The 288,358-nt window shown below is 40.0% G+C and overlaps 4 protein-coding genes across 5 annotated transcripts in view; 2 read left to right on the top strand and 2 right to left on the bottom strand.

The window, feature by feature from the left end:
* Positions 1–37,017, bottom strand: part of Umad1 (UBAP1-MVB12-associated (UMA) domain containing 1) — a 183,269-nt gene extending 146,252 nt beyond the window's left edge. Inside the window, exons 1-2 of one of the 2 annotated variants that reach the window (XM_059257368.1) lie at positions 36,871–37,017; positions 17,785–17,956 (exon numbers count right to left, since the gene is read on the bottom strand). In XM_059257368.1, the coding sequence (XP_059113351.1) occupies positions 17,785–17,866 (82 nt within the window). In that variant the 5' untranslated portion in view covers positions 17,867–17,956; positions 36,871–37,017. The remainder of the gene's footprint in view (positions 1–17,784; positions 17,957–36,870) is intronic. The other variant, XM_059257369.1, reaches the window with a different exon arrangement.
* A 97-nt stretch (positions 37,018–37,114) lies between these two features.
* Rpa3 (replication protein A3) lies at positions 37,115–40,457 on the top strand. The gene is made up of 4 exons (XM_059257370.1): positions 37,115–37,340; positions 38,414–38,488; positions 39,528–39,636; positions 40,104–40,457. Exons 1-4 carry the CDS (start codon positions 37,242–37,244, stop codon positions 40,184–40,186), a joined length of 366 nt encoding a protein of 121 aa, XP_059113353.1. The 5' UTR covers positions 37,115–37,241; the 3' UTR covers positions 40,187–40,457.
* A 13,804-nt stretch (positions 40,458–54,261) lies between these two features.
* On the bottom strand, positions 54,262–87,459 carry Mios (meiosis regulator for oocyte development). Its single transcript, XM_059257364.1, has 11 exons — positions 87,375–87,459; positions 80,396–81,729; positions 80,023–80,121; positions 73,119–73,373; positions 70,573–70,742; positions 67,199–67,264; positions 66,113–66,271; positions 63,153–63,305; positions 61,203–61,407; positions 55,373–55,502; positions 54,262–54,445 (listed from the first exon to the last, which is right to left on the bottom strand). Exons 2-11 carry the CDS (start codon positions 81,687–81,689, stop codon positions 54,349–54,351), a joined length of 2,628 nt encoding a protein of 875 aa, XP_059113347.1. The 5' UTR covers positions 81,690–81,729; positions 87,375–87,459; the 3' UTR covers positions 54,262–54,348.
* Positions 87,460–114,445: 26,986 nt separating this feature from the next.
* Positions 114,446–274,673, top strand: Col28a1 (collagen type XXVIII alpha 1 chain). The gene is made up of 35 exons (XM_059256514.1): positions 114,446–114,550; positions 117,715–117,875; positions 118,693–119,249; positions 124,868–124,888; positions 126,036–126,092; positions 127,404–127,457; positions 129,168–129,209; positions 131,601–131,627; positions 136,910–136,954; positions 139,229–139,273; positions 140,492–140,545; positions 155,427–155,495; positions 156,552–156,620; positions 166,046–166,114; positions 169,159–169,227; positions 174,057–174,125; positions 178,386–178,454; positions 179,506–179,574; positions 184,904–184,975; positions 185,684–185,752; positions 188,931–189,002; positions 193,320–193,388; positions 194,431–194,499; positions 198,256–198,324; positions 198,652–198,720; positions 210,794–210,862; positions 214,229–214,297; positions 250,636–250,704; positions 251,175–251,255; positions 251,346–251,381; positions 255,943–255,979; positions 257,811–258,359; positions 260,052–260,209; positions 272,125–272,314; positions 273,721–274,673. The coding sequence occupies exons 2-35, from the start codon at positions 117,752–117,754 to the stop codon at positions 273,891–273,893; spliced, it is 3,429 nt and encodes a 1,142-aa protein (XP_059112497.1). The 5' UTR covers positions 114,446–114,550; positions 117,715–117,751; the 3' UTR covers positions 273,894–274,673.
* The last annotated feature ends 13,685 nt before the right edge of the window (positions 274,674–288,358 follow it).

The raw sequence follows: 288,358 nt of genomic DNA, 5'->3' as shown, positions 1-288,358 counted from the left end.
CCAGCAAGCCTCAACTCTTTAGTCAGGTTTCTCCATCAATGCACACTTGCAGTGGATTTGGCCAGTGATCATATAAGCGGAGAGTGGCCTTCCAGTCTGGTCCCAGGGCAGGAAACACTGCCCCCCTCCCAAGGTCAAATGTGACAGTGCCACAGTATTATGAGATGGAACTTTTAAGAAGGACTCATTATCACAACACCAGTGCATTATGAGAACAGGTTCCTCGCAAAGGGCCAAGTTCAGTGCCTTCATGTCATTTTCCTTGCCTTCTCTGTCTTTCTACCAAGACGACATAGCAAGAAGCCCCTCATCAAGTGTCCTGCAGGCCCTTGAGCTCCCATTTTCTGGCTTCCAGAAGGGTGAGTCAATACATTTCTGTTCATTCTCAATTACTCAGTCTGCGGTATTGTTACAGCAGCACATACACTAATACAGTCTGGACACAGCATTGGTAAAGCGACATCAGCCTTCTTTCCAGTGTTGCCTAGATGGCTAAGGATACTCCTAAACTTAGAATTAAAGTCTTTGTCCAGACAGGAATCTATGTGTACTTCCCCTTGATTTCATTTCACCCAACAACATAATGAGGCATCCTTGAAACTATTCATATTTCATAGATTAGGAAAATAAGACTGAAATGACAAACAGCTTGATTGAAATAATAAGGCATTAGATGACAGAGCTTAAGAAGGATCCAAATTACTATGGTTTCCAGTTAAGTGCCTGTATTAGTTTGGGCTTGTTCCATCTGAAAATGACGAAATAAAATAGTGATCCACACAGAATGGAAGTGTGCTCATGCTCCACATAAAGGATGCCCAAAGGGCAGCATTACAGGGCAGTCTGACAGCACCAGTCTTCAAGGACTCAGCTCTCCAGGGTGAGCCCTCCATATCTTCACAACATACCCAGGCTTCATGGCCAAGACAGAGGTAGAGGTCGCCCAAATCACCAGGTCCACAATCCAGCATGAGGGAGGGGCTGGACAAGGGAAGGAAGGTACACACCAGCTCTGTTTTGATCATCATTTTTGGTATCTACTTGTCATTCATTTATCTTTTTGTTGTTAGACAGGACATCTCTTTTATGTAGCTCAGCTGTGATGGAATTCATGGAGATGACGTGCCTCTGACTCCTCAGCGCTGCAATTAAAGGCATGCTCCTCACACCCGGCCCTACTGTGCTTTGGAAAGTTTCCCTAAGCCGAGCAGTGGTGGTGCACGCCTTTAATCTCAAGAGGCAGAGGCAAGTGGATCTCTGTGAGTTCGAGGCCAGCCTGGTCTACAAAGTGAGTTCTAGGATAGCCAGGACTGTTACACAGAGAAACCTTGTCTCAAAAAACAAAAACAAACAAAACAAAACAAAAAAAGAGGAAGTTTTCCTAGAATCTGCAAACAGTACAATCCCATACCTAAATGCAAAATGGATACAAGGCAAGAAAAGAAAGGGAAAAAAAGAAAAAAGAAAGGGAAATGAACACAACCAGTACAGTCTCCTTGTGTTATGTTAAAACTGAATGATATGAAGAGGTTCAAATGTGGGTGTCTGCTACACAGCGTGCAGTCCCATGCTGTGTAACTGTTTTTCTCTGGCTTTCGTGACCCTTAGTGTGCATACATACCAACTACAGAATGATGTTCAAGGCATAACACTGAAGAGTTTTAAGTAATTCTTGGTCTTTACAGAATGACAGAAGTTAACTTCATTTTAAAAAGCTATTACTAAATTTGAAATAAAAAAAACATTAAATCACTGACGCTTTAAAATGGACTAAAAGTTTCTTCCTGCAAGGGGAATGAAATTCTAATGCCTCAGCCCATCATAAAGTATTTTTCTAGACAAGTTTATCATCAGTGACCCTGACACACTCTCTCTAGCAAACAGCAACTTTTCACTGGCCCTGAATTGTCTTGCCTTATCACCTGAGAATGCTTTGTTCTCCCACCAATATCTTAGAGGAGAATGATTTCAGCAATTCTCAAACATCACCATCCTTAAGATACTACCCCTTCCATGTTGTTTAGAAGGATGCGACGCTACTCTAGCTTGATTGATTCTGTTTCGTTAGATGTAGGTTAGGCCTACACATCAGCAGCTTTCTTAGCAAACAATGGAGAACCTTGGTTAGGGAAAGAGCTCAGGATCCCAACAGGTTCCACAGATGTTCAAACTCTTATAAAAAATGATGTGGTATTTGTATGTAGCCTCAACATATCATCACATGTACTTTAAATCAGCTAGCTTTACCCTACTTACAAAACCTAATGCAATTTAACACAAAAATAATTGTTATCCCATGTATTGTAGGGAATGATCCATCACAAGGAGGGCACGTCTTGCACATGTTTAATACAGACATAATTGTTTTCTTATAGATATGGAACCTGCAGATGCAGAAAGCTAATTGTGTTAGGAAGATTATCAGAAAGTTCCTCAGGTCTTCTAACCCTACCTGAACTACTTTGATATAATACTCATGGTTGGACATTTCACTTGGTCTCTTCTTTATCTCCTCAACAGATGAAATCAGAGTGACTTTTAAGGAAAGGCATGGAAAGTACTTGTCATAATTTTTCAGTTAGTCTCAGGTGTAGAAACTACTGTGAAAGAAAGCTGTAAGAAACCTCCGGAGGAAACTCCTAGTGTGATGTACACACTAACATGTCCCCTCCTGATCCGACACTGAATAAGCACCCTTGAGAACACACTATCACAGCTATCCAGCCAATCCCCCTATCTCTACAGCTATACCAGAAATATGACAGCCTGGTGGTTTCAGACAAAAATAAGATTAAAAAAAATCTTAGCTGTTCCCTGAAAAAGCTGGCAGACCATCGAACCTAAAGACAACAGAGACACATTACAACTCAACCAGAGTTACAGAGCACTGGGAATGTGCACCGTGCCATCTACTTAACAAAATGCTTCCCAAATGCTCCACTGGCTGAATAAACAAGGTTCCAAAGCATCACATGGACAGATAGACTTCACTTTTTCCAGTTATGAAGCCTTCTGCTCTTTACTAGAAGTTCGGTTACTCAAAATTTTTGTGGTCTCACTTGCTTTTTGTTATTTGTTTATGGTTCAAATGAAGTGGAAGGGAAACTGTAACGGCCTGTCTTATTGGGTCTTTCTCCAAGTGTCTAACGTATTATTTGATGGTGTACAATTCCTAATGCCTAGAGAGTGAATGATAGCGTCCTCAGCCCTGCATGTCCTCCGGGATCATCTGCAGGGGAAACTGCTAGCACCAGTATCTCAGCCCAACACCAGGCCCGTCCGTCTCATCAGGGAGGGGTCCCAGGACCAGCATATTCTCCAAGTGCTGCCTTAACGGGAAGGACTAGAACTACAGATGAGGGAGAGAAAATCCTAACTTACATTTAAGTCAACCAAGTCTACCGGGTCCCAGAAAGAATGAACGGCTTCCCTAAAACTGTGAAAATACAAGGGTTAGTTCTGCCTCTCTGTGTAGCTGGCATCTTCCCCTATCCTATCCAGCCAATTCCCTCTCGCTCTAAACATTCATAAGATAGGAAGGGCAGTACACCCCCACAGAGGGACAACAGCTTCAAATCCAGGAACTAAACACTGCTGGATTATTGGTTAGATCAGAATTAAGTAGCAATGAATGTGAAAATTCTATCCATTACACACAGCGCCACATTTTTAATGGGAAAATAAGAACTTCCATTATGTAATGAAGTTAAGTGAAAAAACCTTGCACATTTGCTTTGGAATTTAAAGGTCAAGAGTAAAAATACAGAGAGATTATTATGTAAAATTAAATGTATTTGAGTTTTTCTGGATATCACTACAGAAGGGCAAGATCAAAATACTTTTTAAATCCATGAGTACATTTTTAAAGATCAGTGCATTTGTCTTGTAAGAACAGGGGTTAAAATAGGAAGCACATGCTGAAAGCCTATTTAGTTTTTGCTGTTATAATTAAAGCCTTCAGCTCAACACAGAGTCAAAATTACTTATTATCCCCATTCTGAGGAAAGTATACAGTGTACACAGCTAAGTTTTCATTTTCAAAAAGAAAAAAAAAAAAAGAAAAAAAGAAAAAACCAAAAAAACAAAAACGGGAAATCATAGAGATGAGAGACTACACTTCAAAAGTCATAAATAAAAACCTAGTGGTCTTATTGAAGTATATGTATATGCTTTGATTCCCAGAAGGAGGAATGTAACAGGAAAGAATCTTAAAAACAACCAATTACTTTCTAAAATCTGATTTAATACTTAAGCTAGTAAAGGAGAGAAACTAAGATATGTATTTCAATACTAATACTTAAAGATGAAATCCAAGCCACTATGAATTACTAAAATAGTTTTAAATTCAGTTTTACAAAACAAGTAGCTTGATGGAAACTAAGAGTTCCCATGCCTACTTTAAGAAGTGCCTGCATATACTATCCCTGGTACATGAGCTGGCTTTTTGGAGGCCATTTTCTATGGTGGGACACCTTGCACAGCCTTGATGCAGGGGGAGGGTCTTGGACATGCCTCAACTGAATGTACCAGGCCTTGTTGACTCCCCATGGGAGGCCTTACCTTTGCAGAGGAGGGAATGGGGGAGTGGGTTGGGGGAAAGGTTGAGTGGGGGAGGAAGGCAGAGAGGGGGATCTGTGGTTGGTATGTAAAATTAATAAAAATTTTCTTAATAAAGAAAAAAAAGTAATGGATTTCAGTTGTACCCAATTCTTTTTGTCTCTACAATAGTTTGCTTGTCCAATTTCATTCTGTTGGCTCCAAAATTATATTCAGTATTTGGTCAACAATATTAGTGGAGGCAACAATAACAATCCACATTACTTCCTTTCATTTTATATCCTATGATTTTGTCGCTGTTGTTTTCATGATTTTTGCTATAACATAATAAGCTAATGCATGCCTTTGTCCTGGTTTTGGATGGAATTATATGCCAACATCTAGGCAATACCCTTTTCTAATTTAAAATAACTACAAGGTTGCACATTACACTAGTAGATTTGTAATCAACTTAAAGATAATGTGTTAAAAGCACAATTAAACGTGTCATAACAGAAGAAGGCCCTGGTAATTACAAACAGTGCCACGCTTGCTGGCTTTTTAAACAGTAGCACAAGACTGTGAAAAATCGCCACCCAGTGATGCAAATGAAAACTGCAATTTGTTTTTGTGTAAAATGAGTACCCCGGAGGATTACTTCAACTTCATTACTGAATGAACTCTTGCCTTCTTCTGTGAATACCAACTGGTTACACAAGGGGAAGGATGTTTTTCTCCTACCTTACCCTCCCTTTATTCTTAGTCTGCATGCGCCTCGATCTACAAAGGCCAAAAGCTTTAGAAATCCTCATGAGGAAAAAAGGCTTTCCATAAACATGAGCCAGTTGATTGTACATGAATACTCTAGATATTCCTATTATCAACAAGAGTGCCTTGGGTCTGCATGGACCCCAAAGTTCAAGTCAACATTAAGCAGAAATGCAGGCCATAGGAAAAGGATTCTCTGGTGGAAAAAAGAGAAGAGGTGTCATGTTCACCTTAACATTATAATTTACTGTGACCTTCTTAGAAACAGGTTGTAACTGTCAGTAAAGAGAGGATCTAGCCAACTGTCAACAGCTCATATTGTCAGGAAATTGTTTCCAAGTCATATATATATATCATTTAGAAGTCAGAGGATAAGAAAACAAAACCAATCTTTTTATTTTCTGTAATGTACCTATTTCACACAATAATTTTAAAATCTTATGTGGACATATACCGAACGGTTGGGTTTCTGTTTGTTTGTTTTGTTTTTTTTCCCCTGAGACATGGTTTTTCTGTGTAGCCCTGGCTGCCCTGGAACTTGCTTTAAAGACCAGGCTGGCCCAGCATGTAAAGACAGCAGGAAAAGCCACGGAACACGTGGTGACATATAGATGAACAGCAATGGGCTGAGTTTAAGTGTAAGCGCTAGACAGTGGCAGGCCTGAGCTAATGGCCGAGCAGTTTAATTAATATGAGCTTCTGAGTGATTATTTTATAAGCATTTGTGAGTTCCGTGGGGCTGGGCAGGACTGGAGAAAACTCCAGCTACAGAGATCCACCTGCCTCTGCCTTCTGAGTACTGAGATTAAAGGTATGTGCCATTACAGCTGGCTAAACTAGATGGCTTTGAAAGACCCCCAGCCTCCCCGCCTAACATAGCTTAGCTCAGCTGCTTATGAATAAAGCCTGAGAGGTACTGAGGAGTTCAGTTAACGGACATGGGATAAACAGAACATTTGTACTTAGCCACCAGGCCCCAGAGCAAGGAACTAAAAGGTCAGAAAAACACCCTGTACCCTAGACAGAAGCTAGGCGTGGGCGAGCTCGGGGAGAAACCACGAGCTGACCTGGGTTCGAACCTGGCCTCATATGAATCATCCAATCAGAACTGGCCTCATTTGCATCATCCAATCAAGACTCTGTAACCAGGCTTCTTGTTTCTGTACCCGTGCCCGACCCTATAAAAACCCTCTGCTCCAGCCCGTGGGCGCGCCAGTCCCTTGAGCTTCTCGAGAGTCTGTGTCGCCCCGGGTACCCGGGTTCCTGAATAAAGCCTCTTGCTGTTTGCATCTGATTCGTGGTCTCGGTGTCTTCCTTGGAGGCGAGGGTCTCTCCTGAGGGAAGACTGCCTTCGGGGGTCTTTCATTTGGTGCGTTGGCCGGGAAATTGAGACCCCCTGCCTCAGGACCACCGACCCACTGTCAGGAGGTAAGTTGGCCGGCCACTGTTTGTCTTGTCTCAGTCCGTCTATTTGTTTTCTGTTTTCGTTGGGCGCCCTAAGTCAGGTCTGAGTCGGTGGGGGCTGAAGGAGCTGACGAGCTCGGACTTCGCCCACCGCGACCCTGGAAGACGTTCCAAGGGTCACTGAAGTCCCCTCTGGGGCACGGTTTTTCGGGGCCACTCCCGTATCAGAGGGATACGTGGTGCTGGTAGGGGACGGAGATCGAGGTTCCTCCGCTTCCCCATCTGAATTTCTGGTAGGGGACGGAGATCGAGGTTCCTCCGCTTCCCCATCTGAATTTCTGGTAGGGGACGGAGATCGAGGTTCCTCCGCTTCTCTGTCTGAATTTCTGCTTTCGGTTTTACGCCGAAGCCGCGCAGCGCAAATTTCTGTCGTCTGTGTTGTCTTTTTGTTTATCGTTACTTGTCTAACACTCCTTTATCTAGAGACCACCATGGGACAGACCATCACCACCCCATTAAGCCTAACATCGGACCACTGGTCCGATGTTAAGGCCCGAGGAAACAATGAAGGTGTCATTGTTAAAAAGAAAAAATGGATCACCCTCTGCGAGGCCGAATGGGTCATGATGAATGTTGGCTGGCCGCGAGAGGGATCCTTTAACCTCTCTCTTATTTCACAGGTGGAGGGCAAGGTTTTTGCCCCTAGTCCTAACGGACACCCCGACCAGGCCCCATATATTGCCATCTGGAGATCTCTGGTCGAAAATCCATTTTCATGGGTCAAGCCTTTCCTTCCACAGCCCCCTCCAGTCTCTGGGCCCTCCGCACCCCTCAACCCGGACTCTTCCCTCTACCCTGTGCTCCCTCACAAGGAGACCCCCAAGCCCCCTGTCCTTCCCCCGGACCCTAACTCCCCTCTCATAGATCTCCTGGTAGAGGAGCCCCCTCCTTATCAGGCTGGACCCACTCGGCGACCCGGCGGAGCGACAGCGGCTCCCGCCGCCGCAGGGGTGGCTCCCGCCGCCGCGGTGGAGGCGGCGGCCGCATTAGCGGCCGCCATCCGGCCGTTGGCAGATGCTAAGGTTTCTCCAACCAGCAGGACCTCAGATGAAGACAAGGAAGATGAGGTGTCATCCCCCATTGCCGGCCGCCTCCGCGGCCGCAGGGAGGGACCCCCTACTGAGTCCCAAGCTTTCCCACTCAGAGAAGGGCTGAACCAACAACTACAATACTGGCCCTTCTCTGCTTCAGACCTTTATAACTGGAAACAACATAACCCCCCTTTTTCCAGGGACCCCGTTGCTTTAACTAACCTAATTGAATCCATCCTAGTGACTCACAGGCCAACTTGGGACGATTGTCAGCAGCTCCTGCAGACCCTCTTGACAGTGGAGGAAAAGCAGAGAGTTTTCCTGGAGGCCCGGAAACAGGTTCCGGGCGATGACGGGAGGCCCACCCAACTCCCGAACATCATCGATGCGGCTTTTCCCTTGACTCGCCCTAACTGGGATTTCAATATGCCTGAAGGTAGGGAGCATCTACGCCTCTATCGCCAGTTGCTCTTAGCGGGTCTCCGAGCGGCCGCTAGAAGGCCTACTAATTTGGCTCAGGTTAGAAATGTAATACAGGGAAAGGAAGAGACACCCGCTGCATTTCTAGAAAGATTGAAGGAAGCTTATAGGATGTATACTCCGTATGATCCGGAAGACCCAGGTCAGGCTCCAGGTATTATCCTATCATTTATCTATCAGTCTAGCTCAGATATCAGAACTAAATTGCAGCGGTTGGAGGGTCTACAGGCGTTAGGGTTGAAAGACCTAGTGAAGGAAGCAGAGAAAGTATTTAATAAGAGAGAAACTCCTGAAGAGCGAGAGGAAAAGAGATGGCAGAAACAAGAGGAAAGGGATAGGAAACAGCATAGAGAGATAAAGAGAGTTTTGGCCGCCGTTGTATCCCAGGGACAGCGGAGAGAGGGAGATAGGCCGGGAGGACGAAGGAGGCCACCCCTAGATAAAGATCAATGTGCTTACTGCAAGGAGAAGGGACACTGGGCCCGGGAATGTCCCAAGAAGCCACAAGGACCCCGCCGGCCCAAGCCCAAGACTGCGGACCTCCTTAGTCTGGAGGACTAGGGGGGTCGAGGCCAGGAGCCCCCCCCTGAGCCTAGGATAACCCTCAAGATCGGGGGGCAGCCCGTGACCTTCCTGGTTGATACTGGTGCCGAACATTCAGTCCTAACCCATGCCGGAGTGCCCCTTAGCCGGCATTCTGCACTGGTACAAGGGGCAACTGGAAACAGGAGATATTACTGGACTACTGAGAGAAAAGTTCAACTGGCTTCAGGGCAAGTAACCCATTCCTTTCTGCACATACCTGAATGCCCCCATCCGCTGTTAGGACGGGATCTATTAACCAAGCTAAAAGCACAAATCTATTTTGATGAAGAGGGACCAAGGGTCACGGGTCCTAGAGGGGGCCCTCTACAAATCCTGGCCCTCAATCTAGAAGAAGAATACCGTTTGTTTGAGTCAGAACCCTCGAAAAAGGCCCCTGAGGAATTACAGAACTGGTTAGAAGAGTTTCCTCAAGCCTGGGCAGAGACTGGGGGTCTGGGGTTGGCACACGATCAGCCACCGCTGATGATCTCATTAAAGGCCTCCGCGACTCCCGTCTCAATTAGACAATACCCAATGTCACGGGAAGCCCATGAGGGAATTAAACCCCATATCCAGAGGCTCCTGGACCAAGGGGTACTAAAGCCCTGTCAGTCCCCATGGAATACCCCTCTCTTGCCCGTAAAGAAACCGGGGACAGGGGACTACAGGCCAGTCCAGGATTTGAGAGAGGTCAATAAGCGGGTGGAGGACATACACCCCACGGTGCCCAACCCTTACAACCTCCTGAGTACCCTCCCACCGACGCACGTCTGGTACACGGTATTAGACCTGAAAGATGCCTTCTTCTGCTTGAGACTGCACCCTAAAAGCCAACTACTGTTTGCCTTTGAATGGAGAGACCCAGAACAGGGACTCTCGGGACAGCTGACCTGGACACGGCTCCCTCAAGGCTTCAAAAATAGCCCAACCCTCTTTGATGAGGCCCTGCATGCAGATCTGGCTGGGTTCCGGGTCGAGCATCCAACCCTGACCGTGCTCCAGTACGTAGACGACTTACTCCTGGCCGCCAGGAGTCGGGCCGAGTGCCTAGAGGGCACTCGGGCTTTACTGGCCAGGCTTGGACAGAAGGGCTACAGGGCCTCGGCCAGAAAGGCACAAATTTGCCGAGACAAGGTCACGTACCTGGGCTATACCCTGACTGGGGGACAGAGATGGCTGACGGAGGCCAGGAAAGAGACAATACTCTCTATTCCCCCTCCTCGCAGCCCCCGCCAGGTTCGGGAATTCCTGGGTACGGCTGGATACTGTCGCTTATGGATCCCCGGGTTCGCTGAATTGGCCGCCCCCCTATATCCCCTCACAAAACCAGGGGTAATGTTCCAATGGGGAGAGAAGCAGCAGGAAGCATTCCAACAGATCAAGAAGGCCTTACTTGAGGCCCCGGCTCTGGGTCTGCCAGATCTTACCAAACCCTTTGAACTGTTTGTAGATGAGAACTCGGGCTTTGCTAAAGGGGTGCTGGTGCAAAGACTGGGACCCTGGAGGAGACCTGTGGCATACTTGTCCAAGAAATTGGACCCTGTGGCCATAGGATGGCCTCCCTGCCTCCGCATGGTGGCAGCCATTGCAGTTCTACTCAAGGATGCCGGGAAACTGACCCTGGGTCAGCCCCTGACTGTACTGGCCTCCCATGCCGTGGAGGCCTTGGTCCGACAACCACCAGACAGATGGCTCTCCAACGCCCGAATGACTTACTACCAGGCCTTACTCTTGGACTCAGACCGGGTCACGTTCGGACCCGTTGTCTCCCTTAACCCTGCCACCTTGCTGCCGCTGCCTAGCCCATCCATAGAGCATGATTGCCTCCAGATTTTAGCCGAGGCGCATGGCACTCGCCCTGACCTAACAGATCAGCCGCTCAAGAACCCAGATGTCGTCTGGTACACAGATGGGAGCAGCTACCTGGACGGAGGAGAACGCAGGGCCGGGGCAGCTGTCACCACTGAGTCCGAAGTGGTATGGGCCTCGGCCCTCCCGCCTGGGACTTCGGCTCAGCGGGCGGAACTGATCGCCCTCACCCAGGCCCTTCGGATGGCAGAAGGTAAGAAACTCATCGTGTATACAGATAGCAGATACGCCTTCGCCACTGCACATGTCCATGGTGAAATCTACCGACGGAGGGGCCTGCTCACATCCGCAGGTAAAGAGATGAAGAACAAAAAGGAAATCCTGGACCTCCTGCGGGCCCTGTTTCTCCCGCTCCAGCTCAGCATTGTCCACTGCCCGGGGCACCAAAAAGACAACTCCAAGATAGCCAAGGGGAACCGGCTGGCGGATTTGACTGCCCGGACAGTGGCATCCCAGCCGATAGGGAATAGCCAGTTAATGGCTATACAGGACACTCCAGAGCCTCCTCCACCCGGGAGAGAGCCCATGCCCTACAGCCCCGAAGACCATGAGCTAGCAAAGAAAATGGGGGCGGACTGGGACCCACAGAGACAAGCCTACCTACTGGGGAACCGGATAGTGATGCCCACCTCTCACACCCACCATATGTTACAATTCCTCCATGCCCTAACTCATCTAAGTGAGACAAAAATAAAGGCCCTGATAGACAGAGAAAACACCGGGACAATTCTGCTAAACCAGAATCGGGTGCTCCGACGGGTGGCCTCTACCTGCCCCGCATGTGCCCAGGTCAATGCAGGTAAAGCACATCTAGCCAAAGGAGCCCGTTTGAGGGGCCACCGTCCCGGTGTGCATTGGGAGATAGACTTTACAGAAGTAAAACCCGGACTCTATGGATACCGGTACCTCCTGGTCTTTGTGGACACCTTTTCAGGATGGATTGAGGCATTTCCAACCAAGAATGAGACGGCTAATATAGTCACAAAGAAACTGTTGGAGGAAATCTTCCCAAGGTATGGGATGCCTCAGATATTGGGGTCAGACAATGGGCCTGCCTTCGTCTCCCAGGTAAGTCAGAAGGTGGCCAAACTGTTGGGGATGGACTGGAGACTCCATTGCGCATACCGCCCCCAGAGTTCAGGACAGGTAGAGCGAGCTAATAGGACAATCAAGGAGACTTTAACCAAATTAACGCTTGCAACTGGCACTAGAGATTGGGTGCTCCTACTCCCCTTGGCTCTTTACCGAGCCCGGAATACTCCTGGGCCGCACGGCCTAACCCCTTTTGAAATTCTATATGGGGCCCCACCTCCAGTCGTGAAATTTCTCCATCCTGATATCTCATCTTTTGCCACCAGCCCCACTTTGGAGGCACATCTACAGGCCCTCCAGCTGGTGCAGAAGGAGATTTGGAAACCCTTGGCTAAAGCCTACCGAGAGCAGCTGGACAAGCCGGTGGTCCCCCACCCTTTCCAGATTGGGGACTCCGTTTGGGTTCGGCGCCACCAGACTACAAATCTAGAGCCACGGTGGAAGGGGCCCTACACTGTCTTGCTGACCACCCCCACTGCACTCAAGGTCGACGGGATTGCTGCATGGATCCACGCCTCTCATGTGAAGGCTGCCGGGGAGAACGACCCAGCAGGATCCAGAGAATCAACATGGACAGTGTACCGCTCACAGAACCCCCTAAAAATAAGGTTGGCCCGCGGCTCCCCCTCCTCCTTCCCCTCCTTTTGAGCTCAGTCTATCCCCAGGGGACTAGGGCGGCAGAGAGCCCGCACCTAGTCAAGAAACTCACTTGGCAGGTCATCTCACAAACTGGGGAGACGGCCTGGCAGACGACCGCCCTCCATACCCCCTTTACATGGTGGCCCCCCCAACTCCTGATTTCTGTCAGTTGGCATTGAATTCGGGATTTTGGGGGGTTGAGGGCATTAAGCCTGATGCCTTAAACTCCTCCATCCACCCGGGGGGGGTGCATTGGCCGGATCCGGGATGCCGTCACCCTCAAGCAAGATGTATATTCGCCCAGTCGGACTTTTATGTTTGTCCGGGGGATGGGAGGGGTTGGGCCCTTGCAAAGAGATGCGGGGGGGAAGGAGATTTTTTCTGTGCCAAATGGGGCTGCGAGACCACTGGCGCAGCATACTGGAGTCCAAGCTCAAGCTGGGACCTGATCCAGACCAATAGAGGTTTCAGGAAGGTTACAGGCAAATGGCCTTGCTCAGATGGGTCCCCCGAGGTCAGCCGATTCAAGCCCGGGCTTTCACTCCCCCTAAATATAACTTTCACTGGCCCGGGGAAGGCTGATAGAAACTGGCAACGGGGGCACACTTGGGGACTCAGGTTATATGAATACGGGTATGATCGGGGCGTAAGGTTCACTATCAGACTTAAGATTGAGGAGGCCTCCGCCCCCATGGGCCCCAATCAGGTTCTCTCTGACCAGAAGCGCCCCTCCTCACCTATTCCAGCACCCCCGAAGATTACCCCTCGACCCGGTTTGACTACTAGTCCCGGTATAACTCCAGCCACTACCAAGCCACCCCGACCAGGAACCGGAGATCGGCTCTTGGGTCTGCTAGCAGGGGCTTACCAGGCCTTAAACTTAACCTACCCAAATAGAACGCAAGAATGTTGGCTATGTCTGGTTTCCCAACCTCCCTACTACGAGGGGATAGCAACCCAGGGTAATTATATTAACTCCCACAGTCCCCCTCCAAGCCAATGTCTAGGGACAGCCCAACATAAGCTCACAATCTCAGAGGTGTCAGGACGAGGACTATGTCTAGGGAGCATCCCCCGCACCCACCAACACCTGTGTAACCGCATCCTGTCCGTAAGCGATGTCTCTGGTTACGTCACCGGCCCTAATGGTACCTATTGGGCATGTAATACTGGGCTCACCCCCTGCGTTTCAGTCTCAGCCCTCAATGCTACCTCTGATTTTTGTGTGCTCATCGAGTTGTACCCAAGGATAGTTTACCATAACCCAGAGGAGATTTACTCACACTTCGAACTGGGAAGGGACCTCCATCGATATAAAAGAGAACCGGTGTCCCTAACCCTGGCATTATTACTAAGAGGGCTGACTATGGGAGGGATAGCGGCCGGAGTAGGGACCGGTACCACAGCCCTACTGGAAACCCAGCAATTTAGGCAGCTCCAAATGGCCATGAATCAAGACTTACAGGCCTTGGAGGAGTCAATAAGTGCTCTAGAAAAATCCTTAACTTCCCTTTCTGAAGTAGTACTACAAAATAGAAGAGGCCTAGACATTCTGTTTTTACAGGAAGGGGGATTATGCGCTGCCCTCAAGGAAGAATGCTGCTTCTATGCCGACCACACTGGGGTGGTACGAGATAGTATGGCGAAATTAAGAAAAAGACTAGAACAGAGACAAAAATTCTTTGAAGAGCAACAGGGATGGTTTGAAGGATGGTTCAGAAGGTCCCCCTGGATCACCACCCTCATTTCCACCCTACTGGGACCCCTTCTGATCCTATTATTCCTCCTGACGTTTGGGCCCTGTATCATAAATAGACTTGTCCAATTTATCAGGGAACGCATCTCTATTGTTCAGACTTTGGTATTAACCCAGCAATATCAAAGGCTCAACCAGACGGAGCCCGAGTCGCGTCACCAATCTTCCCCATGAATGGAGGATTCCATTCCTGAGATAAGAAAATGGGGGAATGAAAGACCCCCAGCCTCCCCGCCTAACATAGCTTAGCTCAGCTGCTTATGAATAAAGCCTGAGAGGTACTGAGGAGTTCAGTTAACGGACATGGGATAAACAGAACATTTGTACTTAGCCACCAGGCCCCAGAGCAAGGAACTAAAAGGTCAGAAAAACACCCTGTACCCTAGACAGAAGCTAGGCGTGGGCGAGCTCGGGGAGAAACCACGAGCTGACCTGGGTTCGAACCTGGCCTCATATGAATCATCCAATCAGAACTGGCCTCATTTGCATCATCCAATCAAGACTCTGTAACCAGGCTTCTTGTTTCTGTACCCGTGCCCGACCCTATAAAAACCCTCTGCTCCAGCCCGTGGGCGCGCCAGTCCCTTGAGCTTCTCGAGAGTCTGTGTCGCCCCGGGTACCCGTGTTCCTGAATAAAGCCTCTTGCTGTTTGCATCTGATTCGTGGTCTCGGTGTCTTCCTTGGAGGCGAGGGTCTCTCCTGAGGGAAGACTGCCTTCGGGGGTCTTTCAGCTTTAATGAAAATGTACCCCCTCATCATGCATTTGAACACCTGATCTCCAATAGGTGGTAAAGTTATGGAAGTTTAGGACCTGAAGCCTTACTGGAGGAAGTAGTGGGGGTTTTGAGTTTACAGCCTCAGCTGACTTGCAGTTCTCTCTCCTAGCTTCCTTGTAGGACTGAACAGTTGAGAAGTGATCCCTCTGCTTCCCGAGCTGGCCTCGGGCTACTGTGCCTTTCCTGCTGCTATGGACTCTAGTTCTCTGCAACCAGAAGTGAAATCAACTCTTTTCTCCCGGAAGTTGCCTTTGGCTGTGGTGTTTGTTCACAGCAACAGAAGAGTCACTAGTACATATTCCAGAACACATGAGTATGGCACCATGTTAGCAATAAGATCACAAGAATATCTCATGTGTACCACTTAACTTACCTTTTCAAAGTATCTTCATATGGTATGCTCTGAGACTACAGTAGATATTACATAAAGACATTGCTAGAGAGTGACATGACAAAAAGGGGAAAATTCCCAGAAGAAATAAATTTTAAAGTTGGTCATTATATTTTTGAAAGACAATACAACATTCCTAGTAACTGTCAGGCTTGCCATCAGGAAAGTCAGTTATGTCCTTGAATGCTGACATAATATGACATGCATATTAATATTAATGAAACATTAATACCATGAGCCTTCCACTTTGATGACATTAGTTTTATACGACAGTATAAAACTTACTTTATTTATTTACTTACATTTACTTATTTAAAATATTAGATAGTAAAAGTGTGAGGTAGCCAAACTTAATGAACAGTAAAACAACACTAAATGCTCCCTTATTTTAAAAGCACTTTCGAGTGGTAAGTATGCAATTAAAGGTTTCCGGTTTTTTATTAAAGCTTAAAAGATCACTAATGACTTAGATTAAAACTGAGGACATGGCAGAAACACTGACCCCTCTCCTCCACCTCTTTGATATGTGTAGAACAGTATCATTATCTACAGTAACCGCATTGTTAACAGTGTATCACAAATTTACCTGCCTCTTGTTTTATAATACCTAAGCAAATTGAATTCAAAAATTTCAAATGCTGACAGTCCAGCATTTTAAAACTGCAACAGTACAGGGATTAAAAGACAGACTCTGGGAACAGATTACCCAGGCTAATTCCAATTTTCTTTATGCAAGGAGAAGAACCTGCACAATTAAGTCCTCTGTGTACAGTGTAAGTAACTCACTTACAGGTTATTCTAAGCATTTTATGCACACTAATTTGTTTAATTCTACACTGGTCCCATAGGGTAGGTACTGATAACACGCTCAGTGACACCCAAGATTGTAAATAGCTTCCTAAAGCTAGAAACCCTAATAAGTAGTGAAGCTGTGATGTCAAGCCAAAGGCTCTGGCTGTCAAGTCAGCATTCATGTTTGTACTTACCTGTAAACCTGTGCAATGCTCCTGAGGGAGAAGTGAGATGATGTGACAGAGGAAAGGGAAAGGAGACAGGAAATGGGAGCTCGGAGACACTGACTCATAGCAGGAAACTTCAGGAGAGCTAACTAAGCCCACAGAACATCAGCTCTACAAAGTAGTTTTCTTTTCTTTTTCTGAAGAAATCAGTGAAGCTGGAAGCTTTGCATCTGAAACCAAATAGGGTTGACCAGACACAGGTCTCAGCTGACAGTTCCTGAGAGACAAGGAGGCCTCGGCTGACAATGGGAACTGTGGTCTTGCTGGGGCATTTGAACAAGGTGTAATACCAACTACACTGGGTATTTTATTGGTTTCCTAGGATTATGATGGAAGTGATTCCTCTTCGTAAGTCTCAGAGACATACAGTCATGGGAATATCAATCATGCTCAGTCCAAGATGGTCCTGGGAAAACTTGTTCAAAACACAGCATGTCAGCCTTTGAGAAAATGTACCATTAGAGTTCGATATAGCAGACAGAACAGCTGGTACTGAGCATATTAGAGTCATTAAGTCTTAGAAATTCCCTCATGAAATAACAAATCTGGAAGCCTGTGAGACTTCCAAGTCTCAATCAAAGATGCTTCTAACTCCAGTCTTCCTGGGAAAAGGGAAGGCAGCCCACAGCAGATGAACTTTACCTGCTAAGGCGGGAGAGCTGTAAAGTAGACACCTGAAAACCAATGAAACCTTTGTTCAAGGTTACACACACAGTACAAAAGCAGAGCCACTTTCCATGGACAGACCTTGTCTCTGATGTTCCATGCTGGCAAACTGAAGAGGTAGAAGGTAAAAAGATACATAAAATACTCTAGAAACTGTATGTGACGTTGCACACGCAAGGTGCCATTGTCCTGTTCTTTAAGTGAGTACATGGTGACACAGAATAATACCATTTCTAATTGTATATAAACAAAAACTGAGCAAAGTTCTCTATAGTGTCTTAACTTTATAGAGATTAAAAAAGAAAAGAAAAGAAATAGAAAACCATGAATGGAAAACCAGACTTAGCTGGAATAAATTCCTAAGAGAAGCCTATATTGCCAAACTCCAGAAGACAAACGGTTTCCAGGAGGCCTGGGGGTTTTCTGAAGTTTTGCTGATGGCAAATTCAGGAGGAGAGAGGAAAAGCAATGAACCCCCGCAGCCTCCCAGAGACTACCACTGAGGCCAGCAGAGCCTTCTGCCTGGCAAGTCACAAACTCCCAACTGTACAGGGAAGGGTCGGAGAAGCAGGCTTAGCCATAGTGCTTTTTAAAGTACACACTTAACTTATTCTGAAATTAGAAAACATAGTTTAGAAACCGATCATATAATTATCAAATTAATTTTAAAATAATTCATTTAATTAGTATTTTGTTTCTTAAAAAGACTCACCTAAGAGGACAAATCCATCTGCTTCTGGCTCAGGTACAGAGGGCTTTTTGGACTCTGGAGGCTTTCGGAAGAAGTGGAACATAGTCGTCTCCGCCACTGGTCTCTGAAACAGACATTCTGTATGAGGTCAACTCAGATGGGGCCAGAACTCATGCCCTTCTTGGTAAAGAGCCTGTCATAAAGGTAGCATAACAACTCTGAGGTCGTCTACTGTCAGACTTAAAAGCATCAAACTTTCTCTAGCTATTAGAAGATGAAGGTACAAATCAAGATACAACTGTTTAGAGTCTAAAATCTGTGCCTTTAGAGTTCACAGTGCAACCACTATCAGTTTCTGAAGATTCAGAAAAACATTCAAGGAAATGCTCCCTGGAAGACTAAAATCAACAGATAACACCTGAATCTAAAGAATTTCACAAACCACAGAATAAACATTAGTTTGAGGGGAGGAAAAAAAAGACTTGTCTAGACTTCTTCACTGGACAATACTTCTTCACTAGGCCATACTCAGCTGAAGCCTCATAAAGCCCAAGACACTGAAAAAGAAGAGAAGAAGGCGCTGCAGACATCCTTTCCCTCTCGGTTACCTGCTTTAGGCACTGTGCTGTACCATCATAAAAAAGGGAAGAAAAAGAAACACTGCCAACCCCGAGCCCCCACCCAGACAGATCTTTGTATCAGGGTTTCTTTTGGACCACCAACTAGCTCCCAAATCATGACTTATTATTAGTTATGAATGCTTGGCCTTAGCTTAGGCTCATTTCGTGCTAGCTCTTACAACTTTACCTGTATCTCTTCATCTACGTTTTGCCTCGGGGCTTTTTACCTTTCTTTGATTCTGTATATCTTACTTTCACTGCTTCTTGTGTCTGACTGGAGGCTGCCTAGCTTCAGGCCCCACCCAGGTGTGTCCCTCCCTTTTTCCTTGTTCTCTCCTTCTTCTCTCTCGTTCTTCCTAGATTCCACCTCCTATTTATTCTCTCTGCTCGCCAGTCCTGCCTATCCCTCTCCTGTCTAGCTATTGGCTGTTCAGCTTTTTATTAGACCAATCAGGTGCCTTAGGCAGGCAAGGTGAAACAGCAACACATCTTTACATAATTAAACAAATTCAGCACAAACAAATGTGATACATCTTTACATTGTTAACAAAGGCAGCAGAAACCTTCACATAGTTAAAGTAATATTCTGCAGCATAAACAAATGTAACACATCTTTGCTCTGTTAAAATAATATTCCACAACAGATCTTGGGATTGGTGAATTGTCCCCGACACACACCCCACCTACCACTACCATCTTTGCACATTCCTGTAGAATGAAAACTTAGAAAACAACTCAGACAAAAGCTAAAGCATGCTAGCAAGCTCACATTATATGCTGCCTACAGTCCCTCCAAGCAAAAGAATTAAGATAAGGCAGCGCCCTAATGGTAGAAAGCACTCCTAATTTTGGTTTTCATAAATTCCAGCCCTAACATTTAACCCTAGGAAAAGCCTTGTGATGCTGGAAAGGGTACTAAGAATTATGAAGGTTATCATGACCACACAGGTCCAGGAAGGACACTGAGCCCAATATAAACAAATGGCAGAAGAAAACTACTATACCTACCTGTTAACAGAAAATAGAGCTGTCAGATTTCATTTTGTGTATTTGTGTGAGGTTGTTTTGGGTTTTTGCTGTTATTTTAAAACCAAAGTCTCTCTGTTTAGCCATGGCTGGCATAGAACCTACTTTGTAGACCAGACTGGTTTTAAACTCAAGATTGGGGGCCTCTGCCAGCCCCCAATCCCCAGTGCTCAGTGCTGGAATTTAAAAAGTGCGCCACTACCCCCAGTAGATTTCTCTTTTAAACGGAATAAAAAATGGAAAGGACAAAACATCGGCCATGAGAAAAGGATAGTATTTCAAAACAGAAGATGACCTCCCCCATCCTCAAAGACAGAGCTTTACTGTATACCCTGATAGAGCCAAAAGGAGACTGCAAACAGGCTGGCACCCCTTCAGAGAACACCAGGAGACATGGCTTCCATGGAAGTAGTGAAAAACACAGTGAGAAGAAAAATCAAAAGGAAAAGATGAAAAGATAGAAATTGTGGCAGATGCCTAGAATTCCAGCACCCAACAGGGTGGAGACAGGTTCTTGGTATGGTATGGAGGTTAACCTCACTGATCTTCCTTCCTTAGCATCTAGAATAGATAGGACTATAGACACCCACCACCATGCACAACCAAATCTTACTGGTATCTGCTTTTTAATCAATAGAATATCAAAGCCAGGTATGGTGATTCATGTCTGTAATTCCAGTCCTTGGCTATCAGAGGAGGACGGAGCACAGTAAGGTAATGCCTGGCCAGTCGATATAGCAAGTTCTGGGCCAGCAAGTGCTACGTAGTGAAATCCTATCTCAAAAAAATAGAACTGGAGAGACTGCTCAGTGCATCAGGCACTTGCTGTGGAAGTCTGACAGCCTGATTTCGGGCCCCTGGACCCCATGGACAAAGTAGGATGAGCAGCTCCCTGCTGTAACCCAGTGCTCCGATAGCAAGATGGGAGGCAGAATCAAGGTAACAACCCGAGCTCAAAGTTCCTAGACTGGCTCACATGGAGTTGGTTAGCATCCTGTGGTGTGTAAAGTGACAACTGACTCCAAAAGTTGTCCCCTGACCTCCACTCATGCAATATTGTAATGTGCTCCAGCATAAATACACACACACACACACACACACACACACACACACATACTAAAAACAAAACCTAGAAGACAAGGCAGTCTAAAAATTCCTGACATTTGTATGGGCCTTCAACACTACATTCTTCTTTTGATTACATTTGACTAATTCCAATTTCTGTCTTTATAATTCTACTTCTGTCTTTATCAGTCCCTACTTTTCCAAGCCTTGCTCCTCTTTGCTTTGAAGACATCTCCAAACTCCACAACATCTATGTTCAAGACTGACTGACTTTGTGTTTCTGTTTTGCCAGCACTGGTTAGGTGCTCAGGACGGAGACTGGGACAGCACCGCTGCTGCAGCCCTGGACTCGTATCTGAGGGACAAACCGTCAGCTGCCGACAGTTCCTCTGAAACAATCGCTCGCACCAATCATAGAGCAGCACCGAAAGTAAGAGGGGCCTGTAAACAGCACGGACGCCTCAGTGCAGCATCTGACGTACATGGGTGATGACGTCTACAGTGATGACGTCTACATGAGTTCCTGAACAGGCTTCAGGCTATTTCCCTTCTCTATTATTTTCAGTATTTTAAATATTATCTATAATAAGCAAATTTTACCATTGCAAATGGAAAAATATCAAACGATATTCTTAAAAATCTATTATTTGCCAGCAGTGACACTGTTTTTGGCTAAGCTAGAATAGAGTCCTCCTAATAGGCAGACACACGGGATCTCAGAGGTACACAGGGACAGACTTCACATTCTCAAGCCATAGACTGGGAGAAGAAACCTGCAAATCACCTGATACTTCAATAAAGCTATGAACACTCATAGCATATTTAGTTGTTATATAAACATTTTAGTTCACAATTATTCAGAAAACCATCTCAAAGTTTTAAGCCAATTTGTGTTTGGACAGATAATCTCTATGTAAAAAACAAAACACTTCTTTATGCAGTCAACACAACCTGAACATAAAGGGGAAACATATTCACTTTTAATGATACACACTGACCACACCCAGCAGGTATGCCAGAGGTGGGACCAGACAGACCTCACGGCTCTGAAGTGGGGGTACGGGAAAGTGCATAATATAATTTTTTTCTTACTATTTCAAGGATTTCTTCTTCAGTAACATCACCTACAACAAGATTAAGACATAAGAAAAACAGAGATCTCTCAGGTTTATTAACTGTTTAATTCTACCAGACTCCTAGTTAATGTAACTATACCAGAAGTGAAATTCGTGCATGACTGAAATACAGCAGCCACTTTACGATAGAAGATATCTATCTATCTATCTATCTAGATAGATATCTATATATATGTGTGTGTGTGTGTGTGCGTGTGCGTGTATTTATAAACACATTTTCTTCTTCATGCTTGTGCCAAAATTCAAAAAATATGTAAATTTCATACTTCTGAAAAATTAAAATCCTAAACAATGTGTAATGCTCCTTTTCTGTAATGATACATTATGAAGTGCATGATTATGGAAATAAAATACAAATGCAGATGAAAGTTTACTAATTTCTCCTGAGAAGTACCAAAATAGTGTAGGGCTGTGCTCCATGCTTTTTGCAGTTTTAATCTTAGATTAAGAATGCATTAAATAGCATAAATCACTTCCAAAAGATCACTACAAATTCCAAAAGCCCTGGTAGACTGCTCTTTAGACCATCTGATGGGTAGGGCATCAATAGAAATGAAGAGAGAAGGAAAGTCTTCAGTAAGAAGGACCAATATGACCAAGAGTGTTTTTCAGAATAGCAAAGGAGGGAACCTCACCAGAGACAAGGTGATACATAGATAACCCACAGAAATCAAGACTGAGAAGATTAATGATAAAATATTTTAAAGGCTGAAAAGTCAAAAAATATTAGAATATGCAGAGCAGCATACCAAGATTTGTTCAATATTAAATTCATACACTCTAGAAGAGCCTTGTGCAAAGATTAAAATTTTCAAATAATGCTGCAGAGGCTAAGTGTGATGACTGGATTAAGACAGGAAATATCTGAGGAGAAGGGGAACAGTGTACTGAAATGATGTGGAACAGAGCTCAGTGAAGCACATTGTACAAAATGCAGCTAAAGAAGAGCCAGTAAAAAAAATGACTGACAAGTCCAGCCACAGAGGAAAGAGAGTGATAAGCTGAGTAAGAAAAGTAGAAAAGGAATGTTTAAGAGAAGAAAAACAGTATGAAGAAGACATCATGAGACCCACTCATTACTTTGTTTGCTAACCTAAAAAATTAATAACAAAAAGAAAATAAATTCCATTTCAGTATGATTTTAAGGCATACTAGAAATTCAGATGCTAGGTAAAAATGGACTTTTTATAAGGAAGCAACTAGTTCAGTTTTGTAAAATATTATGTTGCTTGACTGAATATTATGCAAACCGGCCTCAGATGACAATTTCAGACCTAAAAATGGACATTTTTCATAGCCTAAATCTAATCAACAAAGGAAAATTTCTGGAAGACTTTAGCTACTCTAAGTCATTCCTGGGGGTCTGTTCAGTTGTGACTGTCTTGCCTGTTCTGTAAGTCTGCAGCAATAAGAGAGAACCTGTAGAAAGCTGACAGAGCTTCCATTCTGCAGGCTAACTCTCACAGTAGCAAAAGGTGCTATGCAGGCCACTAGGGCAGAAAAACCATCAACTGTCTTACCCATATGTGAACTTTGTGAGTTACAATACCAACCAACCCGGCAAAAAAAAAAATGTGTCCAATGTTCCAATAGTGGCATGACTACTATTGGAGTAACCAACCACTTTCTGATTGCAATTAAGGCATACTTCACAGTTTGATATTCATGCCTGGACCTGGAACTCTCATCACAAGTTTATGGCATTGGAAGTAAGAGGCCCCAAGGGGAAACTTGCTACTGTTATGCTCAATCAACTTGGCATCAAGTGAATTCTAAATATACACGGTTATACCCAGAGGTAAGTTTTGGTCAGAAAAGCTTCTGTTTGCAGTAGGTAATGGCTAACACAGAGACTCGTAACTGGTAAAGTGCCAGTAATACTAAAAAAGAAATCTGTATCAGCTCCTCCAAGGCTCAGTGAACATCACAGAAGACGGGGGTCGAAAGAGCTGAAGGATGGGAAGGACTGCTACACAGTGCTGACTTCTGGAAACGGCATGGTCATCACACCTATAAACCTCCAGCAGCGGTGGTTAGCTGCACAAGATGAGGCCCAGCAACAGTCCATCAGGGATGGGCAAGGAGCTCATGAGGCCCCTCTCCTCCCTCAGGGACTACTGCCAGGTGATGATAGCTGAGAAAAAACGAGTACTTGTTTTCCAGTGGACTCCATACTCTTGAACGTAATCCCCCAATCCATGCTGGAATCAAATCAGTGGGTCACAAAAAAAAAAAAAAAAAAAAAAAATAAGCAAGACATGAAAGTGTGGGAGAGGCTTGTTGTGAGTGGGCTCAGCAGGAGTGTGCAGGGATGAGAAGGGAATGGTGGGCGTGGCAAAAATGACCCAAATCCACAATATGTGAGTAAGAAACCATCAAAAAATAAACGTCTTTAAAGTCTCAAAACTACTGACTCTACCTGGGCTCTCACATGCCCCTTCAAGTTTGTAAAGAATTATCAGCTACATCCACCTCTTACCTTTATAACTAAAGATTTCCACTGGAAATTCTTAAAGACATTCTTAAAGGCACACTACAAATACTTATGTGTTGAAATAAAACCCTTTATAGCCCTTTAAGATAAATTGAATGAAACCTACACAGTGCATTTGAATACTCACTCTCACCCATTTAAAAGCCTTGAGAGCGCAGCTGCTTGCAGAGCATTCATCTGTCAGGCTGCCCCAGTGCGCCTCTGCTACGTGGCCTGTCCTAACTCAGAAAAGCCCAACCTTTTCTTCCTTCTCTTTATCTCTTTACAGACACTGGCCAAACACAAGCATGCTTCCCCTGGCATCTGGGAGTTTTCATTCTTCCGCGGAAGGCCCGTTCTTGTGCCTCACTGCTGCTAGCTGACCTCCACGGCAAAAAGCATGGCCTTCTCTTACTGTTCTCCTCTCCTGGCGGCTGCACACATTTACAGCTGGCCTGATCTGTTGCTTTTCTCCCAAAAGATAATAAAAATGTCCTTGATTTTCAAAATAAAGAAACAAACAAATAAATAAAAACGATTTAGCTTTCCTAACAGTAGGAAACTTTCAATTTTCTTTCTTTCTCTTTGATTTCTCTTTCCCCTTCTGGCCAGGAGTGGCTTGAAAATTGCCTCAGATTGCATTTGACTCACTGGAACAGCACATACAGACACAAACTGATGATGGCAACTTCACCTTCCCCCCAAAAAGGTTTCATATTTTTACTACTGAACCAGCCAACCAACTAAGGTATAACACCAAAAAAGAAAAATCAGATTACCAATTAAACACGCCCAACGTTCTAGACAATGGTGACATTTTCAACTTGATATGGTATGGTAGTGACTTTGATACCACATAAAAGTGTGTATCATCTCATATGCAACTCATTACAGTCCTAGCTTGGTTCTTCTTCCTTGTCACCTACTCAGAGCTGTAGTGGATTTTATTATCAGTTTTCATCTGAATCTGGAAGACAATTTTGCCTATGTTTCCATCAGTACATGCTTCATTTTCGAAGTCTCATGGGAAGACACACAGGTTAGACAGAGTCAAGCATGCCATAGCCTCACTTTTAAGAGATATCACGCTCCAATTTAAAACTTCTAACCTTTTCACTTATAATCTAAATAGAAAGTGACATCACGTGCATCTATGTCAATAGAAAATAAAAACATTTGATTTAATGAACTTATTCTCCTAACATGACCTTATGGATATTTTTAGCAAACTGCTAACTTAAAAACAAACAAACAAAAAACACTAAGAATACTTGTACGTTGGATAATCACGAACTATAATTTGCACATAGAGCATCATGATAGAGAATTCTGGAAAAGTACAAGGGAGCTCCAGAGACGCCACAGTGTAGGCACTGTAATCATTCAACCAGGGGAAGTGCTCCCTATTTGGCCAAGGTGGAATGGCTATGGAGTCCTTATCACTCATCCAGGTTGGTGATAGTATCACGTCTGGAACAAGCTATTTCGACAGTCCTGGCTGGGGCTGCACCTCTAGAAGTCCAGGCAATCTGCTGCAATCTTTCAGAGTTGTCTCAAGGCATTCGTGGAGTGCTCCAGCCAGCTAGTGCTGGCTAAGGCTAATCTGACTGTTTAACTGACAGTCATTTTGCTCAAGAAAACTAGGGAAGCAAGGATGAGTACAACAGCTGTGAATTAGAAATCTGACTGCCCCAGTATTGACATCTTTGTGTATTTATAGGAAAATGAGTATCAAATTGTGGGAGCCCATTTTCAGGTTCCTCGTGGCTTTACCCAGCAGGTCCGCATAGAGAGGATGATTGGACCACTGGCCTAAGTGCAAGTGTCTGAGATGGTCTGCATTTGGCTGTGCTGGGCGGGGGGGAGGTCGTTTGCTCCACCCCTTGGTGTCTCTATAAATACCCTGGGGTAGAGACAGTCAGGGACTGTCGGAATAGGTTCCAGGCCCTCTTGAGGCTGTCCTGTATTTTCTATCTGTTTATCTCCACACTCTAAATCCTTCTAGCTAATATTTCCTGCTGCTTGCACTCAAGAAAACTCTGGGGAACTGTGGGGTTGGTGGGTAAACGCCCCACATTAGATGGAAAGTTATGGTATAAACATAAAGAACTTACAGTTAACATTAACAATTTGCACAGATTCCAAGCATGCTTTAACAGAGCCCAGGAAGAGATGCTCCCCTTCCCCACACCTGCAAGTCTCTCATAGTGATCCTATACAATGTATGTTAAGTAGAATCTGTGGTCTCTACCTACTAAATACTCTCCAATGCTTGTGTTAAAAACACCAAAAAATGTCTTTGGACATTACCAAATGCTCCCCATCTAACAAGACTGTCCTTAGTTAAAAGTCAAGGCATTTGATGAAAAGGATTCCTGCAATATTACCCACTGAGCAGAGAGCTCCCTGAATAAAGAAATTTATTTGAGAGTAGACTTGGGAGAGTAGACTTCACCTGGGGATAAAGAACAGTGTCCTGTCTTCTCTGTGAACACTGGCAGTGCATAACTAAAGACAGGCTGTGTCCTAGGCCTCTGATGATGTGTGTCATCACCTACTATGGGAGGAGTTCCAGTCAGGGAACACCTTCAAGTCAGAGGTTTTACTTCAAGCAAAACAAAACTTCTCCTCTTTTGAAAACCATTCAAGTGAAAAACAATGTTTATTATTGTGCTTGTGCTCATACATGCACACGTGCAGGTGTGCACACACATACACTCACACTTATACACACAGGCACGCGTGTACAAGCAAACGCCAAGGTGCAGATGGGGAGATCAGAGGACAACTTGTGGGAGTTGATTCTCTCCTTCCACCATGTGGGTACTGGAGATAAAACTTGGGTCATCAGGCTTGGCATCAAGCACCTTGTTGGCTGAGCCATTGTGCAAGGCCCAAAAGCATACTTTTCTTTTGCCAAATATTGGGGTGATACTGAAATCTGAAAGGTCAAGTTATAGACTTCTGAGATATTATAAGTTGCGTTTGCAAATTATCATACAAGTCACAGTCACTCACCAAGAAGATAATTTAACAGCCTTTAGGGTCATATTAATCCTTCTAAGTTAATGATTCAAAGATATATTTTCTGTTTTAGGAAAATTAAAAACACAAATCTACACAAATGTCAAAAAAAACCTCTTGTTAGTTGGGCATGAAAAAAACTATATAGGCCATCAGAAGAAGAATGCCTACTTCATTTAATTTTGCAACTCTGAAAAACACATTCAGAAAAAGACTCCTGAAAATCTGATCATAAAACACTTCTCTAGTATAGCAAATATCTTAGGTGAAATGACCATGTATAATAAACAATGTCCCATGGAAGAATAAAGTCATAGAGTGTGATAATTAGGATGCCTGTTGTTCAATTAGCCTTAAAACAGAAAAAACTCTGCCAGGTGATGGTGGCATACACCTTTAATCCCAGCACTCAGGAGGCAGAGGCAGTTTGATCTTTATTAGTTCAAGGCCACTCTGGTCTACAGAGTAAATTCAGGACAGCCACGGCTACACAGAGAAATCCTGTATCAAAAAAACAAAACCAAAACAAAACAGAACAGAACAAATAAACAAAACAAAAAGCTCTGTAAGCAGAGCACAGGACTTGTCTAATTTCAAGTTTAAAGAATTACATATCAGTCCTCATTTTCCAACTCATTTATAGTCCTTTTATACTCTTAAGCCACTGAAGACTCAATTACTACCTAGAAGAGCCACACACGGAATTACTACCTAGAAGAGCCACACACGGAGAATGTGTATGAGCTACTAAAATTGAATGAATCAATGTAACATGTGTACGGTAAAAGGGCCAGCAAAAGAAATCCACTCTGGCTCTGAACCCAGAGCCAGTGAAAGAAACCCACCCTGACCCTGAACCCAAAGCCAGTGAAAGAAATCCACCATGGACCTGAAACCAGAGCCAGTGAAAAAAACACTTTGGCCTTGAAACCAAAGAAACACACCCTGTCCCTGAAAGCAGAGTCAAAGAAACAAACTTTGGTCCTAGAACCAGAGCCAGTGAAAGAAATACGGCAATATGGCACCACCAGAACCTAGTGGTTCTACAACAGCAAGACCTGAACATCACAACACAGAAGAAACATCAGAAAACAACCTTAAAAATAACTTCATGAAGATGATAGAGAACTTTAAAGATGAAATAAAAAATTCCCTTAAAGAAATTGAAGAAAAGACAAACAAAAAATTGGAAGAAATGAATAAATCCCTTAAAGAAAGCCAAGAAAAAGCAATTAAACAGGTGGAAGGAACAGTTCAAGACCTGGAAACTGAAAAAAAAATAAATAAATAAAGAAGACACAAACTGAGGGAACTCTGGAAATAGAAAATATGAATAAACATACAGGAAATACAGATGCAAACATAACCAACAGAATACAAGAGATGGAAGAAAGAATCTATGGCACGGAGAATACAATAGAGGAAATAGATTCATCAGTCAAAGAAAACACCAAAGCCAAAAAAGTCATAACACAAAATATCCAGGAAATCTAGGACACTATGAAAAGGCCAAGCCTAAGGATAATAGGGATAGAAGGAGGAGAAGAATACCAACTCAAAGGTACAGAAAATATATTCAACAAAATCAGAGAAGAAAACTTTCTCAACTTAAAGAAGGAAATACCTATGAAGATACAAGAAGCTTATAGAACACCAAATAGAATAGACCCCCCCAAAAGTTCCCTTGCCACATGACAATTAAACCACTAAACATACAGAATAAAGACAGAATATTAAGAGCAGCAAAGGGAAAAGGCCAAGTGACTTATAAAGGAAGACATATCAGAATAACACCCGTCTTCTCAATGGAGACTCTGAAAGCCAGAAGGACCTGGACAGACATAATGCAGACACTAAGAGACCACAGATGCCAGCCCAGACCACTATACCCAGTAAAATGTTCAATCACCACAGAAACAGTGCACAAGACATTCCAAGACAAAGCCATATTTAAACAATATCTACCCACAAATCTAGCCCTACAGAAAACACTAGAAGGAAAACTCCAACTTAAGAAAGTTAGATGCATCCACAAAAACACAAGCAATAGATCAACCCACAGCAGCAAGTCCCAAAGAAGGGAAATACATACTTACTACCACCAAAAGATAACAGGAATTAACAATCACTGGTTATTAATATCCCTTAACATCAATGGACACAATTCACCTATAAAACACACAGTCTAACAGAACAGATATGAAAATGGGATCCATCCTTCTGCTGCATACAAGAAACGCACCTCAACTTCAAAGACAGACACTACTTCAGATTAAAAGGCTGAGAAAAGACTTTCCAGTCAAATGGACTTAAGTAGCAAGCTGGTGGAGCTATCCTAATATCTAACAAAATAGACTGCAAACTAAAATCACTCAAAAGAGATCAAGAAGGTCATTACATATTCATAACAGGAAAAATCCACCAAGATGAAGTCTCAATTCTGAACATTTATGCCCCAAATACAAGGGTAACCACATATGCAAAAGAAACATTACTAAAGCTTAAATCACACATCATACCCCACACACTAATAGTGGGAGACTTCAACAGCCCACTCTCACCAATGGACAGGTCGGCCCGACAGAAACTTAACAGAGAAATAAGGGATCTAACAAATGTTATGACTCAAATGGACTTAATAGATATCTATAGGACATTCCATCCTAACACAAAAGAATATACCTTCTTCTCAGCACCCTATGGAACCTTCTCTAAAATCGACCACATACTTGGTCACAATGCTAATCTCATCAGATACAAAAAATTGGAATAACCTCCTGTATTTTATCAGACGACCATGGCTTAAAGTCAGATTTCAACAACAACAAAAATTACAGAAAGCCTACAATCACATGGAAACTGAATAATGCCCAACTGAATCACTAATGGGTCAAGGAAAAAATAAAGAAAGAAATTAAAGACTTCCTAGAATTCAATGAAAATGAATGTACAACATACCTAAACTTATGGGTAACTATGAAAGCAGTGCTAAGAGGAAAATTCATAGCACTAAATGCCCACATAAAGAAGTTGGAGAAATCTCACACTAGCAATATAACACCACACCTTAAAGCTCTATAGCAAGAAGCAAACTCATCCAGGAGGAATCGAAGCCAAGAAATAATCAAATTGAGGGCTGCAAACAATAAAATAGAAACAAAGAGAACAATAAAAAAAAAAGAAAAGAAACAGAGTTGGTTCTATGAGAAAATCAACAAGCTCTTATCCAAACTAACCAAAAGGCAAAGACAGAACATTCAAATTGACAAAATCAGAAATGAAAAGGGGGACATAACAACAGACAACAAAGAAATCCAGAGAATCATTAAGTCATACTTCAAAAACTTGTACTCCACAAAATTGAAAAATCTAAAAGAAATGGACAATTTTCTGGATAGGTACCATATACCAAAATTAAATCAAGACCAGATAAACAATTTAAAATAGATCTATAACACCTAAATAAACAGAAACTCTATTAAAAGTCTCCCAACCCAAAAAAGCCCAGGACCAGATGGTTTCAGCATAAAATTCTGCCAGATTTTTCAAAGAGCTAATACCAATACTCTCCAAACTGTTCCACACAATAGAAACAGAAGGAACACTACCAAACTCTTTTTATGAGGCTACAGTTACCCTGATACCCAAACCACACAAAGATGCAACAAAGAAAGAGAATTACAGACCAATCTCTCTCATGAACATTGATGCAAAAATACTCAATAAAATACTGGCAAACTGAATCCAAGAACACATCAAAAAAAATTATCCAACATGACCAAGTAGGCTTCATCCAAGAGATGCACAGATGGCTCAACATATGAAAATCTGTCAATGTAATACACCATATAAACAAACTGAAAGAAAAAAACTGCTGGGGGATGTCTTTCTGTATGCTGTGAATATATGTTGTTCTCATTGGTTAATAAATAAGGTGCTTTGGCCTATGGTAAGGCAGCTTAGAGGCAGGTGGGAAATCCAGGCAGACAGACAGGAAGAAGAAAAGCAGAGGGGAGAGAGATGCCAGCACCGCCAGGAGAAGCAAGATGTGAAAAATACTGGTAAGCCATGGTCATGTGGCAACTTATAGATTAATAGAAATGGGTCAAGTTATAAAAGCTAGCTAGCAAGAAGCTTGCCATATGCCATGTAACTGGTAATTAATTTTAAGCCTCCGAGTGATTATTTTATAAGTAGCCGTGGTCTGCAGAGTGGGCAGGATGGAGAAAACTTCCAACTACAAAAAAACATGATCATTTCATTAGATGCTGAAAAAGCATTTGACAAAATCCAGCACCCCTTCATGATAAAGGTCTTGGAGAGATCAGGAATACAAGGAACATACCAACACACAATAAAGGCAATTTACAGCAAGCCAACAGCCAACATCAAATTAAATGGAGAGAAACTCAAAGCTATTCCACTAAAATCAGGAACAAGACAAGGCTGTCCACTCTCCCCACATCTATTCAACATAGTACTCGATGTTCTAGCTAGAGCAATAAGACAACAAAAGGAGATCAAGGGGATACAAATTGGAAAGGAAGAAGTCAAACTTTCGCTACTTGCAGATGATATGATAGTCTACATAAGTGATCCAAAAAATCCTACCAGGGAACTCCTACAGCTAAAAAACACCTTCAGCAATTTAGTGGGATACTAGATTAACTCAAAAAAATCAGTATCTCTCCTATACACAAATGATAAATGGGCTGAGAAAGAAATCAGAGAAACATTACCCTTTACAATAGCCACAAATAATATAAAATACCTTAGGGTAACTTTAACTAAGCAAGTGAAAGACCTGTATGACAAGAACTTTAAATCTTTGAAGAAAGAAATTGAAGGATAGGGATAGGAAGAAACATGGTGTGAGGGAAGTTCCCAGGAATCTACAGGGATGACCCCAGCTTAGACTACTAGTAGTGGTGGAGGGGGTGCCTGAAGCTGACCTACGCTGGTGATCAGATTGGTGAATGCCCTAACTGTCATCATATAGCCTTCATCCAGTAACTGATGGAAATAGATGTAGAGAGCCACGCGGCCAAGCACTAAGCCAAGCTCCAGAAGTCCAGTCAAAGAGAGGGAAGAGAGATGCTATGAGCAAGGGTCATCAAGATCATGATAGGGAAACTTACAGATACAACCGAACAAGCTAGTGAGAACTCATGAACTTTAGACCAACAGCTGTAGAGCCTGCATGGGACTGGACTGGGCCCTCATCTTGGGTGAGACAGTTGTGTAGCTTGGTCTGTTTGAGGGGCCCCTGACAGTGGGAATAGGATCTATCCCTGGTACATTAACTGGCTTTTTGGAGCCCATTGCCTATGATGGGACACCTTGCACAGCCTTGATGCAGGGGGAGGGTCTTGGACCTGCCTCAGCTGAATGTGCTGACTCCCCATTGGAGGCCATATCTTTTCAGAGGAGGGGCTGGGGGCTGGGCTGGGAAGGAAGGCTAGGGGGGAGTGGGGTGGGGGGAGAAATGAGGGAGAGATCTATAGTTGGTATGTGGAATGAATAAAAAAAACTTAATTAAAAAAGGGATATCAAGATAGTAAGGGAAATATCTATTCAAAGGCTAATAGGAAGAGTATCTGTCTGATAATTTCCCACAAGAAATAGATAAAAATGTAGAAAACATCTGATTAAACCCACAGGATTATGAGGTCATGATCTCTTACCTATCCAAATGCTAGGGAGAACTGGGTTACTCTCCAAATGGATTTGAGACCTCTAGTCTCAGACTCTTCCTTAAGGACAGCAGCTTGGATTTTCTTGGTTAATGTATAGTTGTATTTGTTGTCTTCACCAACTAGAATTCTCACACAAGCTCTCTTAATTAACATTCATGAGATGACAAAGAACAGGCATGCACTTCTTAATACTAGCCAAATGTGATGTTAAAGAATTTGGCTTAATGGTGGCTTTAGAAGAATGTTGGATGAGGGGTATTTTAGGAGAAACACTGAGAGTTCAGCATGGAGAATGGCTGGGAAAAGTCTAATGAATGTACTTTTGGTATAAGTAACATCAACTTTTTATTTGTTGGTTTTGCTAAAATATTTATAATAGAAAAGTTACTCCTTAACTGTTTTTAACCCTGTAGTTCAGTGTGTTATGCAGGTTCATACTGTTATGCAACCATCACCACCACCATTTCCATCACCAGAACTCTTCATCTTCTTAAACTCAAATTGTGTAACCACAACTCAATCATTGCTCAACACCTTTACTTTCTGTCTCTATTGCTGTGACTCTGCTAGGTTCCTAATGCAAATGCAGTCATGCAAAGTTTTCCTTTTTGTAAAATTACTACATTTTGTCAGATTCCTACTGAAAAATAACACTAGAGCAAATATATTTCTGATCACATGAAAAAGATGTCTGGGGAAATTGTATCTTGATACAACTTATGTTAAACAAACAAACAAACAAAAAAAAACCACTGGGTTTTTTCTTTTTTGTTTTGTTTCGTTTGTTTTACATATAAACTACGTAAAAATACATCTTAATGCCATTTAAAAATGGATGGCCAAACCAATAAAAGAACAAGAAATTCTACAGAGGCCCAAAAGAAGGAAGGGCTAAAAGTCTACAGGGGGATATCTGAGTACTAACCATTGCCTCTTTCCTGTGGCCACTGCTGGTTTCTAATGGATACAAGTCTGGGTTTTAATGACCCATGTCCCACAATGGACAGGCACAAAGCCTGTGGCCAAACATTGTGCAAAGAAGGAAACAAATGTTTTCCAGAGAAACACATCCTGAAATCAAACCACAGAAATCAACAAAAGATTTGAAAAATTTCATGAAATATGAACCTATAATTTTAAATTACCAAAAATTCCATGAAATATGAACCTATAATTTAAATTACCAAACAAAAAGAAAAAAGCCAGAGCAAGAAACTGTCAGCTGACTTAAAAACATAGAATCAGACCAAGGAAGACTGTGCATATCACAAATAAGACATGAAGATCCACCTTAAACCTGAAATACATGAAGAATACAGAGTTAAACCTAGGAAAAATGAATGCAAGGCTATGAGAATCACAGAATAGAAGGGCTATATCTCAACATAATAAAGGTTATATACTATAAACCTATAGCCAACACTGTATTAAATGAGGAAAACTCAAAAGAATTTCCACACACACACACACACACACACACACACACACACACACACACATCAGAAATTAGACAAGGGTGTCTGCTTCGTCCACTCTTAGGTAGTACTGGATTAGCTTGAGTAATAAGACAAGAAAAACAAATAAAAATGTTACTAATAAGTGTCTGTAGTTGTTCCTATTATGATTCTGTAAGAGATCTCAAAGACTCAACCAGAAAACTCTTCAAACTGTTAAACGCTTTCAGCAAAGTGTCAGGATACAAAATCAACATACAAAAATTGTAGCCTTCCTATACAACAATGGCAAGCATACTAAAGAATGAAACCAAGGGAACAACATCATTCATAACAGCAAAACAAACTTGGAATAAACCATGGAGAATCTTCATAATGAAAACTTCAAAATTCTGAAGAATGAAATTGAGGATGGAAATGTGAATGAAAGTTCCTGAAAAGAAGCCATGTCTGGCTGTGAACAAAAGACTCCTGGAGGAGTCTGTGTCCACAGAGACTGACAGACAGACTGAATTTAGGTACTGTGGAGAGCCTGGGGTTTTGTAGATTCAGAGGCTAATTACTTTAGCCGGGGCTAGTTTTAGCCTTCTGGAACAGCCATTCCTTGCCCCACTCTGTATCTGAACTAACATTGACAATAGATAGGAAATGGAATCATCCTGAATGTCCACCAGCTGACAAATGAAAAATGATGAAAAGGTCTACATATACACAATGGGATTTTATTCAGATGTACAGGGAAAAAATGAAATTATAAAATTTACAAGAAAATGGAAGGAACTGGAAGATATAATATGGAATGAGGTAATCCAGGCCAAGAAACACAAACATCACGTGTTCTCTCTCATATATGGATCCTAGCTTCAAGACTTTAGATTTGTGTGTTTGAGTTGTAGTGTCTGTGGAAGTCAGGAAGCTACAAAAAGCCAAAGATGGGAGTAGAGAAATCTTAAGGAACGGAGGGGACAGTAGAGCATTTGTGCTATGAAAGCAGTTTGCTGTGGGAGAATATACTGGAGAGGAAAGGTTTAAGTGGAGATGGGAACAGAGGATGGGGGTAAAGCAGGGGCTGCAATAGTCTAAGACTAAGGATGTATGAAAAGGCCTCAAGGAAACACACTACTTTGTAAGCTAACTGAAAAATAGAACTATTTTTAAAAGGAGTTTAAATGGAGGTACCCTGCATGGGTGAAGAATGCTTCCCCCAAAGACATGGGTTATTAAATGAAAATCTCAGTACTGGATGTAAGATTCCCCCTGTGAGGTGAGAGGGGCCCCAGCGGCATCCAAACAACACAGTCGTCCAACAACGCTCTTAATTGTCAACCATTACTTGATGGTAAGAACCTATTGCTGAACACATGCTTCAATTTGCTTACAGTACACAGAGAAAGCAAGCTAGAACTGATATGGTAACTTACTTACTTCCTGCTGGCTAGTTTTCACTGTGTAAAGGGTGCTGTACACCAGGATAGAAAAGGTAGTGGTGTACCCTGAATGCTGCAATACTGACTTGCTAGACTCAAACGAAATGCATCCCACAACTAATGAAATTCTTTAAACTTGTCTTAGTAACAACAGAACTAAGACAAACATTAACTATAAACACTAAGGAAAGTTAAAATCATTTAAATAGGGCATATCGGATTTCAATCTTAAATTGCCATATAAAAATCTCAAAGCAGATCTTTGCAGATCTTAAACAACAGCAGGACTACATTGTAACTCCAATTAGGACCCTTAATTTGAAGGTTAATAATAAGTCTGTGGCTTTAGGAAAATCCAGACACTGTTTCCCCATAATTATTAGACCCAATTAAAATTATGTTCTAATTTCTGCAACCTCTTTTGAAGGTATTTTCATATGCATTCGTTCTGAAATTTCCTGGTATCAGTCCTCACTGGTGAAGTCTTTAAAATCAATAGCCACCAGCTTCCAGTCATACTATGAACCTGAGAATTTCCCCCTAATCTTTCAGACAGTCAGCTCTATGCTTCAAAGTACTTCGGGGAACTAGATATAATATTACAAACCCAAATTAGAATTAGTCATGACCTTGCAAATCAGTCAACCCCTGGTTTTGCCGATAGAGAAAATGTAGCACCAGTGGAGGAGCACTAGCTTGGATCCAACAGCTGGTGAAGCCTGTCTCCTCTGGTCCTAACCAGTGGTCCTCCTCTACAGGAGCCCAAACGCATGTATTTGCTCACACCCAGTAAATGAGGTAAGGAACACCTGTGTACCGCCAAAGCTAGAAATGGTCCGGGGTCTAAAGAAAGGGTCAGCACCTCTTCCTGCTGGTGTGGAAAGTGGGCAGGTACGTGACACAGCGTGCTATATAAAAGAGACCTCAGTCTCCTAGCAACAATCTCCTGAGGGAGGGGATAAAGACTGATCATGATTCCCTTCAGGTAGAACTAGATCAAAAATAAAAACCCAAACCCCAGGTTCGGCACGCACCCGCGCTTTCAACGCAGAAGCGGATAACTGTCACTGCCCGAAGCCACGGCTTTCCGGGACCTGCCGCCTGACTCCGCCCCCTACCCCGACGGTTCAGCCCTCCGGAGGACAGAAGCACAAAGATCGAGACACTTCCCACAATCAAGAGCTACCTGAGACTCCGCCGCAGCCCGCCGCCCGCCGCCGCGGTACTTCAGCCTACTTCCGGGGTCAGGTCGCCGTTCGGTCGCCCCAGATCCCGGGTCCGTAGTCTCAGCCCCGCCCCTCCAAGACCCGCCCTCACCGCCCACTCCTTTCAGCCGGAGCAACTTCCGGAACGCCGCGCGTCACTAGGCAGTGGACCTGTACTTCCGGACGTATCGCGCCCCTCCCCCAGGCCCCTGCAAGGTAACTAGACGCTTCTGTTGATTTGATTGGTGGAGCTGGAGCGCAAGTCTCCTCTGATTGGTGTTCGGGAAATCTGCGTGTGTTGGCGCGGAGGCCAGCTCGGAGTCAGACAAGACTGAGTGTTGGCGGCGCGATCATGGTGGACATAATGGAAGTTCCCAAAGCGCGCATCAACGCCAGCATGCTAGCGCAGTTCATCGACCGACCCGTGTGCTTCGTGGGGAAGCTGGAAAAGGTGCGCGGGCTCGGGCAAGAGAGCGGGGCACCGTGGCCACCCGGGAGTGGCTGGGGAGTGGGGAAAGGAGGGCGAAAACAGGTAGCCATAAGCAGCATTGCACTCCAGCTTGCATTATTTTTCACAAGCAAGAGTTTCCACTGCTAAGCCATTGCAGCTCCATCACGGTGCCGCTTTTATGTCGCAAAAAATGAGTGCTTAGTTCCAACGCTCCCCGCCCCCATTCTGTATTTGGTTGAAAGATTACCAACCTAGATCCCCTGCCTACTGAGGATTTTTCTGGTTTAGCCAGACTTGGCTGATGATTCTGTTTGTTTCCTGGTCTTTTGCAACCGTCTCTGTTTACGGGCCTGTTTTTTTCGCGTTGGATTTGTTTCTCTGAAACATTACTTGATAGTCCTTCCCATATCCTATAGATACTCACTATCTAGCCCAGTCTTAGACTACAGCCCTCGTCCTATAGGCAAGCCCAAAGTCAGAATCTGTGACTGAGAAAGCAGAGGAAAAGAAAATCATTTGTAAGGACTTACTTACTAGCTCATTTCATTTACACATTCCCTAAGTGAAAGGAATGTTATTCTAACTTCACAGGTAGGCTGACTGAGCCAGAGTGTTGGTAACTAACTGAAACAAGCTCAGGGTCACAGCAAGTGGCAGAGCTCAATTCAGATTCCAAGAGAAGTCCTTAGATCTGGCAACCAGGTCTTTTAGTTCCTCATTCCTAATTTTAAAAGCATACCTTCTGTGAGATGTACTATCTAAATCATGAGTGTCAGCAGAATTTCCACTTAGGTAAGTGAAAACTTCCTTAATTTAGTTGTAGTATACAGTTGCCAGATTTTGCAAATAAAACAAGAAGCCACACGTAGCACTAAGCAAATATTGTTTTCTAGAAATTCAAGTTAACTGGGCTTCCAATGATAAGATCTGGTAACAAGATTATAACTTGAGCCAAATGAACTGTCCTTTCCAGTTACTTTATGTTCAAGTAAATTGTCAATAAAGTTTTTAAACATTTTGTTTCTGTAGCTTGTATTTTCTAAATCTATGTGGGTTTTTGTTTTCTTTTTTAGATTCATCCCACTGGAAAAATGTTTATTCTTTCAGATGGAGAAGGGAAAAATGGAACCATTGAATTGATGGAGCCAGTATGTTTGAAGTGATATGTCTCATGTTTAATTTTTTGTTTAATATTTCTGATTTTGGTGATTGGAGTGTGAAGGCTGTGCTTGTTAAAGCTCCTTAGCTTTAAAATCAAACCCATGCCCTCATAATTTATGGCCATTTCTAACCTATACTTATTCTTAGAGCTCCAAGTTTCTGAATATGTCCCTTAAGTATTGGTTGGATAACAATTTTTATTACTTAAAAAATACCCTGCCAGGCGGTGGTGACACACGCCTGTAATCCCAGCACTTGGGAGGCAGAGGCAGGTGGATCTCTGTGAGTTTGAGGCCAGCCGGGTCTACAGAGCTAGCCTGGTCTACAGAGCTAGTCTAGGACAGGCTCCAAAGTTACAGAGAAACCCTGTCTCAAAAAACAAACAAACAAAAAACAAAACAACAACAACAACAAACCCAAAATGTACACATGAAAATCTTTTCAAACTACTTCTTCCGTATTCACAAGTCTGGCCTTGAAGTGGTGGCCCCGGATGCTGCTCCTGCTTCAGCCTCCTAGTGGCATTGCCCATCATCTTTATTTTCTATTTTTAATTTTTAACTTACATATTTTTAAATTATTTTTTATTTTATGTTTAATGTGCTTAAACATCTTCATGGTCTTTTATGAAGACAAATCCATATACTGTTTGTTTACTCTATATAGAACACATAATGTAAGATTTATACACAGTTCTTCTCACAGACTTTTCCAACAAATCCGTTTATAGGAACTCTGAAATCCCCAGTGTCTTTAAATGGCTTTGCCTTCCTTATATGTATAACTGTATTTTTGGACCTTAAGCCACTTCTAAAGATAACAGGACTTAGACCATCCTCTCAGTTATATATGCCAACATTTTTTACAAGCTGTATTTCTGGTAAAATTTGAAGCTTCTTTTTTACAATGAAAAATTAGTAAGCTATGAAACAATTTGAAAGACAAGAGACTGTGTAACAGCTTTCCAAGCTCATCAATTAAAAAGGTCAATCAATATACCTACTGACATTTTCGTCAACATTTTAGCTTGATGAAGAAATCTCTGGAATTGTGGAAGTAGTTGGAAAAGTCACAGCCAAGGCAACCATAATGTGTGCATCTTATGTCCAGTTTAAGGAAGATTGTGTTCGTTTTGGTAAGTAGAGAATTATACTATTTTGTAGTCTCATGAAGTAGGAGAAAAACTTTTATTTAATATGTGTTGGTCTTAAATCTCAATCCTGGCATATTTTCAATTTCTATAGAATGAGAAGAGACCTTCTTTTAAACTAGGCATTTCTTGTGTGTGAAGGAAACAGTGAATACTATTTATAGAATAAAAATGGCTTAAAATATGATGAAATTAATATTCTAATATATGAATTGAAAGTTTGAACAGTGTAGTAACACTGAAATTATGACCCAGCAGAAAATAACTATATAATAGACAACAAAATAGTTCATCATCTCGCCTTTCTTTGTGGGCACCAGAGTTAAATAAACATGGATTATGAAAAGAAGTCAACATCTGAAAAGGAGAAAAATAGGTAGAAATCCTTCAAGTAACAGTTGATGCTGCAGAATACACTGTAGATTAAGTGTTTGCTTAAATGTTTCTTTCAGATCTTGAACTTTACAATGAAGCTGTGAAAATTATCAATGAGTTCCCTCAGTTTTTTCCTTTAGGGCTTGTACAACATGAATGAACTTCTTGAATTTTTTATGATTGCCAGTGAGCTACATTGAAAGCTATTAAAGAAGACTTCTTCAGTTTGAGGGAGAGACTCTTCTATTTTCTAATATTTAATTTGGTCTTTTTTATGTATTTTTTTTGTAAATCTATTATGCGACAGTTTACAACTAAGTCTTTTTAAAAAAAGTTTAAATTGCTACTTCTGCATATGGTCTCAATTCAAGAATAATAAAACATTTGTCTTGAGTTTAGATTTCTGCTGTATAATAAAAATCAAAATAACATGTGTTGGTCAGTTTTTTTTTTTTTTTTTTTCATCTCATAGAATTTTATAACTGTAAGGTTGGTCTTGGATCTATCAAATGAAAGCCTGGGCCAACTGTGGTACAAATTTACTTCTTACCATCTACTATGTTGATTATTCCTTGATAGGTTATTTGGAAAGTGCTTTTGGTGAATGAAAAGAGCAGGTGTATATCTAATTTGTGAAATGCTTCTTCGTTCTGGATCATAAAGTGAGCATATACCAATGACAAAGAGGTGGTATGTGATCACTGAGTTAGTGGAGTCATCTGACTTTTTCTTCATGCCTTTAAACTATCATTGTTCTTAGTATGGAATTCACACTTACCATTTGTATGTTCTGAATATAGAATGTCTCTCACAGATCAAGCTATTTTGAGAAATTTTGGAGACATTAGATATGACCTAGTTAAAGGAAGTATATCATTGGTAGGTTGTCTTTCAAGATATAGCTGGTCCCTAACCCCTTCCTCACTGTACTCTTATTTCATGGCCACATGGTATTAATTTGTCTTCGCTCCCATTCCCTGTCATCCATGAGGTACTAAACCATCTGAAAGCACTAACAAGCCCTCCTGTTTGTTCAATTGTGTATGTCAAGTATTTTGTCACAGTGACAAGAACAGCTATACACACACACACACACACACACACACACACACACACGGTACCAGAGAAGTAGAGTGATTGCTGTGATGAATCTGTGATTCTTAAGACTTAAGAATTAGTTGGAAGAATTCTTCAAGGGTTTGGAGAACCGACCAGAGAAGTCCCAGAATGTAGTGAGCAGAGCTGGGAAGACCAAAACGCTGATAGAAATAAAGACTGCTCAGTGGAGATGAGACTCTTGGGAACTAGACTGGAAAGGTCTATATTTTTATCCATGTCCTGGGACTAAGTGAGGCTAAATTCAAAATGAAGACATTGATTTGGCAGAGGAATTTTTAGACAGGTTAATATTGGCTGTGACATGTTCTTTGCATTCAGCTTTTAGCTGGGTTTACAATAAGAATTGGAGTACAAAGCTGTATTGAAAAATGTGAAGTTTGGGTAGAAAGGGAATATTTAATGTGGGCACAAAGAGAATGTATATAGTTGTTCAGAGCTCCACACCATGAATAAGAAAGCAAATGTATTTCATTGGATAGTAGGAGAGATACCATGGGGGCATCAAAGAATGAGTTTTTTCCTCATTTGGAAGGTTTCACATTAGGAAGGGAGTGCCAAGGAACATTGTATGCATAGTTCTAAAGTTTGTTTTGGGGGGTTTGTTTCGTTTTCCCTGTGTTTAGCTACACAAGCACTGTTAGCCTATGCAGACATGGCCTAAATGGATCTAGCTCCTGCCCAGACTGTTAGTAGATCTTGGCATCATCTACATGGTGTTTGTTTTTTCAGGCATGTAAAACTCTGTTGAATGCCATGAAGGATTCCACCTATCTTTAAAGGAAGACCTGTGAGTCTACATAGTGTTTTCGAGTCAGAGTCCCTGGAGGTAGCCTCACGGTGTGATGCATGAAACTTAAGCTGCAGACTCCAGGGTGTAAAGAGATGCCGGGACCGACAGCAGTGTCTGCAAAGTGAAACGACAGGAACCAATAGAGCCAACCTGAGAGGTCCCATTTGCTACAGTGGGCTAGACCATCAGGGCAGGACTGCCCAGACCTATTAGCATGCTCACATCATGATACCACATGCCACAAATGCCACACCTGAAGCTACAAGAATTTCACTTTGCCAAACTGGATTTTGGTCTTTAATCCCATTCTTCCTAGTTGTTCTTAACTTTGTATTATTGTGTATTAGAGATATGTAACCTTTTTTTTTTCCACCTTATAGAGGCCTTACTAAGAGTTTAAATATCTGCAGGTTTGAATTTATAATTTTGAATAGTGGCCTGTAGGAGGTGGCATATATGCACTGTGAAATGCCCATGATCTTTTTATACTCACATGTGGAATGTTACCATTTGAATATGAAATTGCCCCACAGATTCATGTTAAGCATTTGATCCCCATTTAGGGCTCTATTTTGGAAAGTTCTAGATAAAGTAGGTTACTAGGGGCACAGCTTTGAAGGGGATAACCTGGCTTCTGGTCCTTCCTTCTCTTTGCTTCTTGTCTGCTGTGATATGAGCAGCTGCCTCCTCCAGAGGTTTCTGCTGCTGTGATGTTCTGCCTCACCGTAGGTCCAAAGATAAGGAGCCATGTGCCCATGGACTCCACTTTCTGAAACCATGTGCCAAAATCTTCATCTAAATTGTCAAATATTTTGGTCAGTATAATTTATCTTTGATTTCAAGTTTTCTAGCTCCTAAGAAATCTACAGATTACTTAAGATTAGCATAGCTGGTTATGGTATGGCTAGCCTTTTACTATATGAAATGAATGTAAGTATAGTTTGAAAACAAGGAGGGACATCAGCAATTCCCAGTATGTTTTGTTATAATATTGGAGAAGAGGTCAGTCTCCAGTTCTTTTAACCAACTTGGTGTTATCAAATGTCGAGAGTGTCCTCAAATTGTACTAGTCAGCCTCGGATCTCGCTCTCTGTTGAGTCAGTCCTCTGTGCTGGTGATAGGCTGCTGTGTCTGTGCTGCTTACCATGTACGCTGAGTGTCCCATCAGCACAGCAACTCAAGGAGTGTTGTCTAAACAAGTACTTCCCTGCCACAAGTTCCAGATTTTTCCTGCAATGATTTCACTGAAATACTATTCACAAATCATACAGTTCACCCATTCTGAGCATATAATTGAATGATTTTTGTGTAGAATTGCCAACCTTACTCAATTGTAGGATGTTTTCATTGTACCAAAAGGAAATTCTACAGTACTTACATGTTCATTTTTTACTCCTAGTAAGTGCTCAGTAAATATTGGTTGACTATAGAGTATCAGGGTAGGCAAAGGAGAGTTTCAGTATGTTCATTCATTTATAATATAGCATACATATATCTTTAAAAACTTTTATTTTAACTTAGTTTATAAAACTAAGAAACATAGAAAAGAGATAGCACAAAAACAGTGTAAAAAATGCCAGTTCTAGAATTGTAATAGTATTAAACTTACTGAGGCATTCAAACTTGAAATTGTACAAGAAATACCAGGATTTAATGTAGATGACGAAATCCAAAACAGTTTCCTTATGTGCTAGTTCTGTAGAGCTTCAGATGTTTGTCATGATAAAATTATACACAAATTTGAAAGTATCTTTCCTGTGCTAACTGCTCCGAGTAACCAATTAGTGCTATTAGTAAACATATAGAATTTGGAAGTTGTGTCTAATATGTTAATGTAATATGCATTGTCTTTCCACAGATACTCAGTGTTAAGTTCCAGGCTAATTATTGAAGATACATATAAAAGTCTGAAATCTGTCCACAGCAGCCTAGCATGCTTTCAAGGTGTCTTGTCTTACTAGCTAGCTAGTATTTAATTGATCTGAGGTTTCAAAGAAATCCTCCTGATTATAAGCCACCAGATACGGTTTTACTTTATGAAACTTCAATTTGGTTTCTTCCTTTATCTAATTTACCTGGAATTTTATTCTTATCTGTTATGAAGATAAAGCTGATCCTAATGCCATCAAGTTGCCTTTCCTATGAAGATGGTATAAATCCTAGAGTATCAGTAAACACATGTTTTGAGTTACTTTCTGATAGTGATGTTGGCTTGATGTAAGCCATTTATGTTTCTTATGACCCCATTTGATCTACAGCATGGGGTTATGAGATGGCTAATTAAGACCAGAATTGTAGGCTCTGAACAAGTTATAATGTAATATGTTCCTCTTGACTGCAAGGATTAAAATTACAGCTAATATTGCTTTTACTTTCATATTAAAGAATGTTAGCAGTGCACTGAGTTGTATACCAGTTCCTCATTTTAAAAGATGTAGGCTGAAATACTTTGGTTTCTGCATATTAAAAAATTCTGTTTCAACATAGTTGTGTCTTTGGGTGAGGAAATAAAGATCAGAAAACTTGAAGGCAGTTATCAAATAAATGACACAATTTGAAAGAAAATAATACAGATGATTTAGAGTTAAGAGTTTAGGGCAATGTTGTAGTTAACACTAACTTAACTAGTCTCATTTTCCAAGCAACTTCATTTCTCACAGTTTGAATTACTCAAGAAAATCTCACATCATAAAATGTTAAGGTAATAAATGTTATTTAACAATAGTTCTAAATGAGTAGAAAGATTGTGTCTCTCGTTGCTTGAATTTTTAAAGTTAATCAACAGGAAGATCTTTGTTGATGGATAATTTTTAATTAAAAGTTAATATTATTACATTAGGTACTATTTAGTTATTATTTAGATACCAATGTTTATTTTCATTAGTTCAACTCCAACTGATACTCTGCATACATATACTAACTAGTCAAATTGTGTCAAGTGCATTTAACACAGTCTGAAACAGCACCGTATTTCACTGAAACATTTTAATATTTCTTTTTCTTTGGAGAGGCTTTAAATTATATGAAAACACTGAGCCTGATAAGTGAATATGCTTTATTTAAGAGCTCCATCTGCCCTTTGAAATGATCAGAGTTCCTTTTAGCAAATTATTTCTTCCATATGTCTCAGAAATGTTATGGTTTAGTTGATCATGTGGTTGACCTTTTATACAAGGCAGACAGTGGACCAGGGATTGCCTCATTTTGGAATCTCCTTAGAAATGACTAAATGTTTTCCAGATGAACATATTGGAGACTTAGAGAAGAAGTAGGAGTAATCTGAAGTCATTGCTTCCAAACCAGGAGATTTGTGTGAACTTCTCTTTCTATTGGAAACCAGTGACCTAAAAGGAATTGGGCCTCTGGGCGGTTTGCTTTACTTTCAACAGTACAAATAAACTGAAAAAAAGTTGGGATTAATTATGCCATTTATACTGTTCTTATTTTCAAAAAAATGAGATTAAGGCAGCTGCAGAGGTTTCTGTCTTTCCTTGTTTTCTCATTATGAACTAATACAGTGACTTTCCCGAATGTAACTTCAGTTACCAGTAGAGACAAAATGGGGTCGTTTATTGTTAGTTTTCACAGGACCACTCTAAAACTGGCACAGATATCCTGCCTTGTTCCTTCTTAAGGAAAGTAAAATCACTTTTCAGGAAAATAAAATGGGTTGTGTTGCTGTTCTCCCTTGATCTTTCATCATATGACCTAAACTTTGAGGTCCAAATTTAAGAATATATTTTAAGCAATCCAATGAAAATACATAATAAGAATATTTGAGCTTTAAAACTCTGAGATGTATTCAAATAAACAAGCACAATACTCCTGTAGTCTGTGACCCAACTGAAAGCTCAAAGGAAAAGCTACTCAGGAAAGAAAAATTTGTAAGTTTAAGACATCATTGTGTGCTGCTGTGGAATAATCCTTCTATACACTGTGGAGATGTGTTGTTCTCACTGTTAATAAAAAGCTGATTAGCCGATAGCTACGAAGGATTTTCAGGGCAGAGAGAACGCTGGGAGGAAGAAGGGCAGAGTCAGAGGAGTCGAGAACCAGACTGGGAAGAAGCAGCATGGTAAGTCAATACATGAGGTAAATGAGCCTCCAGGCAGCACATAGATTACTAGAAATGGGTTAATTTAAGTTAGAAGAGCTAGCTAAAAATAAGCCTAAGCTATCAGCTGAGCATTTATAGTTAATAATAAGTCTCTATGTGGTTATTTGGGAACTGGCTGGAGGGAAAGAAAAGTCCACCTACAGTGTGCACATCTGTGATTGCTTAATTAAAGAGAGGCAAGTGTTATATAATGTGTTACATCTAGGTATGTCTGGTACACAATCTGCAGGACATGACACTCGGCTTGCAAATTTTCTGAAAGTGGGATCTAGACACAAGTTCGCTAGTGAGTGTTTCACTAGAAATGAGGCTAGGAAATTTCAGAGATTTGAAATAAAACAGCTTTGTAACAACAAAATTCAGATTATCTAAAAATACATTGCAGAAATGGATGACAAGATGGATGTACTTCAGCTTTTAACATTTTTGTGAGTTAAAATCAAAGTCAATGACATTTAGAAAAGCACTGCTGTTTCTGTGTTCCTTACATATTCTAAATTCAGCTACATATGTCTTGTGATCACAAGATATGGTTACAAATAGCAATAATCATTGCAAAGCAAATTACAAGGTGGCATCGGAAAACATTTCACCTCTAGCAGAGGAGGGAGTAGATTACCTCACTCATGAACCCTGACTGTTATATGATAAAGACAGCAGACTTTAAAATGAAAAGGTAATATATACTAAAATAGCAAAATCACTGTATGAAAAGTAAAGATAGACCCCTTGCTTTAGGCAAAACATCTAAATATATTGATGAAAAACCTTAGACACAAATATTTCAACTTCTACGGGAGCTGAGAACTTTACTAAAAGACTACTTTCTCAATTTTTTTGTCTTTTTATTTTTTTGAGACAGGTTTTCACTGTGTAGCTTAGGCTGGCCTCAAACTTAGAATTCTCCTGTCTTCACATACTAAGTGCTGGATTGTAGGCATATACCACCACATCTGGACTCCATAACTTTCCATATGGATATAATCATGCAAATAAAGATTCCAATTATATAGGGCTTTAAAATATTAATTACACAGCAATATTTTAACAAATGTCCATTTGTGAAAGATTATGCACAATATCATTGTTATATATATTGCATGTATAATTATAGTGACATATGAAAATGCTCTCAAACTGAGATATTAGTCTCAACCTGGTTCTGGACTTCAGTTCCTGCTTCTTGTGCCAGTGGACTGGGGGATTTGGGCTACTGCACCTGCTCTCTGGTTCTTAGGCCCTCGGTCTTAGACTGAGAGCAACACCCTTGGCTTCCCTGGCTCTTGGGTATTTAGATTTGAACTGAACTACTTACCTGGATTTTTTTTAATATAAAATATTTTCAAATTTTTTATTCTTTGAGAATTTCATACAATATATTTGGATCCTATTTCCCCCCTTAAATCCTCCCAGATCACCTTCATCTCATCCTTCCAGTCAAATGCATGTTCTTTTTTTAATATCCCATGGAGTTCAATTTGTGTTAGCAATATACTCTTGGGTATGGAGCCATCCACTGGATCATAGTCAACCAAGCAGGGCCACACCCTTAAAGAACAGATAAAATAGTCTGATGAACAGAAGAGTACCAGATTTCAATCTAGACCCTAGACCTAATTCTAGCTTTACCACCCAATTAGTACACTTCCCAGAATGATCCTTTCTTTTCTTCCACTTCATTTATAATTTTGCATATCCTATTATTCAGACTCCAAATAAGTGGTTGAGTTAAAAATGGCCAACAGATGAACTACCAGGTGGTAGTTGCTTCCTAGAATGCTGTGCTGCAGAGCGTTCTGAGAAGTGTGAGTGGTGAGCTATCTGAGTCAAGCATCAAGAAGGGTGTGCTCATTGTTTATTCACCACCCAGTTCAGCAAAGCTTGGCCTAACCAGCTCATCAGAGGCTGAAAAGAGTACTAACTGTCACTGGAGAATCTAAAAAATGAAGGAACAACTGTAGAAAAATTGTCTCCCCTCCCTGGTCTTTTTTTCCTTATCATCGCAATGCTGGTTCTTACTAGGATCCCTTTCTACCCATTTCCCCAAATCCAAGAAAATGGCTATCTACATTAATCAATACTGGGTAAAAATGCCCTCTAGTTAGTAGTCCTCAAAGCAGCCTTTCCTAGCTGCTTCTTAAAAATGCACACAGAAAACTCACAGCACCACCCACCACCTAACTGCTAGACGCTGGAAAGAATCATTAAGTATAGGGATGGTTCCAATCCCTGCATAATCAACCTTGGCTCTGGTACTTCAGCTGAGTGAATCTTATTCAGAGGTAGGTTAAACAATTGATCTTAGAAAATTTAGAAAGGAACAAAGAAAGGAAATTGGAAGCTAGAAGTAAATGAGGGAACAGTTTAAATTCAGGAATGCTAAGAATCCCAGAGGCAGAAAGAGATGCTAAAACAGAAGTTCTAAGTCCCATCCTTTTCCTTGTATGTATCTTTTACCAAAACAACAAGCTGTCCCGTTTTCATAGGCTATGTAGGTCCATTTTTTGCCATCTATTTTTGAATGTAGCCCACATTGTCCTGACAGCTAAATGATGTTCTTATCCTCTCCTTCCAACATCTGCTTGCTCAAATACAAGAGTTCTGAGAATCGCTTGTCAATCTAAAATAATTTGGCAGTTATATTATCGCTCACCCTGCAAGATGCAGGGTCTCATACATTTCCATGTCATATGACATGACAGTAACTAATAAAAGCGAGCCAGGCATAGTGGTGCACACCTGCAATCCCAATATTCAGAATACTGAGGTAGGAGGAATCCTGGGCTAAGCAGCAAGACCTGTCTCAGAAAGCCCAGAAAAAGAACTGGAAATCTGGCTATCATCAGATGGCAGATCTTGACAAGAACATAATGCTCCCTGAAGGCAAATAACAAAATCTCCTTGAGAGATAGGACAGTGACCAGGAAAGGCCTTTGTTATCTTTAATGTTGTAATTTTTTTTATTGAGATGCTGATTGTCCTAGCATAACTCTAGAGTGGCAGATTCAGTTTCAGTAAGAATGCTGATGGCTAGAACATGATCAGCTGAAGCCTCCACTACTCAGTACAAAAGGACTGGAAATGATAGGCAGCTCATTAATCATTTATCCCAGGGATGAGTGTGTTCTGGTACAGATAGGGGCCTGTAGGTGAATGCTGCCAAAATGAGAAATGTCACTTGTCAGGCCTCATGCATAAGCACCATAGAGCTATTTTTAAGCTTCTGTGCAGATTAAAGTTGTACGCCTCTTCCCTACAGTTCCGTCACATATGCTTGGCAATTTTGTTCTATGAGAATTCATTTTCACTCTGCTCAAATGTCTCTGCTGGAGAAAAATATTCAAATTCTAGCATGTACATGCAAAAAGATACACAGAAATCTCAACGTTTCACATTGTGGAAGTGGACTCCAAGTGAAGACCAGTATAAGAAACAAACTACAAGTAATAAATGATTGCGGAGGGGGATTCTTTCTGGGAGGATGTTTTACCGGGAAGGACGATATAGTTTTAACCTCAAGGTCCCAAAGGAAAAATAATCATATACTCCATATAATACTTCCTGAAGGCAGAAACCACTGAATTCAACAGAGTATACTTAAAATTATCATTCACCCACTAGGTTAAGAACATTCCCAGGAGTGGCTGTCTCAAATGACCCTGAGAGCCTGTGCCAGCTTATTCATTTCCAGTTTGTGTCTGTCTTTCTAGTAGGGAATAACATTCCCTGTTTGGAGCAATATTTCAGCATTCATTGAAAGAATTTACTAAATTTAAAAAAAATGCTACTTTAGTCAAGCATACAGTACTGCACACAGGGGGCACAGAGAAAGATCATGAGCCCAAGGCCAGCCTTGGCTACTTGTCTCCCAAAGTGTAGAGGTCAGGGAGAGCAACTTGTCTATCAATGGACCCTACATGTGTAATTTTCTTCTCTACGCTCTGTTTATGAGGAATTGAAGGTCAGAAGATTTAAGACAAAATATTTCTTTTGCAACAGACATATCCCACAAATTTGTGACTTAATATTAATATTTATAAATGTATATACCTCCACCTATTTAGGAAATTTTATGTACACCTAGATTTGTGCAAATATTAAGTATTCTTGTCTAACGTGAATTTCCAAATGGATAACGAAGTAATTTTTCTTTGATTAAAGTTAGAACACAGGAACTTTGCAATACTCATTTTTCACAAAATACTGCTACTATATTTGTTGTTTAGAAACAAAATTACATAATGTTAAAACATTGTTACATTTGACAATGGCAACTTTTTATTTAGCTATTATTAACTAAACATGGCTATAACATAAATATGAATTTGGGTATTTGGTATTTCAAACTTCAGGGTTTCTTGCAGACTCAAGTGTATAAAGCATGCATAAGTGAAACTAACATTCTTTAAGTAAAAAGATACAAAGCCAACAGCTTTTGTGAATTGATACATAAATGTCTGTTTCACATTTGAGACATCAATCCCTTCAAACATATTTCAAGACAATTCTTTCTTTGTGATTTTGTTTTAAGATTCCAACTTAATTAGATTACTCTATCTGAATTTCCAGTTAGGAAATTACATTAAGGCAGCATGCTTTTCATAAGTTGGATGAAAGACTATGCGCTGAATTATTATTGCTATTTCTGGCATTATACAAATTATCCTTAATCCTAAAGCAAAGCATTTAAAAACATTGTCCTATCAATAGTGTTAGTAAGGAAATTACATCTTGGAAGATATTATGGACAACTGTTTCCTTCAATTGTTAGATAATTATTTTAAAATTTTAAAATAAAAATGAAAGAGACTGACGTTTGGCTGTAAAGATACAGATGCCTCAGCAATCTCATTCTGTCCAAATGACAAAGCAAATCTAAACACTGATCTGAATGACTCTGAATCTGATTGTACTGGAACTGAGCTTATGGCTACAATTTTCATCAGACACACAGATTCCACCACAATAATGGTGCCAATGATCATTTAATATCATACTTTAACAGTGTCCACCAATCAAGACATGCAGATGCTTGCTGGTCTGTTAGAAGCATGGGCATCTGGGCACATTCAGAATTCACCACTTACTGTAAAGAACTTACTGTAAATGAATTGTGTATATGTACTCCAGGTTGGATAACAACAATGGAGAGAGCAGGCTTCCTGCCATGGCCACAGAGCCAGAAGAGAAGAGTCAGAAAATCTACGAGGAAGACACAGAGGAGAAAAGGTTGAGATAGTTACTAATTATATCTAATTATATACCCCAGTGACTTCAGCGACATTAGGAGTTTTATAACCATAAATGGAGAGTGCAGTGCAATTTCTAACTATCTGAGGGAGGGCTGGATTAAAAGTAGAGTGTTTTTGCAGTGTTACTACTAGACACAACACTGAGAAAAATGATTTATAAGTAAATTAGAACTGTACTAACTTTCCTATTGTGAAACATGTTTCTTTACCTCAGGATAAATCACATCTGTTTCATGATGGCAACACAAGATGCCTGGTCACAGTTAACTTGAAAAAGCCAGTGATATGGGTGATATACATTTCCATTAATTTTTACATCCCTTATTATTGAAAAGAAATGCTAGATAGAAAAAAGAAAAACATTACCCAAAGCCCAATGGGAAAACGGTCAAATTTCCATGAAAATATATTTAACATGCTATGCATATTCTCATGTAGCTTTTCTTCTTCACCTACCAATGGCATAGAGCTTCCTTAGTAAAAAGATCTACTTTATTTGAATAGTTGATCAGTATTCCCTATGTATGTGTTAATATTTGTTGTTATAGTGGATATTAAAGTTCTACATTTGTTTTGTAAATGAAGAACTACATCATACCTGTATCTGTGCATTTAGTAACTCGTAAAAGCTTTCTGCCATCTTATGACAAAATGTTGACTATTTCTAAGGATTTTTAATATGTATTTGCTCACTTCATTTAAAGAACACTTACATTTGACTTCATTATTGCTCATGGTGTTCTCTCGGACTATTTCCTTCCCATAGTCATTAAAATGCAGATCCTCCCATTTAATAGATGCAGATAGGTGAACAGCACCCTACTTTCTCCCTTTATGTGCATGTGACACTAAGAAACCTGGTGAGCTCACCTTATGTATGTTAAGCATATGTTCCCAATGACCTACGCCTTCTGCCCTTTACCGCCATCCTTTTAATCAGTGTCCTACTAATATATTTGTCAGCTGACATAATTTATTTTGTCTAGACAAGTAAAAATGTCCCTATGTCTGTTACTTCATGTATACAATGGCAACAATATCTCAATAACTCAAAAATATCTTGGTGAGTTTACTCTCAAATACCAGTGATCTAAGGAACAAAAAATGGGGAAATAATTCAAATCTATTTTCATTCCACACACAATGCAAGGCAAGATAAATAGACATCATATAAACTGTATGGTTAAGTTCAAAGGAAATATTAGGAAGCTATTACATAGGAGAACCTTTAAAATGTTACAAATAAGTCTATATTTACATAATAGACTTCATATTTATATCTTACACTCTATATCAAAACCTTTCATTAACTTTATATTGTACTTTTAGGAAAAATGAAAATATACATCCTAAGAGTCTGACATTACTTTGAAGCTCATATTAAGGACACAGTAAGGTTAAAAAGAATATTTTAATTTATGCAGTATTAAAGAAAATATTCTAATTAAATGAAAGTATTAGGATTTATGAAGACCAATAATCCCATAATGGCAATTTCTATAAAAAGTAAGTCATTATTCCCAAGTTTTTCATCTGAAAACTCACCCAGCTGTTACTCTATGCTTTTTGTATCATCAGATCTTCAATAAACTAGATTCCATTTTTTCTTGAATATGTAAGTCACATCTGTCTAGTCTAACTAGATCTTAGTCTTTCATCAGCCCAGCTGCCGACATAAAGCTTTTAATGTCATTCAGCTTCAGACACCTCCGAAATCTACAGAAAAGGATCCTTTAAGATTATGACTTCTAGCAGAAAATTCAGTTCAGTTGCTGTGCACGGCAGGTGACAAAGAAGCATTATAAAATCCTTCCTCTTCAATCTGTCCAACTAGGCAGACAAACAGAAATGGAAACAAAGTTCTTGAACTGGCCCCAATGCACATACTTTAGCAACTTAAAAATAGACTTCAAGAATGCCCTTGTTTTGCCCAACATCACGTAGTATACCTTGGAAAAAGACAGATTCCAAAATTGACAGACAGCACCATTAAACCTGTTCCTACATAGGGATCTTGCAAAGAATCTGTATTCAGAAAACTGTTCTGATGGTGAGAAGGCTGTTAGTATGGTAAGTAGAGAAATCTCCAAAGACAAATCAGAACACAAGAAGAGAAAAAAATTACACTGAAAAACTCTTTAGCATATTTTCCTGAAATTTCACACATTTTTTTTTCTTTTGTAAAGAAAAAATGTTGTGAGATACATTCTTTTTATATTTTTTTATTCATTTCTTCATTTTCTAAGTGTGTGTGTGCACCTGCCTGCCTCATGCCACAGTGCCCTTGTGGAGGTAAGTGGATTCAACTCTTCCACCATGTGGGTCTCAAGGATTGAACTCAGGTCATCAGGATTGGCAGCAAGCCCCCTCACATGCTGAACCATCTCACTGGCCTGCTCTTAACTTGGATTTTTTGAGGAAGACAACAATAAACTATGTCAAAAATTTTTACATTAAAATATAAATGTATTAGGAAGTCCCCTGTGTGTGTGTGTGTGTGTGTGTGTGTGTGTGTGTGTGTGTGTGTGTATGTGTGTTTACTTCTCTCAAACATATTGTTAATATTTATTCTCCAGTGTGGGTCAGGTGCTAATTCTCAATGTCAAAATTCACATTTTATCTGAATGGAATCTAAGCATGGGTAAGCTTAAACTGTTATCTGAACCATGGAATTGGCCGTTTGGCTTTAAATATGTGCAGATTCTATCAAAAGATATCAAGTTCAGATTGAGGATGCAGGCACAAGGTCTGTTTTCATTCTAAAACCTTCTACATATATTCATAATTTTGACAAAACCCTAGAAGGTTCTTTCAAATGAACTTTAACCTACTGAACAGCACTTATATCCAGGCTCTGATGTTTATTTCAGCAGCATTTGACTCTAAGAAGCACATCAAAATCACTCAAACATCAAATGGCTCATCTGATAGAATGATTTATTTTCTCATTTTCATGAGTGACTTGTTCTGAGGTATGTTTCTGAACTATGGAGGACATCTATTAAAAACTCCACACTTGAAGGTTTCTCTTTAGGTGTAGCATTTCAAGGCTGAACAGTCTCTGCTGGTACCAGATTTCCTGTTGTATCCAACTGCATACATTTACACGTGCATGCAGATACTGGACATTCTGCATGGTCCCTGAAAAAATGGTGAAATAACAGTTAGGAATCCAAGCTTTACATCCACAAATACATTTATATAATTACCTTCAAAATGCTACTGGGCTAAGTATATAAATTAAACCCCATAATAAAAAACTGTATTCAGAGCATCAAATTAGAAACCATCACCAAGGTGAACTTTGAAAAGAATGTTCCTGAAAATGAACAGTTTTGGTTTCTACACTAATAATATACCAAAACAGTTACTAAGGGGATAGGGTGTATTAAGAGTTCAGGTTAGCACAAATGAGACAACACTCATGGGAGTGTTATGTTAATGAACTGCACAGGACCACTAGCACTGCTCAGAATCAGTAAGTTCACTTTGAGAATCATCATTGCAAAAGCGATTTATGTGGGGCTCACCTACAAAGAACTAATGTAGTAGACATGTGTGTGTGTGTGTGTGTGTGTGCATGTATAATTATATTCATAATTTAATTACAATAGAAATTGTAAGCTATAAAAAACTGTAAATATCCTATCTCCCAACAGGGTTAAATAACATTAAACATTTAATCCATACAAAGGATTTCTTAGATAAGTATAAAAAAACTGAGGTAAGCTCTCACTATGTAGCCATGTCTAGCCAGGAATTTGCTGTTTAAGCTGTCCCTGAACTCATCGCATAGGGATCCACCTGCTTCTGCCTCCCAAGTGCTGACATTAAAGCAAGCACCACCACACACCTGGCATAGATATTACTTTTACAGTTTAACATTATATAAGATAGTAGCAGAACCATCGACATTACCTTTGTTAAGTCAATAAGCAAATAAGTTTTAAAAAATTAATTCTTCAATTAGACATAATACAATGATACCAAGAGCCTGAGCTATTGAAAAGGATATTTGCTCTATGTCCTATAACTATAAGATTATCAAGGAAGAAAAGTGTTGTTTACCTGAACCAACTAAGCATATGTCCGGCATGCCCACCATGCCGACAATTGTGACACCAGGTAAACCAATTGTTAAACTGAGCCAACTTTTTGTCCTTGCTCAAGTCCACTTTTTCATCTGATTTGGATCCGCCTATAGGAAAAGAAATTGACCATCATTAGCCACATCACAGCAGTTTAAGTTTCTTAAAGGGTAGCTATGTTAAAATATAAATCATATACCATATTGCAATAGCAATTTTATTAAGATCTAAGACTTATAGCTTACATGTATGTAATAGTTACGTGTGTGTGTGTGTGTGTGTGTGTGTGTGTGTGTGTGTGTGTTTGTTTTTGTTGTTGTTTTCAAGACACAGTCTCACTATGTAGTTCTAGCTGTCCTGGAACTCACTATGTAGACTAGGTTAGCCTGGAACTCACAGAGATCCACCTGCCTCTGCCTCCTGAGTGCTGGGATAAAAGGCTTGTGCCATTACACCCAGCTAGTTTACTTATATTTTTAATAGTCAACAAAAAAATGCAAAAGTGTATCCAAACCCACTAAGAAACTACATGAATTGAAAAACATGCCGGGCGGTGGTGGCACACGCCTTTAATCCCAGCACTCGGGAGGCAGAGCCAGGCGGATCTCTGTGAGTTCGAAGCCAGCCTGGTCTCCAAAGCGAGTTCCAGGAAAGGCGCAAAGCTACACAGAGAAACCCTGTCTCAAAAAAACAAAAAAAGAAAAAAAAAAAAAAAGAAAAACATTAGTCAAAAACTTTTCCAAAAAGAAATCTACACACAGGTTTCAGGTGAGTTTTAACGAAAACCAACAGCCACTCAAACTTTTCCAAAGAAGATTTTAAAAAAAGTTCATGTGGTACTTTTTGGGGTTGGTACAATTTGCTAACAAAATAACAAAAGCAGCATGAGAAAGATGACTGACCAATCTATCTCTTGAACAGACATAAAAATAACAGGTAACATACAGGCAAACAGAACCTTGCAATAACACAACCCAATTCTCCTTCCAGGTAACTATAACAGATACACTGTAAACATATATAAAGCGGACATTAAATATGTACAGCAGCACATTATTCATCCTAGTAAAACTCTGGAAAGTAAATGGTTAATAGTATATTAGAAAATCCTACTGTACTCCTGAACGAGATGCTCAGTGGTAGTGAGAAATAAATTACAGCAGCAGTCATCAGCATCACACACACACACACACACACACACACACACACACACACACACACAACCAAACCAAACCAAACCAAACCAAACAAACAACCAAACAAAAAACCCAAAACTGGAAGTTTAGGGTTAATCAAAACAGAAAAATGAAAGGATAAATTTCATGTCTTCTGCATACATTTGAAACTACAAGCAAAAGTAAATGTGACAAGGCCATGCATCTAATCAACAGGCTGAATAAGAAACTCAGAATCACATGTTCATCCTTAAAAACATAAACATACCGACAACACTAAATGGAATCAGTGGGTTATATTTATATATTTTTCTCTCTGTGTGTATATGTTGTGTATCTAATTAGCACACAAAATAAGAACAAGCAGTCATGAATTTGAGAGGGTACAAGGGGGTAGGACTTGGAAAGGGTTGGGGTAGGAGAGGACATAATTATATTTTAATTAAAAACACATTAGGAACAAAAGAACTGGTACAGATAGGGCTGCTTGTGGTGGCACATGCTTCAAAACCTAGCACTTGGGAGGCAGAGTAGGCTGATCTCTGAATTCAAGGCTAGCCTAGTCTACATAGTGAGTTCCAGGATAGCCAAGGCTATATACCAAGACCCTTTTTCAAAAATGAAAAAAAAGACTGGTGTAGGCCATGACTTAAGCAAGGTAGGGCAGGGGACTTTTGGAATTTCTATTTATCACAATATATGACATAAATACTCATCCATGTTCAGTTCAAAAACAATTAAAAGACATGTACTACTACATAAAATTTGTTTATACATGTGCATCTTCACATGTATTTTCTTGTTGACCCTTCCTGTAGTACTTAAATTTCAGGCATGTTGGACATCTCCAGCTTTTCTACACACACTACTTTGCTATGCCACTTTTTGTGTTCCAAAAAATGCTGACTCTATTAATTTTGGCTACCTCAATGTTTTGTTTTAAAACAAAGCAAATTAAAATATTTTAAGATTCCACACAATTACAGATAAAAATACAAAAAAAATTAAATAAAAATTGTTACCTCTAAGCAATTATTACCTTTTAAAACATGTATATAATAAAAATTTTACCTGTATCATTGCTAGTCACATTTAATAGCTACAGGAATAATTTTATAGCTAGGAATAGTTTCTTAAAACATCCATAACTTTCTCCTGATGGTATAAAGGTAAAAGAATGTATAAATAATATTTAAGAGGTCGTTGCACTGAAATTGCTCTAAAGGATTTACCAACAAATCAACAATGAGAAAAAGGAAAAGACAGAGGGAAAATACAGATTTACAGAGATACTTATTTTTATACCCTTGTGTAAAGGTCTCTTTAGTAATTTATTTATTTTTAACTCTGTGTGTGTGTGTTGCCTGCATGTATGTCTGTGCACCAGATGTGTGAGTAATGACTGAGGTGGTCAAGAGGACATTGGATCTCTGGGACTGGAGTTACAGATGGCTGGGAGCCATCACATGGGAGCTCAGAATCACACCCGGGTCCTCTAGACCAGCATCCAGTGCTCATAACTATGAGCTACTTCTCCAGCTCCTTTATTTTTAACTCCTAACTTTTCAAGAGGGGACAGTCTAGAACAGGCTACTTACTGTGTACATTTTTCCTTTTTAAATGAAACTGACATATTAAAGTCTTCCTTGCTACAAAGAGGTAATTTTTTTAAAGTTCAAGTGTGTTCAAATTTTTAAAGATTTATAGTGAATTAAGGAGATACCCACTGCAAAATATTTGGAAATTAAGAGTCTCACCCATGCACTAACAAAAGGAGGAAATCATTATAAAATCTAGCTTTAAAAAAATATGTCACCATTTATAAGTTCTATAAAGGCACAGGTTTTAATGTGTGGTTTTATTTTTAGGACTTGAATAACAAGTACTATTAAGTATTTGTAAAATGTTTAAAACTTATGCTAATTAAAACTTCTTAATAGAGTTTGATTATGTAACTGAGTTTAACATTATGCAACTCTTGTGCTCAGTGGCAGAATGTGTGCTCAGCATGCGCGCGCGCAAGACAGAGAAAGAGAGATTCACTAAATAAGCTCATGAACACTGACTTCTAGGACCATGAGGTATGATGGATGTAATGTCTGACTACAGGCAAAGCACCCGAGAGAGGTCTGTGTACTTGTATTTCTAAACTGGGAGACAATGTTTGATTTCTATTAAGTCTGTTTAATTTTGGAGCTAGGAATCTTCTGATAAAAAGAACAAATTCTCTAGTTACTGTATCATAGTCTTTAGGATTATGTTCAGGCTCCTAATTTTAGGGCTCTGCTTCCTATGAATGCACTTCCTAGATAGATCCTATGCCACTGAGGCGGCATGTGCTGTTCAGCATAACTTCCCCACACTTTCCACCCTTATCCATCCAGACACAGAAAGGCTTTCCTGATCATAACAAGCAACAGGGGAGCAGCCTTTCAAGATCTTTCAATGTTTCTTTCAAAATTCCTAACAACTTCCATGTAAAATACATTTCATTCTACCACCACAGGATAAAGCATTTCAAAATTCAAAATGCTTGGGAATTTTGTAAAAGTAATACAGAACAAATATACTTTCTATAACACATCAAGAAAGCCAGATATATTTGTAACTAAGTACAGTAGCATTTTTGCAGGAAAGCATGTGGGTATTCACAAATAAATAAAAATCTTACTAGTCTTGTTCATTTTTACCAGTTTTTATTGTCAAATGAGAGTATTATAAATTCATTTTTAAAAATCCTCTGAAGCCAAGTGTGGTGGTACATCCCTTTAATCCCAGGACTCTGAAGGCAGAAGCAGGCAGATCTCTGTGAATTTGAGGTTAGCCTGGTCTACAAATTGAGTTCCCAGTCAGCCAGAACAAACAAACAAACAAATCCTCTGGAATCTCAGATCTTCCTAAAGATTTTGGAATTAGACACAGGGTCTGTGAACTACTCCTTACTCCTCAAAATATATTACCCCTTCTTTCTTATTCTACGTTAGTTCTCCATGTTCCATGTTTACTGTTCATCATGGGCTCTAAAAGGCTCCTGGATTCACTCAGCTCAGTGTATCAGCCTTATCATAATATGTAAATAAGTAGATAAACTTATATTATATTCAGAACCAAGTATGGGAGAAATTTCTGAAACAAATATTATGATGTAATAAATCATAGTATTCAGCATTTATTAGTCTCCACAATAGCTTGAACTATCTATGACTTAATTTTTTTCAATTCCTGGTAATTATCTTCTCACACATGTTTCAAAATTAGGAAAGATCAAAAAGTTAATATGTAATAAAAAATGAAATGAACTGTAGTCCCAACAGAAGGCAGCTATTCTCTATAACTTCCTGAGATTTATGGTCCAAAGGCTATACTAAATGTAACTACTTTGATATATCTCCATTCTCACAGATACATGATTTATTTTCTTTTATTTTTTCATTGTACTAGATGATCCAAATTGTTACATTCTTGTTATAATTGGGGCTACATAAAAACTAATCAGCATGCAGCATAAAATAAAAACCTTCAATTCATATTTAAATCAAATACTGGGGGTATGGTTATGCACACCTGTAACACCAGTACTTCAAAAGCCAAGGCATGGTCATGAGTTCTAGGCCAGCCAAGGCAACATAGTAAGACACTGTCATAAATACTAGAATGTATACTTAAAAACATTACGCATGGAGGAAGAAGACACAATGGCCACTTCTTCATTACACCAGTGTACCAAATAGCCAAATAACTTTTTTTTTCTTTTTAAAGACAGGGTTTCTCTACGGAGGCAGTTCTGGATGTCCTGGAACTTTCTATCTAGACCACACTGGATGTGAGCTCACAAAGATCTGCCTGCCTGCGTCTGTTTCCTGAATTCTGTGATTAAAGGTACCCTCAACCAAGCCCAGCCCATGCCAAAATGTTTTTTTGATGAAGACTTTTGACATTAGTATCATTTTCAAGTTACAAAACTGGAATGTTCCAAGCTATCAAGTATATTATTTTTCATCATTAAAAAACATACATCATCCCTGGAATGGTGGCATATATCTTTAATCCCAGCACTTGGGAGGCACAAGCAGGCCAGCCTGGTCTACATAATGCGATCCCTTCTCAACAAACAGAGAACAATAAAACCCCACGTCTATTTACTACATAATTGTCAAAATAGCAAGACCAAAAACTGAGAACGCAAGTGTCCTGGTTTCTGGGCTAACAGTTTATGTATTAGAAGTGAGGATGAAGTCATAAGGAATGTGACAGTACTCTGAGACTATCAAAAAGCCGTATGGATACAAGGTATTTGTTAACAGCTGTGAGCACACTGAATTTTAAATATCAAATCTGAAATATTGGTAGCTGCCATAAGAATGGTATAATTATAAAATCACTCATCTTTAAGCTTTAGTCATCAATTTTAGGTTGGCCAGCATCTATGAGATTACCTGAGTTACCATAAATACAGACTTTTACTTTTAATGTACAGACTTTATAAATTAAAGAGGTAATAAAAACTTTCAAGCCAGTCAGTAAAGTGCCTTTTCTTAAAAATAGTAGACATTAATATATATTTTACTTGAAACAATAATTGAATTATGTAGAAAAAATGAGTTCAGAAAAATATTTTGTGCAATGATGTCATACCAGGACAGCTAGAAACAGGTGTTCCCATATTAATGAGGCAAAGTGCACATCGAGGAAGGGGTTTTCGACAGCCAGGACAACTTGTGACTTTCGATTTGGTTGGTGAGCCACTCACACCATACTGACTAAAGCCTCTGCCCTGGTGAGGCACTGAGGAGCAGCTGTAGGAGATTGATTTGCCACAAAAATTACAACTCACAAACACCTACAAAGCAAATGAAAAAGCAATTTAGTGCAAACCGTAATGGAATTATAAAGTCTGATACTAACAAAATACATTTTAAAATTTTATTTTACTTTGCAAAATGATCCATCTGATTAGCTCTCAGTCCATGTTTCCATGTAGCAGTTACATTATTTGGTATTTCCTGTTACCTTTACTTAATTACATTCTTCCTAATACCACTGATATTTGTGAAATACTAGGACCTTTAGACCCTAACATTTTATAATTATCAGGGACATTGGAATGCATTCAAGGCCATTACAAAATACCCCAATATGGTTTAATATAAAATGTGCCCCATAGAACACTTGGTCCACAGCTGGGAATAGGCCTTGATATACGGCCTAGCTGGAGAAAGTGGGCCATTTGGTATGGCCCTTCAGGTTTCTTAGCCTGGCCTCACTTCCTGACTGTGGACACAAAGTGTCAGCTGCCTCGTGGTCCTGCTCCCATTCCTTCCCCACCAGGAAGGGCTGTATTCCCTACAACTGCTGTCCCTTAAGCTGCTTCTTGTTAGGCAGCTGTTTACAGCAACAAGAGAAACTAAGGCACCGAAGTTCAACCACTAAACCAAAGTTCGGTGACCCATCCTCTGAACAAAAACTGCTTATAAAAGCAACACTCTGAGCTGGACTTCCTGACAGGCCTATGACCCAACTACTCAGGTAGCTGAGGCAGAGGATCACAAGTTCAAGGCCAGCCTGAGTAATTTAGTAAGATTCTTGTCTGAAAAAAAGGAAGGAAGGAAAGAAAAAAAGAGAGTGAAAGAGAGAGAAAGAGAAGAGGGGAGGAGAGGGGAGGGGGGATGGCCGACAGATGGATAGAGAGAGAAAGAAAGGAGAGAGAAAAGAAAGGAAGGAAGGAAGGAAAGAAGGAAGGAAGGAAAGGAAAAAGGAAAGAGAGAGGAGAGCTGCGGATGTAGCTCAGTATGAGACCAACTGCTTAGCACATACAAGGCCCCAGGTTCCATTTTGAGAACAAAATAAAACATCCCACCACCACCTTTTCTAAGATGAAAAGGAATTAAGGCTCCTGCAAAAGTACATTAAACGTTTAAAACAAAGCGGGTGAGATGGTAAAAACAGCCATTAGAAGGTGCTCACTAGGTTTTAGAAAAGTATTCAGCTCTTCCAGATTAGTAACACACAGCACAATAATGTCTTACTAAAACATCTACTCCACCTTTTCAACTACTGTCAAAAATAAAATAGCACCATCCAGTGCTCACGGTGAAGACAACCAAATATTTAACATCTGAAGTAATAGTACGATATCATGTCACATACCTTATGTGATAATTGATCTCATATTAAAAATGCCATATAGAGACATATGTCTATACTTATCCTATTTTTTTAATCTCCAAATCCTGCTCTACTGCATATAAATAATACATAAAAACAATACACACATGGAATTATTTACATTTGACACTCTGAAAGTGTTTGGCAGACACTGAATCTCAGGCAGCCCTAGCAATTACGCTTTCCTGAGATCATCTGGGCCTACTGTCCTTTGTTTTATCTCCAAGTATAGGTCAGCTGTACAAGATGATTGTTAGGAAACAAAAAAGTAAAATAAAATAAAACAGGAAAAAATTAAGAACGAAGTCTGTTCTGGAACAAAGACAATAAGAGAAAGTCAATATAAGTAAAAGAATGGGTGACAATTCACTAATCTGATGCTCACATTAAATTTAATTTTCTCTAGAACAACCTACTTACCTGTGCTAAAGGTTTGGAACTGGGATCCAACTTACTCCTATGAATATCAAATTCAGCTCGTTTGTGCCAAAACCTCCAGGCATCTAATAAATTTCTGTAATTCTCAATCCAATATTGAACCCTTTCATCTTTAAGAACATCTAAAGGTGAACCCTAAAAAAACAAAACAAACAAACAAACAAACAAAACCATGAATTGTTTCAAGTATTTCCACTGTCCTGGTTTAAACCAGAAGATTCTGGGTAGAACATGGTATGCGTAACTCGGAAGAAATGGCCTTTTGCCCTGAAACTGGCTCCTAATGAGGAAAGCCTCACTACTCTGCCCTAAGCTGTACTTCACTAGTGATGTAAGTATGCACCTATGTAACATACCTGACCAGGAAGTGGAACTCCTTTTTGAGTTTACAGAGCCAGTGGAAAACTATCCACCCTCCTGGCTAATGCAGTCAATGGTGATAAAAGTCCCCTTGTCCTAAGTACTAAAACTTATGGATTCAAAAACTCTGCTTATAATGTATCCAAATTATACATCAAAACTACTTAATGACATTTAAACTAATACTGAATCTTGCTCATCATATCTAATAGTGAAATGTTGTTTTCACATAAGTTAAATATGAAATGCACATAGGCATTAATGAGAAGCAAGAATTGGTTTTCCTAAGTTTACTTTAAAGTTCTTCTCATTCAGAACATCAATTTGACCAATAAGAATATTTCTTAAACAGATATAAATGTCAGAGTTGACAGAAGAAAGATTTAATGCAGTATGTAGCACATTCAAAGAAATATGCTCAAAGAAAAACACTTAAAGACTTAAGGAAAATAATCCCTTAAACTAGTGATAAATAAGGAATATAAACTATAACAAAGTTTATTTTTTAAAATACTTATGGATATAGGAGAAAAAAATGTTCCTGGCAAGTTTCATGGCTAAGGGCAGCAATAGAGAGAAGAACAAATAAACAAGCCAACACTAATTGTCCAGTTGAAGCCGGGCATGAAAGCACACACCTTTAAACCCAGCACACAGAAGTAGACAAGGCAGATCCCAGCCTGGCCTACATCATGAATCCATGGCCAGCCACGGCTACACAACGAGAACCTGTCTCCAAACAAGAGAAAAGAGGAAAAGAAATGGTCCTCCTGAAGAGGAGGAGCTAAGTAATAAAAAGGAGAGAAGAAAACGACCAGAACCCCAGGCTCTGAACACTAGAACTTGTTTATGCACAGAAAGGCCAAGAAGAAAAGGAGAACAAGAGTGTGGAAGAGATAAAGAATCAGAAATAATAGACCCAAACAATTTCCTGAAAAATCACAGGGCTTCTTGAAATAAATCCAGGGAGACATGAACTATCCCACATAGCAAGGAAAACAGCTAATGTCTCATCTGAACCAAAGAGGCCAGATGAATATGAAAGCAATTCTTTAAAGCACTGCAAGGAAAACCAAGATGAACTAGATGCTTCTGTTAAATGTAAGCTGGGCCATCACCTGTATTACAAGAAATGCTAGAGAATAAACAAGGGGATGAAAGAAGATTAAACTCATACCCACAGGAGGAACAGACACTAGGAACAGTAATGAACAAATAGATAAAAGTCTGTAATTCCTTTCTTTTTATAATTTATAGAACAAACAAATTACTAACTAAAACAAAAAGGACATTGTAAGTTGGAGCTTATAAAGTACAGAATAAAATATATGATGGCTGGACAAAGGAAAAGACGCATAAATAAAATTATACTGTCATAATACGTGTAAAATGTGAAGTTTAAGAAAAGCCCAGGGCTAGATGTGAGATAAGAAAGGGGGGCTGTTACGACACGTTAGGTGTGAAATGCAGTATGAGGGAAATGTGACTCGGATGCATAGTGGGAGACCCAGAGCACCACATTTAACAAAAAGACAACAAGAAAGGCATAGCTAGAGGCCAACAGGTGACATAAGGGGAAATATAGAAAGAAGCAATGGGTACACAATAAGGCAGGAAAAACCAAGGAACAAAAGGAAAGTGGACAAACCAAATGAAAACAGCCTGATAGTAGAGTTAGTCTAAATAAATAGACACAGAGGAAATATCTCAACTGAATAGCAGCAATTATCAGACTAGATGTTTTAAAGGTCACATTATGTACTTATTGTTTGCATTTTAACATTTTACAAACTGTGCTATTGCTAACCCATCTGTACTCTGTAGTTGTATATCAGTAGTTCATTTAAAAGGCAAACATCTCATCCAATGAGAAAAGTTATATGGCGGAATACCTTTGCTCACATGGGTGGTGGCTTGATGTTTTATAGAAGCTGAAGGGAGGGGTAAGCACATTTTGACTGGCTTACCCAGGTAAGGCAGGCTTGCATATAAAAGGAAGAAGGCACCAAGGAAAGAGGCGCTCATGCACGAAAGGCCACAACTGCTGGAGGGCTACTGGACACAGCAGAGACAGACCTCAAGTTTCCCACCAAGGTAAAGTAGAAAGCAACTTTTTCCTGGAATCTGGTTTAACCACTGGACTGTTAAAGCAATGAAAAAAAATGTTGATGAACTAGTTATTAAAATTACCCTGTTGGTAATAAAAAGGACACTAAGGGTTAAAAGAATTGAAGTGTAACTTCTATTGTTCAAATGAAACCACAGTTCATATCAGCGGAGGGAGTCCTTTATGGAAGATGGGTTGGACTCTGACCTGAGGCTTTGGATCCATCTGAGCTTCACATAAACTCAGACGCAGTCAAGAAAGGTATTTCCCAGACTTAAAGAAAAACCTGGATAAGCTGATGAGATCAGGGACAGTAAGATATAACCCAAGTCCTCAACAGATCAACAAGGTCAAACTACAAACCAAAACTCCTAAGCAAGGAAAAGAGCATGTATGCTTTAGCTGAGGAGATACACGCCATGCAGAGTATGGCTTGGCATTTTGGCTCTGAAGACCAGTGTTAGACTGCACTAACCTGTAACATGCAGTAGCTTGCCGTCTGGACATCTCCAGTTCTATCCACATAGCTCTCCATCAAGTCCACTCCATCTTTAGTGAGGCCTGTAAGCAAGATTCCTTCCAAATTGCCAGCCTCTTTCATTTCGTTGGTCAGCTTTTCGATGTATTTATTTAACTGAAAAAATTCAAAGTGATTTTTCTAATACAATCTGTTTCACTACACATTCTATAACTGAGAATTACTATATTTAGAACAATTTTATTCTTGATGGAAAACATTTTAAGACAGAAACTCTTGCCAAAATCTAGACATGTACTAAAAAGCCTACATCTATTTCAAGTTCCACTACAGGATCCACAATCACTTTATTTTAGTGTGACATGTAGGCAAGGGTATGTATGGAGGCCCGAGACTGACGTCAGATGTCTTCTCTGCCACCCAGCCCTGGGGTTACATGCGTACACCCAGGCAGGTATTTCCACAGGTTCTAGGGGATTCCACGGAGTTTTTCAACTGTGCTATCTAACTAGTTCCCAGAATCATTTCAAAACTGACATTTCCTATGATTATAGATGGCTAACTCTAAGGGAAGTGTCCTCTTGTCTCTCGTGGTGGCATGAAACAGAATCAGAGAATTGGAATGACATGTGGAAAATCATCAATAAAAACTACTTCCTTTACATGGTCTAATTTCATCCTATTCTAAACCCCAGCCAACACTCTTCCTCAGTTCCCCAACGCTGTCATTACAATAGCACTGCTAGTAACGCATCCGTGTGCGTTTCATCCTCACAACCCTCAGAGGCAGCAGTAAGTGTTTAGGTACTGAAGTCAAAGATTTGTGTAAAGCATTACTAACACAAATTTAAAATTTGTATCTGCTAAGTTTTCTTCTAAAAGCAAAATTAAACTAAAACATCAAGTCAACATTCTAAAACAAATTTAGATATTACATGTACATTTACAATGTCAATGTAATAATTACCTTTTTAGATTTTATATAAAAATTTTCAGGTATATAATGATATATAAAGATTAGTTTCTTAAAATAATTCATAGTAACCAGTAATCACCTCAAATATAGACTGAATCAGTTCTCACCTGAGTGTCACCAAGGAATTTACAAGCAAATGCCACTCTGTCACGTACTGCAACTTTGTTTTCATACTGGAAAACCAAACAAACAAACAATTGTACATGCCTTCAGTTTTCAGTTTTTTTTTTGTTTTTTTTTTTTTGGTTTTTCGAGACAGGGTTTCTCTGTGTAGCTTTGCGCCTTTCCTGGAACTCACTTGGTAGCCCAGGCTGGCCTTGAACTCACAGAGATCCGCCTGGCTCTGCCTCCCGAGTGCTGGGATTAAAGGCGGGCGCCACCACCGCCCGGCCAGTTTTCAGTTTTTACAGAGACTAAATATGTAACTAATATGTAAGTTTATTTTCATGTGTTACAATATATATATATATATATATATTCATAAAGTATACATTTTCATATGTATATATGTTCAGATGTTGGAAGAGTCACCAATTGCCAAAGAAGCCTTTTCTGATGTTACTATTAGGAAACACAGTATTAAGGTCGTTGTCCTTGACAGTACAGATTTACCTCTCAAACACAGACCTGCCTAATTCAATTATATATATTTTAAAAATCAGTTCATTCTTCTACAATACCAGTATAAACTATAAGGCACGATGCACAGAATATCAAATTTAAAATGTTATCTAATCCTTCTTTCAAAGCAATCAATTTTGAAGAAACAGCAACATAAAATTAATCACCAAATCTAGAAAATCTATGAACTGGGTATACCAGTACAAATTTTATTAAGAATACTAATAACTTGGGGCTGAAAAGATGACTCAGTGGTTAAAACACTGGCAACTTCATCCAGTAACTGATGGAAGCAGATGCAGAGATCCAAGCACCAGGCCAAGCACCAGGCCAACCTCCAGAAGTCCAGTTGAAGAGAGGGAAGAAAGATTATATGAGCAAAGGAGGTCAAGATCATGATGGAAAAAAAATCTACAGACAACTGAACCAAGCTTGCAAGAAATCATGAACTTTAGATCAACAGCTGTGCTGTGGGATGTTCTGTATGTAACGTGTGTTGCTCTGATTGGGTAATAAATAAAACACTGATTGGCCAGTAGCCAGGCAGGAAGTACAGGCGGGACAAGCAAAGAAGAGAATTCTGGGAAGTGGAAGGCTGAGGGAGAGAGACCTGCCAGCTGCCGCCATGACAAGCGAGACAAGGTACTGGTAAGCTATGAGCCACGTGGCAACTTATAGATTAATAGAAATGGGTTAATTTAAGATAGAAGAACTAGATAACAAGAAGCCTGCTGCGGCCATACAGTTTGTAAGCAATATAAGTCTCTGTGTGTTTACTCCATTGGGTCTGAGCAGCTGCGGGACTGGCGGGAGAGATTTGTCCTGACTATGGGCAGGACCAGAAAAACTCTAGCTACACAGCTGTGTAACTTCCATGGAACTGGACAAGACCGTGTGCATATGGGACACAGTCATGTAGCTTGGTCTGTTTAAGGGGCCCCTGGCAGTGTGATCAGGATCTATCCCTGGTGCATGAGCTGGCTTTTTGGAGCCCACTACCTATGGTGGGACACCTTGCTCAGCCTTGATGCAGGAGTCCTCACTTGGTCCTGCCTCCAGGCTTGGTCCTGCCTCAACTGAATGTACCAGGCTTTACTGACTCCCCATGGGAGGCCTTATCCTTTTGAAGGAGGGGAGGGGGAATGGGTCATGGGGAGTGGGGAGGCTGGAAGGGGGTCAGGAGGAAGAATGAGAGGGGGAATCTGTGGTTGGTATGTAAAATGAATTTTTAAAAAAATTCTTAAATAAAAAAATAAAATTAAAAAAAAAAAAAAAAGAGCATTGGCTACTGCTCCAGGGGCCCCAGGTTTAATTATGCGGCACCCAAATAGTGGCTCACAAACACCTGAACTCCAGTTCCAGAGAATCTGACACTCACATCTGGGTGGCCTCCTCTGCCACTACACACATATAGTACACAGACATACATCCAGAAAAACACCCACGTACACAAAATAAAAATAAACCTACCTTTAAAAAAAAACTGTAACTCGTAAACACAAAGCCTAAAACCTGTAAACAGACACTTCTGTTCAACATAGGTGGTTTGCAGCAGACTCTTCAGAGGCAACATTTTATTAATCGGTATTAGAAAAAATTACTTTGAAAATATTACTATAAATTTAGAAATGTACAAGTCATTTTGCAATAAGAAAAAAATTTATAGGTAGAAAAAAGATCCAAATTCTATCAAAATCATTCTATTAAAGTTTTCTTTTCAGTTGATACCCACTTTATTGTCTTTATATCTGAGAAAGTTAGAGCCCTAAAAGTTAACTGAATAGCGAAGATTAAACTGGCAGAGCCAAGACTGGCTCTTTATCTGGCTTCTAAATTCAGCACTCACATAAATATAATATAAAAAATAAAATGAAAGTACACAGACATTAAATGACATACATTCTTGAAATAGCTTGGATATATGACCTTCCTTCTCAGCTCTCCCTTTTGGTATAAGAGAAGAAGGGATCTTATCATAGGTAACAAATTAAAACACAGAAATGTAATGTTTCAACAGTCTCATTCCCTAGCACTTGCCGTAAGTATCCTGTTAGCTCAAACACAAGACTTAAAAATCTGGTTAACAAATGTAGTAATAAGAGTTAAAAATAAACATTCCTTGATATTAATTTGAAGTTCAGAAAGGTTCACTAAAAGTTTATTAAAAGAAATGGACAAAACAAACTGGACGCTGTCAAAATAAACACTAACATTTATTTAAATTTTCAGTATGATAGCTCAGTACAATACACATTTTTACAAATCTTATAGATTGCCAATTACTGAAGCAATGCATCTTTTATAAAAAATGCTCTAATAGCAAACAGAGGACTAAATCTTAACAGAGAAAGTTCTTTTCATCACTGGAAAGAAGACAGAGAGTGCAAAGCAAAGAGGTTTAATGTGAAGCTCGTGACTCAACAACTGAAACGGGTAAGGAAACCGCACTTCATGACAAGGAAGAAATGATGTGCTCACACACGAGCCTAAAATACCTGAAAGACTAAATCAAACGTAGTCTGGTGTAAATCGGGTGACTATATAATTGTTTTCCAAACAGAAACTGTCTGAAAATGACCAACCTTAACTCAAGATGTATGGACACCTTAGCCAAAATTGACTGACTGATCATCAGTTGTACACACACATACACATCACACACACACACACACACACACACACACACACACGATTTAAACAGCAAATACATATATGTTTATAGTTGTACATTTCTACAGCTCAGTCCTTCCGTAAAGGATGAAATAGTCTTGGTTCTGCAGCTAAAATCTGTATTAACAGAATTAGAAAGAGCAAACCCGTTATAACTCAAAGGAGCACCTGGGGAAAGAAAACAACTTACCAAGACCCCATCGTAAGCCCCCGCTTCACTTGTCAGAAAGGCAAACATGACACACAGGTAGGGGTTGTTGAGCTGCAGTCGGAGTGTGCTGCACATCTCCCTCCAGAGGGAGTTCTTCTCATCCGTGTACCCTGACAAAGCCATGGCTACCACATTGAGATTCAGGTCTCCTGTAGGTTAAAAATATACAGCTAATCAAAGCGATCAGAAGCTTACTAACTTCTTTCCCCACAGTTCTTAAATTCTCAACACAGTGATCAGAGGGTGAATTTTATCCCAAAAAAAGAAGCCCACTTGAATAAGAAAAAAATTAAGACTGTTAAATTTGGGAGAGTAGAAAGAAAAAAAAAAAAACAGTTCATATACACACGTGTAATTGTGTGCATAATAATCACTTTGTTTCTGCTGTACTAGACATTGAATGCAGAATCCTATTGGCATGCTTTACGACTGGGCTGCTTCCACAGCAGCAAATACAACATTTAAAACTGTCCAGTTCTTTGTCCAGCTGTCTCCTTTGTGTTATATTATTATTTGGTATCTAAATGGAGACAAGTAAGACCATCTTACCAAAATCACTGCCCCCCCTTATCAGTAAGCTCATCTATGCTATCTCAGAGCACTGATAGTAAATGTATATACCCCACCACTATCATTTTCAAAGTTTTCTTATTTTCCTACTTCTAATCATTTATTATTTATTTATTTATTTATTGAGACAGGGTTTCTCTGTGTAGTTGGTGCCTATCTTGGATCTCGCTCTATAGCCCAGACTGGCCTCGAACTCACAGAGATCTGCCTGTCTCTGCCTCCTGAGTGCTGGGATTAAAGGCATGTGCCACCACTGCCCAGCCCTGCTTCTAATTATATATTACATATACTGATATATGAAGTGTCAACTGGAGAAAAACAGTGTTTCAGTATTTTTATTATAATACACTTAGAAAAATTTCTAGGCCAAAATGATCTATCAGAACTATCACAAAACTGCACTTAGACATGTTTGACACAAAGCATCTGTTACCAATGATTTTTAGACAATTGCTCTGTGGTGTACAGGACTGCTTGGAAGCTACCAACCTGCTCTTCAGTTCTACATGGCCTTCTAAGTTTCGCTCCAACTGTAAAAGCTACGATCTCCCTTTGCCTTTTTTCTTAAGCATTGTCTACCTTTCTTACAGCTCTTGATTCTACATTCTTTCTTTTCCAATTAAAACAATTACCCCCGCCCCCCACTTTCTACTCTTAGCAGCTTCATTATTCACTTTTACAAAAATGTCTTCCAAGATACTTGGTGCTTCATTCCCCTGTCTACTCTTAAAACTTTAAGTCTTTTAAAACAAAAGCATATGAATACCAAACTTTCCAGGTACACATGATAGGAAAGTATGCTTTCAGGTTGTAGCAAAACTGAACTAGAAATAGAGTCCCTTTTGGGAAGGGAGGGCAGTGCTACACGTTGAACCCAGGGTCTTCTATGTGTTGTTCTTTTTAATGGCATTACATGCCTCTCACACTATCAAGTGCAGAAGGCTTTCCCTGAAGTAAAGGTGCTCAGGCTAAAGGATTAACTTTTTTAACTTTTAGAATGAAAATAAATATTTTACAGTCAATGGCATGTTTATTTTTTTATGGTATAAATGAACTATGAATGGGTTAAAGATTGGCCAGAGCAAGTAAGAATTTAGTATTCTGAAACTCAGAAATAATTTTCTATATGTATTAAAGATAAATAGCTATATACACTTTAGGAATTTTCAAGTGAACTATATACCTATTAAACAAAACAAAACAAAAATCACATCTTGCTAGGCAGTGGTGGCGGCACACACCTTTAATCCTAGCACTCAGCAGTCAGAAGCAGTCAGATCTCTGAGTTCAAGGCCAGCCTGTTCTACAGACCGAATTCCAGGACAGCCAGGGATATACAGAGAAAACCCATCTAAAAAAACAAACAAACAAACAAAAAAAAAAAACAAAGAGGGTGGTCTTGGTTTTTGACTGATCTGTTTCTCCAAGGATCTCTGGCAAATTGAAACTTTATCACCTTTGTTTCTTTCTTTCATTCCTTCCTTTCTTTCGATGCTACACAAACATGTTTTAATCAGACTCAAGTAGGAACATTTTCCAGATCACAATATGCTTTTCATAAGAATCTATATCAGTCTAAACAAAAATATCATTTAGTTTCCTACCAAAAGAGAAAGTATACAGTAAAATATATTTAGATGTTTGTAGTAAAGGTGCTCACAAACAAAAGCAGTTCCAACATACATTCCTTAATGTATATGATCCTTCTTTAAAACGAAAATGGAAATACATGCTGGAAAACTTATTATTAAAATGCCATTGAAGAACATTTTGTTTTTAATGACCTATCCTGAGGCATTTAAATATGGGACTGGCTAATATTTACTGCTTAGCACTATATACTTTCTCTTTCAATAAAAAATGTGTGTAAGATGTGGCTAGGTAACTGAAAACTATCCACATCCTTTCTTCAGCAGATTCTATGAACTGCCAATCCTCAGAACATAACCTAATACCTTTTTCTGAAGATGCTCCTTCATTCAGGATTTGGATTGCTCGTCGAATATCCAAGTTGAACAAAGCCACAGCAGCAGCTCTTTCCCATTCTCCTTCTTGCACAAGAGAGTTCAAAAATGGCCCCACATCTACATCTGTTCCTTTCTTTATCCACCCACAAAGCTGTAATGCTAAAATCCTCTCTTCATTTAAGTTCTGAATATCAGTTTGCTTATCCAAGCCACTCCAATTATGTCTGCTGCTTTCCACCATTCCTAAAAATAGAAAACATTTTATATTGTTTGTTTATTGTTATTTTGAAACATATTAGGCAACACTTCAGTTTTACAAAAAAACATTTCAACAACATTCAGAATATTCAATTTCTCAGCCATAATCTTACAATAGCTTAAATAAGCAGCATACTGAAATTTTAAATAAAACATTTTACAGCACAGTTGAAGTACTAAGAAGCTATTGCTATAAGAATGAATGTTCAGGCCCCCTAAGCTGAGACACTGCTTCAACCCTCTAAAATATATAGCTCTTATGTAACTCACCACTTGTTTCCTCTGTCCTCCAGACAGCATTGAACATCAATTCTCACATCTGTTCTCTCACTAGAACAAGCTCCAACAGAGTAGGTAGTTGAATTATTTTATCTACAAGGCATGCCCTCTGCCTTGGAAAGCAAGGCACATGATCTCTCTTCATTTGCTGCTGTGTATGTGCAGTCACATGTCCTTAACAAGACAGGGCTGGACCACCTCTGTCTGACTGTTATATTTTGTATAACTATCCACATGCAGGAAAAGGAGATTGCAGTCACTAAAGACTTCAAGGTAGATAATAAGAGAAAATCCAATGGGAATGACCTGACTATGTCTCACTCTGCTATTAAATTAGAAAACTGTATATTATCTTTTTTTTAAAGAAAAAAACTTACTATTTTTATAGCATTACACTGAAATCATGGCAGTTGGTTATAAAGGCAAAGTAATTTCATTTAGGCAAATAAAGACAAAGCGTACAAACATGAAGTTTAGGGACTTTATCAACTATAACACATTCCTAGATGTTCTAGAAAGTTTTATGATCAAATTGTCAAAAATACAAAAAGTATTTTCAAAAAAATTAAATTATGAATGAGGAAATGTGAGTGTCCATATAACAAACTTCCTTTATTTAGTAATTTACACATGTAACTTACAACAATTATATATTTATATACTTATGTATAACTCAATGATACTTATATGGATCAACAGCAAATAAATGAGCTTTTCAATCAGTTTGCCAGGTAGTGGTGTCTAATGCCTTTAATCCCAGCATTCCAGAGGCAGATGCAGGTGGATCTCTGTGAGTCTGAGGCCAGTCTGGTCTACAGAGCTAGATCCAGGACAGCCAAAGCTACAGAAGAAAACCCTGGGTGTGTCTGTTGGGGTGGGGGGGTTCATCCTGTAGGCAGAATGAAGTAGGGTCTCAGGGTTCCTCACAGCTTGGCAAACACACCCTTGATAATCCCCCTCTGGAATTTGAGCTGAATCTGTGGTTTGTGTCTAGACAACAAAGCACAGCAGAGATGAAAGAATTTTACAGATAGAGCTAACTGAGGTCCTTACTCAATTGACTCTGAGTGATTCAATGGCCGGTTATATGATCTTAGCCTAAATTAATCAGGTCAACCCTTAAAGAGAGTCTACAAAGAAGAGAAGCAGTAGAAAAGAGATCTCTTGGTCTTAAAGCAGTCAGAGCTGCCATATTGGTAAGGGAGTCTGTGAGAAGCAAAGAACTTCAGGAGCCATGAGTAGGCACTGGCCACCAACCGACCAGAGAGAAGGGCAGAGCTTGGTGCTACAACTATAACTACAAGGAACCCTTGGCCTCTCAGCGTCTGGTCTCTAAATCCTAAAACTACCCCCACCTCTGGTAGTAAAGGATGTGTGCATCTTTCTATCTAAAGCCAAATCTTATCTAAATCCAATTCTTTCCCATTCCGAGGAACTTTATCTCCTACATGTGCCTTCAACCTGTTTCTGTGGTTGTTGAACTTAACCAACAAGCGCATGAATTTGGAAGAGTACTCTGATCTCTAGAAGGAAATATTAACATTTAGCCGCAATGTTCATTTTAGTTTTGTGAGACTTTGAGCAGTGGCCAGACTTGACTCATGGAGACAATGAGACAATCTATGTTATAGAAAAGTAGCAAAGGATCCAAAGCTGACTAGCCACAATTAATCTGTCAAGAGATTAAAAAAAATAAATAAACATTAAAAAGAGAAAAATAGCTGGGTGTGGTGGTGCATGCCTTTAATCCCAGCATTGCTGTGGGATGTTCTGTATGGCGAATGTGTTGCTAATTAGTCAATAAATAAAACATTGATTGGCCGTTGGCTAGGCAGGAAGTGTAGGCGGGACAAGGAGGAAAATAAAGCTGGGAAGTGGAAGGCTGAGTCAGAGAGATACTGCCAGCCGCCACCATGACAAGCCGCATGTGAAGATCCTGGTAAGCCACGAGCCATGTGGCAAGGCATAGATTAATGGAAATGGATTAATTTAAGCTGTAAGAACAGTTAGCAAGAAGCCTGCCACGGCCATACAGTTTGTAAGCAATATAAGTCTCTGTGTTTGCTTGGTTGGGTCTGAGTGGCTGTGGGACTGGCGGGTGATAGAGATTTGTCCTGACTGTGGGCCAGGCAGGAAAACTCAAGCTACACAGCATGGTGGCCAAGGCAAATGGATCTCTATGAATTCCAGACCAGCTTGGTCTATATACTGAGTTCCAGGACAGCCAGGACTACACAGAGACCCTGTCTCAAGACAGACAAAAAATTATATACAGAAAAATATTTAAAACTTAGCTGTCACTTTCAAGTTAAACTTTATATATGTACATCTATGTATATAAATAAAAATCACTTAGTCTAAATACCTTATAAGGAATAAAAATAGGTCTAAGCTTTCCACAATAGCTAAAATTCATACTTTTTTTTTTTGTTGTTTTTTGTTTTTGTTTTTCGAGACAGGGTTTCTCTGTGTAGCTTTGCGCCTATCCTGGAACTCACTTGGTAGCCCAGGCTGGCCTCGAACTCACAGAGATCCGCCTGGCTCTGCCTCCCGAGTGCTGGGATAAAAGGCGTGTGCCACCACCGCCCGGCTTAAAATTCATACTTTTAAGTAGCTTGTGTGATTATCACCTTGATGGTGGTTTGTGACAAGTCTAAAATACTATCCATGTTAGTATTTTAAACTATACCTTTTCGCTTTATGGAAAAGTTGTAAGGTAAGTTAATAAACCAATTAAAACTGTGTATGAATTAGTTATTTTGTGGTGCTGTGGATTAAACCTGGCCTTGAATGTGCTAAGCAGGTGCTTTGCTGCTGAGCTACATCACCAGTCAAAAGGGTTTTTCTCTGGGGGATGGGAGGTAGAGAGGTTGGAGATAGGGAGTGAAGTCAAGACCTCATGTAGGCTAAGTACCAATCTATTGCTGAGCACCACTCTCCCACCAAAATTACTTTTTCCCCTGACACAGGCTCTCATGTAGTCCAAGCTGGCCCTGAACGCATTATGTAGCCAAGGATGACCTTAAATTTCTGAGCCGTCTGCCTCCACCTCCTAAGAGCTGGGATTACAGAGTTCACCAACACCCTCAGCTATGTGCAATGCTGGGGATTTAACCTGGGGCTTCCTGCATGCTAGGCAAGTATTCTCCTAACTCCAGCCCCAAATTACTTATTTTTAAATAGAATACTTTTAATTTAATGAATTGAACTCTGGCAGCTCAGAGATTCTTTCTTAGCTTGGCAACTATGCTGTGGCTAATTAGGATTATCAAAAAAGAAATGTGTATTGATACCATGAACTTCAAATGGAACATTATACTAAAATTTTTAATATCTATAAAATTTTAACATATCTATGAAAGAGAAATAAAATGTATGCATGATATGCAACACAAAAATGAAAAACTTTTCACTGAATCTGATATTGCCCATATTAATAGAATCAATATCTTATTGATGCTTGCAAAGGGAACAAGCATACTCAAACATTAAAATAACAGCTTAAAAAAGTCTCAAATCACCAATCAGATTATATGCATTTGGATATGTCACACACACACACACACACACACACACACACACACACGTATGTGTATAAAATATATATATGTGATAAAATAATACACTATAAGAATACTTTGGTGTTAAGAAAACAAAAACAAAATCCTAGTGAATTTGCTTCTTTCAATCAATTTTGAACACATAAGTTTTCTAGATCAAAGTTAAATTTTTTCAAGTATAAACAAAATTTCACTGTGTTGGGTGGAAAGCTGGCCAAGCCTTTTATTATACAACCTTCTGTCATATTAAAGACAGGAAGTGGGGGGGGGGGAGAAATAGCTTAAGCAGTTAAGTCCTAGCTACAAGCCTATGAGCCTGAGTTCCATCCCCTAGAATTCCCACAGAAGGCCAGATGGAATGACCTGAATCTCAGCACTCTGGGAGATGGAAAGTAAAGAGAGGAAATTCATCATGGGCTGCTAAGAGTACTTACTGTATGAAGTTTATACACAGTAGGAAAGACCCTCCCTTAGCAAGGTAGATGGCTAGCACCGACTTCCAAAAGTTGTCTTCTGACCTCCACATGTGTGCAGTAGCATGTGCATGCCCATTCACACATATGCATGGCTTTTTCCAATCAGCATTTAAACATGCTTAATCTTATGTTGAAACTGCAAACACAGCAACAACAGCCCTACCCTTTACTCTAGGTTAGCTCCCGCCACTAATTACTGTTTTATTCCTCCCTTCTATAGCCTAGTTTAATTATTTATAGTTGATGATTTCTCTTCATACTGTTCAGTTGTCTCAGTCAATTGGATCTAAATTATGAAGTGACTCCTTTCCCTTGTCTGCATGAATATAAGCTTCTCATGTTTTTCCTATTCCACTACCATTCACACTTTAAGGCATTTCTTTGGGTTCTTTGAACAATTTCATCTATCCCATAAAATACCAGTATTTCCAACATACTGCTTGCTCTCTGGTTATATTCCTCCTGTACTCTGGACTCTTAGCCCATTGCCCAATACTATAAATTTTATCAACATAGTACTTAATTCTTTGGTTTTTGTTTGTTTGTTTTTTGAGACAGGGTTTCTCTGTGTAGCTTTGGTACCTGTCCTGGATCTTGCTCTGTAGGCCAGGCTAGCCTCGAACTCACAGAGATCTGCCTGGCTCTGCCTCCCAAGTGCTGGGATTAAAGATGTGTGCCGCCACCACCTGGCCAGTACTTAATTCTTTGTGGCAGTGGTTTTTAAACTCACAAATCATAGTATATTCAGGTTTATAAATGATGATCACATATTATGCCTGCCTTTTTACGTCTGTTAATAAATAAGGCAGTTTCTCATTAAACTTACTTATTTTATTATTTGATAAAGGTTACTCTTTCTGGTGTAGTTCTAATGGGGAAAAAAAACACCAAAATGAAACAGATCATAAGCTGGCTGTTCATCTTTCAGCACTGTGCATCAAAGTAATTTTAAAGTCCTCAAAAAGAAAATCCACTATTGCGGCGAGCCCTGACTAGCAGGGAATAACACCACGACTCGAGGATCCTTCTTCGATCACGGTTTATTGAAGCGCTGCTCGGTTGAGGGAGAGCTGAAGGTGAGGGGCCCCGACCACGGATCTCGGCGTGCTTATATGCAGGTTGTAGGCGTGTCTAACTGGCCTGACACCCGAGGCTATTGGGATTGGTCAGCTGGCGTTGCTAGGCAGACTGGCGGGCGGAAGAGTGCCAAACAGCACGGCGGAGCTGATGTGGCAAACAACTTAGGGCAACGCCCTGAGAGGAGGCCGGCGCCATCTTGTAATGGCGGACGGTCGTCACACACTATAACAAATGCAGCTTAAATGAAATGTTAAACCTACTCTAAAAGAGCATGTTATTGTGCATTTGGTGCTACTCGTAGCACAGTAAAGCAAGTCCTATAAAAAAAAAAATCTACTTGGACTTACTATTTCTGCTATGGCTTTGACTAAATAATGCGAATGGTTTTTCTAGCACCTTAACTGGATGGAGTACAAATAGACTAATAAAATGTGGAGGTTGAACCCTAAGAGACAATATAACATTGTCACAATTAATTCCAATAAAAAGAGTAAGAACAACTGCTTAAAGCAACCAGTTTGAAGGTAGATGGGGGGGGATCTTTTATTCATAAATGGTTTATCAATTTAAATCTTACATTAATTTATCCATTAATTGATTCCTTCACTTACTCATCAAGGACTTCCAGGTATTCTTCAAGTGTCATATCACAGTCCTTGTGAAAGTATTTGGGAAGCAAAATCAAAGGGATCTTCTTCAGTTAGAGATCTTTAAATTAAGTCTTTAGAATACAAGATGCTGTGATATAATCGTGGCTAACAATCAGCATCTTATAAATGAACTCTTAAAGTGGGTCTTCAAATAAACAGCACGGAATAGTAAATGAGTCGATTTAAGAAAGGTCTGTGTCGGCCGGGCGGTGGTGGCGCACGCCTTTAATCCCAGCACTCGGGAGGCAGAGCCAGGTGAATCTCTGTGAGTTCGAGGCCAGCCTGGGCTACCAAGTGAGTTCCAGGAAAGGTGCAAAGCTACACAGAGAAACCCTGTCTTGAAAAACCAAAAAAAAAAAAAAAAAAGAAAGGTCCGTGTCACCTGAAGGAAGCAAAGTTCCTTCTACAAAGCCTCTGGGTATAAATGCACTCAATATACTTAACCATTCACTAAAACAGCGCATCAGAAAGCCAAGAGGAACAAAGGTATTTATATACACAGTCCTGAAACAATCTTAATCAACTAGGAATCAAGTAAAGAGTCCAAAAGTTATAAATGTATTTAAAATATAAAATGGAATTTTCTTACCCAAAGATGATTTTACTATTGATTTAATTCCTGCATAAACCAATGATCCTTTGTTGCCTGGAGATTTTTGATCCATATCTTCTGTATACTGCTTCATAAGTATTTAAATGCATAGGAAATACTGGTAATTATGCATAATAAAATATTTCAAAGTTAAAATTATTTTAATTAGGAGCAAATTGATAAGAATCTATACAAATAAGACAGTTTCACTTTACTGACCACTTTCCTGCCCCCAGTCCACAAACTAAAACTTTCAACAGTTTTAAACAATTGTACCTCAGAATTTTAGATTATATAATTTGTGTTTGCATATAAAACATTCATCATGTTTCCCCAATTTGCCTCAAAAAGTTAACAGGACAAAGGATATAGTGCAGAGTATACCAGAGTGACTTGAGCTGTGGGTCTTCATTTCCAGCTAAAATGTGGTTTCTCCATACCTGCTCTGTATCAAGTCCATACCTTGATAAAGCCCGGAGGCGCATTTTGGTTGCTATATCTTTTTCTAAGGAATTATCACTTTCTTCTTCTGCACATTCATACAAATGACGACCACAAGCCCACATTAATGATGTAATTGGGCTCCAGGCAAGAGATATCCTTTCAAAAACAGTGAAGTCAGACATTGTTCGGTTGGGAGTCACAACTATCATTCGATTTTGACTTGTCGGATGCCATGCAAAGGAAGCAATGTAATTGTCACAAGGTTGCACACTTCTTTCAATTATTGTGGGTTCTGTTTCATCCCCAATGGGAGTGGGTGTATGCTGCATATCATACAGCCTAATAATATTACTATCCCTTGTTAAAGTGGCAAGCAGACCTGTCCTAGTTGGACACCATGCTACTTTTGTCAAGGGCTTTGGTTGCTCAGTCAAAGTCAAAACCGGCTTCTCAAATTTTCTAAGATCCCATATTGCAACCTGACCTTCATAGAAGGAAGCAACACGATCATGGAAGTATGGGTCTACTGTCACTCCTTGTACAGCTTTTGTATTTACAAACATCTTCTGGCTTGTGTTCCGAAGATCAAATATGGCGAGGTTGCGATGCATGCCAGCAAGGAGAAGTTTCTGGTCTCGTGGAAGCCAACAAAGAGATAGACAAGCATCATTTTGCCCTAACTCATACAGTGGTTTTGTTACTAATAATGTTGTTTCAGCTTCACCTGCTGAAAGTCTCACTTTTTCCATGGGAACAATATCAGGAGTATATTTGCTGCAGATATCCCATATTAGAACTGAAAAGTCAGCTCTGTGCTTGTCTAGACCAGCAGCAAGCCAGTTACTATCCAGTGGATTCCATGCGAGAGTATTGCATTGTCGAGCATGTTTTGGGACAAATTCTTTTCCTATCAAATCTTTAAACTTAGAGTTATGATCTTGACCAAGACTTGTAAGTACAACTCGACCATTTGCTTGTCCTACTGCAAGGAGACACTCAGGATCATAATTGAGATACCATGCAACACATTTCATATAGGGTGTATCTGAATTTATTGACAGTAATGTAGCTGCAGAGTCTTCAGATAGACGCAATGATCCAGCTTTGAGTTCTGAATTCACAGCCGATTCCACATGATAAAGGCTGAGTTCTGAGTCACATACAACAAATCTATCAACCTGGTGTGGTGCCCACAAAATATCAGGCTTGGTACCGCTCATGTTTATTGATGGGCTCAAAAAGTCCAGTCAGGTCCATTCACTGAAAATGTTTAAAAATAAGAGGTTTAAAATATCAACAAAGCACAATCCTTAGGTTGAATTCTTTACACAAGTACCTTCTTTTTCTCTATATTTGTATTTTTCTCTCCACCCACAGATTTAAGATAATATTCATTTGATTAAAAATGAATTAAAGAAGAGTAACCACTTCCTGCAATAAAGTGATCTAGTATGAATCTGAGAACCCTACCCTAGCTTTATTTCCCATGCTGAATTATCTTAATTATACAGTTACTGGTACCTTCAATTTAACCTTGGGTTATAATAACTTCACTATGATGAGTAAATTAATAAGTACCATTCCCGGGACGGGGGAAAACTTAAAAGTAGCAGCATGAATCGCACTCCTAAGCAATGGTTAGAGCAGCACTCCGTGGAACACTCCTCAATGGTAGACGGCTGTATTTGTGCAAACATGGGAATTCCTAGCCACAGAGAGCTACTGAGCGTAAGTTAACTCACCTACTTTGGACTCATTTAACTCTATGTGTATTATATAATGAAGAACACAAATCTCAAGTGTAATATCATGCAAGGACATTGGCTTTTTTCAACTTTCAACAATAAGGACCAGGCTTCTGTAGAACAAAAACTAGAATGTACAAAGGAGATAGAAGATTTATTCTAGCTTTGCTATAATTAGTAATAGGATGACTTTCTCATCTATTCAATAATGAAGTTATTTAGATTAGTACTTCCCCAATTTTACTCATTCATGGACCACTTATAATGCTAGAATATTTCTCTTTACACTGACTCTTTTTTAAAATCTCAACATCAATTTTAATTTCATCAGTAGTTTCAGAAACCATGAGTATACTGTATAATTACATTTTAATATATGCCAAAATAAATATATTATTTTAAAAAGCACTTGATTGTGTTCTACCTAAAAATTACCTGTTTATGATCAACAGTACACATATAACACTTTGCTGTGGATATCGCTCTGTATAAATAAACACTGACCAGTGGCCAGGCAGGAAGTATAGGCAGGACTAACAGAAAAGAGAAAGAGGAAACAGGAAGGCAGAGGTGAGACTGCCTGGAGCCGCCACCAGGACAAGGAAGATGTAAAAGTACTGGTAAGCCACGACCCACGTGACAAAGTAAAGATTAATAGAAATGGGCTAAATATAAGAATAAGAGCTAGACAATGATAGGCCTGAGCTAATGGCCAAGCAGTTTAAATAATATAAGCGTCTGTATGTTTATTTTATAAGTGGGCTCTGGGACTGGTGGGACTTGGCAGCGGGAGCTGGAGAGAAATTCTCCAGCAACAACACTTACTTTGGGAAAATTAGTTAAGTGGCCATTAGATGCTCTTAGTTTTTAATTTTATAAGGCTAGGTGAGTTTTGAGTAAAACTGGAATAGTTAAAAAAAAATCTCATTTGAATAATAAAGACTGGATACAAATATTATATATTTCCAAGTGTCTGGCAAGAATTAATAGGTTAGATACAAAATTAACAAACTATTTACAAATTTCACTGTAATTATATTTGTACAACCAGGTTTCAGTTTTCAAAAAGTGAACATATGGTCCACCTACATATACTCCAAATATCAGGTATAGACTAACATATATTCCTAAGAAAGATATACTTTGATAAGTATTCATCTCACATATAGTTGCTTTACCTCCTAATCTTGAAAACATTCTTAGATGTGAATTCTCAATATAGAATTTCATAGACTCAATAACATACTTAACTTTTAAAAAGTTAAATACTTTAAAAAAGTTTTTTAAAAATAAAATGTACAAACTGAACTTGGGGGTTATCTTAAAAAAATAAAAAGGACAAGAATTAAAGAAGAGTTAGAAGGAAGGGATGCATTTGAGAAGAGTAGGGAGTGAATATGGTAAAAATGCATTGCGTATATGAAATTTTCATAAATATTTGACTTTTAAAAAGATTTTATTTTTAAGAATGTGTGTATATGTACATGTCTGGGTGTTTATGCACGTAAGTGCAATGCCTTTAGAGTCGAGGAAACGGTTTTGGATCTCCTATAGATGGGAGTTACAGGCTATTGTGAGCCACCTGATGTGGGTTCTGGAAACTGAACTCAGGTCCTCTGCAGGAGCACAGTGCTCTTACCTGCTGAACCATCTCTCCTGCTCTCATGAAATTTAGATGATTGGAAAACAACACTTAGGAATTCTTATACTGGAGTTACTTTCTTCTTTAACACTTCTGAAGCTCAGGATCAGTCATTTCAATTACATCCTTAATGTCACTTGGACTTTTTTATTTCCTTTTCCAATGTGTTGTTTCCCTTTCCTTATCCCTAGATTATCCCTATTATTTACCTCTTTCCCTCCTCATCTCAGGGTACTGCACTGAGATATTCTCAAGGCACTATAAACTGCATGAGAGATCAAGGGACATATAATTTCTAGTCTGTGATACTACCTCAACAATTCTCTTAATCGTCTTTCCACTATGATCCTTTAAAGGTCAGAATGATCTTTGTGTTGTGCCTATGTGTGAGCATGCATGGTTTATGTGTTCACGTGGACAGGTGTGTGTGCACAATGCAAATATATGTAGAGCACAAGTCATGTTAGATGTCTTCTATCACTCTCTGCCGAATTTTCTAATATAATATTTTCAGAAATTTTTTGAGAATTTCATATGCACAATCTATTTTGACCATATTCACTCCCTATTCTTCCCAAATGCACCCCGTCCTTCTCACTCCTGCCAAATTCTTGTCCTTTTATTTTTTCAAGATAACCTACCCAGCTCAATCTGTACACTTTATTTTTTGAGACAAGGTCTCTTATTGAATTTGGAGTTGACTTATTTGGTAATACTAGTCCAGCAAACCCAAGGGATCCTCCTTTGCTCTCCATAGCCGCTCCAGTGCTGAAATTACAGGTCCATATCACCATGCCCAGTTTTTACATAGATTCTGAGGATCCAAACTTATGTCTTCATGAGTGTGTAGCAAGCAATATACTGAGTCATCTCTTCATGGCAGAATAATCATTGTACAACACAAGCAACCAGTTTACACAATTAATTTACCAGCCTGTAAATACCTTCGGCCTTTACCTGTTGCTCTAACCTTCTGGCATACTCAACTTGCTATGTTTTAGCTACACTGTTTTTCTATTCAGTTCTGGAACCCACCCCTCTCCCAGTGACCTTATCTTTGCAAATGATGTTCTCCCTGGCCGTAACACTTGCCTCACTCTTGGCTAAGGAAAGAGCCTCAACTTCTAATCAACCATGTTCTCCTGTCTAGAAACAAACTCTCACTGACTAGTATTCTTTCTCTTTAATCCATCTGAGTCTCTTCTACTAGATTATGTCTTCCAAGACAAAAGATGAAATATCTTTTGTTTTCCATTGTACTTCTAGTACACAGCATAGAACCAGCCACTTGGTAGATGGTTAATATCTGTCTAATGAATGCATGTGTTCAGGGACCCCTGAACAACTGTTATTTCAAAGTTTGGCCTGTTTCCTCATGCTTCCACCTTTTCCTAGCCCAGAAGAATCAACATTTTTTTTTTTGGAAGGGGGGGCGTGGTGGAACCTGGCTCTAAGCCAAGAACAAAGCACTGGCTGTTCTAATTGGTTCTATTGACAGAAGACCCAGAAGTACAGCATCCTGAAAGGAGATTATTTTAATACACTGTATTCTATTTGTTCTGTAACTGCCTATTTAGCAGTTGTATGTTGTGGGCACTGTTTTCAACTCTGGGAATACAGTGTTAGACGGGGGCAGACAGAATCCTGTTCTAACAAAGCTGCATTCTGATAACAGACACCATCAACAGAAAAGAGTGTGAAAACTGAAAAAGGAGGAAGAAGGGAAGCAAATCATATAATAGGAACCAGCTAAGCCAGCAAAAAGAAAAACTAGATGCCACCTACAGCATCTGTGGATTGTGACCCCTTTGGCAAACCTCTGTCCCCAAAAACGACTTACACTATGATTCATAACAGTAGCAAAGTCACAGTTATGAAGTAGCAAGGAGAATCATTTTATGGGTGTGGGTCACTGCATTGGAAGGTTGAGAACCATGCACTAGAGTAAAGGATAATAGCCATACCTATATTCTCACAGATAGAGGCAGCTTCTTAATAAACATTGTCTTGAGATTCTTGCTATGCTCCGGAGGGGGAAGAACTCAATACTTATATAAACACCCTTTAACCTAGAATTCCATACTGGAATCTTATTCTTGATACAAAGCATGTATGGTAAAAATAAATAAGTAAATAAATAATAAATAAAACTTAGATTACATATAGAAAAATATAATTCAAAAATTCAAGTGTTACTGAAATCTAGGTGTAGTGGTGTACACCTGTAATCATGGCATTTGGGAGGCAGAGGTAAGAGGATCAAGAGTTCAGAGCCAACCTCAGACACAGGAAATCTGTCTCAAAAACAGTAAGGTTACTGTATGTGCCAGTTATAGTCAACTTAACATAATCCAGAATCAGCTGGTAAGAGAATCTCATTGAGGGACTGTGTAGATCAGGTTAGCCTGTAGGCCTGCCTAAAGGGGACTGATTATCCTGATTATATTATTTGAAGTAGAAAGACCAACATAATGTGGGTGATACTATTCCAGTGGGCAGGGGGATCCTGAATTGTCTGAGAGCGGAGAAAGCTAGCTGAGCAGTGAGCATGCACACATTAAATTATTGATTTCAGCTCCTCACTACAAAAGTAATGTGACTAGTTGCTTGTCTTCCTGGTCCCTGTCACCTTGACTTCCCCAAAATGAGGGACTGTAACCTGGAAAGGTAGCTAAAATGAACTCTTCCCCCTGAGGGTTCTTCTGTCAAAGTATTTTACCACAGCAGCAGAAATCAAAGGAAAGCACTGTAATTTTAAAGTTTTAATTTACATGATGCTCAGTGAAGAACCAATCAGCATTCTGATGCTATCCTTGTAAAATACGTGACCGCCCACAAAATTATGACAGTAACGCATACAAAATCACAGAACTCTTGAGTTCGAAAGGAACTGACTAATCTTTCTCATTTTGTGAGGGAATGAAGTCAAGAACAGACAGCTTGGCTCCTGGGCCAGGTCTGTCAACTTCCATCTTAGCCGCGTGCTGTAGGAAGGATCAGCTAGCTAACTGACAGGACCCAGTGAAAAATGCAAATGTCAAGAAGTGACAGGAGAGCTTTAAAGGGCTTGTCATTCTAAAGGTTAGGCTGGTGCTACCGCATAGACTGCACATTACAAAGATGGCCCTGGAAAAAGCAATGTGTCTAGAACCATCCTGAAGAAATCTAACACACAATACAGATGGGTTCTTGCTCATTAACATGCATAATATGAATCCGGAAGAGAGAAAAGTAAATAAACAAATAAGGACTAAGAAATTCTTCAGCCACTTAATTAGCTTAGACCCTTACCAGTCCCTATTAAGTATTAACTTGGGTAAAATCTACCTAATTTCCACCTCACAAAGTTCTAACATCCAAGACAAGATGATAAATAAGCTCTCTGCTTCACACAGATGTTGGTATCCCCACCATTCTACCCTTCTTTCAAACAGTCCTGGGAGTAAATACTTTCAGATGCTGGAAATACTGCAAATTCCGTGCAGGAGGAAGGAGTTTGCAATAATTTAGGTCCTCACCTTCAGGTTTAATGTTCATTTCCCTTCAATGGCTTCTCAGCAAATGAAAACCATGGAGAGTTCCTGGTTCACCACCAGAACATCTATAACATCCAAAAGAAATACTGTGAGCCATGGCCTGTAATTCTCTAGCAGGCACAATTCAAAAGTAACAAATGAAACTTTATTTGTTATCTTTTTTGTTTGTTTGTTTTCAAGACAGGGTTTCTCTGTGTAGTTTTGGTGCCTGTCCTGGATCTTGCTCTGTAGACCAGGCTGGCCTCGAACTCACGGAGATCCGCCTGGCTCTACCTTCCGAGTGCTGGGATTAAAGGCGTGCGCCACCACCGCCCGGCTTAGAATATCTTTTAATTTAATTTAGCATATCAAAAGTATTTACATATATACAATCAACATTAAAAAAATTACTAAACTTTTTACACTTTTGTATTAAATCTTGGGAATCTAGTCTGTACTTTACACTTATAACCCATCTCAACCCCACGTGGCTATTGGACACAAGTTCAATACACTATAATAACGCAAAAACAAACCATTATATGCTTTGGGGGTTTGGCTACTTTCTTACCGAGCTACATCGCTGTACGACAGCAGTTTCAGGAAATTTGCAGTACTACCATCTCCAAGATGATGCACTGCACACATCTAAATTTTCATTAAAATAGTTATTCCAAAATAGCCGACAATAGTCATTTGCTGAGCAATTGAGCAAGGCATACAGGCTTCATTCCTCTCAAGCAATCTGCATTATCCGTGGAGGCAGAGGGAGCACAGAGCTCACGGGGTGACAGGCCCTTTAACAAGAATTTAATAGGGTACAACTGGAACTCATCGTGTTGTTATTCCGGGTAAGCCAGGAATCTGGTCGCGACTCCCACGTTCCAGACACCCGGCTGAGCCGCTCGGCCAAGGGGGACGCGGTTCCACACACCCGCCGCGGCCGCGCACAGAGGGCGGTTGCCACGCGGCCGCGGGACGCCCGAAGGCTCCCCACGAGGCCCGCCGGCCGCCCGGTGCCGTGACCAGAACGCCACCCGCCGGCGAGGCTCTGAGGAAGCGGCCGCAGCTGCCACCCCGGGGCCCACACCGAGACCCGCTCCGGGCCGCACTCACTGACCTGAGGAGGTGGCGTGCCGCCACACTTCCGGCCTGACGCCGCCCCTCCCGCCGCGGGAGCCGCGCGCGCGCGGGCAAGATGGCCGCCGAAGCGCGGGCGGTGACCCGGGCCACCCGCGGGGCCCACGACCCAACCAGCGCCGCGGCCTGGGAAGCGGACCTCCACGCCTCGAGCCCCGCCTACCCCTCGCCCGGCGCCGCCCCGGGGCGGGGCCACCGCTCGGAGACCCCGCCTTCCACCCAAGCGCTCCGCCCAGAGGGGGCCCCGCCCTCGAGTCGCGCCCCTTCTGTCGCCCACGCGTGGGCGGGGCCACAGCCTAGAGTCCCCGCCTTCTTCCCCACCCTCGCGAGCGCCCCGCCCCGCGTAGGCCCTGCCCCGGAAGTCCCGAAAGCTAGCCATTCTTTAACCCTAGGCCCATGGAGTTTGCTTGATTCTCAGGAGCCAGAAAGCAGGATCAAGCCAGTGCACACGCTTTAGCTTATGTGATCCATTTTAATTAACACTGAAAAGTAATGACGAGCGATGTGGTAGAAAATTCAGGATTTGGGGCTCATGATTAAACCCTTTGGTTGTTCCAAAAATAGGTCATGATGACCAAGGACCGACTCACTGTGTTGAAAAGTTGGGATACAGGAATGAATAAAAAGACATGGTCCCTGTAGGAAACAGGACAGAAGAATGATGGCTTTTTAAAACTAATTGAATCTACTTGGGAGAACGCCCAACTCAGGGTGGGCCGCGGGTGTCAGCAGAGCTTCTTTGAGGACCACTAGACTAAGAAAGACAAACATTGATTACATGAAAAGGGAAACGACAAGAAGAGTTGGAAGAGAAAAACCTAGTACTGAAAGAGCAAATGCTGGGTCAGGAAACAGGACATAGCAGTGGGGAAGCAACAGTCCCTCACTTACCTGTGGGTTTGCTTTAAGAAGTTCAGGTTTCTAATATTCAGCCAAAGTCTGAAAACATTATAGGAACGATTCCAGAAATAAACGATTCATAAATTTTGATCTCAGAGTGTGATGAAATCCTTCTGGGTCCTGTTCAGTCCAGTCCCGATCATCATCCAACCACCCTTTGTTCCAGTGTACCTAAGCTGCCCTCTGGGCTGTCAAATCTGCCAGGGCTTTACCTTCAAGTGAAGTTACCTTACCTGGTAGCCTAATACTACATAACAATGCCTACATCAATCACCATTTCCTCTTATTATGTAGGCATTATATTGACAAATCACAAGAAGGGTGAGCATAATACAAAGAGTAAGAGAGACAGATTCACATACATTTTGTTATGGTGCTGTTGGCCCTTCATATCCTCCAGCTCTGCACCTGAAGGTTCAGCCACCACTGACCAAAATATGTTAGGCATGGTGGAGCACATCTGTAATATCAACACCCCAGAGGTTGAAGCAGAAGCATCAAGAGTTCAAAGCCAGACTCCACTATATAGAGAGCTTGAGCTAGACTGGCTGTATGAAAATACTCTGTTTCTTTCTCTGTTTCTCTCATCTGCCTGCCTCTTCATATGTATTTGTATGGGTATGTCTGTTTTAAACTTGTACGTTTTTCCTTGTCATGATTACTAAAGAATGTAGTATACAAATTCTTCACATAACACTTTCATTGTGTACACTATTATAAGTAATTTAAAGATGATTTAAGGTTAATCCCAGCACTCGGGAGGCAGAGCCAGGCGGATCTCTGTGAGTTCGAGGCCAGCCTGGGCTACCAAGTGAGTTCCAGGAATGGTGCAAAGCTACACAGAGAAACCCTGTCTCGAAAAACCAAAAAAAAAAAAAAAAAGATGATTTAAGGTACAGAGGATGTATGTATGCTGTTTGCAAATATCACACCAAGATAAAACATTGGGCATATGTAGATTTTGGTATCATTGGAGAGTACAAAGGGACAACTGTTTTTGTTATAACTACTATATTATATTATTATTGTTGCTGTGACTGTGCCTAATTTATAAATTAGACTTTATCATAGCTATATATGCATAGGAAAATATAGTATATTTAAATTTGATACTAACCACAGTCCGAGGTAACTACTGACAGACTTTATACACAAGGTTAAGGGGAAACTAATATATGAATAAACCAAAGAGGTGAGGAGAGCTTGGGAAGCCCTATTAGCAATGCATTGAAAATCAGCTTACAGCCTTTGCACAGGCTTTTCCGGAAAGGCAATTGTGGAGTCACTGATGATTCTAACTAAGGTAGTGATATAACCAGTTTTTCCACAGAGAGCTGGAAGGTAGAATAACCAAGTAAAAAATAATGAAGACTCAAATTGCCATTCGTAAGAAGACAAGCAGGTTGCTTGTGGGGTAATTCAGAAAGTGAGATGAACAAAGCTTGTGATTGACCAAGTCAGTGATGAAGATTCTAAGGCGTGGCTCCTGAGGTATGCTGCAGATGTTTCCATTCTGACACAGAGATTCCCTTCAGTTGGCTGACAGCCTCTGCCTGTATCCTTGTGCTTGGAGTTGGGCATGATGATAGCAACTGGTCATTTTAGTAAGAGGGTGAGTTTGAGGAATGTACTACATTTTTTACTCCTGCTATGTAAAGAACATGAAGTATAATCAAGGAAATATATCATAAGATCCATCACTTTAGCATGATCCTGCCCATCCTCTAGTTGGTTTTGGCGTAGGACGTATGTCCCCACATAAGTAAGACCAACCTCACATGTTGTAAAAATGGCTTTATCAACACCTGCCATAGTTGAGGAAAACTCCATCAATAGATGACTTGACTTCTTACTGCAGAAAAAAAAAATCAAAACTACTAGGTAGGGATCCCTAAAGCCCCCCATTGTTTCCAGCCCCACCACCCCTTCTTCAATCACTATCACACTTCTAGCTGACATATGGAGGGAGTACATGTTTCTGCTATTGTGAGACCTGAAATTATCTGCTTCGGTTTTTTTCTATGCTTAGGCGTCTGTAGCCTCACCATTTCTGCTGGGTGTGACATGTACATACTCAAATCACTCTGTTTTCCTCAAAGGACAGGGTCATACTTGTTCTGTCTGATCCCACTTGCTTGTGTCTTTCTGGAATTTACCCCACTCTGTCTTTCCTACCTACGATGTTGTTTGCCAAAGGCCAACAATGATATTCCCGCTGCCAATTCCAATGACCGAGACTTCACCCTTGCGTGTCATGCACAGCTGACTGCTTCGCTCTCTTGAAATACTTTCCTTACCTCCGGAGTGCTGGGATTAGTCGTGTGGGACCACGTTTGGACCATTTATCACTTTAAAAGAGCATACTTGCCTCCAAGTTTTAGAAAGACACTTGGTAACTCAGCTTTTTTTCATATATATATGTGTGTGTGTGTGTGTGTGTGTGTGTGTGTGTGTGTGTGTGTGTGCGTATGCCTCCCTTTCAGCTGGATGCAGTCAAAAAGTTGTGAGTATGAGCATTGAGTGTGAGCAAAAATGGACCATGTTCCTTATAAGAGAAGCTTCTCTCATCCACTGCCTGGAAAATGGCAACAAGTATAAATCAGAAATGGAAACTATATATTAAGGAAGGCAAAGGAAGCTCATTGGTCTAAGTCTTAGCATAATTTTGAAAAGCTGAAGGCTCCTTCCTTGGATCATTAAAGGTTTCTGGAGAATTACACAAGATAAAATTAACATCATTCTCTTTTTTAAAAAAGTCATATTTTCTGTTCTATACCTCTCATTGGACAGTATTTGAATAAACTGTCTTTGGGACCTAGAAATGGATAATGTCATTAAATTAGTCTCTCTGTTCCTATAACCTATAGCCTTGGTTTAGGTATTTCTTTTTTCTCAACCAGGCAATAGTCTTCCCACGTGGTGCCTGCTCCCTTCTTCCTAACATTTCATCTGTGTGGCCAGATTTACCTTCTTGAAAGCCCCTCAAGTGATCCTTATTTAGATTCTTCATTTATTACATAACTTCTCAACCCAGTCTCAAGATGTTATTCTGGCAGATGATAATGATTCGTGTGATAGCTGGTTTTTGTCAACTAGAATCAAACTAGAGTCACCTGGGACAAGGGACCCTCAATTGAGGAATTACTTCCATTAAGATTGACCTGTGGAGCCTTTTTTAAATTGCTAATTGATGCAGGAGGACCCAGCCCACCATGGGGGTGGGGGCGGGGGTGGGGAGGTGGGGGCGTGTCATTCCAAGGCAGGTGGGCCTGGGCTGCATAAGAAAGGTAGCTGAACCTGCCAGGCTTGCAAACTAGTCATCAATGCTCCCCCATGGTCTCCGCTTCAGTTCCTGCCTGAACTTCTGCAACTGACCTCTGTCTGAAAGTGTAAGATAAAATAAACTTTTTTTTTTTTTTCCCCAAGTTGTCTTTGGTCATGGTGTTTATCACAACAGAAAGCACTTTAGGAGAGAAACTGGGACCAGGAATTCAGGGAATGTGGGGAATATGGTGAAACAGACCATGTTGTTTTGTGAAAAATTTTGGAGCTTAGGGCTAGAAAAGCAATCAAGTGTGAGTGTTCAGAACTTAATGAGCTATTATTATGGGAGTGTGGAAGATAAGAATGTTGATAAAAGTGCAGACATTGGAGGTGTGGCTTGTGAAGTTTCAGAGGAAGTTTGAGAGTCCCTCAAAGGCTCTATCAGGGCCCTTTGTATGATACATTTGATTAAGAATCTGTGGAAGTGAACACTTCTATGCTTTTCTGGGACAATCTACTGTGATTAATACAAGACCAGCAGTATTGTAAAATTGTCAAGGACATATTCCCTAAGGTTCAGCACATAGAAGCTGAGGTTCCAAGAGATCCAAGGATGTATTACTAGCTGGCAACTGAACTTGAGAATGTGTAGGAATTTCCCACATGGTATTGGTTTTGAAAGTTGGAAGGAATCATGGAAATTGGCTGAGGCTGGCAGCATGATGGGATTCATGCCTCCCTACAAAGAGGCCAGGAGGCCATTTGTGCAGGTGCAGCCTTAGTTGCAGTGGTAACTCCAGGATTTGGGAGATGCCAGGCCCATGGGATGACCACCAATGACAATGGTAGGTATGGAGTGACTCAAGACTGAGCTTAGTAGATAAAGTGCATGTGCTGTGGATGACAGAGCCACAGAAGTGGGGTCACCCAAGCTCTTTGGAGCCCACAAGATCACGAGTCTTAGATGTCACACACTGAGCTATTTATACTGTTCGAATTTGGTTTTACTTTGATCTGGTTGTAACTGTAGCTGGTTCTTCTTTCTTGGAATAAGAAAGTATATAAATTATTTTGTATTTTATAGAAACCTAGAGTTAAGAGACCTTAGACTTTTATAGAGACATTAAATACTTAAAATGTTGAATGCTTTTATTAATTTTACACAGGCTAGAATCATCTGGAAAGAAGAAATCTCAAGTGAGAATTTTCTGCATAAGAATGGCCCATGGAGCATGTCTGTGGAGCATTTTCTTAATTGCTAATTGATGCAGGGGGCCCAGCCTACTAAGGGTGGTACCATCCCTAGGCAGATGGACTTGGGATGTATAAGAAAGGTACATAAGACATGTAATCAAATAAGTAGCATCACTCCATGGCTTCTGCTTAAGTCCCTCCCTCCAGGTTCCTGCTTAGATCTTCTGCCCTAACTTCTCTCAGTGATGAACTATTACTTGGAAGTGTAAAATGAAATAAGCCTTTTCCTCCCCAAGTTACTTTTGGTCACAGTGTTTATCACAGCAACAGAAAGCAAACTAGTACAGTTGATTAAAAAAAAAAAAAAGATTTGTTTTCAATGAATAAAATTAATTATAGAATTACCTAGAGCATATAGACCCTAAAGCAATTATATTGGTAGGAAATTCTGTTGGTAGTAAAATAAAGAGAGAGAAAATGATTCTAAAATAATATTAGAATGTAGATATAATCCAACTGAAGATAATAAATTCAAAACCAGCATAAGTTTAAGAAAAAGATTAGGTTCCAGAAATACCAAAGCCTCTGGAACACTGAAAGATGTTATTGATAAGGTTACCCCTATTCTGGCCAGACTTATTTCTCACATTTGTTTCCTTAACTCATACTAATGCCAGCCTACTGAACTGTTTACGTGTACTTTCCCACAGCACTTTCTCTATAATGTCTTTGTTTCTCCTCTTCCTCCTTCTCCCCAACCCCACTTTTCCTGTCCCCGATTTCTTCTTCCTTTTCCTCTCCCCCACCTTCCTTTTCGTCTTTGTCTTTGTCTTTAGAATGCCCTTGTTCAAGACTGAGAAAAATCCAAGTTTATCCATGCCTCAAGATGCATACTTTCAGTCCCTCCTTAAAGTCGTTTGCTGCTAGAAGTAATGTCATCCTATGCCTGTCTATCATTTGCTGTACATCCCTCAGACTCTTGGTATACATAAATTGTATTATAAATTTGCAGTATTGTGGCTGCATTGAAAATTCTTTGAGGGTGAGATATATGCTATAATCAGTGTTCCTCTCATTATTCATTGAATTAAAACAATGTGAAAATCATACAAGCAAATGAGTATCTTTAATCCAAATGGATTTTTTTAAAAATTGCTGTTAAATACTGAAAGGCATATCTTAAAAATCAGATGTTTCTACCATGCACAATTTTTTTGTTCTCTGTGTATCTTTCAGGATTTGTTCACAGATCATTTGTGGAACAAGATGTTACTAGTGAGATTTTTGTCTTTAGTTCTGGCTCTAGCCCTATCACACTAGAACACAGAAATGAGGACTGAATATTCTGATAGTTCAAAGTGAGGTGCCATTGTCGAGGCAGAGCTGGGAGAGATTTTGCTGCCTTAAGACTCAAACCCTCTTGGAGGATATAAAGTACTTTGAACCAAGGAGTCTGTGAGAGACTCGTTTTAGAGAAATTAATTTTGTAGGTGAGGTCTAGGGGTGCTGTTCTCTGTGGGAAAATTGATTTGTGTGTCTTAGAGGAGGAAAGTGAATGCAGAACCGGGTGAGATGCTATTAGAGAGGAATGCCTGTAAAACTTGTAGGAGAAGACATGGGCAGCTAGTTTCAAAGTCCAAGAGGTAAGAGGTAAGTGTTCTAAGAACAATGCTGACTCCGAGCACTTGTTAGCCCAGAGGATGCCCAAGCCTGCCTTGTCAACTGAATGGAACCACCAGGCTGAAAGAGTTAGGCTGTTGGTGTCAACAGGACTTCCTGACTGGAGTAGAACATCTCCAGGAGAGAAATGTTGGAAGTATCTAGGTTTGGACAAGATGGTATGTTATGGAAATTGTATTTGATATGCAGCAAGAGAAGTTTCATTAAATCTGGCATTAAGAGAACTTCAGATATGAAAGCCCCAACAAAGCCGTCTCCAAAGAATATACAAGAGTACGTGGACACTTTCTGAACTCAAAGCAAGGTATAACCAACCTAGTACAGGGGTGTGATATGAGATGTTCCTCTATAGTCCGGACATTTGAATACTTGGTCCCCAGTTAGTGGCTGTCTGGGGAGGCTTAGGAGGTGTGGCCTTGCTGAAAGAAATGCGTCAGTGGGGATAGGTTTTGAGGTTTCAAAAGTCACTCACTGGTCCAAGTTTGTTCTCTCTCTTTCCCACTGTGGTTTAAGATGTGAGCTCGTAGCTTGCTGTTCAAGCCAGTCTGATGCCACACTTCCCTGCCTTGATGGTGATGGACTGTTATTCCTCTGGAAATGGAAGCCCAAATAAATTCTTTTTCTATAAGATGCCTTGGTTATAGTGGTTTATCACAGTAATAGAAAAATAATATACCAACTAAGTTTTTTTTTATTCATTTCTGCCTAAAATGATCGGACACTGCTATTCATGAGTTTGGGGGAAAACAGAAATCCCCAAATAGGGAAATGAGAAAGTTTCTGATGCCCTTTTTTAACTTAAGGCTTCCAGCCAGAAGCAGCCTGGGCTGAGGAAGAGAAAGCCTCCAACTCCAGTTCAGTTAATCACATGGTGATTTATGATAAAATTTGAAAGAAATCACTTTTCTGTCAAAGACTGGCCCAAAGAGTCATGATCTCTGCCTGCAATTCCATCCAACTGGCAAGGAAAATTCTATTCTATTGAAAACCAAGTATGAAAGCGGGGGAACAAATCTGCACTGTGATGCAGTCAATGGGCCCCTACACTTTTAATGAACTAGTAACACGGAGCTGTAAACAGAAGAAAAACAATTTTTATGCGACTAAAATTTGCAGTGCTAGAGGCTAAACCTGGAGCTCTGCACATGCTAGGCAAGTGCTCTACAGGGAAATACCTCTCAGCACTCGGGAGGCAGAGGCGGGTGGCTCTCTGAGTTTGAGGCCAACCTGGTCTACAGAGTAAGTCCAGGACAGCCAGGGCTACACAGAGAAACCCTGTCTTGAAGACAAACAACTGAACAAAAAAGTGATTCTTCAGTCATTATAATATTAATTATAAAATTTAATAATCAGCATGCAAAATTTTCTTCTACACACAGATTGAATTGCATAAAAAGTGTGATGTGGTGTGATATAGAGGGTCATTGGCATCAATTGTAGTCATGCCAGACTGCCATTGTCAAGTGGCAACAGTCTATAAGAGAAGAACTTTCTCAGTGTGGAACAGTACTGAGAATGATACCATAAGTAATGAGAAGCACTCACACATGGCAGGTAAATTATCATGTGATGGATGCTCGAACTTAGGTTAAAAAACAATCTCTCTAGGAAGCATCTTTGCTTTTGCTAATATAGAAAAAAATCTCTGTAATTGTGTAGTTATTTGTTTAAGAGTTAAAATTCCAATCTATGTTTGGTTTTTGACGTGTCAGCCAAGGAGATGCATATCACATTCATCTCTTTGTAAGTATGTGAGAAATAAATGTATTGAGCATAACATGAAGAGCCCCACATGACTGAGTATTTAAAAAGCAGGCTAATCAATCATTTCTATAGGCAGCCTTAAGCATTATTTAATACTATCCAGAATAGTCTATATTCATGTTTAGAACATAAACGTAGGGGGTTTTGGTACATGAGCTTTAGTATGTAAATTTTTAAATGTCATTTTTTGACCCTACATATATGTAAATTTACCGACCTAATTGAAGATTTATAATATCTTCTGTTTATGTAGGGATACTTTATGTTAATTCATATAAATGTTAAAATTACGTTTATTAAATACCTGTATTATTGACAGAGAGTTTTTCTTTCTTATAATTTTATGTAAATGTTTGAGAAATAAGACTCTCATTTATTGGCCTGTAGAGGATGTAGATGCATCAGTAGCTGCTTTGATGTTACCGGATATAAGTAAAGTCTACCCACCATATTCAATAGACTCACATAGGATTACTCATTCTAATAAAAGCATTGACTCCAGAAGATTCTGTAGTTAAAATTAACAATGCTATTACTACTAGCTCTTTGAAATTTTGATTACTGTAAATGATTCCTTTGAAGCTAAAGTTTTCTTTCACTTGTATTTATTTTACCAGGTAAAGTTTAGGGAGTGGAGAATATAAAAAGGAATGAAATAATGCATAGTTACTTTGAGACTCTCTGCATACACACACAGAAGATAGGTATTGTTAGTGATTGCGTGGAACACTCTTCCTCTGGGTTTAGAGTTAAATAATTATGCTTTATAGTCAGAGACAAGGAAATTAAATGTCAGTATGAATCACTGAATTGGACTTGGACCCACCCTATGATCTAAACTTCCTAGTTCCTGTTCTTAGACTGAGCTCTCATTCTTGGATCTTAAAACATAAGTGTAGAGAAGACGAAGTCACATATATACATGATCTTTAGCACAGTTTTATTCTTTCAGTTCAAGCAAAATGGGAAAGTGGATATTGTATTTTAACCTTCATTGTTCGTGATAAATATCACTACTTTTCCCATAGATAGGATTGACCCAGGGGCAGACAGATGCCAAAACATTATAAACTAGTGGAAATATTACAGAAAAAGAAGGTGGAGGAATGGGATTTTCATGATAGATTCTAAGGAATTTTTCAAGTTTAAGTGATCAAAGCCTTTGGAAAGAAAAGACAGTTCCAGAATATACACTATTTCAAGTAGCTCTTCATTCCACAATTATTAACTGATGAATAGTCATCATGTCTATATATGTATGTATATATATATATATATGTATGTGTATATATATATGTATGTATATATGCATTATGACAGAAGTAAAATAACATTGAATTCCTTCCCTTAACTTGTGAGATAATATTAGGCAATAGAAAATGTTTACATTCCAATACAAAATGCTATAAATTTTGTTAGTTGGATGTTTCCATAGATAATTCTGGAAGAAATTAGAGTAGGAAGAGAGTTTAAGAGACTTTGGGTTGAGCCAGTTCAACTCAAGCCCCAAAGGGAAAATTTAGATTGCATACTATAGTCCAGAGATCTAATGAGCTTCCACATTGATTCAGTGATGGAAGAATGTCAATATGGATCATGTTTTTTTTCTATTCTCTTGTTCTCTGATTACCTTCATCAAAAGGCTGATTCTTTATCTGTAGGGATTTCTTCATGTGAGAAGTCTTTTCTGAAAGCTCTGAAGAACAGGAAAGCTTCTTCCCTAGAAATCACCAGCAAACATCTTTGTAGTCTTATTTGCCTGAACTAGATATTGAAATGTGTCCTCTTCTAAATGAGTCACTATAGCCCAGTGGTTCTCAACCTGTGGGTTGTGACCCCCTTGGGGTCACATATCAGATATCCTAGATATCAGATGATTTACATTGCAATTCATAAAAGTAACAAAATTACAGTTATGAAATAGTAATAATTTTATGGTTGGGGGTCACCGCAACATGAGGAACTGTATTAAAGAGGCACAGAATTAGGAAGGTTGAGAACCACTGCTATAGCAAGGGAATGGGATTCTGTTCATTAATGTATTATGACCCATATACATATGAATCAATAGTATATATGCCATCTATATTGACTATATTAATAGTTGAACTATGTCTGAGCAATAATCAGAAAATAGGTGTTTGGATTACAAGATTTAGAGGAAAAAATATTCAGGAAATCAAATAAAATTTTAATTTCAGATATTCAATAAAAATTTTCAGAAGTATGTCCTAAATATTATGAGGTATATATATATGCTAACAGACCATATATTTTTAACTGAAACTCAAAATCAACTGGACAGCCCACATGTTTTTCTTTTGTGTGTGTGTGATACTGAGATTTGAACCCAGGGCTTCATGCATGCTAAACAAGTCTTCTATCACTGAACTGTATTCCAAGATCATTTATATCCGATCTAGAGAACCAGTTAAAGTAGATAAGTGGAAGACAATTACAATGCTTACTTCAGCTTGGAGAGTTGGGGAGGCTGGAACATGGTCCCCTTGTTCATTACATCTCCACCAGCTTTCAGTTTCTGATAACTACCTGAGCTTGGCTGTCCTGGAACTTGCTCTGTAGACCATGCTGGCCTCAAACTCAGAGATCCATCTGCCTGCACCTTCCAAGTGCTGGGATTAAAGGTGTGTACCACCATGCCTGGCTCTAAATTTTTCTTTAGTTCCTTTTTACAATTTGGAAACTTACCTTAGTGGGATTTTGCCCTGAGGTCACCACTCCGTTTATTACATTTCTTTGTTTATCTCCTTGAATACAGGATTTAGCTCTATTTTACTTCCTGGTGTTCTTTTTTTTCCTCAAATAGTACACTTTCCTTGCTCAGCTTGCTCCTTTTTATTATAAGTCTTTATAAGCACGAACACTAGTAACCATGTGACAGAGTCTACACTAGGCTGTTTTGAGATTTCCTTTGCCAATGGAATTAATCCAAATCTCTTCCTGTTGTGTGTGGAAGACTGTCTTCTTGGAGTCACCCATCATCCCCTCTTCTACGTAGAACCATGAACCTTGAGGGGAGGAGTTTGATGAAGACATCCCATTTAGAACTGAGTTCTCTAAAGTCTCTCACTCTCTGCACATTATCCAGTTGTGAGTCTATGTGTTACTTATCATCTATTACAAGAAGAAGCTTCTCTCATGAGGGTTGAACAATGTTGAACATTAGCCTATAGAATAGAGGTTGGCAAGCTTTCCTGTAAAGGACAGAAAGTAAACAGTTTAGGCTTTGGGGACTATTGGTCTCCATTACAATGACTCAACTGTATTAAAAAACAGCCACCAATAACAAGTAGGCATAGTTCGGATCTGTGTAATCTTCATTTGCAGAATAGCCAGTTGGCACATGTAATGTACTTTATACTGGCAAATTGTCACATGTCATTTGAACTCACTGAGAAGCTAGCTCTAGAAGTGGGGTTGCCCATTCCCCACTTCAGACCCAAACACATTTATGTCAAGTTTTCTCCAAGACCTCTTCTCAGGAGATTAGCTGGGCTCCCTAACTCTTGGATAAAGAGAAATGAGAACAGCAAAACCACCCTGGAGAAAAAGCATCGTGTTCTGGAAAACAGCCAGAAGGCAAACTATTTCCAAGAGAGGTTACTATTTTTCATCCTGTGATGTAAAAATGCCTCCAGTGTGAAAGAGAAGCCAGAAGCTCAGCAATGAGAAGCTCATCCATACAAAGAAAGCTTGATGAGGAACTCCAGATGACTGGCACAACTTCCCTAGTTGGTTGTTTTTGGATGTTTGTTAAGTCCTCAATTTGATTATGTTAACTTTCTGCTGTTACTTATTCTTTTACTTGGAAGTCTTAGCTGAGGGGATGTTGCTTTGCTTGGAATTCTGTTAGGAACTCCAGCTGACTTAATGGGCTTCTCTAGTCAATTCTCTACCCAATTTCTCCTGGGTGTTTTAAGTACTTAATTTGATGGTATCTATCTATATCTATCTATCTATCTATCTATCTATCTATCTATCTATCTATCTATCTGTCTGTCTGTCTGTCTGTCTATCTATCTTCTTCTTCTTCATCATCATCATCATCATCATCATTATCATCATCATCTAGTTATCTATCTATATCCATTTCTTGCTATTTTATCTTTAACTTTAGATTGCTATATACTTAACAAACTCACTCATTCAAAACCATGAGTTTGGCTATTACAGATCATTCTCCAGGCCACAGAGAACAGCAGGTTTGGCACAGAAGAGGAAGGTTGGCTGGAGTCTGCTGTATATAGCAGGGATATGTACATTGTTGTATTTTTGATATTTTAGCTATGGCCTCACACTGTAGCTTAAGCTGGCCTGGAAATCATTATATCACATTGGCCTCTAGATGATCTTTCTTCCTCAGCCTTCCAAGTGCTGTCATGCCTGGCAAATAGCTATTGCAGATAATGTTGCTTTTGTTTACAAAGAAACCTTCTTTCCTTCTGTGAACCATTCTACATCAGCCACACTTCCTCTAACAAGGATGGAAAGTTATCCATATATAAGATGAGTAATTGCAACAGAGACCAATTAGTTCCCAACTTCAATTAGTCCCCAATGTCTAAAATGTTTACTTTCTGTCCCCTTACAGGACTTCTTTTCTACAAGATAATGCTTGGTATCACTCAACCCTCATCAGAGAAGCTTCTTCTTGCAGTAGATGGGAATTAACACGGAGACCCACAACTGGACAATGTGCAGAGAGTGGGGGAGTTTGGAGCACTCAGTCCTTAATGGGATGTCTTCATCAAACTCCTCCCCTCAAGGCCCACAGTTCTATGTAAAAGAGGAGATGATGGATGACTCCGAGGAAACGGTGTCTTCAGACACAACAGGACTGAAGACATGTGATTTATTTGGCTAGTGTTGGATTAGAAATGAACACATGATCCTGGGACTCTTGAGCTGTAGATCACAAAGAAGTCTCTGACCTTCTGTAGGATCATCCTGGTGCTCGGTTGATGTGCATTTGGAGCTGTCAGTGGTTTCTCCCATTTACAGGAAACATGTTTGTATCTAGAGAAACAAGGTAGAGCTGAAAAATGCACAGGGAAAATGTGCTAACTAGATTGTCTGAGGCTTAGATTCACTTTTCCAATGTGTTTGTCCTGCGGAGCAACAGGATTCCTGGTATTTAGACACACAGCATCTCAGGCACACCTCTGTCTTTACCAATCAGAAAGTTTAACAAATTTAATACTGTGTTGGTTTTTGCCTAACCTCATTTGAGCTGAACTTTCGTCACTAATAGTGAAAGAGCATAATGCCTTCAAATCTGTAAGTTCAAAAAGACACTCAATTAAAGTTGTGGTTTTTGTTAGATACACTTGGTATCCAGGATAGATTATAGAAGACTTGGAGTGAAGGAAGATAAGGGCTAAGAAATCCACTTAAGAATTATGCTGTCTCAGCTAGAGTCTGAAACCTAAACTGTGTTCTTACCTGAGATTTCTGTGTGTTTGGAGGTATCTAGTGAGCTGATTGAGTGGCCCTAACAGCAGTCTTTAGACTTTCAATCATTGATTCTACAAATATTTCATAAGCTATCTAGGAATTATCTGCTATTCTGGGTATAAGCTATCTATAGTTGAAAAACTATGATCAATTACCCAAATCTATTTTGCTGCCTATTTGTATGAACAGAATTTTACTGGAAGACCACTGTGCCCATTTGTTTGCATATTTGTCTGAGGTTGCCTATGTGCTATAGAAGTAGGTTTTAGTACTTAGGACAGATACCCTGTGACCTGTCAAACCTAAAGTGGTCACTTGTCCTTTAACTGAAAAGCTTTGCCAATTATTGAGCAAGACTGATGGAATCTTTGCTCCCTTGAAGTCACATTCCAATAGAACACAAGAAAGAAACAGAAATATGATGAAAAAATAATTGTGGCTTTGTATATGTGTGTGTGTGTGTGTGTGTGTGTGTGTGTGTGTGTGTGTGTATGTGTATAGACAAGGAAGTCTTCTTGACCAGAAATCTGAATGTAGAGAGCTTGCCACAACAATATCTGTAACCTAAGCATCTAAGCATTCTGTGCAAAAAGAACTTGTAAGAGCAAATGTTCTGTGGTGTGAAGAGACTTTTTGAGCTAAGACACAGAAACATGAAAGTAAGTTAGAAAGTAGAGAACAAAAAGGTAAATAAATTCAAGAGATGGTGGATTATGTGGGATCTTGTATAGGATCCCGGGACAGGTGTGCTGGTTAACTTGATCCAAGCTAGTCAACTGAATAGGGAACTTCAGTTGAAAAAAAAATGTTTCTCTAAGACTGGCCTATTGGCAAGCTTCTGGGGCATTTTCTTGATTAATGATTGATGTGGGTGGGCCCAGAACACTGTGGACGGTGCCACCTCTTGGCAGGTGGTCCTTGGGTATATAAGAAATCAGGCTGAACAAGCCAAGGGAAGAAAGCCAGTAAACAACATTGCTCCAGGGCTTCTGATTCAGTTTCTGCCTCCAGGTTCCTGCCTTGAGTTTCCTCCTTTGGACTTCCTCAACAGACTCTGGCCTGGGATATGTGAGCCAAATAAACTCTTTTTACTTATGTTGCTTTTGGTCATGATCATTATCATAGCAACAGAAACCTAACTAAACTAGTAGAGACTCTCACATCCCCTTGTTCCTATAACTCCATCTTTCATGTAGCCTGGCTAGGAAATTATTTTACAGATCTTTTATTTATCTATGTATTTATCTATTAGTTTAAAATTTTATTGTGAAAATTGCAAACATGCAGAAAAATAGAATCACATGTGATAATGATACACACTACCCATTTTGCATTCCACAGTTGACATTTGACATACCTTTAGTATATTTGTTCTAACACACACACACACACACACACACACACACACACACACACACACACCCCAAGTCATCACTCTATCTTTTTTAAAAGATGCATTTCAAGCTGGATGGCAGTGGCACATGCCTTTAATCCCAGTGTTCAGGAGGCAGAGACAGGCAGATCTCTGAGTTCAAGGTCAGCCTGGTAACAGAGTGAGTTCCAGGACAGCCCCTGTCTTGAAACCCTCCCCCCTTAAAAAAGATGCCTTTCAAGGGAATTTGCAGATACCAATAAACTTTCTTTTATATTTTACAAACTTTATTATTTTAAAAAACTTTCAAATAAATAAAAATTTGCACATCCAAATTAACCAGACCCAAAGTCTATACAACTCAGTGAACTTCTATAGATTTAGAATAGGCATTTGGAATGGAAGCTATGAAACTTCACATTAAATTTTATTCTTTAAGTATTGAGTATCTTTTGTACACTTATCCTAATATATTTTGTATACTCAACCCCCTAAAAAAACTCATGACAGAAATAGAACTAGAAAAACTGTCTGGTGGTTTAAATGAAAATGGCCTCCATAGGCCCATAGTGGGTGGCACTCTTAGGAGGTGTGGCCTTGTTGGAGGGAATGTGTCACTGGGGGTGGGCTTTGAGGTCTCAGATGCTCAAGCCAGGCCTAGTGTCTCACTCCTTCTTCCTGCTGCCTCCCGATCCTGATGTAAAACTCTGAGCTACTTCTCCAGCCCATCTACCTGTGCGTTGCCATGCTTCCTACCATGATGATAATGGACTAAGCCTCTGAACTGTAAGCAAGCTCTAATTAAATGTTTCTTTTATAAGAGTTGCCATAGTCATGGTGTCTCTACACAGCAATAGCAGCCCTGAATAAGACAAACTGTTATTTTCATGTCCTCTTTCATAAGTTGTATCTATTACCTGCATGCAGTCCTTCCTTATCCCTTAGGTTTGGCTGCTATGGATATCACTCTGTATAAATAAAATGCTGATTGGCCAATAGCTAGGCAGGAAGTATAGGTGGGACAAGCAGAGAAGAGAATTCTGGGAAACAGGAACCTGAGGGAGAGAGAGACCCTGCCAGCCGTCCCCATGACAAGCAACATGTAAAGATGCCAGTAAGCCACGAGCCACATGGCAAAGTATAGACTAATAGAAATGGGCTAAATATAAGAGTAAGAGCTAGACAATGATAGGCCTGAGCCAATGGCCGAGCAGTTTAAATAATGTAAGAGTCTGTATGTTTATTTTATAAGTGGACTCTGGGACTGGCGGGACTTGGTGGGAGCTGGAGAAAAATTTTCCAGCTACATTTGGCCTTCTTTGTTCTCTTTTCTTCATGGTGTCCTGCACCCACATGTACATTGGTTTACATGTACACATGTATTGTTGACTAGATTCTGCATATGATCGTGAACATGAGGTTTAGTTTTTCCTAAGATTGTGTGACCTCACTTGATACCATACATTCTAAGTCCATCTATTTTCCAGCGAATTTTTTAACTTCATTTCTCTTTAGAGCTGAGTAGTATTATATATATAAAATTTCCATGATCTATTCATTGCTAATTGACAGTTAGATTGGTTCCAATTCTCTTCTACAATGAATAAAGCAGCAATAAACTTGGGGTGCAAACATCTCTATGGTAGGGTATGGAGTCCTCTGGGTGTATGCCCAGGAGTGAAATAGCTGGATCATATTGCAGTTCTATTTTTAATTTTTTGAGAAATCTCCAAACTGAATTCCACAATGGCTGTATTACTTTGTACCCCCACCAACAGTGAATAATGGTTCATTTCTCTACACATTCTCTCCAACATTTGTTGTCATATTTGTTGACAGCTGTTCTGACTGGGGTGAGGTGGTAACCCAAAGTATTTCAATTTACATTTCCTCAGTGGCTAGGGATATTGAACACTGTTTAAAATAGTTATTGACCATTTGTATTTCTTTTTTAAAAGCTGTCTGTTAAGTTCATTTGCCCATTTGTTGATTGGCAGTTTTCCTCTTGGTATTTATTTTATTATGAAATACCAACTTAAATTAAATACCAAGTTATTTCCTTGATATTTAACTTCTGCCATTCTTTTTAATTCTTGTCACTAGCACCTTCTCTGAAGTGTAGCTGGGAAAGATTTTCTCCCATGCTGTGAGCTGTCTGTTAAGTCTACTGATTGTTTCCTTTGCTGGACAGAAACTTTTTGTTGTGTAGTCCCATCTGTTAATACTTCTTGGGGTTAGTTCCTATGGCATTGATGTTCTATTTAAAAGGTTCTTGACTGTACCATTGTTGTACAAAGTGAGAGATATAAACCAATTTCATCCTTCTGCAGGCAGAAATCTGAGTAGTCTTCCCCCTAGACATTTCAGAATTCCATAATTCAAATTTGATTACTTTTGAAAAAAAAGGTTAAATTAAGTGGTAAAATTTAGGGGCATGAAATGCCAATTACAAATCACTGTCTGTTATATACATGTGCTGAATTATCACACTATGCAACACAAATATGTACATAACATAAAAATATGTTTCTCTACACACACATTTTTAGTAAAATTTGCCATTGCCTTTTAAATAAACATTATTATTTTATGTGCTTGGGTGTTTTGCTCACATATATGTCTGTGCACAATCTATGTGCTTTGTGCTGTGGAGGCTAGAAGACAGTGTCATATCCCTTGGAACAGTTGTGAGCTGCCTTGTGGGTTTTAGAAATGGAACCCAGGTCTTACTGAAGAGTAGCCAGTGATCTTAACCTCTGAGCCATCTCTCCAGACCCTCCCAACTGTCTTTTTACTTGCTTATTTCTCACACTAGATTACAACAACATTGTTCCTTGTTTTCTATCTATTCCTCACATAGCAGGAAACAAGTTAATTTACGTGAATTTCAGTTTCATCCTATGCTACATTAGCCAGTTTTTCGGCTCATATAGCAAAGTAGTCTGGCCACTGTTTTGACTTACCTCTTTGTTCTTCTGTTAAGAAAATTTATCGGGGCTGGAGATACGGTTCAGTGGTTAAGGGTACTGGCTGCTCTTGCAGAGAACCCTGATTCAATTCCCACCCTCACATGGCAGCTTACCACTGTCTGTAACTCTAGCTCCAGGGAATCTGACACCTTCACACACACATGCAGGCAAAACACTAATGCACATAAAATAAAATAAAAACAAATAAATCATTTAAAAAATGAAAGTTTGTAGAAATTAATTTCTACCCCACTCATTCAGCACCACAGGCAGTGAGCAACTTTAATTGGTTGTGGTTAGACTCTCACACTTTCCACAAAGTTCCACAAGGTGGTGCCCAAATATTTTCTTTCAAGCAATAATGCCTAAGAGTCATGGTAATTCCTGGCTAACTTGTGTTAGTATTTGATATTTCTGAATTTGACCAATTAGCAAAATATGCAATATGTAATTTTAAGTAAAAATCACTTATAGTAAATAAAGTGACATATGTATAATTTCAGAATTTCTTAATATAAGTTATGATTATTACAGCAAGTAACTTTAGTATATGGCTTAATATTATTAAAAGCTTTCAAAACCCCAAATAGTAAATTAAGAATTTGCTTCAAGTTTATTTTACTGTAAGCTTTATCTACAACTGATCTATCCTTCATGCAGAATTTAAAGGAATAGAAGAAGCAAGCTATTATATTAGAATAATTACATTTTGATAAAAACTTAAAGATGACTCTATGATCTTAATTTGGGATAACACTATGTGAAACAATATGTTATGAACAGACACACAGTGAGACACAATGAGGGAGACTAAAACATTTTTGTCCAGGAATTCAAAATTATTCAGTTTTTTTTTGTTGAATCTTCTTTTGAATCTTAAGTACATTGACAGGTTTATTGGATTTATTATTCATCTGAGTGCTGATCCCTAACCGTATTACTAGCTGTATTTTGGTCAGGTTGACTTCAGAAAATGTAATCAGTATAAAAACTTCAGCTACTTAGACAAAACAACCCAAACCTGGAGGATAAAGTTTCCCAGCCAATAGAAAGTTCTAAGATGGAGTGTTCATACCTTTGGTGGCCAAGCATTAAGATTTACACACTGAGAAGGGAGAGTCATAACATGCTGGAATTTGGCCCGTGATGACTTTACCTGAGCCACTTGCCCCTACAGTTACTCATAGTTTCCAAATGTAAATTTCTTGCCATGCAGTCTCCTTCTTCTCTTCCTCTGCCATAAGCCTGGAGAGTGCAAAAGGCTATGAGCCTCCAGGGGGGGTAGGAATAACGAGAGGTAGCTAGTACTGCAATAAAGAACTGAACTTTATTTTCCCTCTAATTCTGGCTTTTGCCTTTTGTGGCTGTTAACATTATCCCCTGTTTTATCCACTTTGAAATGGAGAGAAATTAAATATGCTCTGTCTTTACATTCTGTTTTGAAATTTGATACCATTGTTTGCCTTCAGCATAAGAAAGGTTTGAATACGTTGTACTGGGGAATTAAGGAATTCATCAACATACAATACCACACCAATACCAGAAAGTAAATTCAACTCATTGAAAACTAGCAAATATTTTTTCCATTAAAAGCAAGATTGAGGACTGAAGATACAGCTTGCCACACAAGTGTGAGGACCTGAGTTCTGCTCCTCAGAAACTACAGGGAAGCCAGTGTCACCAGCAGAAGGGGAGGACCAACACCCCAAAAACTCTTCTGACATCTACACATGCACCGTGGTACCCATGCACCAGAAATCCCACCCATGAACACAGACACACATACATATATACCATACATGCCCATATACACAAAGTTGGTTTTTTTTTTTAAACAGGAGCCAATCATTGTTATTAAAAGATCTGGTCTTCTTTCAGTGGGTGTTGAATGAAAAAGTTAACTGTTATATCCATTGAGTGAAGAGAATAATCAAATTAAAACTGAACTTTCACACCTAATTCCTTTTTGGTATTTATTAGAAAGGAAAATTGTCAATTTTTTTCTAGGTAGCCTCCCAATATTTTGATCTGAAGTAGTTGCTTTGATAAGGAAGAAACAACATGGAAGAAGGAAACATATAAAAGGGACAATTCTAGTAGTCATAATACTGTTGTGGGAATATATGCTGTCGTTTTGCCTTTAGAGACAATATGTGTTGCATGTGTGACAATTACTCAAGCTGGGAAACAAATGCCAGAAGATTAAGGAAGCTATATTAGGGAATAAACAATGTAAGAAAAAAAAACTGTTTTAAATTGCTGCATGCCTAAGTTATTCTAAAAAGACAGTTTTTAAAATAAAAATAGCAATAGCAATAAATAAATAAAATTAGAGGGTATGGAAAAGGTAAGCTATAGCTGAAGTTTTCCTGTGTCTTACCTGGCCCATGGTCAGGACAAATCTCTCTCACCCACCAGTCCTGCAGCCACTTGGACCCAAGTAAACACACAGAGGCTTATATTAATTAAAACTGTTCAGCCATTAGCTCAGGCTAACTATTGACTAGCTCTTATACTTAAGTTAATCCATAATTCTTATTTATGTTTAGCCACATGGCTTGGTACCTTTTCTCAGTTCTGCCTTCACATCTTGCTTCCTCTGTGTCTGGCTGGCCACTCCTGACTCAGCCTTCCTGTTCCCAGAATTCTCCTTGTCTGCTTATCCTGCCTATACTATACTTCTTGCCTGGCTACTGGCCAATCAGTGTTTTATTTATCAACCAAATCAGAGCAACACACATTCACAGCATACAGAAAGACATCCCCAGCAGTAAACTGAATCAGAATTTGGTGAGGACGCTGGGACTGCAACCTACTGCTCCAAACTTAGGCAATGCCCCTTTCCCCAAGCTTCACTGCCAATGACGACTTTCATTTCCTTATTTTCTTTGAAGGATTTTGATTTTTCTCTTTGCTGATGAATAGGACCAATACCTTCTTGTTGTTCTTCCAGTTTACTGTAGAAGGGCACAAGAAAGTGTCTAAGCCATCTTCCTGGGGCCAAGGAGCATAAGGAGTCCTGGAAGCTTCAGAGCTTTGGGACAGTTGTCAGAAGTTCGACCACACCACGTTTTATACTGGTAGAAAAATTAGCAAGGGACTTTCTCTAAAATAGTTTGGAAGCTCATTTCCTTCTCTCTTCTCTGTCATGGCTGCTGGTGTTCTTTTATACTGGATCAGCAGCACAGGTGGCTCAAACTGAAAGGAGCTTGTGCAACATCGTGTGATGCCTCACTTACTCTTGCCCCAGACAGATCCTTTGGATACAACCTTCAGCTGATTTGTGACCAGCTTTTTAAAATGTTTTTATTACTTCACACAGATTAATTTTCTGAGATATTTAAGGCAACAACTGATAGATTTCCTTTGAAATGCCACTTCCTATGCCTTGTCTCACATCTGTCATGTGAAGGTGACAAGTGTGGCTAACATCTACAAAGAAGGAAGAAAACATGTGGTTTTTACCTGAAGATTTCACTATTACTTAAAAGGGGATTTCTTGAAAGTATGCTTTGTGAGGAGGTAACAATGAAACATAGCATTCACATGGAAACTTCATCTGATGATAGGATAGGTGTTAGAAGTGAGGCTCAAGTGATCTTTTATTTTGTGATGTATATATGTGGTATATGTATGTGTTGGTGTATGTATGGTGTATGCACACGTGTGTATGGCATGTGCTTGTGTATTTACGTATGGTGTACGTATGTGGTATATGTGTATGGAGGATGGGGTTGTTGTATGTATGGTGAATGTGTCAATGCATGAGTGTGAAGTGCAGAAGAGGATATGGCATGTCCTGCTCAGTCACCCTCTATATTATTCTTCTGAATCAAGATTTCTCACTGAACCTAGAGTGGCAGCCCACAAGCCCCAGCAACCCTCCTGTCTCTGCTCCCCAAACTGCTGGGATTACTTGGCTGGCTGTTTTACATGAGTGATGGGGATTTGAACTCAGGACTTCATGCTTGTGCAACAAGTACTTTAATCCATCAAGTCATCTTCCTAGCCACTGTTCTGACACTCTTTAAGTTTAGTATGGCAGTAGGAAGGTTACTGAATGATGTTTTTTTTTTTTTTGTCGCAATATCTGCAAAACCTGAATTGCTTTTCTTTTTTTCTTGCATGTACATGTATGTACATATCACATGTGCGGACGCCAAGCATCCCTGTTGGATGCCTTTCTCAGTTGCTTTCCATTTCAGTTGTTGAGCCAAGGTCTCCCTCAACACCTGGAGCTCTCTGGCTAGACGAGCTGGCTAGTGAGTCCGAGAACTCCTCCTGCATCCACCGGTCCAGCACTGATGGTATAGGCATGTGCTGCTCCATCTTTACATAGGCTCTGGGGGATGGAGTTCAGATCCACATGCTCTTTACTCACAGAGCCATCTCCCCAGTCTTCTTTTTATTTTACTTGAAAACCTTATTTCCTGTTCATTTAAAATTAAAATTTTACCAAGAAATAATTGTAGATTCACATGCAATTCTAAAATAATAATTAATAATAATAATAATAATAATAATAATAATAATACCATAGAACCATGCAGTCTGTTCTTTACTCAACCTCCCCCGATCAGCAGCATCCTGATGTACTTACAATGTCATGGCCAAGGTGTTGACATTGGTAGTCATGATGCACCCACTCTGTCACCACCGAGGTTACTCTTGCTGTCATTTATAAATGTGTGGACTCTCTTACCTCTACCCAGGCTGGTTCTTGAGAGTCTGTGCTAACCACTACTCCACTGCTCTTCACTCCATGGCTTTGAAGTGCGCGCCTCTGGAGGGCAGAGGGTGAAGTGTGTGTGAGGCACTCAGCACCCTGCCTGACACCGCCCTGGTGATCTTGAAGCAGGGTTGTTATCGTTATAATAAGGGAATCAATTATGTTAAAACATCCTAAAAAAGTTAACTATAGGACCTGCAATGTGACTCAGAAGGTTAGAGCGCTTGCAGCCTAAGCCAGACAATCTGCGTTTCGTCCCTAGCACCCAAGTAAAGGCAGAAGAAGAGAACTGATTCTACAAGGTTATTTTCTGACCTCTACACATTAACTGTGGCACACACACTATGCCCAGAAAATATAGACACACATACAAATAATCAACAAATTAATAAGAAAGCTAATTTTTAAATAATTATAATAATATATCTATTGCCATCTCCAATAATCAAGTTGATATGGATCTCAGAGGAAATCCATACAGAGAAGTCTATCATTTGTAGAGTGATAAGGTACATTTTGCCCCAATAAATGTTGACTTACCATGGACTTGTTAGTGGAAAAAATCTCCCCTGCCTTCCTGTACCCAAATAACCAGTCAGAGGCTAAATATTAATTATAAACTGTTTGGTCTATGGATCAGGCTTATTGCTAGCTAGCTCTTACATCTTAAGTTAACCCATTTATATTAATCTGTGTATCACCACGTGTCTCGTGGCTTTACCTGCATTCTATTATATCTTGCTCCCCTGGCGGCTCACAGCATCTCTCCTGCCTCCACCTTTCTTCTCCCTGTATCTCTCTTGGATTTCCCACCTGGCTCTTATCCTGCCTTGCCAAAGCAGCTATATTTGTTAACCAATGGGAGTAACACATATTCGCAGTGTACAGAAAGACATCCCATAACAATGGACTGAGTCCACAAATTAGAAAATAGAAAAAAAAGACACCATCTCAGAATACCAGCCACTATAAAACTGTAACCACAAACCCAAGTTCTTTGCCAGCCATTTGAGAAAGCCAGTGACTTGAAGGCAAGTGTTTTTAGGCATGAAAAAAGTTCTGTTCAGAAATCCAGCAGTCCAAAGATGGGGGCTATCACTAGCAAAAGTCTATTTTGCTTAGGTCCTGAAGGTGCAAGGCTCTGATTAGAATTTTATAGGGGCATGCCAGATAGGTGGATACCAGGATAGTTACACATTTGAGTGGTCTGCTTTTCTAATGCACAAACTGCTATGTCCTGGGTGGGGATGGGGATGGTCACTCGATGTCCTGACTTCTTTAAATGTAAAGAAAAGTTAGTTATTAAAATGTCCTGTGCCAGCTGATATAATGGTGTACGCTTTTAATCCCAGCACTTAAAAGATAGAAGTAGGCAGATCTCTGTGAGTTTGAGGCCAGCCTGATCTACATAGTGAGTTCCAGGACAGCCAGAGTTACAAAGTGAGACCCTGTCTTGGAAAAAAAGCTCAAGCCTTTTTAGTTGTTCTCAAGCATAGGTAATACTGCACTTAGTCATTGAAAAGGTATCTTTAATCGGAGAACAAGGGAAGCATTGGTCCCCTGGTGAGGTTGAAAGGCAACTAGAAAAGATAGTGCAATGCAACTTTTCTTTTCTTTTTCTTTTTCTTTTTTTTTTTTAGTTTTTCAAGACAGAGTTTCTCTGTGTAGTTTTGTGCCATTCCTGGAACTAACTTCGTAGACCAGGCTGGCCTTGAACTCACAGAGATCCGCCTGCCTCTGCCTCCCAAGTGCTGGGATTAAAGGCGTGCTCCACTGCAGCCCAGTGCAATGCAGCTTTCCATAGAACAGCTGTAACCTGGTAGGTGGCTTCAGTCAGTGGTGACACCTCCAAGGTGTCCCCTCCAGCACTTTCAGTCAGTGGGAGATCAATAACAAATATCACATTGCTCAGCTCTGTCACCTCCAAAGTTAGCGGAGGTGATTTAAAACCAGCTAAAAGCAAGCAGAGCTGGAGGACTTATTCAGGTTTCCCCCAAGTTACAGTTACAGTTAGAAAAACATCTTGACAGATGACTCTCTGCCTGCTTCCTAGATGGGAGAGCAAGTCCCTCATAGAAGTTAGGGGCAGACCCAGAACTCAACTAAGACTATATATTACTTAAACTTTCTATTACAAAGAATTTCCAAGAATCAGAAGTAGAAAGACTGGAATAATAAACTGCCACATGCTCATCATTCAACTTTGAGAATTATTAATCTCATGTTCTTCGAAAAAACAATTTTGAATCTGAGTCTGACATCATTTATATGCCTCACAGTGCTATTCTAACCAGTGTCTCAGAGAGCAAACCCCAGGCAAAGAGAAAAACAGAAATCAGAAGGAGGATATTGTGTGAGAAACAAAGGCAGGTTGCCAATCAATGCCTGAAGGATAGAAAATTTTCTCAGGTTTTTTTCTTTTTCAGAAGAGTAGTCTGGAAAACACAGACTTATTCTGAAGGGACACTGTTCCTTTAAGTTGCTTACTGATCCCACCCAGATCTTGCACCTTGGCCAAATGCCTAACCACTCTAGTAAACAAGAATAAGAGATTGCAGAAAATTCAAAAGCAAAGACAATTACTTCCCAGAGAACAGAACAATATTAAGTAGCTAACTGCATCCCTAATAACATCCTTGCTCTGGGCATCTACTGCTCTGGACTCTCTTTCCTGCTTGACAGACTGCCTAAGGTAAGACACAGCTGCTTGCTTTTCATTCTTTAACTCAGGACCATCCAGGAACCCTGCAAGGATAAATGGCCGATGTTCTGTCATGTGAAGGGAGCTTATTGAAAACTTTGCCCTCTGCTGTTACTTGCAACCAACTGTTAGATAAACATGAATAATTGCTAAACTAAACTAAAACGAGTTATTAAGGGATTTAATTTTTTGTTTTGCAAATTTTATTCTAAATTTACAGGCTACTAAACTGTACTACAATAATGTTAATATCTTTGGGAACCTTTTTAAAGATTTGAAATGAATTTCTACAATTCAGGATTAATTATAGAATATTTTTAACATTTGACTAGTTTAGAAATTTGAATAAAGAATATCCAATCATCTTATCTTCATGTAGAAACTAGTAAAATGTAAAAACTGAACAAAATTCATAAAATCTACAGAAAAATTATTTTACTTCTGAAGAATTATAAAATATAAAGTCTCTTGAATGCATTGACCCTGATATTCACCTGAAATAAATTTTAGGCAAAATTTCAAAATGCAGTATTTGCCAAAAGATCTGCATTTATAACATTTAGCCTATGTTAACATAGAGCTTTATATTTCTTTCGTTTAACTAACTCATTTTCCATCCTTTCGATCCATTTGTACATCTTTCTAAAAGGTAAGAACTATTAAACACGAGAGCAATAGAACACTCTGAAGGTGATTAGAAGCAGGTGGACCCTCGAAATGTCAACCTAATAAAGTCAAAGAGTTCAGGAAGGTGATAGACTGGAAAAGCTAGAGAAAGAAAACTAGAAAGGCAGGAGAGTGCCTAGGGAAGCAAAAAGCTTTACTTCAGGTGGCTAGTGAAGAGCCCTCAGAAGAAGTCATAACACAAAGGTGTTGTGATTGTTGCAGGGACTGAGCTGTGTCAGTGACTGTCATGCACATGAGGGTTTAGCTATAAATTCAGAACTCTAAGCCAAGAAAACTACATGTTTGAGTGCTTCGTTTTAAGGGAAGACAAGTCATTATTTGAAGCCAATAGTTCCAAAGTCCTCTCATCCTCTCAGTGTCTCCCTCCCAGAACTTCTGAGATGTTCCTCATGGTATGGACTCAAGCAAAGAGAAAACACCTGTGTAGCACCCATTTCTTTCCCCTCTGAAAATGCAGTAGCAGCCTTGTGTGTTTATGTGACGCCATCTTTGCACTAACTTTCGAATTAAAGTTGTAGTTCTTCCATGGACTTCTCCTTGGTTAAAACAGAGATGCCATTTGCATGTTCTATTTCCTTAGCACAGTTCCAGTGGGTTTTATTGTTTGTTTTTGCTTTGAATACCCAACTGTCTTCTTATCTTAGTATACCTGGTCTGAAGCTTGGTTGACATGTAGCCAAGTATACTTGGTACACGGGCCAGCCCAGGTGCTTGTTCATACAGAAGCAGTGTTCTCTTAGTAAACGTCCTGCTGCATGCTATTTGAGGAAGAGACTAGTGGCCTGAATCCATCCATTTCTTTGTCGCCGACCTAACAGTCTTGCTTCTTTGGGGGGTGGTTTATCCATCTGGCATGTATGAAAGAAGTCAGTCTCCGACTCATCACTGCCTTTGCATGTGTTTCCACCCTCTACTGAGCATCTGGAAAATCATGGTCATGAATTTTCAGTTCACATTTTCTGGAGGCAAGATGCCAAAGGAGGAAGCTGTGGTTCCCTGTCCAGTCCTCCTGGAGTTAATAGAGCCAGAGGAGGCAAGCACTCAAAACCATGCAGATTGTTAGTTCTAAATAAACTTTTTGTTCCCATTGCTTTGGGCATCCTGATCTTGCAACATACATATCAGTCTTCTTTTGTCAGGGAATTCTGGGGATTTAAACATCACTTTGTGTACAGCTGGGCATATTAGACTGATACAGATGACTGAGAATTTTGATATAGATTTAGAATTTTCATTGTTTATCTATCTAGAAAAATAGTTTCACTGGGTTGTTTGAAGAGTACGACTCCTTACTTCAAGTCTTTTCCCATTTACTGTTTGGAAGCTGCTTTTAAGCCTTTTGTTCTCACATTCTTTTGATTCATTAGATATGCAGTTCTACTTTGAACCTGATGAAGACAAACTTTCCCAAGCAAGAGTAGAAAAGAGAAAGGAGTATGGGAGGCTGAGGAATAATTCAATTCTGACTTGAGTTTTGAACTCAATGATGTTGTATGAATAATAGGGAGACTGAAAGGGTAGTGGTTCTGTATGGATCAAGGAAGGTGTGCACTTGCTAAGAATCGGTTATAATGAAAATGAATGGAGCAAACATTCTGAATTCACTCTGAGGAGTCTGCAAATGGCAAAGCAGGCACTGCGATGGAACCATAGTCCCCAAACAGTGTGGGACCGAGACATTGACAAATGGCCCTCCTTACTTCCTGTCTCCATAATATAATGAGAAATTAGTGCTGCTTAAACATAGCTATTGAATATGAGTGAGTATTTACTAAGAAATGTTTGGTCATGGTACCATGACTTGCTTAGGTTAGAAACTTTAAAAATCTCAGTGTGAAATGTGAAGGGGTGTGTGTGTGTGTGTGTGTGTGTGTGTGTGTGTGTGTGTGCATGTGTGTGTTTGAGTGAGCCAGCAGAGGACACCATGCTGCAGTTAGTTCTCTCCTTACACTACATGGGTCCTGGAGACAAACTCAGGTCATCTTGCTTGATGGCATGTGCCTTAACCCACTGAACCATGTTGTTAACCCATATACCAATTTTTAACTCTACAAGCTCGAATTTATTTATTTATTTATTCTCCCCCTTTCTTTTATGGCTTTCAGTTTAGTGTTTTTATGCAATTACTGAGTGTGTGAATGAGTAGGTCTCTGTTCCCTGCACTTTCTCTTGGATTCTTTTCTGTCTGTTTCTTTGTTGATTTGTCAATTTCAATGTGTTAGTTTTTGTTTTATCATATCCTATCACATCATATCATATCATAGTCCTTTAGAAGTCTGTTTGTTTTCTAATGATAGACAGGAAGGGGATCAATCTGGATGGGAGGGGAGATGCAGAGGGACTGGAAAGGGCAGAGAGAGGTAAAACCATAATCAGAATATGAGAAAAAAATCTATTTTCAATAAAAGGAAAAAATGGTAAGCCTTACCTTTTATGGAAGTATTTATAACTTGATTTTCCATTTCAAGGTGTTACCAGGCAGATGAATTTTCACCATCTCCCATCATGAGGAAAAGAGATGCTGCCTTCTGTCTCCTGCTTTTGCCAGCTTTTATGACTCAAGCAGTGTGTGGACAAAGAAAGAAAGGACCAAAGCCAAACACACTGGCCAGGAAAAATGACTTCCGGGGTAAAAAATAGAGTGTTTAAAAGTTTTAGTTTTAGCCTGTGAAAGCACTAATATAAAATTTTAAAATAGTGTTTGATATAAGTAGAAACTCATATGTACGTATACATGTGATGTTCTACTTGATAAAATTATATCATAGCAGTAATAAGCCCTGCATATTTAGATCACCTCAGAGATTTTAGAGCACTGTGCATGTATTATTTCATTTGAACTCCACTTGTAAAATAGGAAGGACAGAAAGAGTCACTCTCACATTATAGGTAAACAGGTACAGAGAGCTTAAATGGCACATTCAAGGCCATAAGCAAATTAGCCATTAAGAAACTGATCTAGGATTCACATTCAACTTTATTTTCAAATTAACTTTGTTTTTCTGATGTTATTCCTACGATGAGTGTAGACATTTTCTAATTTGATTTCAAGGTCCTAATATGACATAACTCAAGTGTTGAACAGAACATTATTGATTTACCTTTAGACTCCTTTGCCTCATATTTGTTTAATTTTAGAAATATATTGCACTTTCCTTTTATATGCTTTAAGTGGATTTACAATGCTGAGAATATATGACACTTTTTTTGTTTGGTCTTGCTTTTCATTTTATGAGAAGAAAATATTTTGTAGAATTAGAAAGATATTTAGTTCTGTAAAGTTAAGCTTTACCTTGAAGGCAATCTGTCATCTTTCAAAGTCTCTCTCATAGTTACTACTCTCTTAGAAACAAAACAAACAGCACATCACTTTGAGGTTCTAATTATGTGATGTTGCATGTTGAGGAGGTACAATTATGTTACACACCCTTTGTGTTCTCTTTCAGACTCCATTTGCTTCATAGATGTTGTCTTTATCTTGGATAGCTCTGAAAGCTCTAAAATTGTCCTCTTTGATAATCAGAAAGATTTTGTGGACAGCTTGAGTGAGAAGATTTTCCAGTTGACTCCTGGTCGTTCACTGAAGTATGACATCAAGCTGGCAGCCCTTCAGTTTAGCAGCTCTGTCCAGATTGATCCATCCTTTTCTTCTTGGAAGGATCTACGAACATTTAAGCAGCGAGTCAAGTCACTGAATTTAATTGGGCAAGGTACCTTCTCTTATTATGCCATCTCCAATGCTACAAGGCTACTTAAGAGAGAAGGGCGTAAAGACGGTGTGAAAGTGGCTTTGCTGATGACTGATGGCATCGATCATCCCAAGAGTCCAGATGTCCAAAGTATTTCTGAAGATGCTAGAATTTCAGGAGTATCCTTTATCACGGTGGGACTTTCCACTGTGGTCAATGAAGCCAAACTTCGGCTGATATCTGGGGATTCATCCAGTGAACCTGTTCTCCTACTGAGTGAGCCAACCCTTGTAGACAAAATCCAGGAGCGCCTGGTAGGTACCTAGAGAGTTCAACATAGATGTCTTATGTATTTTGATATGTTAGACTTAAGCTATTAAGAGTAGATAAGAAATGTTGACAAAGTAGGATTATCATTGGGCACAGAACCTGAAACTTTCTGGAGCCTCTTTCCACTACCTTGACAATTTACTGGGAACATGTAAAGTTTGTCACAGGCTGAGGTATGGGAAAGATTACTTTTAAAGCATATACCATACTCTCCTGTTCGTTCATCTAAGATCATGTACATTGTTGACTTATACTCATTTTGATATCAATTTGTGGTCTGCCTTATTTGTTTTAACTTTGTACTTTCTCATTTCCCACTTGCAGAATCACCTTTGACTGCCTTATCTATTTCCATGTTTACTACTTAAACATATTTAAAATTTTTTCTTTTTATTTCTTATTTGTTACAAGCCTTTCTATATTACTTTTCCTATTGCCTGAAAAAGCAACATAGGAAAGGAAGAAAATATTTTGGCTCACAAATTGGGGGGGGGGGAGTCTGTCATGGTGTGAAAGCCTTGTGGCAGAAGCATAAGGCACCTGGTCATATAGTATTCATAATCACAAAGCATAAAGAGATGAATGCATCCGTTAGCTCAGGGTCTCGTATATTCAGACCAGGACTCCAGTTCATGGAATGCTGCTGTCCATTGTTAGGGTAGGTCTTCCTGCTTTAGTCAACCCAGTCTAGAAACTCCTTCAAAGACAAGCCCAGAGGTTTGTCTCCTAGGCAATTCTAGATCCTGTCAAGTTGACAGTCAACGTTAACTGTCACATGATCCACTTTCAAATCACCTGTAGTAAATCAATGATTTTCCCATCAGACCAGGGAATCCTTCTCTTCGTGTCGTTAGCTATGGAAGTGTCTTTCTGTGTTGACTACCCATCTATGTGTAAAAGCTTTCCTTTGCTGCTTTGGGAAACTAGGCAAAACAATCAAAATGAAACCTCTCTTTACATTTCTCAAGGAGAAAACTCTCAGATAGAAGTTAGTTGATTTGTTAAGTGTTTAATGCTGATTTTCTAAAAAATACTAATTAAAAGTTTTCCTAAGCAGATTACATTTCTGTAGTAAGAGCACACACACACATACAACAATGACAACAACAACAACACGTAAAGAAATCTGTGAGAGAGTAAAGCTGAGACTAGGTGGGAGTATATAGTAAGTATTGGAGAACGGAAAAGGAAAGGGTAAAAGGATGTGATTATGTATTGAATTTCAAAAGCTTAACTTTTCTTGAGATGGCAGCAAGGCAGAGGTGTCCTTTAGGCACTGATCATTTCTCATGAATATTTTCTAAATGTTGTGAAGAACATTTAAACATATTCCAAAGATTTTTTTGATCCATTTGTCCTCTCATCCTTCTCAAGATTTAACTTTTAATCTCAATTGAAAGCCAACATATGAAACACATTTTTCCTAGCAAATAATGTCATGTGTGGGGTGCTTTCCAGCTTTCCATGTATCTGGTGCTGCACCAAGCACTCCTATGTTTTATATAATCTCTGTAAAATTTATTCTACATGTATGTGTGTTTTTCCTGCATGTATGTATATATAGCACATGTCCTTGAAGGTCAGAAGAGAGCAATGGATCCTCTGAAACTAGAGTTACAGGTGGTTGTGAACCGGGAACCAAACCTGGGTCCTCTGCAAGAACAAGTGCTTTAACTATTGAACAATCTCACTATCCCTTCTATGGTTTATTTTTCTTTATTCTATCACAATCTTATGTTATACATTAATCACAATGGAAGATGACTATTATCACCTGTAATTGGAAGATTTCCTGTGTCCCAACCTGCCAGCGGTCAGGACAAATCTCTCTCACTCATGTCTTCCAAGTAAATACACAGAGGCTTATATTAATTATAATTACATGGCCATGGCTCAAGCTTTTGCTAGCTAGCTCTATATCTTAAATTAGCCCATAACTATTAATCTATGTATCGCCACATATTCTGTGGCTTTACTTGTGTCCCATTACATGTTGCTCCCTGGGCAGCTCACTGGCGTCTCCTGACTCAGCCTTCCTCTTCTCCAAACTGTCCTTGTCTGCTTATCCCACCTATACTTCCTGCCTGGCTACTGGCCAATCAGCGTTTTATTTATCAACCCATCAGAGCAACACATTCACAGCATACAGAGCAATAGCCACAACAATCACCTTATTTTATTGCAAAAGAGCTGAATGAAAATTTAAGGTATACCAAGACTGCCAAGTATGTATGTTTAGCCCTGAAAATGAATGCATATTTAAAAAGGAAATCACAATGAATTTTGAAAATTTGCTCAATCAGAACTGTCTTCCAAACTAGCAACGTCACTCTTCCAAAGTTACTATTGTTTTTTGCCTCTTGTCTCCGTGGACTGAGCCTATATAGACTGGAGTCAGAGACTATGGCCTATGGTTGCCAGATGAGTCTGGCTGGGAGCAGATACTTCACAGGAGAGGGAAGCTTGTCATGGAGTGAGGACAACACCTAGCCCTGCCTGTGCCGTGGTTTGAGGAGTCCTCACCACTCAGCTGAATGCAAGACGTTTCATATAGAGCAGAATCCTGGGAAGGTGGACATGTAGTGGCCTATTGTTCCTTCCCTCTCTTCATCTGTGGTGTGAGAAGGGCTGACTCCAGAAGGCACCGAGCAGGCAGCTCCTTGTTTGGGCAGATGTTCAGACTCGGGATGTTGCTACCCCCTCTAAACACACCCTTGCTGAGATTCCTGCCCAACCACGGACAAGAACTCTTGGCAGCGGACTGGAGCTAGGACTGTTTGTTTCTGGGGAAAACAGAAAATGACCATCGAGACTCTGCTTCCTCAGCGTCCTGTGACTTCAGCTTGTTTGTTCAGATGTTAGTTCTGTGAATAAACCTCTCCTGACAAAGGGATACTGCTTTCCAAATGCGTCCCAGGTCCAGAGTTCTTATTCGGCTTTGGAAAGAAGGACACACCAACATTCAATGTTTACATTGCCCCTCTCTATAAAGCAGGACCTGACTTTTCACGAGATCGTTGGTGAATTCCTCATTTAATCTATGATTATTATACCATTAGTTGACATTTTCACTTTTTATTTTGAAATTCTTATGTGGTTAGGTTTTTAAAATAATTTAGTCATAATTTAAGAACAAAAATGCATTTCTTAAATGCACAATTCCATCAATTTTGACAGGTACACATATTCATACAATCACCAACACTATTAGAATGTAGAAATTACCATCACATAAAAATGCCTACTCAAATTTCTTTGTGATCTCTGTTTGTCTCTGTCTCTCTGTCTGTCTCTGTCTCTCTGTCTGTCTCTGTCTCTCTCTGTCTCTGTCTCTCTCTGTCTCTGTCTGTCTCTGTCTGTCTCTGTCTCTGTCTCTCTCTCTCTCCTTTACCAGAGAGTGACTAATCTAATTAGAGGTTCATTTCTGTCTGTTTCGGAGTTTATAGCAGCAATTTTTCTCCTAAGTTAAATTTCAAAGGCTTTTGTTGTCACAGAATTTGCTGGCCTTTGCTCCCATCCCATTTTTTATGATATTAATAACTTTGTAAATTCTTCACATTTCCTCCATCACCCTTTATAGCATTGGCCTTCTACTCATCTGGCCCTTCCCTTCCAGCCTTCTATTTTGACCACTATCCCATTATTCAAATCTGAACCCATTGATGGAATGTACTTCTTTTATTTTGGTGAGGACATTTCTCTATTTATTCTTGTCATTGAAACGAGTTTCAACAGAACTTACAAGCCATAACTCAAACTGAAATCTGTAGACCGCCTTTAAAGATGCCCTTCACCCCAGCTGTGACTGTGTGTACTTCCCAGTCATTCTCAAAGCCAACCTCTTCACTAAGGATGGAAACCCACTTCCCAGCACACCCGGCTCTGTCCACTGGACCCTTTGACTATCTGTCCTCACTGTTGCCCTTGTCTTATTGCCCACACTAGTCTTTATGACTCTTCCCCCGCAAACTTTGACATATAGAGCAGCATACCATTGGGGTGTTAGTTGGTCCATTGCATTCCTTCCTTCAGAATCATCCAGAAGCCCCACCTATTCCAAGAAACTGTTCCTCCCCCACTCTCCTCGTTTAAGACTTCCTACGCTGCTTTCTGTGTGTTGTCCTCAGTTAGAGGTTTCTGACTGTGAGTGCCCTTAGGGATGAAGCTTTGTTCTTTGTTTGAAACAATCTTATCTATTATGAGTGTCGGGTCCATTTCTGTTTCTATAAAAATATAAATTCCAGAAAATGTGAAAACAAATCAACTACAAAAATAGTTATTTATGTTGTTAGGGTTCTAAGGAGAAATACAGTGAAGCAAAATTGAGTTTTCAAAGGGAGACCTGAAAAAAGGCACAACTATGCTAAAAGCATGAATTTAAATCCAGTAAGGTAAGGAGCCAAGTGTGGTGGCTCGTGGCTGTAATCCTAGCTCTTGGGGTGTTAAGGAAGGATTGTCATGACTCTGAGATCACTCTGGACCACACAAGGAGTTCTAGCCAGCTTGGACTACATAGTAAGACCCTTTCAAATAAAAACAGGCCACAAAAATGATAAAGATGAGCCGGGCGGTGGTGGCGCACATCCTTAATCCCAGCACTCGGGAGACAGAGACAGGCAGATCCCTATGAGTTCGAGGTCAGCCTGGTCTACAAAGTGAGTTCCAGGACAGTCAGGATTGTTATGCTGAGAAACATGCATAATTATTTCTACATAGAATCATATTTATAATAATACCTTTTGTCGTGGCACATATATTGTTTTTTATCATTTAATTCCTTCTACATAGAAAGTTATAAATGTAGTTTTCTTTTATATGAATAATGCATATTGTTATGAACTATTCAAATGTTTCACAAAATATTATTTTTAGTACTGCTAAGATGTAAAAGATACACCTCTTTTCCTTACATTGGGCTTTTATAAATAAAATATCATATTCAGGTCTCTTAAAAGTTTGAGTGAAAAATCCTATCTCCTAGGTAATCACAATAATGAGGTTGTGGCGTCCCATGTTTCAGATCATCTTGAAAAATGCCTCCAGCCTTTGTGATGTTCTGTTTTTTAGTTTTAATCCAATTTTATAAGACCTACTGATAATTTCATAAAAAGATGATTCCCAAATCAGTGTTTTAATGCCAAGAAAAATAAATGCACATATGTACAGAGCTGGGGACAAGAAAATATGTAATTATGTATTTGCTTAAGTCTTTGCAAGCAAAAGTGAGAAGTTTCTCATTACAATCAATTAAGGTTAGAGCTAAATTATAGAGATAATTAGAACTGATCAAAAAAACAAAAGAAATAATAGAACTGATCAAAGAAACAAAAGCTACAGCACAGGGTGCCGTAGCATAACGTTCTTAGGAAATAAAGAGTAATTTTGAATGTTAGTGCCCCTCCTGGCTCCTATTATTACATGGCTGAGGGCGCTCCCTGGGTGGTTAGCTGGCTGGTTTTATTGCTTTTACAAGGTTAAAAAGGCTAAATTGCTATTCTTCTTGGAAATTGCATATCCCATAGAGAATAATTAAGACTAATAAGAAGATGGAAGCAGAACTATTAATCGAGTTAATGTTTCATTCTTTTTCCCCCCCTTCTAGGATGTCTTATTTGAAAGGAAGGTAGGCACCACATGCTTTATTACTATGAATTACTCTGAAAACCTGGATTAGCAAACGAATGTGATTCCCATCAGGTGTGACTAAATGAAAACGTGTAATACTTTTTAAAATTAGCTACTTTACTTTGAGGAAACCACATGATTTTATTTTTATACCTCTGTATTTCAACTATAGGTTAGAAAAATTTAGAAAAAGTAGAAAATATTTAGTGGGATTTGAGAGATTGTTTTAGAGATCAATGCTATCAAGTGACAAAATTTGTCTTTACTTTGACTTGATTGTTTTATTCTAAGTATGGATCAGACACTAACTGCTTGTGGGAGACCTCTGATTCGGAAGGTACTCCTGCTATTGGCCAGCACCAATCTAGTACTCAGTTACTGCTGTTTGCTGGTTGGACTTGAAGCTTCTTCACGTCTCTATTTTGAAGAAAACTGAGCCAGATAACAGCAACCAATTAGAGCACGTTGCAAAGCAAACTAGCTAGTAGCCATCTACTGGAAAGGGCATAGTACAAGGGGACACAGTTTTTAAAAAAGGTGGTTATGAGCATGCCCAGGACTCCTGAACTAGACTCTCTGCACCATGAAAAGCACAGGTGATATGGCAGCATCTGTTAAATGTGGTCTGTAACTTTTGAAGACATGCAGAGAAAACAACACATTGTCATGGTTGAGCCTGCTAGGCAGCTATCATAAAACTCATTCTGTTTTCAGAGATGTTAAAATAAAAACAAATGTGCATCTTGGAACTAATAAAATATGATTTAAATCATGTTTGCTTTTGTTGAGTAGAGAGAAAGTAATATTTATATATGACTGAGCTGTGATGTGTTATATAGAAGAGAATGATTAGAAATTCCAAAATTCCACAGAAAATGCTTATTTTTCTATTCGAAACAATCTCTTTCTAGAAGTGCATTAATAAATATTTGGTTGAACATCTGTTTTATTTAACCACAGCAAAACTTAGTAATACTTCAGTAGCTGGCTCTTACCCATCCTGAGTTTGCCTTGAATAATTTAGTAGAAAGAGAGAGAAACTTTCTTCAAGAGAGTTTCAGTTAGTTGTATAATGACTAAGATTTGGCATGCTAGCACACACTGTATTTCACTGTGTCTTAATGTTGTGTTTCTTGCTGATTCAGTGTGAACACAAGATCTGTGAGTGTGAGAAGGGAGATCCAGGCGACCCAGGGCCTCCCGTGAGTAGATGTCTATGTTGTACTTGGGGTTGATGAAGACAGTGATGAGACTGTTTTCAGAAAGGACTTTTCAGTGTCATTTCTTATTTGATAATTGGAGCCAGAATTCCTAAATGATGAGAAAAAACATAGAAAGAGCTAATAGAAGATATTGGTGGTTTAGGTGATGACTTATCTCACCAGTGATGAAGCAGCAACACCATGTAGCCTCATGGGGAAGAAGTTAGTTAGGATGCTTGGGGAATTAGGTAAATTCTGTTAAATGGAAGCAACCACGAAGCAACTGAAACACAGTGGTGGGATTCACCATAATTATTTATCTCTGACTAATAGTATCAGAGAGCATCCACACTGCTTGTTCACTTATCTATGTGATTTGAAATCTTGTCCTAAGAGTTTGGAAACCTGGAGAACAGGTTTTACGAAGTGAATGGACAACATTTGTGACCTGGAGCTTGTATTTGAAGGTGGTGGCAAAAACACTTATGTGTGAGTGAATGTGACATATTTTACCCTGAAACTTAGATCCAGACTTCGAAGTTTTTTCAAGTAACTCTACCAACCAAGGCACTGGAGTGTGGGAATTTCTTTTTCACAAAATACGAAGTTAGATCTATTACATAATAATATGCCAGTCAATAGACGCTGAGTTCACTAAAGTGAAGGTTTAATCTTCTTTTCCTCTAAAGCTGTTGTTTAACTTATTACATTAAGAGATTGCTGTGAACAGTGGACAGGAAAACTCACTATTGGGAATTGACAATTCCCATCACAGCTTCATAGTACCTCACAGTACTATCACAGCTTCATAGGAGTAAATCATTCATTTCATGTTTATTTAGTGCCCTCAAAACCAGTTCTCAGGAAAGGAAGCTTTTTGGTGGTATTTGGTACAGGATGGAAGAGTTCCCTTTTCCTGTATCTGGAGCTGGTCCCCTAGATCTAAACAAAACTCTTTATCACAGGCATGCAAGCTGGCTCAGTAGAGGTCCACAGTAGCCCAGGTCAGAAACCACCCACCCCATGTCTATTCAATCAGACTTAAAAACCTTTGTATGAGTTTAATTTTGTTCGGAAAAATGGATGAGAAGTGACTGAAGAAGAATTCAGTTGGGAAGACAGACATTATCCTCTTCTGAGCATATGGAAGATTTGCAGTATTCCTAATACAGTAAGGGGGTAACAGAGTTGAATATCAGCTTCTTGGTTACAGCTGCAAAATTTTTGATACAGCTGGTCAGAAATGATTCAAAAGCATAGACAACTGATAGAGTACTTAATAAAAATAAACTTTTCTCCATTTACTTTCAGGGTACCCATGGGAATCCCGGTATCAAAGGTGAGCGAGGACCAAAAGGAAATCCGGTAAATGAATAAACAGTTTTCTTTGAAGCTAATACATCTTGTATATTTATTTAGAGAGTGTCTTGGTAGGTTTCTTTTGTTTCTGTCGACTTGACACAACCTAGAGTTATTCGGGATGTGGATCCTCAATTGAAAAAAATGCCTCCATCAGATTGCTTAAAGGCAAGTCTGTAGTACATTTTCTTGATTTATGATTGAAGTGGGTGGGCCAGTCCCATAGCAGGTGCCACCCCTGGGCAGGTGGTCCTGAGTTATTTAAGAAAGTAGTCTGAGCAAACTACGAGGAGCAAGCCAGTAAACAGCTTTTCTCTGTGGCTTCTGCTCCAGTTCCTGCCTCCATGTTCCTGCCTTGAATTCCTGCCCTGACTTCCTTCAGTGATGGAGTGTGACCAGAGAGTTGTGAATTGAAATAAACCTTCCCTTCCCAAATTGCTTTAGGTCATAGAGTTTTTTTTTTATCACAGCAATAGAAACTATAAAAATTAAATCACTCTTGATTAACTAGGAACTCACTCTATAGCCCAGGCTCAGACTCCTGTGTGCTGGGATTAGAGGAATGAGCCACCACATTCAACTAATTGAGTCAATTTCTGTAGTATATGAAAAGTTTACACAGCTGATAAGGAATTATCAGGCGTCTAATAATTAAAGAAGCAAATAATGCAAAGCATTTTAAAGAAAGGAAATAAAGTTAATAAAGAAGGAAATGGAGATTTTTCATTAAGTGAATAAAAGCAATTTGACTAAGCAAAGGGTCCTCTTTAACAATAACTATTTATATTTTTGGAAACTTTGGATTCCACATGATTTTTTTTTTAAAAAAGAAACAATTTTCTAGTTCATGCAGCCTTGGTTTTTTGGTGTTTTGAGTTTCAAGACATGTTTCTTTTCTTCTTTCTCTCTTTTTTTCTTTATAACAGTGGAAGCCTCAATTTTAAATAATAATAACTAGTCATAGTGGTGTGTGAGGCCTTTGCTCTCTGCTGTAAGGACAACTTGGCACACACATTTTGGGGAGAAAACAGGAAATACATAAGAAGCATTAAAACACTCGCACTTTAATTTAATCCCATTTCTAAGAATATTATTAAGAAGATAATCCATGTAACATTATATACATGAGGGTATTCTTGGCACTCGTCTGCTTGCCGAGGAGAGCGAATGTGTAGCATTCTTGGGCCATGCTACAAAACCGTCTCATGTTGACTTTCTCTACCAGCTCCCAACTGATGCCATCACACCTTTTTTATTGTATTAAAAACTAGGCTATAAGTCAATATTCACATTTCATTATTTGGTTTGTAGTTTTGTGCCCCATACTTGATTTTCCTAAGTCTTGCTGAAATCAGGCAATCTCTCTTGAGGAACATTTTAGAAAATATTCAAAGCCCCTTGGAGAAAAGCCAGAGTGTCCTGTTCCAGAAAAACACAGTGCTGTGTTTGAGAAAAACCACCATGTTGTAAACTGGGATGTGGCTGAAGTTGTGAAAATCTATCTGTGTTATGCACCCCGACCATCTGGCTTTACTCCAAAAGGCCAAACCTTATCTGAATTGCCATTTTCCTCTTAGATTGCATGGTGAAAATATCAATGGTCAAGGCCTAAGATTCTTCTCTAATTGGCTTGCCCCATTATCTAGGAAGAGCACATTTTATTGAGCAATCCATCACTTGCCGAAGAATTTTGACTCAGTTTGTTGTGTATTGCAGGGGGATGCTCAGAAAGGAGAAACTGGAGAAAGAGGTCCTGGGGTATGTGCAAAATTGGAATGCTTTTCTGAAAAGTGATCCTGGGATTCTGTGACTGACCGGCTTGACCCTGCAGAGCAATTGCAAAATTGATTCCTACGTACCTATGCTCTTGGTGGCTCAGGCAGGCAATCAGACAGCTATGATCTCAGAAGTGGAACTATGGGGAGAAAATACTCTAATCAACGGGGTGGTGATAGGACCTATGACATTGCCCAATACCCAGCTGAACTATTTATGAAAGACTCAAGTGACAAAGGCACTTCACCTTACTGCTTTTGGGTATTTTTTTTAATGATAAAAAATAAGCTGGAATTTTAAAAGTGTAAGAATTATATTGTCTAAACTGTGCCTTTATCAATTCGGTTCTCTTGACAAAAATAACTTGATCATTCTGTTTGGTTTCTGGAGATTGCTTGGGAAGTAATTATGGTATGTTATTACACTTTTAATTTTACATCTTCTAGGGCCTGGCAGTAAGGATAACAAATGGAAACAGCACAGTGACAAACGGGGCTTGTGTTGTGTCACCCCTGTTTGCCTGTCCCCTTGCTCACTGTAGACAGGCACAGAATCAGAACCAGAATTTTAAGAAATTGGTCTCTCAGAGTTTTTAATTAACCTCCTGGAAACATCTGAAGAAAGTTCGATCCCATGGACAGGAGTTTGTTCAGAACTTCTGCTACCTATTCAGGAAGTACTTCTTAGTTGTCCTGTAGATTCTCAGTGCTGGGTATCTCTAGGTGATGGGAAACTCCTGAACTTGAGGTGAGGTGAAGAACTCAAGGGCTGTAAGTGAAGAAAATTAACTGAAAAAGGAGCTTGGGGTGGGGACAAAAAGGAGAGAAAACTAAGATGATTATAAAAATTTGACCCTGTAACTTGAGATATGATGGTACTAGAAATCATAAAATTTTATGCCTAGAAATAAGAAAATCAGAAACAAACTTGGCAGACTGGTAATGCAATTTTGGATATTTTAAATTGGAGTTATTTTAAAGCCAGTGATTAATAGGCCCTGAATGGGAAAAGCAAACAAATGAACAAATCGCTGAAGAGGTGACCAATTGATAAAGTGACCAGGAATTCAGAAGAAAACAAGAATATACCGTGAACAAAGTAAAACTCCTTTGTGCCTGCAGAGCTCTATTGGATCTGTCCAAAATCCATTCTTCCCTCTTTCAACAAAAAGTAGTAACAAACATTTTAAATGGTTGTGCATTGTAATGAGTAGAGGACATTCCAAGAATTCTGAGACTAGAAGCTTACCTATTCTTGACACAATAAATGTGGATGATTTTTGCAGGAAATACCAAATTAACTGAGTATAACATGTTCTTTAATTTTAAGCACCATCTTAGAAATTGAACAATTTATGTGAACAAATATTTCTACACTGGATTAAATTATGCTGTCCCTCTCTTTGGCCAACTCTACTTTCAGCTTCTATTATTAAACACCCATTAATTTAGAAAGAAGTATTATTTCCTTTCTGAAGTTTCTATTTGGAAATGTTACACATGAGATGAAATAAAATTTTTGTAGGATTCATGTGTAACTGCAGTATTACCTCATTTACGCCATCAGTTTCTCCAGCTTGTATTAAATACATCTTACAATTCTATTTTCATCCTTGAAAATATAGTTGTAGGATAATGACAGAAAGGACTTGCTGTTTCTTGGAGCTGGCAATTTCCCAGTCCATTTAATACCCAGAATTGTGTCTCTTAGAGGGCTTATGGGAATGACATAGTGGAAAAGCCTCCTCAGGATTCCCACGAGTGACTCAGAAGACAGCTGAGGTGCTGGCATCTCACTTAGCGTGAGATAAAAACCAATAACTCAAAGGTCACTGACTCATTAAGGCTGATAGAAGAACCATTCATTTTCCTGATGTTATATATTTTAGACTGGATGTGAAGGGAGGACCATGATGGATACAGACACTTAAAATATTCTAAAGGGCATCGTCTCAGCTCATTTCAAAGCCAGTCTCTCTAACTGACCCTGAGAAACATTCAGCTGCAATAGTTTGATAGTTTTAAAGTCAATATAACAGTTTGAAAGCACTGTTATTGGTCATCACGTTCACAATGACTTTCAGTGTACATTCTCTCCCTTGGTTTTGGGCCAAAGGGTAAGAAATTGAATTTGAAACACAGAAATCTGGAACTGAGAATAGAATGTAACAGGGAAACATAGGTTCATTTTTCTCCTTAGTAACCGCATATTTCCAAGCTCAGGGAGACAGAAAGTAGCTTGCGCTTATGTGGACTTACTTCCAAGACTTGCTGATGGGATTTGTTGCACCTTTTATGTGAAAAATGTCTGGTGCTGTCTCTAATGCTGTTTTATAATCTTTTCCTTTACCCTTTGATTTCTCTTTTAAACTAGGGAATTCCTGGCTACAAGGGTGACAAGGTAAGTTGGTAACAATCAGTTGACCAGAATTTTAGAATAAAAACATAAACATAGTATGCTTATGTACTATTATTGTCCTTCCTCATTTCCAAGTACATTCTTAAGTCAGTTAGCGTCAACTACTAGTGAAATGTAAGATGGGTATATGTATTGTAGAGGGTGAAGGCACCCCTAAGATTCCAGTGTCCCTCCAACTCTGCAAACATGATTTTTTTCATTAGAGAAACTGATTTGACAAAAAAAAAAAAAAAGCAACATAGGTTGTCGGATAAAAAAGTTTCTCCATGCAAACAAATGCAGCAATGCTAACCCTTAGAGGAAGCAGCTGTGTTGCTGCTTATGTTCTAAGAGAATCCAGATTCTGACCATCTCCTGGGGAAAGAGAGTTGATCATGGGTAAGCAATACAAGACTGTTGATTTCAGTGAGCTAACAACTTGCAGAGGGAGTAGGTTTGACATGGAAACACAAGGTACAACTTGGTAGATAATTTCATGATTATTTGCAAATTACAAACTAGGAAATTAAAATACTTCAAAAGAAACTTAGAAGTTGCACCGGGTATGGAAATCTCTGAGAGTGCTCAGTGGTTTATTGATACATCTATCCCAGAGTTCTGTATGAGCAGATTTTCTGGTTGAAGTCGGAACATGTTCCTATCATCCATTCTATCCTACAGAGCATATAGGCCACAGACCTGGGCAGTGGACTTGCAGTTTTAGTGGGTTCTATTATAGGTATTCTTGGTCTTCCCATTTCCCAAGAAGTCAGCACTTTTACAGTATGTGAATCTTGTGCCATCTTTCTATTTGGTAGACACAAGCCCAGGAGCGCCTGTGAAATGGCTGAAGCCTGCTAGGTCTTATACAAACCTCTTTCCAATCAAGTACTTCCTGAGTCTGAGAGGGAGCCAAGATGTGGCTGCCTTTAGCAGGAGTGGGAATCATACAGAAAGCACTGTTGTGCCCATTGAACTTTAAGACTTACAGCTTCTCTTCTTGTGGAAGGATCATGTTATAGGAAGTTCAGGGCTTTGAGTTTGGGACTAGGGGTGCATGGATATTTAAACAATCTATGTGTTGTCCTTTGTTTGATTTTTTTCCAAGACAGATTCTCACCGATCCCAGGCTGGCCTTCAACTTGCTATGTAGTGGAGGATGACCTTGAACTTCTGTTCTGCCTTCCTCTCCTTCCTATGTTGGGGTTACAAGTGTGTTCGGACACTTCCAGGTCATCTGGTGTTGGGGATGGAATCCAGAACTCCAAGCATGCTGGGCAAGCACCCTGTCAACTGAGCCGCATCCAGGCCTTTTTATAAGTACATTTATCAATTAGGGAGTCAGAACATTAGTTTGAGAGTTGGATTTATAATGTTCAGCTGTCTAAAAACATGATATATGGGCTTCTGCCTGTACTCTTTGGATCTGGACCTCACAAATAGCAGGGGAGAATCTAAGCACAGGCCTGTAAGTATAGTTCCAGCATTGGTATGCCTAGAAGAGGTAGGGTTAAGACATCCCATGTTTTCTAACTCAGCATCTAGAAAAACATGAGCACCTCAAGATACCAGAGTGACTGTTTCTTCCTCTACACAGAACTGAATTAATACAGGCCTGGGCAATTTACAAAGTTAGTGGATAGTCAGAGGGGGTAATGGGTGTGACAATGTATTTAAGCTGTTTGCTGGTACATAAATGTAAAGTGTTGTTATAAAAAGGAAAGAGAAAAAAATAAAAAGGAAAGAGAAAGATTTTAATAAAATTGATATTTGTGAAAATTAAAAAAATCAATAAATATAAGGTTATCTTATATGTGGTTGAGGAAAACTCATGGATGAACCTCCTTTGTGTGTGTGTGTGTGTGTGTGTGTGTGTGTGTGGTGTGAAGATTCAGTTAACCTCCTGGGGAATTGTAGATTTACTGGAAGAGTTCTTTCTCACTTGGAACATACAAACTGTCAGAGCAAAGTGGCTCAGATCAGTTGACACTCAGACCAAGATTCAAGACTGAATCAAGAGGGACAGCATTAGGAACTCGAGGCTGGGACAGACAGGGCAGATCTGTTCAAAGCTCCCTGAAGCACTCACTTGCTCACTAGAATTATGTGATTGTGGTCATTCTACGGGAGTGCATGAGCCCACCACAAAAAAAAAAAAAAAAAAAAAAAAGGAAACTGCCTTTTCTGAGGCAAATAAAATGGAGACAATATTTTCATTGACAGAAATCTGCCCACAAAACAAATGCTGTTCCTCAGGACCCTGTTGCTAACAAATCTGTCTGGGGACAAATGGAATGTGAATTCTGGCCAAAAGAATTTTGAATGCATTTATGGTAGTTTTCTGTTTGATATTTTGGTCATTTTGTTCCTATTCAACATTAGGAAGTTAATTGCACTCCAATTGAGAGTTCAAGAGCAATTTTTCCACTTACTTTCTGAAATCAATATTCAGCTTGTTCTCAGTGAAAACTCAGTTTTTCCTGGGTCAGTTTGACTCATAGGCTGTGGTGAGACTCGATCGCTTTTGAGCAGAGCACAGCTGGCTGTGAGAGTGGCCGCTTCCTCCCTTCTGCCCAGAAGCTAGCAGGAGCTGGGCAGTGTCCTATGCCGAGGGTCAGGTGAATGGAAAGTAACTTACAGCCCATGGCAGTGTGCCTTGTTGAGCTATGGGCAGTTAATAACACGGACTTGAAAGTCTAACAGGGTCAAGTTTGTAGTCATGGCAATGTAATGTCTCTGAGCCTTGCATTCCCTTCAGATGACTGGGATATGTATGTAAATACTGACACATATATGTTGTGAAGATACGTAATCATGGAAAGGCTCAGGGACAAACTTTGTGCCCGTAACTGGTGATTACAAGGCCATTTCCTTACAGCAGTGCTACTCAGTGTGTGGCACGTAGTGTGGCAGTCAGGTTAGTTGATATTATGCAACGAGATAAAGCTTGCACAAGAATATGGATCCATTGTGTTAAGTCCAGGGCTTCTGCCGTATTTAGTACAATGCAGCATTCTGTATCACTAAGACCTGGGATTTCAACTACTGGTTTTCATAGTTTGACTTCCTCCGAAGAGGAGCAATGTACTGAATTACATTCTAGTGCAGTTTTCTTATGTCTCTGTGCAGTGGCTCAGTGAGTAACATGTGCTAGAGCAGCCATAGATAATAAAGCAAATGTAACAGAGGCAGAGGTTGAATGAAGGGCTCTGGACTAGTAAGACTCACAGTTGGCAGGCAAGCAGACCATTAACCCCTTCCATCAAGTTTCCTCGCTTTAGCAATAAGAATTGTCTCGAGGCTCAGAATAAAGATACACATGGAATCATTTTTAGGTGCTAAAGAGTCTTATTAACAACAGATGTTAACATTTTGAGGAAACTTGAGTCTTTTCTGTCTAATTGCCTGGTGCTTTTTGGTTCTAACTACCAGAAGTTTGAAAAGTCTGAGAGAATGGGTTACTATTCAGAGGCTCTCAGTCCACTTGCACAACTGTAAAACTTGTAAAAGAAAGTATTATTCTTAATATTTTAATTGTGAAAATTATATTTTTTGTATAATATTATACTTTAAATTTGTATGCATTGTAAAATGTTCACATTGACCTCAATGAATTTCCTGTCACCACACTTATCATTTCTTATAGTGACAATACTTAAAACTTATTTTTTAAAGATCAAGAGTAAAATCGTTGGTAGCTATAGCCTGTGGTGATATATTGTGTACCCCAGCTATAAGAGGCCATCCTTTAGGTAACAATAGCCACCTTACACAATACATCTTTTGTCTATATCGTTAGATATAAATAGACCTTTTGAACTGATTGCTCTCATCTAACTAAAATCTCGTGTCCTTTGACCAGTCTCGCTAAACCCCCATGTGTTGTCCCTGATAACCGCCATTCTTCTCTCTGCTTCAGTTTTTAGATTCCACATCTAAGGGCGATCATGAGAGTGTTTGTCTTTGCATTGGTTTATTTCATTTAATGTATGTCCTAGGTTAATCCGTGTTGTTAGAAAAAGGAGTGGTATTCCATCATCTCTCTCTCTCTTCCTGTCTGTCTCTCTATAAATATGTATGTGTATCATATTTCCTTACCTTTTTTGAAACACAAATGCTCAGTTTATAAAGTTAAACTGACATTTATCTAAAGCAGTAAATGTCAGGTAATATCAGCAAAATACTGCTATAAACTCAGAAGCATAATTTTAATGTTAGTTTTTTAATTTAATTTTTTCTTTATTAAGAAATTTTTTATTCATTTTGCATACCAACCACAGATCCCTCTCTCATCCCTCCTCATTCTCCTCCTCAGCTTTTCCCTGCAACCCACTCCCCATCCCCTCCTCCAAAAAGGTAAAGCCTCCCGTGGGGAGTCAGCAAAGCCTGGTACACTCAGTTGAGGCAGGACCAAGCCCCTCCCCCTGCATCAAGGCTATGCAAGGTGTCCTACCATAGGTAATGGGCTCCAAAAATCAAGCTCATGCACCAGGAATACATCCTGATCCCACTGCCAGGGGTCCTTTAAACAGACCAAGCTACACAACTGTCTCCTGTATGCAGAGGGCCTAGTCTGGTCCCATGCAGACAGATAATACAGCAGGTGTAATAATGAAAGCTGTGCAGCATGCTCAACAGTGGACCCTTTTTTCTCTGGAGGATCTTGCTAACTCACCATGATTGCCTTCTCCAGATGTAATACTGTCTAGTCTTAGGAACTTTCTATTTGTTTTCTATGCTAATGCTACTAACTGATTAAGGTCAGTATTCAGATTGGAACATGGCATTGTGAAAAATATAGGGACTTTTAATTAAAAGAGAGCTGGATTCAGATCCTGATTCTATTCTATACTTGCTATGTGATTATATAGACTATGTATCCTATTATATACAAGCTGTATGATTGAGGGACAATACCTCAAAGAGTTTACATTTTCCTGATTGTAAGAACAGAATTATAAAGCTGATTCCATTGATGCAACTTTTGGAATCAGATCACTATATAAAGAGAGTGAAATATGGTAGATGATCAGTTATTTTCCTTCAAATTCATTTTCTCTGTCAAAAATGGCAAGCCCTCATCAGGTGGTACTACTGATTTGAATAACTTTAGAATCAATTAGGATAACTCATGGACAAAAAAATTCATTTCAAAACCCCCCTCAGTATTGAAGATGAAATGGTGTGAAATTGTGTAGAGCGCTCACCTTATGTAATTATGCTAAGATTCTTTCTCTAAAATTGAAGACTGCCAATGTGTTATGTATTTATGTATTTATTTGTAGGGTGAACGAGGAGAATGTGGTAAACCCGGAATGAAAGGTGACAAAGTAAGGAGCATGGTTTTAAATGTTAGCAACTGTCATCCCTTTTGGCCTGAGTTTCCTTAAGAAAGAAATCTTGGGAAAAGCTGGAGTTCAGTTTTTCACATCTGAAACATGTAAAAACTGAAGTAAACATGTAAACATGAAGTAAACATGTAAACATGAAACAGAAAACCAGAGAATACATAACTTAGATAATGAAGTCCTCCCTCACAGACCATTAAGACCATCTTGTGACATCCCAGTCTTTGAGGTCAGTCCTATTGAGCATTATGGTGGAAAGAATAGCTTGCAGGTCAATGCAAGGTGCGCTGAGTGCACTGGAATGGCCTTCGGATGCAACTTCACACAGAAGACTACAAAATGCCATGAAGTGAGTGTAATGACAGGAAGCAGGTGGCAGAACTAGAATAGAGAATAAGTAATAGTATAACTGTTTACCCTAGACATAAACAATAGTATAACTGTTTACCCTAGACATAAACAATAGTATAACTGTTTACCCTAGATCAATATAAATATGGGTGAGGAACTTAAGCTAGAGACATATTCAACTTAGCATGCCAAAGACTTTCTTGATCTTTCTTAATTCTTAATAGGTCCAAACTACACAGACTGTGTATCCAAAAATATAATTATAAATGATGCCAAAAGGCATAGAATAAAAATGGTTGCCATTCCAGTAAAGAACTATTGACTATGAAGGCTATAAAGATAAGGAAATATAAAATGTCTGTGTTATATGGATGGATGGGAGTGACAAGGGAAGATAAGCAGAGGTTGAGGAAGAGGATAAAATAACGATACTGGCATGTTGCATCAAATTCTTTAAAGAGCTTGATCTTTCCTGGAAGCTGATAAACTACTGTAGAGTTGTAGACAGGCTGCAGTATGAAGCATGGTGATTATTTCTGGGTAAATCAAAGTGAGACAATGAATACATTCAAATGGGAGAAGGACACAGAAATTTGTACGTACAGATGAATGAATCCACTGAATAGAAAAGAGATGAAAACCAAATACTCGGGTATGTATTATGAGATTAAAATGATTGACAAATAATTAATATATTTCATTGACTAAGATGCTAGATGTTGTAAAATGCTGCATAGTTTTCTGTGCCAAAAAGAAAAATACTGCCAATTTATAGGATGTGATTCATTTCAAGTGTATCTCAATGTTAAGATATAAAAACATGAATATGTATGTATGTATAGGGTCCATAAAATATGGCACCCTTGATATGAAACATCGTTTCACACAAATTTATAAGAAAAATTTGTGAAAACATTAAGAGACAGAAAAAAACATAAATAAGGAAAATATCCAAATATGCCTGCAATCAGAGAAGTGAAATTAGGACATTTCCATAATTTGACATAATTTTACCAAATTAGCAAACAGCAAGGCAACAAATGATACTTGTTCTTGATTAACATCCCATACAATTAAAAAATATATATTTTTGTATTCAAGTAATGACCATGGCCAACACATTTTATTTATAAAGTTTCTTCCTTTCCATATATAGATGATAGACAAAGGAGTGACAGACTCTCAGTGGCCTCTGCTTCAGTAGTCATCTTCTAGAATCCTTAGTGATGAATCAGAATAGGACAGAGATATAAACACACACACACAATCTAAGGTTATTTAAAACAGCAATCATCAGAAGCACTTCAATGTCCAAACTAGGGAATGAGTAACAAATTATGGTAGGGCCTGATTTTTATCAAATAACTTGGAAAAAAAGGTAGAAAGCTTAGAAAAGGTAATCTACACACTGTATTATACTCACATAAAATAAATTGTAAATGTATTTTGAGATATGGAGCATACTGAAATATTTTGGAAGATTATTGAGTATAAACAGTGTTTTGTCAAATTCCAAGTTAAGGACAAGAACAATCCAGTTGTCAAGCAGACTTATCACTGATTGAACAACATTGGTTTGCTGGAAAGAAATAATATTCCACTAACTACAGAAGTTTCTATACTTAATTAAATGTTCTAAGGACCTTTGTGAAGCAATTCCCTTACTTTAAACCATATATCAACATATAGGCTAAATACTGATATCATAAGTTGGATTTTCTTGGAGTTTATTTATTGAAGCAAAGTTTGACTCTGGGGTCTCTTGTTAATTAGGATCATTAGGATCATTTTGATTCATTCTCTTTGATGTCTGAATAACCAGGAAAGAGTGAATGCTACCCAGAACATATTTTTAATCTAAAATCTATGCTTTATGGAGATGGATAATTAGATTTTACTCCACAGGGACCTCCAGGGTCATATGGACCAAAGGGACCCAGAGGAATTCAGGTAAGGAGGCAAATAGAAAATCTAAATTTGAGCTAGACTCAACTTGTGAGCTTTGAATAACAGTAAAACAATAAGCAACAACAACAACAATCCCCTTGGCCCATTTGAACCATCTTTAATTAAACCAGAGTGTCTAGAAATTGCAGCCAGACATCAGTAATTTTTAAAAGCTCCTGGATGATTCCAGTTTGTAACCAAGTTTAGAAACCACTTTCCTGTTTTGATTAACTTAGCTCTCTGAAGACAGGCACCAATAGGAACCTTATCAGTACACTTGATAACTTCAACTGATGAATAGCTAAGGGAATAGAAAATAATTTATATGGAGAAAGGTAGATATGAGAAGGAAGTAGCTATTGATTCTATAATATAGTTATAAGAGTTGTACATTTTTTCTAAATTTATTTATCTAAATATTTATATTATGCCCTTTGATTCAAGTAGTTAATTCTTGAAGATATGAAATGAGTCTATAATTTAGTTATGTACTGTGGACCCCAGAAAATAATTCAGATCAATTTTTCCAGTGAAGTGACTTGTGTCTTCTAAGATAACGATGGATGTAGATGAGCATGAAGACGTAATTATAGCATGGCAAAAACTCTCCTGAGGGTTTGGAGGTACAGCTCAGCGGTTATCAGACAAGCATGAAGCCCTGGCCTCAATCCTTGGCACCACAAAAACAAGACAAAACAAAACAAAGCAAGAACAAAATCAAGCCAAAAACCCAGCTCGCCAGATAGGCTAAAAGTTTGTTTTTAACCCAAGAATTCTTAGGCTGTATCTAGTTAACCAACTTCTTCATTTTGACCTGGATTTGCCAGAGCAAGGTGGTGACTGTCCATTGCAGGCTTGTTGTGAGGGACAGCTTTCGATGATCTGCCTAGAAATATTTAAAAAGTTGTTTGATAGGCAAAAGTCTTTTTAAAAAATGGAATCCAACACAGGAAGAAGATGAAAAACACAGGCTTTGAAAACAAAGATCTTATTCAAAATATATTTGTTTTTAGTGTATGTTGTTTTAGAAGCTTTTAATTTGACTCAAGGAGTTTATGCTGTGCAGGTTCTCATTTGAATGTGATCCCGAAGTAGGTCAGAGCCTTACAGTCAGACTGCTGATACCAGGATGCCCAGGAACCCTAGGAAATGGCTTGTGGTTTTTTGGTTGGTTTTCTAGTTTGGGACATAAACTAATTCATCATTTTCATCTTGGAGCAGGGCATTGGTGGACCTCCAGGGGATCCAGGCCCAAAGGGATTTCAAGGAAATAAGGTAAGTTTTTCCTAATTCGGAGATGGGCATGATGCCTTTTGCTAGTGCACTATGCTGCTGTGAGTTTTATTAGACAGGAATCAGTCAATTCTTTGAAAAGTGCCTCTGGAAATACTTAGTAACCTGCAGGTGTATGCACAGGATCAAGCTCACGTATACACAGAGAGGCAGTGGTACCCTTTTATTATTTATTACTTTATTATTTGGGCGTTATTAACTATGAGGACTCATCTGGCATTGTTGATAGGCTTCTGTATTACTCTTGATGTCTAGTACTTATGGTTCACTGGGAACTGAAAAGCAGTACCCTGCAATGAGACTCTAGCCATTCCATTTTTTTCCTAGTAACTAACCCCACATACAGTTTATTAGAGAACAGGATTTATGACTGGCATAAAAACAGGAACCAGTATTCTCAACCATCAGGACCGTGTTTGTGACAATATCCCATAGATAATCCAGTATGACAGAGGAGAGGGGTGGAATAAGAGCCAAATAGCATCCCAAGATTCTCTAAAGGGGTGGGTGTTAAGTACCTGGTTATAGGACTTTCTTTTCCTATGTTTCTGGCCACTTATCACCTAGAAACAATGCTTCTCTTTTCTTTTCAGCTCTTCTCAATGACTAGTAAACTTCATAGATGTGATCAATATCCAGTAACATATCCACAGAGGTAGTGAAGGGAGGTGTGTAGAATTTTGGACAACTATCAGCTGCAGAAGATGCCATCCTCCATTGACCCCTAATAAAGGTCATCTTTTGAAGATGATATTAGCTTTAAGCTTTAGGGAACAGTTGGGCTACTTGAGTGTTAATTCTCCAGAGGGTGAAAGGGAGTGACAAGTGTGTATTTTTAATGAGATAATGACAGTCTGAGATTTCCCAGGCCACTTTTAATTGGCAAATTAAAATAGAATGGGCCTCTCAGCAGGAGCAGGCTTGAGCTTCATCTAGGGAAATGTCTTTTCCAGTCCTTGCCTATGATTAATTCTCTCTGGGGGACAGAAATGGCTCTGCTGAATACTGAATGGTTTTCATAAAATTGCTTCAGCTGTAGGTAAAATCCTGCCAAAAGAAAAATCATACACGTTTTGACAGTACATACATATTTCTAGGAATCATTGGTCAAGCAAGATGCTGATTTTTATATTTGTAAAACAGAGGCTTAAACTAGGGTATCAGGGCAGAGGTTTGTAACAGTGACAGAAAAACAGGTGAATGAGCCATAAAGGATGTGAGAGATTGTGCTGGCCTCATGTTGTCATTTTGGAAAGGAGAAATAAGGCCCAGACTGCATCTGAGGTGGAGGCGGGGTGAGGGAGAGGCAGAAACAGAGGTGGGGGTGTCAGCTTCACAAGGGACCGAGGAGGAGGAAACAGCACTGGGTGGTGGCGGTGATGGCTATGGCAGTGAGGGTGTATGGAGACAGGTCCTTAAAGGGTTATTATTATTGAGGCATATGCCACTACCACCTGGCCCATCACTTTTCTTTATGCCTAATAAACTCTCTATTTAGGTTTATGTTTGTTTATTTGTTGTTTTTTTAAGAAATAAACAATTTCATCAATTTTAGATTTTAATTCTAGCAATGCACTGATTTTTAATAAATGAGACTTCTTTGCATGGAGGAATGATTATAATAGACAGAATAGTTCTGTGCCTGATTTTCATGGCATGTTCAAGAAGGGAGTCATCTTCCCAAAAATATTTGATGATTTCATCAAATTTCATCTCAAGAACATTTCTTTAAGCATTTTTATTTCTTATTTGTTTGGATTTTTTTTATATGTGGACATTGTTTTTGAGACAGGACCTTATACAACCTTGGTTGACGTGGAACTCACTGTATAGACTGCAGAGGACTTGAACTCACAGATATCCACCTGCCTCTGCTTGCCAAGTTCTGGAACTAGAGATGTGTACCACCATGCCCTTCAAACATATATTTAAATTAAAAAATTCCAATTAAAATTTAGTTGTCATAAATTATACATGACATAAAATTACTTAGAATTTTTTTCTTCCATCCTCTCTCTCTCCTTTTTCTCCCTCACCGCATGTTTCCACTCTTCCCTGTCTTCTCCCCATTTCTTTTTCCTCTCCCTCACTGCTATATTATTATTATTATTATTATTGTTATTATTATTATTGACAGGGTCTTGCTCTGAAGCCCAGGTTGCCCCTGAACTCGGATCTTTCTGCCCCTACCACAAAGTTCACAGCCAATTATAAGATGCCAGTTTCAGCCAGACTCAATTCTAGCTGATCCAATGGATGAGACAGGACGACCACAAGGCCAATTTGGGTGACTTAGTAAGACTTTGTCTCGAAATTATAATAAATAAATAAAATAAAAGGAAAGTGAGAGAACTCGGCTGTAGTTCAGTGGTAGAGTACTCAGTTAGTATGTAAGGCCCTGCTTTAAATCCCTAGCAGCAAACACACACACACACACACACACACACACACACACACAAGCTTGGGCGATGCTAGAGAATGTGTTGGTATTATTTGGAAGCTGTGAGGTAGAAATGAGTTTCTCTGTCTATCTTTAGTTATAGTTCTCATTTCAGGTAATAAATTTATTGGTCTCTTTCTCCTCCTCCTCCTTCCCTCCTCCTCCTCCTCTTTCTCTTCCTTTTCCTCTTCCTTCTACCTCTGATCCCTTTCTATTTATTTCATGTTTTGACTATTTGCCTATATGTATATATGTCCACTATGTACATGCCTTGAGTCTGAAAAGGCCAGAAGAGAACATAAAATCCCTTGGAAGTGGACTTCAAGGCAGTGGTGAGATACCATGTGGATACTGGGAACTGAACCAGTATCCTCTGGTAGAGTTTCAAGTGCTCTTAACTGCTGATCCATCTCTCTAGTGCCTAGTCTCTTAATCTTTGTTTTGAAATTATTAGTACTTTCTTGTAATTTTTAATATTTTTGGGCCTGTTAATCAGGGTCACATTAATCATCAGCTTTTTTTTTCGTCTTATACATTTGTAAGTATATTGTCTTAAGAATAAGGTTTGGGGGAACAATCCCATCTTGTCTCTTGGGATGTGCTTCTAAATTGTGAATATATAATAAACTGTTTTGCTCTTCAGTCTGAAAATCATGTTATATTGAATATTATATTATTCTTTCTTCTCATATATTATTTCATTAGAAAATATTTTTTAAGAATTGCAGTTGAAATTTATGCCAAAAAAACTAAATTTCAAGCAGCCTGTATTTTCTAATGGGCACGGGCAAGATTATTTATCCTCATACCTCTACAATCATAGCTAACATTTATTGTACATTTCTTACGTGACATGTACAGTCCTTAATATGCTATAGCCAATATTGCCTCCTGAGGCATGATTTATTCTTATCACCATTAGACAAATTAAGCTTCTGAGGTTCCAAGAATGTAAGCAATGCTCTCAGGCCCTTAGAGCTGGAAAACCTCAGCACCTGAGGATAAAGTCTGCTTTTACCCATGATATGCTATTTACCCTCCTTCAGGAAAAGAAATGTTGAATTTCTGAATATTTTACCCAAGACCAATGTGTTTCTTACAGTCGACATGGAAATTATACCTATCTGATCTCACAGTCCATTCTAAGTGTGAGAAACAGTTTGTTGAAAGGGCATTTCTGCTTGTTCATAAGCTCACATGAAATTCTCGGAACAAAGGAAGGAAACTGCGTGGAGAAAAGAAACGGTTCGAGCTGAATTTTCAAACACTGTGTCTCTAAGAGACCAAAACAGACACTGTACACTTACAACATTCACAAAGATTCCGTGAGAGTTTCTAGATGGGGCCTGCCTATGGCTTTGAATTTATGAATGGTGTCTCTCATGAACTACAATCACTGTTTGTTGTTCTGGGGTTGGATTTTCTTCATCAAAGGTCTCCTGAACCCAGAAAAGGTGGCCAAAGAACAACAAAAAAAAATAGCATGTGCTAAATCAGGAAAAATGTGCCTCTGGCCCAGTTTCACCCATCATTTCTGCCATTAATACTTTCCACATGGAAATTAACTCCTATTCTGCCCTGAATGCCCTTGTTGCCATAGCAACAAAATATAGATGTTTCTTAGAAATAAGCCTTGGTTCAGAGGCCCTCAGGCTCTCCCACTCACAAGGATCATGTGATAGCACTCAGAAGAGCATCCCAACAGTCTTTGAAATCATTAGAAGTATAGTTATGGACATATCTGAAAAGCCTTAGCCCTGGGACCAAGCTGAACTTGTAACTCAGGAGAGACTGGAACCCGATGGTCTCAGCACTGCCAGCTTTCCCAAGGCCACTGTGGTTGGCCCAGGCTTTAATCAACAGGGCCCTCTGCTAGCTAGCTAGAATGGGTCAAGATGGGGAGGGCTTTCAAATTTGTAAAAAATTCCGAACAAACAAGCACAGTGAGGGGATACAAGATATTACTTGTTCTTGCCAGATCTTGAGACCTTTCTGAGGTTCTTTTTAAGGGATATTTCTTTCTCAAATCTCATGCAAATCTGCTCTTTCTGAGGGGAAGGACTGTGTTATAGCATGTGTGAAGCTGCCAATGACATTTGAAGGTGCCCCACAGTAGAGCCTGGTGATCAGGGCCCAACAAGCGCAGGTGACTGACACCATATGTACCTCAAACTATTGAAATTGGTGCTATTAAAACTATATCACATGAACTTATCTTCAGAGGCAGCTGTCTTCCATGTTTCACCTTGCATCATTCTAGGATATCCACAATATTTCCAAAAGGATTTTTTCCTTAGAGTTTTCTTCTTTCTCTTTGGGTTCATGTATAAGAAACACTAAGTACTCTTATGTAGGAGACTTAGTATTTATGTTTAGTTTAGCTTCAGAGATACTGAAAAAATTCAGAGAAATCAGGCAGGGCCAGTGGGTAGTTCAGGGAAATGCATGACTGTTTGGAACAGCCAATTATTCTTCTAACATAAATTGGGCAGAATGGTGTAGGGTTCACCGATCAATAGCTTCCTGTGCACAAATTAAAACATTCTTCATGCTCTCGTGTATGTTCTCCTCAAAGTGGTAAGAGGATGTGATTCATATATGACTTAGAGTCTCATGCTTTCTATAATGTTATTATTTTACTGGGATAGAAATATCACTACTGAAGACACAGTAGTTTTAAAATACATTACTTTTGGCTAGTCTTAAAATACTTTATTTGGCTCAAAGTTAACATAGTGGCTCTAGGACAGTGGTTCTCAACCTATGGGTCGCAACCCCCTTGGCAACCCTCTAGCTCCAAAAATGTTTATAGTTAATATTCATAACAGTAGCAAAATTGCAGTTATGATGTAGCAACAAAAATAATTTAAATAATTTTATGGTTGGGGGGGGTCACCACAACATGAGGAACTATAGTAAAGGGTCGCAGTATTAGGAAGATTGAGAACCTCTGCTCTAGGAGGTTAACCTACTAAATATAACTAATATTTCCAGTCGTAGTTTGGAAATACTTAAATGCCATAATAAGAAAAACTGTGGGGGCTGGCAGTTCTAAACAAGATTATGATGAATCAGTGCATAGGGAGGAGCTCTTTATAATTTTCATTATAATAATTGTCGAATGAATAATATTGGCCAGATTTTGAGACCTTTCTGCTTTCAGAGATGCTAAAGTCTAAATATTATTTCTGTTCCAAACCTAATTAAAGGGAAAGAATTGTTAGCAATTCAGCAATTCCTGATGTGGAAAGAGCTTTGACTTGCATGAACATCTGCTCACCAGGAATTTAAGCAAGCTTATTAATTCATCTGACATGAGACAACTGATAGTGACAATTTGAAAGAGTTCCCAGAACACGTGGGATGTCAGCCAATGACTTCAAGGCTGATGATTTTCATGCCTAAATCTCTGATCCCTGTGGCTTCAGCAGCTGAGGTAGACTGTGTACATGCACATACATGTGTGTGTATGCAGTTAGAGCCTGCCAACACAGAAGCTCTCATGAGCCAAAAAAACCCAAAAAAGCTGCCAACACTTGCCAGGACATTTCTGTGTGTAACTCATATGCCTAGTTAGATTGAATACTAGATAGAATAGAACCAGCCATGTGCTCAGAAGTATGCCATGGCTTTTATAATTATGTCACTGTCATTAATTCAAGTACATTGCAGTAGCAATTTTGCAGAGGGGAAGTTGTTCATTCTAAGGATAAGGCATTTTATTAAAATTGTAAAGGACACATAACCTAATATAATTTGAAACATTGAGAAAATTCATTGGAATTCAACATGATAACAATGTTACTTAACAGGTATTATTGTTTATACTTCATTTTTTTAATCATTTCAGTGAACTCTGTATGAACCAAACAATACTTCCTCCTTCTAGCCTCCAAGCATGACTTTTAAAGAAACACATCATACTTCAAATTGGTTACCCTTTCCATAAATCAATGGTTTTCTTGCCACAGGAATGGAAGGTGTCCAACTTGAATATTTTCTAACAACTTACTTTGTGCAGGAGAAACCTAAATAGTCCATTAGAGGCATGGTTGTAAAAATCTCTCCAATTGGCTTCTACCAGACTTTCATTTTAGTGAAAGTGGCACACACTTCTCTAGCTTTTGTTGTGTGTGAGGGAGCCTGACTTTGCCACCAGATCGCCCTGCATGAACTGTCATTTCTGCCTGACCAACATGCTCAAGCACTGGCAACCCTATTCTACAGTTACTGAAATATAGTAATACTGCTACTTGTAGTTTTTACCAGTTCTTTGTTTTCATAGAATGTTTTCTTTAGAAAACACAAATGGATACATGTGTGGACTGTGGTCGAGTAGATGGTATTTTAAAAATATTTAAAATTGGAAATTTGAAATAATGATGGTTCCACTGCTAGTACAGTTTATTAACTATGATTTTATATATAAAGTTACAGTATGTAATCACAGCATTACAAAGTATAATTTACATTAACTTTATCACTGATGCGGTGACACATTGATGTTATAGATCTTAAGTACCTGAAATGGAATGTGAGTTGGTTTGTCTAAGATCTGTTTCTTCTTGGCTTACCTCTTATTATATTTGTCTTGTTTTCCTCTGAAAGATCTTCAGTTGTGAATATATTATAACTCCAACATTTGTGCCTTTCATCCTATTCCAAAAATCAAATGGGTTTTAAAATTCTTTAAAAATGAAAAGTATGTGACTTTAAGAGGTAGTTGGACATGGTAGCTAAGGGCGCCATCTCTGATGCCAAACTGCAAGGCTGACAGCAGTTTTAGGTTTTATTAGCTGTGAAATTCAGCATGGTAACTGACTTCCCTGTCATTCAGCTCATGTTGTCCATGCTCTGGGTTGATAAAAGTTGTTGTTAGGACTGAAGGAATTAATATATGCAAAACATTCCACATAGCATCTGTCCCAGAGTGGATCCCACACGTGTTGCCAAGCTTTATCAGGCAACTGAACCTTTTGACAGCCTTCTTCATAACATCAGAAGTCTATACCACTATTCTTCCCTGAAGTAAGCCTTTAACTACACAAAAGTTCCTCTGGAACAAGAGAAAGTAGGAGCTCAGAATAGAGAACAATTCAAATGTACTTGATGGAGACTGACTTCCCTGTGCCCTACTTCCTATTTGGCCTTCTTTTTAAAAATGGAGGCTTTCTTGACTTTTCCCCTAAGGCTCGGCACAGACTCTTGACTAGATTCCTGTTGAGATGTAACCTGGCCACATTTGGACCATCTTGCACGTAGAAAACGCTCATAGTTATCCTTTTCCATTTTGAAAGCTCGAGAACAATTGTCACAGGACTCCCATTGGATATGTCACTTGTATCTCAGAAATGACTTCAAGAAGTTGTCAAGACATCTTTTCAAGGGTGAAAGGGGCCCAAGGGATGATTAAACTGTTCATAATTGTGCTGGGTTTCAATGAATTGGGCAGCTCTTACATTAGTGGTTCTCAACCTTCCTAATACGTTCCTTTAATACAGTTCTTCGGTTGTGGTGACCTAAAACCATAAAATTATTTTCATTGCTACTTCATAACTGTAATTTTGCTATGGTTATGAATTGTAGTGTAAATATCTGTGTTTTCTGAAGGTCTTTGGTGACACCTGTGAATGGGTCATTTGACCCCAAAGGGTTTGAGAGCCACTGACTTCCATTGTTCATTATTTTAGACAAAGGAAGCGTTTTCTTTGGTTAGAGTCAGTAATAGGTACAAAAGTGTTAGGTTTTCTTTGGTTGGACTTTTCTGAGAATGTAAGCTTTATTGTGATCTCATTATTCTTTTAGCTATAAGAACTGTTAATTGTGTCTAGGTGAGTTTGAAGGAAAAATTGTGGAATAGTCACTTGGCATCATCATGCATTAATAATTTATATACCTAAACCAGTTGCCTTTATTGAAAACTTAGGTAACTCCAAAGGAGAATTTCCAGACCTATAGTTTCTCCTAGAGCTGACCAAGTATCCATACAGTTCCTGCTCTCTCACTGATGCTCAGTAAACATCCAATGCTTAGGAGTTTTCACGAATAACTGTAATTAGCTAAGCACTGACATATCAAAGGGGAGCAAAACTCTCACTTATCATCTTCTCAGAATGGTAGTGGGGGCTTGAGACCACATTAACGCACTAGAAATACAGAGTTGCAGAAAAACAGTGCTCTTATTATTGCAGTGAGTTTCATCTCATCAGAGAATTCTCCTTTAAGCACAGTGCTTAAAATATGATCTGAAGGGTAGATAATAACAAAGAGGTCATAAGAGGTAGAGGGAGTGGCATGTTCTAAGATCTAAGATCTCATGGCAGAAGTGAACAGGTCTTGCACAAGGGACTGGCCATTGCTACTAAAGCAAAGAGGAAATTGTGACAGGGCTACAGACGCTGCAGTGCCATGCTATGGAGCACCTTGCATGGAGCTGTTTTCTTGTGATAGCAAAGGGAAATGCCTCAAAGGGTTTTGTTTGTTTGTTTGTTTGTTTGTTTCAGGTTAAAATAAAAAGGAAAGATTTCTCTGATAGCAATAGAGAAAGCAGATTGGAGGGTGCTGAAGTTGTAGGTTGCCTCTTAAGGACCCTGCTGCGGTTTGAACAAAAGTTAAACCTTGTGTATATTATAGAGATGGATGAATTCAGGAGAGATTTCAGAGGCATGCCTACAGGTGTCTATATATATTTTACGTGGATGCCTCCTGCATTCTAGTTTGACGTAAGAGGAATGGACTGTGGAGATATCACATAGATGGAGAATACTAGACAATAATCAGGTCTAGGAGAAAAATAAATTTAGTCTGAATTTAGAAATGGCTAGTCCCTTTTGCAATTATTCATTTCCCAAACTTCCCCGAGGCTGTTTTTGTAGGTTTCTGGGACACAGTTAATTGTTGGTACTGTCCATGGTTCTGAACCAAGTCTCTGGCCTTTTTAATCTTTCCAAAACCCATAGCCATATGAGGTTCTTGAGCACTTGGAATGTGTTTTATATAGTTGGAATTTCTTCAAGCCTAAGGTACATGTGAGCTTCAAAGATGTAACTGAAATAATGAAGAAAATAATCATTAATACCTTAAAATATTGATAACATTGAAATAATATTTCAGGCAATAAGTAAATGGTTATTAATTATAATGTGTTTTTATATAGTTGGAATTTCTTCAAGCCTAAGGTACATGTGAGCTTCAAAGATGTAACTGAAATAATGAAGAAAATAATCATTAATACCTTAAAATATTGATAACATTGAAATAATATTTCAGGCAATAGGTAAACAGTTATTAATTATAATTCATCTATTTCTATTTACTTCCTTAGTGTAGCAACTAGAAAATTTAAAATTATATTTGGGACTTGTTGAGTAATTTCCACTGGGCACTGCTGCTCTTGACAGGGACCCTATTTGTCACCCTATTCTTAGCTCCTTGAGCCTACCAAGCTTCTTGATGTCCAAAGAACATCTTATATCATTCCTCCCTCTTCTTCAATTCTTTCTGTTTTTCTTTTGTAGCAGAGTAAAAAAAATTCCTACCTCTTTGTTTATTTCAAATATCTCCCCTATTGTAATAAACTTTCAGAACTCTTTAAGGCAGAATTAAACATTTCTTCCTAAGAGATGCACATGTTCTGTTAACATCTCTAGTCTAGCTAATCCACATGCTTGTTTACTTTCTTATTTGTATTGTCTCTCTGGGCAGACTATAAGCATCTGCAAAGTATGGATGTAATGTGAATCGTGATTCTAATTATATCAACTGACGCTCAATTACAGGCATAGGTTGCTGTTCACCAGATAGTTGTTGAGCATCAGACCTTGTAGAGGTTGGTCAATAAAGCCCCAGTGAATAACAATTGAATGCTTACATAATAAACAGCTACAGTATATGCTCCGATATAACTTGGAAATTTTACAGACAACATTTTGAATCTTCTTAACATCCTTGTAAGGTACATGCAATCATCGTTGTTTTGCATTTTGGAATCTCATAAAAGATCTAATATTGCAAATGAAAGAACTAATCCATTGGACTAAATGGCTCCAAGGCCATGTTTTATTTTTCATGTGATTCTATGCATAATGAAAAGTGGACTTAAATGCCGATTATATTTCTGAAATGGGAGGAAACCCTATTTCCTAGGATTGTTCGGAAATCAAATGAAATAATGTATGTGAAGTATCAGGGCAATGCTTATAAACAGTAGGTTTTATTTCACATTGGCTTATTCTCCTCTTGAGGCCCAGAGCAACAGAGACATTTGTAACTTCCAAGAAGGACCAAAATGATCTCCCTGAACAATTCATTGCCCCACACATGCATACGCCCATTCACAAGGAGGCCATAGTAAACAAACCATTACACCTCTAAGAGGTGATGCATCTTAAACCAGTTCTCTTTTAATGCTTTCTTGTGGTAAGTGCTTTTGGTGGTCAAGGAAAGCGAAGCAGGGAAATAGCAAGTGCAGTTAGTGTTGCAGGTACATGATCCATGCATGCGTGTGCACATACATGTGTGCTGATTAGGGCTGGCAGGAATAACAGAGATAAAAGGATCAAGGACTCTTCCCTGTCTGTGCTGTCCTGCTGAATTCCCAGAGAGCAATTCTGAGTGTGGATTCCTCTGCATGCCCTGTCTTGCTGAGGCAGCGTGTCTCACAATGAGTATCACTTTCTTTGCCACCATGTGCATGGTAGGGAAAATGCAAAGGGAATTAACATTAACCCTATGTTAGTGCTCATTTATGGGTCCTATGTTGTGACACCAATCACCTGGAAATAAAGTTTAAGTTAGTAGCATGTGAAGATGTGTTACTTGTGGGCCGTGTTCCAGGAAGGGAAAGCAATCCTCCCATGGTCTTCATACTCCTATAGTTCTCTTGAAAAAGCAGCATGAAGAAATCGTGGTACCAACTAGGCTAAGGGACACCTTGGGCTTATAGGTGGGATTGTAGTTGGAAGTTTTCCTGTGTCCCGCCTGGTCCCGCAGCTGGTGGGACCCAAGTAAACACCCAGAGGCTTATATTACTTACAAACTATATGGCCTAATGGCTCAGGCTTCTTGCTAGCTAGTTCTTACAACTTAACTCAGCCCATTTCTATTAGTCCATGCATTGCCATGTGACTTTATGACTTACCAGTATTTTCACATCTTGCTTCTTCTGACAGCAGCTCGTAGCCATAGTGTCTCCCCACTCTCCTTTCTTCTCCTCTCTCTCCAGTTGAAACGTACAGCCTAACCTTATCCTGCCCTGCCATAGGTCAATGCAGCTTTATTTATCAACCAATCAGAGCAATCACATAGTCACAACATACAGAAAGACATCCCACAGCAGGAATGGCTTCTTCTCTTCTTGATGTTCTTGTTCTTTTCATGGTAACCACCAAACCAATTGTCAGTAGTTAGAAGAAACTTTCTTGGAAACCTGCGCAGTGGTTTGCTTCCAATATCAAACTTGTAGATAAACACTGAGTAGGGCAAAGCTTCCACACTAACGGCAACTCAAATTTCCCCCAAATGGTTAGTGCAAGTGGCTTCTGACCTATTATGAAACGAAGCTGTATTTAAAAGGAACAAGATAGAGCAAGTGAGCTTAAGGTTTTATGTTATTATTGCATTTTAATATTTTCCTAAAATTAGTATTTTAAATTTAAATAATCAAAACTTAAAGAAAAACATGTTTTTTAAAAAAGATTAGCTAAATAACACCTTAATTTCTAAAAAATTATAAAAATTGACTTGAGAGCCAGTGGTGGCACACTCCTTTAATCCCAGCACTTGGGAGGCAGAGGCAGATGGATCTCTGTAAGTTTGAGGCCAGCCTGGTCAACAAAACAAGTTCCAGGACAGCCAGAGCTGTTACACAGAAAAACCCTGTCTCCAAAAACAAAACAAAACAAAATGGTAACCCGAGGACACCATTAACACATTAGCTTCTTAAATTATCTTCCAAAATAAGGCATTTAGCTTAAAAAAAACTATTCCAATAAATAATATGTTTAAAATATTAAGGATGCCTTAAAATTTTTTAACATTTTTTCTCATGGAGTGATTAACCTTTTTCTTGATAGCTGGTGTTTTTAATAGGGTAGGTTATCTTACACCAATATTAATAGAAAGACCTTATCTTAGAAAAACTAGCTATGTGCATTTTAAGTGAATATCTTTGCTGTTTGGTAGGACTTGTTAATTATTGAAATGTAGCAGAAAATAAAAGTGGTCAAAATTCTACTATTGTTATGATTTTAGAATAGCTTCATTCCAGATATCTCCATGCATCTTTTTTTAAACCTTCTTAAAATAAATAATAAATAAAATAAAATAAAAGAGCAAGAGGGCTGAGTGGGTAAAGGTGCTTGCTGCCAATACTTGTAATCTAAGTTCAACCCCAGGGACTCACATGGTGGAAGGTAAGAACCAACTCTTGAATGTTGTCCTCTGACCTCCATCTGTGTGCCATGGCATGGGAACCCACATATACACACCCAGTAAAATAAATAAACAAACAAATAATAAATAAATGTAATAAAACATTAAACCAAACCAAAACAACCCAAGTGCACACCTGCATTGTGTTTAGTGTTTTTCCTAGGTGCTGACTTGGGGTGGGGGGGGGGAGTTGTTCTGTATTGTCTGTCAAACATTTACCTTCTTCAGAGAAAATGCCCCTGTTAGATTTAAAAAATAAACAAAGACCGTGTCTTAAACTTCTCTGTGTTTACTTCATGGTCCTCCACAAGGCAAGTATACGGTATCCCTTTATGGACTGATGGGACCAGCTACCCACATGGGGCTCGTATAACACACATGGGCATTCCAACCTGGGTGGAAAGTGAAAGAAACTGCAAGAAAATGCTCTTCAGAGAGAGATTTGCATCTCCAGGAGGCTGAGTCTTTTCTAGCCACGGCTTATATTTTGAGGCTAAAAAAACAGATTCAAATTTGGTATGAACTTTTATGTCTGATATGAAGAGAAAGAGAGAGAAATTCCATGGACAAGAATGTGTAAAATAAGAATGGCCTTTAGCTGCCTGTTGCAGAACATTTGGAGAATGCGGGAGCAACTGTAGAATTTCAAAAGGAAGAAATTCACTTGATTGACCTGCCAGACTGGGTTTTCTCCACAGCATGCACAGCAGCCAGCTGTGAATGCCATCACCCAAATGCCAAAGCGTCATGAACTCTGACCCTGATGTTTATACAGATTTCCTGTGTTTTAATTAATTTTGCATCTGGGCATATGTTTTGGGAAGTTGTCTTTTCTTGTTCTTTTTCTTTTTCCAGTTGGTCAAAGTCAACAGACTTCTCTAAAGCCATGTTCTTCCACACTAGTATAACATTCCTTTGGTTGCTGTCTGTCCCCTCCAAAGTCATAGGTCTCTGGGGGGGAAAATCAAAACTAGTAAAAACTCTTTAATTTTCCTTAACTTGAGCGAAGTCTGGTCTCGGTGTATGTCTAACTTTACCTCTTGCAAACAAGAAGAGAAATCTTTAATATGGGTAAAGCCTGACCTTAAACATGAGAGTGGGTAGAATTACTCCTTAGCATAAATTAAAGGGTCATGTGTGTGTATAAAAACTTGAAAACATACCAATATTAATCAAAGTAATAGGTAATTAATTTAAAAATTTTATATTTATGTTTTAAGATACAAGTTGCGGTAGGATTAAGCACCTCCCCATATGTTTAGGCAGGGCAAAGCAATCTGGTATAAGGAATAGATTTCCAAGAGCCAGACAAAGCATTAAGGACAGCCCCTACTCCCATTGTTAGGAGTCTCACGGAGAGACCAAGGTACACAACTGTCATATGTATGTAGAAGGCTTAGGTCAATCCCATGCAGGCTCCCTGGTTGTTGGTTCAGACTCTGTGAGTTCCTATGAGCTAGGTTAGTTTATTCTGTGAGTTTTCTTGATCTTTGACCTCTCTGGCTCCTACAATCCTTAGATGACTGGAAGCAGGGGTGGGGGTGGGGAGGGCACTTTTCAGGACAGGTAGAAGGGAAGGGAAGGCAAGGGTAACTCCCACAAATCTACAAGGATGACCCTAGCTAAGATTCCTAGCAGTAGTGGGTACATAGCCCGAACTGGCCATCTCAGTTGTCCTCAGAGAGCCTTCATCCAGTGACTGATGGAAACAGATTCAGAGAACTTCAGCCAAACATTAGGCTGAACTCAGGGAATCCTGCTGAAGAGAGGGAGGAAGGATTGTAGGAGCTAGAGGGGTCAAGGAATATTATGTTTATTTTTATTATGATTTGCAATATTTTTAAATGTTATTTAAAAACTATAAATAACTGAGGACAGGGTCCGTGTAGTAGGCTTTGCTGTTGTTCACAGAGCTGTAATTACAACCTTGTACACCAAAGAACTGCTCAACAAATACCACTGAGCTGAACATTCCTCTCTGTTTCACTGTAGGGTGAACCAGGTCCTCCTGGTCCTTATGGTCCCCCAGGAGTCCCCGGTATTGGACAGCAAGGTGTGAAGGTAATGATACTTGCTTCATTGTCTATAGATGACTATTGAACTTATTACTGGACCGGGAAAGTGAAATGTAAACCCTGTTCAGTCATTTTTTCTGCAGCAGTTATGTACATTTTGGGCCTTTGGACACTGCAGCATCATGGTCTTGGACAGTTACCATAAGAATAACCAGAATAACCAAGACACATTTCGCTTTGGTTGGAATGAAAACTTCGCTTGTTCAAACACTCAGCCTCTCATAATGCACACGTGGTTACTTGGGCTTTAAACACTAATGTGTAAATATACTATTGGGAAGTGTAGCATCTGAATATGTAAACTACCACCTGCTCACGTCACATGAGCAGAACCTAGAGGCCCAACACACTGAGTAAATGCTGGCAGGAAAATTCGTAAGTAACTGTGAAGGTAGGGAGCATCCTGGGGTGCTCTGTGTCACACAGAACATATGAGAGAGCAGAGGAACATACTGATTTTAAATGGACTTTATGGTCTAGACAACAAGACTTTAAATCAGAACCAAAAGGGTGCAGTTCTATTCAGTATGCTTAGAAGGTAGTCAAATGCTGCCATACACAGCATTTCAGCAAGAACAACATAAAGACTCCAGGGTAGGTGGAGCTTATGTGGCAAATTACTGGAGGAAGATTCTTCGGAAGGAGATCAAGTCTGAAATAGAGCTTAAGGAGAGGGGAAATGGATAGCGTGGGGACAAGGAAGGAGTGGCATTTTAGGATAGTGGCAGGGACTAGCTCACATCTTACCTTGGCCATCTCAGAAACAACTGCAGTTCCTCTCCCCCGCTGCTACACTATCATTTGTAAGTGCTGGACACACTGGGTTGCACTTAGACCAGGGCTGGTGAGCATTTTAGGGCAATTTGTTTGCTTCAATTCACGTTCAAGCCCATTAGCCTCCTCTGAATATGTTGTTGTTGCTCTTGAACATGGAAAGTTTGGCTCTTTTGCTACTTCTCCCTGTTGAAATTGCCAGCACATTTTCTATCATCTTATTGCTTATTTAAAAACTCACAATGTAACTCTGCTCTTCCTGTCTCAGGGAGAAAGGGGCCAGGAAGGAAGAACAGGAGCCCCGGGACCCATTGGAGTCGGTGAACCAGGACAGCCAGTAAGTGCAAAAAAAATTGGAAAATACAATCCTTATGTGTTCATTCTGGTAAAAATAAATGGCCAAGTGACTCTGTTTTGTATGTTTTTGTGTTAAAGGGTACTTTAATAACAGAAGTATGTAAGAACTAGATCCACATTACTGTTCATGCATGAAATAAGGATATATACATGGTGTGGTAGTTTGAATGTAATTGGTCCGCATAGTCTCATAGGAAGTGGCACTATTAGAAGGTGTAGCTTTGTTGGAGTGGGTATGGCCTTCTTGGAGGAAGTGTGTGTCACTGTAGGGGCAGGCTTTGAGGTTTCCTGTGCTCAGGATACCGCCTAGTGTTTCAGTCGATTTCCTGTTGCCTGCAAAATGTAGGACTCTCAGCTACCTCTCCAGCACCACATCTGCCTGCATACTGCCATGCTCCCCATCATGATGATAACTGATTGAACCTCTGAAACTGTAAGGGAGCTAGCCCCAATTAAGTGTTTTACTTTATAAAAGTTGCTGTGGTCATGGTGTTTTTTCACAGCAATAGAAACCCTAAGACATATAATACGTATGTGTGATCTTTTCAACTGGTCTTCTCTCACTGTAAACTTTTGTAAGATTCATCAGCTTGGCAAAGGAAAAAGAGTTCTCATGTGTCAAAGTTTCCTAGGAGGTGACAGATCTGGATTAGGCCTACTGTCTATACATGGTGGTTGATATCACTGTAGCCCTGAGAACAATGGGGCTGGAATGAGGCTGAGGATCTTCTCATTACGTAATCCTTGAGAATGCTCTAAAGTTAGGATTGGTGATGGGACCAAGATCAAGCCTATTTTATTCACAGCTTCCACCTTCTGTAGCTTTGAAGTTTGCTATTGTTGGAAAGGGAAAAAAGGGTTCTGTCAAGAGAGATCTGCAGAGGAAATGAATAAAACATGACTTCTGTTGTGAGGATCTTTGTTAACTTCTCAAGTAATCTTTATTCTCAGCAAAGAACTGTCGCTGACTCACTGAGGCAGAAGCAAAAGCAGCTAGCTGCAGCAGTAGCCTCCCTGTGTGGTTTTGTAGTACATATCACCTCATATAATCACTAACAGAAACATGTTTCTTTGCAGTACCTGTGAATGAAACAGCAGTATATTGTCTGAGGTTTTGTTTTATATGACTGTGTGTGTGTGTGTGTGTGTGTGTGTGTGTGTGTGTGTGTGTGTGTTGCATATTTCAGGGCTCAAGGGGCCTGAGGAGGGCATTGGATCCCCTGGAGCTGGAGTTGCAGGTGGTTGTGAGCTGCCCCAATGTGGGCATTGGGACCTGAATTGGGTCTTTCTGCTAGAGTAGAAAGATCTCTAACTGCAGAGTCATGTCTCTAGTTCTCCAATTTGACTTCTTAATAGAATCTAGATATTTATCCCTTATTAGCATTGTTCTACATAATTTCATTCTACCTAAATTATTTTTGCTACAGTATTTTTTCCATTAACATTTATTTGGTTTTACCCATATCTTTAACAGTCTCGTTTATGATAGCTTCTCTCTTTTGTTCTCTCTCTCTCTCTCTCTCTCTCTCTCTCTCTCTCTCTCTCTTTCTCTCTCTCTTCTTTCTTTTTTAACTTTTATATTTTAGACAGGGTCTCATGTAGTCCAGGCTTGCCTCAAGCTTTTTATATAGCCAAGGATGACCTTGAATTTATGATTTTCCTGTCTCTACCTCTGGAGTGCTGGACTGAAATGTCCATCCACCTTCTTTTTTTGTGGTGCTGAATGTTGAGCCCTGGGCTTCATAGTGGAGCACTAGGCAAGTGCTCCACTAGCTGAGCTATATCCCCAGACTTTCACCATTTCCACTTGCCTGATTTCTTCCTTTTTTTTAGGAAGTGCATTTTTAGTAGCTGTTACACGTGAAAGTACATTAGAAGTAAGCTCAGTGTTCAGCATACATATTTTTATTTTCTATTACAGTATTAATTTCCAATTCCATTATTTTGTTTTCCATTTTAAACTTTTATTTGTTATTTGTGTGTATGCAGACATGCATGTTGTGGGGACACTCATGTGCCGTGGCACACATAAGAGTTAGTTCTCTACTTTCCTCACAGGTTCTGGGGAATTGAACTCAATTGACTTGGCAGCAATCCTCTTAACTGACTAAGCCTTCTCCCTGGCCCTTATATTCTTCTTTTTCTGGGTGGGTGGGTGGGTTTTGAGACAGGGTTTCTCTGTGTAGCCCTGTCTGTCCTGGAATTCGCTCTGTAGACCAGGCTGGCCTCAAACTCAGAGATTTGCCTGCCTCCCAAGTGCTGGGATTAAAAACATCCACCACCACAGCCCAGTGGCCCTTATCTTCTTAACAGTGATGGAAACCTGCATTACATGTTAATTCCACTTCCTACCACCACCAACTGTGTACTTTAAAATGTTTGCAATATGTTTATAATTTCTTAATAATTTATCCGTTATCCAGTTACGTCATACCTCGAACACAAATGAAGGCTTATGCTTCTTGCATCAGTCACACTTATGCTTCTTTAGCACCAGTCATAGTAGTCTATCTGCTCTCCCCTTGTGACCTAGGTAGAAACGGCTACAGGATCATCTAGGTCCATGTAGGCTGACACAAACTATTTCAAAGGGTCCTGGCCAAGGCTGTGCCTTCCGGAGCCAGGGATCACTGTGTAATTCTCTCAAGATGTCCTTAAGTGATGGCTTTGGTGACACAAGGGTAGTGAGGTTGGCTGTTTGATTGGCAGTCCCTTTGTTCTGGGAAGCCAGGGCAGCCCTAAAGTGATTTGCTCATTTAAAGGAAATGAACATCAGGAGTGCTTAAGAACTTAAAGAAGTTCTCATTAACTCTAATAGCGATTTATCAGCTTTAACAGTGCCTAACACCTACCCAGTGCCTCAGGGACAGGGGATCCTCTTTTCCCGTTTTTGCATCCACAGCAGCAGCTTACAGGCCTCTATAGAGTGCACCTCTTACTTTTGAGCCCTGAGATCGTCGTTGTTTTTCTGGGCTCAGTTGTGTCTTTATGATTCACTTGAGAGGAAATGTTATATTCCTTGTCCTTCTGTTTGTCGTCAGAACACTGTCACAGTGCTGTCAGAACATGCCATTCTTGTTTTCCAAGCTACAGTTATGCAAATTATACCGACACTCTGATGGTTTGTGCTTTAGCTGGAAAGGAAGATCATAACGAAGGTGAGGAAAAGCCCAGTACAAAAATGTTATGTCACAATGATGATAATAATAAAAAACCAACCATGTGAGTTTTGTAATTATTTAGAAGTAGCAAGAAGATTGGGAAAGATTCTGAGGAAGTTGCTTTGATTTTGCCTGTTTGCCTGATCATTTTGAGTGACCTCGCGGTTAGTACGACTCTCGGTGTCACAGTGATACAGTGTGCTGATAGCTGAGGTAGCATGTGAGCTCCAGTACCTAACTCTGAACTGTCAGCCCTAGTCTCTGTGTAATTACGCTGGTGTGGTGCTTATCCGGTAACTATAACTAATTCATAAAAAGTAAATTGGCCAAGAGTCTACAGGTAATTTCTCCGTGTGTGCAAGGTTATTCAGAGTACTTTCACTAAAAAGTATGCTCTGAAGTAGAACTCCAATTACTTTGAGGTTAAAAATAAAATAGATGACACTGTTGGAAGATAATGGCCAATTTTTACTATGCGTTAGCACACTAATGCTTGATTTTATTAAGGGAAGTTATATTATAAATATAATGAGCCATCATTTTTTATTCCATTGTTAATGTATCCATAAAGCTTTTCACTGATGAGACTGTACTAATTATGTTCCTGCATTATACAGATATTTGGTAAAAGCCAAATAAGTCTGTCATGGTTGCAATTGCTTCATGGCTTTTACAAAAGACAGTGAGATTATTTATGGAAGCCTTTGTATCTTTAAAGGGTGATACACAGGTCTGAGGTTGTAGTGGCTCAGTGGATAGAATGTTTGCCTAGCATGCAGAAGGCTCTGGGTTCAATTCCCAGCACTACACTGTGGTTGTTCAGTCTGTATCTCGGCACTATGGGGCTAAAGGCAGGAAGTTCAGGAGTTCAGGGTCATCCTCAGCTCCAGGGATTGGAAGTGGGTCTGAGCCACATGAGATCTTATCTAAACAAACACATACACAAGTTAAAATTCAGTAATAAAAATGAACTCCTCTATTTGTTTTCGGGGAGGTCACAAGGGTGGGGGTGGACCTGGGAGTACTGGGAAGTGAGTGTGATCCGGGTGCATTATGTGAAATTTCCAAAAAATCAATAACAATTTACGCTAAAATATAAAAATAAAAATTATGCATAACCATTTGCAAATAAGCGTTTTGTAAAATGGTAGTTTGCACTGCCCAATAAATCGAAAGCATCATTCTTCTAGCCCAAGCACCTGTTATTTCTCTCCTCTGGTTAATAACCACCTTCCTTCATTTCTGCTTAGCTGAAGGACCTGAGAGTGTACCAACAGTGTAGACTATCACTTCAGCTTGTGCTGATTAAGTCTTGGTTCACTGGTTTGGAAATCACCTAACTGTGTGCCCATGAGGATTAGCTCTGTCCTCAGGGCTTGGAATCAAGAGTTACTTAGAGTGCCAATATGCTTGCTTTAACCTCAGCTGACATGTTCTAGATATGCAGAGAAGGAAGGAAGCGGGACTGATGCTGGTTCTGTTCAGTGTGCCTCTCTGCACACTGTTCAATGTAAGCCAATCCCCCAGAGACTGGATTATGTGCAGACTTCCAGAAAAGGACAGATGTAGCAGTTGTGGGATTCAAATCCCCTTCTTTTAGTCAACCCTAGAAAGTATGTATTGGGTGATTAGTACTTAGCATTAAGTACTAAGTTTAGCATTAAAAAGACTAAACTACTTATTTGAGCTCACATTGTTAACATGTGGTACAACTTACTGTTGTACCTCAGTCTACAAGTCCCTGAAATCAGCTTTTAACTATCAGAAAAGACTGTTTACTCCCCAAGACCAGTAGTGGGTCTGTCTGCTATTCCTGGATCCCAGCACAGTTCGTTTTACCAACTGGGCATTTGATATATTATTTAGCATTCTGCTGTTGTTATAAAATGCTATTCCCGGAGTTGCTGTGATAAAATGCCATTCCCAGAGAAACCTGGTAGAGGTGGTGGTTGGAGTATTTCAGCTTATAGCTTATAGTTCATCATTGAGAGAAGCCATCCATGGTGTAAGTTCAAACAGAAACCTGGCAACAGGAACTGAAGCAGAGGCCATGGAGGGAAAGCTGCTTACTGGCTTGCTCTCCATGTCTTGCTCAGAATGCTTTCTTATACAGCTTAGGACCACCTGCCCAGTGGTAGCACCATTCACAGTGGACAGGGCCCACTCATATCAACAATTAATAATAATAAATAAAAGCTACCCTGCAGATATGCCCACAGTCCAATCTGATGGAGGCAATGCCCCAGTTGAAGTTTCTCTTCATAAGTGACTCTAGTTTGTATCAAGTTGACAAGAATTAACCAGCACAGTTAATTGACCCTTGTCAACTTGACTACAAAGCTCTGTAGCAGAGACATAAAAAGTGAAGGGGTCATGGAGAGAGTCTGAGGCCTGGCACCATGTGGCAGGGTTGGAGTTCCTGAGGTTAGGAGGTTATTGGTAGAAGTACAGCCTTGATTGCTGTGGAAGCCTCAGGATTGAAGGGTTGTGGAAGAAGTCGAGCTGTGGTACTAGTTGGCAGAACTGGAGTTCCTGAGTCTGGAGAGGCCATTGGTGAAGGTGAAGCCTCAGTTACAGTGGAGACCCTCGCATATTGGAGATGACAGGGCAGTGGGATGACCACTGAGGACAGTGGCAGATGTGGAGTGAAGCTGCCCTGGGCCTAATAGATCATCTGTGTGTGCTATGGATGGCAGAGCTACAGAAGCAGGACTGCCCAAGTCCTTTGGAGTTCAGAAGATCATGAGTGAGTTACAGATGCCACACACTGATCTACAGGACTTGAACTACACTGCTGAACTTCGGTTTTGCTGTGATCTGATTGTTACTGTGCTCTAGTCCTTCTTAGAATAAGAATAAAAAGTATGTAACTTATTTTAGATTTTTAAAGGATCCCATAGATAAAAGATTTTAAAATTCTAAAGAGAACTTGGACTTTGAAAGTGTTGAAAATTATGACTAGGAATTGTAAACTTTGAGACTGTTTTATGTTGTATTATTAACATGAGTTCTTGAGAACAAACAAAGGAAAGGTTATGATTTAATAGTGATGTGTCTGTGTGTAGAGTTGACAAGAGTTAGTTGTGTTGCTTAATTGTTGTCAACTTGACACAAACTAGAGCCATCTAGGAAAAAGGAAGCTCAATTGAGGGACTTTTTCCGTTAGATTGCCTGTGGGCATGTCTGTGGGGGCATTTTCTTCATTGCTAATTGATGTGGGAGCACCCAGACCACTGTGGGTGGTGCCATCCCTACACAGGTGGGTCTAAGATACATAAGAAAGGCAGAGGAGATGAGCCAGTAAGCACCAGGATTTCTGCTTCAGTTTCTGCTTTCCAGTTCCTCCTTGAGCTGACACCATAGCTTTCCTGGATGATGGGCTGTAATTTGCAAACCAAATAAACCCTTTCCTCTCCAAGTTGCTTTTGTAAATGGTGTTTTATCACACCAATAGAGAAGCAAACTATTAAATTTGGTGAATGTTTGTTGAATGAATAAGTGAACTCAATACACACATTCCTCTAATTTAATGTAATTTTGTTTTTTTCATTTGTTCTGTCATTAGTGGAGAGTAAATTGTTAATACTTTTCTTAAATTATGTAATATTAGCTTGGCACTTCTCAGTTTAGTTTACAATCTAGTTTTTATGCTCATTTTAATTTTTTTCTCTAATTAATTGCTCGGCCATTAGAGCAAACTGTCATAGATATTAGACTTTTGATTAAGGTTTTGGAGTTAAAAGCTAGTTTTCCCATAAGCATTGCAATTTAAATTAAATTCCATGTTAGCTTTTTCTTTTAATTAAGTCTTTACTAAGTAGGCTATGTATAAATAATAAAGACCAACTTAAAATATGCAATATTAAGAAAAAACAAAAAATGTGTTTAAGACTGGGATAAAATCAGGTTTATATTTGTTTTGTCTGTTTGTTTTTGAGACAGGGTCTCTCTATGTAGTCCTGGCTATATAGACCAGGCTGGTTTTGAACTTACGGAGCTCTGCCTGCCCCAGTCTCCCACATGCTGGGGTTAAAGGCATGCACCATCACACAGCTTGTTAATTGTTTTCTGACATGAGAATGAGTGAGGCACATCATGCTGAGTCCTGTCCTGCTGCCATTCTTGTGCAGAAAACGTCTCTAAAGCTTCTGGCATGTGTGCTGGAGATCTGAGCTCATGATTGTCCAGCAATGACTTTACCCTCTGGTCATCTCCTCAGTGTCTAAAACTAAAAATATTTTAATTTTTGTTTATTTTTTTATCTATGTTGGTTTTTGCCTGCATGTATGTCTGTGCACCATGTGATGATGTCCAAGGAGACCAGAAGAAAAGTGCTGGATTTGAAACTGGAATTATAGACAGTTGTGAGACATCATGTGGATGCTGGAAATCAAACCAGGTCTTTTGGAAGAGAAGCTAGTTCTCTTGACCTCTGACCGTCTTTCAGTTCCCCAAATAGGAATTTTCAAAGGTCAAAAAGTTTCCCTCCTCTTGGGGAATATGGGGATGAATAGAAAAGGAGAAACTTTTGGAACACAATTTAAGCTATTACCTCTAATAGATGGATTGATAGTGTTCCCTGGATAAGGCAGTTGGCCTGAGATAGTAGTCCACTGAATGGTCCACAAGTTCTAAAGCCAGCACACTGCACCACAGTCAGCACACTGCACCACAGTGATTCACATCTGTAACCTCAGTACTGTTGGGGTGGAGACAGGTAGACCCTGAGGCTCACTGGCTAGCCAGTGTAGACAGAAACCATCAGCTCCAGATTCAGTGAGAGAACATGTCTCAGAAAGTAAGGGGGAGAGCTGAAGAGATGGCTCAGCAATTAAGAGCATGCATTGCTCTTGTGGGGACTCAAGTTCAATTCCCAGCACCCAGGTCAGATGCTGTCACAACTGCCTGTAACTCCAGCTCCAGGGGACACCCTCCCCCATACACATACACACACATTAAAATAAAATGCCTAGTGTTGATGCAAACCCGTGTTTTCTTTCAGTTTTCAATGAGTGAGTTTTCTGGCAGCCCACTTTACACTGCACTGTTTCCTTCCTTACTGTGGGAGAAGCCCTCACCTCTCCTGGAGCCTTTCTGAGAGAAGCTATGAGGACTTCTTAAAACCATCGAGACTGAACACCATGTCCCCCCAGTAGTGATCTTAGGAAGATATAGAATTTATGCACAAAATTGTCTGTGAGTTCACCCAGCTCCAAAAATAGCTGAAGTTTGTCAGGTCAGAAAGTGGAAACAGTAGTCATGCTTCTCATGGGCCTGTCTCCACAGGCTTTTTCCCAGGCTCTCCCAGTGTTTACTCAAGCAAGTAAGTCGCTTTGTATTCTTCTTTTGACCACATAGTCCTGGATTTCTTGTTTCATGGGATGTGTTTTCTTACCCATATTCTGAGGTGTTGTAGAGTATTATTGTAAGATGTGTTGCATTTGTTTGCACTGTAGACCATTTGTTTAATGATGCAAAGATGTGTTGCATTCTTTTATGTTGCATTTGTTTAATTCTGTAAAGTTGTGTTACTTTGCCTGTCTAAAACACCTGATGGTCTGATAAAGAGCTGAATGGTCAATAGTGAGGCAGGAGTGAGGATGGGGGGCTGGCAGGCAGAGAGACTACATAGAAGGAGAAATCTGTGAGGAAAAGAAGAAAGAGCAAGAGATCAAGGAGAGGAGGATGCTAAGGGCCAGTCATCCAGCCACCCAGCCAGCCATGGAGTAAGAGTGAAAGTAAGATATATAGAAGAAAAGGAAAAAGCCCAGAGACAAAAGGTAGATGAGATAATTTAAAGTTAAGAAAAGCTGGTAAGAAACAAGCCAAGCTAAGGCTGGGCATTTATAATTAAGAATAAGCTTCTGTGTATGATTTATTTGGGAGCTGGGTGGTGGCCTCCCCAAAGAGTAAAGAGCCAAAAGAGAAAGAGCAAAAACAACCAACAACACTGAAGCATTGTTTGTTTCCATTTTCTTCTAATTTGAAGACAGCTAGAGGCTCTTATGCCTTTCAGAGAGAAGGAATATTGAATGCAGTGAGGATCCTGTTACTCACAGGCCCTTACAGCTGATCAGTATGGATTGCACTAGAAGGATTCTTACTAAAAACGGAGTGGGACTACATCATCACCATGTCTGTGGGAACTGAAACTGACCATTCTCTTCTGGTGTTTCCCCCTTCATCTTATCACCTCCCATCCTCACCCCCATTCTCTTCCCCCACCCTCTATTACCCTAACCAGGGTCCCCGTGGTCCTGAGGGAGCACCAGGAGAGAGGGGCCCACCAGGAGAAGGATTTCCAGGACCAAAGGTAACAAAAGCTTCTGAACCAGTGGAAAAAGTACTTTGTCTTACATGGCCATGAATTACAAACTGTTAGAAGCCAAGTGTTCTCCTGGCCATTTTCACCCCACTAAGTAAAGAATATGCAAACTTCCCCATAACATGAAAGCACATAAGCATGAAATTTATAATTATAAAATAAGTAATCAGCAGACTTGCATTTTGTGTAATTACTGTATATTAATTAGAAAATTATCTTAGTTTATAGGCATTAAAGCTGCAAGCATTTCTTTTGGGTCCAGAAGTTAAGTTTCTGAGTGTAGCTATGGCAACCTTTGTCTCACAGCTTTGTTTTACTAACTCAGATAAGAAAGAGAGTCTAACACCTCAGTTTTAATAGTATTGCTGTCAACATCATAAGAAGAGTAACTTTATCACAAAGAAAGAACAAGACATTCTGAAAGACCCACTGCTGACCTGGAGTTGGGAAAACAGGCTTCCTACTGTTTCCTCTACCCTGTGTGTTGGCCATTTTTTCTGTAAAGGTCCAAAATGGCAGGTACTTCAAGCTTTATGAGTCCCTGAAAACTGTTGCAATGACTCAGCTTTATGGTAGTCTGAAAATAGCCACAAACAATGTATAAATAATGGCATGTGGATGACTAATAAAACCATATTAACAGAAGTAGGCAGTGGGGTCTGATTAGTGGTCTGTGGTTGGCCAACCCTTGGTCTTCAGTCTATAGCATATCTGCCAGCAGCCACATAGAAAACAATTTTCGAAGGTACTTTGGGCCCTAGCCACAAAATTTTAGAATAAGAGACACTTTTGAAATCTTTCTTCATTTCTAAAGTCTCTCTCTGAAACATACATGTTGAGGTATACACACAATCCTGAGAACCATATGCTGCTCTCCCAGTGTCTAAGAACCCCTTAGAATGTGTCATTCTTTCAAGTCACTGAGGTCTGAGCTCTCAGCTACAGCTACATGCTCTAACCATCTCATTCTTACCATTTTACTCATCTTACTAAGAGATACTCTTCAGAGCTTAGAGCATCTCTCTACCATGATAAACGTTTGGTACCCATGAGAAACCCACGTTTCAAGAGGGGAAAGCAGTTAACTAAAGCAATAGACACTAAATTGTGAGTGATAGATGGGTTAAATTTTAAAAGTTGTCCTTGTTAAATTTATTATAGACTGGAAATAATATGTGGTATAAGGTGACCTTAAGTCACCTTAAGGTACTAACTATCCAAAGAATCACTCTTAAGAAGGCAGATCAAATGCAATTTATTACTATATTTCAAAAGTTATGTGTAGCTTCTTCAATGCTTTGGTACCTAGTAGATTTCTATTTATGTCTCACCCAAGTAATCTGGAAAATTCAAATAGCCAGAATATTTCTCTTTATATCTCTGTGCGTTAAAGCAGAGGAGGGGGTGAGAATATTATGCTAAATACTAAGATACTGGAAAGTATAATATTCCAGGGCATGCCTTAATGGTATGCCCAACATATTTTATACTGTATAAAAGTGATACAATGGGGTGCTAGAGAGATTGTACAGTAATTAAGAGTACTACTTGCCCTTCCAGAGGACCCAGGTTTGATTCCTTGCGCTCGCATGAGGATTCATGACCACGTGTAACTCCAGTTCCAGGGGATCTGATGCCCTCTTCTGGCCTATGATGGCATCAGGAATGTACGTGGTGCACAGACTTACATGCAGGCAAATCATTACCCATACATATGCTACATTCTGGAATAGTAATAATAATAACCCAGGGCACTGTATTGGCTCCTGACTTATCAAGGAAAAGACCTAGTATCCTCAGTGATGCTTTAGGATCAAGTATACAAGGTTGCATTCTGGGTAAAACTTCATCAGAACACTTTATTTTCCCACTGGGCAGACTAATAGGAATTTTAATAGATAGCTAATTTGCAATGGTATAGGAAATAAGTAGTTAAATTATGGTGTTTCAGTTTTATTTCTGTTTCTGTGATAAAATAACCTGATAAAAAGCAACTTATAGGATGAAGCTTACTTTAGCTCAGAATTTCAGTTTAGGGTCCATCATAGCAAGGAAGTCACAGCAGCAGGAGCTTGAGAGAACTGGTCCTACCCCACCCTCAATCAAGAACAAGGAGAGAATGGATGCACGCACAGCCACATGCTTACTTGCGCATGTTCAGTTCTGTTTCTCCACTCATCCGAAGTTCACTCCTTAGGGATGGGCGCCACTCACAGAGGGCTGTGTCTTCCCATATCGATGAACTGACTCAAGATACCCCCCCCCCCCCGCCCCGGCCCAGACATGCCAACAAGACATTCCAATGTAGACAATCTTTCATTGAGACTTTTCCTGGGTGATTCTACATTGTGTCAAGTTGAGAATTAAAGCTAACCAACATGTATGACTATGGAGAGGAATGCAGTTGTAGTTCCCTCTTTTTTAGAAAACAGTCTTAGTTTTTACTCTTGGTTCTAATGAATGCATTAATTGAATTTCACTTCTGACTGATTCATGTGGCTTCATTTTCTCATAAAGGCAGAGGGTACTAAGACGTTATAGACATTATTATCAGGGCAGAACAAGTGGTTCTCATAGCTTATTCAAGATTTTCCATGAATCCTTATAACCTTACATTTTTAGTGAATTTTTGTATATTCAAACATTGATTCAGTAATCGAACTCCAGCAAGCATTAGTTCACAGGAGAGACAAATTTTCCTTATCACCATGGATCCGTTTTCATCATTAGTAAGGAAAAGAGGCTTGTTGTCATTAGTCACACTACATGATTGATTGGTTCTCTGATGGAATTGGAATTTAGCTCTTTTTCAGCTTGAGTGATGCTGTGTACGTGCTTTCTTGGACAGACTCATTCCTGTTTAAATGTTAAAAACAACCCAATTTTTTTCTGAGTTGCAAATCTCAAAGTTAGAAATACTAATTTTGAATAAGCAGTGAGTTTGGGTGCTTGATTTGAAGGAACTGTAATATAAACTCTTTTAAAAGTCTTAGTTTTCTTTGTGTATTGATACCTTTTCAATTTGCTTTTAGGGTGAAAAGGGTTCTGAAGGACCAATTGGCCCACAAGGATCGCAAGGCCTGTCAATCAAAGGGGATAAGGTATTGCATATGAAGTATATGATGGAAGCCATCATAAAGTAAAATTATTTTTGACATTGCTCCTTATTCATGTGCAATTTGGGTTGCATATAATAAGACAACCATCCCACACAGGTATCTAGTAACTATACTAGTAAGTTTGAGGTGTTTTGCTATGCAGGATGAATTATGATGTGAAAATTCACACTATTTATATTTCAAATAATTCCTCACTTATTTGAGTTCTAACTTTCAGTGCATTCTTTTATCAGCAATACATCTTTGAAACCAGATATTAGCAAAAGATATTTCTTGATAAAGAACACAGTTGTTGAAAGTATATTGATGGAGCGTGTATATTGATGGAAGGAGAAACAATGCAATTATATTATGATCTCAAAAATTAAAAAAACATATTTACAATAATATATTACATGAAAATGTATCTATGCACCTATGAATCTATCCTATATCCTTGGGCTCTCACTCAAAAACATTATCCTTAAAATGAAGCTAGAGTAAGGGAACTTGTTTAAGAAAACTAGCTTTGCTTCCTATAAAAGCAGAGACCTTCAGAGTTGGCCTAACATTAGGCAAAGGTTATAGGCTCATTGCAGTGAGGAAGACCCATGCTGGTGGAAGTACCAACTCAGGACAAGGATGCAAGGCTAAGGTTTCCATAGGATTTGAGCTTGTGTTGGTGGTTTGAGGCACATTCACGAAAACACAAGCTGGCTTTGGATTGGATGCTCTAGGGAGGGGAGAGAATCTTATGATTATTTCATTACTCTCCTCTAGAAGTTGTGGGAAAATAGTTGTGGATGAGTTGTGACTGGTTAAATGTAATAAATAGTAGAAGCACCCAAATTTAGACAATATATGAGATGTCTAACCATTTGTTGAGATTTGAACATTTTTTTTTTATTATTATTAGTTTGCCTGTGTTCAGACATGATGACAGAGTACTCTTGCTTCCCTATGGTCCACAACACTGTCTGGTGTTTGTGGTTTGTGAACTCCTGTTCAGCCCTGTAGCCTCAATGCCAGGTTCTAGCTAGCAGAAGCTGCCTTACTCCTCACTAGTAATTTGTTTACCTTAAAGGGCTCAGTGATTAAGAGTGGAACTGAAGTTGGCGATAGAAGCTACTAGAAGTTGATCAGACCCTAAAGAACAGTGGGAGTGAAAGTTGTCATACACACACACACATACATAATTAAAAGGTCATGAATTTTAGAAGGAATGGAGGGCACATGAGCCATTGGGGGAGAGAAGATGGGATAGAAATGATGTAAATACAACATTCATGTATGAACTTGCAGGGAATAATAAAATAGATGTAAAAAGAGATGTATGCAAAAACTAGAGACCTCATGTCAATCATGAGTTATTTATCTGTCAAGCTCTAAGCATATCATTATATTATTTATATTAGAATAGCAACTGATAAGATCATCTCAAGTGTTGAGTTTCAATCATGAGTGATATATTCTCTTCTGACTGTAATTAGCAAAAGCAATGATAAACAGTGAGTCATGCAAATTTTAGATCTAATATAATTCTTGGTTCAAATAGCTCAACTCTAAGTGTAACTACAGCTGTAAAATACTTCTTTCTTCCTTTGGAGTTGTGAGAACATGGTGGTTGTTGTGACCTCAGTACATTAACCTTCCAAGTGTTACTGTGACATGGCATATGTGCTCTCACATCTGGAGTTCATGCAAAGAGAACTTTGAAATACCTGGACACTGTTACGTAGAAAAGCTTTTATTTGCTGTTCTCTTACAAAACCGACTCTGTCTGCTCTTCCCTTACTGGTCTTTTTTTCTTTTCCCATTATTTTAGGTAAAATACAAAGTTCAGAAACTTTGGTGTGTGATTCAAGTGACAATGTAGTATTCCTATCTTAAGACTCACAAATATGTAATTGGTTAAAAAATGACGAAGTACTTATGACACAGATATTTATTGATTTATTTTCTTTAATAAAATTATTAATTGTATATGTGGTACTGTGTAATATAAAGACATTTTCATACAAGTATATATTATATGTTGGGCATATTTCCCTTCCCATAATCCTCCTCTCTTCCATCCAGGAGTTCCCACAGATAGTTGTGCTTCTACTTTGAAGTCACATGTGCATACAGGATTGTCTAGGAACATGAACAAGAGAAAACATATGTTTGTCTTTCAAAGACTATCTTAATTCTCTTTGTATCATTCTCTCCCATTGTATCCATTTAAAAACATTTATTTGTTTATGAGTTACTTCATGTGGTGGTCAGAGGATACCTTTGTGGAGGTGGTCTTCTCCTTCCACCTTTACACGGGTTCCAGGAATCAAACTCAGATCACCAGGCTTGTGTGCCCAGCACCTTAGCCACTGGGCCATCTTGCTGGCCTAGTTGCTTCCATTTTTAAAAAATTGGGGCCTGGAGAGATGACTCAGCTGTTAAATGGTAGGCTCACGACCAAAAAAAATTTTTTTTTTTTTTTTGCAAATGATATAACTTCATTCCTATGGCCGAAAGAGTTCAATTATGTAGGTATACCACATTTTCTTTACCCATTTCTGTGTTGTTTAACATCTAACTTGGTTTCCTAACTTAGCTATTATGGATAGTGCTAGATCAAACACTGATGACAGCATAGACATTTAATTGTAAACTCTGCATGAAGGGGGGGGGTCTTTGCTTTCTTTACTGACTAACTGCAGATTGCTGGTTTTGAGTTGGATTCTGGAGTCAGCAGGCTTGAAACTGACTACTGTCATCTTGCCGTTCTTGAAGGTCATCTGGGAAGTGGAGACACAGAAAGGAGTTTTAAAGATGATTGAACTAGACAAGGCATGACACCCACTGAGTACAGGGCCCCTGGGGACTAAGGGATCAAGTTCTGAGTCAGGACAGTCTATCTCGGATCAAAACTAGACACATTTTTATTCTAGGGCATGTCTCGACACAAGTTTAACATAGTTAATTTAATTTATATAAAATCTGATCCAATGATGTGATTTTGTTCATAAATAACTATTCCACCCAAGTTGCCTGCCTATCTTTTTGAACCAAATGTCACTGGCACATAGGCACACCTGGTCATTTTCCCCTATGGCTGTTTATACATAACTAAAGCAGCAACCTTCAGTCACAAAGCAGACCTTATGTTGGATGTCAAGTCAAAAAGATTCTTTATTCAACCTTTTGAGAAAACGTATGTTAACTGGGTCTAGAGCTATAGGCCTGTAATTCCAGCTACTCTGGAGGCTTAGGTAGGGGCATCACAGATTCAAGACTGGACCACAGAGTAAGTTCAAGGTCAAAACAGCATTGAGAACTCTTATATCAAAATAAAAGGTAAAAAGAAAGTTGGGTGTCTGTCTCAATAATAGAGAGCTTGCCTCACATGAATCAGGCCTTAAATCCAGTATCAAGTACTCTGCCAGAAAATATTGGCTCTCCCCAATGTAGTCTAAATATAATTGCCACTTAAACGAACACAAAGCATGTTTGTCCATGCTGCTCAATGGCACATTTCTCAATCGGTGCCTTTGCCCTGACTGTGGTATTTACTGACACCCCCCCCCCCCTTTGAAGCCGTCTCTTTTCTTGGCCTCTCTGGATGCTCTTAGTCCACATTGCTGTTCCATTTCTCTAACCTCTAAAGACTGGAGTTCTAGAAGGACTTGCCTCTGACCTCAAGTTTCTTGGTCAAGTCAGCCAGGCATGGCATTAACTACTGTCATTATTTTGAGGGCCCTCAAACTGAAATCCCTAGTCCCTCTCTCTCTCACTTAGTGTCTTCACTTAGATGTCAGTTTTAGGCTTCTCAAATTGAACAAGTCTGCTACACAGCTCCAGGTATCCCTCCACCTCCAGCCTTGCTTCTGTGGCTTCTCTTTCTCAGTAAGTGGTAACTCCCTTCCTTCAAAAACTATGGAGAAATCCTGGGTGCTTCCCAGTCGGCAGCAAATTCTCTTAGCTCTACTTCATAAGCAACCTAGGGCCTGAGTGCTCTCTCATGAACATCCTTTTTTTTTTTTTTTGAGACAGGGTCTCACTATGTAGCCCTGGCTGGCCAAGAACTTGCTATGAAGACTCGGCTGATATCTGACTCACAGAGATCCACCTGCCTCAGCTTCCTGAGTGCTAGGATTAAAGTAGAAGTCACTAGTGAGGGCACACCACCACACCTGCCCTCACTGGTAATTTCTACTTTGTTTTCTTGGAGAAGTTTGGGTTCTTTCCTTGTTTCCTTGCATTTCTTAATTTTTGACATGTTATCTGAAAAATTTAGAAATACTTTTCTCTGATTTATTTTTCTCATACTTTATTAATTTTATACTTTTAAACATTAGCTGTGCTCCATAAGGAAATGTTTGTATTTTTATAATAACTTTATATAGCTTGATTTGTGAGAAAAGTGGCTGCTAAATGTAAACTGGTACAAATTCTAGGTCATTCTTATATATTTAGGAATATTTACATATACACATATATGTGTATAATAAAAACAATTAATAAAAACAGAGGTCATGAATTTGAAAAAGAGCAAGGAGGGGTGTATGGGGGGGTTGCTGGGCAGAGTGGAGGGGGAAATGATGTAATTATGTTATAATCTCAAAAACTAAAATAAATAGTAAAAATTTCATTAAAGATAACTACTTTAGATAAAACAGTGGATTCACCACTAATTATTTTGGTACATTGGACTATAAATTATTGAAAGGAAATGCAGGATTTGATTTTTCATGTTGAATGTGTTGAAAGTATAAAGATAGATTTTAATCTAGGTCAATTCCAGATTAGCAAGGCATGGGTGAATGATGTTTTGTCTACTCATATTTTGACAGGGGGATTTGGGACCTGTAGGACCCCAGGGACCAGTGGGTATTCCTGGCATCGGAAGTCAAGGCGAGCAGGTAAGTAGTTCTTGCTTCCTCTTTCTTGGCACAGACATTTCATCCCAGTCCTTGTGTTCAGGGAGTATCAGGCCTGTGCTCATTTGGCAATTGAATACCAGTGGAGTGTTAGTTCAGAATAATGTAGGAAAGGATAAAATAGTATCATGAGGAGATCATAATTTTAGGACTTTCAATTCCTATATTAAGACATTACTAATAGGTAGGTATTCTGGTATAATATTTTGTATGTGTAGTCCTCCTTGGGAGAGAAGTATTTTCTTACCTGCTGGCTTGTATGTATTTTCCTCTTTGAAGTAACTGTATTCTTAGCTCCAGTACCATCAGAGGAGTGTTTCACATCCCCTTACCATTCTCCTACCTAAGCATAGCATTGGGACTTAAGTACCAGAATCAGGCCTGACTAGTTAACTTAAAGGCATCCTTCCCCAAAAGAAGCAGAACATGATGGGATTTGTTTGTAAAGGACATGGGGTCTCTTGTGGTCAGAAGAAAGGAAGGATGTCTATATCCTCAGAGCTGGAACTGCTTTTAAAATCTTCTGACACTCGGGGAAGCTGGAAAATTGTCCAATGCAAATGGTCCGAAGCCCAAACATCAGCACTGTCTACTATTGTTCACTCTCTGCCTTTAGCCGTACAGTCTCATTTAATCAAAGCCACCAGCAAACAGATTCATTGCCCTGGTTAGAAAGTGGCTAGCTCAGCTGATTCAAATTTATGGCTAGAGTTTGAATTATTATGTTGCCTGGAGAATGAATAGTACTTCCTTGACCTAGAATGATGACAGAAGAAAAAGGTTTGAAAGTGAGGTAATTCCAAATTTCATTGCTGGCCTGAACTGTTGAGTTCATTCCTAAGAATGCTTTAATCATTATTAGTACATATTTGTTATCCCAAGCAATAGTAAGGTTGATTAATATTCCTTTTCCCACTTCCTCACCGTTGGCAGAGTTCCCAGTCTAATATGTTAGAAGGATTAAGGTGCAGAAAACATCAAGGTCAATCTGTAAATAGGTGTGGAGGTAATAATCAGAGCTGGGTATTCTGGCTACTGATGATCCCAGGTTGACTCTCAGGACCCATGGTTTGTCTGCTGGGCCCTGCAGGGCTGCCTTCTGGTCCCAAGACCCTGGCAGCTCTGTCACATCCTGAGTTTTGTGGTTTACTGGGGCTGAGACACTAATCTGGGACTGACAATGAGGTTCAAAGGCAGCCCAGTCTGTCCAGATGGTCTGTGGATCTGGACCTCCCACTTGTGACTTCCTGGCTTCCTGTTCCCTTTAATGCTGGGTCTTAATGGAGATTGTTATTTTTTTAGTTAAATTTTTTAAAAACAATTGCTTTCAATCTTATATGCCCTTTCTTCGTTACAAAAGAAAAAAAAAACTTAAAGGTAAAATGTCTTTACAGGGCTGACCCTTAATGGGTAGGAGAATGAGTGGAAATGTTTGTAAATTTTCTGTGCAAAGAATTCATTTATTCTTTGGTGAGAACTAGCATAAGTGCTACTTAAACTTACTCTTTGCTTATGCAGTCATTCAGTTCTGTTCTTCACGTTCATCTGGCATGTTCTTGTGCTCATCGCTTCTTCCTGTGTTGATTCCTGATAGAAATGTATTTCTCCAATCATACACTTCTGAGGAAAATCTGTTCCTCAACAACCTGTAGACAATGTCCTTCAAATGGTCTGCAGATTTCAATTAAATATTTATAGACTCGACCACCTCAGATGTTTCACAGAATGAAATGGAATATTAATAACTAGACAAGGATATGTAGGCACACATGCACTATGTACATACTGTGGTATTTTGTTCCTTGTCCATTAAATGATACTGTGGATGGCTATAAAGTTAGAGAAGTTCCTTCTTAGAACCATTGTGGCTCCCCTAAATTGTGTGGACTGCTCAGTCTCTTCAACCAGAGAAAAGGGAATATTTGTATTTTATTTTAAAATGTATTTATTTTTATTTTATATGTATGAGCATTTGCCTGCATGTATGTATGTGCACTATGTGTATGCCTATTACTTGTGGAGGCCAGAAGAGGGCATCAGATTCCCTAGAACTGGAGTTATAGTTGATTGTTGCTGCCATGTGGGTACTGTGAACTTCAATATTCTGTAAGAGCAGCAAGTGCTTTTGGTCACTGAACTAACTATCTAGCCACAATATTTATATTTTAAAAAATAAACAAGCAGCTGTATTATCTAACTAGCAAAAGAGATGTCTTTTTTGCATTATATAAGCATAAATTAATAATGTATCTCATAAACATTTCTACAGTTACAGTTTATGGGATGTAAACAAGCATGATTTTAATGTTTTTATCTTGTTAGTCTTAATTTTTCCCCCATTGGGGACCACATCTTCTCTTTCCTGCCACTGACTGAAATTTCCAGCCTAGCACAGACTTGGATCTCCTTTAGACAACTGAAGTTGTAGGGCTGCTGCATGTTGGAAATACCAGGTTTCTTTCTGTGTCAGACAAAACACTTCTCTGGTTACTATTAACTTTCTCTTAATCTTCATTATCTGGGACACACTGGAGGGGATGAGGGGCTCTCTTTTCTCCTGGGCTGAAGCAGAGAGAGACTGGGCAGAAGAACATAAACGTTCTTTCTTGGTTGGTTCTGTGGTGCATGGCTTTGGGCGGCAGGGTTTGGGAGATTAGTGCTCTGACCTCTGGTCAATCCCTTTGGTCAATCCTTCTAGGATCCTCAGCTGCATCTCTCTCAGTCTGCGTCTTTCAGGACTCCATTCTTCCTGCTGCAGCCCTAGTGCCCCTCTGAGTCTCTTGGGCAAGATTCAAAATAGTGCCAGGCCACCCTTGCCCCCTACTTGGCATGATTTTACTGACAGGAAGCTCCCACACAACTTTGCTCTGACAAACTCTGGGTACACAGGATAGTCCCCATCTGGCCCCTTTGGGCTACTACAGGCCATTTTAGATTACTCAGGCATGAGTCAGAAAACAGTGCCCTGTGTCCCCCAAAGCAAAATCAAAGTGGCTTCACTGAAGTCCTCCTTCCAGGTAAGAGTAAAGAAAGTCTCAACCAAGCCACTTCTCATTTGCTACAAAGAAAACTCCTTGTAATCTAGATAACTTTCTCCGGAAAAGTCGTTTGTGAGTCCTCTGCTCCTCTACCTCATTTTACCTACAATGCAGCAAGGAGTCATGTATTTAAACATATTTCACTTTGATGTATGTCAGCTTGCCTTTTAGATTCCAGGTCACATCTTTAACATGCCCCTGCATCCAACTAGAAAATACGTTTCTGTGACAAGAGATGTGGATTGGTTTAGCACTATGGAGTTTTCCTTTTGACCTTGAAAATTGCAAGCTGGGCAGAGGCTGTGTTCATCAGTGTCGTCAAGGGGCCAGGTTTCTCCTTTCTTGTTAGCCTGTCTCCCTGGGAGCTTTCTTCATCCATATGGTATAAGACTACTACATGGCTTGTCCACAGGAAGAAGAAAAGAACCACGAGCAGTTCTTCCTTTACAACAGGTTTTCAACCTGTGGATGGCGACCCCTTTGAATGACCCTTTCACAGGGGTCGCCTTAGACCATAGGAAAACACAAATATTTACATTATGATTACATTACATTATGATGTATGCAGCAAATTTACAGTTATGAAGAAGCAATGAAAATAATTTTATGGTTGGGGGGTCACTGTATTAGAGTCACAGCATTAGGAAGGGTGAGAACCACTGCTCTAGACTGAATGAGAACTTACACACCTCACTGTATCCACATCCTAATAGTCAGAATCGAGTCCACATACCTACACCTGACTCTACTAGGAATGAGGAAGCATGAGTTTTGCTATACAACATTGGTTGGTCTGGAACTCACTATATAGACCAGGCTGGCCTCAAACTCATAGAGATTGGCTTCTTGTTGCATCCCAAGTACATGCTGGGATTAAAGGTGTTCACTGGAAGCATGAGATTTATTCTAGGTATTTATGTGGGCCAACTGAAATTTCTCTTACTATCATAGAAGGAAAGGATGAGCATTGGAATTTAAACAATGGGGTTTGAGTGGATGCACTGGAATTTAAACAATGGGGTTTGAGTGGATGCATTGGAATTTAAACAGTGGGGTTTGAGTGGATGCTTCCAGTGGTCCCATCAATAGTTGGTGTAGTTTTAGCAATTTGTAGTGAGGAGCTACACGTTCACTTCAGAAGATACAAGGCTGTCCTCCAAACATCTCAATTTCACTAATAACATTTAAAACTTTTATTCTAAAGGGAATTCAAGGCCCAATTGGTCCACCTGGTCCACAAGGACCCCCAGGACAAGGCTCACCTGGTTCCAAGGTAACTTTCTGAATGACAGAAAAGTTTAATGTATTTGTAGTGTAATTGTTGTTTATGATTGAAATTCAATGACTTTGCAAGAGAAGAGATGGAATTAACATAAAAACCAGAGCATTCTAATGCCAAATGATACTGATTTTATTAATGACTTAGAAGGTATAATACATATTCTTCTTGGTTTAAAATGCTTTTACTTGCATAATCTTTTTTTATATCTTGTTTTTATTTTTAATTACGGAGACCCTATTTTAGCAGTGCAAGTAGGAGTCAATACAGTCAAGCCTCTCTGGGTTGGTGAGCTTGCAGTCTCATCAGCGTGCCCACAGTGGCTTCAACTTCTAGCATCTAAAAAGATGGAGACAGCTTCAGGAGAGGCAGTTATTGTATAATCAGCTACCTTCCACACTGCTTCAAGGATTACTATTCATTGTTGTAAAAAAATAAATAAGATATTCCTCAAAAATGCTTGCTCATCTTGGAGCACATATACAAGAAGAAAAACATCATTTCTACCCTTCAGATTATTGATTTATTTGTTTGCTTGTTTGTTTATTCATTTCTTTGTCTTTTGGGGTGTGGGGAAGACAAGCCCTTTCTGTATAGACCAGGTAAGTCTCTAACTTAGGATCCTCCTGCCTCTGTCTCACTAGTATTGAGATTACAGGTGTGTGCTCCTCTGGGCCCCTGTTTTATTTGGGGCGCATCATTGAGAGCTTGGGTTGTTCTCTGGTTTTGTTGTTGCTCTTGGTCAGAGATCAGTGGGGCTTTCTATGTGTCTGTTTAACTGTTATACAAGGTAACTTGTCTATCTTTTCAAGGTGTACACAACATGGCCTACAGTTTAAGTCAAACTTACAATGAAACTCCACGTAACTGAAGGGGTTTCATATGTAACTACGACTCTCTTTCTGTGTGTGTGTGTGGGTGTGTGTGTGAATTAGGTACATAAAGTCATCTCACTTTGTTGATATACAAAAGCTCTGAGGAGATCAAAGACAGGAATGTATGACTTTTATTGTCCTTTAATATTCAAACACTCTTTCCTTCCCAGGGAGAAGTAGGCCAGATGGGACCCACAGGCCCTAGAGGACCAATGGGAATTGGAATACAGGGACCAAAGGTGAGTTGAGTTAACTGCTGCTAAGATGCAACCAGGCAATTTACATAATGCAATGTAAGGTTTCCTTCACCTCCAAGTGCAAGTAAAAGCATGCATATGCCATATACATAGCTTGTTTCTGTTAACTTTAAAATGTGCTAAGAGGAAAAGTGTAATTATTATTTCTTAGTTTTCTTGTTTCTATCAGACAGGTTTGTTATAAAACTCATACTTCCCTGGGGGCAAGGGACCTTGTTCACCTCATTTGTTATTGGATCCAGTTTTGACAACATGGTGGGCTTTTAAATACTGCTGAAGGGATAAGTTAATACTTGCTCTAACTGTCACAGGTTCTGTTACTCACCCTGAAGGAATATAGGCCCTAGTGAGCCATGCTGAGTTTTACACCTCACCATTATTTGGCTGTCACTGCCAAGGTTCTTATTAACATTTGGATACTAGAAGAATAAATATGTCAGATGTAAGCTTAACAAGAATATACATATACCACAAAATATAATAGTATATTAATAAAGTGACAGAACTGTCATTCTTGCATGGCTTTGATATAGTACATACTATGCTAAGTGCTAAATATGATGCATATATGTATGCACACATATAGATATACAGTATACAAGTATACTCATGTAAAGTACAATTTACGTGTCAATTTAGAAAGACAGTCCATAGTATGTTAAGGATCATCAGTTAGACTGTCGAGGTTTAAATCGATAGTCAGTTTTTCCAGTTAATCTGAAGTTTCTCTCACGCAAAAATAAAATGCTTCACTATATGAGAGTATCTCATTCCATGTTTACTCCCTTTCTTGTTTCTGGTATTTAAAGTGCTTCTTCTCTTGCCTGACTTTTGCCCATGCTCCTGCCATAACATGTCACATTTCCTTTTGTAAATGCCAGACTACAAGTTTGCCTGACTTGTAGAAAGCAAACAGAGGTGGCAGTGTGAGGTCACAGAGCACACAGTCTTCTGGTTGGGTGTTGCAGGGGCCCTGTCTCACAGGGGACTGCTATTGCACTTCTTGCTCACACTATAGCCTCGTCTTAACTGGAAAAATAGGAAATATGCAAAAATAGGCTTATTCTCTGCAAACTAAAACAGCATTTTCATGCGCTCAGTGGGCCTTCATCTTTTCTCTTTGTAGATTCCTAAGGATGCTAAGTACTTTCTGTTAGGTTTTTATCGTTAGAGTCCTTTATACATCTGGATGTTAAGCTTTTGTTGGCTGGGTTACCAGTATCTTCTCCTAGGTTGTAAGCAGTATTTATCCTTTGACATTTTGGTGTGTTTCTCACATTTTATGCCTGGTACTTTTAAAATCTTATTTTAAAACATCTTAAAGTCATGAAAATATTCTCATGTCACTTTCTGAAAATTTTATGCTTTGCTTTACTTTAAAGTAATCTTTTTATCCACGTGGACTTTAGCTTTGTGTGGGGTGCCAGTATGAGGAATCTAGCCCCCTCCCATATTGCTAATGTGTCTGTTCCAGTTGCTGAGAACACCATTTTACCACACTGGTTTGCAGTGCAACCCATGCCTTGTATCAGTTTACATGCATATATCCGCAGGAATCAGTGCTTAGATCTCTATTCTGTCCCCACATCTGTTCATATTTCTCTGCACTATTGCCTCCCGTCTTGATTCTTCCAGATCTAAAATACATCATGTCACCGGGGATATAGCTCAGCTGGTAGAGTGCTTGCCTCGCACGTGTGAGAACCAAAGTTATGTTTTAAGTTCTAATTGTTGTGCTTAAGAGATTCATGAGACAAAAATGCCTCTAACCTGCAAGCCACTTGTCCAGGGACAGGTACTTCCTGAGATGCTGGAAGCTATTGTTTATGGGAGATAAGAAGTTACATGTTTTCACTCCCTTACACAAATTTGTTTGACCCTATTACAGTTGATGTGCATGATCAAATGTAGGTGGGAAGCAGAGATAGATGGGCAGGAAATATGTCTGGATGTATACTTGCCCCTGATTGGATGGATACAGGTGGGAGGTAAGGAGGTAGGAAGTATGTCAGGACATACACTTGTCCTTGATTGGACCTAATGGGAAGCATGGTGGCCTTATGGGTTGCCTTTTTAAGTGTCTGCAAAATGTAACTTGCTGCCATTTTCTGGGAACCCAGAAATGGATCTGGCCAGAGTTCATCATCCTGGCCAGTATTTAATTAAAACTGGCTTCAAATTTGACTCAAAATCACGGTAGTGATTTTATTCTCACCCTGTGGGTTTAACACATGTGCAAAGCTCTGGATTCAGTCCCCGTACTGTATAAGTCTGTGTAGTAGTGCATGTCTGCAATCCCAGCACTCAAGAGGTAGAGGCAAGAGAATCAGACGTTCAAGGTCATCCCTGAGGCTATGCAGCAAGTTAGAGGCCAACCTGGGATACATAAGAACCTTCCTCAAAGGGGAAAAATATCCCATCATGTGACAAGAAAAATATTCTTATTTTCTTTCTTGCTTATTGGTGATTCTAACACATTTTAGGATTATCAAATTTAATAAATTATCTCATTGAATCTACAGATTAGCTATTGAGTTCTTCCAACCACAGAGTAAGGCTTTCTAACTTTTCAGGAAAATATTTTCATTTTTTTTTTTTCTATAAAGATCTTCTATCTCATACTTTTGCTTAAGGACATTTTAAGGCTCCCCAAAGAAAATTTGTCAGTATGAATTGTTCTCTTTCCAACAACTTCTGATTGGCTACTGTGGGCCTATTGGAGAATCACTTGCTCTGTTTTCACTTTGGCATGCTGACTTTTACCCATAGTCACCCTGTGAAATCACTTACTATTTCCCATTGAAGCGCTTCATACTCTTTTACGTGAAATTATACTGTCTGAAAAGAAACAAAATTATATGATGCTTGCTGTAAATTTTTGAAGTACTCTCTTAGGTCAATGATATTCTCTTCTATTTCAATTTTTACCAATTTTGCCTTATTTATTATAAATAAGTAATGAATTATAGCGAAGTTCTATTGCTACTGAAATAGTTGTTACTCTGTTTATCTGATATTAATGTTGAACCATTCTTATATTTTTTTTTAGGTAAACTCAATTTCTCATGGCATTTACTTTTTAAGGATGCTTCAGTTGCTTAATATTTTATTGAGGACATTGTGGCTTTTAATGTTGAATCATTCTTGTATTTTACTTTTTTTAGGTAAAAACTTCTCATGGTATTTACTTTTTAAGGATGCTTCAATTGATTAATCTTATACCGAGGACATCGTGGCCTTTTAAAATAACCATTCATAGTGTTGTTAGCATATAATAAATAAACATGCTTAGTATATACACTTTGATAGATTTTGGTGTATGAGTGGTCTGGAAACCCTGTCACAACCAAGATAATACAGGCATCCATGGCTCATTAGGGCTACCATGCATCCTCTGCAAAACTGCCCTTCTGTCCGCCTAACTTCTGCATACTGATGTGTTTCCAACGACCTGCTCCACCACCGATTGCTTTTTTCTGCCCACGCAGAAGAATTATCCTGATACGCACTTTGCAGAGTGTGTGAATGGTGGTTTCTGTTGCTGAAAAGCCTCCCTTTGTACAGGGATACCACAATTTACTTATCCATTTTCCTGGTGGTGGGGATATTGGCCGTTTCCATGCTTTTGATGTTACAAATTAGAAACATTTATTGAGGTGTCTTTGGACACCTGTTTTCCCTTTTCTTGAGTCAATGTCTAGGAGTGAACTGGCTAATTTAAATCAAAATGGGTGGTTTTTGCCTCTTTCTGTTTCTGTTTTGTTTTGAAATCTTTTGTAAGATAGAGACCCTGTTCTTCAAAGATTTGAAAGTTTAGTGTTGGCTTGGCTAGGAAGTCAACAGAGCTTCGCTGTTTTAGGAAGTGAAGAATCCAGAGCAGTGATTCCCAGCCTTCCTCCTGCTGGGACCCTTTAATACAGTTCCTCATGCTGTGCTGACACCAACCTTAAAATTTCTTTGCTACCTCATAACTGTAATTTTGCTACTGTTATGAATCATAATGCAAATATCTAATATGCAGATTATCTGATATGCAACTCCTGTGGGGTCACAACCCACAAGTTGAGAACCACTGATCTAGAGGCTTTAAATTCATTTGCTAACAGCATTGCTTTACAAAGCTCGACCTTTTAATAAAGTTCTTGAAAATTATGCATTTGTTAATGTTTTTCTTTTCCTAAAAAAGGTTCTTATTTATGTGTGTATGAGTGTGTGTGTGTGTGTATGTGTGTGTGTGTGTGTGTACATGTGCAACTTGTGTATACAGGAGTTGCAGTGTCCTTGTTTGAAATTTTCACTGAATTTTAAATGCTTTTCAAAACTCTGTACTGTGTACAAGTTCATATCAACTTCCCTTTTTAATATTACTCACGGCATCATTTCTTTTAACATACTAATCATTCCTGCTCCTCATTTATCATTAACTTTAGAAATAATCCCTTTTAATGTTATGAGTGGTCCTGCTTTGTGTTTGGGTTTTTCTGTTTCTCATTTTTGTCATGAACTTCTAGTCAGTCTTAGGTTTACTGTGATTTCCTCCCCTCACTAACTTTGCAGGTTGGCTGACTTTGAATTAGTTCAAAAAAAATTTTTTTTTTTCCGGTAAGAACACTATCATAGCATTTGAAAGCAGTGTGTGTGCTTTAGTGAATGGCTTAAAGGAGTTATTGCTCATCACGAATCACCTGGAAAGCAAGGGAATCGCTGCATTAGAGCTGGATGGGGGTCAGAACCACACTTCACAGTTCCCCTTTTGTAGCAGTTTCATAGAGCTGGTGTTACAATGCCATACACAGAGTCCTGGAAAACCGGAAACCTCATAATTCTGGAGGCTCTGAGTCTGAAATCAACATATCTACAGCCGTGCTTTCAACAAACTCTACAGGGGAGAACCCTTCCTGGCCTAGCAGCCACCATGCCCGTCAATCCTGGGCACTCCATGCCTGTGGCTGCACGCCCCTCTTCTGCGTTTGCCTCTGTTGTCTCAGGTTTTCTGCTTGTTTTCACAGCGCCTTGTCCTCTTTTTTATCATGACTCCAGTCGCACTGAATTAGGACTCACCTTAATAACCTCGTCTTAACTTGGTTATTTCTATAAAGGCCCTATTTCCAACTAAGCTCACTCAACCCACAGCAAAAGAATGAAAAGTAGAGAGATCAGGTAACTTGCCCAAAGTTGTGAAGTTTAGTTGCTAATCACATTTCTTTGCCCAGAGGTTTTTCTCAGTATTGTAAGATATGTTCAAATGCCACAAAGTGGAGGTTCCCAGTAAGGACATTTCACTGAAATAAAATATCTGTTTATCCACCAGGGGGAGCCAGGTGCGGTGGGGCTCCCAGGACAGCCTGGAGTACCCGGGGAAGATGGAGCCTCTGGAAAGAAGGTGATCTTACTGTTTTCATAGTATCAGTGTCTAAACAGAGGGACCAAAGGAGCAGCTCGGTCTTCCAGGATCTGGGGTTAAACTCCCCAGGGCAGACAGCGTCTCTGAGAACAAACGTTCTTTTCATTGACCCCAGAAAGAGCCTGGTTCCATGGCTGACGTGGTGCCCCACACACTCTTTGTCATGGCTGGTATTTTGGCCTTGGCACTTTGGCTTTCTTCAAGAGTTCTAGAAACCACATCAATTTAATCTCAAACAAAAACACCTCTCTTCCTCCAAAAAAAAAAAAAAAAAAAAAAAAGTCTGTAGATGCATCTAGGAAGTTAGGCTGTTGTTAAGATGCACTGAACTATTTTCTGTTGACCTTTGGAGCACCTGGTTTTCAACAAAACTACTGAAAAATAGCAGATGGCAAGGTGGAATGTCTTTCTTGTTGAAAACAAACAAACAAAAAACAACCCCCAAAAACCTACTCAAGGTGAGTGAAGAACCTAGGAAAGTGAGCTTAGGGCTTTGGAAATTGGGAGACCAGAGCTCTTTGTGGTATTTCAGCTGCTCTGGTGAAAGGGGAGTTTAATGTTAACTTAGTCATTGATAAGCTTCCACTTTAATTTTGAGACGATAACGAAGGTCTGGTGTGTTTTGTGGGTGGGTTCTGCGTTCTGTCCTCCAGGAACCAGCTGAGGCATTTGTGTCCTTTCCTCCAGGGAGAAGCTGGGCTTCCAGGAACAAGAGGCCCAGAAGGAATGCCTGGGAGAGGCCAGCCTGGCCCCAAGGTATGCAAAGGACAGCTCCTCCACAGGAAGCAGCTGTGTTTTCCAGTCCCCAGTCTACAGAACCAATTTAGGAGCATCTGCCTTCCATTCTTGCTATGTCAAACATGTTTACATCTTGCTTAAAATTATGGACACTGTCTTGTGAGCTTTTAGAAGAAGGCACGAGTATATTATGTGTCTTTATTTTCCCACATCCATCTTAAGACCTAGCATAGAAAAGAATTCAACACATGTTTTCTCAATAAACGGTTAACTGATATTTAAAGAAAACATGGGAAGGAAAAGAATTCTCAAGATACAATGTTAGAATTTGAAAGTACATAAAGTTTATCCAAAAATTTATAGGCTTTCACATAATAGTAAGGCATATCACCTCATTAAGTGTCAATTTAGGGGATGGGGTTTGTAGCTTAGTAAGAGAATGTGCTTAGCATATGCAAGTCCGTGAGTTAGACTCTTAGTAAGTAAACAAAATGGCCCTTTCACTTTGCCCCCTCTAGAAATGCCACTTGAATAACATGGGTCTTTCTTTTGAGACAGGGTTTCTTTGTAGTTGGTTGTTTTTACTCTTTACCCTCTGGGGGGGGGGACTACCATCCAGCTCCCAAATAAATACACATGGAGACTTATTCTTACTTATAAATGCCAAGCCTTAGCTTGGCTTATTTCTAGCCAGCTTTTCTTAACTTAAATTACCCCATCTACCTTTTGTCTCTGGGCTTTTACCTTTCTCTATTTCTGTCTACCTTTTCCTTCCTTCCTATTCTGTGTCTGGCTGGGTGGCTGGGTGGCTGGACCCTGATGTCCTCCTCCTTTTCTTAGTCCTCAGTCTCTCTTCCTAGATTTCTCCTCATATTTATTCTCTCTGTCTGGCAGCCCCACTTACCCTTTCTCAGCTATTGGCTGTTCAGCTCTTTTTTAAAACCAATCAGTTGTTTTAGATAGGCAAAGTAACACAGCTTCGCAGAGTTAACAAATGCAACATAAAAGAATGCAGCACGTCTTTGCATCATTAAACAAATGTTCCACAGATGAGAAGATAAAAATTCACCCATAGGATGAGGCCTTTAGCAAAATAACATCCCATCTCCAAGGGGCCAGAATTCCTATACTTTTTATGCAGAGTTGTCAATCACACTGCATACATATTAGTATTCCATTTATAATTCTATTGAAATACTGATATCCCAATTAATCAGCCCTATAAAAGTATTAACTAAAATCAAACCCTTAGTCTTAATGTGAAAAACTGAAATTTAAATATATGTGTACAATTTCAATCACTTGAACCTATCCACCTTTTCTTCAAACAAAGAGACAGGAACATTTTTAAAAACATCATGTAAAATACATGTTTAGAAATACTGGCCTATTAATAATCAGAGGTGAGGTGAGGCTATGAGGAAAGGTAGTGTCTCTGAGAAGGATCTGAAGTTTAGGTTATGAGATGGATGGAGAAAGTCCCCAGAACAGCGAGAGCACATGAATAGTGAATGTGGGAAACCTAAGAGAATGGCTGTCAAAGCAGGGAAAACCAAAATGCACTGATCACCAAGGAGAATGCAGCACAAATAATAGCTGGAACATAGGCTGCAGCCCAGGCTATCCCTGGGCAGCACTGGTGCTTCATGACATGTGGCTGTGTTTTCTCTGGTCCTGCCCAGCCCCACGGACCCTGCAGCTGCTTATAAAATAATCACTCAGAAGCTTATATTAATTAAAACTTCTTGGCCATTAGCTCAGGCCTACCACTGACTAGCTCTTACATTTAAATTCAGCCCATTTTTGTTAATCTATACGTCGCCACGTGTTCTGTGCTTTACCTGAGTGTCATTACATGCTGCTCCCTGGGTGACAGGCTGGCATCTCCTAACTCAGTCTTCCTCTTCCCAGAATTCTCCTAGTCTGCTTATCCCGCCTATACTTCCTGCCTGGCTACTGGCCAATCATCATTGTATTTATCAGCCAGTCAGAGCAACACATATTCACAGCATACAGAGCACCCCACGGCAGCTGTGCACCTGTTGTTGTGTTCTGAGGTGATTAGGTCAGTAAGTTGAAGATGGTGGTAAACGAAAGAAATTAGGTAGCTGTGGCTGTGCCGTTCTTCCCGCCCAATCATGATGGAGAAGTGCCGTCTGAGTGTGTCCTTTACTTGTGTCACTGCTCTTTATCTCTGCGTACTCTACAGGGTTAATTGCACCGTTGTGGATTCAATTGGAGGCTCTGTCTTTTCAGTGGAGCATCCTTTTGTTGATGTCTTTGTACATGATTCATTGGTTTTCAAGGCGTAGTCTCTAGATCAGCTGGGTCGGCATCACCAAGGAATATTTGACATGGAAATTATTAGGTCCTTGTGGAGACTGACTAAATCAGAAACTCTCTGGACATGAGAGCTAGAAATCTGTGCTCTCCCAAGCACTCTGGGTGATGATGATGATGATGCTTGTTGGAAGACTGTGGCTTCACCAGATGTATCAGCAATGTGCCCCACTGGGTGTCCCAGCAATGTGCCCCATTGAGTGTACCAGCAATGTGCCAGTAACCTCAGCCACAAACCCAAGGAGAGAGTCTTTCACTGACGTGGACCCACATCTGGATATAATGCCCCACAGTAGAGCCTCATTGAGAGAGAGTGCTCCAATGCTGAGAGCTTTGGTGGAAGGTAGCAGAATTCTTTCTGGTAGTAGAAACTGCTGAGTAGAGCCATGCCGAGGAGCTGTGGGAGGCAGTTTCCGGCTCTGCTCCAGGTTACTGCTTGAGTATCTTCTTACCAACAAAATTATTGGCCTTCTTATGTAGAATGAACTAGACTCCCCACTGAGGAAGAAATGGGGCCTTGATTTGAAAAATGTCTCTTTTAATGTTTTGAAACTGAAATAGCATGAACATTGAAATATTGAATGTATCAGAACCATCTGTGCACAGATTTGTGGTACAGAAGACTTGTAAATTCAAACAAAAGTTTTCTGCCATTCAGAACTTAAAAATATCAAATCATTTTGAGTCAATGACAAAGACTGGGCAGGATTTGACAAACCTTGGGTGGTCAGGTTGTGTTCAGGTGGGATCATGTGAGAGCTGGTGTTCGCTGAGAACCTGGCTCTGATGTGGGTGCTGTGTGGCTGTAAGAGCATGTGCTAACACAACCTCTACATCTTTGCAATTATTCTGTCAGGGTGATGAAGGAAAGAAAGGGAGCAAAGGAAATCAAGGACAGAGAGGCTTTCCAGGACCCGAGGGGCCAAAGGTATGTTTCTTATGTTCTCATATGTGCTTTGAGGAGATTGCAACTGTGTCTGGTTTTAATAGAATATTAAATTTCCACTTCAAATTTGATTACTTGTTTCCTTCCCAACAAATACACGACAAAAACCCCCAAAGGAAAATGTCTTTGGAAAACTTTCTCTTTCCAGACCATAATAGAATGGAATTAAGAGATCTCTCAAAGTATATAATCATTTGTGCTTGGGGAGAATCTGACTGCCAGTCATCTCTAGTAATTACATAAAGGCAGGGACCTAGCACATCCTGCTCCTAGCATCTTCTTTTACTAAGCTACAATGAGTCCATCATTGATTGACAGGTAGCCTCCATGACGCTGAAGAGTGGCTTCCAAAGGCCAGTCCCATCCTGCTCTGCTTTGAGCTGTCTGAGCCAATCACTCACATAGTTGGAGAATGTGTTCTATTTCACAGAGCAATCATGACAATAGAAAGTTTAAGAGATGACACTCAGCACAGTCTTTGGCACTTAGTAAATGCTTGGCACAGGAGTTATTCAGAAAGAGAAAAAAAATCAATTCTGTGAAGTGGAAAATAAGAGTCTGTGGCCTGAATTGTCCAGAGCAGGGTGCTAAGGGGGAAGTGGAGTATGAGGCAAGAGGTAAGAAGTATCCTGACTTAGTGAAAGCTTGCTGTAGTTGATGTCAGAACACTGCAACAACAATCCTGAGAGTTTATGTCTTCAGGGAGACATAGGTTGTCTTAGTTAGGGTTTCTGTTGCTGTGAGGAGATACCGTGACCACAGCAACTCTTATAAAGGAAAAATATTTAATTGGGGTAGCTTATAGTTCCAAAGGTTACCATTATCGTCATGGTGCAACATGGTGGTGTGCAGGCAGACATGGTGCTGGAGCAGGAGCTGAGAGTCCTGTATCTTTACCTGTAGGCAACAGGAAGTGGTCTGAGACACCGGGCATAGCTTGAGCATATATGAGACCTCAAAGCCCACCCCAACAATGGCACACTTCTTCCAACAAGGCCATACCTACTTTAACAAAGTTACATTTCTAATAGTGCCACTCCCTATGAGCTTATGGGGGTCAATTACATTCAAACTATCAGAAAAGAGGTAAGAATATTTAATGACCCCTTGATAAGAAAGCAAGTTTATTTTAAAGTTTTAAAATTAGATTCATTAATTTTATTTTAGGTGTTTACATTTTGCCTGCATGTATGAATATGTACCATGTACATGATTGGTGCCCTTGGAGGTCAGACAAGTGAACCTGATCCCTTGGAATTGGAGTTAGGGATGGTTGTCAACCATCACGTGAATGCTGGAAATAGAACCCAGGCCTTCTACAAGAGCTACAAGTGCTCTTAACTGCAGCTCCATCTCTCTAGACTCAAGAAAGCAAGTTTTGAAAACTGGTGTTGACAAGATGTGAGCACTACAAAAGAGTATTGCCTGCAGAACTGTGACTGGTCATGGTCCTTAGGACCTGTGGGTCACAACCCCTTTGGGGTTGTATATCATATATCCTGCACTTCAGATATTTACATTATCATTCATAACAGCAGCAAAATTACAGTTATGAAGTAGCAATGAAATAATTTTACGGTTGGGGGGTCACCACAACATGAGAAACTGTACAAAGGGGTCGAAGATTAGTGCCTCTCAGTGTTGTGGGGGAAATTGTTAGAAATCCAGGTTTCTTGGTCTTGTCTCCAGAGTCTCTGAGATCTAGATTTAGTAAATTCTTGGGGACAGACCCAGGGACCCATGTGTCTTCAAGGGCCACAGGTAGTTCAGGAAACACATTATAAGAAGTTGTCACTATGAAAGAAATGTATTTTATAAGTATTAACAATAAGACATTACTTTTTATGTTTTAGCTAATCTTATTCAAAGCAAACCTGGTGTTTTAATAGAGGACTTTTTAAAGATGAAGAAAAATTGTCATATTTTAGAAGTAATAAATCTAGAAACATAATTTTTGTCCTAACTCTGGTTTTAGTGAATTTTTATTTATTTATGTATTTGTGTGTATGCATGTGCCATGGTGTGTGTGTGTGTGTGTGCAAGTCAGAGGACAACTTGTTGGAGTTGGTTTTCTCCTTCATCATGTGGATTACAGAGACTGATTTCAGATTGTCAAGCATGGCAGCCAATGCCTTTACCTGCCGAGCCAGTTACTTGTCTTTGTGAAAAATTTTAAATTTTAAATTCGTTCCTTTGTCAGAGGATTGGATGTGGGTTTATCTGTTGCCAGATCATGACTCATGTGTCACATGCCATCACCCACAGGTTTGGATTTAAGGATGAGCACACACATGCTGTGGCATAAGCAGGTCCCAGCAGGCTGTGTGCTCAGTTAGTAGGCTATACTGTGGAGAATCCCCATAGCAGAGGCCTCAGCTGGGAAGATGAACACGGCCCCTCATCAGTGAATGCTTTAATAGTGTTCCTCCTAGAAGAATTGGGATAGTCCAGTGCACAGTTCATGCTCTTGAGTTTTAAGAACACCTACTTTGGGCAAAGGAGGAATTAGTCATTGAACTAAGATCCTAGAAGCCAATTGAGGCTTAACATAGAAATTGTTCAATCTCTGAGTCAGGCCTCCCTCTTTTTTTTTTTTTTTCTTTTTTCTTTTAAAGGGCCAGGTAAAACATAGTTCAGCTTTGTCTGCCAAGAAGCAAAATTGAGACTGTTGTGTAGGCACTTATATTACAACTACTTGAAAATATAAAAACTAGTCTTAGCCCAAGGCTGTTCAAAACCTGGGGCCAGCTGGCTTTGATCCACAGGTGGCCATTTCCCTCTCCTCTATCTAGAACCGTAGTTTCCAAATGTCTCTGATTACAAACACCTGCCAGGAAAATTTTGATCACATTCCAAATAAATTTGTTCATTTTTTTTGTTACAATTTTTAACGTATAAACTATTTTGCAATATATGTTTGGAACATTATATAAAGATGTAAAAATATTATAAATTTATGTATGAAAATATATGTCTTAGTTGGGGTTTCTATTCCTATGAAGTAACACCATGCCCACGGCAACTTTTTTTTTTTAAGGTTTACTTGTTTATTTAAAGTTTTTTTTTTTTTTTTTAACATACTGGACCATGGCAACTCTTATAAAGGAAAATATTAAATTGAGGTAGCATCTTATAGTTCAGAGGTTCAGTCCATTATCATCATGGTGGGAAGCATGGCGGCGTGCAGGCAGACATAGTGCTGGCTACATTTTGATCAGAAGGCAACAGTAAGTGGACTGAGTGTCACACTGAGCAAAGCTTGAGCAAAAGAGACCTCAAAGTTCATCTCCACAGTGACACACTTCCTCCAACAGAGCCACACCTACTTCAACAAAGCCACACCTCCTAATAGTGTCACTTCCTTTGGGTCCATTTTCTTTCAAACCACCACAATATATAAAGTTATGATTTTTTTTCTGTCCCAGGGAATCAATCATTTTGAACCTTGCGATGTGCAATGACAAGTATTTGGTAACAGGGTTTTTCAAACCGTGTTAATAACACTGTGTCAGAATCCTCAGAGCTGTTTATAAAAATTCACACTCCTGGGCCCCATCCTTCAGATCTATGGATTCTGGATTTATGGGCTTGGAACTGAGCACTGCATATTTGCCAAACTCTATCTGTGCAATAGCCTTTGAGAAACACTGGCCTAGATTCAGATGAGACACAGGGATTACCTATTGTTCCTCAAATCTTTGGGACTTAATATTAGATAAAATGGAGGCAGAAGAAGAGATAGAGCAGAGGCAGGAAGTCAGAAAAGAGCAAGAGAGAGAAATATGTTTTAATTTTCCTTTTCAATTTTGAAATAAAATATATAAAATCTGTTTCAGAAAAAGGGTTTGTATAATGGAATACTAATACAACATGGACCATGACAATAAAAGCAACAAAGGAAAAAGGATTATAAATTAGCTGAGTACTGTAGAACTTATGTTGAAGACTATTTCTATAATTGAATACAAGATTTTGCTCTGAGCTTCTTGGCATACAATATAAAACACAGGCACCACGGATTGCTTCATCTTTATTGGCCAGTAAAAAGCTACACAAGAGATAAAAAATTCCTACTATTCAGGACTTAATTGAACACATTTATTTAAAGGCACTGAGAACTTACAGGGTAATAACTTCAACAGTGGTTTGCAAAGGATGTTCCAATCATTTTCATATTCACACGTATAGAGACAGCGGTTTGAATATTCTGAAATATACAGACATTTGTTTTCTTTTCTTACTATAATTACTTACTATAATTCTCTGCTTGAAATATAACAGCTATTCTTGTTTTCTCAGGGAGAGCCAGGCATTATGGGCCCCTTTGGAATGCCTGGAGCATCAATTCCTGGACCAGCTGGACCAAAGGTATGCATTCTTGTGACTCTTTAAAGTTGGAGGGAAAATACATACATGTTTTTACGTCAATGACGATGGTTCTAGTGAACTAGAAGTTTAGTTTGGCCCCCAAGTAACACTCACCGATAAACAGACTAAAAACCAGACTTCTCACCCTGATGCTAAGCTTGCCATGTTTTTCTGTGCTCCCTCTCTCAACCCCTAAGCTGTGGTGATATTTTATTTGTGCTGAAATGTGGTGATATTTTATTTGTATGTTAATAAATAAAGTTTGCCTGGAGATCAGAGAAAATAGCAAGCCATTTTAAGTAAACACAAAAGTCAGGCAGTGGTAGCACACACCCTTAATCCAGTCACTTGGCAGGCAGGGTCTCTGAGTCTTCAAGGCCATACTAGGGAACAGAGCCAAGGGTGGTGACACATGCCTTTAATCCCAGTACCAACCATAGAGACCTGGAGGTCTGTACAGACAGGCAGTGACAAGGAAGTGATGTAGCTGGGCTAAGAGCCAATGAGAGGGCAGAACAGCAAGGCAATAAAGGCATGGGTAGACAGGAAGTAGCTCACTTTGGAAGCTGTGGTGTGGTGAGATAAGGTTAGCTGGTGGCTATTCCTATTTCCCTGAGCTCTAAGGCATTCACACCTGTATTTGGCTCTGTGTTTTTTATTTAATAAGACCACTTAGAAATTCATCTACACCAAGCCTCAAGACAAATAAGAATGTTGTTGCATTTACAACAACAGATTTACTAAAATCTACAATTGAAAAGTCTGGAAGAAAAGATGCACTCAGTTTTAAAAGAATTCCTAGGCATTCTTACATCTAAATATTTGAGTCTAATTATCACATATTATTTTAGTGAATTGTCCCAGACACCTATAGAAATCTTTCCTGACCAGTTTATTAACTCTTCATTTGAGTTTTTCAAATTTTTCCAAAGGATAAGATGGATAGATTAAGCTTTTTACACCATGCAATCTATTTTCACCATGCACGTCTGTAGTTCCTCATATAACCTAGAGCCTTGCCAATGTTATTTGAAATGGATAGGGAGATCGAGGAGGACCTGGGATGCCTGGTCTGAAAGGAGAACCTGGACTTTCTGTTCGAGGACCAAAGGTATGCGTTTTTTGTTTGTTTGTTGGTTGGTTGGTTTTTTACGTTTCCTTTCTCTGTGTGAGAAGGTAGACTTATGGAGGGTATATAACTAGGTGGCTGAGTACTTGCTTAGCATGCATAAGGCCCTTTGTTTGATCCCTGCACTGCAAAAGAAAAGAAGCAGATTAGCAAGGAGGTATGAGGAAAAAGAGGAGGAGGAAGAATTGAAGAAAGGGGAGCAGGAGCAGCAAGAAGAGGACTTATCACTAATATGCTAGCTAGCTTTCTGCCACCATGATGAAATATATGTATCATCAATTTGTAAGTTTATTTTGGCCCATGGTTTTCAGTTCGTAGACATCTGTTCATTTTGTTTGAGGTCTGTAGCATCTCAGTACATCAAGGTGGGAATCTGTGATAGAAGATTCCTGCTCAGCTCATGGCAGTCAGTGAGCTAAAAGAAATAGGAAAGGACTGTGGTCCCAATATCCTCTTCAAGGAAATGCTCCCCATGACCTAATTTCCTCCAACTAGACCTGAACCCCTAAGGGCTCTACCATTTTCTAGTAGGGCCACAGGCTGGGGACCAACCTTTGAACACATAGACCTTTGGGGGATGTTCAAGATCCAAACTATCACATTTAACAAGCTGATCATTTACTTGTAAAGTCTATTGATGAAATAAATGTAAAGAGGCCATGTCCTTTGGGGGAAAAGAAAAGGAATAAGCAACAGTTTTACTTTTCACATATTTAGGGAACACTAGTGCTCATGGTTGAGTGTTAGTTGACTTAGTCGTTGTCAGAAAATGCTCTTTTCATGTCACCAGAGTCACAGCTGCTCTGGTTTGCCCAAGACTGGGGGTTTCTGTCATATAAAGCTTTCAGAAATAAGTTTTTTAAAAAAATTCCAGACAACCTCAGCCAGGTTGTTCATCCTGCTCCTGGGACCCTGGCTATGTAGCTGACTCAAGGAAAAATGTCAAATTTCCCATGTGAAACTACAGATGGGGGTTGGGGATTTAGCTCAGTGGTAGAACGCTTGCCTAACAAGCGCAAGGCTCTGGGTTCTGTCCTCAGCTCTGAAAAAAAAAAAAAAAAGAAGAGAGAGAGAAACTATAGAAGTTATCTTGTTTAGTTATGTGTGTGGAAAAGTTTTCATGTTGTTTTGATAACTGGTTTTTCGTGCTTCATGCTTTATGCTGTTTATCTGTCCTCACTCTTGCCTTTGCATGACCATGTGCTGCTATAATAAGCCTCGCTTGCTATCTGCTGAAGATTATTGGGCATCACAGATGATGGTACTTAGAGATGCTTGCCTCTTAAGCCATTTTCTCCCCTTTTGTTCTCTAGTGGTATTCTTAATGCCATTCATTCCCAATATGGTCATTTTCACATTTTCAGGGTCATACACTCTTTTGAATGTCTGATGGAGGGTTGGCACATTAGTTCAATTTTACATGCTACTTCAGGAGAACTCTCGCCCTGCCCTAACACCCATTTCAAAATACCACACTTCAATTTTTGTGCTGATTTCTTTTGAATGAGAGATAGGTCAAAATGAATTGCTCTGAACAACATTTTCTTGAATCAAATGGAGAAAAGCAAAATGGCAAAATTCTATTTATAAAAGTATTGTAAAATGTCCTAAATAAAAATCTGTCCCTAGTCTTGACCCAAGACGTTTCCTGGATTCATTGCCTTGCTGTGACCAAATATCTGAGAAGAAGCAATTTAAGGTAGGGAGGGTTCAGTTTGGTTCATGGTGAAGGAGGCAGAGTCCATCATGGTGGGGAAATCACGGTGGCAGGAATTTGCTCATATCTTGTCCAATCAGGAAGTAGAGAAAGGAGAATGCTGGTGGTCATGTAGCCTTTTCCTGTTCCCCTTTTTATTAAGTCCAGACACCAGTCTATGAGTTGGTGCCAATCCACATGCAGAATGGATCATTCCTCCTTAGGCAAACTCTTTGGAAACTCCCTCAAAGACAAATGCATAAGTCTGTCTCCCAGGTAATTCCAAATCTCATCAAATTGGTAATGAGGAGAACCTATCACACTTACAGTTAGGTTAGAAGTAACAAAGTTACTGCAACTTCCACAGAAGAGCAGACAAAGACCTGTAGAGAGAAAATGTGTATAATGTGTGTTCTGGACTCCCTCCTCTGTGCTGAGTACCAGTGGCTAATTGCTTTCAGCTGTTGGTAATATAGCATTGGCTTAGAGCACAGAAATAAAAACCCAAGGTAAAATTGGATTCTTTTTCTTTTAAGCGTAACCAGGGAGCAGTTATGGTTTTATTTGTTTGTTTGTTTTGTTGGCTTTCTCCTTGTATCATAGCATGGTCAGAGATGAGTCTTATTTGGGAAAAAGTCTCATACAGGAATGGCCAGAGTTATGTCAACTGGAGCCGGAATGGCTTAGCAAGCTGATTCTGTTAGTGACCAGTTTCCAGTTAGGGATGTACCAAAATTCCCCTTACCTTCATCTTGCTCCCTATTACACTCCAACGTTAAGAAATCACCTTGAGTTTGTGCTGGTGACAAATAGTGTACTCTGTTTTCACAAGTGGCCAAATAGTCTCTAAAGGTGATCCTTTTTGAAGCAAACCACATAAAACCAGACTCTTGGGATTGACAAGGAAAGACAGCTACTGCATTCATGGCTCTCAAACTAAATGGAACTTTCTTGGGGCTTAAACGGCCTGTAGCTTTTATCCTTCCTCAGTCATTCATTGGCAGGAATTAGTATCAATGGAGAGCTGGATTGAGGGCAACATTTTGGGTTGGGATAATCACCATTTGATCTCAGAATTTGCTTGCGCGTAAAGGGAACATTTGAAAGTATTATTTGCGTTTCTATTCTTGGAAAACAAAAGTTGGGCTGTTACAAGAGTTCCCTCCTAATATAAAATAATAATAAATAAACAATCTAAAGCACAAACAGCTCTTTATCAAAGCAAGTGATGTGTACAGACAAAGGCTGTTAGCCATCACAGTAACAAAACGGTGTGCTGTGCTGCAAAAACACTGTTTTAAATACGTGTTTAGTAAGACTGTGAAATTAATACATCTTCTAAAAGATTCTTCAAGTTCTTTTTCCTCCTCTGCTCCCAGTTTACTCTGCTCAGAAATTTCTTGGATTTTTATTTGTACACATTTAATAGCTTGCTGCTGTCAAAAGGACAATAACCATCCATGTCTGGCCTCGGTATAGGAAGTGAATGGCTGCTAGTTAAAGTCACAGTGCCAGGGGTTAGCAGCAATAGTCAGGGGCCCATCACTCTGTAACTTCACCTGTTTGAATCTCCATTTGGGTGATTCAATACTCTGTAATTTCATCACATAGAAGAACACAGTAGACATAACCTAGTGTGGTAGGCTCTTTGTATTTGAGTCAAATTGATTACCTCTTCTTTTTTTACTCCCCCTAAATTTTCTCATGTTTGTATTTCTCCCTGATTTGTGGTACACTAAGCGTTTGTACATTTTTTAAATTAAAATACTAGCAACAACTGTTTTCCGATCCCCATAACCCATGTTTCCTATAGAAGACTTTGTAATGTTTCATACATCCCTTCCTTTCACACCACACATCCAGTGACCTCAAATGAATGGGATTTTTGAGAAGATAAGGGACTGCTAAATGTGGCAGGTATTCTCCTAAAGTTTCCTTTGCCTTATCAACTCCATCTTTGTTTTCTTGATTCAGTATTTAGCCTAAGATCTGCTAGATGTTTCTTGCTGCAGTACCATGACTTGGTATTGGGATTTTTGCAGGGTGTCCAGGGTCCTCGAGGACCAGTGGGTGCTCCAGGACTCAAAGGGGATGGCTATCCTGGTGTGGCTGTAAGTGTGGCTGTATCTTCTTTTTCATATAAATCATTTTAAATTTATGCATACTAAATGTACATATTTGGGCTATAGTATGATAATTTGATACATTTATATAATGTAATGATCACATTTGGCTTATTTAGCATTTTTGTTTCTTTAAACATTTATAATTCCATTGTGTTGGGAACCTTTGAACTCTTATAGTTCCCTATAAACTATACAGTCAGCTGTAGCAATGATGAAACCTTCCTTCCCTCCCTCCCTTCCTCCTTCCCTCCATTTTTCTGAGCATTACATACTACAAGGATGCTTATTCTCTCTCATACTTCGTCATCTTAGGGGCCTCGAGGAATGCCAGGACCCCCTGGACCAATGGGCTTACGTGGTGTGGGAGACACTGGAGCAAAGGTAAGATTTTTAAAGTAGGCAATAATACTAGTTTCTAAGAAAGTATGTACAGGGAACCTTGGTAAATGTGATTCATTTTTATCTGACACACTAGAAGAATAATGATGTATGAAGTAATTGATGAGTTGTTCACCCTTGCCCAGGATTCCTTGGGAAACATGCCCATGAATATGTTGAATGACTTCATGGTTCTTGAACAGACCCTTTGGTAGCAACCCTCACATTTCTTTGCTTCTTCCTCTTCTGTACCAAGGTCTGGGTTCTTTTCAGAGCCCTCTTCTCTCCTTTTCATCCTGCTCTTTCCTTAGCTTTTCTCATCCTGTCCTGAAGCTTTATGCCTTATCTTCATGATGATAGTCCAAGTCTCTATCCTTTCTTCCTTCAACTTTTTCTCATGTGTCTAATTTCTTACACATACTTTCCTTTAATTTCTTATAGACATCTTTAACCTAACATTCAAACCAGTCCCCTTAATTCTTACCCTGTGTTGTTGTAAAAGGCAGTGCTGTGCAGCCCAAGAACTTAGTCATCCTTGGTGCAGTCTGGATCATTTTCTTCTGCGGCTTCCTTCAGGCAAACCGCCACCACACCTGGGTACCCAGATGGCCTCTTCACTGAGCTTCCCCCTTCCAAATCCGCCCTCTTACAACTTATCAGGTTGAGTGACCTTTTAAAACCATAAATCAGACAAAATTCCTTTCCCGCTTAGAAGTACTCTGGTGACTTCTCTAGCCTTGGAAGGAAACTTGGCAACCTTTCTCTAGCCTTTGAGGCCCTTATGCCCTGACACGGTCTCTTCCTGTTTTCCCTTACCCTGACATCCAGACACCCCGGGCTGCTATCCCTGCAACTCTTTCATGCTTTCAGGGTCGTGGATCTGGAAGGATGGCCAGATGTTAAGACCTCAGCTAAAGTTTTCCTCCAGATTTCCCTTAGAAAACATCACCGCTGCCCTTTGGCATGTGTTTCATGTGCAGACTGGATCACTCTCTGGGATCATTATGCTTATATATTATCGATGGTGCTCTGTGGGTTCCATGAGATGTAACGTTTCTTGGGGACAGGTTCTTGTAGTCTCTGCTAAGCTCTTGACTCCAGAAGTGTTATCATCCAGCTCTAAAATCTACTGCATAAATGGGAAGCGAGTGAATAATCAGGGTTTTTATGGAGAAAAGTTCGTTTTTAACTACTCAACTTCTAGATCATTCTCTCATGCTTCTAGATCATTGCAGAAAGATGATACATGTGTTTATGCTAACTGTTACCTTTTTGTTGTTGTTTCTGCTACAATAGTTAGCAGTGAGAATGCTTATGTATCACTCTCCTATGGTGCAATGGGTCCTCTTTTCTCCTGCCTCACTCAAGGAGAAAAAAAGATTAAAGACTCATGGCAATAGCAATCGTCTGTAAGAGGGATTTCCACCTCTCCCCCCATTGTAATTCTTGGGATAATTGTGAGAATCCCAGCTGAAAGTGACACATAAACGTCATATGTAGAACTTGAGATTCTCTAACAAGTTCAGGTGGGTTTGACTCAGATCCTTGAAGGAGCCTTAACGTTGTCAACAAACCATACTGTATTCAGATAGTAGGTCACTTTTTCTCTAACATATAGCATCTATCAAAACATTAAATTTCAATAAACTAGAAAGATTCAGTGTTAAGTATCATTACTTCCTGCTCCAAGTGAAACATTGGTAAACCCTTTTGTTATTATACTAAATATTTCCCTACAGGAAGCAGAAGCTTATTTCTGTTTAAAATAAGATATGAAATAAAATATGTTAAATATATACTTGGCTGTGTTTATGTTGCAATGGAAGCATATGGCCATTTATATTTTCAAAGAGTAGCTGGTTATGAATATTTATATAAGTATTATTATATTAAGCTATTATGTTACTGCTTCATATTTAGTATTAATAACAACACAGATAAAGAACACCTAAAATTTAATCCTTGTGAGTATTCTTCTCTGTCAGATTATTTAATATGCAGACTAAAGTATTTTCTGAATGGTTTTGTATATCACATTCTTGCAAAAATCCCCTGTACTTTCACATTTTTCATTATTTTTGGCAAAAATACCAAGAAAAGTATTCTTACTTGCAAAATTTTATCTTCCCTTTTTGATTTTAGAAGTAACACGTGTGTTTCCAGAAGGCATACTGTGAGTGAAACTCATCTTGGCCTCCAACTTGCTTCCAGCAGGAGAGACTGGAGGAGGTCCATAGCCAGGATCTACCTGTCTCTGTGCATCTGCCTCCCTCTGCCCTGTCTTTGCCCTCCCTACGTTGTCCTCTGTTTCTTCCTGTGCAGAGTGTGTAAGCCACAAGAACTCCAGCTCCGCAGGAGATATTAGGAGCATGAGCTAGTCTTAGAATCAAAGAAAGTTTTCAACCATAGATTTGAAAATAAAGAAAATTCTGGAAGCAAACACTAGCTTTTAAATAACTTTCGAACCATCTCTCCTTTTGAATAGAGACCCTAAGTATCCATCTGGCCTTCCCTTCTGAAGAAGACTATGGAAGCACACATATGCACAAACATATACACAGACATAAGTGAAGAAAGTAAGGGAAATATTTTGAAAAAGCTGACTTACAGTTAACTTTATAAAGTAGAGATCAAATCAGCAAAATTGTCAATGACAGACAACAAAAACATATTAGTACCCAAATATGTTATAAATCTTTCTATTACTTTGAGTTAAAATGACAGAGAAACTGTAAGTATCTAGAGGGGTGTGTGTGTGTGAGAGTGTGTGTGTGTGTGTGTGTGTGTGTGTGTGTGTGTATGTGTGTGTGTGTGTGTGTCCACATTTATGTCCTGGTATGTTTTTCATTTAAACTCTGTGTAGTCACCTTAAAACCTTGGCCTTAAGGCATGAACTTGCAAAACAAATGTGTTTTGAAATGAGGAAACTATTAAGGCTGATGATTAATTTATGATGGTTTATGTGATATTTAGTTAAGGTCACATATGTTTAGCATATGACACAAACATTAGAATCAAAGCTTCTATGTTTTAAAACATATAAAAAGCAATGCCTGGCATCCAGCACCTTGTGGAACTCTGGTTTCCCCTAGTGGAAAATGTTTATAGACCATCAAATTTTGGCAAGAATTTCCGAGCTATTTCAAAATTCTTATAAAAATTTTCAAGGACAGCAGTAGATGTAGGTTTGAAAGTCCACCTGGAAAACGCGCTGGGAAAGGGCCGGAGGGTTTGGCCTCTTGCTGAGTACAAAGAGCTCCTGCTGTGTCCTGATGTCTACACTCACACTGGTGGAAGTCATCCTCAGAGACCTTGCCCATCCCTGCCCGTGTCCCTCCACTGGAGCCCTGAGAATAAAGGGAATCCTTATGATTTGAAGACAACTTTGAGTCACTCCCAGCTTCCTTTTAGGGGCTGCAGCTAAGTCATCGCTCTTAAGTCTTTACCTGAAAAGCCCCAAAGGGGCCTGCAGCTGAGGGAGAGCTGACCCTCAGATAAGCCCCAGTCTTGGAGTTTGTTTCTGGCCTTGGTGACGTAGAATACTGGGGTGGCTCTCCGAGCCCCTCAAGGGCAAATTCATCTTGCTGGGTCCTCTTCGTTCTGTTAGTGCCAGGAAAAGCCAGGGTCTCACCCAAACCTGTGGAATGGTTTTATATAGACTAATCCTCCAAGCTAATTTAGATTTGGGGGCATTCAAAGGGCTTTCAAAAAGCTACCAAGTGGTTGAAATATCATATGCAGACAGAAGGATTATTGGGTTGTTATTGTTCTTCGAATTATGATAATGATTATAATTAGTATTTATTACCTAAATATTTCTAGAATATTGCATTTTGAACATTTTCCCTATTTTTACAGAATTTGAGGAAATTGATGAGCAGAGTTGAACAACTTGCCTCTTGGCAATGTAAACATATCAGAGCATGTATGTTGTGTGTTAGAGAGGGAAACTATGAATCTGATGAGTGACAGACTGAGAGGAAGACTAAGTTAGAAAAGACAGAAGGGCTTTCCAGCCCCCCACCCCCAGTCTCCACTGCTGTCCATCTCCTAATCTCCTGCGCCGTTTTGCGTGCAGTTGGGTTGCTCTTCTTTCTATCCTAACTTTTCCATGATCAAAACCTAGATTGTGTAAACTGTAAAGAGAAACACAAACCAAAAAGAGTTAAACGTTTTCCCCAAGCCTTAAATATTGAGTATTGTAAATACATCCTTTATTTGACAAAAGTGGCCCATAGTAATAAATTAAAATGCAAGTCTATGTGAAATTCCACTGAGTATCATTATTCTAAAAATGTTCCCAGAGTCTGAATTGCTTCTCTGTTCTCTGCAATGGTTCACATATGTGCATGCTACTACCAAGTCTTGGCAGAATAGAGGACCAATTCACACAGAGAGGCATTAGGAATCTGGGGCTTCCATCAGCAGATGTGGACTGGACAAGGAACTCCATTTTGAACAGGCCAGACAAGAAGGGCCAGTCAAGGATGCAGGATTTGGGATAATGATATTAAAGATTCATGATTCCAAAGTGGGCTAGAAACCCACTTCTCCCTAGTAGTCCCCAAATTTGGAGGAGGCAGGGAAGTGGGGGTGAGTCTGGGAGGGGTTGGAGGCTGCATATGATCAAAATACATGCTCATGGAATTTTCAAAGAATTAATAAAATTATATTTTAAAATGCTAAGGAATGGGCCATAAGCTCAAAGCAGGAATAATTAAAGCCAGAAACGTGAAGTTTGAAGGGTAGGGAGTTTGACCTGTAGGTTTCTGAAAATGTCAAATTCAGGACCTGGGAAATTTGATGAGGTAACTTTTCAAGGCAATTCCTTGAATCCTTGAAAGCTGGGCTGACTCCAGGCTGCCCACTACTTTAAATACTGCTTTCTTCTCTGCTTGCTGTTTTCTGGGGCTACATTCCTCTTTCCTAGAGTGTACACATCACCATAACACTGAAGACAGACACTAAACCCTGAACATTTACTACCCACATTGCCAACTCAACATTTTGTGTTTTTAGCAATGCAGACTGTAGAAACTTCCTCTGACAAAGAGGCATGGTGAATATATATATATAGAAGAGAGCCTCTTCTTCCCTTATTAGGGGCAACATTGGTATCCTTACTTGCATGATTTTGAACTCTACTGACTAAGAAAGACTTTCCCTTTCCAGTGAGATTCTTAGCACCAGGCCATCATATGCTCAGTTTCAATGAGCTGATTTTGAGAAAAGGAAGAAATTACCAACAAGCCTCAAAGTTCTTTAGCAAGCATTAAAGTTAGCAGAAACTAAGATACAAGTGTTTGAGGGTGGACAGCAGTGGTAGAGGAGTTGAAATTTAAAGCTGGGAAGACACCGGAAAGGAAGCGTGACAGCAGCTTGAGAAGCTGTACTATCTAGTGCCTTCTCAACTGTTCCTGTGTTCTCATAGTGGTCATGCTGATAACTGTCATTGTTTCCCTGGTTGCACAATGGCCATCAGTGAGGAGGGACAGATGGATAGGACAAGCATTAGTCAGCCAATAGTTACATGACCCTTATCTAGGTGTCTGTATAAGGCCTCTAGAATTTCCACTGACACTCGGACAACATGCGAGTCTGGTACTCATGAGTTATTAACCCACGGCATCTGCTGACATCATTCACAGTGCTTATGTCGGTGGAAGCTGAAGACATCGTAGTCACAGTTTAATTTTATTCAGAACCCAGAAAGAAAGAAACATTTAATGTCTTTAATTTCTTTGACTTCCCCCTTATTTTAAAATTCAACTTTTCCTTGGCTTCATCATTTAGTGAATCTTTAGACTATCATTCCTTGAATAATTCTTAAGACTGATGTTTTCCACAGTGAATTCAATTTAGTTTTTGATACCTCCATACTAGAAAAGTGTGAGACCACTGGATGAACAACTGTAAGTTGCTTTTATCGTCCTCTCAAAGAATGTCAGGGGCTTCATTGGCGTAAACAAAAGAAGAGAAGATAAGTAAAGCCTTATTAATGTATATGCATGTGTAAGTCAGTCTAGTAGGGTAATTATTGTCTAAAGTATTTTATCTAAGTCTTACAAAATATAGGAAGCACCACAATCTGCCATTTTTCATCATTATTTCTGTCCTAGACCCTTTGCCATTTGTCAGCTCCATGACCCCTGAGACCTAGCCTCCTCATCTGTGATTTGTATGACATCTGCTTCACAGAGTCCCTCTGATAGATGCATGAAGCGATGGACATAAGGCATTTAACACAGAAGCATTCTAGTTAACAGCCATCATGACATGTGTCACTCCATGAAATCAGGTACACTGTAGGCGGGATGAAAAGAGATACAAAGGACTTGTCTAGATAGGCGATCTGGACTAGAACACTGCAAAGTTTGGGGTGAACCCCAGAATCAAGGATCGGCAATGAAGGGGGGCAGGCGATAGAAAGGGAAGCCTTAGCCAGCAGGACACTTGTGCAGGTGGTGTGGGCCTTTTATTACCTGCGAAGAATTTTTATAACTCAGGATATTTTTTTTCTCAGGAATATGACTGACCTGGTGTAGGAAAAAGACTTTCACAGCCACAGAGCTGTGGTCTCTGCATTAAATAGCAGCTGAAAGAAAGATTCTGGGCACGGCTGCCCTTTTCTAGCTGGTTTCAGGAGACATAAAATGGGAAATGGGCTCTGGGAGTCACACCTGGCTTTGGATTTCACCAAGATCCATAGGTGTGAACATGCCATTTGTTCCCTGAAGCCTCAGTTTCCTTATTTATCAAATGGAATAAGTTGATGTTCATAGGATTGCTAAGATAGTGATTGAAATTACTTGCTGCATAATAAACTTCATAAGTGTTTATTATTACTCATAATAAGATTTCTATTATAAGCTACAGCAAAAATTTGCATGTGGGAGTAGCTGGCGATTCTCTAGTCCTTTCTTTTGTGAAAAAATAGGAGTCTTAGTGTATGCTTACTACCATCATCGTAAGAACTTGCCTGTTTTTAAAGGAGTCAAAATTAACTGCTCTGTAAGGTCATGGTGGCTAAAACCCTTGCTAGATCATCCATTCACAGGAACAAGTGTGTAGATCATTCATTCTCTGGAACAAGTGTGTAGTCAGTCCTAAACCAGCCATTTCCAGTGAAAATTAAAGAGGTATCTCCCATCTCGAGTCCCTTTGTGGGCAGTGAGAAGCAGGAGGTCTTCTAAACAGCTCTTTCTTTGAGGGAGTAAAAGCAGATGATTGTAGAGTTTGGGCTGTGGGGTTACAAAGTGAGTGACATGGGTACAAATAGAAACTCCAGAATTTGCTATTTTGTTCATTGTCTCCTAGTACAAGGGCTCCCTCTGCAGGCTCTAACACCCTCCAATGTTGTATGGCCAGCTGAATCCATTACTAGAGAATGGCACTCATTCTACTGACAATAAGCCCACGTAACAGAAAATGCCATAGGCAAACACACTCATTCTTAGGTACCACTTCTGTGTCGTGGCAGACGCAGTGGTGTTGAGTGTGACATGAGACTCATACAGTCTTTTGTCTTCCATGCCCCAGCTGTCAAGGTTTAACAGGGACCCTTGGCCCAAGGGACAAGAGACATAACACATTTATGATGTACTTTCTTTGTCATCATGGTAAGATGCTATTTCTCTCTATAGCTCATCAAATTTCTGATATTATTGTCTATAGAAAGCATATTGTACATACATGTGTGTGCTCACATGTACATGTTTTAATATGATCTGTACTAGTTGAGAAGACACTTTTAACCAAAACCACAAGGAAAATACCATGAGTTCAGTAGTGGCGTGTCAATTTTTTTCTTCAAAGAATGAGATTTAAAAAAAAAAAAACTATGCCTTCATTTACAGTCCCCTTTTTAAAAAAATTATATGACATTTGGTATATATCAAGAATGCATGAAACGTGCAAATTTTATCTGTGATGATCATTATCTACCCATGAACCTCTCCCCTTTGGCCAGTTTCTTAAAAAACATCATTTTAATTATATATTCTTTTCCTACAACACTACGACAATACTGACTCATGGTCAATGGTGAGATTTTTATTGGATGTTGTTCACGAATTTAAGCAAATGTTATTGAAACCATTTATTGTAAACATTAAGAAAGTCACGTGACACAAGTGTTCAACATACTGATTACACTTCACTTACCAGCAGGCAGCCTGTCTTGTTTCCTCTGCATTGCTACTTCTCTCTCCACTGCCTTTCTCTGAAATAATCCCCAGACAGCATCCACATAAAGATTTGATATTTATCTCTCAAATAAAAGAAGTTCTTTTCAAAACATAGCAGCCAAACTACTGTAAAACCTAAACACACCAACGATTTCTTACTATAGCAAATATCTAGTGTTCAAATTTTCCAGTTTGCCTCGTGAATTTTTTATAATTGTTTTGTTCAAGTAAGTTGGGTCTGAATGATGCCTATACTGTTGTAGAGGGTTATTTTAAGGCGAGATACTTTTGTTTATGTCGCATTTGTTTAACCCTGTGAAGCTGTGTGACTGTTCCTGTCTAAAACCCCTGATAGTCTAATAAAGAGCTGAATGGCCAATAGCAAGGAAGGAAAAGGGTAGGTGGGGCTGGCAGGCAGAGAGTATAAACAGAAGGAGCAATCTGGGAAAAGGGATTGAAGATCTAGGAGCCAGGGAAGGAGATGGACTCCAGGGGCCAGCCACCCAGCTATACAGCAAGCCACGGAGTAAGAGTAAGATTTACAGAAGAGAACAGGAAAATCCCAGAGGCTAAAGGTAGATGGGATAATTTAAGAAAAGCTGGCTAGAAACTAAGCCAAGCTAAGGCCGGACATTATAATTAAGAATAAGACTTCATGTGTGATTTATTTGGGAGCTGGGTGGCAGCTCCCCTCCAAAACAGCAAAGACAACAAGCACCACACACTGCATTTGATTGAGGGACCTCTCATCTCTCTTTAAATCAGTTTATTTCTCAATCACCCCCACCCCCACCCCCACCCCCACCCTCACCCCCACCCCGGCAGTGTGTCCTTGTGCTTCCTTCAGGAGTATGTTGTTTGTTCTTGAGGATTTTGCTCATGTTATCCTTTATACTCAGGGTGGTGGTTCATGTGTTTTTCTTCTTGTTTTTATAAACTGGCAGACCTAGCCACCTATTCAAACTGCAGCCAGGTTCAATTTTTCTCAGCCATGTCATTCACAGCTCAGGTGGTGCGTTCCACAGAGGAGGCACATCATGTCCAGCTACATCATGATTAATCTGTCTACCATAGCCTGGGACGATAGAGATGCTCAGCAACCCAGGAAAGGAAGTCATCAATCACATCTGTTTGACAATGTATTTAGTGATTCCAAGTAAAACCTGTATAGCAATATTTGCTGGTGCTCTCTTTTGTTGGAGAGTATTAAAACCCTGACAGATAAGAACTTCATCTCTCTTTAGAAGCCGCAGAGAGGTAGATTAGTCAGGTGTAGCTGGAGGCCCTCACACGATACAGACACTTGCTTTACGGGTGTTTCAGAGGTTCTCAAGAAAGGAGAGATCATTGAAATGTGTCGGACACAGAGTATTCATGTTCCCTGCTTCAAGCTCTTTGTGAGAGACTGATCCTTAGAGCTGGGAGGAATTTGAAGTCACTCAGGGCTGACAGTCAGTAGAGAGAGGTATTGAAGAGATAATTAGTACCCAGAGCCTCAAAGGCACACTAGTACTACATGGCAGAGATGGAACTGTGTCATGTGGACTTTTTCTGAGGAAACTTAACAAATGTCTAATCATCCCAGCAAGGGCGTGATGACAGAAGTAAAGGAATTATTCCACTCAAGTGCAGCTTGGAGCACCAATGAATTTAATAGGGATCAAACTTTCAGAAGTGTGAATGAAGAGTTATTTACAGGAGCTTGGGCAACTTGTGGATGACTACACCACTGAAGAAAAAAAAATACCTTTCTCTCAGCCGCTATGGCATGGACTGCCTGTAAATCCTTTGGAAAAATGGTGAGAAACGAGCCAGTAAAAAAGTGAGCTGTAAAGTTACCCAGATTGTTTTAATTATATCTTGAAACACTGTAGAAAGACAAACATCTTGGGACATATAGGTTGAAAAAATCTGATTCTGAATCTTCTTTAAAACAAAAACTTATAACAGTTAAATTTTATACATAGGATATTTTGCCTGCATGTAAGATTATGTACCTTATGTTTGCCTGGTGCTTCAGACGCCAGTAGAGGGTGTCAGATGCCCTGGAACAGAAGTTGCAGACAGTTGTGAACTACCATGTGGGTGCTGAGAATGAAACCTGGGACCTCTGGAAGACCAACTTGTGCTCTTAACTGCTGAAACATCTCTCTGGCCCCTCCTCTTTTCTTGTTCACGACTTCACAGAAGCATGTCTCTTCACAGGAGTCCTCCACTCGGGGGCACAATCCAGTGATTTTTTGCAGTAAAGTTTAGTTTACAACTGTCTTCACAGATCAGTTTTAGAACATTTCCTTACCCCATAGGATCCCTCATGCTTATTTATGATCAATTCATGTTTTTAATCCTGGCCTCAAGCAAATACTAGTATATTTCTGTTTCTGTAGATTTATTTTCTTCTGGATATTCAATAATTGGAATCCTACAGTATGCCAGTATCTGTCATTAAGAGCAATGTTTTTGAGGTGTGTTCATATTATAGCATGAATGCAGTTTGTTTCTTGCAGGATTTTGTCTACTCCTTCCCCAGATGATGGACATTGTGTTCTTTCTGGTTTTGAGCTATAATGAATAATTCTGCTAAGGACTCACATTTGTGGGACTTTGGGTGTAATGTGCCCTTATTTTCCTTGAATATATGCTTAGCAATGAAATTGCTGGGTTGGGTGGTACATATATGTTGGGGTTTTAGAGAAGGCACCAAGCTGTTTGCCCAAGAGGCTATAGTAGCTGGTCAGAGGGTTACTGCTTCTCCACTTCTGCCCAGCCTCTTGTGCCAGTTCCTGGGCAGACTTGCAGAACTTTAGTTGTGCCCTTTTTAATTAAAGCTGGTGTGTAGTGAACTGACATTTACCAAGTGACATTTATCCTTTGCTCGGCCTTCTGAATCCCTCTCTCTTTCACTCCCATCCCTATGTAGATATTATCTTCTACATATCTAATGAATTTACTGAAGTTCAGAAGAATTAGGTAAAGGAGTCAGCATGGTAATAGAGGATTGTTTGAGCATTAAATGATATCAACCCTGAACATTCCTTACATTATCTTGGCATAGAGAAATTGAAGAATGAAGAGGGTTTTATTTGTGTCTTCTTAACAATGCCATCTCAGGAAGATCTGATGAGCTGCCTTAAAGTGTCATGCCTTGGAAAAACAGCAAGATCTTTATAGAATGTAGCTTGTGCTCATAATCACTCTTGTGGCCCAAGTATCACGGAGTCAACCCCCAAGTCAAATAGCATTATTTTAGTTGAGGAAATGATAGGGGCAGCTCATTCAGGATGTGGTCAGAGCTCTTTGTGGCTACTTTTTATCCTTCAATTTTCTTTCCTCTTCTGTTAAAAAAAGCAGTAATTACTTTTCCAAATTCTAGAGAAGCAAGTTCTGAAAGAAGCACACGTTAATGCTGCCAAGAAGTTAATTAACTGATTGATTTGCAATGGAATCCTTTATCAGGAAAGAGTATATAAGTGACGAGAAGAAAGTCAAGAGAGCACACAATGTCAAAACAGCAAACTCATTTAGGTGAAATGGGCTCAATGAATTTCTTAGGAAAATTCAAGGGACTTTAAAAATATATATTCAATGTGGGGCCTATGCAGGGTCGCTTGGCTCGGCCTGGGAGGAGGGGACTGGACCTACCTGGACTGAGTCTACCAGGTTGATCTCAGTCTGCGGGGAAGGCTTTGCCCTGGAGGAGATGGGAATGGGGGGCGGGCTGGGGTGGGGAAGGTGAGGGGGGCGGGAGGGGGGAGAACAAGGGAATCTGTGGCTGATATGTAGAACTGAATTGTATTGCAAAATAAAAATTAAAAAAAATATGTATTCAACATGAAAAGTTATGTAAGTTTTTTTTAATTGGTAACTTGTCATTAATTATATCTTTTCAGGGAGAGCCAGGGGTCAGAGGTCCTCCAGGCCCTTCTGGGCCTCGGGGCATTGGAACTCAAGGACCAAAGGTAAGTCCTCAGGTTTCTGATGTGTGTGAGCATCAGGTGCCAGTTGGGACATCCCTAATTGGAAAATCCTGACTAAAAAATATGCTCCAAATTCAGAAAATTTTGAGCACAGCTTGAGTACAAATGTCGAGTCCATAGCTGACTCCATGTAATGAGTGACTGTCAAAATCGTGCTGCCTTCAGGCTTCTGTAGAAGGTGTCTATGAAACATTTTGTGTTTAGATATGGATTATATCATCATACACAAACAATTATTCCAAATTGTGTAAAAACTCAGTTCTGGAACACTTGTCACCACAAGCATTTCTGAGACGAGACAACCAAACTTTAACACCAGCCCACTGAACAGCTCCCTCATATGAAGAAGCCTTTATTTTGTTGTTGTCTTAGTTTTTTCTGGATTATTGATGAAATCTTCTTTGTTTATGTCATGTGACCTGCAATATCTGTAAAACATTTGCCTCCCTTACAAAATCAGAAGGGCAACTTTGTAGCTGGAAGTTTTCCTGTGTCCCACCCAGCCCTCAGGTCCCACAGCCACTTATAGAATAATCATTCAGAGGCTTATATTAATTACCAACTGTATGGCCTATGGCAGGCTTGGCTTCTTGCTAGCTAGCTCTTTCATCTTAAATTAACCCATTTCTATTAATCTGTTTTGCCACATGGCCATGGCATTACTGGTCTGCTGGCATCTTGTTGCTCCTTGGGCAGCTGGATCATGTGTCTCTTCGACTCTCCTTTCTCCTCCTCTCTCTCCAGTTCTAATGTACCGCCTAACCTTTTTCTGCCTCACCATTGGCCAAACAGCTTTATTTATCAACTGATCAGAGCAACACACATTCACAGCATAAAGATATCTCACAATGTACAGAAAGATACCCCACAGCACAACTTCTCTCAACATAGTTGAGAGAACTATAGTTGCAAAGTGTTCTAAATATTTCCAGGTTTTCCAGAAGCTGTGTAATCTTATCAAGAAGCAAACACTAGGTGGACATGGTGCTATACACCTCTAGTCCCAGCACTTTGGAGGCAGAGGCATGAGGACTGCAAATTCAAGGCCTACATGTGCTACATATCAAACTTGAGTCCATCCTGAGCTACAAATAGATAAGAAAAAAAATCGCATCTTTGTTTGGCCAGACGTTTTTTGGGTAGCCTTTTAACAGGTCACTGGCTAATGTATGCACTGTACAGCATATCTCCAGCCACTGCGTGAGAACTTGGTGCAAAGATCAACCTTCATGCTCCCCCTAGAAGGTTGAGAGCAGCTTCTTTCAGTGTCTGTTTTCTTTATTTCTATGTATCACTCACTCCTCTCCTCTAGATTGATACTTACCAATTCTTTAATTCTTTTAATCCAATGTTTCTCACTGAGGGGGATTTTTTTTCTCCATTCCAGAGCTGCTAGTAGGGGCACTTAAACAAGATCACAACTGGAGACATTTTGGGCTGTCTCAACTGAAGATGATACTGTCATTTACTGGATAGAGTTCAGGAGTGCTGTTAAACAACCCCCGATGAACAGGACGACTTCCCCATAGTTATTGCAACCAAAATGTCAGTAGTGCTGAGTTTGAGACACTCTAGAAATATATTTTTTATTTGTTCAAACAGTGAACAAGGAAGTTTACATCATGTTCATGGCTAAACCAGTGTCGTCAATGAGCCACACACCACAAATCCAGATTTTAAATAGGTCTAGTCACCCCCAAACTTCATGAGAATTTAAACCCCATCACTAGAAAGGAGGGAAGAAAGAATTCTTGATCCAAGAGTTTGGTTGAGGATCCCAGCCTCACCAGGATTCTTAGTTTATTCCTTTTTATTCCTTGAATTTCATCTGGAAGAAGGCTAGTTTAGAAAAACCATGGGTCACTGTCCGTGCATGAAGACTCCCCTAAGATGACAAAGTCACCATCAGGGGAAAGTTGGATCCATTTTTTCTTCATTGTGTCAATTTACAAAAATATCTTAAACAGAAGTAGAAACATATATATAAAGTATAACAAAAATAACCTTGAATTTGTGTCAATATATAAGAATCCATACCAATGTAAATTGTTTAAAACTGATACCTTTTCACCCTATCATATCTATCCTCCCTTTTTCTTTTCTGAATGAGATCCCTGAATCTAACCTCTTTTGTTCAGCCCCCTATGCTATAACAACTTGTAACCAATCCCCCTACTTGATGACAAACATTCATAACCCTGAGAAAGAAAAACCATCCACCCCACCTATTGGGAAAATGGGGCTCGTATTCTTGCACTTGTCCCCAATGAACAAAATTGGTTTGAGAGGACAGCTGTATGCTGCACGAGATTTTTCTCTAGCGCTCGCCTGCACTGGGCTTGGGAGGGTAGCGACACACAGTGCAAATTCGAAAGGCGGTGTGACCAAAACCCACCTTACTGCCTATGGGCTGCCCAGAAAGGCAATGCCAGTGCAAGCAGAGCAGAACCAATCTGGGTGGGCAGCAGCCTCTGTGCAACCACAGAGTGGTATGCCTGGCTGGACACAAGGCCCCACGTTGGGCGCTATATGATAGAGGAGATCAAATGACTGTTTACTATCAGTAAAATCTGTGCAAAAATATCACAATAAGGGATGGGAATCTGAGCCAGGTAGCCCAGGTAGCCAGCTCCTCCCTCTTTCCAAAAGGGCCTGCCTTATCTTTGGGTCACATCTACTTCCAATGAAAACTCCACCTCTTGGACCAAAACACTCCTTTCGATTGGTTAGCTGACTGGTGACAGGATTTCTGTAGCATTAACTCACTCATTCTTGCCAGCTGTTGAATCCCAGGGATTGTCCTGCCTCTGCCTCTCCAGTTCTGAGATTACAAGTACCATACCTTGCTTTTTCATGTGGGTGCTGGGAATCAAACTCAGGTTCTCTTGGTTACATAGCAAGCACTTTATGAACTGAGTAATTTACCAGCCCTTCCATTGACTCTAATAGTATTCCCAGTGAACTGGCATTCCATATTAAAAGGGAGCAGCGTGTTCTAGCCTTCATAGAATCTGGCATTCGTGGTCTTTGAACTTGGTGTGGGCAACCTGGAGTGGGGGCATCTAGACTTGCCAAGCAGAAGTCCCTGGCCTCTCCTCCTGTTTCCTTCAAGCTGTTCTTCCTTGCCTCTTTACCCACATTTGGATCATATGTAAAAGTTTGTAAACAATTCAAGTAGCCTAAGAATGTTCAGAACAACATAGCTTTAAATGAAATAGGAACTATCTTATGGCAAGAGGATCCTAATTAGCTTAAGTAAGAATGAAGCCAAGAGCAGTGACATGTCCAATTTCTTCCTCTCCTTTCCTGTCTATACTTCATTGTCAATTTCTTTCTCTCTCTTCACAGGGTGATATTGGGCAAAAAGGCCTGCCTGGCCCTCCTGGTCCCCCTGGTTATGGATCACAAGGAATTAAAGTAAGTGAATCTGGTTGTACTGGAATCATCTCTCAAGTCAGTAGGGCAATGAGAAGAACATGTGGCTTCATTACAAAACACAGATTTAGTGAGAGTGTCACTGTTAAAATGCACCCAGGATTTAGAGTCGGCATCCAGAAGTGTGGAAATGGTACAAGTGCAGTCTGTTTGTCAACACTAACCATGACACACATTGCTTGGTGAAGCATCGGATGGTTCAGTGGTTTGAGAATCTTTGGAAGCTCTCCTAACAGGATGCTCTCTATCCCCCTTGAAGCTCTCTCACTGGCTTCAGCTGAGGGCTCTCTTTACAGCCCTGGGGGAGGACGTGGGGGAGGTGGGGCATTAGAGTGGGGCAGTGGTGGGCTGCTGAGGGCTCTCTTTACAGCCCTGGGGGAGGACCTGGGGGAGGTGGGGCATTAGAGTGGGGCAGTGGTGGGCTGCTGAAGGCACAGGGAGTGCCCATGGGGGATGGACTGGCAGAACCTACTTGAAATAGAAGCCTTAGGAGCCTCTGGGGTAATATTGGTACCCTAGCATGAAGGATGGACATATAAACTCTGCAGTGGAGTTTGAGAACTTTCTAAACCCTCCAGGTGGTTCTCCCAGGCAGCCAGAGTGGCTGTTACTGCTCTGGGCCCCAGGTCTTTGTTGCTGGAATCCACAGCCAGCTGCCTTCTGCTTTGTGTTTGCTCAGGACTGCTAAGTTTATCTAATGAGGTGGAATTCTCAGGGTTTCCCTGCATCTAAGTAGAAAAGCTTCAGTAATGACATACTAATTACTATGTAATTTCAAATGTTCCCTTTTTCTATTTCTAATATGTTGAGTTCATCTGTAAACTGTACCACCTCATCTATCTGTCCTTCTTTGTGCAATAAATCAGCAATTATTTATTACTCTGTGAAAAAGCATAATTGCTAATCTATAACTATAGATAATCAAACTTCATTCTAAATGTGGAAACATTTAAAACAGCTGTTCTCAACCTTCCTAATGCTGCAACCCTTTAGTACAGTTCTTCTTATTGTGGTGACTCTCAGCCATAAAATTATTTTTGTTGCTACTTCACAACTATAATTTTACTACTATTATAAATCATAATGTAAATATCTGTGTTTTCCAATGGCCTTAGGCAACTCCTGTGAAAGGGTCTTTTGACCACAAGGGGCTTGCTACCCACAGGTTGAGAACCGCTAATTTAAAACAAACTCTCAAAATAGCATAACTTAGTAAACAGGAGACAAAAGGCACCTAAAATAAATGTGAAAGTCCTATGTTAGAGTTAAACGGCATACTTCTTTATAGCGTGAGCTAAATCAAGAGCAAAAATTACTGAACTGGTGTTAATCTTCTAATCCAAACACAATAGCTAAAGTCTGCACGACGGGTCTTTTAAGTAACAGTTACTCACCTGCCAGGCTGAATTTCTAAGCAAAGACAGGATAGCATACTGTTGATAACATACAGGCACAAGAAAACAGTGGAACTCCACTTATTCATAAACTACATCACTCTACTAACCCATCCTTAAATTCTGTGGTTGAAAGATGGTAATGTCCTGTGGAAGTTTTTGTAAGAATTTTCTTAAGAAATATGGGGCTGGAGAGATGGCTCAGCAGTTAAGAGCTGTGGCTTCTCCTCCAGAGGACCTGGACTTGATTACCAGCACCCACATAGTGGCTTATAACTGTCTGTAACTCCAGTTCTAAGGGATCCAGCTGTCCTCAGGGCACTGCACACATGATGTACAGACATGCAGGCAGAACACCCATATACATAAAATAAAAATGATTTAAAGACGAGGAAAGAGGAAGAAATAAATATATATGAGATTCCTTGTCACCAACATGAGCTCAGTTTCCATGTCCTCTAAGCCTATCACCTCCACTTCTAAATCCGGTGTCAATTTTCTTCCTTCTATTATCTGGATTTACTTCCTGTATTCACACTGGAGAAACTTAGGTTGCATTCAGTTAATCCTTCTCACCAACCATGACTCATCTGGCTTTGGGCCCTTTCTTATGTCCTTCAGGTTATGCCATGTTCACATCTACCCTGAGTGAAACTAGGTCACAGTACCTGGCATGACATGGATCAAACTCCAAACCCAAACCACCACATTCCATATAAAATCCTATCAGCAATAAGATGAGGTGTTCCTCCTCCACTTAGGTCTGTGACCTGATGCTGCTTGCAAGGCTGAGTCACAAAGCCTCCTTAGACATGTTGTTTTGCCTGGCTTCCAGCTAGCAGCTGGGCATGAATCCTTCCCTCAGCATGCCTTCCTCATTGTCCCGATCCACAGACCCACAAAAGGGAGAGAACTCAAAGATAGAGTTGGCATTTGAAGACTACATAATAAGTGATGTTTTAGTGTTTTTTGTTTTGTTTTGTTTTGTTTTGTTTTTTGTTTTTTCGAGACAGGGTTTCTCCGTGTAGCTTTGTGCCTTTTCCTGGAACTCACTTGGTAGCCCAGGCTGGCCTCGAACTCACAGAGATCCGCCTGGCTCTGCCTCCTGAGTGCTGGGATTAAAGGCGTGTGCCACCACCGCCCGGCGATGTTTTAGTTTTTAGGACCATTCCTTGACATAGTTCTCTCGCTTTCTAAGAATATTTGGGTCAAAGAAGCTTGCACCTTTTGGTACACCAGCCCAAAGGCCTTGATGAGAGCTCAGTCAACACTGGGTCTTGAACTGCATCCTGCTCTCCTGTAACTTCTCATCCACAGGGAAGATGGGACCAAGGCTGTGACCACAGAATAGTTCTGTTTCAGCCTCACTGTGGTGCTGGAATGTTGGCTCCTTCCTTAGTCGTGAGGTGGTAGGACATTCCAATTGGGAAAGCAAGCAAGGAGCAAAGGTGGCCCTCCCAAACTCTTCATTCGACTCAGGAGTTGGCCTTCCTTGTTCACTCTGTCTCAGACATTCTCTTAGCACCGTTTCTCAGAGGATCAGGAGGTCTTTAAAGTCCTTCCATACTTAAGAGCATTTCTGAAGTAGGTTTGTGCACTGAGTTCTGCTGTGACTTTTCCTATACACTTATCATTTGTTCATGGAGGCAATGCACCTCTCTGCCATTGGCTTCAGCTCTTCACCTAGGCTTGGGCAGGACTAATCCGATCCAGCTGGTGGACTTCCCACATACTGTGTTTGGCCTGGGTTTCAGGACTGGCAAGTTTATTATCAGTGTTGAAACATTACCTTTGTGACTTACTGGGAAATTTAGTGAATGCTGTCTGAAAGAGGCCGCAGTGTTTTCAGAGATGACAAATAGTAATTATCGCAATGCTCACACTGTCACCAGGCTAACAGACACCACTAGGACATCTAGGGACTGCAAATGAAGGGGACTCAGTCAACAGTGGTGGATACTCAACCAACGTGAGCAATGGAATACCAAACTTTGAATTTGGCTTTTCTAGTCCCTGAATATTGCATACACATCTTAGTTTCCTTATCTGAATAATGTGGATGATAATAGTATTGCCTCCTAAACTTTCTGTGAGGTATAATTGAAATGGAACGCCATAGGAGGGACAATGCACTTGTTTGTAGGTGTAGTATGGATTTGCAGCTAATAATTATTAGCTCTTCCTGCCTCTCTTCTCTCTCTGCCAAGTGCATGGCATTTTCTAGGAGAAAAGTCTTAGGCTCTAACATTCAAATTATTTGATTCCCTTAAATATAATATGTTAGTAGTTCTAGTTTACATCGGGCTCTAGTGTTTTCTTGACCCCAAACGTGTAATAACTCACATAACAATGGTTAGAGGGCAATTTTCCTCCAAGAAGGATGTCTTCCACTTCCAGCTTCCCCATTGGTTTTGGCTGGTGCCCTCTATCACTAACTCCTCACAGACACAAAGAGAGAGTGAGTAAAGGGCACACTAGCCTCCTAAACATTCTGGCTAGAATGTGACACATATTATCTCTTCGCACAGTTCTGTTGTTGACATTGTTGCTATATGACTGTGTTACTTGCAAGAGAGGCAGGGAAAGGTAGCATGATTGTGTATCCAAGAAATTAAAATAACCAAAGGTTTGGTGAAGTATTGACAGTGACCATCAATTATTATGTAGCCCTTTTCTAGGGAAGATGAGAAAATTAAAGGTATTTGTTACTCTGAAGTATGCTGATGCTTTCAGAAGAAAACAGAAAACATGGATAGTCTCTATGGAAACATAAAGAATACCCAGATATCCCTAATACTGTGAAGTATGGTACTTAGGCTGACAGGTACTGAGTTCAGCACCATCTTTTCATTCATCTCACAAAAGACAAATTGGAGTCTTGATAATCGTGTTTGTTTCGAGCAGGATGATGAGACTGACTTAGGGATTTTCTGAGGAGTCAACAGCTGGAGGAAGCTTGGGATGGGGCGTGTATAGGACTAGGAGAAGAGAGAAGGTGCTCACCTGTATCTACAGAGGAGCCAGGAATAGAAGCAGGAAGCTATTGAAGGGTGTCGAGAGCTGATGTTAAGGGGAAGGATAGAGCTTGTACAAAAAGCCTCATGTGAGGAGATAAAGAGGAGCCAGCAGTTAGGCCCATGTGGGACGTCAGGGAACGTTGGAGTCTTGAATTACTTGTAAGACCAGCAGCCTTCTTGAGGCTGGTATGGCTGTGCTGATAGTCTAGCTTATGGGGCCTAGTGCAGCAGCAGCCCGAAAATGAAAGGCTACTCCTGCTTGACATCTCTGATCCAGGAACTCAAGTTAGAACATAGCATTCTAAACATCTGGATTCTGTGTTTAAACTTCATGCCATTTCCTAGGTACATTTCTGTTGTTTTACATCAATTATGTTGAAATAACTATTCATATAACCTCCAAATTTCTGGGAGTTTTTTAGGGTATTTATTCTTGTTTTTTATACATTTTTTTTTGTTTTGGTATTTTTGTGTGTCTTATTGTTTTTATTTTTTATACATGTTAATTAAAATATAATTATATCAGTGTTGTTGGGGGGGTTTACTCTTTTTTGGGGGGCTGCCCCCCAGCTACCAAATAAATTCACATGTGGAGGCTTATTCTTACTTACGAATGCCTGGCCTTAGCTTGGCTTAGTTTCTTGCCAGCTTTCCTTAACTTATTCCAACTACCTTTTGCCTCTGGGCTTTTCCCATTCCCTTACTTCTGTAAATCTTACTCTTACTCCATGCCTTGCTGTGTAGCTGGAAGACTGGCTTCTGGAGTCCTCCTCCTTCTCTGGCTGCTCCTAGAGCTTAGCTCTCTCCTCCCAGTTTTCTCCTTCTATATATTCTCTCTCCCTGCCCGCCCCGCCTATCCTTTCTCCTGCCTTGCTATTGGCCAGTTCTTCATTAGACCATCAGGTGTTTTAGACAGGCACAGTAACACAGACTCACAGAGTTAAACAAATGCAACATAAACAAAAGTAACACACCTTAAAATATTATTCTACTACACATCAGTTTCTCCTTTCCCTTTCCTCCTTCCAGTGTGTCGGAGTGTGTTTAAATACGTACAAATACATAAATACAACCTGCTGAGTCCATTTTTGTTGTTTGTATGTATATAGATACAGTTTCAGGGCTGACTACTTTGCATTGGATAACGGTTAGGGGGCTTATACCTGGGAGGCTAATTCTTCCTGTGAAGACGTGGGCCCCCTATGCGATTTCTCCCCTTCTGTGTTAGTGTGTCTGTTGATACTGGTATTGCTCCAGTCTGTGTGGTTGGTCATTTCTGTGAGAGGCTGTTTCATAGCAGACTTCCTGGTGTTTGACTCTTCCAGTTTGACTCTTTCTGCCCGGTCTTCTGCAGTGTTCCCTGAGCCACAGATGAAAGAGTTATGCTGTAGATGTACACAGTGGAGCTGGGCCCTCCATGATCCACTGATCTCTGCAGTGTATACAGTTCTGGTTTTCCGTAATAGTCTCAATTTGCCATAAAAGAAGGTTTCTTACGTGGGGGTGGTAGCCACACTCATCTGTGGGTATAAGATTTAGAATGTAGTTAGGAATTATGCTGTTAGCAAAGTGATAGTAGTAGATTCTCTTCTAAAGTCCACGACCTCACTAGCCCAGGAGGCTGGCTAGATTTCTAGTACCAGGCATGACTTCCCTCCTATTGAAGGGCCTTAAGTCCAATTAGACAGCTGTTGGTTACCACTGACATGTGAGTGCCACTGTATTAGTTAGGGTTTCTATTGCTGTGAAGAGACACCATGACCATGGCAGCTCTTATAAAGGAAAACATTTCACTGGGTAGCCTACAGTTCAGAGGTTCAGTCCGTTATCATCATGGTGAGACAATGCGGAATGCAGGCAGATGTGGTGCTGGGGAGGTAGCTGAGAGCTCTACATCTTGTACAGGCAACAGGAAGTGGTCTCAGATGCAGGGCATGGCTTAAGCATATATGAGACCTCAAAGCCCGCCCCCACAGTGATATACTTCCTCCGACAAGGCCACACCCACTCCAACCTCCTAATAGTGCTACTCCCAACCCAATGAGCTTATGGGGACAATTACATTCCAACTACTAGAGCCACTTACTGCACTCTTTGGGATGGATATCTTGCCATGCTGGCCATTGTGCTTCATCGGCATCACATCTGGGTAAGACTATAAATTGCTTACCTCTCAACAGCTGGTATAGTATTTTCTGGTACTGTGGAAGCTAGACTGCAGGAAGGAGGCTCTCAGGTTCGATCCAGCTTGAATAAGCTGAGTCCTGTGTCCTAAGTGTACAGTATCTTCAGCAATAGGGACTTACCTTCAAGCTCCGAGAGGCAACGACAGCAACAGCCACAGTCTATATCGTTTGGGAGTCACTTGGACTTTGGTGCTAAAAATTTCCTGGTGTTTGAACTTAAAAGTTTTCTTTCCCACTTCGGTAAGCAAATAAACAGCAGTGTAAAAAGTGACACCAAGCTGGGATGGTACTGTCACTCCATTCAATTTTCATTCATTTCAGAAATTAAATAGAAAAAGTAAATGATACAGTTAACAGCATGGTGTAGGTGTGTGCACACCTGTGTGTGTGTGTGTGTGTGTGTGTGTGTGTGTGTGTGTGTGTGTACATGCACGAGCATGTGACTTGTCTTTGGATTAATCTTGGATGCTTACCCTTATTGTTATTTTTTAAATGATTTATTTACTTGCCTTGGTGCATCTGTGTAAGGGTGTTGGATCCCCTGGAAGTGGAATTACAGACAGTTGTGAGCTGCCATGTAGGTGCTGGGAATTGAACCCGGGTCCTCTGGAATCAAAGCCAGTGCTCTTAACTGCTGAGCCTTCTCTCCAGAGCCATTGGTAGTTTTGAATTCGCACTCTAATTCCCCTACACAGAAAGAAAGAGAAGTACAAACCGCAGAAGCTCCTGCATATTGATATATACCTGTAATCACAGCGCTGAGAGGCTGGGACAGGTGAATGAAGAGTTTGAGGACAGCCTCCGTGAACTAGTGAAATCACGTCAAATGAAAAGCAGCTGAGGGTAAAATGTTGCCACAGTTCAGTATTTGGGGATTATACCTGAAAAAACAAAAAACAACCAACCAACCAACAAAACAAACAAACAAAAGCCCCCCAAAACAAAAACAAAAAACAAAAACAAAACTGGCAAGGGAGGTAGGGGCTAAAAATTGACCCTGGCAATCCAAGTTCACATAGCTCATTTTCGTGTGGAAGGCATTCCCACATCTTCACAGCAGTACGATTGCTTCCTAAACCAATAGAAGCTAGTCATATGGACAATAAGCCAGCAGCAACCGTGGAACGTTTTGTCGGGCTGCTGACATCAGGGAGTGTGGTGGTGTTCAGTGCGATTGGCACTGAACCAGTTGTGGTTTTCACTAGCTAGTTCACACTTGCACGCTCTTTTGGGCCAAATCCTTTTTATTCTGTCCAGCTAGAGAGGAAAAAGGATGACTCGCCCTCCCTTGTCCCCTTCCCCTCTCCTCCCTCCCTTCCCCTCCCTGCTCCTCTAAATCTGAGGCTGTTACTAGGTGATTTTTTTTCTCTCAACTTCATTTTCTGTTTTTTCCTTTTCTAAAATTTAAGACAGTGTCTTATATAGTCTAGGCGGACCTTGAGCTCCCAATGCCGCCAAGGATGGCCTTACATTTTGAATCCTCCTGTCTCCCCCTTCCAAGTGCTGAAGTATGGGCCTGAAGAACCAGGCTCCACACGTTCTCCTTTGCAGTGGTCCGGTTCTCCAGATCAGAGCTGGAATGAGAAGCCGGGAGCTCTCACGTGAGTGCAGCCGGAGACATTACTGTCAGCTCGTTGGTTTGTTTTTGTTTTTGTTTTGTGTCCATATCCTGTAAACAAGGCTCTGGGTAATGATCTGTGACCATCACCAGTTTGCTTCCCTACGACCACACTCTTTACACTGCAGGGAACTTAAAGAAAAATCAAACCCCGAAGTGCTTTTGTGCTTTTGTCAAAGTTAATATGGCACCCTACTCCAAAGTTTCACAACGTTTCCCAATTCCAAAAAGAAAAAAAAAATCAAAACAACTGTTAGCTTGGTCCTGGAGATGAGTAACTGTACAATGGGTGTGCTTATGCCAAATGTTGAGAAAAAAAAACGACTTCAAATAATGTCAAAAGCTAGAAAATTATGTAAGATATTTCATTTGAGCTGGTATATATTTAAAAGCCCTACCATGCTATAATAGTGTATAATTTATAATGACAGTAAGCCAGTGGGAGCTACTTCTTTCCCTCTCCTCCCTCATCTCTACTTCCTATCCACTGTCCTCCTACCCACCCACCGATATCTGTCTAATGTGTCAAGAAACTGTACTATATATATATAGATATAGTATTTATAGTATATGTATGTATCCCCTTCATTTTTGTAACAGCATCCCTACAAACCCAAGTTTAGTAGCAGCATGGATGCATTTCTTTTAGCTGCTGTTACTGTCTTTATAGCCCATGAGTTTTACTATTAAAAATTTATAAAAACCTTTCTTCTATCATCAATGCCTGGTAGTCATTTATTAGTGTGTATTTCCCCCTCTCCTTTTAGCAAGGTAAGAGGTACTTTACTGCTCAGAGCTTAGAGCTCCTAGTGAGAGCTGGGACCATGTACCTTTGTATTCAAGTGTCCCTGTTCCAGGAGTTAGGGCACTAAACCATTTCCAGGATCACCCAGGGCTGCTCTTCCACACATCCCTGGACCACTCAAAATTTAATTTGCATCTTCTTGTTAATCCTTGTCTCTTAAAGATGTGGGGTGCTTGAGAAACTTCTCTCCCTGCTAATCCACCACTGGAAGAGACAAGAGTATAAAAAGCAGTTGTTTTCCCCAAGTGCGGTGAGTGACCTTTGAGAAGAGTGTTAGAGATTTCTTAGAAATTACAGCAGGATCCAGCTGGTGCCTGAGGCTGGCCTTGGGAGAGGCTGGCCTTGGGAGAGGCTGTACACCCACGTGTACACATCAACAGGCTTATCAACTCATTGGGGTTAGTTTGCTGAAGGCTGGATAGACTTTATTACACTACAAACATCTCTGAGCAGTTGATGAGAAGCCCACAAGCTATGCTAACTTTTACTGTTCTTGCAGTTTATCTTAAGGTTACAGTAGTTGTTTTTTTAGTATTAGTAACTTTTATATATGGCTTCTCATTTGAAATATAAGAGGGAGGAAATTAAGTTCTAGGTCAGAGTCATTAGAATCCGCAGCAAAGGGACAGTTGTAATTCTTAATGAGAACTCATAGTTAAAGCTGGCCGACCATAAAGATAACTTCAGAGTAATCTTTCCTTCATCTTGTGAAAAATTCTCTCAGTGTAGTTAATGTTCTTGGGGTGGGAACCGTGAGTCACCACACAGGAACCAATGTCTCTCTGCCCCAGGCAAGCTGAGTGAGAAGACCCAGGCTTTACAACAGGGAGAAATGAGGGCACTAAAACCTAGTGCCTCCTTGAGACTCAGAGCAGGAACAAGGAAGAAAAAGAAAGAAAAGAGATTAATTTTTGACAATCGTACTTTTCACATTATTAGTTTGGAAATTACACAATATGTCCTCCTCCTTTTATAATATTTACTTTTGATAAAGATATTGACATCCAGGCCAGTGTTGGTGCTACACGCCTTTAATCCCAGCACTTAGGAGGCAGAGGCAGGTGGACCTCTGTGAGTTTGAGGCCAGCCTGTCTACAGAGAGAGTTCCAGGACAGCCAGGACTGTTACACAGAGAAACCCTGTCTCCAAAAAAACCAAACAAACAAACAAACAAATAAACAAGATATTGACATCTGTATGAAACTCTAAAGGCACTTTTACCAACAATGATAAGGGAGAAGGTGTTAATTCCTTACCCTACTCTAATACTGTTATTTCATATCTTAATCAATTTTATCTGCTCAAGACAAGATTTTATTTCTTAAAACAATCCTCATGGTTTATTTAGATTGATCCATCCATTTATCATTCTCTTGAGTCCATTTTTATATCTCAGAATTGGAATCACTCTCCTTCTACCTCAACCACAACCCAGAGCTTTTTTTTACAAACAGGTCTGTCCGAATGACTCTCTGCTTGCCTTACTTGAAAAGATCTTTCCTCTGTAATATCTTCCCCAAATACATTTTCCCTGTGTAGAATCTAGGTATATAGATTTTTCTCTCAGTGCAAAGAGTTTTCTCTGACATTTGATACTCATTACTGATCTGAAGAAACCATCAGTCTGCTTTCTCCATGGTAATTTGTCCTTTCCTCTGATTTTGGAGGGTTTTCTTTCTCTTTCATTTGGTGTTTAGCTGTAGAGTGTATATTTAATAGTTGCAGATTTGATACAATTCTTGATTTTTAGACTATATCTTTTATTATTTCTAGAAGATTCTCTATCATGTCTTCAGACATACTTTTGGCCCAATTTTCCTTCTTCTTGACCTCCTTTATTAACCCTTCTGGAACTTCAGTTAGTTAAACCTTTTGGCGTACCTTTTTGCCTTTTCATATTTTCTGTCTCATCTTTCTGAGCTATGACTAATACTGTTCTAGTCTGCTTTCCAGTTCCCTGGAAAGTCCTTTTTTTTTTTTTTTTTAAGCTGCATCAAACCTGTTTCGGGAAAGAATTTACTCTCCTCAATTAAAACACTTCCATTGTCTCTCTAGAACATTTCTAAAAATATATAGTAAACAATGATAATAATGTAAGCTGCTCTGAGTGGATGCTGTTTCCTATGTGACTCTGCATCTCTCTGCCTCTCTACACAATATGAGGGCATCATGTTGTCTCTTCTCCCTTGGCATTTGACATGACAGGCTCCTTCTCTTCATGTGAGCCTTAGCTGAAGAATGATCTCCATAGCAACACCATCTCTGACCACACTCTCTTCTCTTTATGGAATTCAGGGTCATTCTATTATCCTGCTTTATTGTTTTTAATGACATTATTGGCCTCTGAAAATATTTATTTGTTTCATTTGATTTATTATCTGTCTTCTTCTAGGAAAAGGAGATCTAGGAGAGTAAGGATTTTGTTACTTTGATTTGTGCTCACATCCCTTAGCACCTAAATCAGTGTCCAGTATATAGTTGGCCAGTCAATATTTACTTGAAGAATAAATGAAGTAATACTTGAGTAAATATATGGAGAAGAGTCACATGCTATGTGATAATAGAGTTTCCCCTATATTATTTGACCTTCAAAAACAAGTCATTCATATATACTATAACTCAACAATTACAGAATTCTATCATTAGTGGGACTTTAAACTTGTGAAATGACTTGTTTTTCTGTATCCTAGTGTTTAGCTGTGTAATTATTTTGCTCTTCTGAGTAGATACACTTGATCTGTTGGCCGACATTTTCTTGGAAGAAAGATTTAGCTTTCTTGACTGTATGGTTATGATCACAATATCTATTACTATTACAGTAGGATCACAGCAAATGTACTAAAAAATGTCTTTGTTTGCTAGGAAAAACATCTGAGGGCATTGGATCTGTCTGTTCAGTGTGGTTCTGCTCAGTGATCATAGGGCATGCATTCAGTAAATTCTTGATTGAAGCTACTCATGCAGATCTCTATGATCAATATTTTACCTGTCATTGACAGATGACAGAGCAGTGGCCTGTCACTAGATCTTTCAATCACTGCTAATGTTATACATTCCATGGCCATTCTAGGTTAGTAAATTAGAAGGAAATGAGACACTGAGCGCTAGCTGCTTCTTAGGGAAGTTTAGGGAAGGGGCAAATTCCTATTTGTAGAGATGACATTTAAAGAGCAGTACTAACACATTCATTACAGTCCGCTGTGCTGGCACAGAGAGGAGCTTTGATAATGCTGCTTTGGCTTCTGTAAACTATGCCTTCAAGGCAGAAAATAGGGCTTTCATCTACTAGAATACTAGTCTCTGTTCAAAGTTCCCCAACTGGCTCCTGTTGATTTTGAAAAATGTAATTAGTTGAGCTAATAGTTCCCTTTCTGACTTTATGCTAGTTTTACAAAGAAATTAATCTTCCATAGACCTCCATCTCTCTTCCCTTCCTAAATTACCTTACTGGAGTGACTTTGTAAGGTCAACCATTATATTTGTGCTTTTCTGCCATGCATGTATTTAGATGATAATATACTTACACTCTTTGCCAGAGTGGCAAGACCAATCATGTTTATATGCTTTTCAAAGTGGAACTTGCTTCCATTTTGCATATCAGAAAAAAATCAGTTTGCATATAATTATAAAGTCAGCTCTCCTTCCTGCTTAAAATAAAGGATGCTGACCCCACTGGTTAATTCTGGCTAGTTGCACAAAGCTTTATTTCTGCAGTTCATTCAATAAAGGTTTTTGAATGGACATAACATTCCAGGCTCCATTTTAGGTACTTGATATATCATAACAAAAGTGGTAAAGGTTCAGGACCTATGGGAACTGCATCTTGTTGGCAATAAATACAATAAGTCAGGAAGTTACAGAGCATGTTTGCAAATGAAAACTACTACGATGAAAAGAGAGAGAGAGGGAGAAGGAGGAGGATGTGGAGGAGGAGAAGAGTGTGAAGACATTTTAAGTGGATTGCCTTGTGGATCTGGGAATGGCCAGGATGAAGGAGGAGTTCTTCAAGGTTTCCGTAGGTAGGAGGGTACTTGGAGTGTGCAAAGAAGAACAGAAGGATAGCCTGGCTGGATATGCCATCCAGGAAGTAACAGCAGTGGGTTGGGGAAGGATGTGTAACCCTTCAGGCTTGTGGGATCCTGGGCTTTCCTCAACAGTGAAGTTGGGAAGGAGGCACTTGGGTTTGGACAGAGTTGTGGTGCAGTCTGACTCTCTGTGTGGAAGACTTGCGATTCTCTACTGAGGATAGACTGTCCCGCGGCCAGGACTGCAGACTAGCAAAGGAATCCAGGGGACATGGTAGGGGCTGGAGAGAAGGAAAATATGCAATTATATTTCAATTAAAAATAAAATGAACCACTGGGTTTTCAGCTACTGAGCTGCACTAGGATGCATTTCTACGGGGACTGCCACAAAGCAAAGCTCCTAACCTGGGTGTGTATCTGAGTATGCAGCTATTGAGAACACGACTGGAGTCCATCACTTTTCCTCTCTGCTCTGTTTACGAACATCAAATACTAAGCTGTTATCAATAAGATTCCCAGATGTAGGGCACAGCTAACAGAAAGTCTGTCTGCCATATTTGACTTCCCTGTCAAAGTTCAATGAAGAGGTATTTCTCTTTTATTGCTTATCAACAAACACTTTAAAGTGCATTTCATATTTTAAAGTTTATTTTATTTATTTATTTACTTGCTTACTTTTGGCTTTTTGAGACAGAGTTTCGCTTTGTAGCCCTATTTGTCCTGGAACTCACTCTGTAAACCAGACCTGCCTCTGCATTGCAGTTCTCAGATTAAAGATGTATGTCACCACTCCCGCTTAAAGTTTATTTTATTATTAATTAAAATATAATTACACAATTTCCTTCCCTCCAGCCCCACCAGGCCCCCTACCATGCTCCTTTTCAAGTTCATGAACTTATTCCTTAGTTCTTATTGTTATTAGGAATACATATATAAATACAACCTGCTAAGTTCATTTAGTGTTGCTTGTATATATGTTTTTAGGGCTGATCATATAGTACTAGGTAACCAATTAGGGGGACTCATCTCTGAGGAAGACAAACTCTCCCTCTCTCGGGAACTTAATTGCCTGTAGCTCTTCATTTAGTGGTGGATCTCATGAAATTTTCCCTATCTACATGGCATGTGAGTTGGTATTGTTTTGTTCTGGCCTTGTTTTATCAGCCATATTGATGAGATTTCATGGGTCTAGTTTCCCTGTTATATCAAAAGACACAACCTGAAAGCAAACTTCTTGGGTCTTACAATCTCTTTGTTCCTTTTTCTGGGGTGTTCCCTGAGCCTTAGGTGTAGGGGTTGTGATATGGGTGAATCAACTGGGACTGGGCATTCCATGGCCAGTTATTCTCTGCGTTTTGACCACTTGTTGCATTCTGTAACCATCTCCTGATGCTGCACAAAGAGGTTTTGTTGATGAGTAGTAAGAACCACACTTACCTGTGGGAATAAGGATAAACAATTAGAATGCAGTTAAGAATTATGATGGTTTAGGAAAATGGCAGCAGTAAGGTCTCCTCTAGGATCTGTGGCCTCACTAGCCATGAGTAGTTGGCTAGGTCTCCAGTACCAGATATGGTTTCCTCCATTATGTGAGCCTTAAGCCCAATTAGGGAGCTGTTGGTTACCCCCAGGATAAGAATGCCACTATTGTACTGTTAGGAATATCTTACTGTGATGGTCACCGTTGTGGTTCATAGGTGCCATAGTTGGGTAGAATTATTGATTGCTTCTCTTCCTTGGCAGCTTGCATAGCACTATTTAGTATTATGAAAGCTAGTTTTCAGGAAGGAAACTTTCATGTCAGATCTAGTTCATATCCTGAGTCTTGTTTCTGAAGCACATGGTATTCATGTGCTTTGGGATTGGGATTTACTTTCAGTTTCTGTGGGGCAAGCAAGAGCAACAGAAGCAGCTTATGTTGTTTGGGGAGCCTTTTGGATTCACCTGACCAACAACCTAAAGGAGGCATCTCATGCCGGGCACTGGGATTTTTGTTAGATATATTTATGGTTCTTGGAAGAATAATTATCATCCCAGGTGGTGTGCCTTTAAACTCTATCTATCTATCTATCTATCTATCTATCTATCTATCTATCTATCTATCTATCCATCCATCCATCCATCCATCCATCCATCCATCCATCCATCTATCTATCTATCTATCTATCTATCTATCTATCTATCTATCTATCTATCTATCTATCTATCTATCTATCCTTCCATCTATCTATCTATCTATCTATCTATCTATCTATCTATCTATCTATCTATCTATCTACCTATCTATCCTTCTATCTATCTATCTATCTATCTATCTATCTATCTATCTATCTACCTATCTATCTTTCTATGTATCTAATTTTAGATAAACATAACTCCCTATGACTTTTCAAGTATCCTAGTGTTACTCCTACTCCTCCCTCTCCCCTTGTGTTGTCTGCCCTCTCTCCTCCCCATTTAAAGCTTCCCCTTGTCTTTCCCATTTTCCTCTTCATATTTCCTGTATCCTTCTTGTTATAATTTATTAAAACTTTATTGGAAAGAACTTGCCTTATATAGTGCAATTAGGTGTATACTTCTTAATAAACTTAAACGTCATCCATAGTAAATGTGGGTGTGAATATATTATCCCAAGTTCAGTTTATGATTTAAAAACCATTTGTGTGTTTATTCATCAAGAAAATAAGTGTTTTATTTTTAAGAAGGTTTCAATGTACACTGATAGAGACCAGCTTCAAAATTCAGCAAGCACATATGACATGGGCATCCATTCTTGAGTCTTCTCAGTCCCTCAGCTCTTAAAGATGTAGTCATACTGAGTACCTTTAAGTTCCCTGGCCCCAGTGCTGTGTGTCAGCTGATCTCTTTTGGGGGGGGAGAGAGATTCCCTTAGCATCCTACTTCACCAGGTCAACTCTGGTCAGTTATCAGGGCTCGTGGTATATGGTACCTCTTCTGAAAGGCTCTGTCTCCTTAAGCCTGAGTTCTATTTGGGTTCTATGGAACTTTAGGTCATCCCAGCATAGCACTTCCCATGCTCTAAATGTTCATTTTTCTACCTAAACACCAGATGCTGAGATAGCAGATACCTTGTTTATAGTTAGATCTGGACCACCTGATGTACACCTGGTACATAGCAAGTGCTGTTCAATACAAAAAGAGGAAGTCCTCACCATACCTTTCCCCAATAACTTTAATTCTGCCCATCTTTCAGAGCAAATATTAATGAGCATATTACATTTTGCTAGGTACTGATCTAAGTGCAGGAGGTAGACATGTCTATGACACTGAAACCCACTGTTTTTTATTAAATGAAATTATCAAAACATACTGTGGGTTAGGAAGATGTCTCAGAGGGTAAAGGTGCTTGCCACTAAGACTGGCAACCCGAATTTGATCCCTAGGACTCATGTGGTGACCTCCACAAAATGTCCTCTGATCTCCACGTACATTCACACACACACACACACACACACACACACACACACACACACACGATAAATAAATAAATAAATAAATAAATAAATAAATAAATAAATAAATAAATGCAAAAAATTACATAGCAGAAGAGAAAAAGAAAGGGAGCTGACCTGTAGAGTTAGATTTCTTGCCTTTATCTTAGAAAGATACCAAGCAAGGCAACATTATTTGGCATTTGACCTGATACTTGTTTAAAACCTGGTATAGTTGGTTCCAGCATTTTTACCTCATGGTGAAAATTACAAGTTCATATAGTATAATTCTCTAAACTTCAGTTAAAAACATTTTTCTTTAAATACAAGATGTCTGCCACACACATGCTCTCATAGGCTAATATGGTGATGGGCTATGTTTGTTTCAAAGGTTGGTATGTAATGTACGGTTGAGAATTAATAATACTGAACTCATGTTCTAAAAGGAGTCTAAACCATGCACTAAAGAGAGTATATTCCTTCAAAGTCAGAGCACATGTTTATAATTTATCATTTCTCATTAAAAATGGGGCCAGCGTTGCAGCCAGCCTCATTAAGAGAAAATAGTATCGACGTTTAACATTGGTACTTCCCTGATGAGATTGTGAACTGGAACTAATCTTAATCATGTCAGCCACTGTGCAAAATAAATGGTTTACCAGGGTAACCAGCTGGATTAATGGTTACTCAATCAATTTTTTCTCTTTTTTTTAGACAAGGTCTTGCTGTGTAGCATTGTAGCCTTGACTGGCCTGGAGCATGCTATATAGACCAGCCTGGCCTCAAACTCACAGAGATCCACCTAGCTCTGCTTCCTCAGTGCTGGGATTAAAGGTGTGTATTACAATGACATTGGTAGATTTTTAAAACAAAGAATATAGGGAAGAGACTCTCACTGAAAGATTTTTACATTAATTGTTTTGCTCATTTTTGTCAAAATGCTCCCATATTAGCAATGTTCATTATCATTTTTCCCAAGTGGTCCTTGGCACTCAATGCTGTATGTGTATCAGTGGAAACCCAGGCAGTAGGCAGAAGGAATTGGAGGAGTCTTCAGTTACAATTTGGGGACAGACTCCATGGCTGGCACATTCGAGGATTGTCCATAATGGTTTGACTAGAGTGCATCCAGCCTTGAGTGCTAGGAGAGGTGAGAGGTATGAACAGGTAGCCCAGGGTGTCAGAGTGGGTGACAACAGGTGCCTGGGGTCTGGATTGGATGTGGGATATAGCACAAAGAAAAGAGTGGAGGAATATTAAGATCGAGAGCCTGGATGAATGGAAGGGTGGAGTTGCCATCTTCTGAGGTGAAAGACAATGAAGGGAGAATGGGTGTGAGCAGCACAGAAGGACTTGGAGGCTTAACTCTGGGTCTATAAAGATAAACTTCCCCTGGAGCTGCTCAGGAGGAACTGGGGAGAGGAATCTCGGTTTCAGGGGAGGGGACAGGGTGGGTCAGGGCAGGACATACAACTCATAGCTCACAATACAGATGACATTTAAATTCTTGAGCTAGATAGACCTACAAGGTGGACAAGCACAGCACCCCTAAGCATTTGGAGGGTGGCAGGAGGAGGGAGAAGATCCAGAGAAGGCCAGTGGTTGAGATGAAGTAGCAGTGGTGTGGAAAGAAATCCAGTGGCACCCAGAGGCCAAGAGAAGATAAGTTTTGAGGACTGTGGTGTCAGTGCTGCTGTTTCAGGAGAACTGAAAATCAGGAAGTCACTGGTGACCCTGACAAGAGCCGTTCCGTACACATGGGGACGAGGGTGGGGGTGGGGTGTGGGGTGTGGGGGGTTGGGGGGGCCCTAACTGATGAATCTGGATCCAGGGACTGTGGAGAATATTTGCATTATCTTTATTCTTTTTCCATGAGTTTGAAAGCATTTTAAAATGTTGAAAAATTGAGAGTGATAAGAAGGGAAGTGAAGACAGAATTTACAGGCAACATTTGGGAAATAGGACATAGAACCAGAGTAATGGGAAATCGTGTGTGTGATTAAGGAAGGTATTTTTTTTTAAAGGTGAGAGACATCATAGTGTGCTGTGTAGTGATGGGAACAGCCTTGAAAACAAAAGTTTGTGATGCCAACGAGAATGGAGTCCCTCACCATATCTTAAACGTTCAGATCAGAAATGATTTCTTCTACCCCTCCCCCACCCTGCCACCACCCAACACGGGAATCAGTTCTACAACATTCTTAATGACAATCTGTTTGGGGCATTCTTGGGGACGGAAGCTTTCTTCTTTTGTTGTATGTTTTTCAATGACTGTAACAAATTCAGGAGACTTTCTAACTTTAAATAAGGTAACAAGGCATACCCGTTTTTACACTGGTACACCTCATACCGTTCAACCTCGTAAAACTCCCCTCCCTCTTCCGTCCTGCCCCATGGACGTTATCACTGCTCATAGCGTGGTGCACAGTCTCTTTGCCTTTCTTTCCATTAGATGTGCATATTCACACGTAGGTGAGCGGACTCTTTTAAAATCATTCTGTCCTGTGCTCCCAACTTGATTTTCTTCTCTTGCTTAATGTAACAGGGACACTCTCGAAATCAATGTATACTTTATTGTATAGTAGTCTATAGATGGATGTAAAGTTTTATGTACCCCTGCCCACCTTAAACAGTGTTAGAGAGAGCTTCTCATGTTTTCTCATTCTTGTTTGAAGATTTCCCCTCCACCCTGTTATGTAAGGCATATTCTTAGAGCTGACGCTGCCCTTGCCTGGGACGGCCCTCTGCCTGCCATGGCATTTTTCTATTGCTGTTAATTCTTTGATGTGGTTTTTTTAACTTCACTTTGTATATGAGTGTAGGCTTATAAAAATCCAGGGGAATGCAAGTTCATCATCCATATATTTGTGACTTTTACTGTTAAGCTTTCATAGGAGTTCATGATTTACCCTTGAAGCAAGCACCATGCAGCAAAAACCCAAGTTAACAAATGAGTTTTCTTTAAGGATTTGTTTTAGTAAGAGACTGTGACTCCATGAGTCTTTTCGTGGCTTTATTGTTTTGCTTGACCTCAGATGCTGTCCATACATCTAAGCTTCCAGGTTAGCGAATCAGTTGTCACTGAGTAGTTAATGAAGAAAATCTAGCAGAGTTTTGCTGAGACACTCAAGAGAGAAGTTTCCTTCTGTGAGTAAGTTTGGCTGTTCTGAACTCAGTGAGAGAGAAAACTGCATATAGATGAACGAGCTGGAGGATTGCCTGCAGGAAGTGTTTGTCATAAGGCTCTTCCATACTTTATTTAAAGAATACATAGGACTTTAATCCCCAGAGCATATAAAAAAATGAACGTTGAAAGACATTTTCTGAGAAGTGACTCAGATGCTGGAGCCCAGTAATTCCTATTGTCGTAAAGATGGACAGATATTTCTTATGTAACCACAGTATGGGAATCACTGCTCTGAAGATACAGAGCCCTAAAAGGATTTGTTTTATTTTAAAGTTTTATTGAAATTCAGTCACATACTACACAATCTACTCCTTTAATGTATTCTTGGGTGCATAATTTTTTTAGCATGCTCACAAAACAGCACAACTGTCATTACTGCCTAATTTTGAATGTTTTCATAATCCCCCAAATAAAGCACATGGCCTTTGGCAGCCACTGCCCATTACCTCCTGTTGAACTATCAGCCCTGGCAACCACTAATCTTTCTATCTTCATAGATCTCCCTATTCTGAGTGTCTTACAGAAACCAAATTATGATATGTGCACTTTTCGGACCAGCTTTTATAACAGAACATAAAGTTTTCGAAGATTGTTCATGATGTATCAGACCTTTCTTTTTAAATCAAATAATATTACATTGTGTAGGTATATTACCTTCTGTTTATCCATTTTTCCACTGGTGTACATATTAGTGTGTTTCTACTTTTGATTTTTATATATAACACTGCTATGGACATACATAAGCTAATTACACACACACACACATACACACACACACACACACATGCACATGCACACACACACACGCACATGCACACACACACACACACACACACACACACACACACGCATTTTGTTCTTGTTGCTTATTTGGTGTTTTGAGACAGGATCTCTCTATGTAGCTCTGGATGGCTTCCCAAGTGCTAGGATTAAAGGCATGTGCCACCATATCCAGCTGTTTATATATTTTAATTTCACTTGGATATTTACTCTGGAAGTATTTTAAGGACAGAGTGACTTGGTCAGTTGAGTATTAGAGTATATTAGAGTTAGCAGGATAGGCTTTCTTCTCATTTTCTGATTCCCTACCATTCCTGTCCTCGGTGTACATACTCACAGTCACTCTCTTTGTGCTGGCTCATCCTTTTGTTACCTTGACACAAGTTAGAGTCATCTGAGAGGAGGGGAGCTCAACTGAGAAAATGCCTCCCTAAGATTGGCTTGTGCACAAGTCTGGGAGGGATTTTTCTTGATTGATGATTATGTGGGAGGGTCCAACTCATCATACGCAGTGCCACCCCTGAAATGGTCATGCTAGGTGCTGTAAGAAAGCAGACTGAGGGTCCTTTGAAGCATGGAGAAGAAGAGAAGGAAGCTTCTACTTCACCTTAGAGGGGCTCTGGAAATGGAATTGAGCTCCATCTTTAAATACAGGATTAAGAAACAACTCTAACAATATAGACCACAGGTGATGTTGGAAACTAAGTAAGTTAAAGGGATACATATGATAATCAAACTGTCACTCACACTGAAGCATGGCTTTCCAACAGTCTCCAGCCATATTGCAAAGGCTAACACATGGAATAGTCATCCCTTTCCCTTGGAGTGAGAGTGTCTTTCCCAGCATTCCTTTGTCTCCTGAAGAGTGAAATGCCATAGATGAATAGTATTCTTCAAAGAACTGTCCTTGCTTGGAATGCTGGCCTGCAAAATGCTCTGTTCATGGCTTCCTCTTCTTAGCTTCATGACACTTGGAGTAATACTTATGAGCCAACTTACTTTTGATGATTTAACACAAATGCTCTAGTTACAGCCTGCTTTGCCAGCAGCTAGAGGAATGGCCTTAGTCTCTGGGTTGCTTTCCTGTGGTTACTGTAACAGACTGGCACAAAGTCAGCTTGAATACAACTCATCTGCAGTTCCTTATAGTTCTGGAAACCTTTGAATATTAAATGAACCTTAATGCAGAAAACACTAAGCAAGCTTCGAAGAGGAAGAGTTCATTTCCTAGTCTTTTCTAGATTGTAGATCCACATTCCTAGTGTACCTTGACACAACACCTTTCTCCATCTATAAAGCCAATGGGCTCTACCCTTTCTCATTGATTCTGTTTCTACCACAGGCCACCTGCTCTTCTGGCATACTTCCTTCTGCTTCCTTTTGAAGGAGACTCATGATTACACTTAGGACCCACCCAGATAATCAAAAATAATCTCCCTGTGTGAAGAACTTGAACTTAGTCACAGCTGGAAAGACCCCCTTTCCATGTAAGAGAACATTCAGTTGTTCCAGATGTTAGGCTTATTATGGCCCAGGTATAAAATGGTCCTGAAAGGCTCATGTATTGAAGGCATGGTGATGCTGTTGGGAAGTGATTGGATCACCACGGTGCTAACCACTTCAGTGGCTTAAATTCCCTGATGAGTTCCCAGATGAACGTGCCAAATTGAAGAAAGTGGGCCATGGGTGGGTATGCCTTTGAGGAGGTGTATCTTATTCCTGACTCTTCTTCTGCTACCTATCTGCCACAAGGTGAGATGTTTGCTCCACTGATCATTCTCCATCAAAATGTTCAGTGTTGCCTTAGGCACCCAAAGATGCTGCTAAGCAAATAATGTGCTACAACCTTGGCAACCGTGAGCCAAAATAACTCTTCCCTCCTGTAAATTTGTATCTCAGGCTTTCTGTTATAGCAAGAGAAAGCTTTAGTAACCCAGGACTCAGATGTCTTTCTAGGTCATGGTTCAATCTACTCTAAGATTACATCATTATGAAGTGGCTTAGCCCTTTCAACTGGTTTTGTATCCATTCTTGTCTGTAAATGAACTGATCCTTGGGGGCAATAAAGAAGAGTAATTTGAAAAGCACACGTCACAGAATCTGTTTGTTCAGCAAACTTATGTAGAGGGACTGAATATTATGCTAAGAGGCCCCACTTTCTGCTGCCCAGGTAGTGGCTGTGGCTGTCCAGGTCAGCATTTCCTGCTCTCCCCACACTCCTGCTGAAGTGGTCTGTGCAGTCAGCAGAATTCATCTCAAGTGAGCCACAGCGGGTTTTCTTGCACACGAACACCTCTTTACAGATTTTATTCAGCTGTCTCAGAATCCAATGCAATAGGAGATATTCACAAATTGACCCTGGACTCAACTCCGCATTCCTGGCCCAGAGAACCTGGTTATAAATATCTTCTTCAGCTGATTCACCAATAAGTATCTGTGGAACTTTCCCATACATCCTTATTTTATCATCTCATTTCTATATTGAACCCCTAATATTTAAAATTAAAATACAATTATATAATTTTCCTCTATTCCCCTTCCTTCAACTCCACCCATGACCTCTACCTTGCTTTCTCTCAAATTCCTGGTCTCCTCTGCTTTAATTGTTATTGTTACATATATATGCTTAAATATATAAATACAACCTGCTGAATCTGTTCAGCGTAGCTTGCATGTACAAGATTTCAGGGATGACTACTTGGTTTGGGGTAACCAATTAGGGAGCTCCTCCCTGGGGAAAACTATTCTTTCAGCTCAGCATCCCTGGACTTAGCTGTCATTCTGCTTCTAGGGGTGGAGTCACATGACAGTCCCCTTCCACATCAGCATGTCTGGTGTTGTCCTTGTTCAGGTCTAGTTTAGGAATTATATTATTGAGGTATCTTGGGTGAAGCTTCTCTGTCATTTCTAGGAAACACAGCAGAGATTTTTGGACCCTGGCTCTTACAGTCTTGCTTACTTGATGTTCCCTTGAGCACTGGGTTGCAATAGTTGTGTTGTAGATGTATCCATTGTGGCTGGATACTCTATGATCAGTTTGAGTTCCAAATTTTTATCAAGAAATTTTTCTTAATCATCCTAAGAGGCACCTAGATACTTGTGCGGTTTGTGAGGTTAAATAAGATGGAGTTTAGAGTATATGGTCTTTAGTCAGCTTTTATAAAAAGGTGGTCAGCCTCCATATCCACTCTTTATAGTTCAATATGATATATAGGGATCAGAAATATGTACTTCAAAAGGTAAAAAATAAGGCTGGATGGGGCTGGAGAGATGGCTCAATCATTAAGAGCACTGGCTGTTCTTCCAGAGGAGCCAGGTTCAATTCCCAGCACCCACATGGCGGCTCACAACTGTCCGTAACTCCAGTTCCAGGGGATCTGATACCTTCATACCAATGCACATAAAATAAAGTTAAATTGTTTTTTAAAAGGCAAGATGAATAGTTTCTACTTTGGAAATTTATAGTAAATAGGATGGATAAGATATCAGCATCCAAAGCTGTTATGACATACGTGGTATGAGAGAGGTTGATATGAATGATGCTAGTTATGGCTGGAGTGAGGACAGGTGGGAGAAGACCACTTGGATATCTTAGAAGAGCTAGTCTTTATGCATATGTTGGGTAAGGATGACCAGATAGAACAGAGATCATGACACAGAGAATCTGCAGTCCTGGGAGTCTGAAGGGTGAGTTTATGAGGGACAGAAAACATGACAGAGTAGGCTTTCTGTTTTTGATAGATTTGGTTCTGCAGTGGCTATCTTATGGAAAACTCTAGAAAGTAGACAGGAAGTTAAGCCAGGAGTTTGAGATAATAATGACTATAGAGACTAGAGAACTGGAGCTTAGCTTAATAGGGTCACTACTAAAGTCACAGATGTAGAGAAGATGTTCAGGATAATAATAAGACAGGAACCTGGTACATGTCTATCCTGAGAACACAAGGGACACCAGGGGAAAAGATGGAGTCATCTAAACCACACTGCCAGGGCTGGAGAGGTAGCTAGCTCAGTAGTTAAGAGTATGCAGTGTTCCTGCAGAGGCCTGAGTTTGCTCCCCAGCAACTCTGGCAGCAGGTTCATAGCTACTGGTAACTCCAGCTCAAGGAGAGCCAATGCCCACTTCTAGCCTCCATGGCCACCTGCATACATGTGCATGCACATAATTAAAAGAAATCTTTGAAAGGAACCAAACAGCAAAGTATGTGATCTGCTAGAGACTCAGGGCAAGGAACCATAAAACTACAGATGGCCAGCAAAGGGGCTGTGGCAGATATCCTTGCCCCTAGCATAGCCAACTCCCATTAAGCCCACTCGTCTCTTTGTATTTATCATTTTGGTACAAGTATATTTGAATGTTAGCTAAGATAGTCATGAAATTTGGCAGGTTTATATAGAGAGATCTAGACAGAAGGGCAAGACAAATTGATGTATGTAACTGACACCAGCTGGCATAACCCTTCAAATCTATGGTGCTTTTTTACTATGACCTGACAATATATTTAGTGCTAGGATTTAAACTAAGAACAACTTTATTATTAGAAAATGAGACTAAATTCTGCCAATCAAATAGAAACCCATGACAGTGAGCGTGGGTCCAGGAAGCAATCAAGCAGCCAAGCTAAGTGCCTTGACTGTTCTGGGATTCTTTACAAATGCTCGTCTGCTGCTTTCTCAACTCCTTCCTCATCTGCTGGTGGTTATACGTAGAAACTAGAAGTAAAGACTAAAGCTTCAGCCAAATGACTAGTGGAGCACAGTGTCACCAAGGTGAGGATATTTGTCTATATGTATTGTAGAAGTAACCATCTTATTAAATAAGAAACACAGAACCAATGCAAAGATGAAAGCCCAAGAAGTCAGAGCTAAGAGCCTTACACTTCACTCTGCAGCTATCCTCTTCAGCCAAGAGAGCTACTTCCTGTGTGTTTGTCTTTATATAGACTTTCTGTTCTGCCTTCTCATTGGTTGTAAACCCAACCACATGACCCCCTCGTCATTGCCTGTCTGTACAGACCTCCAGGTCTTCTATGGTTGGTATTGAGATTAAAAGTGTGTGTCTCCATGCTAGCTATATCCTTGAACACACAGATATCTACCTAGCTCTGCCTCCCAAGAGCTGGGATTAAAGGCATGCACCACCACTGCCCAGCTTCTGGTAAGGCTTGCTATTAGCTCTGACCCCCAGGCAACTTTCTTTATTAACATACAAATCACATTTTAGTACAAATAAAATATCACTATAATGTATTGTAAGTTTTGTGATGCCAACTTATATATTTATAATTGTTTATTCTTTTGGTTGACTATCTTTTGGTTCCTGAAATTTAGAAGTTCGTAGACATGACCTGCTTCTTCCTGGATAAGTCTGCCATCTCAAGGAATGCTTCAGTGAAAGAAGGTTTCAGATAGAATCCTACTGTTAAGTGTAGCTCTTTATTAGAAAGTAAGAACAAAAACACATGCAGTGAAAGACTACTGAGAGTTCCAATTTTGTATCTTAATCACCTGACTCTCATGTTCATTTGAAGTGAGACACAAGTACCTATATAGCATTCCAGCCAGTACATCTTGCCCCGTCCTAGGGTAAAGTGCATTTTTGATATCTCTCTGGAGCAAATCCATGTGGTACTAGTTGAAACACATGTCTTCAAGTGTGGATTATGAGCTATGATGTAGTCATGCTTTACCTAACAAGGAGGATCTGTTCTAAGAGATGCCATGAGGTGATCTCATCATTGTGTGTACATTGTGGAGTGTCCTTACACACATCCAGATGGTATAGGTCCACCATTTATCATGGCCTCTTGACACAATCAAGAGATGTAGAAAACATACATCTGTGAGTTTCCTGCCAGAACAGCATAAGGTACTATTTTATAGTCATGTTACAGTCATGTTGGAGTATGGTCTAATGAAATGATTGAATACAGGACCATTAGTATGTAAGAAAGCATCATATATTTATCATCAAGCATTAGGTACCATACCTAGCTGCATGTGCTATAGTTTGTGTGTATGTATAGTGTGGTATGGTGTGTATGTATGGTGGTGTTAGTTTGTGTGTGTGTGTGTGCGCGCGCGTGCGTATAAGCATGACAGTGATGTCATATGTCTTTCCTTGATTGTTCTCTAACTTTAGGAGATAGGGCCTCTTGCCAAACCAGAAGCTCATTGTTTTGATCAGATTAACTGGCCACATATCTCCACACATTCTAATCCTTAGTGTTAGCGTGCCTGACTTTTCAAATGTGGGTGCTGAGAATCCAAACCCAGATCTTACGCTCGCCACAGCAGGCGTCTCGTTGACTGAGCTGTCCGTTCAGCCCAGAGTGTACTCTTCTTTTAATCCTGAAAATTTTTATTTTGAGAATTTCATGCATGCACGTTCTATGTTTTGACCCAAACCACCTCGCACTCTCCTCTCCTTTTCGATCTTCTCTACTTTTCGATGGCTGCCTGTGTCATGTTTGCATCACCACAAAGGTGTGAGTGGTGATCAGGCTGCACATGTCACCAGGATGGCAGGAGGCAATGGGAGTTTTCATCTCTCTTACAATCTTCTGGGACCACAGCTGTATACACATGGCTGCTTGTTGAACAAAACGTCATTTATACAGCACATGATTAGATATTTTAAGTGTTTTATAAAATTTTTAACTCCACATCCTAAAGTGTAAACTGAGTTAACTTGCATATTCACATACTAGTGATATTATCTAAAGGGAAATATAGTAAGGTTAATTACAGATAACGTGGTAACCACATTCCATTGGTTTTATAGCAATAAGATAAAAGTTATTATGGTAGGCTGAACACTGAATCATGCAGATTCCTCACCTGTGGAATGTGGATTTATTACTTTATGGCAGAAGGAAACTAGGAATGGGGGGAGAGGAGGTTGTTCCAAGTTATCTGGGTGGACCCCAGAGGAAGTCTCAAGCAAGAGGCAGGCAGAAGGAGACAGACCGTGGTAGAAGGGATGTTGCTAGAAACAGCCTGGAGTAGAGGGGGATGGGGAAACCCATAGAAGAAGGAAGGCACTAGAAGTTGAAAGAATGAATGCAACATATTTCATCCTCAGAGCCTCTAGAGAAAACTTGTTCTGTCTACACCTTGGAAACTGGTTTTAGATTTCTCACTCCTGGAACTGTGAGATAATAGACGGGTAGTGTTTTAATCCTCTACATTTGTGTTAATTCATTATAGCAGCCCTAGGAAAAGATACAGCCATCAGTACTAATGTCGGCAGTCTCATGGTCCAGCACCTGGAAGTTTCCATGGGAGCTGTTCTGAAAACTCTTGCTGTATGTGGTTGACATTTCTTGGCTGTACACTGGGACCATGAAGAATAAAGAAATAAATACACATAGAAAAGGTGTTGGATTGTCAACCATTGAATCTGTGAATGATTTTCTTGTCTCTCACTAAACACAATTGCAACTAGATCACCATTTGAATGGAAATCAAATATAATGAAGCCATGTTTTTGTTCCATTCAGCCTATTGGGATTATATTCTGGCCCAGTACCAGAAGCTCTGGGGCTCTGCTCCAACAAATGCTTGCCTGATAGCATGTAACTTACTCATTGATTCTCCTCCCAAGCAAATGGGCTACTTTATCAAACAAGCATTAGGCTGTCTGGGTCCCCATTAAAGAGTGTTAACATGTCAGAATGGGACATTCAGTTAGAGGAATGCAGTGCCACAGGGGGATGGGATTTTAAGGAACTGGAAGCAGTTGATTATCAGGTTAGAGAGGGAAGAATTGCCCGGGCTTCTACTCGGTGCCAAACTGGAACAGAGGAGTGAAAAGTAGTAGAGCCTTTGTTTGGAGGGGCTGTCAGCTTGAATTTGGGAAACAGAATTACTGTTGAAAATATTGCAAAATCAGAAGTAATCCATGGTAGCTTGAGAGAATTGTTAAAGCCTGACTTTTATCACCTATGTATTTGATCACAGGACTATTAAGAAATTACACAGAAACATAAATTTGCTCTTCGCTCATAGGGAAACAATAAATGGCAGTTGCTACATACAACAGCAGAGTGTTATGATCAGAATTTTCAGGAAATCAATGCCCAAATAGCAGACCAATCTGGTTTCAAGAAGCCCCTAGACAAGCACCTTCTATTGACATGTACAATTTAATGTACTACAGAGGCCAATAAAAATGGAAATTTTCCTTCTTGTGAACTAGCTGTGCCCACAAAGCAGCACAAAGTGGTTTCTGGCTTGCAGGCAAAACACTGGCAGACTGTTCAGGCTGGTCATTGGTCTGATTAACTGTACCATTCACCCACTAAGTCAACATCTTAACACAATACCACCTTCTTTATTCCAGCTGGCAGAAAGTTTTCATTCTCCACTTTCAAGACTTTCAGGTACCTCTGCCAAGTTCTTATTAGTAATAGTGTGTCAGAAAGGGGAGAGGCAATGTAGAACAGAGACACGGGGCTGAATGACATTTAAAAAAGAAATCCTAAGATACTGTAGGACCATTACAAAGTATTGAGGTTTAGACTGTTTCATATGGTTGCATAATTGCATAGGCTGAGAGTCTCAAAGGTCCCCATTGACCCACGGCTGAATGTTAGCCCAATCCTCCATCTGTTTGCACCATGTAACCAGGTCTCTGGGGTGCTCAGACAAGGCTACCCTCTTGTCAGAGAAGTTTTTGTTTGAACTAGAATTTCTGGCTCTGGTTTGCCTTATTGATTTTAGCCCTTTCTCTTTTAGCAAGTAATAGGAAATGCCTAGGAGGAGAGCTCTACAGTAAAATGACAAGGATGTAAAGATAAAAATAAAACCGAGATGGTTCATGTTTTCACCAAATAGTGCCTGTGTGCAGGTTGTTTTTTCTCTTTCAATCTTCAAGGAGGCAGCAGGCTGGAGCCGACATTTCAGAACGTCTTAGTACATTTCCCCTTTAATCATGGGCTTCTTAGTTACCGTTTCTAAATATGAAACTCATATCTCTTCTCAGAAATAAAAATCTCTGTTCTATAAATTAACACTGTTGTTCCCTGCGAGGTAACAGAGAAAACTCGGGTGGCGTGAACGCCAGCAGGAAGGGGCAGTGGTAGTAGTCAGAGAGCCCCTTTGGTGAATCGTAGCCTGGTGTCCCACGTCTGTTAACATTTACAATTTACATGTTGCTGAGGTGGAAGTCCTAATCTGGGGGGTGGTAACCACACTGCGAGTATAACCTGATTGTGTTCACCTGGGACAATGTTACTGCTTGTTTCAAAAGTTGAACTGGAGGTTATGTGACTATGAATCCTGGGAGCTCTAAAAGGTTTTTAGTAATGCCTCCAGAGTTCAAAGGGCAGAAATACCCTCAAGTAGTTCATACTGCAGGCTAGGGAGATGGATCAGTGGACAAAATGTTTGCCTTGTGAGCCCGATGGCCTGGGTTTGTCCCAGTGCTGAGAGGCAGGGACAGATGCTCCCTGGGACTCCCTGGCCAGCTAGCCTGGCCTCATTGTCTACCACCAGGCCAAAGAGAGATTTGGACAAAAAACATGCATAGCACACCTGAGGAATGGCACTCTGGCTTCCATACCAGGTGCACTCACATGCACACTTGTCTGTGCACACACACCACACAGGAAATCCACATGTTGGACTCTGTTGTAGCTTCTGGTATTTATTTAACATGTGAGTTCTCAGACTCCAGGTAGCCTGTGGGCTCAGCTGCTCCAATGAGGATAGATGACACCTTTGTGCATTTGTTTATTCTCTCATGTATTCCTTTCATACACTGATCTCTAATCTTTATTTTGAAATCATTGCACATTTAAGCAAATTGCAAGTATAGCATAAAGAATTCCTATAGGCCCTTTATCTGGAGCTGTTAGATGTTAATATCACCAAATTTGAAAAATCAGAGTATATGTGCATGTGTGTATACATAGTCATGTTATTTTTTAATGAAACATTTGATAGTATATTGAAGATACGGTATTTTTACTTTTTCTCTTAAATACTTCAGTATTTTTTGTTACAAACAAGCACATAGAGAATGCAATATAACACAATGGTAAATATCGGAAAATTATTGTTGGTATCACACAGTTTAACCTACATACATAATTAAAATTTTGTCAAATGTTCCATTCTTTTTAATTAAAAAAATTGTGTTTATGGATGTTTTGTGGCATGCATACCATGTGTGTGTCTGGTGCCTGCAGAGAAGAGGGCGATGGATCCTTGGAATGGGAGTTACAGATGGCTATGAGCCACCATGTAGGTGCTGGGAATCAAACCCAGGTCCTCTGTAAGAGCCACTATTGCTTTAACCACTGAACCAGCTCTCTGACTCCAATTCCTTCCATTTTTAAAGGACTTTAACTTTCGTTATTTAGTGGAAAATTATTTATATGCGGTAAAATTCATACCAGTTCTCTGCACAGGCAGCTCCTGCCGGCCTTGGGCTGAGCATGCATTCCTGGCCCCAAGCAATAGGGCAGCTTTAATGCCTGCTCCTAAGATTCCTTGCTGTGGGTTTTAGTCTGTTTCCTTCCTCCAACTGCTGTGAGCTGTAGACGAAATTCTAAACAGTCTTATTAAATAAGAAACACAAAACCAAATACAGAGTTAAAAGCCCAAGAGATTAGAGCACTAGCCAATAGCCTTTAGCTTACCACTCGCTGCCATCCTTCCCCCTGAGAGAGACCTTCTCCTGTGTGACTTGTCTTTTTATTCCTTTTCTGTTCTACCTTCTCATTGGCTCTAAACCCAACCACATGATTTCCTCGTCACTGCCTGTCTACACAGACCTCCAGGTCTGTATGGTTCGTACTGGGATTAAAGGTTAGGGTCACTGCTTGGCTGTGTCCTTGACTATGCAGAGACTCTGCCTGCCATGCAATCGGATTAAGGGCCTGTGTTACCATTGCGCGGACTTCTGCTAAATGGCTTGCTTTTAGCTCTGATCCCCAGGCAACTTTATTTATTAACATACAAATAAAATCACATTTCAGCACAAATAAAATATCACCATAATGAGTCATCACCTTTGCCTAAGAGGTAAGGATGTTGCTTGTCTTTTCCTTAGATGACCTTTCCCCATAGGGGGTGCCATGCCTTTTCCTGGGTGATAGGGTTTGCACATTTCTGTCCACTCGCAATCCCTCCCATAGGGAGTGCCATGCCTTTTCCTGGGTGATAGGGTTTGCACATTTCTGTCCACTCGCAATCCCTAGGCTGAAAGCCTCACTCTCAAGGTGATGTTATTGGGAGGCACAGCCTTGGGGATGTGATTAAGTCAAGAGGGCGGGGCTCTCACAAATGAACTAGTGTCCTCAGAATAGGTCCAGAGAGCTGCTTTGTCCACCATGTAAAGATGCACCCGGAAGACACCATCTACGAACCAGAAAATGGTCCTCATAGACAATGCCTCCTCCCCTGTCCGAATCTTGGGCTTCTCAGCCTCCAGGACAGTAAGAAATGGATAGCTCCGTGTGTGAGCCGCTATCTCCCAATGTTGTTGGTTGTTCTGGCTCTCTTTTGGGGGGCCTGCCACCCAGCTACCAAATAAATACACAAAAGCTTTTTCTTACTCATGAATGCCCAGCCTTAGCTTGGCTTGTTTCTAGCCAGTTTTTCTTAACTTTAAATTACCTGGACTACCTTTTGCCTCTGGGCTTTTCCCTTTTTCTTACTTCTATAAATCTTCCTTTTACTCTGTGACTTGCTGTGTGGCTGGGTGGCTGGCCCCTGGAGTCCTCCTCTGTCTCTGGTTACTTCATCTCCCCTCTTCCCGGATTTCTTCTCCTATAAATTCTCTCTGCCTGTCAGCCACACCTATCCTTTCTCCTGCCTTGCTATTGGCCAGTTCTTTATTAGACCATCAGGTGTTTTAGACAGGCATAGTAACACAGCTTCACAGAGTTAAACAAATGCAACATAAACAAAGTAACACACCTTCAAATAATATTCCACAACACCCCAGTGTTTTGTTGCAGCATCTTGGACAGAATGAGGCAGTAGGATGTGGCTTTATGTCCAGGCCTGTACCACAGGGAGCTGTCTGAAGCCTCCCACCTGTCACTCCTGCCCAGCCTTCCTTCTTGCATGTCTTTCTTCTGAGCTCTGGTGGGTCCCAGCAGAGCAGCCTGGGGGGAGGTGTGATCTCTCCTTCTGCCTGTAGCCCCAGCGTCCCATCATCTCACAGCAGCCACGTTGGCTGTTAGGAATAGGTTCAGAATTTTATCTGAGTCCTATTTGCCAGATTATACATAACATCTGGTATTTCCATCAGGGAAGGGTGTGCTAAGGTTTTTGCTCTTCTTGGGGATCCAGTGTTTTCTAAGATGTTGAGCAGTGGTTGTCCCACAACTACAGGTCCATGACAGTCTACAAAAGAGTGACTTCACTTATACAAAGAGGTCTTCGAGGAGTTCCATACCTTTCTAACAATTATGTAGACTAATTGTTTCTTAGGCAATATTTCATATTTCTACAGCAGATATTACAAAAGATGTCCAATAAAAGGCTTATGACTAACTGCCCTTTAAGAGTTATGCAACTTCCCAGCAAAGTGAAAAGCCATATCCTGAGGGAAAATCACTGAGAAGTCAATTACCACATGGGTCACTGGATGTCCAGGAGCCTACCCTGAAATGTTTCATGATGTAAACATCTTATATATAGTTGTTGTTTTAAGAATGATTTATTTTTTGTGTTTCTATACTCTGAGTAGAAGCCAGAAGTCCATTTTATACTTTTTTGAGCATCTATGAATTTGATTTGTTCTTCCTATGCCCAATAAAACATTTAGAAAGAATAACAATTATTTTCTTTCTTACTAGTAATACAAACAATTAAAAGATTCAGATAGTTGCACATTACTCTTGTAAATTTCATTTCTATAAAATAATCAATTATTGAAAGCTAAATCTATCCCACATTTAGTAGGCCATACTTAGAAATGGAGTATAGTGATACAGTGGTTGAGAAGTTCAGTTTGAAAGGTGTATTTAATTATATTTTCCAATAGATACAACCTTTCTGGCATTCTTTCTAATCTAGAGTGAAATCATTCTTTACCACTTTTCTGAGCCATAGAAGGAAACCTGATTAAGGCACATTCGCCTCTGCTAAACTAAGCATGGGCTTACCTAATAAAGGCTTTTAGCCAGCTGATCTACTCTGAAAGTTTTAGGAAACCCTCAAGTGTTTTGAAGGAAAGCTAATGGTTACAAAGGAAGAAAATCCTTTATGTTACAGAGGCCCAGCTTCCTTCATTAACAACTATAAGTAGAATGTTTACATTAGAAAGCATTTTAGTGCAGGCTCCTGGACATCCAGTTACCTCTTGATAGATGTCTTCTCAGCGATTTTCCTCAGGATATGGCTTTTCACTTTGTTGGGAAATTGCATCACTTCTTAAAGGCAGCTAGTCACAAACTTTTATTGGATAATTTTGTAATATGTGCTGTAGAGATCTGAAATATTGCCTAAGAAACAATCATTCTACATAATTGTTAAACGGGTATGGAGCTCCTCCCAGGCCACTCTAAATATAGATTCCCCAGTGGTGATTCTCCATTACATCGTAGTATTACAGCGTTTTTTACTATCCGTCCTCCTTTGGATAGGACAAAGCTATCCACTGGATTTCTTTGTTCTGCCATGAACTTTTTGTCTCCCTTGTACTTAACCAAGGATCCTTCTGGACTCCTCAGCACAGATACCAGTAGTCTGAGGCATTGCCTCAATCCAAAGCTTCCTTTTTTTACCAAATATCTCATTGAATGAAGATGCCCTCATTCACTTCCACAAAACATCAGAGGAAGCAAATTTACACTGTGACCTTCCCTGAGACATCTTTAAGACTATACATGTAATATGTGGATTGTTTACTTTTTAACTAAAATGAAGGGTAGTAGAATTTCAGGCAGTTGTCTCCTTAGGGTCCTTCACACCTCTCTATGGACTGGCCACCAGTCCGTAGCTAGGCAGACCCTTCTAAACTCTAGATAAGGCTGGGATCCATGCCTACTGGAGCCTGTTTTCTGGTAAGTGTGAGGTTCTGTTTTCTTTACATTTCTGCCTACACTTTATCATGACACGTGTGTTATTTAGCTGGCACCAGTTTCTATGCAGAGTTCTGGGCCTCTCAGTATTTCCAGATTTCCTAGTGGGAAAAGAGAATCACTCTTGATTGCAAACTGAATAAACAATATCAATAACTTCTACCAAGCCGAAAGTGGACAACAGCTTCTTGAGGGTGAGTCATCTCGTAGATGTGTCAGAGTTTGCAGTCCTTCCTGCTGGGCTGCTATGTCACAGCACTAGGCTTGGCTCCAGGACACCAAGATGGAAAGACATAGCTGGTGGTGGTGGTGGCGCATGCCTTTAATCCCAGCACTCGGGAGGCAGAGGCAGGCGGATCTTTGTGAGTTCGAGGCCAGCCTGGTCTACAGAGCGAGATCCAGGAAAGGCGCAAAACTACACAGAGAAACACTGTCTCAAAAAACAAAACAACAAAACAAAACAAAAAAAAGAAAAGAAAAGAAAAGACATTTAGGGAACAAGTTCTCAAATTTGGCCATTCTAAGGAACTTGCTTTGTATCTTGAATTTAGGAGCCAATGCTTGCAATCTATTCAGATACAAAGGAACTCCTAGAGTTCAGTCACACTGTGCTGTGAGAAATTGACTCATGGCAGAACAGACATTTATCTCTCCCTTCACCCATGATTCTCTTTAAGCTAGTGTGAGGTTGGGACTAAGGTTAGAGTTTTTATTGTGCCCACTGACGTTCTCCTGGGGTTGGCTAGGGAACTTCTGAGTGTATGATGAAGGGAAGTAAGATAGCCGCCCCAGTATCTTTCGTACTCTGTCACAGACAAATCCCCTGACACAGAATTCGGTACGGATTTGGGATAGATTTCTTAGCAGCATAGTTACTGTGACTTTGTGATTTATTAGTGATTATTTCTGTTTCATATTCTATACCATGATGTTGTTTTCGCCCTTTTGTGTTTTGTACAAGAGAGGGAATTAAGACGTGTGGGGGAGAGCCAAAATCAAGTCCTGCCTGTTGCTATAAACAATCAAAGATGGAACTAACAGGTTATAGTAATTATATAAACAGATCCTTATCCTTGATTGGAGGAAAATGTTTTATTTTTCTCCCCATTATTAATAAGTGCTTTTAGCATATTATAAATATAGGAAAATACAAAGATAAACTGAAACATTAGCCATTTGTGAACAAGTACATGTGTCCATTGTTGATTTTAAAAAATACGTGGCACTGGTTACCGTAAGAGGGAAGGTCAGAAGCACAACAAAACCCAGTATCAGAGCTTTATTAGGAGGAAAGGGGGGACATAAGAGAGTGTGGCCAAGTCTAGGGCAGAGACTTGCTGGTGGGGGGGGCCGTGGAGAGCAGAAGAGGAGGGAGAAGTCTGTGTCTGCTTTTTAAGGATTCCTCTGCACATGTGCAGGTGGACTTGCAGACCTACACCACGCATGCGCTGATTGCATGACTGCGCTTTGTGCATTTGCACAATCAAGCAGTGCACTGATGACATAAGATGTAAGACCCCTTTCTTAGCTACTGAACTGAGCATGTGCGGTCATATAGCTGGAGTGGCAGAATCCTAACACCCATAGCTTTAGATCAGTCAAGACAGAGGTGTCTATACCACAGGAATGCTAGCAAACCATGAAATCTATCTCTCTCTATGTATCTGTATCTATATTCATATTTTATATCATCCCTCAAAATTGGGTAATGCTGTGATGTGGTTCAGAAGCTGCAAGTGAGTTTCTAACTCCCTAAACATTCTGAGTTATTCTGGGGAATTGATAAGAATGCCTCTTTCTTATATCTCACGTAGGGGGAGCAAGGACCTCAAGGTTTTCCAGGCTCAAAGGGCACAGTGGGCCATGGCCTCCCTGGTCAGAAGGTAAGTGAATCAGAATTTGATGGAAATGCTTAGGCATATGGTCTCAATTGCTTAACCTTGATTTTGACAGAGATCTCATGCTTCCTGCCCCTCTCTCCACACTAAAAGAGCCATCTGCCATAGAATCCAAATGCCGCAGCTTTTCTACTTACCATGTATTTTCCCTCATTCTTCAAAGGCAACCAATAAAAGAATAAATCCTTATGAGACATGTAGGAGACACAGAAACCTCAGGAACCTGGTAAATTATACAACAGTTGAGTTTCCTGAAGGCAAGGAGCTGATCAGAAGGTGTCTCATTTCCTCTTAAGTGTAAATGATTTTTCTCCCTATGTGTACTTATGTCAATAAGAACTCTAAGTATTTAAGGGGGTTTTAGTTGCACCAAATCAAACTGTCGGACTTTTTCCCCTTTATTTGGCTTTAATGCTCACGATGTGAGTTTATCTTTTAACCATATTTTTATACAGGGAGACCATGGAGAACGGGGCGATGTGGGGAGGAAAGGTGAAAAGGGAGAAATTGGAGAGCCCGGATCTCCAGGAGAACAGGCAAGATGTGGTTTTTCAAGCCTCACTCCAGCTTTATATTCTCGGCTGGTCTAGCCTATCCTGAATGTTACTCTTTTTCCCACTAAGTAGGGGTTACAAGGACCAAAAGGAGACCTGGGACTTACGGTGAGTATCTATCCTGGAGGGAAGTTGAGGGGTCCATGCTTGCAGAACTATTACACTCATATTGTAGCTTTAGAATTATGAATGTTTTGGATGTTGGTTTGTTCTGTTTAAATGATGGTGTTTGCTGCCAGGCCAGTGTTGACATGGGTGCAGGAGGTAATTCAGTCTGGATGAGGGGAGAAATCACACTAGGGAGCCGTGCACAGCTCCATGTGAAGGCATAGGAATACTCCTTTCTGGCTTCTGGTAGAAATGATCAGGTTGCTATTATTGGCAGTAAGGGAGTGATCTGCTTAGCAGAAGTTCAGAGGCCAATGAGCTTTTATTTCCTGTGGCTTTTCTCACTTCAGGGTAGGGGCTCTTTTTCCTTGAGCTAGTTCCTTAAGGAAGTGCTATAGGCTAGTCATCTCAAAGCTGGAATTATACGTATGGCCAAATTTACAGATTTGTTGAATGTCTACAAACTTTTTCTACTCTTTTCCACTCACTATTAAAAACAAAAGAAGATGATTCTTCAAATTCTAATGGGTGGGAAGGTTCTAGAATTTTCATAGCAAATTCAAACTCTTCCTTTCTGATTAGGGAGCACTTCTTCTCCTAGAGACTAGAGAAAGGGACATTTAGTTTTTTTTCTTTCTTTCTTCTTTTTTGTTCAATTATCAGCTGGGAATGCTGATCCTATGTACAGTGGCAGGAAAATAGGAAAGGGAAGGGAAGGGAGTCTGTCTGGTCATGATAACAGCTTCTTTCTGTTGTTCCCTACCACCAATCAGATCCCTGAAGATGTCTACATTTGTGTAGCAGTTACCTGCCAACAGTAGCAAAGACGGGATTCTGTGTAAATGGTGGAGGGAGCATTTCTCATGGCTTGATCTCTGCCTTGTTGTTCTGATATGGGGGTGGGACAGAACTATTTTCCTTCATCTAGACATTTGCATATTCATTTCCCCAACATTCGTTGGGTATTTACTGTGGTCAGACTTATGGATATGCACTATGAAAATAGGAGCCTGTGGGAAATAAGAGACTATGACCCTGAATTTGGGAGAAAGAGACAAAAAGAGTTCATCTACCATGTGATGAATATTTTGCTAAAAGAAGACTGAGGGGAATGTGGTAGTCTGGAGGAGACAAAATGATATGTGGTAATATTCAGGGCAAGAGAGACTGTCTCTTAAACAAAAGGGTTTGTCTTTGCTTTTGTGAATTTATTCAGCCTTGGCTGCTTTGTACAGTCCTATAGTAGGTTTCATTAATTTCCACTGCTTTACCCTCTTATATTCCTGCTCGTTCAGCTGAACCCCCTTTTCCCAAGAAGTTCCCCCTCAAACTTTCATGTTGTGCACATGTATGTGTGTGTGTGTGTGTGTGACTGAATTTAACTAGGATTGTTTCCATGAGCATGGATAGGAGGTTATTTCTTAAGCATGGACTGTTTTTCAGATATTTCTGATGAAAATAACCCCTTCAGATACTGTATTTTTGCTACTTTTTCTCCTGCTATGATGCCTGAGCCTTGAGTGAAATGATATAAATGTCCCTTTTAGGCCTGAGCACTCCACTGTTATTATTGTTAGCATTTCAACCAGTTATGGGCCTCTGCATTAATCACAATTAGTTTTTTTAAAAGGTTCAGTTCCTTCAGCGGTTCCCTGTCAGTGTCGGTATTTCCCAGTGTCTGAACTCAGGCTTCCTGTCTTCAGACTCAACAGGGAAGGTTAACTGTTAAGGCACGAGGGTTTGTAGTTTGAAAGGCCAATTGAATATCATAGTAAATCAAAGGGCAAATGAAAATACTTGTTTTTGCTATGAATGTAGAAAAAAATCTTTCAGACTGTGGTAGCTATACTGGCTCCTAAAGAAACTAAAGAGATGGCTACTGGGATGTCTCAGGGGATAATGGTGTTTGTTCCCATACATGTAAGCCTGATGACCTGAATTTGATGCCTGCAATCCACACAAGACTTCACATATATATTGAAGCAGGTGCCATTCACCACCTCTCCCCACCCACTGTCTCCCTCTCTCTCTCTCTCTCTCTGTCTCTCTCTCTCTCTCTCTCTCTCTCTCTCATATATATATACAAACAAAAAAGTAATAATAATAATAATAATAATAAATGAATTAAACTGACTTGTGGTCCCTGTTTAAGTAGTCACATGTACCACAACATTTCTTGAATCTGTCTACAGTTTGGATCACTCCTTGGAACATCAGAGCTTACATCCTACAGTCATCTAAGCATCTTCAGGTGGATGTCCCAGAATGCACCAAACTCACTGGGGCTCAGTCACCCAGATTCTATCTGCCTCTTTCATGCCTCCAAAGTCCAGAGCAAGCCCATGATCATCTGTTCCCTTTTAAACTCTTTCTATCTCCACCCTCTTCTCTTAGTTACTTGTCAATCCCATTTTTTCACCATCTAGAATATGACTATGTAGTAATAATAACCAGTGTTGTGTCTGAAATCAAATGGACTTCCTTCTATACTACTGTTGGAGGCATCAGTTCTCACAACTTCTCTAAAACATAGCTGTGAGCATTGTGCTGCTATCAAAGAACCTTAAAGATGACCATGCCTTTGATCAAGCTTTTCAGAATAAGTAATAATATCAAAAACAATTATGATAGAAAGTTAAGTGAAAAGATATACTCATAAAGCTTGGTGTAGATATTTTTCCCACAAGTGAAAAGTTAAATAGAAAGCTGTGTGTGGTGGTATATACCTAAAATCTCAACAGCCAGAAGGCTGAGGCAGGAGGATTAAAAATTCCAAGCGAGGGCCGGGCGGTGGTGGCGTATGCCTTTAATCCCAACACTTGGGAGGCAGAGCCAGGCAGATCTCTGTGAGCTTGAGGCCTGCCTGGTCTACAGAGCAAGATCCAGGACAGGCACCAAAACTACACAAAAAAAAAAAACCCTGTCTCGAAAAACAAAAAACAAAAAAACAAAATTCCAAGCAAACCTGGGCTACATAGTGAGGCCTTGTTTCAAATAAACCAGGTGACATACATTTCTTCTTTCTAGAGATATCTTACATAAATACATAAAGTTTCCCTTTCAGCATGCCCTCTGGTTCAGATTTATCAACTGTCTCTCTGAATGTGGAAAAGTATGGCAATGCCTGAAGAAGAGAGACCTGTAGTAGATTTTTGGGGAGCTGCCAACTCACAAATAATAACACGGAGACTTATGATTAATTATAAAAGATTGGCCTACAGCTTAGGCTTGTTCCTGACTAGCTCTTATAACTTAAATTAACCCATGTATAGTACATTCTATCATGTGGCATTGCATCTCTTCCATCTTGCACCTCTTGTGTCCTCTCTGTGTGGCTGGCGACTCTGCCCTTCTTCTTCCCAGAGTCCTCTCTGTCTCCAGAAATCCTGCCTAACCTCTTTCTAGCTATTGACTGTTCAGCTTTTTATTACACCACCCATAGCAATACACCTTCACACAGTGTGCAAATATCCCACAACAGAGACACTGTTGACACCTTCCTCTTAGATTAGTACAACCTTTGATTAGTACAACTCAGCATCATATGAGAGGAATCATTGTTTTTATTCAGTTTGTCATAAAACTATTGTTAGATGAAAATGACCTCAATAGTCTCCATCATGCTGCTAATTTAAGTAAGCTGTGTCACCGGTTACAAACATTGTCTTTACCCCAATTCTGTCATCATGGCTTTGTTCTCTAAAGTTTCACGTTGTGTATCTGTTAGCTTTATCTTGTTACATTGACTGCTGTTCACTCCTGTTGAGATCCAGGGTCCTGTTAAACGCTATTCTCAGCCCCATGTCTTTAGCAAACACAGACTCTGGCCTCTGTTAGTCCATCCAGTCCCTTGTAAACAAACAGCAAGCAATGGACAGTGTTGGTAGACCGACTTCGGGAACCTGCCATTAGAACAGACAGACAACTTCTGTGCCTGTCGATAGGGCAGAGCAGACAGGCAACAGGACAGGAAGGGGCTTTTAGAAATATGAGAGCATTTCATAAGGAATCAAGAAGAATATCAGGACACGAGGAGGGGACTTTAAGAAATGAGTATTGGAACTGAAAAAGGATCAAGAATGGGTAGGTACCTCTAGGTCTCAGCGCTTGCCTTAGTGACTCAGCATATTGTCTAAATCGTTTGCTGATTGACACCATGCCAGAGGAGGCAGGACTTTGTGAGCTCAGACCTGTGCACATTCACCTCCTATAATCTGTGTCATTACCCCAAGACCCAGAAACTCTTACATTGTCTGACAGCCCAGGTCCCATTTTATGTCCTCTGATAGCCATGGTCCCACGGCTGACATGTACTGGAGTTTCGATTTAAGGTCTAAAAGTCTGAGCTATTAAGTTTCACTATTCAACCTCATTTTGGGAATGACACAATTTTATGTATATATTATATCCAAATTCCAACTTTTGTGCTATTCATTTAATTTTCTGCAGTGAAGGAGTGAATCAGATGGTCCAATGCCGAGTATAAGACAAATCTCTCAGGATTATAGGAAACATACTGTAATCATAAACTTAATGTTGACACATTTTCCTTTTTCCCCAGAAAGAAGAAATTATCAAACTTATTATTGAAATATGTGGTAAGATTTAATTATCAAGAAAGTGAAATGTCCTGTACAGCATAAGCCCTTCTGTGTGCTGTGTGGCAGAGCTAATGTGATCGTTCAGGAGACACATGTACATGGTGGGGAAATGAGAGACTCACCTGAAAAGTCAGTGGGACATGGAGAGGTGACATGGGGGACGCTGTTGTTTTCTTATTTCCTTAAGGCTGTTTGGAGAGTAGGAGGCCCCAGGGTGTGGGTAGCAGGGCCTTTGTAAGTGCTGTGCTCATCCATAGTCAGTGACTTCCTGAGCCTGGGAAGAAAACTGATACAGTGGAAATTCAGTTGCAAAAGCCCAACACACACCCAGAGACTAGCTAAAGACTGCCACAGGCTTTTCCTTCAGCTGGGATAGCTCTCCAAAGTGAGTTTCGGTGTGATTTCTGCAACTGTGTTCTATCTCACAGGCAGGAAGACATTCAGGGGTCCACCTTGTTTCACAAGGAAATCTAAATTCCCTCATAGCTGAGCACTTTAGACTCAGAGTTACCAGAGAGAGAGAGAGAGAATAACGAAAAAGATTAGCGGAAGGAGAAGATGGATGGGATGAGGATGACTTCTGTGTTTGAAGGGGACAGAGGCAAGAATAGCACTAAATCCCAACACTTCTTTGTCTCCTGAGTACTGAGACCTCTGGTAATAGGACAATTTAGACACGGCTCCTGGATTAGATTTTTGGGGACCCCGGCTCTGAGTAGTTGCTTATTGACCAGTATTTTCTGGAATCCCTCTTATCAGAGAGTTCAGGCGCAGGTGGACTGTTGGCTTCCTTGACAGCATGGGAGTTGAAATAATCCTCCCAGTGGGTGACTGGAGACACTGCCCAGAGCAGCTGCTCTGTGTAGACTCGAGGGCCCTAATCTACCCCCTAATTAAACATTTTCATCCTTTCACTTTATCCATCCGGCATACCAGTGAGCAAATCTCCAGTTCCACTTAAAGATATGGTTGAAGGTTAAAATAGCAGCTTTGGGCTGTAGTTTAAATACAAACTGTAGAACGAGGAAAGCAAATTCAGAGCAGCAGTCGCCTCTAAGAGAGGAACAGAAGCAAGGAGGCTTACACAGAACATGCTAAGTTTTAAAAAGGCTTTTACAGTTTAATAGACATACAAGTGTTTATTAGCTGCTATACCATAGTTCCACTCTTCTGTGGTGTGACACTATCAGTGGGGAGACAGAAACAAATGTCTGTTTACCCCAGATAGGAAATGGATGACAGATCAAAGTCACAATGTTACCAAAGTCCGACTTGGTGAGCCAATGAGTTTATTGGGGTGACTCTCAGGAATCTATGGGAGGGGTTACTTACAAGAACATAAATGATTCAAAGGCACCAGCATTACCAGAAGACATCCCAAGCATTGTGCCTGCTTAAAAAAACAAAAACAAAAACAAAAACAAAAAAACCCCTAGAATCTCAATCCAGAACTCTCTATGTGACTGGTAGGCAGTCCTTTCTGCTTCTATATGAATCTGGTAAATTTCAGAGACTTTCTAAGACTTGTGAGTTGTTGATTTCCTCCTTTTAGAACTTCCTTCATCTTAAGGAACTTCTGTCCAGGTTAGAATATTTCAATTTGGAGGAAATTTCTACAAAAGAGCCCCCCATACATATTTTTTTGAATAAAGTGTGGAGTCCAAAGAGGAGAGAGTTATAAGCTGTTCCCACTGTAATAGGAAAAGAAGACCACAGCTGAGGCCTTTGGTTCATTGCCACCCGTCTTGCCACTCTCCTATGGTGGTGATATTAATCTGTAATGTTTCCCTCATTTCTGCAACATTTCTATGTCTATATTCATCCTTAGGTTGTGGGCCCAAATGCAAAGAGACTCCACTGGAGTTGGTGTTTGTGATCGACAGTTCAGAAAGTGTGGGACCAGAGAACTTTCAGATCATCCAAAATTTTGTGAAGACTCTGGCTGACCGGGTAGCCCTGGACCTTGCCACAGCCCGGATAGGCATAATCAACTATAGCCACAAGGTGGAGAAGGTGGCTAGCCTGAAGCAGTTCTCCAGCAAGGATGACTTCAAGCTGGTGGTGGACAATATGCAGTATCTGGGAGAGGGCACCTATACAGCTACTGCTCTTCAAGCAGCCAATGACATGTTCAAGGAGGCAAGGCCAGGTGTAAAGAAGGTGGCCTTGGTGATTACTGATGGACAGACTGATTCCCGAGATAAAAAGAAACTGGCAGACGTGGTGAAGGATGCCAATGACTCCAATGTGGAAATATTTGTGATTGGGGTGGTGAAGAAAGATGATCCCAACTTCGAAATTTTTCACCAAGAAATGAATGTCATTGCTACTGACCGAGAACATGTTTATCAGTTTGATGATTTCTTTACCCTGCAAGGTAAGGATGTCTGCCCCAGTGACGAGGGATTTATGGTGTTCTTTGCAGTATCACCACCAGATTATCTTGGCAACAGCCATGTAGGAGCCTGTTTTCAGTTTCCTCGTGGCTTTACCCAGCAGATCTGCATAGAGAGGATGATTAGACCACGGGCCTGAGTGCAGGTGTCTGAGATGGTCTGCACTTGGCTGTGAAGTGGGGAGGTCTTTTGTTCCACCCCTTGGTGTTTCTATAAATACCTTAGGGCAGAGACAGTCAGGGTCCTTTGGAAAAGGTTCCAGGCCCTCTTGAGGCTATCCTGTATTTTCTATCTGTTTATCTCTGCAATATAAATCCTTCTATCTAATATTTCCTGCTACTCTCACTCAAGAAAACTCTGGGGAACTGTGAGGTTGATGGGCAGCTGTCCTGCACAGCCAGAAACCAAGAAGTTAAAGAAGATTATGTCAACATTACATTGTAACCTGTAAACTACAGAAGGTTAAAGACTAAGTGTTGTGACATTGAGTGTAGAGGACACAATCCTGTATTTATTCATGTGTAGTGAGTATTCAGTTGTGGAGCTCAACGGGAGTTTCCATGGCAGTGGACAGGGATGAAGGGAAAGATGTTGGGACTATTGGTAACTGTTCACAAGTTTCCTAACTATAAGAAGGGGTGTCGTGACCAAAAGGCAAAGCAGAAAAAAACAAAATAAAACTGGAATTGAAAAGAAATTAAAAAAACTTGATGATAAATTTATGGAAGTCTAAAGAGATGAGAAATGCAAGCAACAGGGCTTGGAGGTCATGCTCTAGTTGCTCGCTTTATACTTATAATTTATAAATTTAAAATGTTTATTTTATTATTATATTAATTATTATATTATTTTATTATATTATTAAATTTTATTTTTATAATTTAAAATTATAATATTTACGATTATAAAATTTATACTCGGCAATTTATCTTAAAGAGTAACCTTTGAAAGTATGTCACTATGCTAACCTGATGGGCATTCTTAAACTAAATATCTTTTTGTATTTACTGATACTTACCAATGGGAAAACTAGTATGCAGCTGAGTACTATTTCACTACCTCAGGCTCTTCCTACACCACGTACCAAAACCACCAGCCAAGGGGTAACTTACCGTGCTCAGGAGGTTTGCTGATCTGGGTCTCCATTTCCTCAATGTTCTGCTGGCTGACTGGTAGATTCATCCGATATATTCAGTTTCACTGGGCTGTTCATATGTTAGAATGACCAAAAGTATCACACGTTTGAGAAAATGGTTATATTTTACCAATTGAATTAAGGCTTTATCATCTTATCTGAGAGAGTTTTTAATTTGTTGCAGTAATAAAGAATATATTTTTGCATTAATTGGCTTTTTGTTAACCCTAAAACCAGATGCAACTACCTATTTTACTTAGTAGTAGGAGGCTAGCCCTGTCCACAGAATAACTCAGTGAACTGGCACTTTGGATAAATGGGCATTGATGATGCTTATGCCTTCTGTGCTACTGTGTACTATTAAATAAAGAGAATTGACACAATCTTTTACAGATAATAACATGTTTCCCACCGTAGTTAACTTAGCAGTTGATTTCAAGTGATGGGAAGGGGCTTAAGGACAGTGCTGATCTCTTTAAGTAGGATTGAGTGAAGTTTCACTGCTCCCCTAATCCCTTTTCCGCTTCTGTTTAAAAAGATACTCTGAAGCAAAAATTGTCCAAAAAAATTTGTGAGGATTTTGACTCCTATCTCATTCAAGTTTTTGGATCATCATCCCTTCAACCTGGATTTGGGATGTCAGGGCGAGATCTCGGCACATCTACTCCAAAGCCCACAAAAGAAATTTCTGAGTCGGTAAGTAGCTGTGAGCTGGGAAGTAGCTGAGAGTTGGGAAGTAGCTGAGAGTTGGGAAGTAGCTGAGAGTTGGTAAGTAGCTGTGAGCTGGGAAGTAGCTGAGAGTTGGGAAGTAGCTGAGAGTTGGGAAGTAGCTGTGAGCTGGGAAGTAGCTGAGAGTTGGGAAGTAGCTGAGAGTTGGGAAGTAGCTGAGAGTTGGGAAGTAGCTGAGAGTTGGGAAGTAGCTGAGAGTTGGGAAGTAGCTATAGGTCAGTAAGTAGCTATTGCCTTACTCCTTGCACCGAAATGGTGTAGTCTATTTGATATTGAAGGCATTGTCCCTGCCCTGCCTGCTCAGGATCAACTGAGCTATGTATAATTTTAGGTCCTTGGTTCCAAGTGTTACCATCTCAATGGGAGATTTCCAGTTCTGAAATATCCCTGGAACTTATAACATGAAGATGGATTAATTTTTTCCATTTTTGATATAATTTATTGAGTGTCACAAATAATATATTTATATTATACTGTTACCATCATAGTAAACATATGCCCTGGGACAGATTAATCTATGTTATTTAAATTTACCCTCTTGTTATGCTTTGCATATCATTTTCTACTAAGTTACAGATTTCCCACATTCATTCATTCATTGGTGCAGCCACCTTGTAGCCTCTCAGGTTTTCCCAAAGTTTACACGTGTGTCCAAGTGTCAATCTCCCAACTCCATACCACATTCTTATCCTTCAGGCTTTCTACTTCTGTTCGTGGAATAGGAGGGATGGGGGCTGTACATGATCATGGTACAAGGTGGGTACAGGTGGGTGCTCAGGACTGGTGCTCAGCTTCCCAGTGAGGATAGCTTCCTCTGGAGATAGAGACAAACATAACTGTCTTCTCAGCAAGCTTCTGGGAACTGACTTAAGTGAATCAGATCCAGAGAAAGCTAGAGAGTCTCTTGTTTGTTTTTTACTCTTTTGAGGGGCCTGCCACCCAGCTTCCAAATAAATACACATGAAGGCTTATTCTTAGTTATAAATGTCCGACCTTAGCTTGGATTGTTTCTAGCCAGCTTTTCTTAACTTAAAATTAACCCATCTACCTTTTGGCTCTGGGCTTTTCCTTTTCTATTCCCATATACCTTTCTTTGTTTCTTACTCTGTGGCTTGCTGTGTAGCTGGGTGGCTGGCCCCTGGGTCCTCACCTTCTGCGGCTACTCCTTTTTTTTTTCTTTCTCCCAGATTTCTCCTTCTATTTATTTTTTCTACCTGCCAGCCCTGCCTGTCCTTTCTCCTGCCTTGCTGAGATATGAAATGTGTAAGAGTCTTGGTTGAGAGATTATAAGGTTGTAAATAAGCTAAGCAGGGACAGCAGAAATAAGAGGAAGGTGTAGATTGGAGAGCTTTTTCTAGGTAGAATTAGCAGGATTTGGTGAGTTGGCAGTTAGAGCAAAGGTGGGTCTTGATGTGACCATGGGGATACTAGCTTAGAGATAAGATAGAGTGAAATACCATAGTGACAATGAAGACTACATGGTGGGGATGGGACTACTTCTTAAAAAGAAGATAATGAAGTTTGTTTGTACCGTAAGGCCCTTAGTAGCATCCAGGAATAAGTTAATATTGGAATGAGGAACAAGAAGACCACGTGCCTTTGGTATGGTGTCCTAGGAATTCTGATCACTCTGAGAGACAAGTGACTTTAACAGATGGTGAGAGGTGAAGCACTCCAGCTGAGGATGGGGAGGGTGAGATATTGGAAGGTTGCAATGAATCCAAATTTCTTGGAATGCTCCCAAGTCAATAGGTTCTCTTAGTAGAAGAATTTGTAAGCAGCCAGGTTCCCAATAATGATTTAGTCTGAGCAGACAAACATACGTTCACCTCAGCTTAAACCTTGGAGATACCTGAGAAATCTCATCAATTAAAGGTAGATGTACATGCACAGAAATGAAATATTATTATAACTATGTGTGCATATAAATGGTTATTGTCTTAGTCACACTGTTCTATTGCTGTGAAGAGATATCATGACCATGCCAATTCTTACAGAAGAAACCATTTAATTGGGACTTGTGTACAGTTTTAGAGGATTAGTCCATGACCATCATGGTGGGAAACAGACATGTTCTCAAGCAGTAGCTGAGAGCTTTACATCCTGATCCACAGGCAGCAAGCAGAGAGAGAGAGAGAGAGAGAGAGAGAGAGAGAGAGAGAGAGAGAGACAGAGACAGACAGAGACAGAGACACAGAGACACATAGAGAGACAGACAGAGACAGACAGACAAAGAGAAAGAGAAACTGATACTGAGCCTGGGATGGGCTTTTAAAACCTCAAAGCCAACTCCCAGTGATACACTGCCTCTAACAAGGCCACACCTGCTAATCCTTCCCAAACAGTCCTACTAACTGAGGCCCAAGCATTTAAACATATGAGCCTATGGGAGGCATTCTCATTCAAAACACCCAGTCATATTCTGTGCATGAGTATCTATCTGTATTGCTATAACATCCAAGTATCTGAAATAAAATGAATCAATTAAAACCTTCAGGTTCTCAAATTGTTCCCAAGTCTATTCTAGGCCATGTTGTAAAGTATGTAAATGCCTAGAAGTCTATTTCCCTTTCTTTTGTGTGTGCCTTATTCTTTCCTTTGTTGTCCCTTTTATCACTTCATTCAGATAGGTCTGTCATTCCTTCTTCCTTATCTTTCTGAAAAAAATCTGTTCTTAGGGAAAAATTTGGTATGAATTATTTACACTTTAGTCCAAAATTTAAGTTGGTGGTGTCTACTGCAAAGAAAATCTAACCTTTTAAGTATTCTATTTAACTATGGAAGGAGACTTGATCCTGACTGAGCTGTCCTCTTAAATATCTGAGAACAGGAATGTTGAGAAATAAGGATAGCAGAAGTATCTCCTGGTTCATAGCTGGGAAGACTCTGCTGTTTCTCTTATAGAACAGTCAAGGGGAGCTATCTGTGATTATCGTACTCTGCCCCTCTTCTTAGGGGTAATTTATGCTTTCTTCTGTAATTTATTACATTGTATATTATTCATAATTATGTGTGTATGTACCTTAATTTTCTAATTTGTAGAAGTAACTGTCTTATTCAATAAGAAACACAGAACCAATGCAAAGATGAAAGCCCAAGAGGTCAGAGCTAAGAGCCTTACCCTTCATTCTGCAGCTATCCTCTTCAGCCAAGAGAGCTACTTCCTGTGTGTTTGTCTTTATATAGACTTTCTGTTCTGCCTTCTCATTGGTTGTAAACCCAACCACATGACTGCCTCATCACTGCCTGTCTGTACAGACTGCCAAGTCTTCTATGGTTGGTATTGAGATTAAAGGTGTGTGTCTCCATGCTGGCCATATCCTTGAACACACAGAGATCTGCCTAGCTCTACCTCCCAAGAGCGGGGATTAAAGGTGTGTGCCACCAGTGCCAGCTCTGCTATGGCTTGCTATTAGCTCTGACCCCCAGGCAACTTTATTTATTAACATACAGATAAAATCACATTTCAGTACAAATAAAATATCACCATACTAATTGATTGAAATCCCTTGAGGACACAATCTGCCTCTAATTAAACCTTGTTTAATTACATGACTTAAAATTATGTTTTGTTTTACATCTAGTAGACATTCAAGCCATACTTATCAATGAATTGTTATATTAGCTATTGGCCTAAAAGAAAAATCTGAAGCTTTTCTTCAATGAAAAATACTAATTACACTGTTGTAAAATTATAAACATAAAAAGATCCTAGAATCCCAGTAGCACAGGAATTAAGACCAACAAATTTTTTGTTTGTTTTGTATTTTTGAGACAGGATCTCACTATGTAGCTATTGCTGTCCTGGAACTCTTAGTTATACCAGGCTACCCTTGAACTCCAAAGAGATCCCCCTGCCTCTGCCTCTGGAGTGCTGGGACTTAAGATGTGCACCACTATACTTGACTTGACCATTAATAAATAGGAACTTATGAAACTAAAAAGCTTCTGATTTCAGTAAGAGGCAGCCTACAGAATGGTTAAAATACCTTTACCACCAATACATCTTACAAAGAGTTGAAGTTTTAGTGTGTAGAATATACAAAGCTCTCCCCCCCCCCCAAAAAAAAATCAGGAAAACAAAAAACTCAATTTAAAAGCAGAGTTCTCAAAAAATAAGACACAAATGGCTGAGAAACATTTAAGAAATGTTCAAAATGCTTAGCCATCAGGAAAAATACAAATTAAAACTACTTTGGGATTTCATCTTACCCTAGTCAGAATAGCTAAGTTTTTTTTTTTTAAAAAATGATGACAAATGCTGGCACAGGATGTGCAGAAAGGGGAACATAGACTCACTGCTGGTGTGAGTGCAAACTGGTGGGCCAGTAGGGAAACTGGTGTCGAAGTCCCTCGAAAATCCAGAAATAGATCTACTATATGATTCAACTATACCCCTCCTTGGCATACATACAAAGAACTCTATGTCCTACTGTTTTAGGGTTTCTATTGCTGTGACAAAACACCATAACCAAAAAGCGAGCTGGGGAGGAAAGGGTTCATTTAACTTACACTTCTACAGCACTGTGCATCACTGAAGGACGGTCAGGACAGGAACTCAAACAGGGAAGGATCCTGTAAGTAGGAGCTGATGCAGAGGCCATGGCGGGATGTTGCTTACTGGTTTGCTTTCCCTGGCTTGCTCAGCCTAGTTTCTTATAAAACCCAGGACCACCAGCCCAAGGATGGAAACACCCACAATGGGCTGGCCCCTCCCCCATCAACCAAATACGAAAATGCCTTACAGCCGGATCTTATGGAGGCAATTTCTCAATTAAGGTTCCCTCCTTCCAGATAGTTCTAGTTTGTGTGTGAAGTTGGCATATGACTGGCCAGCAAACCTACTATAGAGATACTTGTACATCCATGTTCATTGCTGCCTTATTCATAATAGCCAGGAGATGGAAATCACCTGTTTCTATCATCAGCTGATGAATAGGATAATAAAAATTTGGTGCATTCACAGTGGGCTATTATTCAGCTGGTAAGAAAAATTAAGTTTGTAGGTAAATAGATGGAGTTAGACACTGTCACTCTGAGTGGTGAAACTCAAATTCAGAAAGACAAACATCACATTTTCTCATTTGTGTATGTTAGTTTTGAATCTGCAGACACATGTGTGTTTCAGATTTGGAATACCCACAGAGGTCTGGAAATTAGTGAGGGACCATGAGGGAGGGCTCCAAAGAAGGAGAGAGAGAACATAATGATAGAAAGGTTTAAGATAGAACAATGGAACAAGAAGGGTTAAGTGGAGTGGGGGATGAGAGGACAGGCTAGAAGAGGGAAAATGAGAGGGATGAGTAACTAAAGACTTCAAAAAAGTCAGTAAAAACTTTCTACTGTAGATTTTTCCTAAATATGTTATGGCATTAATAATGTTAACACTTCATGTTTATTTATTCTTCCTGGTTTGGACAGTTGGGTTAAGATTTTCATGATATAAATAAAAGCAAGGCAGAGATTTCAATTAAACATCAACTTATCAGGTCAATGGTTATATCCAGTAATGGTCCATTAATTCCATAAGCACCTTCAGTTCCTATGTGAAGTTATCTTCCACAATTCTAAATGAATTAATAATTACTGTCTGTGCATGGACGTTAATCCCCTTGAACTAGTTTCTTACAGAATTCTTTACATACTTTTTTCATTTTGAAGAAGTGGAAAGGAATGAAATCTTATCTACTCTTGAAAAAAATTTCTTTGTGTCATGAAAAATTCTTCCTCAACTGCATATAACTTAGATCACTGACAGCCAGACCACTTTTTCTCTGGAGGAGGAGGATGTGGGGTTTCTGTACTTAATGGTTCCCTAGCAACCAGATGACTGACAGCCAAGCTAGTGTGGGATGAGCCCCAGTGGCAGCTTTGTCACTGGGTAGAGGGGGTTGTTGGAGGAGCAGGCTGGAGAGCTGCCCTCTTCCTGCCAGTCTTCAGTCTACGAGAATCTTCTGCACCGGTGTACACTGCAGATCAGCAGAGGGCCGACTTCTGTGCCCTAGTGTCACTAGCTGGATGCCCCTGTCTCCAGTTCTCTCTCTGCACCCATCATCCCATCTCAAGGTCACCCAAACAAGCCATTTCTGAGTTGGGCTCCATTGGATTTTTTTTTTTAAGATGGGGGCTTATTTATAATCTGAGCTGACCTGAAGCTCACTATGCACCTAGGCTGACCTCAAATCCATGGCAATCCTCCTGCTTCAGCCTCCTGTGTGCTGGGATTACAGACTTGAGCTAACATGCTTACTTTCTACTGGAACATTCTCAAAGAACTGCTACCCTGGTCAGGTTCAGACTTGATGCTGAAATTGAATATATTGCTTCATTCCAGAATCTGAGTCTGGCCTCTGGCCTCAGCTCTGGTGTGATGCTATTTAACTTAAGTTCTTCAGTGTTTCCTTCTACTTGGTCCAAGTTGGGACTTGGCTTCTACATTCCCACCAGACATTCTCCCTAGGCTCAGCAAGTAGGTTTCCGATTAACCTATTGTAAAAATAAAGCAGCCTTTTCTGAATTCACTCTGCTCTTTTGCTAATATCCTATTTATTTCTATCTGCTCATAATAAAATTACCCCTTTTAGGCTAGTGTCTTCTGTTCCGTCTTTCTCTTGCTTTTTGGCTCTTTATTCTCTCTGCATGTCTGTGTGTCTTCTGCTCCTTCACTCCCTCTTTCCCCCATTACTCTCCTCTCACTCTCTGGTACCTCATTCTTCTTCCATCTTTCTGTAGTTCCTTTACTGTCGTCTGAAGCCAGGGTGTAGCCTCCAATGCGCCTCTGCTGTAGCTGGAGTTTTCTCCAGTCCTGCCTGGCCCCATGGTCAGGACAAATCTCTTTCACCCGCCAGTCCCACAGCCGCTTAGACCCAACCGAGTAAACACACAGAGACTTACATTGCTTACAAACTGTATGGCCAGTGGCAGGCTTCTTGTTATCTAGTTCTTCTATCTTAAATTAACCCATTTCTGTTAATCTATAAGTTGCCACGTGTTCCATGGCTTTACCTGCTGCCTTTACCTGCTGCTCCCTGGATGGCAGTCTGGCGTCTCTTTCCACTCCGCCTTCCTGTTCTCCCAATTCTCCTCTTAGCTAGTCCTGCTTATCTTTCCTGCCTGGCTACTGGCCAATCAGTGTTTTATTTATCAATCAATCATCCACAGCACTCTGCAGAAGGCCACCAAGGACCAGCTGATTGCCAAATCCTTACTTGAGATTTATTTTAAACTTGCTTTTTTGTCTTCTACAGTCTCATTGTGAGTTCCAGGGACACACATCCTAACAACTGCCACACCTAAGTCTCCAATTCAGACCTTTGTCTTGGACCCCACAGTCACCCTCTGATGACCTCTGTGTACCTTATTCTGACTGTTCCACAGATGGTTAGCCCTTCAATCACTGGGTTCTCTTTTATATTTCCCTTCTGTGGTACAGCCCCATCAACCAGCCAGTCAAATCTCAGGAAACCTTTGATGTGTCCAGAGTATAACTCCCCATACTCTGTCTTCTCTAGAATGTTCTTGACATTCCTCTGTCCATTCTATCAACTTCTCTTCTCACTATGTCATTATGTCAAGAATCAAGAACTCTTCATTTGCTTATGTTAATAATATCACCACGTGGGCCGGGCAGCGGTGGCGCATGCCTTTAATCCCAGCACTCGGGAGTCAGAGACAAGCGGATCTCTGTGAGTTTGAGTCCAGCCTGGTCTACAGAGTGAGGTCCAGGACAGGCACCGAAACTACACAGAGAAACCCTGTCTTGGAAAACCCAATAATAATAATAATAATAATAATAATAATATCACCACATGGTCATAATTTATATCTCAGCTCTTCCCTAAATGCTCTCTAGCTTATTAATTACCTATTGACAATGTCATTTTTTTCTTCTTAAAAAAATACAAGTTAGGCCAGGCAGTGGCACACGCTTTTAATCCCAGCACTTGGGAGGCAGAGGCAGGCAGATCTCTGTGAGTTCAAGGCCAGCCTGGGCTACAGAGTAAGTTCCAGGATAGGCTCCAAAGCAACACAGAGAAACTCTGTCTTGAAAAAACAAAAAAAAAAAAGAAAGAAAGAAAAAGAAAAGATACACGTTATTTCACTTGCATATATAATTCACTATGACTGAATTTTCTTAGAAACCGGTTTATACTAGAGCAGCTGATGCTAACTTGGTGCTAAGGCCCAGTGACAGAGTAGGAGAAACAGCATAGATGTTTGACAGTGTCTGTATCTTCTTTGAATGTTCTATAGAACATTCAAAATTTTATAGGCTTCTTAATCGTATTATAGTGACTATGACAAAGTACCCTATCCCAAGGCCATAATCAAGGGCACTGAAAATGTCAAGAGTCATCAGACCAAGCTTATTGCTGTTTAGTTTCTCTGATGCTGGCAAAGTTAAGTTGACTTCCTGAAATCAAAGCTAATTATCCTTAAATGGTCATGACTAAATCACATCTACAGATGTGCTTATATTGGCCAAATCCCAATTTACTTGTTTATAAAATAAAATTAATGCTCTCATTGTGGCGAGAAAGTCCAAATCTCAGCAAAACCTATGGAACAGCTAATTAACAGACTGTGAAGTTGCTGGGAAAGCACTGACTGTTGCTGATGACTTATTACCCCTTGAGTGTGAGGTGTTCTGTCCTACAGAATAGATAACAAGGCAACTAGATACTGAGAACTGACCTAGAAGAAATACTGCAGACAGAGTCAGAACACTTGGTGTGTGCTCTCAGTGCTGAAGATATATACTTTATTTCTTTAGCTCCAAATTCTATATTTTTTTCCATTTTATTATTTCTAATATGGAGATGTATCTATTTCATATATGTCCCATTTGAAAAAAAAAAAGACTTCTAAGTTTCCTTGTGTTACTTCCTGGTGAATGAAAATCAAAATGTGGGAGACTTTATGCTGAGTACAGTCTAGCATTCTACGTCTGTGAAAGCCTCAGTCATTCCAGGGAAGGGCAGCTCAAGGCAGTCTAGAAACCTTGGAATGCAAATCACTTTCACTGTGTAAGTGCTGATGGACCTCCAAGAAGAGTTACCACCTGGGATATAGTTCTAGGAAGAATCCAATAAAGCCAGACCTTTGAACGTGTTGGCTGTATTGTCAACACCTACCATGTGACCTACCATGCTGGGAAATGCTAAGTCTGAACAAAGCAGTCAGTGTACTTGTTTTTAAAAAACAAACAAACAAACAAAAAACAAAACAAACAACAACAACCCCCCAAAACAAAACAAAAAATCCACTTACAATTATTTATTTTATTATTTCATTATTTTATGTGTATGAGTGTTTTGCCCGCAGGTGAGTGCCTGGATCCCTTGGAGGTCAGAAGAGGATCCTGGATCTCTACGTGACTGGAGTTGTAGATGGCTGTGAGCTGCCCTGTGGGTGCTGGGAATTGAACCCAGGTCCTCTGCAAGAACAAGTGCTTTTAACCACTGAGCCGAGTCTCCAGCTCTACCCTTGCTTTTTAAACAGTGTGATAGAGCAGAAATGGACAGAGGGGTGGGCAGGCTTGCGATTTCAGGTTTAAGCTTCCTACTTCACTTTCAGACAGTGGCTGTCCTGTTACACACAAATGAGAAATCAAGTTACAGTCCCAGCCTGCATTTTTTGTTGGTAAAAATATATTCACACAGGAAAAAAAAATTAGAGTAGGGAAACTATATCAACAGTAATTATCTGTGAGTAGAATTGCTTCTGATTTCTATTTCATTCTTTTTGCTTGTCCATTATTTTCTAAAATTCCTTTCAGCAAACATGTTTGCTTTTGTAAGAAGGAAGAAAAATTTTAAATTGCCAACCACAACAATTACACATTTGTTTAATAGTCTCCAACTTGACTGAGCCAGAAGATTGATGAAATTATTTTCATTTATAGAAGAAAGTTAATTGTGTTTATTCTGAAACATGGTATAATGTTACAGTTGTGGAAATTCCCAAATGATCATGTGATTTAGGAAGCAAATAGGCATTTCTACATAGAGAAAAAGAGGAACTTCTCAGGCTCCAGGACTCAAGCTCTGTAAAGATTCAAAAGCAGAAGGAATGCCTTTAAGGCAGTTATTCTTAACCTGTGGATCACGACCCCTTTAGGGGTCAAATATCAGATATCATGTATATCAGATATTTACATTATAATTAATAACAGTGCAAAATCACAGTTATGAGGTAGCAATGAAAATGATTTTATGTTTGGGGTCACCACAATATGAGGAACTGTATTAAAAGATCACAGCATTAGGAAGTTTGAGAACCACTGCTTTAAAGAATCTGTGCTGCCCAGAGCACGGGACACTCCCCTCAGAGACCCTCTATTTCCCATTGTAGACTACTGCCAGTGGCTTTTCTTTTGGTACAGTGTCATTTAAAGTGGCAATGGGAAGGGAGGGAACAGTGTTTCTTTGTGGGTCAGAGCCTTTCTCCCTTCCTGTTGGAGAACAGGGGACTGAACCTTTCCCTCCAGCCTGAAAATGTTCTATTCGAAGATACTAAGAGAAACACACACATAAGTAATCAGATTAAAGTGGGCTCACTGGATAGGATATATGAGTATGTGTGCATGTGTTTGCACGCATGTGCGTAGAGAATCGAACGCTGTAAAACAGTAGGTAACAGAGGACATCTACTAATGACAGCTGGCTCCTCTCACTGTCTGCTGGGATCCCTGGTTTAAAAAGCATCAGAAAAACTACTTTATTTAGTCCATAGTTTTGCTTACTGAAATCAACAAAAAGGAGGAGATTGAGGAGCCTTGTAAGAATAACCACACTGGGCTAGGACTGAGATTGGGTGACTGGTTTCACTCCATGTAGCTAAGATCCAAGAAAGAAAAGAAAAAAAAAAAACCTGCTTACAATTATTCCTACAAGTGACTTGCCTAGCTCTTGATAACCGTCAAGAAAAACACTTTTGACTTTTTCTTAAGCAAAGTATTTTCCCTATTTCATTATGTATCACAAATTGAGATGAAACTTGAAAGTTTGGGTGTAAAAAATTTGCTTTTGTAGTTATGACCTTGGGTGCCTTGGAGATGAAGTGTTTCTCGGGATCCTTAGAAGCTAAGCATCCTACAGCAGTGGGCATCAGCTGGGCTCTGGGTGGTAGATAGCAGGAGAAGGAACAGGGTTTTCAGCTGGGACTGAGCAATCATCAAATGGGACGTGAGGGGGCTTTCGTTTAAATTGTGTTGTCCTCTCTTGTCCCAAGTCTTTGACTCAAGATTTGTTGAGTTCTGGGTAGATATTTTGGAATATCTCAGTAAGAGTTCTAGTGTTAGGAAATGGAGTAAAAAAGACCAGAAAATGCTAAATTAGTGTTGAATTTTTTATTCATAGCAATAACCAAAAGAAGAGTGAAGACCATCCCTTTCCAATTTTATGTATTTCATGCCTGCATGCAAATCTCCATGGAAGTTCTCAGCAGAAGAGCATCTGAGCCCAGATGCAGACAATGAGTGTGTACACACTAGAACCCACACTAAGTAGCAGGAAAGCCGATTCTTCTCTAGTCAGGGCTGGGGCATGATTTTGTGAGCTTTATTTGAAATAGTATTGGACAAAAAAAAAATCTTTATTTTTCCAAGAAACCAGTTAGATTTGTTGAGTTGACATTATCAGAAACAAAAAATTATAATGTTTTTTCCTTCTTTCTTGTGTGTATGTGTGTGTGTGTGTGTTATATGAATATGGCATGTATATATGATGTTCGTGTGTGTGTTATATGAATATGATATGTATATGTGATGTTTGTATATGTGTGTTATATGAATGCGGTGTGTATATGTGATGTGTGTGTGTGTGTTTGTGTGTTTGTGTGTGTGTGTGTGTGTGTGTGTGTGTGTGTGTGTGTGTGTGTAGGTTAATGTCTCTAGAGGCCAGAATGAAGAGATTGAACCTACCGTGTTGACTGAGGCTGGTCACTTGGCTGTCCTTACCCCACCTGAGGCCACCAACACACCTGAACCATTGCTCAGCAGCCCCGAGGGAACAGAAACCAGAACTCAAAATCCCAATTTGATTTTACAGTCAGAAAAATCACTGCACAAAGGTAAGAGACCTCTGTCACACAGCTGCTGTATCCCCAGTGTGAGGGAGGCACACCAGCGTGGTCTCTAGAATTTCCTCCGAGGAAGTGCTATAACTTAATCAGGGAGACAAAGCTAGTTTTAGCTGAGTCCTATGGAACTTGAGAGGCAGCTGTCCAAGGAGTAAACATCATTATGGAAATGTTACAGCACAGGTTTTAACCTGAATGTTTCAGAGGTGATTGTTTTCCTGTTTGCCACAGCCTCACTGGCTCTGTGTTCTTCTCAAATGCAGATATTTGGGGTTTTGACCCTTTTGATTGTATAACTCAGATTCTGATCCAGCAACATGTTTTCCGAGTTAATATATGTACGGAGATATGCATCTCCATTTTGGAATGTACAAAAAAAAAAACAACAAACAACAATACCCAAGTCCAGCAGAAGCTTAGAAGAACTTGAAAACAGGTTGCACGATATAAGTTCTTTAGTTCTTGAGGTAGGGGTCGTGTAAATCTCTTCTTTTATATTAGGCCTAAGGAATCTTCATAGCAGAAGTAGATTTAGAGATCAGTTTTGGCAAATATATCAAGACACACTCTAAACGTGAGGAAATGATTAATGGAGTCAAAGGGAAGACTTGCTATAGAGACGAAGCTTATGATGCACGAACCATCTCCAAGAAAGTCTTAGGCAGCTGGTTTCTGTTTGTCTGGCTTTTCTTACCTTGGGTAAGATTATTTTTCAGGTAGAAAATAAGAATCAAGGCACTCTTCATTGTTGGTCAATGAAAAGGGATTTAATAAGTCGGAGGCTCTGATTAAATTAGCAGCATATGACCTTATTGTTTTGACTTTGCTACAGGGGTGCACTCCTGAAGTTCACAGTAATTGACATAAAAGGGTCATGCCCTGTCTTCTTGGGGCCTATAACAGTTGTCCTTTAAACAGAGAACTGTGATATCAAAACCGCCCTTGGGTGCTTATGTTTTATTTAAATTAAATACAGAAGACCTGTGCTGGGCACGTAGCACATCCTTGTAATACCAGTCCTCAGGAGTTTGAAGCCAGCCTGGGCTACCTAGTGATTATTTTAAAAAAAAATAATCCTATTTTCTACTGTCAGCAAATTCCCCAGAGATATTAGTGAATGGATTCTCACTTATGCCTTCTTTGAAATGTGCAACTTAATGGGGTTTCATAAAGATGAAAGACTTGATTTTGAAGGAATGGATCACCATGGTAGAGTTTCAGGTATTGAGTGTAATATAGAACCCTCCTTTCAATAACTTAGAACCATGTTTTCTCAATTGGTCTATTCCTATGCATAAAAAATTATGTTTTTCACTTCATAAAGCTTTTGTTTTTTTTCCCTGATGTCTTCAGAGAAAGAAAAACTCCTAGTAACCTCCACCCCCTTTTCTCCCTAGATCCAAGATGTGAGGAAGCCCTGCAACCTGGAAACTGTGGTGACTATGTAGTTCGATGGTATTATGACAAACAGGTCAACTCTTGTGCTCGCTTTTGGTTCGGTGGCTGCAACGGCTCAGGAAACAGGTTCCACAGCGAAAAGGAATGCCGAGAAACCTGCATTAAACCGTGAATTAACCTGCTTCCACTGGAGGTTCAGAAAGAGCCTAACACACACAGTGCCCCACAGTAGAGCATACTAATAAGTACTGATAGTTCATAAACGTATGGAATCCTCACAACCACCACCTACATCGTATTATATAGGACATAGTATTACTAACTGCCTACCCTGGTGAGAAAGCGAAGGAAGACTCATGATTTCAGTGGCTTGTCAGCTGTCACCCAGCGGCAGGGTGGAAGCGCTAGGGATTTGGACTCAGCTGGGTGACTTTAGCACACAGGCTTTGTCTGGTTCACAGCCTGCACTGTGGCCCTGATTCCCGATCATTCTATTACACATGTGATGTCAGTTCAAACCCCACCCTGCCTGTGCCCCCCACTCTCAAGGGCCAGTCAGTGGAGAGTGGTCCGTGATGGGAAGGACTTTGGTTTGAAAGTTGGAAGTGGTAAGAACGTTTGCCTGTGAGCGCTGGGAGAGTGGCAGAGGATGGTGAGGGCAGTGAAGAAATTAGCCCAAAGTGATAGCAGAGAGAAATACGTCTGAAATAAATTCACTGATTATATGACAAATGGACACTTCTCATCCCTCCTTGGTATCAAAGCCCTCTGTATGCTTAAACTATGTATTAAAATGAAGCAGGTTTTACACTTTTCCTTTAAAAATACATGAATGAGACTTGATTTTATGGTGAGGGAATGAGAATTCAGTCCACTGTTTTGTAATAATTTTGTCACACCCCGTGTGGGAAGGCTGCGAGTTCTGAGACAGTGTTTTAACACATCATCTACAACATGCTTTCTCCTTCTTAGCCTGCCACTCTCCTTCAAGCTGGATACCAAAAAGCTCCAAACTAAGGAAATGGAAGGATAGCCATCCTGACCAAAATAATATTGCAGGGGGTTCTGTTGTATAATTAAAATTGCATTATGTAATATTTTTATTAAAAGAGAACACATCAGCATGTGTGTCAGTTTTAAAAGAGGATGAGTCAGGCAGTAACCATATCACCTACAGATTAGACCAAAGCATGACTCTGTGGAAGTCCCTATGCCCTTCACGCTCTACCTTTCTATGCCAGGGATCTCCTACTCCAAACTTGTTTCACTGTTGACTTCTCTATGTAATTTTACATGTAAAACTACTCTTATCTCTATGGATGCCTAAATAACATACAGTTAGTCTTGCATAGCTTATAGATGTTTAAAAATGATACTCTATTCTAGCCTTCTACAACTTAATATTTTAATTTAGCTGTATAATCAAGCCATATTTTACCTATATAAATATATTCCCAAATAATTTATTACTTAGATGTTGGAGTCTTAGACAACTTTTACTGAAATATGTACTTCTCTGTGATTTGCTAGATGACAGTTATTCATATGCATACATTTGTATGAATGTCATACTTGTGTAATATTTGTGGGAATATATAATAATATATCTAATCACTGCTTTGGCTGTTATCAATTGAGCTGTTTCCATTTTATTTTTTCACTATTCCACCAGCATTACTGAGGATGTTTTCATATTTGTGCCCCTGGAAACACAAATTCCAGTTTCTCAAGGGTAGATACCTTAATTGGAATTTCTGAGATGCATATATATATATATATATACATATATATATATATTAAATTTAAAACTAGTATGCATCATGCCGATTTCCTCCCCAAAGTGAACCCGTTTACTGTAAGTTCCCACCACTTGTGTCCCAGGTGTGTTGTTTGCATGTCAAATACGCTGTCGTTTGATACTTCGTGTTAGCAGATTTCTTCCTTTTGCTCGGATGACTGTAACGCAGTATCTTGTTTTAATGTGGTGTTCTCTGAGAATACCCTGGCCAGCTTCATTACCATCTGTGTTCCTGCTCTGTGAGATACCTGTTTATAAGACTTTTTTATTGGATTGTACTGTTTTCTTTATTGAGTTTTTGGAGTCCTTATATATTTTGAGTTCTATTTTGCTTCGTGTTTATATTGCTATCATGTTTATAGCCCACTCTTCTTTCTCCCTGTCTTCCTCCCCCTCTTCCTCCTCTCTTTCATTTTTTTGGCGTTGTTTTCTGTTTTAATTTCTTTTTTTCTTTTCCTTTTTTTCCATTTTTAGACAGGGTTTCTCTGTATAGCCCTAGCTGTCCTGGAACTAGTGCTTGTAGACCAGGCTGGCTTTGAACTCACAGAGATCTGCCTGCTTCTGCCTCCAGAGTGCCGGGATTAGAGGTGTGCACCACCACTGCCCACCTTCTGTTTTAATTTTTAATGCAGTGAAGTTTACCAGTCTATATTTTCACTGCTCAGCTTCTCAGCCATCTTTCCGGGGGGCAAGACTTCCCAGGACCAGAAATCATCAAGAGCTGGCAGCACCTACTTTCCCACCTCTGTGCCTGGTGGTTGATTCCTTACCTTCCTATAGCACTTGGGTGGTTTCAGTGTAGCATCAATTTTCGTCCTTCATCCTCTTTAGCTGGCCTTGAATAAAAGTCTGAGCTCTATCACATTTTTATTCTTTTATTTGTGGTGGAATTAAGGGCTTGGGGCATTTTCTTGTCTTCTGAAAGTCTAGCAATGCATTATAAAGTGTTTATTAGTCACCATATGTTGTTGGAAAAGTCGAAGGATTTCAGAATGTCTCGTTGCAATTTTGACAGGAACAAAAGTATTTATATTCTCATCTCAAGTTTTTCATAACTTTGCTCCCACAGAAAGCTGAAATGCAAACATCTTGTGTGTTGACTTGGGTTTCTTCCTTTCCCTCCTTCCGGACTAAGTCCTATGACTTTAAGGACCACCCAAAAACCACTCTTTAGCACTGTGTTCTTAATCCTGTCACTCTTGCCCAGCACTGAAGACCCAAACCCCTGCCTTCTGTCTTCTCCTTTTCCACAGTGACCACAAGCTCAACTGCTTTGCATATTATGGGGCACATCTGCTTCTTGCTACTGTAACAAATGACCACAGTTTTAGTGGCTTAAATAACAACAACAAAAAATGTGTTAATGTATGGTTGCATGGATTGGAAGTCTTGTGGACTAAAACTAGTATGTTTAGTGTCCAGAATGTGTTTCTCCTGAGGATCTCAGGGAGAATCCTTTTCTCTTTTCCAACATGGAAAGGTCACTTGTATTCCTTGGCAAGGGTCCCGTTGTGTCTCTGTCTCTGTCTGTCTGTCTGTCTGTCTGTCTGTCTACCTCTCTCCTTCTCTCCCTCTTTCCCCCTCCCTCCCCCTTTCTGTTTATTAAGACAAGATCATACTCTGTAGCCCACCCTTTGTGCTATCTGGCTTCCCCTACTGAGTGTTGGGATGGAAGGCATGCATACGAGACTCCGTTACTCTGTTTTTCTTCCTTTTCATTTTTCATTTTACTTTGTGGGGTTTTGATTCTAGCCAAGATAGGGACTTACTACATAGCCCAAGGTAGCCTAAAACTCATAGCGATCCTCCTGCCTCAGCCTTCCCAGTGTTGGGATTACAGTTGTGTACTATCACATCCAGCTCCTTCCTCTGTTTTTAAAATCAGCAGCATTGGTGATGACTCCATCAAGCTGCCATCTTTCTGGATAGTTGACAAGGAACCAGTAATTGTTTTTTTAAGGCTTGTAGTCAGATAGTGTTCATTTGAATAATCCAAAGTCATCTTCTTACCACAAGGTCCTTCACCTCGGTCATATCTACCATCTCTTCTGCCAAGTGAAATGGCATACAGGTGTTCTAAGGATAAAGGAATGGGCATCTCGGAGTCCATTCTGCTATGTGCCATACTGCCTCTCTCCTCTACTGTCTGAGCTGTTCAGGAGCAGGGACATCATGCACCATTCCTCCGTGGGCCTTTCATTCCTCACAAGCTGGAAGAATTCAGTGAATTTAAAAGAAAATTAAATTCATTTTTATAAAAGTCATTTTAGAAATGATAGTCGAGTGAGGAATAGAAAAAGATCATGAAAAAGTCAGATGAGTTTTAATAGAGAATATACCAATGTGAAACTATCCTTCTCAGATCCATTCTGACAGTAAAAAGCCTCCCACTCCATCATTAGCAACTGAAGGGAAAGCCACAGGGCTTGTTGTCTAGATAGATTTTTGGATCAAAGAAAATAAACGATCTGATAATTGATTCTGGAAAAGAGGGTGATGGTTCAGCATTTCATTTTCGCACACAAACACCACACACTTGATGAGAGCGTTTCTCATCAGCTGACATCTTACACCATCATTTCTATCATGCTGGCTGTTTAGTGGAAACTTCCGATTCACTAACCACACAAAACACTCCTCAGGTATGGGAATTCCTGTTGCAGGATATTTGTTCACTGCGTGTTCATTGCTGTAACTGGTGTAATAAATAATAAACAGCCAACAGCTAGGTGGGAGGTATAGGTGGGACTTCTGGGCAGAGAGATAACTCTGGAAAGAAGAAAGGTGGAGTCACCAGCCAGACACGGAGGAAGCAGAACACGCTGAAGGAAAGATTAATATAAATGAGTTAATTTAAGTTATAAGAAGTGGTTAGCAACAAGCCTAAGCTATAGGCTGAGCTTTCATAATTAATAAGAAGTCTTCTTGTCATTATTTGGGAGCTGGGTGGCGAGACAGAGAAAGACTTGTTACAAATTCCATGTTAAATTTATGAGATGACAATTAGGTTTCTTGACTTCATTCTTTATCTTGAACACAAAAATAAGTAATATGGGAGAACAAAGGAAAAACATTTGCAAGTGTAACAGATTTTTTTTTCATGTCTCTGAAAAAAACCCAGAGATCCTATAAATAATTTTAAAAGAAATCTAGGAATTCAAATACGATGCCCAATAAACATATGAAAAGACACGAAAATGAGTCTCAGAAGGAGCTGGAGGGCAGGAACTTGGTAAAGAAGCAGAAGGACACAGGTGACCCTGCCGAGGACCCTTGCTAAGAACCACCACCCGGATGCTCTTAAGGGAGAGTCCAGTTGCCCTGGGATGTCAGATGTTTAACTCTCTGTGCTCTTTCCCTTACAAATCTTTAATCCAGCATGTTCAGTAACAGCAATGTAAAGATTTTTCCCTTCCTTATGGTATCTTTAAATGAAATGTCACTAAAATAAGATACCCAGAATAGCCCAGAAACGTGTGTGACTGTTAAAACTAGAACAGTCCCAACTCTTATTTCACACATAAGTTCCTAGCATTTCATTTTTCAATTTTTAAAAATATTAGACTGATTTGCATTTTAAAAGCACTCATCATTTCTTATCATTTAACATAAATTTGTCATCCTGGGGGAAACGCCTTAAATTAATTCATTTAAAATTACCCTGGGCTCAAAAAATTAGTAATGTTTAAGCCTTGTTTAAATTAGGTTCAGAAATAAGGGCTCTTAGATTAATCAAAAATCCTTAGATCCCATGTCTCTCTAGTGCTCTAAGCTTTAGACAAAACACTGTGAAGAACGGATGGTATCAGGTTTCTGATAGGACACCATGTCCTTCTGAAGCATCCCATTCCTCACATTCCGTTGCTGTAACTGGACCTGCTGCCTCCCTGGATTCGACTGCCACATGCTCCTGCTCTGACCTGTAGCACCATCATTGTGATCTTATTATTATTTTAAGGCAGGCAAACTATCCCTTCTTTCATTCTGGCCAAGCCAGACGCTTCTCCTGTCTCCATGGCTCTTCCCCAGTCCTCTTCTGTAATTCTGAGCTTGCTCTCAGTTTCTGAAGATTTTTCTGGGTACCTAGAATGGGATGGGAGCAAGTTATGTTTTTTGTTCTAAATATGTTCCTTTGGGCTCCCAAATGGCTGCCAGAAAAATTCCCCTCCATCATATAAGCAAAAGCAGAGATTACACCACGATAAGAAAGGTTTTTTTTTTTTCCCCCCCCCCTGTTTGTTTGCTTTCCAGTGCTGGGTACTGAACTCAGGGCTCACTCAGGCCAAGCAATCACAAGCACAGCCTTAGAAGGGAACTCTGAAGGATCAAACGGGAGTTGTGGTTTGCAAAGTCTTCTTTTCCTGTTCCCTCTAAAATGGACTGGAGACTTCCATTTTATTTTCATCATCCTTCAAATTTGTCCTTATGTGCCACATTCATAGTTTCCTGACATTCTGTTTTAAATACTAATGTAATTCTCTAGTTATTTCCTCCTTGACATATTGTTAGTTTAGTGCTATGTTAAATTTATCATTTGGCCATTTTCTTCTCTTGCATATTAATGAGGAGCGCTATGGTTTGCCAGTGTCTGCAACTTGGCATTTTTCTCAAGCTGATCCTATTATGAATAAATCACCACTCAGAGTTGCCTTCAGCTATTTAAAAAGCAGAGATAACAAAAGCCAGAACATGTCTGCCCAGGGAAACAAAACCAACTCTCCGTTATGTAATTGTTTCATCTCATCTTTATAAGAAATAAATATTTGGCATTAGTATAGACTTTCTCTGCTGTTTATTACTGCTTTACTATCATAAAAAACTGAAAAATGCAAAAAACAATTTAAATGGTATTTCTCCAAATGTTGGGATACTATCCTTGTTTTTCCCATGTTAGAACTTAAGACAAAACCTATTACATTTGCTTTGTGCCCCAATCCCCAGCAATGACAAACCAGAAATCCCTCAGTAGTCCATTCCTATGTGAATGGCATAGTACTTGGGCTAGTGACCTCATCTTGTCCTTGAGAAACATCCCAGATTCTTTGTTCCTCATGTCTTTTTTGTTTTGTTTTGTTTTGTTTTGTTTTTTGAGACAGGGTTTCTATGTGATCTTGCTCTGTAGACCAGGCTGGCCTTGAACTCACAAAGATCCGCCTGGCTCTGCCTTCCGAGTGCTGGGATTAAAGCATGCGCCACCACCGCCTGGCATGTTCCTCATGTCTTGTACCTCATTGCTCAAGAGATCTAGGTTGGCTTAGCTCTTTTTCTCTACCCTGGGTCTACCATTGCTCCTGACTTCAGATTTGGCTTCTCACTTCCAATCTTAGCATCTACTTGGAATCTGGAGTCACTAAGTGCTATGTAGGTACAGTGACTTGAATCTAGTCATTTTCCTCCTTAAAGCATTTCACTTGCTCTCCATTTTCTTCAAAATGTAGGATGAACATTTTAGCATAGTATTTAAAGTTCTTCAAGCCCATACTACTGTTTATATGTTCAGTTCATCTCCCTCTGTATCTTTACATGTACTTTTCATTTTTGTTCTGTTCGACTATTTGCTATCTTTTAAGAGTATCATTTGGTTCTCCTTTGGTATTTTCTAACTCTTCAGTGTTGTTGGTTGCTTTTGCTCTTTGAGGGGGCCCGCCATCCAGCTCCCAGATAAATCACACATGGAGGCTTATTCTTAATTATAAATGCCCTGCCTTAGCTTGGCTTGTTTCTAGCCAGCTTTTCTTAACTTTAGATTATCCCATCTATCTTTGGCCTCAGGGCTTTTCTCTTTCTCTATTCCTCTATACCCTTTCTTTCCTTCTTACTCCCTGTCTGGCTGTGTAGCTGTGTAGCTAGGTGGCTGGCCCCTGGGTCCTCCTCCTTCTCTAGCTACTCTTTTTTTCTTTCTCCCAGATTTCTCCTTCTATATATTCTCTCTGCCTGCCAACCCAGCCTATCCTTTCTCCTGCCTCACTATTGGCCGTTCAACTCTTTATTAGACCACCAGGTGTTTAGACAGGCACAGTAACACAGCTTCACAGAGTTAGACAAGTGCAACATAAACAAAAGGAACACACCTTAAAATAGTATTCCCCAACACTCCAGTCTCTTCTTTCCTCCTTCCATCTTTCCCTTTTCAGGACATGGCCTATCCCCACTTTTACATCGTGGAGTCCATCCCTTATCCACAGGTTAAGAACTATCTTATTGTCTTTAAGTGCCTCGGAGCTACCTCTCTTATTTTACCACCTCCTTTTACTGGACGTCAAAATACGTTCCAATATCTTTCAGTGATTCCCAAAACTTTATGAAGTATCCGTGGCCTTTTGCTAGATCTGCCTGTGCATATTTATAAAGTGAAATGCTAAGGACAAAGAGCTGTCGTTTGTCCTGGTGACAGTGTACCAATTCAACATTCCTAACTTAGGAGCACGCCTGCTCTACTCCCCATTTAACTTTTGTCCATCTACTGGGTGAAGATGGAATTTCCTTTAGTTGTAATTATTCCCATTTTTTTCATTTCTAATGGTGCAGAATATTTGATATATACAAAAGAATATTCGTTATGTGAAAGTAGGTTTATAACAAACTAATGTTCTAAAAAAAAAAACTTGTGTATCTGTCACCTAGCTTAAGGAATAGGTCATTATTAGTACTTATTGGAGCCTCCACTGAAGCAACTTGAAAATAAATGACCATTGTATTTGAGATGCTCGACGATGTACATCCCCAGGGTCAGCAAGATGTTATGTAGCTCCTGAGGATACATGCCTAAGGATGCTCTAAGTGGCTCTCCACAAGGCACTACTAATGGAGCAAGTCAAACTAACTGCAACCCGGGGCAGTGAACTTGGGTTCCCAGCAATGGGCTGGGAGAAAGAAAATGCTAGTGCAAAAGGCAGTATCAGGGAGAGGGTGGCTGCTTCCACTGGAGGCTGCAGTCGTCTCCTTCCTGCTAAGAACAGTTTTAAACTTCCACTAGTGCGGCCGGTCATCTCTGCACGTCCTCCCATCATGATCTCGACGTCCCTCACCTGCAGAATCCCTCCTCTCTCTCATCAATTGGATCCCCTGAGCTCAGCCTTGTGCCTGGACGTGGATCTCTGTATCTGCCTCCATCAGTCACTGGACAAGGCTCTATGATGACCTCTAGGTTATTTGCTAGACAGGTCACCAGAGTAGACCAGTCCAGGCACCCTCTGGACCACTGCCAGCAGACCAAGGTGGAGTCATCCTTGTGGATTTCTGAGAGCCTCCCCAGCACCCTGCCTCTTCCTATTCCCATGATGTCCTCATCTATCATGATGTCTCCCTCCCTGCCCTCCCACTCTGTCCCTGTTTCAGCTTGACCCTCCCTTTCCCTGTGTTCTCATCTCCCACTCCTCGTCCTCTGCCACCACCACTCCACACCCAGTCCACTCATGTAGATCTCATCCACTTCTCCTTCCATGGGTCATCCATGTGTCCCTCCCAGGGTCTTTCCCTGTTAGCCTCTCTGGAGCTGTGGGTTGCAGTCTGGCCATCCCTTACCTCACATCTAGTATCCACTTATGAGTGAGTACATACTATGTTTGTCCTTCCGAGTCTGAGTTACCTCACTCAAGATGATATTTTCTAGTTCCATCCATTTGCTTGCAAATTTCTTGATGTCATTGTTTTTTACTGCTGATTAGTACTCCATTGTGTATATGTGCCACATTTTCTTTATCCATTCTTCAGTTGAGGGGCGTCTAGGTGGCTGTGGAGCCCCCATGGGACTGGACTAGGCTCTCTGGATATGGAAGACAGTTGTTTGGCTTGAACTGTTTGGAGGACACCTAGGCAGGGCGTTCCGGATCTGTCCCTGGGGCATGAGCAGGCTTCTGGGAATCTGGTGCCTGTGGTGTGACACGTGACACCTTGCACAGCCTTGGTGCAGTGGGGAGGGGCTTGGACCTGCCTAGGCTCAATGTGCAAAGCTATGCGGACTCCCCATGGGAGACCTTGATTTGGGGGGTGTGGGGATGCTGGTTGGCTTGGGAGGGAGGGCTGGGGGTGGGAGGAGGGAGGAGGGGAGATCTGTGGGTGGTATGTGGAGTGAGTAGAAAATGTCTTAATAAAGAAAAATGGGGAAAAAAGAACAGTTTTAGAAATACAGCATCAAAGTATAAGGAGAAGTTAGGGACTTTTGTAGAATAGACATAAGAGGAAAGACTTGTGCCTTGGGATATTTAGGAATTTTCAATTATTAACTCACCTGGGTCAGGGACAGCTGTCTTGGTGACAGGAAAACAGTGCACTCAGAAGGAGACCACACATTTTAAACTGGAGCTTCTATATCAGGGACAAGAGGAGCAGTTACTTCCTTACACTGGCCAGCATGTCTGAAGACCTACCAAGGGTTTTACTCATTCTTTTTGCTAGTGTGGACATTATACTCATTTGAATCAAAGTCCGTCAGTGTGTGCAAAAAGCAACCTGATATAAACATGTAGTTGAGGAGGCAGGTTACATATCTCCTGAAATGTTTGCAAGTGACTTACCTGGTTTGTTTAATAAAGAAAACAAAATTTCAACATAGTAAGGTTCTAAGGCTTTTGCCCTTAATCTTGTAGATAATGTTAACATCCTCACTGTCATAGGCTCTAGCAAACACTCTTTGGTAGAAAGAAGTGGAAAGTTTTTTACGGTGGTGTATTTCTTAGCCAGCTTTCTCCTGTAGATGTTACTTTCAAACTCAAGGCTAGCTCTCCTGCACTTCCAGATATGAACACTGTTCCTCCCTCAAGTCGTGTTTGTTTTATGGAAAACTTAAATGAGCATCCACAATAAATAGAGTTTTCATTGTTACATTTCGAGGAAAGCCTCTCAAATCGATTTCTACAGCAAATGGATGGTGTCACTTGATTTCCCGAACTGTCAACTACAAAACAGGCATGAATGTGTTAAAAGCCTGAAGTCCCTTTCCAGATCCTTCTGTGCATTTCCTTGAATTTACACTTCCATAATGGGAGTCTCTGTTCTCTTTCCAATCTGAACAACATTGTATGACTTTTAAATAGGCCCGTTCTTGGCTCTAGATTCCCACCACCTTAGAAAGAGTATGTGTCCATTTGAAGGATCTCTTTAACTAATATAGGCTCTTATTTATTAACTGAAGGAAGATAATTTAAATTTGTTTGAAATTAGATACTTCTGTATCTTGCAATATGCAGGGCTACTTTACTTGGTAAATGATGAAAACTATTTTCTTGGAGTCAGCAGAATATATTTCTTAAAATAGCTTTTCAGTATTAACAAGCTTTGTAAAACCAGCTAATGCTAGGAAGGATTATAGGGCTGTAATCTGAGGGGAAGAGAGGAGCAATCAGCAGACATCGGGGGCTCCAGCTGCCACCAAACACTTGACTGAGCAGTGTCCTCTGCTTTGGGTTAGTAGCTCCTGAAGATGAAAACAAATCTTAAAGCACAGGAACCGTGAGGCAAGGCGCTTAAGCAGTCTCTCTGCTATAGAGATGGTGACAGCAAGAGGAGGCAAAGGAGTTTCTAGTGCTGTGAAAAGAGTCTATACTTGAAAAACAGGATGATCTCAAACCAGTGAAAAAGAGAACTTCCAGACCTAAGACACTAGTGAGCCTCACACACAGTGAGTACAAAACAAAGCATATAATCAAAACCCCTGGCCACACAGGAAAGTCTAGAAAAGGACTAAAGGAAACATTTGTAGCACATGCAGAGGACAACAACGTGGTTAACTACTGACTTCTCATCGAAGATGCCAAGGCCGAAAACCAATATCTCATTTTCAAAATGCTAAACAGAAAACATCCGGACTGCAGGTGTAGTTCAGCTGGTAGAGTGTTTAGGTCTGACCTCCCACACCAGACGAGTTGAACATGGTGGCACCTGCCTGGATCCTCCAGCCCTTGGTAGTGAAAGCTACAGGATCAGAAGTTCAAGGCCATGTTTCTCTACACAGTGAGTTTGATGCCTGGGCTGTTGAGGTGGCTTGATGGGAAAAGTGATTTGTGCTAAACTTGATGTCTTGAGTTCAGTCCCACAGATCCACACCCTGAAAGAGGAGAACCAGCTCCTGAAAGTTGTTCCTGACCTCCACACACATGCCATGATGTGTTCACATACACAATATATAAATAAATGGAATTTGAAAAGGGAAAAGAAAAGGAAAATTGTTGTCAGTATAGAATGCTGTGTCCAGTGAAAGTGCCATTTAAAATGAAGATTAAATAGGACACAGAAAGTTGAAACCTAGAAATAACTCCTTTTCATTATCTATGCATTATAAGAAGTGGCAAAGGAAATTCTCTACCTGATGGAAAAATCACGTGGGATGGTATTTGAATTACAAGGAAAAATAACAGACATTAGAAATGATTTAGGGTCATGAACAGGTTTCCAGTACTTTACACCTTTTGTTTTTATTTTCAGTTTTTACTTTTATCCAAGGAAGTTTTACTTTTTTTTTAAATAGAAAAATGTCCTATGATTTTTAATATGGAGTATTTTTTATTCTCTAAATTATTATATTGAAGAACATATATGTATTCTATTGCTATTCTTAATGCATTTAAAAATACATGATGACTTAAAAATTCTTTCTCTGTAATTTTGAAATTTTTCCTATACAGTTATAATATATATGACAAATAGTACAAAGAATGGTAAAGATGGATGGGAGGGGGTAATGAAATTATATTGTTGCGAATTTTATATATGTGTGTATGTATATTTAAAGATCTATTGTACTACTTTTAAATTATGTGCACATGTGTGTGTCTGTTTGGGGATATATGTGCATGAGTGTAGGTGCCCATGGAGTCTAGAAGAGATTGTCAGAGCCAATGTGGCTGGAGGTACAGGCAGGTGTAAGCTGTCTGACATGGGTGCTGGGAACTGAACTCACCTGTAGGTACTCTTAACCGCAAAGCTACCCCTCCAGCCCAATATTTATATATTTTATCCAAAGTAGCTTAATATTGAGTATAAGTAGGTTGATATAGTTAGAAAACTACCTACTAAAATATGCAAGTATAGAACAAAATTCAGTAGAGGATATCTATGGAATACTAAAAAGTATTTGAATAACACAAAAATAAGGCAAGAAAAAAAATACAACAAAACTTCAATGAGTTAGATAATGAGAAAAAATACCAAAGCAACAGTCATATATCCAAACACATAAATAAGTGTACTAAATATAAATAATATAATTGCAAAGCAGAAAAATCTCAGACTAGATCTCAAAAGAAGCAAGACATGTTAGATGGAGGAAATTATTTGAAATGCAGAGAAAGAAATAGATTAAGAATACAAAAGATGAGGAGTTACACTATATAAACAGCACGCATTACAGAGGAAATGGCTATAACTGTGTATATTATAGTAGTCTATATCCTGTTTTGTCAAAATTCATAAGACTATGTACTTCATAAAGTGCATTTAGTTGCATGTAAATATACTCAGTGCTTTGCTGTCAAAATAACATTGATGACATATCACCTACAAAAGAGGAGGGGAAACTGGAAGATCATTCAAAAAACAGAAATGGAGATTTCAAATATGAAGAAAGAAAATCAAGCATGGAACACAAGAGGGAGAAATTTGGCATGAGATCAGCTGAAGTTTTAAAGAAGTACTAAAGGCCATAAAACAATGACGACTTTTTAAGCCAGTAAGCATGGTACGGTGGGATATGTGTATAGTCGTTTGGTATCCACTACCCACTGAGAAGCTATTTATTCATCTGACACGTGTGCAACTACATACGAGTACCTGTGAACACACACACACACGCACGCACATGCACACACATAGTATTCATTGGACTGAACAGTATAATAGTTCTGAAGATCTTGACAAGAAACACTCTTGAAGGACTGTAAAGGCCTCTACAGGACCGAGGAGCCTGAAGGACTGAAGAGACAGTCTCTTCAGAAGAAGAGTTGTTAGTACAGGGTGTTTCTTCCCGAAATTTAGCTGAAAATTAAGGAGGAAGGACCTAGCAGCTTAAAGAGGATCAATTAGCTAATGCCACGTAACAACCCCAAAACTCAGGACTGGAAAGCTAAGATACTGAGATATTGAGAGTAAGCTGGATGGTTTGTGACTCTGAGCCTTGCTGAACTCATTCACGCATCTGGGAACTGGCTCAGGGCCGAGCATCTACAAGGACCCTACTCACAATTTTGAAAATCGATTTTCCATGCATTGGGTTGAACGGGCCAAGTTTCTCTTGTCATACTGCACACTAATTCATATGACAATTTTAGGCATCTACAGCAGAGCAGAAGTCTGTGAGATCTCTTGAATTCTTTATAATTCTGTCTCAAAAATAGAAAAGAAATGGGTGGACAGTGTGTAAAAAAGACCACCTGAGGTTACTGTCTGGTTTCTACACACGCTGCACACACTTATTCACTTACACACAGGGGGAAAAAAAAAGAGGAGATTATGATGTGTGCATACTGTGGAAGCCAAGGAGAGAAGCCTCAGAAAAAACGAAGCCTGCAGAAAGACTGACTTTTCACATAGGCTCTAGAATTGCAAGAAAGCATACTTCTGTTGTTTCTGCAAACTGGTTTGCATAGAATATGCTCCACGGCAGACACAGGAACCAGTGCACCTGCCTTCCATGCTTATCCCGCTTTCTGTCTGATGCACGTCCCACGAGTCACTGCTTTCTCTGCCTCCTCACTCTTTCAGTTCAGTTCATCGGCCTGGTGAAATCCGAACCTTAGTGAATACCGCAGTCGATCTTGTACATGTCTGCTTCTAAACAATGGAACGTGTCCGGGAAATATTTTAAAAGCATGCAATCTGAAGAAATATTACAGTCTTGCCCCGTA

This window comes from Peromyscus eremicus, chromosome 3, assembly GCF_949786415.1.
Source record: "Peromyscus eremicus chromosome 3, PerEre_H2_v1, whole genome shotgun sequence".
In the NCBI taxonomy this organism is placed as follows: Eukaryota; Metazoa; Chordata; class Mammalia; order Rodentia; family Cricetidae; genus Peromyscus; species Peromyscus eremicus.
This window is presented reverse-complemented; position numbering and strand designations above follow the sequence as displayed.

What these genes read in the sequence shown, in the direction of transcription:
- Rpa3 (XM_059257370.1), top strand. Translation starts at nt 37,242, where the DNA reads ATGGTGGACATAATGGAAGTTCCCAAAGCGCGCATCAACGCCAGCATG. An exon ending in TCGTGGGGAAGCTGGAAAAG is followed by an intron (nt 37,341 to 38,413) that starts GTGCGCGGGCTC and finishes TTTCTTTTTTAG; the next exon opens with ATTCATCCCACTGGAAAAAT. An exon ending in GGAAGATTGTGTTCGTTTTG is followed by an intron (nt 39,637 to 40,103) that starts GTAAGTAGAGAA and finishes TGTTTCTTTCAG; the next exon opens with ATCTTGAACTTTACAATGAA.
- Mios (XM_059257364.1), bottom strand. Translation starts at nt 81,689, where the DNA reads ATGAGCGGTACCAAGCCTGATATTTTGTGGGCACCACACCAGGTTGAT. An exon ending in GTTCCAAACCTTTAGCACAG is followed by an intron (nt 61,408 to 63,152) that starts GTAAGTAGGTTG and finishes TTTGCTTTGTAG; the next exon opens with GTGTTTGTGAGTTGTAATTT. An exon ending in CATATGCTTAGTTGGTTCAG is followed by an intron (nt 54,446 to 55,372) that starts GTAAACAACACT and finishes CCATTTTTTCAG; the next exon opens with GGACCATGCAGAATGTCCAG.
- Col28a1 (XM_059256514.1), top strand. Translation starts at nt 117,752, where the DNA reads ATGAGGAAAAGAGATGCTGCCTTCTGTCTCCTGCTTTTGCCAGCTTTT. An exon ending in CTGGACCAGCTGGACCAAAG is followed by an intron (nt 193,389 to 194,430) that starts GTATGCATTCTT and finishes TGAAATGGATAG; the next exon opens with GGAGATCGAGGAGGACCTGG. An exon ending in TTGGAACTCAAGGACCAAAG is followed by an intron (nt 210,863 to 214,228) that starts GTAAGTCCTCAG and finishes CTCTCTTCACAG; the next exon opens with GGTGATATTGGGCAAAAAGG.